The following is a 288,358-nucleotide window of genomic DNA, read 5'->3' on the forward strand; positions in this document are numbered from 1 at the left end:
TTGGGCGCCCAAGGCTCATTGATGTGCAAGGGCAATGAAGGCTATCCTGTCTGGTCCGAAGGTCTACTGTGGCACAAGTCACAGAAAATTTTAATTATGGTTAAGGGAGGAATGTGTATAGATTAGACATAGATAACAAAAAGATAAGATATAGATTTAACCACTGGAGTCTTATGGATTACTTTTATGCTGCCTTTATATGCATTTTGGAGCTTCAAAATTTTGGTCACCATTCACTTGCATTGCATGGACCTACAGAGCTAAAATCTCAAATCTTTGTGTTTAGCAGAAGAAAGTCACACACATCTGGGATGGCATGAGGGTGAGTAAATGAATAGAAAAACTTCATTTTTAGGTGAACTATCCCTTTAATTATTTGTCCAATGTGCATTTCTGGTAATAATATCTCTTTTGCACTTACTTTGTAATGCACATAAAATAAAAAATAACTTAAAGCAGATAATTTCCCCCTTCAATTTCAAAATTGATTTTATTAGTGAGACATTGCAACATAATGAAGTACAGATGATGGATAACCTTAAAAAAGCTGTCTACACAAGACCACAAGGATTTATAACATAAGTTGACGTATCACAATATGTTCTGTAGTTGTTGATGTTTTAATACAAGTAATAATCTTCACTAATCATTTTAAATGATTTGTTTATTATGCCTGCTTTCAAAACTGTCATTAAAAATAATTTTACTTGTTTAATAATGACATAATTATTTAATGTGATTACTGAAAATCAGCACCAAAGACTTTATTAACTGCTTACAAACTAATAGTAATAAAAAATATATCCACATACTGTACACATCAAATACTTTGTCCACTACAATGTTCATATACATTTTTAATTATGTCACTGAAATGATTGCAGTAGTAACAGCGCGCACTACAGGCTGGGGGCAGAGCTCAAAGCCCTCAGTTCCCCGGATGATGAGCTTCAGTGTGAATATGGCGCAGAGAGCTCGAGCAGCGCGCTCGTGAGGGTTTCTGTGACTGATACGCGCACTTAGCCAGCTTAAGCTAACTTTACACACAAGAAACTTTACGGACCCCATGAAGTTTATTTCTCATCGGACACACTTTACACTACAGGTAGGACTTCTTTAAAGCGATTTGTATTATAACCTAGTGCCGTTTGCGTGTTAGCGCAGGTTGTTTTGGTGGCACACTGTAGTTTCGGTGAGTTTGTTCGTCGTGCTCATTTTGCTAATTCTTCACAGCTAGCTGAGTAGCTTTATGCTACTGGTTGTCTTATCAAAAAATTAATTAAAGTCACTAAAGATACAAACTAGAAAGTGTTCTGTCTCATGACAGAGAGGGTGCTGTCATTAGAGTTTGTATTTATGCTTCTCAGCTTTGGAAAGAAGGGAATGATTTATAATTGGTGAGTTTTCAAGTATTGCCACCAAACCAGCTAGTTTACACTCAGACTCCAATCAAGAGAGGGATTTGTAAGGGACAAGTCAATGGTTCACAAAAAGTGGTACAAACTTACAGTATAGCAGTGTCAGAAGGCCCCTAAAACTGATTGAAAGTTTGACCGAACTGCTCATGTCTTACTGCTTGAGTTAATAAAGTAGACATGAGTAAAAAATACACGATCGTGATGCACCAAATAGCGAGCGATTTTTAACGGGACATCGAAGTTAGGATGCTGTCCCTGTCACTACAGTAACTTATTTTTTTATACATATGTTATATAAAATGTAACGTTAGTACTGTCATAGAACAGTGTGCCTTTGACATAGAAATGTCAGGTTTTTTTAGTCATTTTATGTCTGGTATCGGTTGTTGAGTGGCCAGTGAATGGTGGCACCTGTAATATCAGTACTGGTTAATTAAGTATGTGTCTTTTTAATTAGAGTGGTTCACTGTTTACATCATTTTGCAATCATAAAAGAATAGCTTCCTGTTTAAAGTAATTCTGTTGAACCATTTATAAAATATCCAGAATAGGTCACTAAGTTTGACCATAATTGTAAAAGATGGATTACTTAGCAGATATATCTTTTTTGGTTTGTTTATCTACACAGTGCAGGTTTAAGTTTGTGTGTAACATAAAATATAGTAATTCTGATGATTAACTACTAGAAAGATTGATATAGTATTTTCCATTGTGTGCAAGTTAACTAAAAGATGGGTGTTGTCATTTAGCATCTCTCATGCCCTTGCCCTACCTTACTCCTTGCTGACTGTAATTTCACTGTCTTTGTGCATGTACCCCTTTCAGCAGTGTTTGCCATCTCAGGATATGCTTTGAGGAGGTGTGATGGGAGATTCAGACAGGGGTGCAGTCTGTACCGGGCACTCCAAACATTCCTTAAATGCTTCAGTGCTGGACAGGGTCACTCATAACGTGCAATCTCCCATGCTACTGCTTGCTTTAGCCCAGCATTAAACGTTGTCTTTCAGATCAAGTTCTGATTATTCTGGCATTTGTTTGAATAATCGGACTGGGGGAAAATATATAGAAGTTATACTTCTGAATAGTTTTCAATAGCCTAAACCTTTTGGAGAGGCATGCATTAGAATTAGTTCCTAATACTTATCTCACTGTAGTCGAGCATTTTGGGTAAAAGCTGGATGCTTCCTGTTTAGCCTTTGTTGCACAGGAATATGCGTTTTAGTGATAAGAGTTCAGAGTTACGCTGATTGAAAACAAGTAAATCTGTAAATTGTTCTTAAATTGTGTGTTAAATTTGCTGTGTCTTTAGTCTTTTGGTAATAGTATTTTATTTTGGTTTGTAGTGGATGCTTCTTGTGCTCTATGGTCCTTTTTAAGTGGGTTGCCACTGAGTTATTGTTGGAGCTTGTTGTTGTTTAGTTGTGCATTACCTAATTTTACCCATCAGCTGCGAACTGATGTAATTGTTGAAGTTTCGTGCCTGTTTTGTGAGCCTTTATACTGAACACTGTACTGTTGTTTTTGGTGAGAGAAATGTGTAATCCGTTCCTTGAGAAGACCCTCTATCAGGCTTGGACCTGCAGTCAGTTGCTCATAAAGACCTTGTGTATGTAGCCCTTTCGCCACAAACAGTTACTGCCTATAGTGTTGCACAATGAATGAAATGAATAACAGATAATTGTTGTTGGCCAACCATCAAAGTGCTGTTGTTTTTGTTGCATTATTGATGCGTTACCTGGAATTTTCAAAAGGAGACTCAATGTTTTTTTCTCTAAAGAATGGGCTGAAACATAAAAAGATCCATGTCTATTTAGTGTGAAAACTGTAACCTTCTCTGAGACCGGCAGTTATCTGGTTAAATTGCACCTTTAAGCTTGTTTGGTTTGGAATTCATGCAAAAAAATATATATATTTGTGGAGTGGTCGACGAATGAGAAATTTGATAACTGATACTGTAACTAGACAGCTGGATGGTCAATATATGAAATAAAATAATAAAATGTAACCCTTTAAGCTCTGGTCTTTTTAAAGATTTCCTGTTTCAGTGGCATACCCAAAATTAATGGCTTATAACTCAGGGGGAAAAAACAAAACAAAAAAACAAGCCGGGTTAAATGTTCGGTATCATTTTAAAGAAAACTTTTCAATTTTTTTAAAGATATAAATTGTGATAAATTCTTAGACACTCAGCCTAAGAAACTGCTAAAAATCACACACAAAAAAAACTTGAGCCAAAAATGAGCTTTTGTTAGATTTGACATTATCTCGGGGTGTAAATAAGCTAGCTCAGAAAAGCTTTTGTTTTGTTCCCAATCATGTCACCTGTTACTGAGTAAAATTGTGTGTTGATATGACAAAGCAATCAAAAGGTAGAGCATCACAAAAATAATTTATCTTATTGTCCAAAATGTCTAAAAGTGTCCAAAATGCTCTCCAAACAACTAAAACATAACAATTGTACACAAGAACTAATTACACATGCAAAGACAACAATGACTAATATATATATATATATATATATATATAGGATATTAAAATTAATAAATGTCTATTTTTCCAGCCTGTTGTATTAGTATTTATCACCCCTCATTTATTTTAGATACAGTTCCTATATATTATTATTTACACAGGGCAAAAATACTATTTATTAAATCTACTTTTATTACGTATCCTATTTTAATGTCTGGAAAACCAGACTTTTAAATATTACATTTTATAAATGCAACGACTGGAATTGTTCGGTTGAAGGGGGTACCAAACTGTGAATCCTGAACAAAACAGTTTGGTGAATACATGTTTACACATTAGCTTCCACTCAGCTGACAATGAAAGTAGCTACGTGGTTAGCTATAAGCTCGTTGTCACGGAGAGTAAAAGATGGACTTTATTTACTTTCCAGCATTGTGTCTCACCAACTAGGTAACAGCGAAGCATGAAATCAACACTCACCAGACACAATCCACCACTGCACTGTTGTCTGCTGAGCTACAAAAAAATGTTCTGATGTTTACCTTTCAAAAAAACTATAGCTGGCTAACAGCAAACAGATGTGATAAACATGAGTGACATGGTTGTCAGGGACAGGGTTAACGTTATATTAGTTATATAAAATGATGGGGTAATTTTTTATTAACTTTCCAGTATGTATTTCATAAACTAGTTAGCAATTTAAGGAGAAGCGATCACTCAAATCCACACCGTTTAACTCTGCCCTGTCTGCAGAACCACCGTCAGTTCAGCTCTGTAAACAGAGTCAGAGCGCGCTCTGCTGGACAAACTACGCTATGACACCAATTCTAAAGCATTGTTTTCTGCATTATATGTTCTGAAAGAAAGTTTTCATATCTGCGCATATCGGTAAAATATACGCCGATACCGATATATCGGTCGGGCACTAGTCTGTGTGATGTACTTGCCGTCATCTCCTGGTGGCCATATGTAATTAGAGTGAACGATGCTCTCTGCCCATATTTGGATGACTTTCACCTCTGATTTACAGCGATCTGAATGCTAATACGATTGGTTTAGTGTTTCTTGACGCTGGTACTTACTACATAATTTCCGGTGAAGTCTGATCAACTTAATTTTTATGGGGCTAAATTGAAATATTCTGTCAGTGTGACTAAGTTCTCCTTTACATTCATTAAGCTCCTACTGATTAAAAAAACAGTCATTGCTTTGGATTTATGATGGCAAACAAATCAATGGTATTTTCCTTCAATCGGAGAGCATTACAAGAAAACAGATTTTACACAGAAGGAAAACTGATAGCTTGAGCCTTAATAATTAAGAATGTACCACAGTTCTTCCATAATAGCCATAGTTTTATAATGAAATTTGTAATAAGACTATGGTCACCATAGGTAAAACCATGCATGGCTCCTCACTACCACGGTTAGTAACTATGGGATAAGTGACTTGAATTAATTTGGAGGTGGGGACATTGGTTCAAGTCCCCCAGGCACTGCAGGCCACCCCTGATTGAGCTGGGACATACCTGTGAGTATTAAGGTGGGTGCATACCAGGCCGTGGTGGATTCGGGTTGCAGCCAAACTTCCATCCATCAATGCCTGGTTCAAGACGAGGCTTTGGGTGTCAGTCACAAGGTGAAGGTAAGGTGTGTGCATGGAGATATCCATGATTATCCGGTAGTGACCGTAACGATTCAATTCTGGGGGCAAAAGCATAGTGTCGAGGCGAATACTCACTGATGAAGGCACTACTTGTGTACCACCCACAAATGGATGGCTTGGTTGAATGGTTTAATAAAACCCTGAAAAACATGATTCGTCATGCACGAAGATGCTCGGAATTGGGATAAGTGACTTGAACCCCTGTTATTCGTGGTTCGAGAGGTCCCGCAAGCCTCCACAGGATTCTCCCCATTTTTATTATTGTATGGGTGTAAGCCTCGCGGTGTCTTAGACGTCGTGAGGGAAAATTGGGAGGAGGGACCTTCAAACAGCAAAAACTAAATTCTATATGTTCTTGACCTGAGAGCAAAACTCCATACATTGGGACAGCTTTCACAGGAGAATTTGTTATAGGCAAGGGCCTTTTGAGGCAACACGGCGAGAACGGATGGGGCGGAGCACGGCAAATTTACCACCTCAACCACTTAAAACCATGGAGGAAGGCAGTCCCTGTGTCATTGCCAAATAAACAATATTTTAATGATTTTTCTGTCTTTTCTGACAAACTGGTTCAGTCTTGGCATTTCAATAAACAAACAACGGCACTGTAAAAACTAGGTTGGTCTGATTAGGAAACCTTTTAATGGTAGAGTTTCTAGTTCCAAGGTCAAGCTGTATTTGCAGTGCTCTATTGGTCTTGTTAAAACAAACATGTTTCTGCCATGCTAGCTCTATCCTACAAGTAAAAAAGTATAAATCCTCGCCTGTTACATTATTTCCCAAACGGTTTGGGACATTGAGGAGGCCTAAATAAAGTCAGTATCTCTGCTTATTAAAACACAAGCTGCAGAGACAGTCTTCTGGCCAGGGACCATCTCTGCACTGTTGACAACAGGGATGTCTTTCTCACTGTTCACCAGTGCATAAAGGTATGCGGTTGGAATGCCAGACAGTTGTTTCACTGTTCAAGTTTAACTACTTTACACTTTTAATGTCAGCCACAAAGCCTGATTGATTGGGTTTTTTTCAGCACGTTCAACACTTTTGTGAACATTTCAAATGTCAGCACAAACCTTTTGCTGATGCCACTGATGCTTATAGCACAGGAAGGAAGTGACCACGGAAAGGTGATTCATTTACATTTATTGTATTAACAAACACTTATCTAAAGTGACTTAAAAATGTGGAATGTAACCACACAAGCGATTCATCCTAAGGGGTGAAATTGTTTTAGTCAGTTGTGGTATTGAGTATTGCAAATAGGGCTGGACAATATTACAATATATATCGTAGTGACGATATAAAGTGTCAAGCAATAGAGATTTTGCCATATTGTGTATATTGTGATATGTACATTTCCATATGCACGGCGTGGGCTTATCTGTCAGTGGGCAGGGCTTCGCGTGAGTCTGAGAGAATTGAAGAAACATGGGTTTTTCCAACATTGAAAAATTTTCTGTGACTGCCCAAGAAATTCAATGACATTCAAAAGCGCTAAATATGCTTCTCATCTGACACGCGCATCTGTATTTCACATGAATGTGGTGCGTGCTATCTCCGGAGCTCGCAAGTATGCGCAGCTCCAGCAGGCTTCCTGATATTTGTGCTCAACAGACAGGAGAGCGCACAGCCGGATCACTCGTGCTACTCAATAATTTTTGACCCAGTAAAAACCCCAATGGAGAAAGAAAACTGCACAGAACGTGAGGACTACCAAACAAGTCATGAAAATCATAGGAGCGCATTATTAAAACAGGTGTGACATCTGTGGTGTGGGTTAACAAAAGCCGACAGAGCAGAAAGATGTAATCTGCAAACTGTTTTGCATGATGACGATTATCACTTGTAATAAAAGCAATCTGTTTTACCACCTCAAAATGAAGCATATAAAATAAAGTTGTCCTTAAAGAAATTTCACAGGTTCAATTTAACTTGAGCTTTATCAACAGCATTTGTGGTATAATATTTATTACCACAAAAAAATAAAAAAATCCATATTATCCCTCAATTATTTAAAATAAAAAGAAGTAAAAATCAGTGAATTGGTCCAGTCCGTAATCATTAAAATAAACATTGTTTCAAAAGTATAGCAACAAGATGTAAACATTCTACGTGTTAACAACATTTTAGCTTGATAAAATTGCTTACCATGTCATTTTAAATATATATCCAATACTATAACTTTGCTATGATGATGTAACACCGGTAAACCCTTTTAAGCAATTTTATCCCATTTAGCCTATATGGCTAAGTAATCGTGTGTGTGTGGTGGAATCCAGCTGTATCACAGATTTCTGCTAGATCACCTGCTCATATTACTCATGTATGACCCTCACCTGTTCTAAAGACACCCTCTCACAGGTGCAAGTTGACAGCCTCTTTTTGACTTTTCTTGTCTAGCCTGTAGTCTTACTCTATACTAGGGCTGTCAACAGGGCTAACAAACTAAATTTGAATTGTTTACTGAAATATCCAAAATTGTAAATATATTTCAATTTTAAAGACATTATTTCAGGTAGGGGGAAAATCTGCAAGACGTCTGATTTTAAATCAGCATGGTCTCTTACGGCCACAAAAGGGCACAACAAATCAGTATAAAACAGTCAGCACCATGTTATAGCAATTGTTTATTGCAAAGGACATGTCTGGCTGTTAAAAAAAGTGTGTAAAAATTATAGTCCAAAAGATTTAGCCAGTTCATGTTCTTATTCACAAACCTTAAGTAAAAAAGTAAAACAAGTAAAGAAATGCTTCAATAGGTGCTGCTATGTTAACTGCACAGTAATCTTTACCAGTGCCATAGTACTATTTATTTATTTATTTTCTACCACGGACTAAACAAAGCAAAGATTTTAGCACGTAACCCGATGGTCAGTGAAAGTAAGAGAAGCTCTTAACCAGCACATTATTTCTTATAAGACAGTATACATATTTGTATACATATTTGAATGTATAGAAGACATTGTTCCATTCCTATTGCTCTTGGTGAGTGAAATATCATTTATAAACACATTTACTTTTCAAGCATACCACAGAGAACAAAGTGTGATTTAAAACTCACACATTAAGCATTTAAAGGTGATATAATGGTGGCAATCTAGTATATTACATACTAGAAAATAATCAAGTTATTGCATCGATGCGGCCATGACTCCTATTTGTTTTTGCATCTGGCACCTAATAGTTTGGACACCCCTGCACTAGACGGGTGTCTTTGACTGTTGCATTGTGTCTTGCTGTTTTTTCTGCGTCTCGTGCAGGAACGATGCATTTTTTTTTTTTTTTTTTTTTTTTTAGACGCTGTCAATTTCAAAGGAAATTTAGCCTTTAAAATGCATCTCGTGACACCTGCTTTTTGTTTTATTTGTTGTACTGTGTCTGTTTTAGCCCAAGAATTATATTGGTCTGTAAGTCATTGTCAGTGCTTGGCACACATCCAAAATTTGAATGCACATCATAGCGTTCGAATGTGGAAATTCTGTGAATTTTCAATTTTGATTTGACAGACTTACTATATACTTGGTTGAATTCCTTTCATTGACTGCCAGTGTAAAAGCTGCCAGATCAGTCCCACCCAGATGAGGAGTGATTTAGAAGCGAGCGAGTTACTGACATCACAGTGTTGATCTGTCACCATTGTGCCCTTGAGGAAGGCCGTCAGTGCCAGGTTGCTCCAGGGTGCATCTTGACAGCTGCTGCACAGTAAGTTGCTACAGCATTCATGACATAATTTGCTCATCACAGTCTCTGAGTGTGGAATTATTTGCATTGTTGTCAAAATGTCAAATGTGAATTATCACATATCACGTGTTTTAAACTGTAATGTTTCCCCAGCACTTGGGATGGGCTTTTGGGACATTTTAGTGAGGGCTGATCTTTGGCTACTGCATCACATCTTGGTACTTTTAGCATGTCATGCCATGTGTGTTGTGCTTTTAAGTTGTCAAGTTAAAAATAGTTGATCTTTTAAAAACCAGTACTTTGTTCCATTCTGTCTAGCTGTTTGAAAGGGAGAATGCCTCCTGTGTTTGAATGCCCTCTAATCTCTTGTAAGTGTTGAGCACTTTTTGTTGCCCTAAACCATCAACCTATACAGTGTTGATGCACATTGCTGTCTGTCAGAGCTCAAAGTAGAGCTGGAAATTTTAATTGTGGCCTTATTTGGTGCTATTGCGTAAAAGTTGTCTGGATTTTGATCGGTGTGGGGAAAAAAATGCAATTATTTTGTTTTCATGCTCAATCATTGCTGTTAGTACTTGGGAATGAAGGGTCGATTGAAATATCTAATCACCATGATAGTAAAAAATTTGTAACTATTTGCTATCTGAAAAAATTAACATGGATAATTTACGATTTTTTATTTTTTTTTTTTTGGGGGGGGGGTTAAAGGTCCTGTAAGCCAATATTTGTCATTCTGGAATTTCAACAAGCTGGGCCGTTTAATTAGCCCCTTTTCCCAAAAACCCACACTCCAAAGATACTGTAAAGACTGACGTAGAAGACCGTCATCCCACAGTTGTCAAACACAACAAAAGCAAATTAGCGCCCTCAACTGACAACTGTTATGAAACACTTGGCATAAAAATGTCATTAAGCCTCAATATTTCGCTGCAACAATAACACTATGAGAATGCGCAAAATGATTGACAGGCAAAAAGCTTTAGAGACCGCAGCCCAGGGGACACATTTTTATTTGCCTTTTACAGAGTCTTGAGCTGTCACAGAGACTGGTGAGATATCCCAGGACACTTATTTTATTAACATCTTTCAGGGAGTGTGACTTTTTTTTGTATACCTTTCCATGAAAAAAAATCGCTTAAAGCATCTCTAAATCCGCCGTGGCCGGATTTTTACAGTCAGATTATAAACATGAGCACTCCGAAGAGGTTTCAGTGCTAAGTAGATAAGTTAATCATCAGTAGTAAATCATAATTTCATGTTAATGCCAACCATATGTGAAATGCTGCATGAGTTTTTGCTTTTGCTTGGCCGATTGCTTGCTTCAGTAGACAGGGGAAGACAAAGGAAAGCACAATGTCAAATCTGTTACAAAATAATCAGCATGGTGGCATGTTAATTTTGTTATAAAGTTCAGCACTATTTTACATTGAGTGGAAAGTTTTAAACCTAACCCTAATTTTAAAAACTATCAGTCGATTAATTGTTGATCGGCCTGTTTTCCAACCTTAGTTATTGTATCTGCAAAACCCGCTATCGATCAACCCCTACTTAGGAACTCATTCCCATCCCTGCCCAGCAAAGCACATGCAGTCTTTTACCCCCAGGGAACGTATAATATGTGTTTCAGGAAACTGCTTTGAATATTTTCCAGTTCTACAGCTTTTGTTTGGGATCACTATGATATAAGCTGACTGTCCTCAGTGCTGTGCTCACTTTAAACCTGTAACTGACACATAGCCTTTTTCATTACCCTCAGTCGGTGTTGGAAATCAATTCACATTAGCACTTCATAAAATGCCCGAGTACTTTAAATTCACTCTGGTTCCAAGACTCCCGAGGCTGACCTCATGCCCCAGCTGACATCTTCACTAATGATCAGATAACACTTAAAATGCTCCCGCACTTTTGAGAAATGCGTCTTGCTACTGTAATCCCAGGAAGCAGCTGAGTTTTCCCAGGCTTTAGTCAAGCAGGTGTAGGAGGGGGTTTCGGCCTACACATATCAGAGTCCAGTGTTTGGCTTCTAGGAGTGTCTCTGTTACCCACAGAGAGAGAATGGGCAGGGCCAACAGCGAGACGGTGAGGTACGGGAAAGCTGGACAGCTTTGTACTGTATAAAGAGAGGTGAAGTGAGAGAGCTTTCATTTTCACTTGAACAGCTGACTGTATGTATCTACCATGTTTTGTAAATGAATGGGGCTAAGTGTTAATTGAACTCAAGTTTTCAATGAATAATAGGGTATTTTTGTGAATTTGATAATGACAGCTGAGGTTTAAAACCAGCATATTGTTGATGGGCGCCATGCGAGGGTCGGATGTGTGAACTGCGAACTCTGCGCACTTTGCTAGTTTTAATAATATTTGTGTTAAACTGGTGAGATTCGATACACCCTGTTACTTAATTGTTTTGGGAAGACAATATGACAGAGAATTAAAAATCCTCGGGCTCTGGAGATATTAAAAGACACTTACGCGCTCGGGCTGATTCCCCTCAGCGACAGGCCGGAAGCCCCGGACTCAATTCGGATGGTGAATTGAAAGAAATCCGGCGTGAATAGATGAATGTGTTGGCAATGCTGACGAAGGTGGTTGCAGACTTGGAGGATTTTGCTGTAATATGTCGATCGATCACTTCCATGGAGGTGAAATTCACTGAGATGGTTACAGGAGTTGCGGACGTTAAGAAACGGATTGATTATCTGGAGTCATCGGAGAGGGAATTAGCTGCTAATCCGCTAGCGACCAAGGTGGATTTGGAACGCGTCTGGGGAAAAACTGGAGGATTTGGAGAATTGTAATCGACGAAACAAGGCCGAGATATGGTGAAATTCCTAGACGTGCTCTTTCCGAGTCTGCTCGACATAACAGGCCATAAGCTGAATCGAGCGAGCTCGGAGGTCCACTGAGGGAGACGGGCCCCGATAAGTTCTTGCCAAATTTCTGAGATCATCAGATAAAGATCTTATGTTACGCGAGGCGAGGAGTAAAGGAAGGCTTTCTTGGAAGAACCACAGCATTTTCTTGTTCCCAGACATTGCAAATTCAACGAGAAAAAGTGATCGATTCAAGGAATGCAAGAAACTCTTACATCAACTGAAGGTCGCTTTTGCTCTGATGTTTCCGGACAAACTGAGAATAGATACTAAGGATGGCCGCAAAATATTTACATGCCCACAGCAAGCGATGTCCTTCATAAAGACAATCGAGTGAGTAAGCCATTTGTTGATTTTCATGTTGCTGCCTAGTGGGCCTGAGTCACTGATCATACGCTTGACTGTCTGAGGAAAATGGGCGCTTTTTTCGTTTCTTTTAGTGTTGGTCTGCCTAGCGGCTGGAGTTTGTTTTGTGGAATAACAGTCCTTCGGGACAGTTGTGGATGAATCTGCACGTTCTTGGTGCTTATGCCTCCTATTGGCTGGAGTTTGTTTTGTGGAATATTTCTTGCAGGACATTGGAGTAATTAGGGCACGTGTTGCACTCGTGTAACGACCAAACGGACCGGCTCACTGAACATTTGTTTGACTGCCCGAGGAACTGAGCGGCCCCCTTTTTTTGTGTGCGCGCGTGTGTGCGCGTGCCCCGGTTCTGCTAGAGGCTGGAGTTTATGTGGAGGAACACACCTTCGGGGCAATCTACAAGTTTTTTGTGTTTTTTCTGCTTTTTGGCTGGAGTTTGTTTTATAGAATATTTTCTGTTTGTAATTCTGTCTCTCAAAATTTGTATAGAAGCACCAGACTTGAGCAATCCGATGGCAACGTTATCGCAGGGACTCTCGTAGGCGTACATGGACTTTGAGTTTAGAGGGATGGACTGTTTGTTTGGATTGGGGGGGAAGTTTGGGATTTGATTGTTGCTCTAATGTTGGAATGTAGTTGTTATAATTTTATTTTTATGCAATCTATTTTTTCTAATATGTCAATGTCAAATGTTAATATGAGTGGATTGTCTCTCTCCACGTGGAATGTGAATGGGTTGGGGCACCCCATAAAAAGAAGGAAGGTTATTTCTATTCTTAAACGTAAGAAATATAGTGTTTCTTCAAGAAATGCATCTTTCCTCGCAGGAAGCTGAAAAATTTGGGAAGATATGGGGTGGACATGTTTTCTTTAGTGCTGGCTCAAGTAAGAGCAGGGGAGTCATTACATTGATAAGTAAACATCTACAATTCAAATGTCTCAGTAAAGATAAATTAAGAAGAGTCATTATTGTTTTAGCAGACATTCAGGGGCAAAGTCTTAATTTGGCTAATATTTGTGCACCTAACGTTGATGATCAGGGCTTTTTTGTAGATCTTGAAGGGATGTTGCAAGCCGCTGACACCCCTCATGATATAATATTGGGAGGAGACTTTATTCTTTTGATGGACTCAGTCCTTGATCATAGTGATGCAAAAGTGTGTAAGCCCCCTAGAGCAACAGTGATGCTTCACAGGATGTGTAAAAAATCTTGGTCTTACAGATATTTAGAGACATTTGAACCCATCTGGGAGGGACTATACACTCTACATCAGTCCATAAGATTTATTCTAGAATAGCTTGTTGTTTGAAAGTATGTCTTTTTATTTTTATTTTATTGTTTTATTTATTTATTTATATTCTAATTGTTGGTGACCACTGTAGTGTGTGTTTGTGTCGGGTGGGGGGTGTGGGAAAATGTTCGGGGGGAGGGGTTTAATGTATATAATTGATTCCATATTTTGTTATGTTTGAATGATTTATATATGGAATCAATAAAAACTGTTAATAACAAACAAAAAAAGCATGTGAACATTAGTGAGTGCATGTACATAGATGCTCTTGCACCAATTATGCTTAACCCAACAATGTGTCAGGCCATGTAAATGCCTTAAAAAGTGTTCCTTTATCAGGCAAAGGTCAATGGTTTATCCAAAACCTATTTAGGCTTTTGCCCATAACACCGGTTTTCTCTGCATGTATATGGCATTCTGGCAGCGTTTGCAATGTGCGCATGTCTGTTCACGTTTTGAAATCAAAATGTTTTGAAATGTTTGTTAATTTTGTGGATAATTACTCGACATCTTTCCTGCTTTTAGGTCTGATGCTCTGCTGCAGCCATGTTCAGCAAGAAGAAAAAGCAACGCATCCAGATCTCTGGTCCCTCTAACTTTGAGCATCGTGTCCACACTGATTTTGATGAGCAAGAGCAGAAGTTTGTGGGGCTTCCACGGCAATGGCAGAGCCTCATTGAGGACACGGCCAAGAGGCCCAAACCCTTCATTGATGCCTCAGTCATCACTACTGTAGAGCCACGCAAGGTCAGAAGGAGAAAAACAGTCTGTTTGTCCACCTGGATTCTGATTTAAGCTTATTTTATGTAACATGTTTTTACGTGGAGCTATGGGCTGGTTAGTGTGTGAATGTGAGTTGCAAGAGCAGGTTTTGGATTTACTCTAATTTGGGCTGGGCGATATGACAGTATATATTGTGGTGACGATATTAAGTGTTAATTGATAGAGATTTTGCTATAGCGTGTATATCGCAATATCTAAATATCCATATGTGCAACGTGTGCATATCTATCTGTGGGCAGGGCTTCATGTCAGACTGACGCTGAGTTCTGAATGGCATACTCCCCATACTTCTCTTACTACTTCTGCCATATGTCTATGGCAGAAATAGTAAGAGTAGTTTAGTAGTATGCCATTCCGAACTCTGCCTGAGAGAATCGAAGAGACATGGAAGGGTTTTTCCAGCATTGAAAATTTCAGTGAAATTCAGCAAATTCAAGACATTCATCTTTGTTCGGTTGATAAATATGATTCTCATGTGACACGCACATCTTTGTTTCACGTGAGTGTCGCATGTGCTGTCTTCAAGTCCAGCAGGCTTCCCGATATTTGTGCTCCAGAGACAGGAAAGCAGAGTGGAATCACTCGTGCTACTCAAAATCGCGGCTCAGACCACTTCCCATTTGAATTCTACTGTTATTTTTTTCCTTAGAGTAATATGAAGTCAAACATCTCAAACGACTATACAGCCCAACATTCTAACCCCACTGATGAGGAAAACAGCTACAAAACTTTCATGCGACAAAATAAAGTGTTTTTAAACTAGACATCATCACTCTTACTAAAATTCTGTTCGAATGATGTTAGATATTAGGAAAAAAATTGGCCATGTTTTCCTTCAGATATTCTTTTATTCTCTATAGAGATTACTTGAATCATTAAGCGCTTGATACAGTAAAGGCCCTGATATACTTCCAGAGAAGTTCTTATTCATTTTTCGATCAGGGGTAAAAAGACGTTCTAAACAGCCGAGCAATGGTATGTTTCCGAATATTAAGACACCCGCCACACTGCTGTGGGAGGCATTTAGAGGAGCATTTAAACATGAGGATGCACAGTAAAACCTAAACTAATGTGACATTAAAATGTTATCAATGACTTTATTCCTCATTCTATGAGTAGAATTCACATGAGGTCAGTAAAAGAAGCTGTTTTAACCACTCTATGATGATTTAAAGTAATATATATGCAGTAGAAAATTTCTATTTGTCTTGTTTAGATTCTGAATTCATAGCGCTAGTGCACTAACATGCTGTACATGGCCATAATATGTGCCGGTTACACTCTGTTATTGTAATTTATGATGACTGATACTACCACAAAGATAAGATTATAAAATAGTGCTAATGTTCAGAATAAAGACAAAAGAATGGTGTTGGGGGCATATGTTACTTTGGGCAGATGTGTGAATGGCTTTCGCTGCAGATGGCACATAAGTGGGCACTTGAGTATTTGAGTAGATTTGATTCCTTTTGTAGACGAAGTAAACAAAAAAATCACATGACATGGTCTTGCATGCCTGTGTGATCAATTTGAATACTGACTGAAAACGTAAACAAAGTAGTAGGTGGAGCTTGAAGTCACACCTATAGATGATGTGGACCAATGGCAGCAAGTAGGTGTTCAGCAGCCGGTTAGAAGATTTTCTAAATGTTCGTCCAGGTGAGCTGCTACGCACCACCTAAACGAATGCAAACACGCCTTCTTTTTGGCCAGATTTAGTTCTAAATGACGTCATACCCGTTCGTTCTTCGATTTCGTATGCAGTATATCTGGGCCTTAAGTATTTATTTTCATTGGATATTTTTTTTACTTATGTATTATTTTCTTTGTTGCATTGCTTTGAGATTTTTAGGAAATTTAAATAAAATAATAATAATGTTCAACAACATATCAGACTTAAATGTGGCATAATGTGAAATTTAGCATTAAGGTAAGGCTGATTTAAAACCAAGTTTTTTTTTGTTTTTTTTTACTTCGACTATGCTTGTCAATTTCCAAATAAAATTATATAAGATATTTGTAATGTATTTAATTCACTGACTGCATTACCCAAAAATAGACATTGCAAATAGACAAATCCACACGCGCTATGTCTCCGTGGCAACACGCTCAACAAGCCACGTGATAAGATGCGCGGGTTGACGGTCTCAGATGCGGAGGTAGCTGGGATTTGTCCTCCACCACCCGGACTGAGGCGAATCACTACGTGACCACGAGGACTTAAAAGCACATTGGGAATTGGGCATTCCAAATTGAAAAAAAGACATTGCAATATGGTTATTTAATATATTAACCGATTTTTCCAGAAATGTATATAAAATTATTCATATAGTGAAAGAAGATTTGTCATATCGCCCACCCCTACTCAGAGGTGAATGACTGATAATAATTTGAGCTATTTTATAACATTTTTTTCTGTGCTTTTTGGTGATGTTTACAAGACTGGCTTTAAAGACCCTGTGAAATCAAAATGGAGTTATGTGAATTTTAGTCTGTTTATTTTTAGGTCATCTAGCCTATATGCTAGTGTACTCCTAAAAGTTGACAATTATCTTTAAGCAGATCTAAACACTTTCTCTTTGTTTCGTCTTGCTCTTCTGGAAAAGCATACCAAAAATGTTGATAACTCATCCTGCACTCACAACATATCCAAATTTGTACAATCAGATGCTCTCTAGAATGAGAATGTTCCTCCCTATAATACCTCCTGCTTCTGAGTAGCAATAGCAAGTAGCACATCTTCCATATGTCCCACCCCAACACCTTGTTTCAGTTGGAAATGCATCAGCGCAGAAAAGAAAACTCCACACATCCTGCCTATCCACCCTCAATACCTCACAACCTATGTGTCTGTGGCACAGGCAATCGTACGGGGTCGTAAGATTGGTGACGATGGCTCTCTCACATGGCTACTGGATGAGTTTGAGACCATGTCGGTGATTCGCTCTAACTCCCTACGGCGAGACAGCCCACCACCACAGCCTCGCAGAGATTCTGGATCATTAGGAGGGGGTCAGGAGAACGGAGATCACTCCCACCAGCAATACAGACACCCTGAACGCTATGGAGATAGCAAAGAAAGGTGATTGCGTAGTTGCAAACTGAATGTTCGGTTTCCATAGATTACAATGGTAATATTGACACTATGGTGCTCTGTACTTTTCCTCTTTGTCTGTGTAGGGAGAAACCACGTCAGGAGCATTCAGGTGCTGATCACAGACAGGCCCAGCGCCCGCCCCGCTCATCCAGAGAGGATAGCCGACCTCACCAGCAGCCTCGTGGTCAGGAACCCAGCAGATACAAAGAACCTGATTGGTCAGGAGGGCCAGTACCTCCCCAGTACAGAGAACGAGACCGAGAAAGAGAACCACGTGAATATCATGATCAGGTGGTAAGGAGAGAGGGGGCCAATGATAAGAGGCCCAAATCCAGCTACACGGGGCAGGACAGCAGCCCACAGTCACCCCGTGAGAAGAGACCACTCTCTGGGCCGAATATTCGCACCCCCAACCTACCTGTTACAGAGGGAGTTGTAAAAACTGCACAGCAGACAGGCCGACCTTTCAACACGTACCCACGCTCCGAAAGCGACTCTGGGAGAAACCCCAGTGGTCAGGTACAGAGAAAGATCTAACTAGATATTCTTTGTTTCTAGGATATAAAACTAATTTATAAAGGCACATAGGAGGATGTACATTTTTGTTCATATTCAAGAGAGATTTTTGAGAATATTTGTATTATACAGTGCTCCCACGGTCATGGAAAACCTGGAAATAGGGAATTATTATAATTTTTTTTAATCTTATGGACAGTTATACTCTGCTCTAAATTATTTTGGTTAGATATTGGTTTTGTGTTGAGTAAAATCTGCTCATAAGCAGAGCGACTTGTTTTTTTCTACTCGCGTAAATTTTAATCTATCCGTGTTGTTCTTGCAGGATTTAAAACCAGGCAAATCTGAGCTACCCCACCACAACGGCCCCTCCACTGGGCCAATCCGGGGTGGCAGCAGTGGAGGTAAAACTGTGTCTCAGGGGCAGCACAGAGCAGAGCCCCAGCATCACACCTCCCACCCAGCCTTAGGGCCCGAACCTCCTCGCGGCCAACCAATGCCCCCGGCACCAAAACCATCAGGCCCTGTTGCACCACCCCAGCAAACCCGCTCACCTCAGAGGGAGCCACAGCGGGTTTCCCACGAGCAGTTTCGTGCTGCGCTTCAGATGGTGGTTGACCCTGGGGACCCACGCACTTATCTGGACCACTATATCAAGATCGGTGAAGGTTCCACTGGTATTGTGTGTATCGCCACAGTTAAGACCACAGGCAAGCTGGTGGCTGTGAAGAAGATGGACCTGCGAAAACAGCAGCGACGAGAATTGCTGTTTAACGAGGTGAGCACAAATCACAGGAGATTACTTCATTTTAATTGGCTGTTTAGATGTGGATTCGTGTGCTGTATGCAGCACAGTAATAAGTAAATGGATGATTAATAATATTTCCTAAAATCTAACACTGAAATGCCAATCAACAAAAGAGAAGCAAAGGTTATTTTATTGTGATACACTTTGAGATCCTTTTGCATGTGTGTAGGTGGGACTATAAATGGTGAAGACCATGTGATATAATTTGTATTGCTGATTCGTTTTCCTCAAACTTTTCTTCCTTTAACCACTTAATGACATTTTTAAATAAATAGCATCTGATGGCTTTGTTTCTTGTTTCTAAGGTGGTAATCATGCGGGACTATCATCATGAAAACGTGGTGGAGATGTACAACAGTTACTTGGTTGAAGATGAACTCTGGGTTGTCATGGAGTTCCTTGAGGGCGGAGCTTTGACTGACATTGTTACGCATACCAGGCAAGTATTTCTCAGAAGTGCAATCACAAATTATTTTTCAGCTTTGTTCTCATTTGTTTTCAGATTTATTTATTTTTTAAATCATCACCAAATTTTGTTTTTAATATTCTGTGGGGCTATAATTCTGAAACAAAAATGCTTCGATTTTGATCCCCCTTTGGCTATAATGACAGCATGGACTCCACATGTTGGTGCAAAACCTGATGATCCATGGTATCCCAGCATGATTTTGGAATGTTCTGAAGAGCAGCTTGTATGTTTCAGTTGAAGCAAGAAAATCTGGCATTTTCTACAACATTAACATGAAGTTAACTTAGTCAGTGTCACATATACATTGCATTCAGAGAGTATTCAGACCCCTTAATTGTTTTCATATTTTGTTATGTTGCAGCCTTATGCAAAATTGCTTAAATTATTTTCTTTTTTTCACATCAATCTACACTCTGTACCCCATAATGACAAAGCAAACCATTTTTGATAACTGCAAATTTATTAGAAAGAAAAAATGTCTTTCTACTTTACTTAGTTGAAGTACTCAAGTCTTTTTGGGTATGATGCAACAAGCCTTGTACACCTGGATTTGGGGATATTCTGCCATTCTTCTCTGCAGATCCTCTCAAGCTCTGTCAGGTTGGATGGTGAACAGCCATTTTCAGGTCTCTCCAGAGATGTTCGATTGGGTTCAAGTCCGGGCTCTGGCTGGGCCACTCAAGGACATTCACAGAGTTATCCCTAAGCTACTCTTGCATTGTCTTTGCTATGTGCTTAGGGCCATTGTCCTGTTGGAAGGTGAACCTTCGGCCCAGTCTGTGATCCTGAGTGCTCTGGACCAGGTTTTCATTAAGGATATCTCTGTATTTTGCTACGTTCAGATTTCCGTCAACCCTGACCAGTCCCCCAGTCCCTGCCGCTGAAAAACACCCCCACAGCATGATGCTACCACCATCCTGCTTCACCGTTAAGATGGTATTGCGCAGGTGATGAGTGGTGCCTGGTCATTATGGGGTATGGAGTGTAGATTGATGTGAATAATATTTTTTTTTTTTTTTTTTTAAAGCATTTTAGCATAAGGCTACAACATAATGTGAAAAAAAAAATACTTTTTGTGTCTGAATACTTTCTGAATGCACTGTACTTATTTGATTATTGACTTGGTACATTTTTTTTTTTCTTTTTTTTTCCCTTTTTCTCCCAATTTGGAATGCCCAATTCCCAATGTGCTTTTAAGTCCTCGTGGTCACGTAGTGATTCGCCTCAGTCCAGGTGGTGGAGGACGAATCCCAGTTGCCCCTATGTCCGAGACAGTCAACCCGCGCATCTTATCACGTGGCTTGTTGAGCGCATTGCCACGGAGACAGCGCGTGTGGAGGCTTCGCCATCCACCGCAGCAACCACGCTCAACTCACCACGCGCCCCACCGAGAGCGAACCACATTATAGCGACCACGAGGAGGTTACCCCATGTGACTCTACCCTCCCTAGCAACTGGCCAATTTGGTTGTTTAGGAGACCTGGCTGGAGTCACTCAGCACGCCCTGGGATTCGAACTAGCGAACTCCAGGGGTGGTAGACAGCGTATTTTACCACTGAGCTACCCAGGTCCCCTCGGTACACAATCTTAGATATTTCTTTGTTTTATGTCATAACTAGTGCTGTAAGGTTTTGAAAGTGCTGAAATTTGACTCCTCCTATTTTTCCTGTAAAAATCTATTTATTTCCTTCTATGGAAAGAAAACAAAACAATATGTAACAATATAATGCTTTATTAACATTTTCCAAACAAAGACTTCCATAGTATTAAGAAAGAAATGCACAAAAATAGCACCAATTCAAGTAACAATAAAAGTTTCCCAAAGTCTAAGTGGGAGTTTTACTAATTTAAAGAACTTGTTTCCCCATAGGTTGCATGTTCATTGCAATGCGCAGTAGATCTCTTAAACTCTCATCCTCCACAATATTAATCAGCCAGCAGACTGTGGCTATCCACTTTGCTACAGCAATCGTGCAGTAGCGTTCATGATTCACATCAGCGCATCAACACCATCGTCAAGCGCCACTTTGAACTCCACATTAAAAGCATCTGCAAACAACATTTCATTCTGCATTTTCGTGATGGTTAAGACTAGACGTGTTTCTGTGGTAATTAAATTGTACATTACAGAGGTTGCAAAGTACTTGAAGTACCATCTGGGTTTGCTTTGAACAACAAATAACATTAAGAGTTCCTTTCTCCATTAGACTTTAATCTATTGATGGACTCAGACCTTGATCATAGTGAAGCAAAAGTGTGTAAAGCCCCTTAGAGCAACATTGACGCTTCACAGGATGTGTAAAAATCTTGGTCTTACAGATATTTGGAGACTTTTGAACCCATCTGGTAGGGACTATAAATTTTTTTCATCAGTCCATAAGATTTATTCTAGAATAGATTTTTTTATATAAGTCCCTCATTTCATCTGTTGTTGATTGCTCAATTGGAAACATTTTAGTCTCAGATCACGCCCTGGTGTGTTTAGAGGTGTTGCAACATGGAGAAAAATAAATCATATAGTTGGTGCATTAATGTATCCCTTTTGCAAAATCCTGATTTCCAACAAATGTTAAAGGTCCTCAGTATCCTCTGTGGGCGTGGCTTGGGAGGCACTTAAGGCTGTTCTTGGGGGTCGTATCATACAGTATGCCTCATTCATCAACAAATCCAAAGCACGAGAACTCGTGGAGTTGGAAGGAAATATTAAAAGTGCCGAGGCAGAGCTGAAGTGCCGGATGTCGTCTGATGGCCTCAGAGAATTGACCCGATTGAAATACAGATATAATACTATTTTGTCACAGAAGGTGGAGTTTTGGTTATTCAGGGCAAGACAGTCATACTTTGAGTCGGGGGACAAAGCAGGAAAACCTCTGGCTAGATATATAAAACAGAGGGAGTCTTTTTTGACCATTCCCTCAGTGAAATCTGCTGGTGGTGAAATATTTACCTCGGCCATTGATATTAATAATGCCTTTAAAGAGTTCTATTCTTGATCTTTATAGTTCCAAGTCTTCGTCTATTGATGAAGATATTAGAAACTTTGTGGAACCATTAGAACTCCCTAACTTGACGTCTGAGCAAAATAATTCTCTTGATTCTGAGATAAAAAATTGGAGGAGTTTGACGAGGTAATTAAGGCACTGCCTACTGGCAAATCTCCGGGGCTGATTTTATCTTATGCTACAGAACTGGCTCAACTTTTGTTAGAAGTTTATACTGAAACATTAAGAATGGAAAGCTTCCTCCTATCATAACACAAGCCCGAATCAGTCGTGAGTCTTAAAAAGGACAAAGATCCAAGCGAGTGTGTGGCAGCGGGGTGTGGTTAAGCATCTCCCTGGAGAGAGAGAAAGCGGTAAGGGCGCTTACACCTGAGCTAAATTATGTCTAACACCTGTCTCTAATTTCAGTGAGCACAGGGAAAGCGGCATAAAAGAGCCACACCACCAGTAGACGCGGGGAGAAAGACTGGCGCAAGAAAGGCCACGACGCCACATGATATTGTAGATTTGAAATATTTAAGTGAATGTTTGATTGTAAAGCTGTGGACTGTGAAGATGTAAGCCTTAACGGGCATAATTAAACTCCTACCTGAACCAGGAAATCTTGCTTCTTGACTTCTCCTTTCCACTGAGAAGTGTTACAGAGTGTAAAAGTTACTGTCCAATTTCCCTGATCCAGCTAGATGTAAAAATGTTGTCAAAAATTCTGGCTAACCGATTAAATAAAGTTAGACATCTCTTATACATATCAGGTGGGGTTTATTCAGGACCGCAGCTCTTCTGATAACATCAGGCATTTCATCAATATCATGTGGTCAGTGGCGAATGATCAGTCTCCGGTCACTGCCATCTCACTTGACGCCAAAAAGGCATTTGAAATGGTAGAATGGGATTATCTTTTTGAAATATATGGGTTCGGAAATACTTTTATTGGATGGATTAAGTTACTTTATAGACACCCTGTAATTAATGTAAATTTATTAATTTCAGATTATTTTACTCTGAATAGGGGCACCCGGCAGGGTTGCCCTCTTTCCCCACTATTGTTCTGTCTTGCCCTGGAACCATTAGCAGCCACGATGAGAAAAGGAGGATGATTTTCCAGGGGTGATGGCGGGAGGTGTGGCACATAAGCTTCTGCTTTACGTAGATGATATTTTATTATTCGTCTCTGACCCTACTAGATCTATGCCTTGCCTCCACAGAATTATTAATTCCTTTTCTAAATTTTCAGGATACAGAGTTAATTGGTCTAAATCCGAAGCATTGGCTCTGACAGCGTACTGCCCAGTAACGGCTTTCCAGCCGGGTGTCTTCCAGTGACCCAAACAGGGCATTAAATATTTGGGCTTTTTTTTCCCAGCAAATTTGTGTGATTTAGTCAGAGTTAATTTTGACCCTTAATAAAAAGGTTTTCGAGCGATGTGGGCAGGTGGGCTTCATTACATTTATCTATGATTGGGAAGGTTAATGTTATTAAAATGAATTGTATTCCAAAATTCAACTACCTACTACAGTCTCTCCCCATTTGAAGTTCCCCTCTTTTATTTTAAAGAATTTGATAGTATTGCTAAATCCTTTATCTGGAATAGTAAATGTACTCGGATGCATTTAACAAGTTACACAGGCCAGTTGACAAAGGTGGGTTAGGTCTCCCCAAGATTTTGTTTTACTATTATGCTTTTGGTCTCAGACATTTGGTGCGTTGGTCACTTCCACCTGAAAGAGCTCCTCCCTGGCTCTTCATTGAACAGGAGGTCCTTGCCCCTATCTTGCCATTGCAATGTCTTTCTACCAAGCTGCCCGGAGAAGACACATCCCGTTATCTCACACATGCAGTTAGTGTGAACAAAAGTTTCCCATGTGCTCAATTCGGACATTTACCTGAACGTTGCTGCAAGTATTTGGTTAAACCCTAAATTGTGTATTAACAAGTCCCCTTTTAGCTGGACAGAATGGATTGAGAAGGGATTTGCTATGCTGGGTGACCTGTATGAAAATGGAGCATTGAGATCCTTTGAAAATTTTATACAGCAGTTTGGGATTCCCAGATCTCAATTCTTCAGGTACTTACAGCTGCGCCATCTAATTTCTACCACCTTTGGGTGTAGTACACAGCCCCCTAAAGCTTCACAGGATGTGTAAAAATCTTGGTCTTACAGATATTTGGAGACTTTTGAACCCATCTGGTAGGGACTATACAATTTTTTCATCAGTCCATAAGATTTATTCTAGAATAGATTTTTTTATATAAGTCCCTCATTTCATCTGTTGTTGATTGCTCAATTCCTGGCTAATTTAGAGTCTAGGTGATGGGGTTTTGACATCTCTTAAGAAGTTATGGGAGAGAGACTTTAATTTAGTACTGGAGGATGAAGAATGGGGTAGGATTTAAAAAATTGTCAAGTCTATGTCTTGGGATGCAAGGGTGCGCCTCATTCAATTTAAGATTCTGCATTTTTATTGGACTCCCTCTAGATTGCATAGGCTTGGTCTTAAAGATACACCCACCTGTTGGCGATGCCAGTCAGAGGATGGGGACATAGCCCACGTTTTTTGGTATTGTACTAAGATTCAAGAGTTTTGGTCGAGGGTTCAGAGTTATGTCTGTGAGACCCTGAGCACTCAGATTTCTTTCTGCCCCAGACTTTGTACTTTGGGTGATGGGGCGGGGGTTAACGTAGGGAATCAGCTTTATTGCCAAGTATGCTTACACATACAAGGAATTTGTCTTGGTGACAGGAGCTTCCAGTGTACAACAATACAAAAACAATACAAAAACAGCAGCAAATAATAAAAAACAAAAAATAGTTACACACATACATACATACACATACGTAGTGCGATCTAATACAAATCTGTTATTTGTTATGTACAGTGCAAATACAAATCTGTTTGTACAGTGCAAATGTGTTTTTTTTTTGTTTGTTTTTTTTCTCCAGAGGAATGAAATGGCAGAAGAGGTTGGATGTGTTGGATAAATATAAAAAAAGATGAAACTGTGTATTGCACATAATTATTGTTCAATGGGGCAAATTAACTGTTCATGAGATGGATAGCCTGAGGGAAAAAAACTGTTCCTGTGCCTGACGGTTCTGGTGCTCAGAGCTCTGAAGCATCGGCCAGAAGGCAACAGCTCAAAAAGGTAATGGGCAGGGTGAGTGGGGTCCAGAGTGAAGTTTTCCAGCCTTTTTCTTCACTCTGGAAGTGTATAGTTCTTGAAGGGGGGCAGTGGACAACCAATAATCCTCTCAGCAGTCCGAACTGTCCTTTTGTAGTCTTCTGATGTCCGATTTCGTAGCTGAACCAAACCAGACAGTTATTGAAGTGCAGAGGACAGACTCAATGACTGCTGAGTAGAACTGTGTCAGCAGCGCCTGTGGCAAGTTGAACTTCCTCAGCTGGCGAAGGAAGTACAACCTCTGCTGGGCCTTTTTCACAATGGAGTCAATGTGTGTCTCCCACTTCAGGTCCTGTGAGATGGTAGTGCCCAGGAACCTGAATGACACCACTGCTGCCACAGTGCTGTTTAGAATGATGAGGGGGATCAGTGTTGGGGTGTTCCTCCTAAAGTCCACAATCATCTCCACCATTTTGAGCATGTTCAGCTCAAGGTTGTTTTGACTGCACCAGACAGCCAGCTGTTCAACCTCCCTTCTGTATGCAGGCTCATCGTCATCTCGGATGAGGCCGATGACAGTGGTGTCGTCTGCAAACTTCAGGAGCTTGACAGAGGGGTCCTTGGCGATGTAGTCATTGGTGTAGAGGGAGAAGAGTAGTGGGGAGAGCACACATCCCTGGGGGGCGCCAGTGCTGATTATACAGGTGCTGGAAGTGAGTTTCCCCTGTCTCACAAGCTGCTGCCTGTCCGTCAGAAAGTTGGTAATCCACTGACAGATAGACATGGGAACAGAGAGTTGGTGTAATTTATTCTGGAGTATAGCTGGGATGATGGTGTTGAAAGCCGAACTGAAGTCCACCAAAAGGATCCTTGCATATGTCCCTGGTCTGTCCAGATGTTGCAGGATATGATGCAATCCCATGTTGACTGCATCATCTACAGACCTGTTTGCTCGAAAGGGTCCAGTGATGTTCTTCAGGTGGGCCAAACCAGTCTGTCAAATGATTTCATGACCACAGATGTCAGGGCGACAGGTCTGTAGTCATTAAGTCCTGTGATTTTTGGTTTCTTTGGGACAGGAATAATGATTGATCTATTGAAGATATGTGTGAAGATGGGGGGCCAGCTGGTTAGCACAGGATCGAAGACACGCTGGTGAGACCATCTGGGCCTGAAGCTTTCCTCATCTTTTGTTTCCGAAAGACGCGGCTCACATCATCTTCACAGATCTTAAGTGCAGGTTGAGTAGCAGGAGGGGGGTTGCAGGAGGTGTTGGTGTTTGTGTGAAGTGAAGGTCAGAGTGGGTGTGGGGTGTGAGATTAAGCCTTTCAAATTTGCAGTAGAACACATTCAGGTCGTCAGCCAGTTGTTGGTCCACCAGAGGGTTGGAGGTAATTTGTGAGTTGTTTCATGTCACTCCACACTGATGCAGGGTCGTTAGCTGAAAACTTGTTTTTCAGCTTCTCAGAGTATCTTCTTTTAGCCACTCTGATTTCCTTGTTCAGTGTGTTCCTGGCCTGATTGTACAAGACTTTATCCCCACCCTTGTAAGCATCCTCTTTGGCCTGACGAAGCTGCCGGTGCTCTGCTGTAAACCACGGTTTGTCGTTGTTGATCTTTAAATAAGTCCTAGTAGGAATGCGCATATCCTCACAGAAACTGATAAATGATGTAACAGTATCTGTGAGCTCATCCAGGTCTGTGGCTGCAGCCTCAAAAACACTCCGTGCAATCGAAGCAGGCTTGAAGTTCCCGCTCTGCTTCATTGGTCCATCCCTTTACAGTCCTTACTACTGGCTTGGTTGATTTTAATTTCTGCCTGTAGGTTGGAAGAAGATGAACCAGACAGTGATCAGAGAGTCCCAAAGCTGCTCTAGGGACAGAGCGATATGCATCCTTTATTGTTGTGTAGCAATGATCCAGTATGTTCCTGTCTCTGGTGGGGCATGTAATGTGCTGTTTGTATTTGGGCAGATCACGTGTGAGATTTGCTTTAAAATCCCCAAGAATAATAATAACTGAGTCTGGGTATTGTTGTTCCGTGTCTGTGATTTGATCAGCCAGCTGTTGCAGCGCTGTGTTCACATACGCGTTTGGCGCGATATACACACTCGCCAGAATAAATGAGGAAAACTCCCGCGGCGAGTAGAACAGCTTACAGTTAATAAAGAGCGCTTCCAAATTAGGACAGCACATCCTCTTTAACTTTGTTACATCTGTACACCAACTTTCATTGATGTAAAAGCATGTTCCACCGCCTCTCGTTTTCCCCGTTAACTCCGCGATGCGATCCGCTTTGAACAGCTGAAAGCCCAACAGATGTAATGCACTGTCCGGAATGGCTTCACTCAGCCAGGTTTCTGTGAAGCACAAGGCAGTAGAGGTTGAAAATTCCTTTTTTGTGCGGGTGAGGGGATGTAGTTAGTTCATTTTGTTAGGAAGAGAGTGGAGATTCGCAAGATGAATGCTCGGCAGGGCTGTTAGAAAGCCACGCCGATGGAGTCTGACTAGCGCACTGGCTCGTCTCCCTCGCCTGGGTCTCCTGAACAACAAAGCAGCGCCTTCAACTAAAATGTACAGCAAAATGTCTGAATATTCAAAAACTGGGAAAAGATAGTCTGGTATAAGCTGTTGAATGTTCAGCAGTTCGTCTCTGGTAAAACAGACTGGAAAAAGATTACTAAACACAGGACAAACAAACAAAAACAGCCAAACAAAAGGAGCGCTCCACACCGAGGCGGCCATCCATGGCGCCATCTTGAGAGTGTATGAGAGTGAATACACACATTAAAAACTGGGTCCTTACCAGTGTGATGATCGGCAAGAAAGTGATCCTTGGGGGTTGGAAGTCGGTTGGTGCGCCCTCATTTCATGAGTGGTGGACCGAATTGGGCAGAGTGGCGACCTTTTGAAAAGATGTCGCATAGACGGCTGGGCAGCTTGGGTGCCTTTGACAAGAAGTGAGGCACTTATTTGGACTTCTTAGAGGGTTGCCAGGGAGGAAAGGTGGAGAGGGACAGTTTAAATGGTGTGTATGTAATTGATTGTGTGGAACCCTTTTTCTTTTTTGTTGGGCAATTTTTTATGGTTTTATTTTATTTTTTTATGTCAGTGAGTATTTTCTTTGGACTGTCTGCTTGTATGTGTGTCTGTTCTTATTCTGTGTCTGACCACTGGGATGTGTGTTGGGTGGGGGGAAAGTTGATTCCGTGTTCTGTTTGTGTTGATTTGAGTTTGGAATCAATAAAAATTGTTAATGACAATCGCTGTTTTTTTTGTTTTTGTTTTTTTTTTTTTTTTTTTTTTTGTGTATGCGTCAGTGTAATTATTCTGGGGAGGACACATTGCAAAGTTTCTGCCCTTCTACGACCAGTGTTTATGCTGATTCATGCTTTATTAACAGTAAATGTGTTAATCGCAAATAATAAAAACTAACACGTTAAACATTTTTAAACTAATCGCAAGGGTTAACATTAAGTTTGACAGCTCTAGTCATAATTTTGTTTGACATTTCTCTAAATACTAAAACATTAATTCCAGCTTTACATCTCATCCCAGATTTTTAATATGGACAGGACTGTTTATTTACACTGTATTTAAAGGCATTATTAACCCAACCACGTGTTAAGGTGTAACCCAACCACCTGTTACTGTTACTGCAATAGTGCATCACCACTAGATGGCAGGGTATCATAGCAGTCCACCTGTCGTTCAGTCTGCATTTTCGCATTTTTAGGTAGAGTTTCAAGGATTTCATTTTGAGTTATGTTGTTTGCAGGATGAATGAGGAGCAAATCGCCACCGTGTGTCTGTCTGTTTTGAAGGCACTCTCTGTTCTTCACTCCCAGGGGGTCATTCACAGAGACATTAAAAGTGATTCTATTCTTCTCACACATGATGGCAGGGTAAGTCCCTCACCTCTCTTCAAGGACAAGTTTAATTTTATTATGTCAGGTGATGCCCAGTCCTTTAGTCCTGTCTGCCATAGGATAAAATAGATTAAGTCTTAAATACGTATGTCACGATAACTACTGTTGTTGGACGATATATTGTCCCAGAAATAATTGCGATAAACTATATTATTGTCATTTTAAGACCATTTTATGCCACTTGTATAATGAATAAATATATAAGAATAATAATGCAAGTACACCCTTTCAAAGAGCAATGAACTTTTTATTCTTTTTAATTTTTTCTCCCCAATTTGGAATGCCCAATTCCCAATGCACTCTAAGTCCTCGTGGTGGCGTAGTGACTCGCCTCAATTCGGGTGGCGGAGAACGAATCTTAGTTGCCTCCGAGGCCGTCAACCTGCGAATCTTATCACGTGGCTTGTTGAGCGCGTTACCGCGGAGATACTGCATGTGTGGAGGCTTTACGCCATCCACCGCGGCATCCATGCACAACTCGCCACGCACCCCACCGAGAGCGAACCACATTATAGCGACCACGAGGAGGTTACCCCATGTGACACTACCCTCCCTAGCAACTGGGCCAATTTGGTTGTTTAGGAGACCTGGCTGGAGTCACTCAGCACACCCTGGGATTCGAACTCGTGAACTCCAGGGGTGGTAGTCAGCGTCTTTACTCCCTGGCAACACGCTCAACAAGCTACGTGATAAGATGCGTGGGTTGGCGGTCTCAGACGCGGAGGCAGCTGGGATTCGTCCACCGCCACCCGGATTGAGGCGAATCACTACGCGACCATGGGGACTTAAAAAGCACATTGGGAATTGGGCATTCCAAATTGGGTGAAGCAAAAAAAAAAAAAAAAAAAAATATTGAAGATTTATCAACATACGAAAATTAATCAACAACCCCACACCTTTTACACTTAACATGTCCTCTTTAGAAACATGTCTTGCATCCCTAAAAAAAACAGACATTTGGCATGTCTCAGCAGGATATAAATTGTCAGATGGAACAATCCACCAAAAAAATCATAATATTCATGACATAATAATTTATAGTATTTGTTAAAATTACTTTTACCTCAACAAATATTTTTATTGAAATAATAAAATATATATATAAAAAAAAAAATCAGGTGTAAGGAAAATATGATACTACTTTTTACTTGATGGTTGTTCGACCTGACATTTTAGTTATTAAATAAAAAAATTGGATCTGTTCTAAATGTTTGGTTCATTCAAAACCACATGAAACAAACAGAAATATAGTATTGCATTACAGTTCTAAGATAATTTTTTTCTTTTATTTTTTTTAGAATGGAAAATCTACATTTTCATTATGGAGAACCTTATTTTTGACTGACCCATATATTTTAAAGACAGATAATATATTTTCATTTTATGTATATTGTTAATATTATAGTGTTTATATTACCATTTTATTTTTGTTTCTTTATTATTACATATTAAAATTGACTGATTCACTTGGTTGAGAATACCTGTATAGGTCAGAGAGAGCTCCAGAGAGATGAAGATGAGATTACACAAAGCATTTTTGCTATTTCTGCAGTTCTTGTCAAAGGTGTTGTATTATGACTTATGACAGAGGCTGCAAACCTGGATCTCTCCGACATTACACGCTTGCAACGTTGACAGCTTTGTTGTTTATAAATAGGTGCGATAGTTTTATCGCTTTGCTCTCTTAACACAGGCGCAGTACAATGACACACACATGCCGGAAAAAATGCGTCCACTTCGCACGCTCACACCAAATTCAAAAAGTGCTGCTGCACGAGAGAGGGATTCATATTCTGGATTCGCGCAGATTCTGGAATTAATACAAAGACAATACTCAGAATCCCGCACAGAATTTCAGACACAGTAGGTTGTTTTCAACAGTTCAACCCGGTTGCTAGGGTCACATGGGTTAAACTCCTCGTGGTTGCTATAATGTGGTTCGTTCTTGGTGGGGCGCGTGGTGAGTTGAGCGTGGTTGCCGCAGTGGATGGCGTGAAGCCTCCACACGCTATGTCTCCGTGGCAACGCGCTCAACAAGCCACGTGGTAAGATGCGCGGGTTGACTGTCTCGGACGCGGAGGCAACTGGGATTCGTCCTCCGCCATCCGGACTGAGGCGAATCACTACGCGACCACGAGGACTTAAAAGCACATTGGGAATTTGGCATTCCAAAAATCTAAAAAATCAGGCAACTTGTCCGGCCGGACAAGTAAAATTCACTTTGATTTGCCTTTGCAAAAATCCACTTGTCCCGGACAAGCATTAATGTCGAGCCCTGAGTTGTATTGCCACTTTGTTTTCACTGTTTTTAAACAAAGTCAACATACTGGCTCGTTCACGTTAATGGGCTCTCCTCTCTCATTCGGTTTAAAGTCAAAATGTTCCCACACCGGAGCTCTGGAATTCGGCTTTGAAACCAAGTCCATTTGTTGCTGTCCGCTGTGTGTGTGTGTGTGTGTGTGTGTGTGTGTGTGTGTGTGTGTGGAGGAGCTGCCTGAGCCCCGCCTCCGACACAGAGAGCAGATGAGAGGACAGAAGCAGCGTGACTGGCTAAAATGTTGGTGACCTTCATTCTTTTGTAAACAGACACGCGTGTAAACACAATGGGCAATATCGAGGCCAGCAAAAATTATCGAGGTCATGTCCATATATCGTGCGATAAGTCGATAATGTAATTATCATGACAGGCCTAGTCTTAAAAGGATATTTGTCCAAAAAATTAAAATAAAATAAAATTCTGTCATTTACTCACTCTTATGTTCCATACCCATATGACTTACTTTCTTGTGTAGGATACAAAAGTATTTGTTAGGACAGAATGTTAGCCTCAGTCACCATTCACTCTCATTGTTTGGAAAAAAGATGAAAGTGAATGGTGAATGGAGTCTTTTCCTTTTGTGTTCCCATGGAAGAAAGTCAGACGGGTTTGTAAAAACATGAGAGCAAGTGAGTGATGACTGAATTTTCAATTTTGGGTGAACTATCCCTTAAAATTAGTTTAGACACATTTTAATTTGTGAGTTTAGAAAACTTCCCCTGCTCTCTTCTATTCTGTTTTTTCCTTAGAACCTATGTGTTGATGTTTAAACAGGTTTTTGGCAGACTTGATCTTTTGTTTGCTTAGACCTGCACTTCCACCAGTTCTTTGAAATGGTCTAAAGGTGTTCTCACGAGATGCATGAGCACTAACTTCAAGTTAGCAGTGAACTAAAGGCAGGAGTGTGGTGGTAAAGTTTTAACCAAGCACTGACCCTCAAGAACATAACAGTCAATCCCTCAAAGCAGCGACATTTACTTGTGATGTACACTGTTCTTTTTCTGTCTGCACAAATTTCTCAATGTGTTAGTAGAAATATCATTTGCTATTCCGGCCAAGATACGAAACCTAGACCTTGTTTTGATGGTGCTGAAATAGACAGTGGTTTGTTAGACAAGGTCTGTGTTTGACTCTGTTTGTGGTTAAAATAGGCGGAAGTTCTTTCAGCCACCCTCAGCTGTTTCTCGGCAGGGTGTGCTGGTCTGTGTATGTGTTTGACCTTACATGTTTCATTTCCTCTTGGCATGTTTCTGACACTGCTTCTCATGCAACATCCCCAGGGCATCGCTTCTTAAATATTCAAACAAGTATTGCAAAATTTCATAGGCTTCATTAAAGCTAAATTGAGCCATAGTTTGTGATGAAAAAGAGATCTCATCAATTTCTCATGCTTTTCTGCTATGAAATTTGATGTCAATGTTTTAGATAGCACCAGCAGATATTTATTACCATATTTATAACATGGTCCCAGTGATCATGGAAATCCTGGAAATATCAAGGAAAATTCATGGCAATTAAAAAAAATCTAGTCAAAGTCATCAAAATACCTGTAGTGATATACACTCACTGAGCACTTTATTAGGAACACTTTGGTCATAATAAAGTGCCTGATGTGGTCTTCTGCTGTTGTAGCCTCAAGGTTCAACGTGTTGTGCATTCATGTCAAATGCTCACTACAATTGTACAGAGGGGTTGTCTGAGTTACCGTAGCCTTTCTGTCATCTTGAACCAGTCTGGCCATTCTCCATTGACCACTCTCATCAACAAGGCTGCTAACTTGATGTTTTTTGTGTTTGGTAAACTAGAGACTGTTGTGTGTGAAAATCCCAGGAGATCAGCAGTTATTGAAATACTCAATCCTGCCCGTCTTGCACCAGCAATCATGCCACGGTCTAAATCACTGAGATCACATGTTTCCCCCACTCTGATGGTTGATGTGAACATATACTGAAGCTCCTGACCCGTATCTGCGTGATTGTATACATTACACTGCTGCCACACGATTGACTGATTAGATAATCGCATGAATAAGTAGGTGTACAGGTGTTCCTAATAAAGTGCTCAGTGAGTGTACATTTTTCGTTGTTATGCGTTGCTGCTCTTAATATTTATTCGGCTAGATTTTACTCATATGCAGAGTAAGCCATAGTGATGTGTGATTTGTGAGCGAATGGTTCTTCTGCATTAATTATTTTCAATGAATTGGGAAAACAGGTTCACAAATCAGTCTAATGATTCAACAAACTGTCTGAATCAAAATGATGAGCAATGATACATTACAGGAAATTCATTATGCTCTTACTGTTAGCAATTAATCAGGATTACCGTAAACGCTCATATAATTGGGCACCATACATTTTATGCAAGTGAATTTTCATTTATTTCTCATTCAAATCAGCATACATCTGTAATATAGGAACATTTCTGGTTTATGTTACATCCACCAAACCTTAAATGTAGCAAGTCAAAATTCCAAGCTTTTAAATGACACATTTTTCAAGTTATAAGCTTGTAATGAATTAGCTAGCAGCTCCAGGTTAAAGATTTAAAAATTAAAACTTTTTATTAAAATGTCAGTTATTGGTATTGGAAACAATTAGCTGTGAATTATCGGTATACGCCCAGAAGTCCATATCAGTGCAACCCTTATGTTATTTCACTATTTGAGATGTTGCCAACCCTAAACGTGAAGCATTAATATCCACACATATAACAATGATGACATTGTGCTATCCCATTTATTTTGGCAAGCCATATAACTTCCTGTTTATGTGGGTTATTTTTTAATTTGTTGTCCTCATTTGCAGGTGAAGCTGTCAGACTTTGGATTTTGTGCCCAGGTCTCAAAAGAAGTGCAACGTAGGAAGTCTCTTGTAGGGACGCCCTATTGGATGGCCCCTGAGCTCATCTCAAGACTTCCATATGGACAAGAGGTAAGATACTTCCCTGATTTTGTAATACTACTGACTGTTCTGAAAACAGATTCAATATTAAGTCTGTCAAATCCAACAAAAAAATTTTTTATAGGTGGATATTTGGTCACTTGGAATTATGGTGATCGAAATGGTGGATGGAGAGCCACCGTACTTTAATGAGCCTCCACTCAAGGCAATGAAGATGATTCGAGACAATCTGCCGCCCAAGCTCAAAAACCTCCACAAGGTAACCAGGCTCTTTGGCTGTGTCCACTTGGTTAACCATGAGGGCGCAATACAAATGAATGTCTAAACCCATGTGCACTGACCTGTTTAAGTCACGTTTGGCACACTCGATTAAGTTGTTTTTCTGTATCCTTAGGTCTCACCGCTTCTAAAGGGATTTTTAGACAGGATGCTTGTACGAGATCCTGCCCAGAGGGCTACAGCTCAAGAGCTGCTAAAGCATCCCTTCCTGAGTAAAGCAGGTCCTCCCTCTTGCATTGTTCCCCTCATGAGGCAGAACCGCATGAGATGAGAAGAGAGGAGCAATCAGGGCGGAATCTGTCAGGCCCTCTACTGAGCTCAATGCAAAGACACAAAAGCAAAAATGGAGTCTGAAGAGAGCATGTTTTTAACATTTTAAATGATTGTACAGGTCAAGCGTTTAAGGAGAAAAGGCCATAGATGCTTTGGACTCTACACATTGAGAGGGCTTTTTGAAACGAACATTTTACCACTGTTTTTATCAACCCATAGATTACACTGTATTTTGCAACATGAAATAGTCACAGTGTTCTGGCTTACTAGCGGAAATGCGAAAAATTCACATCGCAGTGGTTTTAAGCTTGACCTCTAACAATGCGCTTTTGGGTGAACTGAGTATGTTAAAGAGGTTAAGACATTATGAAATTAACCACTTGGATTCTAATCTGCCCTCAATATAAAGCAACAGATTTTCAATGAATGGACTTTATCTTTTGCAACTGGACCACACTACTCATTAATCTGTTTTTAAACAAGAAAACAACTACTGAAGATGAACACTTTTTTTTTTAAAGGAAAAAGAAGAGAAACTAGGTTCCTGTTACAACACTAAGCAAAGATAAACACTGGAGGCGTCTTGTTTCAGACAGTTTTTAATTTTTGTTTTAATGAACGTAGAGAGAGAGATATCAGTTTTGTTTTCATGTTACATTGCAATGATTTATTTTGAGTGCTTTTAAGCATTGTGCTGAGTTGGAAGCTGCACTCCAATATGATTACCACACAGAAACTTCCAATAATTCATTGTTCCACTTTTTAGGTTTTTTTATTGATTCGAAACTTTCACTACGGCTCCACGCCACATTACCAAAAGTGATGTAGTTGTTTCCAATGTAGGGCAGTCTGTGGGAGAATGTCCTCTCATGTGCACCCAAATCCTTTAGCTAAGTAGCTCATATCTTTGAAGTATCGTGGCCTTTTTCTGAAGGATTCATTTGTGGTACTATGTTTTGTAGGAGAGACAAGGTTGGACTATACAAATGTATAGCTGAGCATTATGTATGCTCTAGTTTATGAGAGCGTTTTGGCAATAGAAAGTGGACCCTATAGATCTTGCTTGATCCCACCATGTCACTTCTCCCAGAGCTACCACAAAGCACACAAACTAATGTATAGGCACACATGTGTTTATGTGCACAAACACTAATACTATTGGTGATGCACACTACGGCTCTCCATTACTAGAGCCCTACATCATATTCAAGGATTTAAGAGATGAGTAGTAGCTTGCACCTAGAAAGCAACCAAAGACAGTATGAACTTTTAAAGCAGAGAGTAGGTTTATAATGAACCACACATCACGTTTAGATTGTGTATCTTTTGTTTTGTTTGGTCACGCAGATCTAGGACCAAAGTTGACGTGAGTACTGACAAAAATGTAAATGATAATCGAAAGGCTGTTAAAAAATTACTCCCATTGGCATTCGTTGTAGTGACACCACATGAATACAGACTAAATCATTAATCTGATTCAAGTGACTGCACAGTTATTTGAAGGTTAAGATCATGTGTACATTGGTTAATTTACTGACCGTTTGAAGATGTAGCGATCGATTAATCCTAGACTGTAGCAGTAGTTTATGTATATATATATTGAGTTATTCTAAAAATCAGTTTCTTCTGCTGAAGGTTTAAACTGTAACACAGCAACCATAACTCTAATTGTAGATGTTAGGGCATGAAAAAATTAATGACAGATGTGATTAATATAAAAAAAAACACTGCTAGTTATTTGTTTGTTTCCACCAGTAAAAAGTTTTTTTGTAAGCACCAGTTCTATTCAAACAGGAGTGTTACTTTTTTAGGAGGTAAAAAAAAGCAAAACATGACAATCAGGCATTGGAACAGAGTTGGTTGTACACTAATAGCATTTAAATGTCTATTTAAAGATGAATAATTGAAATGTACTTTTCAAAGAGCTAATAGCGTTCATAGAGTCACAATAAAGTGGATCTGTGAAATATTGTATGTGTAGATTGTGATTTAGCAAGCCCAGTGCACTGAAGCAAAGAATGAGGTTGAATCTAGAGATCATTATTGGTAGCTTTCCTACAAAAAAACAGCCTTAATGCATGAATATCTTTTCAGCAACATTACTTACGGGAATGGGCTGTTTGGACAATGCACCGTGTATGCCAAGTGATTTGTGACCAGCCTCTCAAATATTTTTGGGTTATATCTTTTGATACACTTGCTAAATGTTAAATGGTAGTTGACTTAGCTTTAGAAAGAGGATGTCTGCATGTTACCAGAAACCTTAATTGGATGTGTGGTTGGAAAATGCTGTACTGTAAACAAAACAACTTGATTTGCATGATTTTGTTGTATTGAATAGATTTCAGAACATATTTCCTTCTTCCACAATTGAAGATGTATCATTCCCAGGACAGATGTGAGCTTTATCTCTTGTGTGGCAAGATATAATCTGCTTTTTTGTTAATTGTTTCTGATTGTTCTTCATTTGGTGCTCGCATGTAGTACTGGATTCGAGTAATGTTAGCAAATGTGCTCTGGAAGGGTACATACGGCTTTCTTTTATTTTTTTCCATTTTAGCTCCATTTCATATTGTCACTGCATTGAACCTAATGGATCTCCCATATTCTGCTGTTGACTTCATGCTGTTTTGAAGTCTTATTTGTTTCTAATTAATCTTGCACTGTAAACAAACTTTGTCTGTAACCGTTATTTACTCTGTCAGCATGTAGATAGTTCTAAGAGACATTGTTTTTGTTTCAAAGGTGAAAGAAGCACTGCTGGCAATCTGACATGGATGCTGCTCTCTCAAAAACCTGATAGACACATCATTTTGGAGTAATATATTAAAAACATCATCAACATCTTTTTGAATATACAACTGCTACTGACAGGCCAGCATCTTTGTAAAACTGTTTTGCTCTTGTTCAGCTCTTTCCTGTTAATTTTATTTTGTAAGTATAGTCATTTTTGACGGACAACCAATTCTCAGTTCTCTCTACGATATGTGAATATTTACTGGTGGTAAAATGGACTTGTTCAAGTTTTTTCAAATACAGTTTTCAAACACATTCTCATTCGACTCCTTGTTTCACTCTTAGGCCAATTGTAGTACAAAGTGTAGCTTAAAGTGTTGCCTTTTTATTTCACTTGAGACAAGCAGAACTGTCAAATTTTACTAAGGTGTGTCACAATCATTTTCGCCTCTGGGCATATTTCTTGGTGATGTGTGATAATTCTGCGTAGTCTTGTGATAATTGAAAATGTTTCTGTCAGTGTATATTAGATGCACTTTCTGTTGTACTGAACAGAGAAAAAAGTTTAATCTCTGTGAGTCCTACAATCTCATTGATAGTTGTTATATCTTGGATAATATTAAAGGAATATTCTGGGTTCAATACAAGTTAAGCTCAATTGACAGCATTTGTGGCATAATGTTGATTATCACAAAAATGTATTTCGACTCGTCCCTCTTTTTCTTTAAAAAGCAAAAATCGATCTTACAGTGAGGCCCTTACAATGGATGTGAATGGGGCCAATTTTTGGAGGGTTTAAAGGCAGAAATGTGAGATTACAATTTTATAAAAGCACTTTCATTATTCAGTTAAAACTTGTGTATTATTTGAGCTGTAAAGTTGTTTAAATCATCATTTTACCAGTAATTTTAGGGTTTGTTGGCATTTGGAATGCCCAGTTCCCACTACTTAGTAGGTCCTCATGGTGGCGCGGTTACTCACCTCAATCCGGGTGGCGGAGGACCAGTCTCAGTTGCCTCCGCTTCTGAGACCATCAGTCCATGCATTTTATCACGTGGCTCGCTGTCAGGGTTGGGGAGTAACGGAATACATGTAATGGGATTACGTATTTAAAATACAAAATATAAGTAACTGAATTCCACTACAGTTACCATTTAAATCATTGGTATTTAGAATAGTTACATTCAAAAAGTATTTTGATTACTGAAGAGAGTACTTTGCATTTTATTGTCATTTGTTTCATTTAATATTTAGTCCTTTCAGATGGACAACATTTATACATATAAATGATGCGATTCAAAGTGCATTTGAACAGCAGTGATACATCATAAGAAAGTGTATTACATTCATACGAGCAGACAGAGGAGTAAGTTTGAAGTAATTTTGGAGCAGAAGAAATAGAAATAAACCTTGTGTAAATTGTCAGCTTTATGCTAAGCTAAAATGCTATTTCTAGCCATTTTACATGCACGTTACCAGGCACGGTCATATTTTTTTATCAAGAAAATTGTGATCTTGAGTAATCTAATGGAATATGTTATAAATTACATTTTACAGTATGTATTCTGTAATCTGTAGTGAAATACATTTCAAAAGTAACCCTCCCAACCCTGCTTGTTGTGCATGACACTGCAGAGACTCACAGCATGTGGAGACACATGCTACTCTCCGTGATTCACACACAATTTACCACGTGCGACCACGAGGAGGTTACCCCATGTGACTCTACCCTCCCTAGCAACCGGACCAATTTGGTTGCTTAGGAGACCTGGCTGGAGTCACTCAGCACACCCTGGGTTCGAACTCACGACTCCAGGGGTGGTAGTCAGCTCAATACTTGCTGAGCAAGTTTTTTTTTTTTTTTTTTTTTTTTTTTTTTTTTTATATAAAGAAAATGCTGTGGTTATCAACATTATGCCACAAATGCTATCGACTGAGCTTAATTAGTATTGAACCTAGAATATTCATTTAAACTTTCAAGTTGAAATCTCAGTGAATGTCAAAATATGAAACATTCAAACCCCTCTGTGATGCCCAGAAACTAGGCTTTGAGACAACCTCCGTCACTCCAGTAGTATTTGGTTTTTTGGCTCTTAGATGCGCTTTATCGATATTAATCCATCTTTAGTTTGTCACTACTGTTTTGTTTGTGTTTGTCTGCCGTTCCATTTTCCTCTTCTTTTAATCTAAATGGGGAAGCAGTTTCTTCTTAGGTGGGGTCGTAAAAAGTATTTGAATAAATCATACCACAATGCCATTTTGGTTTCCAGAATATGACTTCGTGCTGCGGGCGGAGCTATCGTGCACGCGCAGCTCGTGCGACCAATCAGAACGCGAGCTGCGCGTGATAACTCAGCTGTGCGGTGAGTCATCTGACAGCTGCTGTAGAATAGATGCACTTGTTGAATCAGCTCACGGTCAGCCGGCCAGGTTGTGTGCTAAGTCATCTGAAATCGCTTTTGACTGTCCCGTTGTAAAAGAGAACACACTAAAGAACCGACTGGGTTAAAACCGGCGGATTTTTTGATCTTACATCAAGGCGAGCTGAATTGTCAGGTGAGTTTCATTTTAGACAAGTGTGCATGATCTCATGCACTCCATCAGTGTTACATTACAAATGTGGAAGTGAAGGCAGAATATAATGTCACAATAGAGCTTGTGTGCACCTGTTCTGCTGTTCACAAACGCTTTATAGCCGAAGTGTGCATGTGAATAGTCCTTTACACGCGCATCAATTAATCACGTTTGGGTTTTGTACAGTCTTTTGTGGTTACATGCCTGTATGTGGTATATTTATATCCCATGTCAAGTGCACTGACGAACAGAATCAGCACAGTTGATTAATAGATTAATGGCTTTATTAACAGAGCATAATTATCAGAGATCAGTTGTCTTTTAGTGTGTGTGTGTGTGTGTGTGTGTGACCTACATTGTGAGGACTACATTTTGATGTCCTCATAATGAAGGAAAACCTGAAACCACCTATTTGTATGGACATCCCAACTGTCTTTCTTCACTAAATTTAATTCAATGAAAATGCCAAAAGGTTTCTGTGAGTCTAGGGATGAGGCATAACAAATGCATAACAAATAAACTCATTATAAAACTTCAGAAGTCAATGGGAAGTGATGATCATGATAATACCAATGAGTGTGTATGTGTATGAGTCATGTTCCCCATCATACCCATTATTAGCTGTCTAATTGGAAAAGTGTATAATAATACAGCAATCTATTCTAATATCTCCATTGTTTGGTTTGCCTGTTGTCACTATTAATGGAAGATGAATGCAGCACAATCCTTTTGCAAAGTGCACTTAATAGTGACATTTTTTTTAATAATGTACTGTATTTAGTAACGGTGACAGCGAGCCGCCTACGTTGTGGTCGGTCAAGATGTCAAGATGTTGATGTGGGACAATCCAGCATGTTACACAGATGACTATTGCAGCAATCAAAGCGAGCATTCAGTGTTTATGGTTTCTGAGATGATTGCTACAACTTTCTCTTCTCTTTGCTAAAGTTTGTGGACGCTGACAGTCATTTTTGGACCACTATTGAAATGACTGACGCCCTGACATTTAATTAACTCCCTTTTGAATGGGCATGTTGTGCAGGTGCATTATTCTGGGGTCAGGGGTTGGGTGTGGTGTATGCCAGCTGTAGGTTCACTCCTCTGCTTCTTGTAAACCAAACCAATATGTGGTTAATGGTTTAAACACCCTGGTAGTCACACCATGTAATGCGCCTAAGAAATGCATCTATTTCCTATTCTTGAGTCATGCTCTAATAGCCTGTCAACACAGCTGACGTAAAGCTCCCTATCAGAAAAGTTTATAAGCAGTCTTGACCCAAGACTGTAGATCTATTCTGTAACTGACCCACTGCTTAGATGCAAACTGCTGCTATGCCAATGGCCATACTGAGTTCTGTCTGTCTGTTTGTTTGTTCATTGTGTTAGCAGGACAGGTGTTTTGATGTCTGCACAGCGATTGTCTCTCTGGCCATGTCTGCAAACTGCCCTGAGCTACGGGGTTCTCATGCTGGCAGCTCTGCCAGACAAAACCACAGGTATGGAAGCTTCCTTTCAGCATGCCACATCTTCCTCTTCCAGATAACTTGCCACCAACTTCCTCTGAAACTCACTAAAAAAATATTGTTTCATTACTGTATCACAGAAGAACAAGAATAAAAGTCGGCACACCACTGCTCAAAAAATAGATAATTTGTTGAAACGTCACCAAGGTGTGAATACAATAAATTATCAATTTTTGGAGTAATGGTGTGCCGATTTGTTGAACTATTTTCCCCTTTTTGGTCAAGCACCTACACTGTGTGTGCTTTTGCTTACAGTTTTGCTAATTATCACAGTAGCCATAATCTTTAATCTGCCACAAGGACTTGTAAAGGTGCCAGTTTTGACAATATTTAGCAGACATGCCAGGGCTGAAAGTTATCTTTCCCTCAATGTAATTTATAACTAGAGATCAACTGATAGTTTCAGATTATTTTTATGTTAAAGGCTCCAATAAATAATTATTGGAGTAACCAATATTTCATTTGCTGTTTTACGTCTGCATTTTGACACAATATTTAATTTGCTATTTTATGGCTGCATTTTGACACAATAGTAAATAAATGATTCATCACTAACCCCTTGAAAGTGAATGGCCTGCCAAAAACGTCTCCGTTACGTACGTAACCTCGATTCCCTGAGACAAAGGGAACGAGACATTGCGTAGTTACGCATATGGGGAGTGCCTTCATACACGACCTAGTTGAAACCTCTCTAATAACGGCAATATTCTAATATTGGCTATGGTGTTTGAGCCCCGCCTGTTTTTGGCGTGAAATTGTCTGCTATAAAAACAGGTGCACAAACACCATTTCCATAGAAATTCTGACTGAGATCAAGGAGCACATCGCTCATACCTCAAGAACACTGAGTCTTGTAGTGCGGCTAGCATTCGCAATGTCTCGTTCCCTTCGTCTACACGACATATCTTTCCAGAGAGAAAACATGTCGGCGCAGTCTTGTGGGACGGCGACTGACATGAGCATGCCGCAGTGAGTGATCCTTGTGATTGCCAGGAGGAGAGCACTCGTAACGAATATATGAACTATAGTCATATAGTATGAATTAACTCCTTATGAACCCAGTCGGGAAGTGAGTATATTTATAATGAAAGCGCTTCCAACTTTATGGTGAATTATAACAGCCTGACTGCAGGCGGTTGAGCAAATGATGGGGAGCCCGTATTTAAAGCGAAGGGCACAGTATATATATATATATATTTGGTTAATGCATAGCAAGTGCTCTAAACAGAGAGGACTGTGGGAAAAAAAAAAAAAAGAGACGTTATGTCTAGGTTGTAAAACCTTGCGAATGTGTTTTGAGAGGACCACCCTGCTGCAAAACATATGTCCATGCCCATGAGGAGGCCATGCCTCTAGTTGAGTGTGCTTTAACACCAATTGGGCAAGTCTTACCCTGCAACTCATAAGCCAGGGTAATTGCATCGACAGTCCAGTGAGAGAGCCTTTGCTTGGAGACGGACGTTCCTTTTGTGCGTCCTCCATAGCATATAAAGAACTGATCAGACAATCTGAACTGGCAAGTATGCTCAACATATGCATGTAGTGCCCGTACAGGTCATATATGCAATAATTGTTCCTCATCCGAATTAAATGGAGGAAGGAAGAAGGCCTAAAGATGAACCACCTGCGCTTTGACGGGCGTGGTTAGGACCTTGGGTACATAACCTTTCCTTGGTTTGACAGTGGTTCTTCAAAGAACGGGGCCAAACTCCAGACATGAATTGTCGACTGATAGTGAATGCAGGTCACAGACCCGTTTTACTGAGGCCAGAGCCAACAGTAGTGCGGCCTTAACGGAGAGCATGCGCAATTCAACAGAGTCCAAAGGCTCGAAGGGGGGCCCTGCGAGAGCTTTAAGGACTAAAGTTAAGTCCCAAGTCGGGACTGTAGCCGGCCGAGGTGGGTTTAATCGTATTGCTCCTTTAAGGAACTTTATGATTAAATCATGCTTGCCTATAGAGGCGCCGGCTTCATGTGCGTGATACGCAGATATAGTTGCCACATACACTTTGAGCGTTGACGGGGTGCGTCTAATCGCTCTTGAAGAAATATTAGAATTTCATGTATGGGGCAGTTTACTGGGTCCTTGCCATGTAAGAGACACCAATCAGTGAACACCTTCCATTTTAGCATGTAGAGATATCTCATGGGCGGTGCGCCAGCTTGGAAAATGGTGTTCATGACTGAACGCATCGGTTCTGGTGTGTGTAGTGTGCCCCATTCAGAGGCCACACATGCAGGTTCCACAGCTAGGGCTGGGGATGCCAGATTGTGCCTCACGCCTGAGGGGAGATCCCTTCTCAGTGGTATTTCCCATGGTGAGCAAGCTGTACAGCATCTCTATCATTTCCGGAAACCATGGCTGGTTGGGCCATTTCGGCGCAACTAATAGAACCGTTTCCTTGTCCTCTCAGACTTTGCATATGACAGAGTGAATAAGGCATACCGGGGGGAAATGTATATTTGCATTTCCCCAGCCATTTGTGTGCCATTGCATCCATTCCCAGTGGGGCTTGGGACTTCGAATAACAGAGGGGACAGTGGGCATTCTCCACTGAGGCAAATAGATCGATTTCTGCTTTGCAGAATATTTCCCAAATCCTCAGTGCAGTTTGAGGATGAAGTCAGTTCGCCCAGTATCTCAACAGTGGCGGTGAATGAATTCCACCTTGGCTGTTTATATATGCACAACTCTCATGCTGTCTGAGCAAACACCATGATGCCACCACCACAAATCCCAATGCTTTCTGAAACAGTTTCAGTGTAAGTGTTCTCCCCTATTTGAACTGAGGCGGACACTGCAGAATGGCTGAAGCAGTAAAGCTCTGTGCTGGCATAACAGAGCCTCTGATTGTGCTAGTAACAGCCAATCGTCAAGGTAGTTCAAGGTGCGCACGCCGCTCAGTTTAAGAGGGGTGAGAACCGCATCAGTGCGCTTTGTGAATGTGCGAGGAGCCAAAGACAGTCCGAAGGGCAGGACTTTGAATTGATACACCTTTCCCTCGAACGCAAATCTCAAAAACATCCTGTGATGTTGTACAATTTGGATATGAAAGTACGCATCCTTCAGATCTATCGACGCAAACTAGTCGTGTGGGCGTACATGCGATAAGATCCGTTTCTGAGTATTCATTTTGAATGGGCGCTTTAAGTGCGCAATTTAAATGTCTCAGATCCAGGATTGGCCGAAGCCCGCCGTCTTGGAACAAGAAAATAACGGCTTTAAAACCCTTTTTGTGCTTGACAATTTGGCACAATCTCTAATGCGTTTTTCACGATAAGACTGTGTATTTTGGCTAGTAACACTGGCGCGTCTTCGGACGAAACCGTGGAAGACAGAACGCCGTTGAAACAGGGTGGCCGGTGTGCAAAATTGGATCGTATAACCATGTTCGATCGTTTTTGCACCCATTCTGAAATACCCGTTAGGGCTCGCCACACATCCGCGTAACGGGACAGAGAGCAATTTGGTTTGCTCACTGAATGATATGATGCGACGCTAACTATAGAGAAGCGGTTGCACATAATGTGTGTGCTTTGAAGAGGAAAAAGGGGCTCTTTATTGAGAATGTGTGAGCATCTCGTGCATTTGCAACGAATGCTGTATTCTTTTTTGCACTTATTGCATTTTTTATTGCATTTATTTGAGTGCAAGACACAGAAACAACATTTTGAACAATACTGTGAACAACAATATTCCTTTCCAGACAAACAATAGTGGGGAGATGGGTAACAGTGTTTTGTGTCTCCAATCGAGCCTTTTTTGGAGTAACCGGACTCTACTTCTGCTTCAAAGTGTTGTGCCCGTCAGGAGCTTTTGCTGCGCGTGCTGATACGCAGGTACCGGTGAGGCAGCAGGTGTAGGGCTTTTAGTCGGGTGCTGGCTCGAAACAGAGCGAGTGGCGAAACGGCTGTGATATACTCCATTTGGGCATAAAGTGTCTCATAGCCTGTGACTGCTGCTGAATCGTGACGTAACGCTCAGCAAACTTATTCACAGAGCTGCCAAAGAGGCCGGCTGGAGACACTGGAGCATCCAACAGAGTGGCTTTTTCCTTATCACTCATTTCTGTGAGGGTCAGCCATATACGTCGATCCAGAACTGCCAGGTTGACCATGGACTTGCCGATGGCCTGCGCAGTGACTTTCGTGGTATGCAGCGCTAAATCTGTGGCGGTGTGGAGCTCTTTGAATATCTCTGGATCGAAGCTGTGCTCGTCCATTTGCCTGAGGAGCTTGGCTTGAAATTCCTGGCGCACCGCCATTGTGTGGAGTGCTGATCCAGTTTGTTCTGCTGCTGAGTAAGCTTTTCCCGCCAGTGCGGACGTTTGTCGACACGGTTTGGAAGGATGTATGGGGCATGATTTCCACGTTCTGTTCCACGCTTTAATAACAGTTTTCTTCCCTGTGATCCACATTAAAGAGGATGGCGTCACTGCGCGAGCGCACCATATAAGGTCGCGTGCCAGGACTTGAATAGTTCGTTATGAACTTCGGGGAAGAATTTGTGGGATGCTGCCATTTGACGGCATCCGGACTGCTGGAACCATTCATCGAGGCAAGACTTCAGGTTCCTCTGGGGGAGGCCACTCTCCCTGTCAGTGGCGTGTGCACATCCCTCACCTTCACTGGGGGGAGGTGCGGCAGCATCATCATCCACTGACCACTCGCCTGATGCAGCGAGAGACATAATGACATCGTCATTATTATCCCCAGTGTCAGAACCGCTGCACGAGACAAGGCCGCCCGTTCTTTCAGAAGGCCGAAGCTCATCTCGCACATAGCGTATCGGAAAACATGCGCTTCGGAGAGACTGAGGGGCTCGCGGGGCGTGTGCCGCCACAAGGACCACCTCAAAGTCATCCTGCTCGACCTCGCGGCCCCGCCGTGCCTCCTCGTGTGAATCCTCGGGTATCAAAGAAGAGGCAGGTGGGAGGGCTTGTGAGGCTGAATCATCCCTCAGAACGAAGGTGATTCACGAGCAAAGCGTCTTGAGACTCATGCATTCACAGTGAGGGCAGTCTGTCTACATGAGAGCTGACTCTGCGTGGCCTAGACAGTAAATGCAGCTCTCATGCTGATCTGACGGCGGGATGTGCCTCTCGCACAAGGATCTTACGAAACGACATCTTTAAAAAGACGCGAACACATAAGTGACTCTTTTGGATATATAAATTAATATATATTTATATTTATATTTATATCACACAGTATACAATATACCATATACAATTGCTTTATAAGGATACACAAATCCTGCCGAAGCGCTGCGGAGAATCAGCATGCTGAGGCCCGTTCACCAGCGAAGCGTCAATCCCGCTGACTCGTGTATATCGACGACGAAGCTAGAGGCCTTCTAGATGAGATGATCGCTGTCTTGAAGGAAGAAATTCTGAGGAAATGGTGTTTGTGCACCTGTTTTTATAGCGGAGAAGTTTTGTGCCAAAACAGGCGGGGCTCAAACACCATAGCCAATATTAGAATATTGGCTTTATTGTAGAGAGGTTTCAACTAGGTTGTGTATGAAGGCACTCCCCGTATGCGTAACTTCACAATGTCAAGTGTACTGAGTCGTAAGGGAACATACTTTACGCAAATATGCGAATGCAGATTTGATGAACTTGGCCAACGCATTGAACATGTTAACGTGCGTTTTTGCATTTCTGTGGCATTAATAAACCTCAGTAATCAGGGGGGCGATAGTTACCATCAAAAGTCTGTGCCATTAAACTGGATGTTATGTAAGAGACCTGTTCAGCTGTGACATCAATTTGTAGGCGAACCAGGAAGTCTAATTCGCCATGGTTTCACTCTTTTCCAATTGGCTTTTATAATGGGGTTTTTGAACTTGTGTGTAAAATAAAATCTGTGGTAAACATAACTTGATGATATGTAGACATTGTGTTCTACAACATAAATTACACACTTTCATACCTCAAAGTGAATTATGAAGCTGCCGTGTGTTTTTGTTTTTAAAAGTATGTAATTCATTTTGGCTTGAAAATTCAAATTTGAGGTATGAAAGTGTGTAATTCAAGTTGTAGAAAGCAATGTCTACGTATCTTCCAGTAATGTTCACCACAGACCTTATTCTGCACTTTAGTTCAAAAACCCCATTATAAAAAAACCCATAGGAAAATCCCTAGGGAACCCATGGTGAATTCTCTTCCGAGTTTTTGGACTATAAGCTGAAGCGCTCTATTGACTCAAGATTTTGCTTCGCCATGACAGTAGTTTGCTTGAAAGAGAAAATTCACTGTAGCTGTGGACAATTCCAACTAATGTCCAATATAGCGCCTCTTGCGGCAACGTTGAGAATGCAATACGTACTTGCATTGTGTTATGAATTGAGGTCTGACACATTTAAAAATGCAACAGTGCACAAACTCTAGCTTGAGAAGTTAGTAGCATCAGTGATGACATACTTGCATTGAGTACGTTTTGATGTTAATAATAAAACGTCAAGTTAACCTCTACCTGTTAACACATTTGAATGTGCAGTTGTGTAAAGGCGTTGTTGCATGCTATTTTAGAGACTTACCAGATGGCACCATTTATCTGTAAACCCGATATTTAAAGGTGCACTCAGTAAGTTTTCGCTCATGTCGTCTATTACTTACTCTGACCCCAAGGGGCATGGATGCAGCATCATTCAAAATCAATAGTTTTCAGTAACCGATGCCAGTGAAGAAGCTCACTATTCACAATAAGCCATGATTAATTTAATCCATGAGTAAGTGTCCAATAACAGGACGGTTACTGAGATTAAGCGAGTAGTGTTCGACTGGTCATGTGATCCTAACATGGTGGCTCCCATGAGGGGACCCTTATGTAGAATAAAACCATCTTCATCTTATGTGAGTGGTCATGATTTTATACATACGTTTCCAAATTCCAATGAATTTCTTGATCAGTAAAACCTTTTTAATGAGGAAAAAAATAGTACACCTATAAAAAGTGCACCTTTAAGTACTGATAACCAATGAAGTGGAAAAGTGTGAATATCGGTAAAAAAAAAAAAAAAAAAAATCGGTCAAACTGATTATCTTTATTGAGATTCATATCTCTCTTTTTTTTTGTTTTAAGGTCAAAATTGCTCTCACCCAATTGTACCAGAGCATGGAGGTTTCCACTGTGATCCCTCTCCTTGTCGTGGTTTCGCTCAAAAGAGCACCATTCGCTTCTTCTGCGAGCCGGGCTACACTCTACCCTTCCGCCAACATCGGTCTAGATGTCTTCATGGGCAATGGCGACCAAGCATTCCCACTTGTATACCTCAACCAGGTAAGAAAAGACAAAATTTATTTACATTTGGTTTGTAGTTAGATGCTTGGCATCATTGAGAGTGTCATTATGTTCCTGTAGCTCAACTTGTAGATCATGGTACTACCAATGGCGAAGTCATGGGTTTGTTTCCCAGGGTATACGGGAAATTATAAAATGTATAGTCTGCCAGGTTGAAAAATGTTAAATGTAAAAAGAGTAAGATGTTTGTTTCAATGGGAAAATTTGGGTTTTCCAATCGTTGTTCTCCACTGATATTGCAATAATTTACTGTCATACGCAGTAAGATATTGATGTGGAATTCTGAAGGTACTTACTGTCCAGACAACTCAGACTTCCTTTTCTTGCATCAGTCATTTAGATAGTTCTGCATTTTGATTGAAGAATCTCTGTGGGATGCATGGATTTCACAAGCATTACCATTAATAAATGACCTACATAAACCCCAGGCAGGCCCCAATAGAACTAAAAACTTTGACAGTTCACATTCAGGCTGCTCACTTCCTCATTTAAGCAGAAACCTGTCACAAGAGGAAACCAACAGCTTGAGCAGGAAGTTAGCAAAGTCACCAAACTAACCAATCTTACTGTTTCTGTGCATGTAAAGGCCTCGGAAAACAGTTCCGTCATTGAATCAAAATTAAAGGATGTAAACCACTACCCAAACACTTATTCCAAAAACTTGCTTGTCTTTTGGCTGTAATTTGTAGTTCAATAAGTTTTCAAGTTCTTTAACAAACTAACTCATTCTTAAGTAGAAGTCTTTAATGGTGTGCATTCTTTTCTTAACAGAGGGCCATGCCGAACATCATGAAAAGATAGTCAACTCTATCCCAAGTGTGGCTACAACTGCTATTGGAGTGTCCATCTTCCTTCTTACCACAACAGCCTGTTTGGTTATCAAATCCCGTCTATTCACCTGTCATACACAAAGGTTTTCAGTTTTGCTAGCTTTATCATACGGAAAGAACTACACTACCCACAGTCTGACTAACCAGGAAAAGGGTGGATATGGCCAAAATTATATGGACACCACCAGGTTTAAATATTTTAGCTACACTAATTACTAGAATATGCATAAAATCAAGCATACATCTCTGAAATCTTCCAAGACTAATATTTTTTGTAAAATGGGCATACCTATTCTGATCTAGCATTTTAATGCTCTTGTGCACAAAGTATCCACATACTTTTGGCAATGTAGTGTATGTTGCAAAGACTAGAAACGATGAATTGCATACATGAGAATATATGTTGATTGGTATATCTTGCTCTCTCATCAGGCGATCCTCGGATCAGTTGGACCTAATGGTAGATGGCTTACCTGTGTCTCTTCCCACATATGAGGAGGCAATCTACAGCAGTTGGGGCCAGCGACTCCCTTCCTTCCGTGGACCCACTCAGCTCCTGTTGGCCCAGCATGCATCAGAGCACAGTCCACTTACATCCCTCATACACTCGGATTCCAATCGTTGCACCGATACAGCCAATCAGAGCACAGAAGCTCTGCCACCTTCTTACGAAGAGGTCCAATCACAATCGAGAGACCGTACAACTGACAGTGATGAGCGGACCTTGCAAAGTGCACTTTCTGTTGATAAATGCAACTAATTACTGGACTTTAATTGACTCACCCTTTGACTTCTGACTGTTTATTTTCTTGCACAGGGGTGCTTGACTTATTTTTGCCTTCGATCATGGATTCACCCTCAGTTTAAAGAATATTCAAGAGGTCATGATTTTCTCTGAGTTTGAGTAAAATTTTGCAACTGAAAGGGTGTCTTATTGACCTAACTGGTCAGACATGGCTATCTTTTTTCGAGGTAAAGTGCTGCAATATAGATTATTTTGATGTTTTCAGTGATAAGCTGGAAATATAGCTATTAACTTCCCTCAGTGAGGGGAATTAGATCACAATGTTCAAGGGGACTTTTATGATTGATGAATGACTTTTATTTAAAGATGTATGTATTACATTAGGGGATGAGAGCTTTTATAGTCACTTTACAGCCTTTTAATTCACTCTACCAGCCTTTACAGCCAAGAATTCTTTATTTTACCTTGAGTAGGCTCCGATTCTTGAAACCTGTTTTAGCTGATAATATGATTCCTTAGATTGATTCCTGACCTGCAAGATACTTCCACTTAAAAGGGATAATTCACCCAAAAATATAATTGAGGTTTTCATTTACTCAATCTTATGTTGTTCCAAACCCGTTTCTGGGTGAACTATTCTACTATGTAGAACAGGGGAATAGACTTGAAGTATACTTGCTGAATTGACATTGAATGTGTTTTTGTGTACTTAGTTTTTACTTTCTTTTTCCACATGAAAACTATCTTTCATTTTATGATATGTAACATTTACATTCTTATATCATGTATAGAACTGTGCACAAAGTATATATAAAAGTAATAATGCAAAAAAAAAAAAAAAAAAAAAACTTTATGAATGAAATATTTGCTATTAAAACTCATTTTAATCTGCACCCTAATGTGTTTACAAGTGGTGTTTTTTTTTTCTGAGCTGGTTACACACACCTGTTTTCCTTAAGGTTATCACAGGATGATCCCTGCTTAAACCAACGTTTCCAAATGTTTTGGCTAAGGGTGTAATAGTGTAGAGAGACTTTCTCAACAAATGTTCATTAAAGAGGCCAATGTGTGTTCTTATAAAAGTGTCAAGTTTGTTTAAAGTTGTTCTCACACTAGTTTGAGCAGACAGATTAATGCTGGTTAGAAGCCATGATCTATAAGAGGGATATTATGAGCTCAGAGTAATATTTTTAGAAATAGAGAACATGACACCTACACAATCAAATTTGACCTACATACATACCCTCTGTGAATAGGCTTGCTTTGTGCTTTTTTTCATTGGACATGATCATGTAATGGTAAGCTGGTTTCCTTATTCATTTACATTTAATCATTTAGCAGAAGCTTTTATCCAAACAATTTACAAAATGAGGAACATAAGCAATACTTGTCATACAAAAGCCAACAACACTTGTTGCTGCATTAACCAGCTAAATGAGTTTTATTTTCTGCCAAGTTTTGTTATTCTTAATTAACAATAAAAAAATGCATATAAACTAAACTGCACAGTCAAAATCCTCAAGTAAAACTGAATTACTACCAATAACAATTTGCTTCCGCCGTGATTCTTAAATAGAAGAAAATCCTGTTTCCCACTTGTAGCTAAGACTTTGTGGTGGTGTTCATTTGTGTTCAAATTATAAATATGATAATTCCAATATTTACATTTATGCATTTGGCAGATGCTTTTATCCAAAGCAACATACAGTGCACTTATTACAGGGACAATCCCCCTGGAGTTAAGTGCCTTGCTTAAGGACACAATGGTGGTGGCTGTGGGGATTGTTATGCGCTTTAGCCCATTACGCCACCCCCACTCTATATGACTTGAACACCATCATTTTTAAAGGTGTACTCGTTAGTCATCGTATATGAGTGTACATGAATTTAACCTCCTGAGACCCCACGTCCACTTGCGTGGACATTACGTTTTGGCTTCGCTATAGGTTATGCATCATTTAATTTCATTTTAACAGACTGATCTCAGTTCAGAAGATTCTAGGCTGTCATTAAAGGGTTAAACTTTTGACACACCGAGTCATGTGACAAAACAACATGGCACTGATCTCAGCTGAGTTTGTCTTTGGGAGAAATGCCAACAAAACTACATCTGGTAAGAAACCTAATCAAGTATTTACATTAAAGCCTGTTTGAGTCAAAAGAGCAGAGTCTTTAGTTTTATCTGATATGCCATTTCAGAGGACTTTCAGAGGCTGTTTACAGAGTTAGGATGAAAATAAGGTGCATTTTGAACTGTTCAAAGACCAGTACAGAGTAGACAGACAGCACACTGGAGGTTAAGTAATTCCCTAATTAGGGAGCAAGGGAGCATCCAAAAGCTCTCAATGCAGACAAGTCCATTCACTCCTAACATCAGACAAAAAGTTCAGTTTCAGGCTGCAGATGATGTTCAGAACACTCAACATGTTTGGCAGACATGGGACAATAGTAATCAGTACGCAGAAAAACATGAATAACCAACACTCCTGGAAACATAATAAACAATTGACTTTCTATGCTTGGTATTATTTAAAATTTCACAACTTAGTTTCACTGTCCACATGTATGGACATCAGTTTTATAGGAAAACTGTTTGGTCTAAAGACAATTTTTATTTATTTATTTGCATGTTTCTTAGAGACTAGTAGTTACAAATCAAAAAGGGGAATGGACAATTTTGTGCTGCGTTTGTGCTGATCTGCGCCGCCAAAATGAACGTTTGTGCTGGTTCGGTGTTTGAGACATTAGACTTTTTTTTTTTTTTTTTTTTTTTTTTTTTGGCTGTGTGACGTCACTTTCCACTCCATGTGATCCAAATCGCTCCTGTGCACGGTTTGTGCCGTTAAAAGAAACACTGTAACTATTTATCTTCCTTAAATATAGCATGAAACTTTTCGGGAGCAGTGACGTCACTCCAAATAGCTCCGAACCGGTGTCGTTCGTTTGTGCCGGTTTGTGCTGTTAAAAGAAACATCATAACGTTTTTCCTTTCTTTGTATTTCTTTCACCCCATCAAACTCCAAATGTGTTTCTTTTAACGGCACAAATCAACACAAACGAACGGTACCGGTTCGGAGCGATTTGGACCACCTGGGTGGAAAGTGACGTCACACAGCCAAAACAATAGTGTCTAATATCTCAAACACCGAATTAGCACAAACCTTCATTTTTGCGGCACAAATCACCACAAAAGAATAGTATAGATTTGGTAATGATTTCAATGGGGTGCCAACTTCACAGAGGTATGACTGTAGTATTCTGATATCATGAACAGAAAAAAGCTTTTTCTTTCAGCAGATTTTCCCCGGCCTGAGGTCAGTTTTGAGTCCTGCACACATGTAGTGGGAAAACACTGTTTATGTTTTTGTTTTGTTTAATATTAATCTACATGAAGTTCGTTGGATCATAGTTCAAATGTGCAAGTCCTTTAAAAGCAAACACAACAATGCTTTAAATATTAACCACAAATTAGATTATAACAGACCAATTATTTATTGTTTAAAAGTGTTGAATTGAAAGGAATATATTGGGTTAAACGCAATCGACAGACTGAAGAAAAATGAAATGAAAGATAGTTTTCATGTGGAAAAAGAAAGTAAAAACAAGTACACAAAAACACATTCAATGTCAATTCAGCAATTATACTTCAAGTCTATTCCCCTGTTCTACATAGCAGAATAGTTCACCCAGAAACATGTTTGGAACAACATAAGATTGAGTAAATGAAAACCTAATTTCTATTTTTGGGTGAACTATCCCTTTTAAGTTTAAAATCATATAAACTACAACCCATTTATCAATAGGCACAATTTCAGTCTGGCTACATGCCATGGCGAACACATTCATTCCAGCTAAATCCTTGGCAAAACATTGAATGGGGTGAAAGGCTGAGCGCAAAAAACTAGACCATTCTAAGAAATGAATTATCTTGCAGGTCAAGAATCAGTCTAAGGAATCATATTATCAGCTAAAACTAGTTTCAAGAATCGGAGCCTACTCAAGGTAAAATAAAGAATTCTTGTTAGAGAAATTAACACCCACAATCAGCATTAAAAATTAAAAGGCTGTAAAGTGACTACAAAAGCTCTCATCCCCTAATGTAATACCTACAGTACTGTGAAAAAGTATTTGCCCCATCCTTATTTTGTCTTAAAATGATAATGTTATTTATTGAAGCAAAAAAGTAATCCAATACCAACTGGGTCTGTATGAAATAGTATTTGCCCCTTAGTTACTAAATCCCCAAATCTATGAAACTGCATTCATAACGGGGTTCAGCTGGACGAGACACACCCAGGCCTGATTACTGCCAGCCCTGTTCAATCAAGTCAACACCTAAATACAACTTTTTCAGCAGCATGAAGTTGGCTAAAAGGTCTCACCCAGTTGCACACTTTGGCAAGGTTGAAAGAAATTCCAGAAATGATGAAGAAAAAGGTGATTGAATTACATCAGTCTGGGAAGGGTTACAAAGCTATGTCAAAGGCTCTGGGACTCCAAAGAACCACAGTGAGAGCCATTATCTCCAAATGGAGAAAACTTGACACAGTAGTGAACCTTCCTAGAAGTGGCTGACCTTCCAAAATTCCTCTAAGAGCACAGCAACGACTCATCCAGAAAGTCACAAAAAAGCCAAGGACAACATCCAAGGAACTGCAGGCCTCTCTCGCATCAATAAAAGTTACTCTTCATGAATCCACTATCAGAAAGACACTGGCCAAAAATGGCATACATGGAAGAGTGGTAAGGCGAAAATCACTGCTAACCCAAAAGAACATTAAGGCTCATCTTGATTTTGCCAAAACACACCTTGATGATCCTCAAACCTTCTGGGAGAATGTTCTGTGGACTAATGAGTCGACAGTGGATATGTTTGGAAGAGAGGGGTCCCGTTACATCTGGCATAAATCAAACACAGAATACATTTTTAATATCTATTTTAATAAAAGGAGAGACAAGTCGAAATACATTTTTGTGGTAATCAAGATTATGCCACAAATGCTGTCGATTGAGTTTAACCGAAAATATTCCTTTCAATTCAACACTTTTAAACAATAAATAATTGGTCTGCTATAATCTAATTTGTGGTTAATATTTAAAGCATTGTTGTGTTTGCTTTTGAAGGACTTGCACATTTGAACTATGAACCAATGAACGTGAATGGGGCCAATCTGTAAACGTTAAAATACTTACTGTTTCAAAAGTAAAGCCACAAGACGTAAACAGTATGTGGTAACATGATTGTGGTGTCATAAAATCGCTAACTAACCTTTTGTGTAGTTATAGCCAATTTTAACTAATATTGTGACAATATAATGCCGTCAACCCTATAATCACACAAAAAAAGTTTTAACATGAGAATTAATGTAAGTGCTTTTATAAGATTTATAATCTTCACATTTCTGCCTTTAAACTCTCCAGAAATTGGCCCCATTCACTACCATTGTAAGTGCCTCACTGTAACCTCCATTTTTGCTTTTTATCTTTTTTTTTTTTTAAAGGAAGCATTATGCCACAAATGCTGTCAGTTGAGCTTAACTTGTATTGAGCCCAAATGTTCTTATTGGATATGTGTTGATGGTATTTTTATTTAGTTAGTTATTTTTTTTTATGGCAATTGAACATTGGTAATTTTGTCATCAGACAATAGCAACTGATGGCAACAGCTATTTCTAAACCTTTAGATAAGCATGTCCATCTATTTAGAGTACAAAACTATTACGCAATAAATAGAGTTGTGCGTCAAATGAACAATGGCTTAAAACCATTTGTGAAAAACAAGTAAAGCTTTAAAATTATCAAGGATTAGACCCTGACTGACCTTGAATTAAAAATTATCCTGTGTTTGGCAGGATGTTTTTATGTCCATAATATTCATTGTATGGTTACAACAGGACAAAGCTCTCTTGGATGCATTTAACATGTTTTATTTCTGTATCAGTCAATACAAGTTAAAGGTACATAGGAAATAAATTCAAAAATACACAAGGTAATATACAGAACATCTATGGAGTATTCAAAGAACAGTTAGCCATTTGAGAAAGGCATGTGTCTTTTTATGTAACACCATTTGAATAAGGCCCCTTGAATCACATCTGTACTGCCTACAGAAATCAGGGGAACATATTTGATTCACAGTCAACTGAAAAAAATAAAAGCACCACAATGGTGATCTTTGTCACCATTTAAAAATAATGTTCCTTAAATGTTCCAAAATGATGATCTTGAAACAGACTGTAATATCATCAAACAAGATAAAAATGTAGAGACCAAAGATGATCATTTACTGCAATCCTTTTAATTGACTGATCAATACATCTGCCGTGTTAGCATGTCACCGTAGGGTTCAAAAGACATTACATAAGGCTTTCAGCATAACCACCACAACCTCTTTGAAAACCATTACAGAAGTAATTGTTAGACAAATTCAAAGTGAAACAAGAACAGAAAACATTAATATTTGTAGTTGAACACCAAAAGACACATAAGTATAGATTCACTTGCAAGTATATAAAATGCTTTATAAAAAGATGTCAAAGAGTATTTGTTGCGTTTGTCAGCTATGGCCTCAATGAATTATCCATTAACTTGAGAGCATGATTACATTCACTTATAGTAAGCCCTTTTCCGCTCGCACCCACAATTCTAACAGACAGAACCACTCATTTTTGAAAGAAATCAGTTGGTAAAGTAGAGGTAAAGGTGTATAGTAAAATCTTTCAGATAAACTTACAGTGAAGTTAGGTTATGCTTGAAGGTTTCTAGAATTATAGATTTCGACTAAGGCTAAGTGTGGTACAGTGTGTTAACTCTATTCCCAACATATCCTGACCAGTTTATCTTCGATTTTAAACTCCTTTGGCCACAGTTGTGCTTTGGATGAATTCAAACCTAATGGCTGAAGACAAATGGTGATCAGAGCACCAAAATTATGTTTAGAAATGCTGCTAACCTCTAACTATGTCCATTCTAAAATCAAGATCTCTGCCGAGGATGGGGCAGATCCCATACCCAGTGGTTTTATTTGACTACGTTACTTTAATTCTGTTAGGTTACAAACAAGGGTCTATTTCGACTACACTTTTTGCTGAAGAATCAGTTAAGAAAAAAAAAGTATGAGTATATAGTATACAGAATATTTAGGCCAATTATCCTTGTGTGCGTAAATCATCACTTTATGTTATACATGTTACACTGATACATGTTGAGTGTGAAGAGTATGTGGATTATTCATTTTCCTCCCTGTAACCAGTCACTATACTTGTTGAAAGCTGTGTGGTAATCTGTATCGTCTCCTCCTCAAGTAAGGGATGACATGGTATCAGCAACTGGCCTCAATAAATCAGGTGGGCGTGAAAAGAAGGTGTTCCTCATTAGCGCTGTTAATATAAAATAAAACAAATCAGTTAATAGATGTGTTGGCTTTAAATAACAATTAACCTTATCTTTGTACACATCATGAAAAGCTTTTAAAATAGCAAAGATCCTGATTTGTTCAAGTCAACATGAAACAGCATTCGCAACCCATTTCATTTCCACGATCGGACATATTTCTGAGAGAAAAGGGATATTAATGTTATCCATTGTGAATTAATTGGAGTGAAAAGTGGGTGTTACATTCCAGAATGGAGCCACATGGTTGAAAAATAAGTGGGATTAGTGACAAGGTTATTACATATATTTTAATAAAAGATTACATAGGTAAACATTTTTTTCCTTTGGAATAATGTCATCGAACGAATTGTGCACAATAAACCAGAAACATGTATTAAAAGGAATATTCCAGGTTCAATACAAATAAAGCTCAAATCGACAGCATTTGTGGCATAATGTTGATTACCACAAAAATGTATTTAGACTCATCTGTTCTTTTCTTTATAAAAAAAAAAAAAAAAAAAAAGAGCAAATATCGAGGTTACAGTGAGACACTTACAATGGAAGGCCAAATGGAAGTGAATGGGGCCAAATTGAGGGTTTGAAAAAGGCAGAAATGGGAAGCGTATAATTTTCTAAAGCACTTAAATAATTTCTTCTGTTAAAATCAGTGTATTATTTAAGTTGTAAAGTTGTATGAATCGTTGTTTTTGTGGGATTACAGGGTTTACGGCATTACATCATCATGGCAATGAAGTTGTAAACTTGGACTTTTCACAGAAAAGGTTAGTAGGTAGGGATGTCATAAAATATCGATATATCTATTATTGATTGGCACATTATTTTATCAATATTTTTTTGAGGCATCAATATATTCAAATTAGCCGACATTTAAATTAGAAGCCTAATTTACATGCTTTCTTGGCCTCTGTTTAACAGTCTGGCGTAATAACATTGGGAGACCACAAGAGGGTGATATACCAATTTTAGAGAGGGAAAATTCACCGATTACCGATATGGTGGTCAATATATTTAATTTTTGAGCTGGAATGAAAACAAACATTTTCTAAGTGTTCCAAGTTCACCGATTTTTTTATAATTATATTTTTTTTTATAATTGTATTTATCACACATTATACATTTGCACATATACAGTGAAATTCTTTTTTTTCACATATCCCAGCTAAGCTGGGGTCAGAGTGCAGGGTCATATCGGTGCATCGATTTTGCACCGATATGACTATGCAAAGGTACTCAGAAGGCTGCTTTCTTAAACAAAAATTTTTATCAAAGAATATTTGACATTATTATTATACATTGTCAACAATTTCTAGAAATGAACATTGAGAAAATAAAGAATAAATAAAAATACAATAAATAGTTTAATAAACATCATTACTGTTTAGTATCAGTCAAATGCTGACTATATTAATACTGCCGAGATAAGAGATAAACAGCAGCAGCGGTGTTACACCATATTCTGCTATACAAGTTCAGGGGATACTTTCAATGGTGGAAAACCAGACTTCTAAATATTACTTTTTATAAATGCAACGACTGGAATTGTTCGGTTGAAGGGGGTACCAAACTGTGAATCCTGAACAAAACAGTTTGGTGAATACATGTTTACTCATTAGCTTCCACTCAGCTGACAAACAATGAAAGTAGCTATGTGCTTATCTAGTTAGCTATAAGCTCGTTGTCACGGAGAGTAAAAGACGGATGTTGTTTATTTTACTTTCCAGCATTGTGTCACCAACTAGGTAACAATATAGCGTGAAATCAACACTCAACAGACACAATCCACCACCGCACTGTTGTCTGCTGAGCTGCAAAAAGATGCTCTGATGTTTACCTTTCAATCTGCTACATTACTGACTGCACTGACAAACTATAGCTGGCTAACAGCAAACAGACATGAGTGACATGGTTGTCAGGGACAAGGTTAATGTTATATTAGTTATATTGAAAAGGGAAAATTATGGGGTCATTGTTTATTAACTTTCCAGTATGTATTTCACAAACTAGTTAGCAACTTACCGAGAAGACACCGCTGAACTCCGCCCTGTCTGCAGAGCCACCGTCAGCTCAGCTCTGTAAACAATGGAGTCGGAGCGTGCTCTGCTGGACAAACTACGCTATGACACCAATTCTAAAGCATTGTTTTCTGCATTATATGTTCTGAAAAAAGTTTTCATTTCGGTAAAATATACGCCGATACCGATATATCTGGCCAATATCGGCCGACTGACTAGGCTATATACACCGATCAGCCACAACATTAAAACCACCTACCTAATATTGTGTAAGTCCCCCTCGTGCCGCCAAAACAGCGCCAACCCGCATCTCAGAATAGCATTCTGAGATGCTATTCCTCTCACCACAATTGTGAAAATATGATTTTCTTCTCACCATAATTCTACAGAGAGGTTATCTGAGTTATTGTAGACTTTGTCAGTTCGAACCAGTCAGGCCATTCTCTGTTGACCTCTCTCATCAACAAGGTGTTTCCATCCACAGAACTGCTGCTCACTGGATGTTTTTTGTTTTTGGTACCATTCTGAGTAAATTCTAGAGACTGTTGTGTGAAAATCCCAGGAGATCAGCAGTTACAGAAATACTCAAACCAGCCCATCTGGCACCAACAATCATCCATGCAATTATCTAAATCAGCCAATCGTGTGGCTGCAGTGCATAAAATCATGCAGATACAGGTCAGGAGCTTCAGTTAATGTTCACATCAACCATCAGAATGGGGAAAAAATTTTATCTTAGTGATTTGGAGCATGGCATGATTGTTGGTTTACTCCAAATGGTGCCAAAAACAAAAACATCCAGTGAGCAGCAGTTCTGTGGACGGAAATGCCTTGATGATCAGAGCAGTCAACAGAGAATGGTTCGAACTGACAAAGTCTACGGTAACTCAGATAACCACTCTGTACAGTTGTGGTGAGAAGAATAGGTTGACGCTGTTTTGGCGGCATGAGGGGGACCTTCACAATATTAGGCAGGTGGTTTTAATGTTGTGGCTGATCAGTGTACATTTACATAATATATCACCCAGTGATGGCTAGAGTAAATAATCTTTGTTCTTTGATAACAATTTAGGTCGAATTTTATGGAAAACTATGCGAGTTGTGCTCCATGGCACTTCAGAATTTTGACGCTGAGAGTTGGTGGTGTATGCGTACCTTCGTAGAAAATAATTATTTCGAATTTTAGAACATGCCATGTCGTTCGCCAGACACATCTGTTGTCCCTTTAATTTACCATGCTGCTCACACTTGACCAAAGTTGTATTGAGAATTTTTTTTGAAAAGACAACTGTGCAACGAGCAGCCCAATTTATTTCTGAAAAATCCCAATATATATATATATATATATATATATATATTGATAATTTTTGGAAAAATCTTCCGATTATCGATGCGTGAAAAAGGCATCGATTCCAAGCCTAGTAGTAAGTGAATTTATCACACTAAGATCATGTTAACACAATTTTTTTTACTTCTTGTGAATATATTTTTGAAACAGTGAGTATTTTAACATTTATGGATTGGCCCCATTCACTTCCATGGTTAGTGCCTCACTGTTGCTTTTTTTAAAAATGATGGGACAAGTCGAAATTTATTTTATGTGGTAATCATCATTATGCCACAAATGCTGCTGATTAAGCTTAACTTGTATTGAACCCAGAATATTCCTTTAAGAATGCAAGTAGGGTAAATTTGGATTCATGTTGACTTTCAATGCTTTAATGAATGTTGAAAACGCACTACCATCATGTAACAACAACAAAAAGACAAATTTCCCATTAGTTGTCTACCTGCTGTATCACACAAAGCCTGAGCCGCCCCCAGCAAAGGGTCTCTGTCGGTCAAAAGCTGACTTTGCTTTTGAGATGGCGACTCAAACTCTTCTGAACCATCACTATCGGCCAGGCCATTCTGCAAAATAAATAAATCACATACTGAAACATATGGTCTAAGAAGTTTTTCTGCAAGTAAAGTTTAAAAAGCAAAAGCTGCATTTAGAGCTGGTCCAAAAGTGGCAGATTTGTCCTTAATACTTACCAGCAAGGTGTGGCTGAGCAAAAGCTGTTTCTCTATGGAGCTACTCATCTCTCTCTTCTCCCACTTGGCAGCCAGAGCAGGAATGTCATCCTCTTCCTTGTCTTCTAGACATCTGTTGTGGAGGACCCAAAGTGGGACATTAAATATGCCAGATCTTTAAGTCCTGCTCGCTGCTCTTCAATAGTTCTCATATTTTGAGAAATGTTAAAAAATTGCCACCTGCACTCAGTTAACTGTGTATTTTAAAAGATAATACACAAACAGTAGCTCCCAGTGATCAACTGAAAGCCTGTTCATCAGCCTACCGTTTCCTTGAAGTGTTGGTTTGAATTTCTAGAGAAGATGTAACGGTCTCAGGACACTGGGGCAGGAAGGTCAACTGGAAGTCATCATCCATGGAGATATATGGAGCCAGCATGTCCAGATCAAGCTCATCCATATTCTGGCAGAAAATGAGAGAGAGAAGACACATGGTGTCTCTAAAACTTTAACTTCTCAGAACATTGAGATCACTCAAAATTCTAATTTTTAAAATGTAAAAACTGCATTATTTACACAGATCAGCCCAACATTAAAACCACCTGCTTAATATTGTGTATAGTTGAATTCAGAAGTTTACATACACCTTAGCCAAATACATTTAAACTCTGTTTTCCACAATTCCTGACATTTAATCGTAGAAAACATTCCCTGTCATAGGTCAGTTAGGATCACTACTTTATTTTAAGAATGTGAAATGTCAGAATAATAGTAGAGAGAATTATTTATTTCAGCTTTTATTTCTTTCATCACATTCCCAGTGGGTCAGAAGTTTACATACACTTTGTTAGTATTTGGTAGCATTGCCTTTAAATTGTTTAAACATTTTGGGTAGCCTTCCACAAGCTTCTCATAATAAGTTGCTGGAAATTTGGCCCATTCCTCCAGACTGAACTGGTGTAACCGAGTCAGGTTTTTAGACCTCCTTGCTCGCACACGCTTTTTCAGTTCTGCCCACAAATTTTCTATCGGATTGAGGTCAGGGCTTTGTGATGGCCACTCCAATACCTTGACTTTGTTGTCCTCAAGCCATTTTTCCACAACTTTGGAGGTATGCTTGGGGTCATTGTCCATTGGGAAGACCCATTTGCGACCGAGCTTTAACTTTCTGGCTGATGTCTTGAGATGTTGCTTCAATATATACACATAATTTTCCTTCCTCATGATGCCATATATTTTGTGAAGTGCACCAGTCCCTCCTGCAGCAAAGCACCCCCACAACATGATGCTGCCACCCCCATGCTTCACGGTTGGGATGGTGTTCTTCGGCTTGCAAGCCTCACCCTTTTTTCTCTAAACATAACAATGGTCATTATGGCCAAACAGTTCAATTTTTGTTTCATCAGACCAGAGGACATTTCTCCAAAAAGTAAAATCTTTGTCCCCATGTGCACTTGCAAACTGTAGTCTGGCTTTTTTATGGTGGTTTTGAAGCAGTGGCTTCTTCCTTGCTGAGCAGCCTTTCAGGTTATGTCGATATAGGACTCGTTTTACTGTGGATATAGATACTTGTCTACCTGTTTCCTCCAGCATCTTCACAAGGTCCTTTGCTGTTGTTCTGGGATTTATTTGCACTTTTCACACCAAACTACATTCATCTCTAGGAGACAGAATTCCTGAGCGGTATGATGGCTAAGTGGTCCCATGATGTTTATACTTGCGCACTATTGTTTGTACAGATGAACATGGTACCTTCAGGCATTTGGAAATTGCTCCCAAGGATGAACCAGACTTGTGGAGGTCCACAATTGTTTTTCCGAGGTCTTGGCTGATTTCTTTTGATTTTCCCATGATGTCAAGCAAAGAGGCACAGAGTTTGAAGGTAGGTCATAAAATACATCCAGAGGTACACCTCCAATTCAGTACACCTCCTATCAGAAGCTAACTGTCTAAAGGCTTGACATCATTTTCTGGAATTTTCCAAGCTGCTTAAAGGCACTAAATACTTAGTGTATGCAAACTTCTGACCCACTGGAATTGTGATATAGTCAATTAAAAGTGAAACAATCTGTCTGTAAACAATTTATGGAAAAATTACTTGTGTCATGCACAAAGTAGATGTCCTAAACGACTTGCCAAACTATAGTTGGCTAATATTAAATCTGTGGAGTGGTTAAAAACTGAGTTTTAATGACTTCAACCTAAGTGTATGTAAACTTGTAGATGTCAACTGTAGGTCCCCCTTGTGCTGCCGAAACGGCGCCAACCCGCATATTTTTCTAAACACAATTGTACAGAGCGGTTATCGGACTTACTGTAGGCTTTGTCAGTTCGAACCAGTCTGGACATTCTCTGTTGACCTCTCTTATCAACAAGGCATTCCTGTCCACAGAACTGCCGCTCACTGGGTGTTTTTTTGTTTTTGGCATCATTCTGAGTAAATTCTAGAGAATGTTGTGTGTGAAAATCCCAGGAGATCAGCAGTTACAGAAATACTCAAACCAGCTGTCTGGCACCAACAATCATGCCACGATCCAAATCCCTGAGATCACATTTTTTCCCCATTCTAATGGTTGATGTGAACATTAACTGAAGCTCTTGACCCGTATCTGCATGATTTTATGCACTGCAGCCACACAATTGGCTGATTAGATTGTTGGTGCCAGATGGGCTGGTTTGAGTATTTCTGTAACTGCTGATCTCCTGGGATTTTTACGCACAACAGTCTCTTGAATTTACTCAGAATTCTGCCAAAAGTGGCAGCAGTAGGGCAGTTCTGGAAATGCCTTTTTTTTCACCCCTTTTCTCCCCCAATTTGTAATACCCAATTCCCAATGCGCTCTAAGTCCTTGTGGTGGCGTAGTGACTCGCCTCAATCAGGGTGGCGGAGGAAGAGTCTCAGTTCCCTCCGCGTCCAAGGCCGTCAATCCGCGCATTACGTAGCTTGTTGAGCGCGTTACCGCGGAGACGTAGTGCGTGTGGAGGCTTCACGCTATTCTCCGCAGCATCCACGCACCCCACCAAGAGTGAGAACCACACATTATAGGGACCACGAGGAGGTTACCCCAGGAGACCTGGCTGGAGTCACTCAGCACGCCCTGGATTCGAACTCACGACTCCAGGGGTGGTAGTCAGCATCTTTACTCGGTGAGCTACCCAGGCCCCCTGGAAACGCTTTGTTGATGAGAGAGGTCAACCGAGAATGGCCAGACTCATTCGAACTGACAAAATCTACAGTAACTCAGATAACCACCCTGTACAACTGTGGTGAGAGGAATAGAATAGCATTCTGAAATGTGGGTTGGCACAGTTTTGGCGGCACGAGGGGGACCTACACAATATTAGGCAGGTGGCTTTAATGTTGTGGCTGATCAGTGTATGTATTATGTAGTATGCATTTGCGGCATTCAGACTTTCAGTCTGTGGGTTCCTTGGTGCAAGCTTCTTTTGAAACAATTGCCATTGGCGGAGAAAGGAACAATAATAACTTACTGGCCAAATTTTGTCTGAAACATAGGTTAGCTCAGCCAGTGGCCTCATGCCTACAACTCAATAAAAGCTGTGCAGATATTCACGCTTGTGTGACATTGCTTAAATATATTTTCATATATACACATTTTTTTTAGTACCTCTGTCTGGCCTTTCATCGTTATGCTTTCCTCAGGTTTAAGGGCAAAGAACTTCTCCACCCCATCCATCTCCATAGGCAGCTCTTCAGCAGGGCTCTAAACAAACAAATCCTTGTTGTCAGTTAAACCATTTAAAACAATCCAACAAAAATCAACAGACTCTTATGCTCACCGCAGCGGGTGGGGAATTGGAAGGTTTGTCGAATATTGGAGAAAGGAGCTGGCGGAGTTCAGGTGTACAGAAGTCCTGAGGGCATTCTGGGATACCGTTGAGACTAGTTGGACGGCCAAATGACAAATCCACACCCTCTGTGAATGACAAATCCACACCCTCTGTGAATGACAAATCCACACCCTCTGTGAATGACATAAAACATTTTATAGATTTATGCAAGAATCAGCAAGATTCAACAACCTGCAACAATACACAACACTAGTAAGTGTTATTTTAGATTAAGACAGTCAAGAATTTTTGCTAATTGCTAAACCTTTAAATAGAAAGAAATAGGAACAGTAGAATAGTATTTTTTTTTTTTTTTTTAAAATGTAAAAAATCCAAGTGGACATGGATGGGAGTGTTCGTGCTATCAGTGGGTGTTAATGAAGTGGCGCAAAGCGCAATTTGCTATTTTGCAAAGTCTTATCTCGGCGCAAAGTCAAAATAAGTTCTTGCATTTGCAGTATGGGATTCCACCAGCAGACGATATTAAAGAGCGATCAATACCTTTTAAAACTAGCCATGATTTGTGCATTAGTAGATCAATACAATTATTAATAACAATAATAATAATAATAATAATAATAATAATACGTTTATTTTGTATCATGCCGCTCAATGACTAAAAAAAACAACAACAGAGAAATATATAACAAATATACATTAAAAACCAATTAATAATGGGAGAGAACCAAAGCATATTTCAAGTAGGTGAGACACGGGCGAGCAGGACAAGAGCCAACAGTCCTAGATAGGCTGACAGAAAACATAAAATATACATCACACCCCGGAGCAACGCAGGCAAAAATACAGTCACAGAGCAGAGGATGCATTGCATACAGCCCATTTACACTACTAAATTCTATGAATGGGCTGTCTTAATTTATATAATTGTTGCTTGACATATATAATAGGATGCAGATGATGCAAGAACCTCAGACAAAAATTGCACTTGACCCAGCCCATTAGCACTTTGCAAGCGTGATTTTGCCAAACCCACTTGCACCTACACAAAAATAATCACAACTTCATGGCCATGCCCACTGACTTTGCACATCTGATGTATCACAGAGCACTGCGATTAAGGCATAGCACTCTTAAAGTAGGGCCCTTAAAAGCTGCTTTATTCTTCATATGGTGCTGGGTGCACATTTAGGAGTGACACCATGTCGAGATCATATCACCAGTCGAATATTACTCGCTTTATCTTGATATTCCATGTAATCAGACGTTTTTTATTCCAATTAAATTAATCATGACTGACTGCAAATAGCACATCAATGGCATCGGTAACTGAAAATGTTTGCTCTTGCATGATGCGGCATTAAGTGTCAGCGCAACATACCCAAAAGATAACAAAGTGCACCTTTAAGAAATCACAAATGCTTATGCTTTGTAAAAAGTTATGAGCTTGATGCAATTTTGACTGCAAGTACCTGTCAGGGAAATGATGGTGTCTCCAGAGTGGGGTGCCAGCTGCAGTAATTCCTCGGGATTCTTCTTCATCTGGAGGAAGAGCTTAGCAGTACTGCTCACCTCCATGTCCGAGTCCTCTTCTTCAAACAGGCTCAGCTTCACAGCTTTGGGCTTTGGTTTATCACTGGTCTGTTCTAATGAGAACACAACATCTGCCTGTTCCACCCCACTGCCAAAGAGAGAGAAAGAAGTTACTTCTCACTCACTACAAAAGAAAAAAAAAATCTATTGATTAGAAAATCTTTTGATTAGCAAAAAGAAAACAAGAAATATACATCAAACTGAGCCAGTTTGTGTTACCTGAGAATAAAGTTGAGGCAGACCACAGCTTCAGGCTGAGAGGTCCTGCTGTTGTAGAGGACAGTGGCTTGGGTCTCAGTCCAGACGAAGCCTCCATTCTTAGCCAGGAAGCGGTAATGACTGGTGCACACCTGGCCTTTGGAGAACACTGTCAATAAAAAGGACCGATGATGTTTATTGTAACAAATTAATGTCATTTTATTTTAACATTTTAAACATTTAACACTGCCTGGCCAAAAAAAAAAAATTTTGGATTTAAATAAGCAGATAGTTAAGTGCCTATGATTGGATCATTGTTGCAGTGATTAATATGTTTCAGCTGGCAACAATTCTTTAAACCCTAACTGAGGCAATGTGTAGCTTCTCGTTTCTTAAACAACCATGTCGGAAGACGTATCCCGTGGTGTGCCAACGACAATGCCAAGATACATCCGGCTCAAATTGTGAAAGAGTGGTTCAGGGAGCATGAGGAATAATTTTCACTCATGAATTGGCCACCACAGAGTCCTGACATTAACTCCATTGAAAGTCTTTGGGATGTGCTGGAGAAGAGTTTACAGAGTGGTTTGACTCTCCCATCATCAATACAAGATCTCGGCCAAAAAAAGTGCAACTCTGGAGGGAAATAAATGTTGTGACGTTGCATAAGGTTGTCGAAACAATGCCACGACGAATGCGCACCGTAATCAAAGCTAAAGGCGGTCCAACGAAATATTAGAGTATGCATACTAACTTTTTTCTTTGGGCCAGGCAGTGTATTTGTTTTGTTTTATGAATTTTGTTACAAATAGGGTGGCAAATCATCCCGTATAATACAGAATCGTTCCGTATTTAAGGGAACAAAATTGTGTTCCGTATGAAATCAGTATGGGATGCTGTTTGTCACACCCAAACTGCGGAGAACATTTTACAAACCGAGAAAAATTGACCTGAAACACAGACCTTTCACATGAGTGTGTAAGATATCAGCTGTTACACGGGTGCCACACTTGACAGAAGTGGGGAAAAAGATAAATGACAACTAGTGCATGTTTTCTGTCAGAAGCAGCAGAATTTTGTTAAACATATAGCATTCGGGTGCATGATAATTGATTCTCACCATTGTGATTCCAAAACACCAGTAAACGCACCTACTATTGACATGACATTACATTGCATAGCATATGTCAGAGCTCGTTCTGGGAGACTGTGAGAAAAAACTTCAGCACTTTTAGTACAGTACAGGTTTAGTTAAAATGCTCAAATTAAAATTTCCCTTGTGATAAACAGTATTTACAGCCAAAACAACGACACTGTAATGTTAAGCGTTTTCTCTATTATAATGCATGATTGCTTAAAACAGTACCAATAGTAGAACTAAGACATTGGCCCTGGAAGGCCAAATACATTTTTAGTGATATATATTATTTTTAACACATTAGTCATATACGGTCCAGTGTTTCCCCTATATGCATTTTGCAGTGGCTCAGCGCCACTGCTAAATTATGAGCGGCGTTATTATATTTCACAAGGTTCATTTAATATTCTTGACGCAATGTAATGCTGTCCAGCCCCAGTCAACTGTGTGCTTTCTACACTGTGAAAGAGACCCCACCACATGCACACACACACACACACACAAATAGATGCGCATACTCAGTGACGTCACTGCATAACACATGTGCCAAACTCATTTAATGTGGCCCATGAGCTCATGTCTCGCTGACCAATCAGTCAGCGTTTTCCTCATAAATATTAATGAGCCTTACCCTGTCATCTTAACATTAGGCTTGTTCAAGATGAGCAAAATCTGCGCAACACCGATCACCGCGAGGTGCACGCTGGTTAGAAATGTGTCCGAGTGTGGTCCGACTTGCTATGATGTCATGCTGACGTATACCAAAAAACTCACGATGGCGAGGCGGCTGTGCCAGGCGGTGTAGTTGCTGAATAAAGGCATGATGGAAAACGACTAGCAGACAACACAGCTTAATGCTCATTGGCTTAAACATCCGTGATGAATGTTTGATTTTTTTTAATCTCTAATATCGTGTTTTATGTGTATAAATTATATGTGAATATTCCCAACACTCTGACAGTGTGATCTTTGTATGGGATATGTGATTGTTATCATATTTCTGAAATATCTATAATATGTGTCTTTATTAAACTTAAAATGGATGAAAAGACACGTCTAATGGGGGAAATTAAATAACATGTACATTGAGTGTCTTTCATTATATTTATTTCCTTTTTAAAGAAACAGAATTTAAATGATATCCACTTGATCAGCAACAGCGCATAACAACAGGTGGCGGTTATCACTGTTATGTTGCGATCTGCCAATAAAACAGAAGAAGCAACAGCGCATGAACGTGAATCCCGTGATCCCGAAGGTGTCTGATCCACTATGAGAAGTGAGAATTGTCTGACTTGACAGCACTTATTTCACTCCTGCTCTGACTGCAGTCGCCTACTCTCGTCTACTTTCAAGGGGAGGCGTTTGGCAACTTGAACAAGCCTATTATGTTTTGGAGTGCATTTTGCTCGCTTCAAAAGCGGAATGACAGTGCTACACGGACCATTTATCAACACTGTTCAATGGATAGAGCAGAGCGAGCGTAGATCAGGTGCAGTAATTCATGGACTACTCTGAACAGACCATCTTAAACGCGCTTGTGAAACAGTGAGATGCGCGGCGGGGATTGCGAAACCCATTTGAATGCGGTACAGAATTGTTTGTTGCAAAACTCTTATGTCTCAGTGATTAAACTAATTTAAAACAAACAGCCCTCACATTCTAAATGGCACTGACAAAGAAAACAGGAAAAAACATAAATTAGAAGGCTTTTCAATTCTCAACACTATGCATACAAAAATGTACCATGGATTTACTGCAGAAACACTAACTGTACTGTATTACCTATGGTAGTTGTGGCAGAAAAATTTCTAAATGTATTTAGACTATTATGCCATAGTTCTTTAAATAGAAACCATAGTTACTAATCATGGTAGTGAGGAGCCATGCATGATTTTACCTATGGTTACCATGGTCTTATTACAAATATCATTATTTATTTTATTTTTTTGATTTTTCCCCTTTTTCACCTAATTTGGAATGCCCAATTCCCAATGTGCTTTTAAGTCCTCATGGTCGCGTCGTGGTCGCATAGCCACAATCCGGGTGGCGGAGGACGAATCCCAGCTGCCTCCGCGTCTGAGACCGACCCGCGCATCTTATTACGTGGCTTGTTGAGCGCGTTGCCATGGAGACATAGCGCGTTTGGAGGCTTCACACCATCCATGCTTAACTCACCACGCACCCCACTGAGAACAAATCACATTAGAGTGACCATGAGAAGGTTACCTCATGTGACTCTACCCTCCCTTGCAACCAGGCCAATTTGTTTGCTTAGGAGACCTGGCTAGAGTCACTCAGCACGCCCTGGGATTCGAACTAGCGAACTCCAGGGGTGGTAGCCAGCGTCTTTACCACTAAGCTACCCAGGCCCCCACAAATATCATTGTTAAAACTATGGATATTATTAAAGAACTATGTTAAATTTTCATAGTTATTATGGACCAAGCTATCAGTTTTTCTTTCTGTGTAAAATCTGTTCACTTGTTATGCTCTCTGATTGTTTTGTTTGCCTTCAGAAATTCCAAGAGATGACTGTAGTTTAATTAGTAGGAGCCTGATGAAAGGAATCTATAAAAAAGACCCAACTTAGTCACACTGTCAGAATATTTCAATTTATAAAAATTAGGTGTTCATTTTTTCCACAGATGTTACTGTTGTTAATATCATTATTTTCATCAGCATCCCAACCTCAAAATCAGTGCTGTACTGTCAAATGTGCATTTCAATGCACAAAATATGCAATATTACTGGTAATTGCGTGTGCAATTCAAAGCAGGTGCTGGTGCCACATTTTCAACCGGCCCTTTAAGGGCACAAATAAACCCTGATATGGCCCAGGCTGAAATTGAGTTTGACACCCGTTTTAAGCCATTCCTCCACCAACGCACGTTAATACATTTCAGGTGTTGTGGGCTCATGGACGCACGCACAACAGCACCGCTGCTGAAAAAATCTTAGGGGAAACACTGTGCGTCATCAGTTTATAGACCGCATTTTAAACAGAAAGCCAGTTCATTGAGCTTTAAAAAAAAAAAAGCGTTAGACAAAAAAAATATTGTCTTTCTCCATTGATTGCAGCTTCGTTATTTGGCAAATAGTAGTGTTTATTAAAAGTGAAAACAGATAGAAATGTGATTCTTTGTTGTATTAAAGCAGTTTTCATTTAAAGCATTTTTGTGTCCGTTCGCGGTGTTTAAAAAAAAAAAAAAAAATCTATGTAAACAAGCCCTAGGTGGACCTCTTTATCCATTGCGCAGCATCTCAAGTCAGAACACTGCTGGAAAAAAAATCCCGTATTTAGAGCTGGAATGTCCCGTGTTTGGCTGGTAGAAAGTTGCCAACCCTAGTTACAAATAATATTGAAAAGCTTATTGTAACAAATGTGAAAGTTCAGAAAGACTGCATATTCATGTCTTCTCCAGTATGCCAATGGCAAGTTTTTATTCAAAAAGAAAACAGCAGGGGATGGCAACACTATGGTTAAAATAGTCTTGGAGTCAGGATTATGACTAAATTAATTGACAGTTAGTCTCATGCTACAGAGTCAGACAGAGAGAAAGAGAGAGAGTTAACTTTGTTAAAGAATAGAATGAATCGGGGGAAAGAATACTTACAGATGTGTAAACTACTGGTCACATGATCAAAATCAAGGGCGTGGTAAAACTCGTAGGCTGACTGGCCAATCAGATCATCTGGTTCGTATCCAACAAGCTCAGTGACTCTGTGGACACAAAGCAAACGATCAACACTTGAATTAATTTATATTTGCATCTATTTCAAATGTTGTTTATGAAGATCTTTACTGACGAAAATGTGATTGTTGTAATGCATTCAACCCCAATGGTGAGATACTATTAATATCTCATGCTCTAATTACAAGCAGTGAGTAAAGAGCAGGAAACCTGAGTCGCAGGTTTTGGCACACCCTGAATGAAATCTGTCTTTAACTGTCATACGTGCACAAGCACACACTTGCACACTCTAAACTTCAAAAACGGCCAATGAGTATAAAATGTTTTCCAGGCTCATGCAGCCCTGAGTGATGTTATCCGTGTGTTGGTTTAGGTAGATTACGTTACAGCTCAGTTGTGAACCGAGTGTGCTCTTATATAGAGAAACTGAGTTGACCTACTTGGGTTATCTGGCACTATGCTGTCTTGAGATATACAGTTGTGGCCAAAAATATTGGAACCCTTGGTAAATATGAGCAAAGGCTGTGAAAAATATGTCTTTATTGTTTATCCTTTTGATCTTTCATTCAAAATATTCACAAAAATATATCCCTAATGGATATCAAACAATTGCATATACAAAAGTTATCAAAAAACAAATATCTTTTGTCAAATATATGTGTAACACAATTATTGGCACCCTTTTATTCAATATTTTGTGCAACCTCCCTTTGCCAAGATAACAGCTCTGAGTCTTCTCCTACAATGCCTAATGAGGTTGGAGAACACATGGCAAGGGATCTGAGACCATTGCTCCATCCTGAATCTCTTCAGATCCTTCAAATTCCACGCTGGTGGACTCTCATCTTCAGTTCACCCCACAGGTTTTCTATGGGGTTCAGGTCAGTGAACCATTTTTGTGTTGATTTTTGTGTGCTTTGGATCATTGTCCTGCTAGAAGATCCAACCAGGGTCCATTTTAGGCTTCCTGGCAGAGGCAGTCAGGTTTTGATTTTTTTATCAGTTGGTAAATGATAGAGTCCATGTATCCGAACAAGATGTCCAGGACCTCTGCCATAAAAACAGAGCCACAACATTAAAGACTCACCACCATATTTAACAGTGGACATGAGGTACTTTTCCATATGGCTACCTCTCTGTGCGCCAAACCCATCTCTGGTGTTTGCTGCCAAAAAGTTTTATTTTTGTTTTATCTGACAATAGAACCCTGTCCCATTTGAAGTTCCAGTAGTGTCTGGCAAACTGAAGACACTTGAGTTTGTTGTTGAATGAGAACAGAGGCTTTTTTCTTGAAAGCCTCCCAAACAAATTGTTGTGATGTAGATGACATCTGATTGTAGTTTTGGAGACTTTCTGACCCCAAGACCCATCTAATTTCTGCAATTCTCCAGCTGTGATCCTTGGAAAAATTTTGGCCAGTCGAACAATCCTCCACACCGTGTGTGGAAACAAGGCCGATTCTTAACATCTCCAGTTGATTGGAACTTCTTAATTATTGCCCTGATGGTGGAAATGGATGTTTTCAATGCTTTACCTATTTTCTTATAGCCATTTCCCATTTTGTGAAGCTCAACAACCTTTTGCCGCACATCATAACTTTATTCTTTGGTCTTACCCATTGTGATGGATGACTAAGGGAATTTGGCTTGTGTGTTACCTCATATTTGTACCCCTGTGAAACAGGAAGTCATGGCTGAACAATTTCATGTTTCTAGTCACCCAGGTGTAAAACATGTATTAGAATATACTTCAGATATATTTTACTCATAAGAATTCCTAGGGGTGCCAATAATTGTGGCAAATGTGTTTTGGAGAAAAATATTTAATTATGAGATCCCCCCGCTCTTCAATTAGTTTCCTTCAATTAAAGTTGAGATTTCTGTGAATATTTTGAATGAAAGATCAAAAGGATAAACAAAGACATTTTTCACATCCTTCTCGGTTCATATTTACCAAGGGTGCCAATATTTTTGGACACAACTGTATTTTAAAGGTGAAGTATGTAATTTTTTCAATGTTAAAACACTTTCTCTATCCTAGCTTAATATGCAGAGCCAACTATAAGTAAGCCATTTGTAGGTTGAGTTTCCTACAATATGTAAACAACACTCTAAAGCTATTAAGCTATTTGAATTTCTAAAATTGCTCTGTTTGTTTGGGCATCCTGACACAGCAACAATAGCATGAGTTTGGGGCAGGACTATTTGTCTGACCAATGGAAGGCAGGGAGGAGTGTTCAGGAAAACTGTCTGAAAACTCTTTGGTGAAGCTAGTGGGGCAGACATTAAAGTACACACTTCATCTTTAACTTATAGCAGCCTTTCAGTATGTAGGAGCAAAGTATGTATGCGTGTTCACCTAAGGAAATATGTATGAACGTGAATTTATGGTCTCACCGCCCATCACACTGTGTGAAAGTCAGGTCCATGTTATGGCGTGTGAGGAATGTGCTGCTATCTAGCGGGAACTCAACACTGGAGGGGTGGGGAATGGGCTCGCACAGCAATGTCAGGAAGCTGCCACCAGGGGGCGAACTCTCATCCTCACTGCTGAGAGTCTGTAAATGTCCTGTGCAATGAAGGACCTGGGAAAAGAAAATGCAAAAATTTTAAAGAAAAAAAAGTAACCAGCGTAGATGTCTCTGCAGTTTTAATAAATCTAACAAACAAAACATTTTTAATTATAAAAAATAAAACAACTGATATGTCTGTATTTTTTTTGAGTTCAACAACCTAATCAAGTTTTGTACAGACTGTTTGTTTCTCACCATAATAGAGATGACAGAGATGCAAACACACTCTTGCGCAACATAACGTGCAAACTAATCTGGAAGCGGTCAAGCTGGACCGGTGCCTCTTATCTTGGCACTGAATAATGTTGTATGCCTGCCTTGTGCATATTTGTGTCCTGATTAATGTACTTATGGGACTTGACCACATAACTAAACAAAGAGCCAAGCTGAGGGTAGGTGGTAATGCTGATACAGTCCTGCATACCCCTCAGAGCCATCTACGCCCTCTAAAGATGAGTTAACATGTGTTGCATGTAAAAATAGCAAAGGAGGTCCTACACCAGTATTGATTAAACCTTGCCACACCAACAAATGTTTTGTAAAAATAAAACGATTTTAGCCCGAGGTGTTGCCTAGCAGGTTTGCTCCAACACATTGCATGAATATTGCTTGTGTCATTTCATGATTCTACACCCCCTCCTAACATTTGTCATCTCCCCTGACTGTCCAAATAAAGGCAAACAGCCCATGATTTATGCCAATGTAGTTTATGTATACCTTCCAGTTGGCAGACTTGATATTAACGGTTCTTCCTGTGTGCGTGAGAGTGCTCTTCATACGAAGGAAGAAATTATGTTCGGTCAACTTTTCTGTCTTTTTCTTCAACAGTCCTGAGGATGAAAAAGCAATTGTTCTGTTAAGTCTCAAACTTGTTCATCAACATAACAAACATCGTACGGAGCTCAATAAGTAGTTGGATATTCACTTAGAGGTCAATGACTGACTGAACCAGTGAAAGTCTTGTGCTAGTAAGTTTTTTTTTTTTTTTTACCTGGTCTAGTGGTGAGGATGTCTCGCAATTCTTCTTGATCACAGGGATGAACAAACTCATACACACTCTGTCCTAGCAGCTCCAGCTGTACAACACAACAAAAATAATCAGGCATTAAAAAATAACAACATACCTTCAAAACCATATCACTGACACACACACACTTGAATGACTCTCAGGAATGAGTCACCTGAACATGGTGATAGCCTTACTGCCTTAACTAGAATAGATACTGTATACAACTATTTATAATTGCTGTTCAAAGAATGTTAGTGTAGGTCATGTGTATGGGATTTCATGCCCTTTCCATCAAACCACCACCATTCTTCAGATGCCTTCACTCAAGCATCAAACAATTACGAAAACTTAACGCATAAATGCGTTTTAGTGAATAAAAAACAACAATAATAAATGTCATATTTACTGAATTAATCAGACAACCAATCTGTCAGTCTATCTACTAAACTAGCATGACTCAATGGTAAACTACAAAAATACATCATTACCTCCTAGCTGATTATAGAACACACAGTAGACTGCGATGTGTACCCTCAGGAACTGACCTATTCTAAGAGGGTCTGGTGACACACATAACATGAACATTGTGCCCAATAACAGAGGAGACATCCACAGGGACACTAATTTCAGACCACATGTGGACTCACTTTATATTAGATGTACTTAACTACTATGTACTTAAGCATATGATACAATGTAATTATTATGTACATAATAATACTTACATTTAAAGTACCTACATTTAATTACATCTATAGTTACACAGTTAACCTTACCCCTAAACCTAACCCTTAACCTAACCCTATCCGTACCTTAACCTCAGTAGCAGCAAATGTGAATCTTGTGAGAATTTTGCAGAACAACATGTAGTTACACAAGACGTGCATTGTATTGCATGTGTGTTAATGTTAGTACATAGTAGTTAAAGACATCTAATATAAAGTGGGACCCCACATGTTGCTGTACAATTAATTGAATACTGTGACCAGCGCATTTCAAGTTCACCACTGTTTGAAATTTACATAGGGTTTTTATTAAGTACTTTAACATGTAGGGGCAGCACTCACCTGTGTTATGCCAATATATTTGCTGACGCTCTCTGAGAGGAAGACCATGTCCCCTTCCTCGGTCATCACCATAACAAAACCAGCTAATGCCTGCTGATAAAACCCATCAGTGGGATTTTCGGTCTCCTCAAGAGATTGTGTTTTGGTAGAACCTGATTGATGTGACATGAATCAAATATTAGCATTAACCAAAGGAGAAGGATTGAAACAGGTTCTCCTATATCAGTGGTTCTCAACAGCTCTTACAGGAGACATCAAGTGGCGACCCAACACAGTCCCAAAATTGTTAAATTGTACAACAAAGTTCCTAAAAACGAATGTAAACTGTTCTTATAAAATTAACAAAAAAATTAAAATATTAATAATCTTGGCAGTCAATAATTCACAGCACATACAGTATATTGTGAATATATTGTGGCACAAACTATTTTTAACCTGTATTTCATATAGTTTGTGTTGTAACTTTTTTGTTCCCTTTTCCCTTGTTATTTTTTTTTGTTTTTTTTTTTGTGTGTGCATAGTTTAATGGTTTTCAAAGATGTTTCACAACCGGTCCATGTTGCTATCTGCCTAATGTTGCTAACTTCTACCAGCTTTAGTGCCAAAACACTGAGTTTGTTTGGATGCATGGCCTTTGAGCTTTGACATCAACAACAAAAAGGTATGGGAAGCATTTTCTCCTCTATTTTAAAAGTTGAGACGTATTCATTTTGCTATCCCAACTATGCAAGATTATATGGTTAGCTGCATTTTATTATTTGCATTTAGCATTTTGTCCCTGCTGACCGTGACCCTTTCAGAACTGACCTACTACCCACCAGTTGAGAGTTGACAACCACTGCTATATATCATTCAGTCTCTTGCTTGATTTCAGCTGAACCCACCGGACTGGATCAGGCGGTTCATGTGCAGATAGCTGAGCGTCACCCTCATGATGGCAGCTTTGTCCAGGTGGGAGGCGATACGTCGTGGCAGGGGTAAAGAGTGGGCCAGCTCATAGAACACATCCGTCTCTTGACTCCTCCTACAGCGAGCCGCATCTCGCGAACGCACCTTCCTCTGCTCCAAACTGGGCCTAATTGTGATGAAACCAGAGTGAGAGAGAGAGAGAGAGAGAGAGAGAGAGAGAGATTTAGGCCAATGAAACAGCAGCCAGGCTCGGCTAAAAGAATATCTAAGCGTTGAGAATAGAGAGAGTAATAACAACAAGATCAAGTTCTTCACACATAAGGAGTTTCAGAAGAAATCTAGTAAAAGGCAAAAAGAAGCAATTCGTTTCCTGTTCTCCTCTGTCTTTTGTTTTCTCAAACTACTTTTGTCCATCAGAGAAATCAAGAAGACAACAGAAAAAACATGCCTTGCTCTACGCCTCTTACATGTTTCTCTCTGTTGCTTCAACGTCTCCAAGCTGTATTTCCATTGCTCTGATGCTCTGTGTATCTAGTGTTGCCAAATAATGAGAGACAGATAAACTTCATAAATTAACTGGGGGAAAAGCTTTCTAGCTCCCCTCCTCCAATTGCCTGAAGCATTCAGAGGAGCTCTGGAGCCATTTATGACATTAAAGCATGTCCCACAGCATGTTCCCCCTCCCATGGCTTGCTTTCTGATAGAGTTCCCTCCCTCAGAGTCTCTGACCTCCTTTGTGCTTAAAACATGACTGAACTTTGGTGACCTCTGAAATCCCAAAATGACCTAATGAAGAGTTGGCATACTTTTTGTTTAAAGATTTTGTGAACATTTTACCTTTAGATGTCAGATCAGGATAAACATTACAGAACTGGCTTTTCTGTGAGATCTTAATTACCATGCTTAACAGCATTGATTCATTGCTTTATTGTATTTACGGTACAGTAAACAGGAAAGAAGAGTGTACAGCATGTCTGCTTCAGCTCAGTTCCAGTTTCAGTTTAGTCAGCACGTAGTCTGTGGTCAGTCACGTCATGCTCTGTGTACTTTAGTAAAGACAAACATCAACTCGAATGGTGTGTAGCCAACTGAAAAATACCATCACGTGGTCAAAAGTATAAGGACTGATACTGGTCAAAATAAACATAAACATAATGTTATGCATCACTGATCTAGATCTAGGCTAAATGACAATTTGTAACCACATAAATTCAGGTCGAGAACAGGGCATTAAACTAGTGGTCGACCGATAGATCACAGCGGCCGATATCTGGCATTTTTTCATTATCGGCATTGGTCGATACATTTTCCCGTTTCCCGCCGATTAGTTTAGCAAGCCGCAACCATGCCGAAAATCATACATTTGCATGTTTAGAAGGTGTCTGAGGCATGTAAATGACTAATGACATTTTGTTTTGTTATGTGCCACAGCGTTACAACAATAATAGACTGGCGTACAACACGTCTCATTTAATCAGTACTGCCGGGTCAGGAAACGCACACAAGCTTGTGATGTTGTGCTCGTGTATTTATTCTCCCTCTGTCTCTCTCGGTCATGTCTAATGACAAAAGCAAATAGTACTAAAACTTATATCATATACAGTCTACAAATATGTAGATTGGATATCTTTCAAATATTTAATTCACGAACCTTACAAAACTCACGCAAATCCAGCGATTTTTTTCCTGTGAAGTGCTCATGGATCTTTCTCTGGAACACACATTATATAAGCCTGCATCAAAACGGTGTCCCTCTGACTTTTGAATTCTGCGTTACGTCTAGTCCGTGATAAGCAGGCAGCGATCCGGGGCATGTAAACTGGAAGCGGTCAGTTGCTGTCGCTGGATCCGCACTAGAGAGCATCTTTAAAGTCAAATCGCTAAATGGCTACTATTAATGTCATATTTTGCTAATCAAAAAAAGATTGAAATCACGATATGACTTAGTGCCATTATTAAACCACAAGGGCTGCGATTTAATTAAATAAACATCCTGCACATGACGCTTGCTGCGCTTACTGTATGTGTGCAGATCCGTTTGCTGTAGTGTCTTACACAATTTCACATTCTGAAAGTGGAGATTTATATTAAAAAAAGGAATTAAACATGAACATGTGTGTGTGTGTGTGAGATATGGGGGGGTTCACCAATATCAAACCTAAGCCAATCAGTGAAAAGTCCTTGCTAAGTCCTTGAACAGAACAGCCAATGGAAAACTGCCAAAGCAAATTTGTAGTTTAAAGTACCCATAACAAATTTAACAAGCTTTTAACATTTTGTAATTCTTTATTACATGCAGAAAACATGATTCTTTTGTAACCAGCAATTACCTGAACTTATAATAACAAAAACTGGTCCATCTTTTTTAGCTAGGAGACAATTAATCTAATTATGATGATGAAACCATGTACAGTAATAGCAAATTAAACAATTTATCAAGATAGCAGAAAGCCACAACACAAGTTTCAGGTCAGAACAAAAAGTTAAATGTTTAAGACAAGCTGAAGCAAGCCCCAGTATCCAATTTCAAGCCCCATGCGACCACGTCAGGTTACACTATAATCTGCTCTCAGCCGGTGGTCATTGTGGGAGAAACTTGCATAGAATGACCATTACAAAACACCTTCCACAAACCCTTCCAAAATAATACATAAAAAGAGCACAAATAGCATTTTTTGTTATCCGGTCTGTTCACGCACATGCACACTCTTGTTCTAAACCTGTCAGAACGGTGCTTGTGTGTTTACATGGCCACATAAGCTGCGTTTTCCGGGAGAATCCTGGGTGTGTTAAACCGCTTTCTCTTAATCCCTTAAACGGCATAAGGAAATCGGCATTCTTGTTTACATGACATTTCAGAATGCCGCTTACTACAAAAACCCTGGAATAAACCGTTTTCTTAAGTGCATGTAAACGTGGTCAGTGTATATTTTAATGTTTCTGGACTGGTCCCATTCACTTCCATAGTAAGTGCTTTTTTTATCATTATTAACAATTTGCCAGATTTATATTAAGTGCAATTTTCAAATGTAAACTTTTTTTTATATACATTTGTGGCTTAAACATACTTTAAAATATATAAGTAAACCTTAAAAAAATTGTGTAAACCTTAGGTATAAATATTAAAACTTAATGTAAACCTTAAAAATTAAAATCATAAATCTTCAAAAAGAGCGCCTGCAGTCTCGTGCTGAAGTTCCTTTATTGTAAATATAAACTATTGTAGGAACACTGTGTCCTTGAGCTTCGTCATGGCTGTCACGCCCAACTTCTGTGCTGTTTGCACAGTTGTGAATTCACCAAGAGTATTATGTATTCTGGTTACATGTCAACCCTCCCAACCCGTTTAAATGAACTGATCTGAACCACACAGTTTAATGGCGTCATGACAGGCTTTGGCTGCTGTAGTAGGGAGGACTGTTCATTTCAAATGTTATACTACTGACTGACTTGAAGTTGACGTGTTAAAAGAACTGTTGAACATTATGCTATTCTACATCTGTTTACAAAGTACACAAAAAAACAGGCAGGAAACCGAACCTTTTCTTTAGAAGTATGTTGAGTCCCAATCCGTGTTGACTAAAATGAAAAACTAAACCGTACCCAAAACTTCCATAAAAATAGTATTTAAACCATAAATAAAAACATATGGTCTACCAATTGATTCTGAAAGCATCCGCTTGTTTGAGAAAAGGTCCAGGAAGTTTGCATGCTCGTGCACATCCATTCAGCAAACGAAAGCTTCACTTCTCTAGCGCTGTTGATCGTTTGAAGGGACATGGTGTTCTCTCCGCTCTGAATTCTTTTTGGATATGCAGAATATTTGTACTATCATCAATCGTCGATTGCAGTTAAGGTTTGTGTGTCAAGCGAATGCTATGAGATCTTTATTTTCTACAGGGCTGATTATTTGAGGATCTTGGACCCGCTCCAGTTTCTTTGCTAAGACATACAACGTTTCCTGTCTGTGTGAGTGAGGTTCAGCTAAGTCCGTTTGCACCGTGACGGAAGGGGGAGACCGTGGGAACTGTGCCAACAATGAGATACAACACAAGTAGTCTCTTTGCTATATCAAGACAACAGAGAACAAAATGTACTCGGACCTATTTACTTCATTTTGGAAGTGTTTACTTCACATACGTACAGTAGGTTATCTATTGTTGAGTAGAGAATACATAATGATCTGACAATGAATGAACACTGAAACAGAAACATTTTTTTTCTGATTTTGTCTTTACCAAAATGAAACCAGATGCAAATTTCAAACACTTCAAATAATAAGGAATGTATGAGCTTGTGCATAAAAAGAGAAGAACCATGCTTAAAAAAAAAACCTAAGCTGGTCTACAAGCCTGGTCAAGCTGGTATGTTGGTGGATTTTAAAGGGGTTTTAAGCACTTTTCCGGTGGTGAGACTGGGAGACCGGCTGGCTTTCCAGCTAAACCAAATAGAAAAGACTGGGAGACCAGCTTAAAACCAGCCAAGACCAGCATAGGCTGGTTTAAGTTTTTTTTTTTCTCAGCAGGGAATTAACTAACAGTTTTGGCATAGATAAAGAAGAGGATGGAAGATAGATGGAAATTTGATGTTTCTTGGTTATTCAAACAACTTTTCACTAATATCATATCAATATTTACCCTTTAGCCTGAGTTTTAAGCTTTAAAACACCTTAAAAGTGTTCAAAATCCAAAATATGTGCATTTGCATTTTCAACCGATTTTGTGCACTTTCTATAACCAACTTTGCCATCTTACAAATAAATACATTTGAATGTAAAATGTGTTTTTAAACAGTAAATGACAGTATCTTAAGCTTGTTATCATTTATTTTCATTGACTAGCACACTTGAAAATGTGAGTGTTGACCATGTTTATCTACAAAATAACAACTATAATAAACAAACAGCCCATGACATAGATTGTACATGCTTATGATCTCCAAAAACAAAGGTGCAGTGCCATTAAAGGACATTATCATTCTTCTGACTTGTGCAAACAAAACCAAGGGCATTCCCTTCACTTCAAGCAGTTTATTAACCATGTGGTTAGAGAACCACTTTTATTTTATTAAAGACTTTACTGAATCTCAGGTACAACAACATTAATAATAGTTAGTTAATAGTTAACTACTAACATTAGTTCATAGTAGCTCTTGTGGAGAGAAAGATATTTAGTTGAGACACATTATTGTAAATGTTGTTTGCAAGCTGCCTACAAGAAAACTGATAGACATGGCCTATTGTCTTTTAAAATAGCCCAACATATATATATATATATATATATATATATATATATATATATATACACACACACACACATATATATATATATATATATATATATATATATATATATATATATATATATATACACATACATATTTATATACACATATACATATATATATAATGATTGGGTTCTCTCCAATCCAAGCAACACCTAATATGAAAACAGACGTTAAAAGAAAATGCCATTATCAATTATGAACCAAAGTCAATGGCAATACTGATCACCGACAGCACTTTGAGGCCATATGTCGACCGACGTCTGAGGACCTTCTTCCCCCTTTATTGCTTTACTCGCTTACCACATTTGCTTATATAATACATTCCACACACCATGCCTCTTTAAAATGCTCTAGAAAGATAAAATGCCTTACTTTTTACCCGAAGAGTTCACCATCGCCCCACTGAAATCACTGCAAACCGAATATAGTATCTCCAATCTCTGAATCGCCTGTAGACTAAACTGTCGTCTGCTGGTTGTTTATCTCAGTCAGTTCTAAAGAGGGTTCGACTGAAACCTTTGTATGAACGCTTGATGTCAAAATAAGAGTCCCTGCAGGCATTATCAACCCTAATGAACAGAAATAGCATCAATTATGTCTGAAATCGGTATTGTTTAAAACAAGTAACATAGTGTTTCCCTCTGTATTTGTATTATACATGTAAATATGTGGAAATAAATAGGGCAAATAAAGGTAAAGTGGGACACTTAAAGGTATATTCCAGGTTCAATACAAGTTAAGCTCAATCGACAGTATTTGTGGCATAATGTTGATTACCACAAAAATTAATTTCGACTCCTCCCTCCTTTTCTTTCAAAGAAGCAAAAATCTGGATACCAGTGAGGCACTTACAATGGAAGTGAATGGGGCCAATCCGTAAATGTTAAAATACTCACTGTTTCAAAAGTATAGCCACAAGACATAAACAAAATGTGTGTTAACATGATTTTAGTGTGATAAAAATCACTTACTAACCTTTTCTGTGTAAAGTTATATTTAATTTGACAACTTCGTTGCCATGACGACGTAACACCGTTAACCCTAAAACGACTGTAAAAATGATGATTTAAACAAATTTACAGTTGAAATAATACACAAGTTTAAGCCGAATTAATGTTAGTGCTTTTATAAAATTATAAGTTTCACATTTCTGCCTTTAAACCCTCCACCAAAAATTGGCCCCATTGACTTTCATTTTAAGTGCCTCACTGTAACCTCGAGTCGAAATGATTTTCTGTGGTAAGTAACATTATTTCACAATTGCTGTCGATTGAGCTTAACTTTTATTGAACCCAGAATGTTACTTTAAGCCAAATCATCTATCATTATGTGTATATTAATCCATTACTAAAATCACCATTATTTAATGCTAAAATCTGCATTAAATTCTAATCCCAAACAAGCTTCTTTTGTTCTGCTTTCAGATTTATGCTCTTTATTTCTTTAAAGTGAATGTTTATCATTGAATTTGTACATATTTTTTTATTATGAGAACATGTAAACATACAGTTTACAGAACAGAAAGAGAGATATTATTCAATGACAAGGGGATTAAACAAAAGTAAAGAAAGTGGCAATATGACTTGATACACATCATACACAGATAAAGATAGAAAGAGGAATATGGGAGAAGTAAATAGCTTAAATAATTTTAAAGAAATGAAGAAAATTAAATCATCACAAGAATAATTATAATAAAAAATGAGACATAAATGGGGTCATACACCAAACTCATAAAAAGACAGCGATATCTGAAAATACAGTACATTTCAAGTTTTTATTGCTTTTTTGTTGGACAAAGTTTTAATGTAAATCCTAGAATAGGATGGCATTGATGTAGCCATTTGGATTATATTTAAAAAACAACGGCAATGACAAACGATCAGAAAGCGTCTCACTTTACCTACATACACAAAAATATTTTTCTGCCATTATGCTTAAATTTAAGTCAGTATATTATATCAATGCTAAATTGACGTTTTTTTTTTTTATTACTTTTTTTTATTGATTCACATATTAAACACAGAAAAACAAAACATATATACACAGAATCAATATTTAACCCCCCCATTACCCCTCCCAATCCCACCTTGACCCTCAACAACATCCCAGTGGTCATACATGATTATAGACAAAAAAATAAATAAATAAATAAATAAATTATATATATATATATATATATATATATATATATATATATATATATATATATATATATATATAACAAATCACACATATTAACAGCTACACCTCTCTCTCCACTGCCTCTCCCCGAGAGCCCTCCAGAAACGCCAGATATCTGCCCCATTTCCCCACAAACGAGTCCAATTTCCCCAGTCTTCTATATTACCCTTCTTCAAAAGCCGCCACCCTCCCCATCTCCGAGCACCACTCCTGAAATGAAATCGACCTCCATCCCCTTAAAACTATCTGTCTGGTGATCATGACACTGGTTAGGACCCAACTCTTTATGTGTCTATTCTCTACATCGATGACCGCCCCATTGCCCAAAACACAGAGTCTGGGGCAAAATGAAACCCAAGTGCCCAATACGTCACACACAAACTCTGAACCTTCAAACAAAATTCTTGGATCTAACACAGCACCAAAAACCATGGGTTGTGTCCCCATCTTCTGATTGGCATCACCAGTAGGTGGGTGTGTCTTTAAGACCAAGCCTAAACAATCTAGAGGGGATCCAACAGAATCAATGTAATATCTTGAATTGCATAAGGCGCACCCTTGCATCTCTAGATACAGACTTGATGTTTTATAGAATCCTAGCCCACACTCCCTCTTCCAATACCAAGTTTAAATCTTTCTCCCATAATCTCTTGAGAAATGTTGAAGCTCCGTCCCCTAGACTCTGAATTAGTAGGGAGTAATACACTGATGCCTCATGACCTTTTCCAAAAGCAGTAATCACCACTCCCAGAGTAGTTGCAGCTTAAGGGGTGTGTATGCTACTCCCAAAAATAGTACAGAGCAGGTGGCACAGCTGTAAATACCTAAAAAACTGAGATCAGTGAATCCCAAAATGTTGAACCATATTTTCAAAGGATCTCAACACTCCACTCTCATATAGGACACTGAGTGAATTAATCTCCCTCACAGTCCACTCTGTCCAGCTGAAATGGGACTTATTACTACATAATTTTGGGTTCAGCCATATGCTCGAGGCAACATTTAAATAAATGTCCGAATTAAACACTCTGGACACTTTTATCCATACCGAGTGCAATGCGAGATAATGGGGTGTAATTTAACTTCTCCGGTTAGTTTCTAAATTGACATGTTTAAACATTTTAAATTATAAAATATATGAGAAGGTTTTAATTAGAGCATGTAATATGCCACAGTGGGATGACAGGGAACACATAAAAACAAAATTATGTGATTATGTAAAAGAATCAAATAATAAAAAACTCATTTTTTAAGAGATGCTTTAAAAACCAGTGGGGTTCATGTGAAGCCAAGCCATAGATCAAGTGTCTAATAATCACTGAACTAAAGTCTTGAGTGCTCTACAGGCAGATGCAGCAGTAATGGGAGGGAGAGTACTAGGAAAACTTACATCTTATGTACCAGAAACGAACGGCACCTGCGATCTCCACGCCAGTGTACCGCTTTGTTTAGCTAACCTTGAAGTTTCTCGCTTGTTTTAGAGGGATTCTAATAAAACTACATTTCCCTTCTTTTCCTTTACAATATTACACAAACAATATCCGGGTCAGAGGAGGCGAATTTCCGCGCCTTTTCGCTGTCGGAATGGATCTGAGAGCTAAACAACCTGCAATACTTCAACAGTACTACCAAATCATGGACTAAACTCAACTTTAACGTTTGTACTTCAAATGCAGAAGACTTGGCGACAAAGGATAAAGATAGAAGTATGTTGCTTCCGTCTGACGTTGCTAGACTTGTCCTGGGTAAGTTCTCAGACATTTGTTTTTGTGTCATCTGCTGCAGCTAGCGAGCTAATAGTATGGGCAAAATTAATTTGTTTAAATGAATATTTATACTACTATGTGTTTCATCTCCAAAACTGCTCTGTAGTTATACATTGTTCGACCAGTATGGCTTAGAGACATCTTTCCTATTAAATTGTCCTGTTATGTGAGGGAGTCTTGTGTTAAAGTGATCTGATGGACCTGTTATAGAAGGGCAATAACTATTCTGTAAACAACGTGTTTATCTCTGAAATTATTCGTGGCCCTCTTTCAATTTTAGGCTACCTGCAGCAAGAAGGGCTCACTGCCACAAGTCGAACTTTCATCTTTGAAAGTCCAAACCTTAAAGAGTATGCAGAGCACAGTTCAGAGGATGGGGTCATCCCTGCCTGTATGTTTGTAAGTGCACTTCAGAGTCACTGTCCTAAAACTAGTTTAACTTTTTTGTTTAGATCATTACTAAGTTTTATATTTATACTGCTACTTCTGCTATGAATACTTTATGCTATTTTCACCCTTTTCTTCTTCTTTATTATTATTATTATTATTAACAAACATGTTTTTAAATTATTATTATTAGTAGTAGTATTATGTTGTTGTTGATGTACTTATCTACCTTCTTTTCCAGTCTCTTTTTGGAAAAAACCTGATCACGATTTTAAATGAATATGTTGCAGTTAATGCAAAAGGTGAGAGCCATAAACAGTATATAGACAGTAAATGAAATATTTTGGGATTCACAAAGAAGATGTTTCCATTATACTGTAACATGCTTATGTCTTTTCTGCTGCAGAGACCAGTCAAGAAAATCAAATACCAGCAGTGATGACATCATTATGGAAAAAGCTTGAATTCACGCTCAATCAGATCAAGTGAATGCATATGTTTTTACACTTGCACAAGAGTGTTTCATTTCTGGATAAAATTTCCACTGGTGGAATAAAGCCCTCCTTATGAAAATCTTGCTATATTTTACACAGGTCTTTGCAGAATTCTCCCACTGTGCAAATTAATCAGCGATGTGAGTTTTGCTCATAATTTTAAAGAGAAAAAGCGATCTTGATGGCTTAAACATGAGTGTTAATGCTTCACTTGAATTTTTTTATCTTGGCATAAAATTTAAATTAACGCACAATTAAAAATTGACATTTCAGTTAACTAGTTTAACATTGACAATTCATATAAACTGTATTTTTTGTCATTAAAAGTGCGGACTATAAGTAGCATTCAAAGCATGAGACCACAGCAGAGACCCTTGTCGGCATTGCAGTCTCCCTTGTCTGGGAATCTGCCAGTGACTCCAGCAGGCCAGTGTGTCTCCCCTGTGTCAACCCCTCAAGGTATGCTGGGACATTCCACCCCAATGTCTTACACTGCCCACCATACCAGACCCTCCACTCTCTGCCTTTCTCAGTCAGGTGAGACCTGAATTCAAGCACTATCAACTATCAATGCAGTTAGATTGGTTGATTGCAGTATGAGATTTGTAAGTAGCACCTTTACATTCTGGCATCTTGCATCTGTATAGGAGAGTCACCACTGCAGATATTGGTCCCCGATCAAAGACTGAATCCAGGACCTTTGTCTCCTGCCCGCAGAAAATGGTAAGTCTAAAAAGCTGACGCCGCCGGTAGTATGTCATAAGTTGTCTCATTTAAAAAAAAATGTAAGTTAAAGCTGACGCGTGTAATTTTTTCCATGTTATACTGTAATACTTTCTACTATCCTGGCTTAATATGCAGACACAACTGTAAGTAAGCCATTTGTAGGTTGTTTACCCTGAAAACTATAAAGACAGGTTTTGTGTCGGAATCAAATTTATTTGTTTGTTTAAGCATCCTGACCAGCCAGACACCGCAACATTGACTAATGGCACGAGTTTGGGGCAAAACTATCTGTTTGCCTGACCAATGGCAGATGGAAAAGCTGGTGGTGCAGAAATTACACATTTCAGCGTTAAAAGGTCTTTCCACCTTAAGAATAAACAGGACATCTAATATAGCATGTTTAAATAAAATGCCATGTTCTGTGTTGTAGTGACTCACCAAGACGGAGGGGAGGTGGTCAGTTGGGTGCCAGCGGGACCAGCAGAAGTACGGTAGTGTCCAGCACTCTTATTGTGGAAACTCAGTGTGATGAGTCAGTGGCTGAGAACTTATCTGTAAGTCAGACTGATGCATTCCTTTGCCTGTTTTATGCTTTAAATGGTTTTCTATGTTATACGTTTCTATGCACATGCATAATCAAGATCATATCAATTTTCTTTTTATAGCAAATAGTCATAGAAAATGCCAGAGATAAAATTCTGAATGATAGATCCTTACAAGAAAAACTTGCTGAAAACATCAACAAAATCTTGGCAAGGTAAATGTTTAATAGCAGGCAAGCATCAACTTTAACAAAAAATAAAACTGAGACCACCTTATACATGACAGTTGAGTTCATAATATTTTAATATCACTTTAACAGTGATAATAGCCCCCAGACATCAAAAGCTGCCTGCAGTACTGTGGAACAAGAACAGTCGATCGATGAAATCCTGGGCCTCCAGGTATTTTCAATCATCTTTTACTGTTCATTTTGTTTTTGGAGAGAATTTAATCTTGCCAGCCATGTTTCGATTCTTCATGAGATTGTCATTATCGAGCTGTGCCAAATTTGTGTTTAGGGGGAAATTCATATGACAAATGATGCCATTCAAGACATACTGGCACAGACGGAATCAGACCCGGCATTTCAGGCACTCTTTGACCTCTTTGATTATGGTAAGTTTGAGTGATAGATTATTGATTAAATAGAAAAGCAGAATTCTTAAATATTGAAATATATCAAATGCATTATCCATTTTGTTGGCAGATTTCTGAATGTGGTATAAGCAAGTCCAACTGGTGCTTTATTAGAATAAGTCTCACAGATAACCTTTCATCTCTTTTGAAGAGAAAAGTAAGACACCTGAGGGCAGTGAACAGGCTGATGGGAGTTTCAGCTCAAGCACACTGGAGAGTGACGAAACAGGCTGTGTTGACAGTGCCTCTGAGACAGGTGATATTGGCCAGCCTCAGTTAGTTACTTTGCTTTTGGCATCTCCTGTGTTTAATTTTGATTTTAGATGAAAACTGAAGTGTTGATTTGATGATTATTATTATTATTTAATACAAGGCACTGGACATGAGGATTCCACATCATGGGGAGAAGGTAGTGCAAGCAGATTAAGGAATCGAAATGCATCTGAGACAAAAAGCAAAAAATCTTCATCCATTCGTAGTGTGTCAAAGTCTGCTGCCATAACTCCACAGCCACGTACAGTAACCAAACAAAAAGCCACTGGACAAGGATCCTCAAATGCCAAGCGAGGGCTACTTAGGACCAGAGTTTTATCTGGAAATAAACAAACCAGAGAAGCCATTTCAACTCCAAAATTGAACGGTGAAGCGGATTCACGTGCACCTGACCAAACCGTATCAAGCTCATCTTTCTTGGAGGATGGAGCAATCATGGAGATAGATGAACCACAAAATGAAACCTCAGAGACCTTAAATATTCAGCATCCATCGCTGACCCCTCCAGGTTGCTCTAACACTACTGAAATTCTTAATGATAAAAGCAGCCAACATGTTACTGTGTCAAATAAGCCACCACAAACCACTTCCACAGCTGAAGTAAATAAATCCATAAATGAGACTGGAATGTTAGCAGGAATGCCTGGTGGACATTCTGGATTGAATTTGGATGTGACAGAAACCTCTGTGTCCACCATTCAAAGTGAGGCTTTGCCCTCACCTCATCTACCCCAACCTGACTTGGACATATCTGCCAGAATGGCTTCACACACCTCAAACAAAACTTCTTTAACCCCATCCTGCACACTGCAGAAAGATTCAACCCACAAACACACTGAGCATAACAATGTCAGGAGCAATCCCTCTACAGCAAGTGCTTCATCTGCAGCCAGCACTACACTATCTACCTCAGGTGTTTCTGATGCCCAGGCCAATGATCCTGACCCCAGTAAGTTTGTGTCTCTGAAAATCATCATCAGTAACGAACAGGATGAGCAATCTAATGATGTGGCATTGAACCAGGCTGTTTCCAGCATTACAGGTGATCGCATCCCTACCATCTTCCTGTCATCCCCTGCCAAATCTCCTGCCAAGACCCTGCCTACATCAGTCATAACACAGGAGGAAACAGCTCAGGCAGTGAGCAGCTTGCAGGGGCCAGAAGATGTTGGGTCATTCGGAATACCTACAGTGAGTGTTCAGAGTAAAGCACAGACTACGCCGGCACGTCCCACAGGTCAAGAAACTGGTTTTATTCAGCTTTTGCCTGCTACCACCACCTTTGGGTCATCAAGTGGCTATTTTGTTGTAACTGATCCTGCTGCTGGTGATCAGCGGTCAAATGTAGTGCTGCTTCCGAGTACCGTGCCTCAAGGAACTGTGTCTTCTACGCCACATGTGGTAGCAACGCCACCTCGCCAGAGGACTGTTGTGTCCATGGGTCCAAATGTCTCTCAGGCCTACTCGCCTGGTGAGTGTAGAGTCTGATTATAGAAGACATTTTATACCTTTATTTGGGGTGAATATTTTACTTTGGTATCTTGCTATGGTTAGTTTGTTAAAATACTCATAGCATTAATCTTTTTCAAGACTTATAGTTTTGCTCAGGGACTGTTGGATTATGGCACTGTTTGAAATTTCACTTCTATTTTTTATTAGGATCCACAATCATTATATCTTCATCAGTTCAGACCATGTTACAAAATGTGATGGTTCCAGTGTCAGTTATGGGACAAAATACTGGAAAACTCGCGGTCCTTCCCAATCAGGTTAGAGATACCTAGTATTTTTGAACTTTTGTAATTAAACATACAAGCTCTGTCAAAGTTCACCGACAAACCAAAATTTGAAATGTTTTTTTTTTTTTTTTTATACAGATGTTGACTTTGCCATGTTCAAGTACTGTAAGGCAACCTGCAAAAGTTATATCTCAACCTAAATTGGCAACTAAGGAAAACACTGACATGGGTAAGAATGTTTTTTCAATCCAATGAATATAGTCCTTGTTTTATGTATTTATTTTATTTGAAAATAAAAATATATTTTTTTATTTCTTAAAGGAATATTATGGGTTCAATACAAGTTAAGATTAATTAACAGCATTTGTGCCATAATATTGATTACCATCAAAATAAAATTTGACTCATCCCTCCTTTGAAAAAAGCAAAAATCTGGGTTCCAGTGAGGCACTTACAATGGAATTTAATGGGGCCAATCCGTAAACATTCAGATACTCACTGTTTCAAAAGTATAGCCACAAGACATAAACAATATGTGTGTTAACATGATTTTAGTGTGATAAAATCACTTACTAATCTTTTCTGTGTAAAGTTATAGCCAATTTTACGACTTCATTGCCATTACGATGTAATGTCAACAAACCCTAAAACAAATGTAAAAATTACAATTTAAACAACTTTACAGCTCAAATATTACATGAGTTTTAACAGAAGAATTAATGTTAGTGCTTTTATAAAATTATAAGCTTCACATTTTTTTCCAGAAATTGGCCCCATTCACTTCCATTGTAAGTGCCTTACTGTAACCTCAGTTTTTGCTTCTTTTTTTGTGGTAATCAACATTATGCCACAAATACTGTAGATTGATCTTAACTTGTATTGAACCCAGAATATTCCTTTAATATTTTCTGAAAGTTCAGAATAAATCAAAACACACAATTATGTTCATGAATGTCCTTAAAGAGTTTTTAAACTTTTCAGTAGATTTGTGTTCTTCTAAATTTAGTCTCTTCTACCATGTTTTACTATGTTTTTCAAACATCTAAAGAAATCAGTTACATTCTAATATATGTTTACAGTTTCTATCATACATTTCTTTGTGGATTATGCATCAGAGTGTTTGTGTAATTACTGATTTTCAGGCAAACCTGGCACATCTGGATCCAGCCAAGTTTCAAAAGTGCTTCCCCAGACCTCTCAGAGCTCTGACCTTCAAAAGAGTGGCAGTGGAACAAGCCCCAGCCATCGGAGGATACTTTGCTTTGATGTCACACCTGAAAACACTGCAGCTGGCCAGAGTTCTACAGAGACAAGCACTTTCACATCCTCTGTTACTACATCTTCCCCAACTCAACAGGCTGATATGGAAATCAAACGGACTGAACTGAACACGCCTTTAGTTTCTGACACCAGTAAAAGACGGATAGAAACGATTAGGCTGCCTCAGGTAAATCACAGTGCAAGAATAAAGGACTCTGAAACAGCCACCATACCTCAACAGCAAAAAGAAGCCCCAAAAAGTAAAGTGTCTGAAAAGGGAACTGATCTAACTGCTAACAAAGCTCCCACTAAGCCCGAGTCTTTCAATAGATCAGATTTACATAAAAAATCACAAGCTTCAGACAAGGTTGATGGTGGAGTGGTTTCAAAGAGTACAAAATTGTCTGCACAGAGGCAAAAGCAGAAACCAACAGACAACACAAAGGATAGTACACAAGAAGAATCTCGTGAAAGGAGGTTGTCAAAGCCATCAGACCAATCCTCAGAGAAGATCTCCTCACAAGAGTCTCCTGGTGTCACTGCAAACAAGGAAAATGAGTTGGAGGGCCTTCAGCGAGAGCAGCGTCAGACAACTTCACACCCACTAACTAAAGATCTTGTATCTTCTACAGTTAAATCTGCAGCACCCGTATCAGGCACTTCCAATAAACCTTTATACAAGACGAGCCCATTTACTAAACAGGCAGTTGAGATGCTGCAGGACATACAGTGCCAGGCTCCCACGGCTACTCCTCCAAAGAGGCAGGGGCCCGGTTGTCCAGATCTCCCAATCCCAAGAACACCTGGACAAGGGCAGACAGCAGAGGAGCTGACAGATGGATTGAGAACCCCATCTCGACAGAGGCTCATACGGGAGAGTGAAGGTACGCCAAGGTGTCTCGCCCTTCCTGCTACACCGGATATCCCCTCCTGCAGTCCTGCCAGTGAGGCGGGCAGTGAGAACAGCATTAACATGGCCGCCCACACTCTCATGATCCTGTCTCGTGCTGTCAGGAAAGGAGGTCCTCTGAAAGACAGTTTGCGTCAGGAAGAGGCCAGTGCTGGGAAATCTTCTGCCCCTAAAGGAAAGAAGCGTAAGCACATTGAACCAAGTCCTTCTGCAAAGAAAGAGTTACAGCTTTCTGGCTCCTCGGACAGTAAAAAGAAATCGAAGGTGAGCAGATATTATCGCTCTGTCTGTCTGATAATGATATCGGCTCTATCTTATCTCTTATCTTATCTAGAATGTGTGTAGCTATATCTTATCGAATCTATCTTGTGCCAAAACCTTACATCGTAAGCCAAAGTAGAGTGTAGAAACCATTTGGCGCCAGTGGTCTCTACGATCAACTTAAGCTTTTCACAACAAAGTGTTTTTCACACTTTTTTGCCTCACAAATGATGTCTTTGAGAGTACAAAGCTACAATATTTTAAATCTGTCCAAATTTAGATAGAGATATATACACTACCAGTCAAAAGTTTTGAAACACTTGAAATTTTTCTCATGATCTTAAAAATCTTTTGATCTGAAGGTATATGCTTAAATGTTTGAAATTAGTTTTGTAGACAAAAATATAATTGTGCCACCATATTAATTTATTTCATTATAAAACTAAAATTTAATACAAAAAAAAGTTTTTGAAATTGATGACTTGGACTAAATAATAAAGAAAAGCAGCCAATAAGTGCCCAACATAGATGGGAACTCCTTCAATACTGTTTAAAAAGCACATCCCAGGGTGATACCTCAAGAAGTTGTTTGAGAAAATGTCAAGAGTACATGTCTGCAAATTCTAGGCAAAGGGTGACTAATTTGAAGATGCTAAAATATAACACAGTTTTGATTTATTTTGGATTTTGTTTAGTCACAACATAATTCCCATAGTTCCATTTATGTTATTCCATAGTTTTAATGACTCTACTATTATTCTAAAATATGAAAAAAAAAAAATTATAATAAAGAATAAGTGTTTCAAAACTTTTGACCGGTAGTGTATGTTTCATGATTTATTTTAATAAATTTTTACCTTATCATTTCCGAGTATCCAGAGACCCCAGTTATTGAACTACATTAATTATATTCTCACACACACACACACAAATGCTAAGACCTAAACATGAGCGAGTCCTTTGTGAAACAGAAGCAAGCCACACCAAAACACCCTTTATTTTTGCAGCCAATTCTGCATAATTGTGCAGATAATTTTCTATACTTGAATCATTAAAATAGCTTTTGTTGGTGCTTTTAGCTGCTGCTTTAAAAAAATAATAATAACCCTGTAAAACATGTGCGTGGATCAGTGGTTGTTTTTATACTTTTTCGACCCTCATGAGTTTGCATCCCTGTAAGTTTTAAACTTTAGACAACGACGAGGGTCGGACTACATTTAAAAAAATTGTTTTATTCATACTGGGTTGGTAACTTGGTGATTCGGCCTTAATGCTTCGGGATGTGAATTAATTTTAAATAATTCAACGATCGGTGTCAGCTTATACTGCTGTTGCCACATGTAGTATGTGGAAAACACGGAATCTAGTCATAAAAATTGCATTAGTAATAAAACGCATGTTTTAGATGTCCTAGTGTGATAATTCAACTAAAAAAGTATCTGATTTGATTGAATAAATAAATAATCTCCAAGTGGATTATTTAATGTGGGGATTAATAATCACACTGGGCCATGTAGTGAACTGCTTATCTGGAGGTGTGAAACTACCGTCAAATACACAGAAACGGCAAAATAAAAGCTAAATTTAAATGAAAGCTTGTGTTTTTACTTAAATATTACACTTGTTCGGCGCATAAAATGTCCTGGAAATGTCTTGGAAAATTGTGCCTTGAAAAGAGTGGGAACCCTGATAGTATTGCGGGTAAACATCTAGTTCACGATATCAAGCAATTTAAACCTGTTTTACTTCAACTGTTTATTTAAGCAGTGTCAGACAGTATAAGCAAAAGACTTTAAACTCTCCACCACACCTCACAAATACGGGAGTGTAACTCACATTAGATAATTTAATGTCCGACAGTGATTGTCTTGAAATGTATTGTTGATGCGGCACTTTTATGGCTGTAACAACAGTGCATTACAGGACTAAACTTAAAACATTAAAGAGATGAAACTTCTTGCAGAGTGTTTTACTGTGCTGACTGTTATTCACTGTTAAGCACAGCAAGCTATCATCATGCAAAAATGCTTTCCAAAAAGTGGTGTTTCTCAATTAATCTGAGAACCACCACTACTACTAAAAATATTAATGTCAGTAGTCGACCCCACTAATCGACTAGTCGGTTGTTGAATGACTAGTCGATTAATCGACCACCCTGGTCCATCCCTATCAGCTATAATGCTGACATTGTCCACCTGAATTCCTTTTTTTATTTTTTAGAAACAGAAGAAGCTGCTGGACTCCTTTCCGGATGACTTGGACGTGGATAAATTTCTGTCATCCCTGCACTATGATGAGTAATCTAAGACAGCCTCCATACCAGGGACATATCAAGCCATGTGTGCTACTGAGAGTGATAAAGCAGAGAGATACCATCTATTCAGAAGAGTACCAATCCTGAATAGCTACTTTCTGTTTTTACACACACAATGTGACATATTGTACATATACACCTGATTAACCTACCTAGTAATCATATTCATGCTGAAAGTGTTACTTTTTAAGCATGCTTTTTTTAAACACGCATGGACTAATTTAGCACTATTCACAGCAAATTAAAAAAAAAAAGGAAATAATTTATAAATAACTATAATGTGCACTGTATATGTGAAGAGTGTCAGTTCAGCTGCTTCATTGCAACAGCTGTTATTCAGTTAATTGCATCTTTTTGTTTAATTGGACCTTGTCAATATCAACTGCACCATGTGACTAAAGTGATTTTCTTTGTACAGCCTCTAGGTGGCATTCTTCCTTTACAGTAAGGAAGTGGGATTTCTTTTTGTCCATTAGATGGTTTATTATTTTATGACTTGTTTTAATAAATCAGTATTTGATTGAATAATGTATTTGTGATTAATGTGAAATTGCTCTAATCAAATACACACACATGGGTGGTTTATTTGGAGCATTTTAAGTTCAAAAAGGCTTGCAGCAGTTACTGTACATACAGTATGTCCAGCTTCACTGGTATACATTTATAAACACCTTTACCTTTTATTCACAGCTCCCAAAACAAATTATTACCCATTAAATTGTTGTCATCACATCATTAATGACTGGAAATGAATGAAGTCATTGTAGAAACTATGTTATTACAGACTAAGGAAACTAATTAGAAATATATTTTCACTAAAGACTCTTGTAAACATATTTGAAAAGTCTTGTGGCTTTTAAGGTAAAATGAGGGCATTTAGATTGAAATCAGGACAAGCAAAGTCCTGTCAAGGCTGCAGGCTACTATAAATCATTCAGCCCAACTGCTTCACATTATACTTGTATACAGAGTTATAATGACGCTAACAGCGGTAATTTCGAGAATGAGCCGGCTAGACTTTTCATGTTTTTATTTGTTGCCAACCAATCTTGTTTTAATTGCTAATCCCAACTATTTAGGTAATTACACAATATATAACATCTATAGCCATATCAGCTTAAATCAGAGACACAGTGTCTTAGCCATATCACCACAGTTTTGCTTAGTAGGGCTTTTACCTCTTGTCTTTTTTCGAGTGATTTCCAGGCCAAAGGAGGACTGCAACCTTTCAATGTATTTTTTTAAGGTGTCAAATTGAAAATACTTAGCTATATGTTAATACTTAAAAAAAATCCTCCTGTTATCCTTCTCACCACAATTGTACAGAGTGGTTATCTGAGTTACTGTAGACTTTGTCAGTTTGAACCAGTCTGGCCATTCTCTGTTGACCTCTCTCATCAAGACATTTCCATCCCCTGAATGGCCGCTCACTGGATGTTTTTTGTTTTTGGCACCATTCTGAGTAAATTCTAGAGACTGTTGTGTGAAAATCCCAGGAGATCAGCAGTTACAGAAATACTCAAACCAGCCCGTCTGGCACAAACAATCATGCCATGGTCCAAATCACTGAGATCACATTTTTTTCCCCATTCTGATGGTTGATGTGAACATTAACTGAAGCTCCTGACCCATATCTGCATGATTTTATGCACTGCATTGCTGCCACACGATTGGCTGATTAGATAATCACATGGATGATTGTTGGTGCCAGACAGGCTGGTTTGAGTATTTCTGATTCTGATTTTGATGAGAGAGGTCAACAGAGAATGGCCAGACTGGTTCGAACTGACAAAGTCTACGGTAACTCAGATAACTGCTCTGTACAATTGTGGTGAGAAGAATAAAATCTCTGAATGCTATTCTGAGATGTGGGTTGGCGCTGTTTTTGTGGCAGGAGGGGGACCTACACAATATTAGGCAGGTGGTTTTAATGTTGTGGCTGATAGGTGTATGTATAATTGGTAAGAAAAAGTTTTTTATATAAAATTGGGTCATTGATATAATTTTATAACCACATAACAGATTCAAGTCTCCAACTCTTGAAGTTGTACAGCTACAGGGTAAAAAAAAAAAAAAAAAAAGTACAAGTACACATTTCCTTCCTGTGCTTGTTTCATTTTTCAGCTCTGCAGCCAAGCCAACTATTTGTATTCATAGTGTGCAGCAAACGTCTCTTCTCATGATTGAAGATAAATGCTTTTGATTTACAGAAGAGATGAATACTTCCTGTTGGAGGACACATATATATATCATTCCAGGAGAAAGAGATTTAAAAAGAGAACAACTAAAACATAAAAGTATTTAATTACCTGTGAGTTCAAAAGCTGCATCCACTTTCCCAACAATGCCGGGCCAGTCCATATGAATTTTCCTTGGAAATCCAGGATCTATCACACCACTTTTCTCATTAAAACTACAAAAAAGGAATTTGAGTCTTTGTGGCAATGTCTGAAATAAGTTCTATCCCCACTGAGACTATCCTCAGTAAGGATTTTAAACAAGCTGCTTTTGCTGTTTTGAAACAAATATATATGGCATTACCTGAAATAGTAGTCTCCTGTGAAAAAGTAGGTCTTTCCATATTCACTGATATGAACAGCAGCATCTATGTGTTTCAATGTTTCTGGAAATCCATACTCATAAATAGAACCATAATGAAAGCTCTTGGCTCCCAGTTTCTGAACCACCCAATATTTAGGACCTGGCAAATACAAAAGTAAAGGACATACAATGCAGTGCTAAAAATGAACTTTTCCTAATCCATTTGCGCCCGTGGATTTGATTTTCAGTTTTTTATTAGGGTAAAAAAGGGTGTATTTTTTCATTCAAATAATTTTTTTCATCCTTTTTTGTCGAATTGTCCAATTTAATCAATTCATTAAAGGGATAGTTCACCCAAAAATGACAATTTTCTCATCATTTACTCACCCTCATGCCATCCCAGATGTGTATGACTTTTTTCTGCTGAACACAAATAAAGATTTTTTGAAGAATACCTCAGCTCCGTAGATCCATACCATGCAAGTGAATGGTGATCAGGCCTTGGAAGCTCCAAAAAGGAGATAAAGTCTGCATAAAAGTAATCAGTATGACTTTAGTGGTTTAATCAAAGTCTTCTAAAGCGATCCAGTTGGTTTTGGGTGAGAACAGACCAAAAAGTAACTCCCTTTTCTCTATACATCTTGACAGCAGTCTCCTTTGCGATCATGATTTCAAGCTCAATTACACTTCCCATAGCGCCATCTAGCGCTCTGCACATGCGTCAAGCACTAAGAAGTGTAATCAAGCTTGAAATAATGATCGTGCCTAGAGACTGCAATGGATTAATGTACAGTGAAAAAGGAGTTAAATTTAGGTCTGTTCTCACCCAAAACCAACTGGATCCCTTCAGAAGACATTGATTAAACCACTGAAGTGTGATGAATTATGTTTATCCTGACTTTATCTCCTTTTTGGAACTTCAAATGCCTGATCACCATTCACTTGCATGGTATGGACCTACAGAGCTGAGAAATTCTTCTAAAAATATTTGTTTGTGTTCAGCAGAAGAAAGAAAGTCATACACATCTTGGATGGCATGAGGGTGAGTAAATGATGAGAGAATTTTCATTTTTGGGTGAACTATCCCTTTAACAAATTCTCAATCTGAATAATTGTTTTGAGCATTTATTACCCATAAAATTAAATCAGCATCAGCTAATATGTATGTGATAATATGAACTATATAATGGTGGAACAGTTTTTTATTTACTTATTTCTTACCTGTGAAGATATAAACCACCCCTTTAGATGGAATGTCATAGGCCGCATCTACATGTGATGGGATGCCTGGCAGAAAAACACTCTGAGGACCTTCTTTTAGCCTGTTCCAATACGTCTTCCAAATTGTTCTCATCCACATGTAACTAGAGAGGTTACAAGTACATGATGTCCTTACACTTAATGAGGGGAAGCTCAAGAACTTTACTTGAACTTTTCTACATGAACTACAGTTATCGTTGCAATATTAATAATTTAAATGATTACCTGTTTTTAAAGAAAATAATTTCTTTTCCGAGTACCGTCACTGCATCAAGAGAAAAGTTTGGATCACACTTATTTAAAATTACAAGTGGCTTCTGTTGTCTTGTTTTCTTTCCTATCAACAATAAAAGTTTGTTATTAAAAAAGGACACTTGACCATGACACCTTAAAGTACTGTACTTAGGGACAATTAGTGAAGCAACTCACCATAAAGAGCTTGGATCCCCAGTGTGTCGTCTCTTGGAAGTTTGAATGTGGCAGCATTGATGAACTTGTACTTTGGATACATAAGAGCAGTTGGGTCCCTTGAGTGTGCCAGTCCTAAAGAGTGACCAAGCTCATGTGCAGCCACAGAGAACAGATTATAACCTGTAGTGTCATCCAAATCATCAAAATTACTAAACAGCATTACGAATTACAAATCTGGACTACTTTCCGAAATCAGGCTACTCCCATGCACTCATGAATTGAAATGGTTCCATTTAACTAATAAAAGTGTTGCATCATGTACATGATTAAATGTTGCTGTACCTGGCCTGCCAGATCCCACTGTCCACTTTTCATCATCATCGAAGTGCACATCTCCTCCAATGTTGTCTCCAGGCTCGAAGGCATGAGCTAGCACCCCGCCTGGGCCATCAAAAGGGAAGAAGTCTCCATGAGCTACAAAAGAACAAGATGGCAAGTTTTAGACGTTCTTGAGCAGTTGCCTATTGTGTTTTAACCTTCTGAGACCCTGAGTCCACATGTGTGGACATTATGTTTTGAAATTATGAAAATATGTACATTATGAAAATTCGTACATATTTTACGAGTTGGCTATTCCGTATGATTTCATACGAGTTCGTTCGTATAAATTTTTACAATTTCATCACATGCAAATACCCGGATGTCTAATGCGGAAGCGCGAGTTTCACACACGAGGCGTTAAGGACATGCTTATTAATATTATGCCCTTACCCAAACCCCTTATCTAAACCTAACCAATCAGTAGAGTGTGTAAACATGATAGGAAGCTGTTGTGTGTGACAAAAGAAAGTAAGTGTCATGTATTAGATAGAAACAATGTCCAGCGACATCACTGGCTGTAGTGAAAGTCGTAGGATATCATACAAATTAGCCAAATTACGAAAAGTCGTATGAATCCTTACAATTTCGCAGTGAGTGTGTGTAGCACTGTTTCTGCTGTTTCAATCATCTGAAATTAGTTTACAACTGCAAGAACAGTGTCGTCCACGAGAACGCTGCATATGATCTCAGACCATTTCAAGAGGTGCTCTAAGTTTAGTTCGCTTGATTTCCATGGAGCAGTTCGCATTTACACGTATTGTGAGTGCAACATTGCTTAAATCCAAACATTTGTGGCTGAATACATAACCATACAAAGTAAATGACATGCTGCGACATTAATGAATTGTCATGTGTGTCATTATAATTCATTACAGCTTCAGAAGTGGTATTTTATATACCTTTCTGAATAACCAAAAGGAGCTTGTTAAAAAAATTAAGTGGCTGGTGAAATTGGGCATTCACAGCCACTGTGGCTGGTGGGCAAAAAAGTATATTTCATATCTTTTTACCCCAATGTTAGCTATGAAAACAGCATTTTTTTATTTTATTTTCCTGCTCCAGTTTTCCTTTGTTCCACCGCTGAACTTCAGCATCACAAAAAAAATATTATATTTTACCCAAGTTATGAGATTGCAGTCTGAAAAGAATGTGGTGAATGTGCGTTGTGTTAGCTGGCTGTACTCAACAACAAACACAGTGACTGGTTTGGTCTGATTTTTGACTAAATTACATTTATGAGCCGGTACTTTTAAACCAGCTCACGAGTTCTCGTTTTAAATCAGTAAATGAAGTCAATGAACTTACTGAATTACTTGGAGGGGCTCATGTCATGTCTCAAAATTTTGTTAAAGATAATTAATAATTTTAATACATAATTTTTAAAGTGATTTCAACAAAGTATATATATATATATATATATATATATATATATATATATATATATATATATATATATATATATATATGTATAATTCATAAATATAAATTTCGGCCCCCAAGCAATGTCGCTTGGTTCAATACGGCCCGCAACCCAAAATGAGTTTGACACCCCTGCTCTCGTCATTAATGGGTTAAACTTTCAATGCACCGAATCATGTGACAAAACAACATGGCACTGATCTCAACTGAGTTTGTCTTTGAGAGAAACGCAAATAAAACTACATCTGGTAAGGAACCTAATTACATTTTTACATTAAAGCCTGTTTGAGTCAAAAGAGCAGAGTCTTTAGTTTGATCTGATATGCCATTTCAGAGGACTTTCAGAGGCTGTTTACAGAGTTAGGATGAAAATAAGGTGCATTTTGAACTGTTCAAAGACCAGTACAGAGTAGACAGACAGCACACTGGAGGTTAAGTCATTCCCTAATTAGGGAGCAAAGGAGCATCCTATAGCTTTCCTATGCAGTCAAGTGCATTCACTATTACCATCCAGTCAAAACTTCAGTTTCAGGCTGCAGATGATGTTAGGACCACGCAACATGTTTGGCAGACATGGGACAATGGTAATCAGTGCATAGATTCAGAATTTTTCATGCAAAATTTTATTTTAACATGGTTGGCAATGATTTGACAATGCTGACCATTACTTTGAATTATAATTAATTATGCTAATTTCTGATGTATTGTCTGTAACATCTCAAAAACATGAATAACCAACACTCCTGGAAAAATAAAAAAACAATTTGATTTAAAAAATCTGACTTTCTACAGCTTGGTATCATTTTAAATTTCACAACGTTTTAGGATTTATTTATTTTTTTTCTGCATGTTTCTTAGGGGCTACTAGTTACAAATCAAAAGGGGAATGGAAAATGCACACAGCAGTCATCCTCGGGTCTCAGGAGGTTAAAAAATGTTTTCAAAAACCTCAAGAAAGATGTTTTCAAAGTAAGAAACTGAAGATTAAAATGTACCTTTGGAGTTGAAGGATAATGTAATATCTACTTTGCCATGGTTTACTTGGACAAACCTCAAAGGAGCTGCATCACTCCATACTTTTAGGGCCATACGCAAGGACTTCTCCACCGCTTCATGACTAAGATCAGGGGTATACCTTGCAATCCTGTAGGATTAATGAGAGCCACACCTTACAAAGACATGTAGTAACCTGAGAGATTTAGTGGGAGGAATAACAAACAAACAAAAGCCTGAGGCTTTTCAACTAAACACACTAGTACCCAAGAAAACAAAGACAAACTGGAAGGATAAGCTCATTAAGGATAATGCTCTTATTCTAATTTAAGAAAGTATCATTCCAATTAAAGGAATAATCAGTTATTAAAGGACGATTACACTGCAAAATCCATCAAGGTGTAAGATGTATCTCGGCTTGACCTGTAAGTTATGGTGTTGCTTTTCCATTTTGGACGTCCAAGATACAAGCTGAAATTCTCCACATCAGGTACACCACATCTTTCTTCTTTTATCACAGCCAAGGTTTCCTGATCCAGAAGACCACTTTCCTTCAAGCCAAAGAAATGTTGCATTTCTCTGATCTTCTCCTTCATGAGATCAGCATGCCTCTTAATGCGACGGCTTCCGCTCAGTTTCAGTCGATAGAACTGCTGCAGGTATTCCTGGCAATCAGGGGATCAATTTTAGGAAGCATTAATATTTGCTTAAATTAATGGAATAAAGTTTCAAAATGGACTTTTCTAAACATAAAGTTACAATGGTTTTCAATGGAATATACTGTTTTCTGACACAGAAAATTCTTTTTTAATTCTTTTTTGTAACAGTGTCTACTTTCCAAACATATTTTGTGGTTCATGAGTCCACCTGTGAAATTATTTTATTTTGCTTTTTTTTTAAAAGTTGAATAGTTTATTTATTTATTTATTTTTTTTATGATTGCAAAGTATAGCATCAGCATTACAATTTGAGAGAAAAGTTTAATTGAAAAATGTACATGAATTTCAGAATTTCTTCTAGCATTTGGTAGGAAATCTGACATTTCATACAACGTAGATCAGGTAGTTAATGTCACAAATTTGCTTATTTGATTAATGTCATAACATATGGCAGAATATTTCTCAACTTTGTTTATTTCTATGTTTAATTTAATTTTGAACCCCAGATTCTCAGTGCGGAGTCTGATGACATATTCCTGATGGACAAGCAGATAGATGTTGGACATCTTATATAACTGTATTATTATAAGCAGAAGATCTTTAAAATAGCTATAATAGCCATCTAACACAAATCAAAGGAGCCAAATAAAATAAAATATTAGAACATGTTGAGAAACAGACAAACCTGAGCATGTTGGATATCCTCTAGGCTTGGGCTCTCAAGAGTCACGGATGAAGTCCTTACGCTGTCTGTATTCACTGTCCAACACAGCAAGATCCAAGGCCACAACCAGCTCATTATTAACATCGCACAATCACACTCTGGTTTTTATGCTGTCTGTGGCTTAAACAACTTTGCATACTTTATGATAATAAGTGATCACGTGCCCCACACCAGAATTTACTGACATGCATTTAGTGGCTACTGTATCCACAAAAACCCATATGAGCTCATGTTTTGCCTTTCATCATAAGTCATTGGGGGTTTTGGAAAGAGTAATGAATGTGTCATGTTTTTTTTTTCCCGATTAACATTTTTTTATTGATTCATCCATTAAATATATACATAGCAGAACACACATATACAGAATCAATATACAACCCCCACTACCCCCAACCCCCCACCCGACCCCCAATAACACCCCAGTGGTCACACAACCATAGACACACAACAAAAATAAATAAATAAATTAATAAAAAAATAAAAATAAAATAAAATAAATAAAACAAATCACACACATAAAACCCCTACACCTCTCTCTCCACTGTCCCTCCCCGAGAGCCCTCCAAAAAAGACAGATATCTGCCCCACTTCTTCACAAACATGTCCAGACTCCCCAGTCTTCTGGATACGCCCTCCTCAAGAGCTGCCACTCCGGCCATCTCTGAACACCACTCCTGAAAAGGGGGCGCTCCAGCCGACCTCCAACTCCTCAAAGTGATCTGTCTGGCGATCATAACACTAGATAGGACCCAGTTTTTCACGTGCTTATTCTCCAAATTAATGACTGCCCCATCTCCCAAGATACAGAGTCTGGGGCAAAATAAAATTTGAGAGGCCAAAACCTCGCACATAAAACTCTGAATCCCCATCCAAAATTCCTGCATCTTAACACATCCCCAAAAGACATGGGTTGTGTCTCCATTTTCTAACTGACATCGCCAGCAGGTGGGTGTGTCTTTAAGACCAAGCCTATGCAATCTAGAGGGGGTCCAATAGACTCTATGTAAGGGTTCGCCTCATGCTTAAATTGCATGAGGTGAACCCTTGCATCTCTGGATGCAGATGTGACATTTTTTAGAATCCTAGCCCACTGTCCCTCCTCCAATACCAAATTTAGATCTTTCTCCCATAATCTCTTAAGAGAAGTTGAAGTTCCGTCTCCCAGACTCTGAATTAGTAGGGAGTAATACACCGATGCCTCATGACCTTTTCCAAAAGCAGTAATCACCTCTCCAAGAGTGTCTGCCACTTTAGGAGGGTGTAAACCACTCCCAAAAATAGTACAGAACAGGTGGCACAGCTGTAAATACTTATAGAACTGAGATCTGGGAATCCCAAAAAGTTGAACCAAATTTTGAAAGGATCTCAACACTCCATTCTCATACAACCCACCGAGTGTAGTAACCCCTCTCCCAATCCACTCTGACCAGCAAAAAGGGGACTTGTTGATGCATAGTTTGGGGTTCAGCCATATGCTCGAGGCAACATTTAAAAAAATGTCAGAATTAAACAGTCTGGACACTTTAGTCCATACCGAGTTCAAGTGCAAGATAACGGGATGTACTTTAGCTTCTCCAATTAATTTGATAGAAAGGCTTTGCAGTGGCGAAATAGGGGCAAGAACTTCCTGTTCTATACAGAATCAGGGAGGGGCTCTCTCAGGTGGAAGTGACCAATGAGCCAAATGTCTGAGACCGAATGTATAATAATAAAATAAAATCTTGCGTAGGCCTAGCCCACCTTTGTCAATCGGCCTATGTAATTTATTGAAATGTAATTTGGGACGCTTACCATTCCAAATGAAAGACTTTGCTATGCTATCAAATTGCTTGAAATAAGAGAGGGGCACATCTACAGGGAGACATTGTAGCAGGTAGTTAAATTTTGGAATACAATTCATTTTAATAACATTAACCTTCCCAATCATAGATAAATGTAACGAAGTCCACCTGCCCACATCACTCGAAAACCGTTTTATTAAGGGGTCAAAATTAACTCCAACTAAATCACACAAATTTGCTGGAAATAAAATACCCAAATACTTAACGCCCGGTTTGGGCCACTGGAAAGCACCCGGCTGGAAAGCCGTTTCTGGGCAGTACGCTGTCAGAGCCAAAGCTTCGGATTTAGACCAATTGACTTTGTATCCTGAAAACTTGGAAAAGGAATTAATAATTCTGTGGAGGCAAGGCATAGATCTAATGGGGTCGGAGACAAATAATAGAATATCATCTGCGTAAAGTAAAAGCTCATGCGCCACACCTCCCACCACCACCCCTGGAAAATCATCCTCCTTTCTTATCGCGGTTGCTAATGGCTCCAGGGCAAGACAGAACAATAATGGGGAAAGAGGGCAACCCTGCCGGGTGCCCCTATCCAGAGTAAAATAATCTGAAATTAATCAATTTGTTTGAACCGTCGCTACCGGGTGTCTATAAAGTAACTTAATCTATCCAATAAACATATTCCTGAACCTGTATATTTCCAAAACCTTAAAAAGATAATCCCATTCTACCATATCAAACGCCTTTTTTGGCGTCAAGTGAGATGGTAGCGACCGGAGACTGATCATTCGCTACTGACCACATGATATTGATAAAACGCCTAATGTTATCAGAAGAACTACAGCCCGAATAAACCCCACCTGATCTATATGTATAAGTGATGTCATAACTTTACTTAATCGATTAGCCAAATTTTTTACATCTAACTGGATCAGGGAAATTGGACGGTAACTTTTACACTCGCTTGGATCTTTGTCCTTTTTAAGAATCAGACTGATCCGGGCTTGTGTCATGGTTGGAGGAAGCTTTCCATTCTTTAATGACTCTGTATAAACTTCTAACAAAAGTGGAGCCAGTTCTGTAGCATAAGATCTAAAAAATTCAGCAACAAAACCATCTGGCCCCGGAGCTTTGCCTGTAGATGGGGACTTAATTACCTCGTCAAGCTCCTCCAAGATTATCTCAGAATCAAGACAATTTCTTTGCTCAGTCGTCAGTTTAGAAAGTTTTAATGGTTCCACAAAGTTTCTAATATCTTCATCAGTAGACGAAGATGTTGAACTATAGAGATCAATATAGAATTCTTTAAAAGCATTATTAATATCAATGGCCGAGGTAAATATTTCATCACCAGCAGATTTCACTGAGGGAATGGTAGCCAAAAGCTTCCCTGCTTTGTCCCCTGACTCAAAGTATAACTGTCTTGCCCTGAATAACCAAAACTCCACTTTCCACGACAAAATAGCATTATATCTGTATTTCAATCTAGTCAATTCTTTGAGGCCATCAGACGACATTCAGCGCTTCAGCTCTGCCTCTGCACTTTTAATATTCTCTTCCAACTCCACGAGTTCACGTGCTTTGGATTTTTTGGTGAATGAGGATACTATATGATCCGACCCCTAAGAACTGCCTTAAGTGCCTCCTAAGCCACGCCCACAGAGGATACTGAGGACCAGTTGGTCTCCATATAAACATTGATTTCGGTCTTTAACATTTGTTGGAAATCAGGATTTTGCAACAGGGATACATAAAAGCGCCAACTATATGATTTATTTTTCTCCGTATGTGGCAACACCTCTAAACTCACCAGGGTGTGATCTGAGACTAAGATGTTTCCAACTGAACAATCAACAACAGATGAAATGAGGGACTTATATATCAAAAATAAATCTATTCTAGAATAAATCTTATGGACTGATGAAAAAAATGTATAGTCCCAAACAGATGGGTTCAAAAGTCGGCAAATATCCGCAAGACCAAGATTTGTACTCATCCTGTGAAACATCACTGTTGCTCTAGGGGGCTTACACACTTTTGCTTCACTATGATCAAGGACTGAGTCCATCAAAAGATTAAAGTCTCTTCCCAATATTATATTGAATGTGTCATGTTTTAATTAAAATTATTTAATTATTTATATTCCGAATTGAATTTACCTTAATAAGCCTTAGTGTAATGCATAGGTTTTATTTTGCATGAAAAGGAGTTTACATTTCTACTGTGAGCTTTTCTTTATTATGATCATGAATATACAGTACATTGTATAGTGCATTTCAGGTTGAAATTCTTTGGTTTACCTCAGTCATGCAAGTACTGAACTGAATGCCAAACAAGTCATTTTCATTAGAAGTAATGATACACACAGGGAGAACAAACTCTAAACATAAATGTTTTATTGTTGGTTTCTTAAAGTTGAAATATCTTTGTTTTAATCTGCATCATATTTTGACACATCGGATATATTTGCATACAGTCAGCATTCTAAAGAGGATAGTAGTTATCATGAGAAATACAAACACATGTTGCATTTTTAAAATTTGTATATACTGTAAAAAACAAACAAACAAAAAAAAGTCAATTGTGCCAAAAGCCACGTCAGACCTCTCAAACACACATTACAGACATTATTGGCTAAAACAGTACAATGTTTTGAAAGCACCACAGAGACACAGTGTTTACACTCAAGGAAGTCAACACATCAGTATTTTTTACATTGAAAAATTACTCAATGCACCATTAAAAAGGAGTTAGGTTTAGCAGCTATTAGTCTAAAGAATGTCTGTTAACATCCAAGCCAGGAAGTGGTTTTATCAGCTCCAATAATTTCCTGTTGTTTGAAGTCATATTTGTACACATCTGAGCCAACAAAGAAATGAAGAGAACCTAAAAAAAAAAAAAAAACAAACAAACAAAAAAAAACAACAGGATTATGGAAATAAATCTTAAAATAAAGTTGTGATTTAACTGAAACTACATAAATAAAAGGTCAAGGAAAGAAGATGTGATAAAGGTGCACTCAGAAATTTTTTCCCCTCATTAAAGGAATAGTTCACCCAAAACTGAAAATGCTCTCATCATTTACTCAGCCTCATGCCATCCCAGATGTGTTTGATTTCTTTCTTCTGTGCAACACAAACAAAGGTTTTTAGAAGAAAATCTCAGCTCTGTAGGTCCATATAATGTAAGTGAATGGTGACCAAAACTTTGAAGCTTCAAAAAGCACATAAAGGCTGCAGAAAAGTAATCCATGTGACTCCATGTGAAACAGTGGTTTAATCTACTGTATGTTTTCTGAAGCGATCCAATCAGTTTTGGGTGAGAACAGACCAAAAAAAAAATTTTTTTTTTACTATAAATCTTTACATCAGCAGTCTCCTCAGCAATCATGATTTCAAGCTCGATTACACTTCTTAGCACCATCAAGTGCTCTGCGCATCTATCAAGGTAGCCTACAAGGTTAGTGAAATCAATTACAAAGCTTCAGAGGACATGGATTTAACCACTGGAGTCTTATTGATTACTTTTATGCTACCTTTATATGCTTTTTTGGAGCTTCAAAGTTTTGATCACCATTCACTTGCATTGTATGGACCTACAGAGCTGAGATCTTTGTTTGTGTTCGTCAGAAGTAAAATAAATCATACACATCTGGGATGGCATGAGGGTGAGTAAATGATTATAATAATTTTCATTTTTGGGTGAACTATCCCTTTAATAACATTTTAAAAAAGAAATGAACAGTACTTTTGATTTTTGTTTATAATAACATACACTTACAAGAGCAGAAGACTCCAGTCATATCAACAGCTTAATAAAAGCTGTTTTATTTTACATGGAGTGGATCACCTCATGGGAGCCGCCATGTTGTGATCACTAGACCAGCCAAAAACTATTCACATTATCTCGGTAAATCCCCTGTTATTCAACCCTTTCATTAGCTGAAATGCTTATAGTGCATTTCTATAATGGCATTGGTAACTGAAAAAGTTTGCTCTAGCACAGTGGTTCTCAACCTTTTTTTGATGAACACCCACCTACTTCATTCCCTTACCAATAAAGACCAATAATATTGCATATTTTGTCCCACTGAAATGCTCATTCTACATTACAGCATTGATTTTGAGTTGGATGTAGATGTAAGTTTACTCATATCAACAACAATAAGGTTAACTATAACATCTATAAAAAAGTAAACCAGTTATTTTTTCTTACACAAATGTTTTCGCCTATTTTTTAGGATTTACACATTTCTATTTCATCTTAAAACAAATAGTGTATTTTGCATTTGCCCTTTTGAAAATGTACATTTATTCATTAATTATTTATTTTTTATAGTTTTATCAGTGGTATTTGTAACAAGACCATAGTAAGCAAACACATAGAAGCATGGATTTTCACTACTGTGGTTAAATGTAACATGATTTCTATAAAACAAACTATAGCATTTTTTAAATTATAAACAGTAGACCTACTCTAAACAATAACAATAAATACAAAATATAAATATTTATAAGTTGTAACAAAAATGTATTATATTCCCTTACACCCCTAATGTAGCCTATGATAAATTTAATAGAGCTGAATTAGTGATATGATATTTATTATCAATTTATTTCTCCCTAAAGTACAGTTAATGTTACTATAGTAAAATCAAGGGTGGTGATGTAGAATTCTGTGCTGAATTCAAATGGTTTCCGCTTCTTGTGCCTTGCTTCTCACTGATTCTCGCAAAGCTGCGCGTTTAAGAGCTCGAGACCGGTCTGCGAGTAAAAACGCACCTTCTTTGCACTCGCACTGCTCTGTCCATTGAGCCGTATCCATCTACAGAGCCATACAGGTGCATTAACCGAGGTTGTGCCTCTGCCTGTGTATTTGACGCTGCTAAACCGGATACTTCAGATGTGTCACTAGACAAATGCATACCAACCCGTATAATTGAGAACCAACTGATATACTCCAAGTCTAGATAAACGTTTTAATGCAAAGAGGAACTTGATGATAGATGTCATTATTATGACTGATAAACGCTCCCCATTTGTAACCTAATGCCCCCTCTCTACTAATTTGCTCTCAGCACCCCCTGGCATCCTTTGAATGCCCCCATTGTGAACCCCTGCTCTAGCATAATGATGCATCCACATCCTGCTGGGTGTCAGTACAAGCCGAAGGCGACATATTTGCCAGCGGAACATAAACAAAAAATTATTGAGTGCACCTTTAAATAAACACACACTGATTATAATAATGAATAGCAATATGAACCCTAATCTAGTACCCACCATCTTTATAAAGCGCTGCACTTATGGGTCCATTTATTCCTGGGAAATCATCAGAAATGTTACGAGGGCTTGAGTCGTTCATAGTCTTGTAGTGTTCATTATACCTGGGGTAAAACATCTCCAATATAAGTCATGCAATTAGAAGTGATTTGAGCTATAATTTGCTGTTGAATCTTTATAGATCACCTCCAGTACAAGTGCTCAGTGAAGAACAGAGTGTGCACAGTTTTGTGAATGTGGACCGCAGCATCTATCTGCGGTACCCATGATGGGAACCCCAGGCTGCTGATGTTTTTTGTTCTGAATTTTACTTGGGATCCTTTAACAGTCCAGAAATTGGTCCCTGTGTTAAAGACAATAAAAGGCTCATGAATTGTTTAAAAGCTTGAACGTAATTCAGAGGTGCATTACTTTTAACAATCTCTGTACCATTGAACAGATAGGCTGTTGATCGCTGTGGCACCCAATACGCAGAGTCGATCTTACGATCAATATTTGGCATAAAATTGCTGATGGGTCCTTCCTTTATATCATTTTGGTTATTGTGCTTGATCCACAAGTACCTGAAAGGGTACAATTAGAGTTTATATTTATATTTTATATTATAATACAGTATCATAAAGTCTTTGCATGTGATATAAGTGAGAGACATTTATTCAAGAGCAATAATTTCATTATTCTTACTGTTTTATATACTTGACACTTTTTTTTTAAATGTTTTTTCATGCTGTTGTGTTTGCTTGCATGTCTAGTTAATAACACGTTTGTTTTGAAAAGACATGCACACATTTTGGACAATAAAGTTTCTAAACAAAATAATAATAATAAAATGCTCCTCATAGCAACACATCAAGATGCTTCTAAATTAATACTAGAGGACCTTTAACAAAGACCATAACTTAGAATATTCACAGACAAAAAATGAATTAAAATAACTGTTTCAAAAGCTTCTATATTATTGATCTTATTTTTGTCTTCAATATAGTTGTAAGAGCCAGCCAACTCAAGTAAGAAATCAACTTACTTGTCCCTGAAAAAGAAAATAGCTTCTCCTACAGTAGTCACTGCATCAAAAGTCAGGTCGGCATTGCACATGTCCTTTAATGGTACAGGGAAATAAGAACCACTGTACCAGGGGTTATTGGGATAACTCCAACTAAATCTTGAAGATGGAGAGGGCTGTTTGTTCCTTGGACCTGTTGAACACAAAGAACATTTCAATGTGATCTCCCACAGAAAAGTGGAAAACTGTGACATTATAATAATTCACAGTCATAGACTGAGACGTGATTTATGTATTACCATATAGTGTGTTGATATTTATGATATCTTCACTGGAGAGAAGATTGTATGTTTTTCTATGTTTGTATGTTGGATACATCACTGATTCTGGGTTTTGCGAGTGTTTCAAACCAAGTGCATGACCAAACTCATGTGCAGCTACCAGATACAGGTCAAATCCTGCAGATAAAAGACAGAAAACCTTTGTTATTGACTTGTCCATCAGCGGTTCTCAACTGGTTGGTCACAACCCAAAAATGAGTGACAGGTTTGTTCTTATAGGGACTTGGACAGCAAGGAAAAAACAATGCTAAATGCAAGTAATAAAATGCAAACAACCCATACAATCATGCATAGCTAAGATAAATAGACTTATAAATAAGCAAATCTTATACATTTTTAAAAGGATCATGAAATGCTCTTTTTTTATAACTTTATTATCTTCCCTGAGGTCCATGCTAGTAAAGTATTTTTTGCATTAAAACAGTCATAATTTAGTAATATATGATAATTTTCCACCCTGTTTTTGGCCCTCTGTCTGAAATGCTCGGTTTTGGCCTAAGCGCCTCCTTAAAACTTCACCGTAAACGCCCACTGTAATGATTGGATAACATCTTGCAGCCCCTTGAATACAGCCGTTTTTTTAAACTCAATCGGAAGAGAATGAACCAGCTCAACAACATTATAAAACTAAATGTCAGGGTTTACACATAAAGCACATCCAACACATTGCATCCGAATATATTAAACTGTTCATCTCAAGCACTACTGTTAACACTCTGTCTACACCGGAAGCAAGAGTCGCGTCAAAAGCAATAGAACCCATTATAATCAATGATGCTGTCTACCATGGAAGCATCCGTTGCGGAACGTTGTGTTGCGTCGACAGCAAACAGATGTCCCGTTCCATTTTGCACTGCACGCGGTGGCATGGTTTAGAAGGTTTGTGTTAACGCGCCTGGTGTAAACAACCTCAAGCCGTTGCGTCAACGGACGCTCCCGGTGTAAACAGGTTGTCAGCACTATAAACAGACCACAGTCTGTCATCACAGTCATGACATATGAAATATTCATGAATTAAACTGTTTACTAACGGTTTTTACAATCGTGTCCGAGTGTTTTAACTGCCCCATCCTTCAATAACAGTTCCTTTGCAAAGACTGAATCATATTGGTTTGAGCCGAATATACAATCCACTCTAAAATACACTGAAAACACATCCACATCCAGTATCATTCTTTCATGTTTTCATACACCAACAACTAAAAATAGCGCAGATGGGCTAAAGAACGCATCCATGACAGAGAGCTTCTCCTCTTAAGAGTTGTAACTTGACACCACGTCTTTTAAAAGCGGCCCGAGATATGTATCAAGTGGTCAAAGACGTCTGTCTGTGCATGTTTATGTAGAAAAACATTTAAATCCAGACAGGCACATGAAGGTGTCCTGCGTAAGTCGATTTACGATGAATCTCCCATGACAGGCCCCATCTCTCTCCTCTTCAACTTTGTGACTGTCTGACTGAGCACCAGTGGGTGGGGCTGATTTTCTCCCCTTTTCTCTCCAATTTGGAATGCCCAATTCCCAAGTCCTCATGGTGGCATAGTAACTTGCCTTGTTTTGCATGACACCGCGGAGACTCACAGCACGGGAGGCTCATGCTACTCTCCGTGATCCACGCATAACTTACCATGCACCCCATTGAGAGCGAGAACCCCTAATTGCGACCATGAGGAGGTTACCCCATGTGACTCTACCCTCCCTAGCAACCAGGCCAATTTGGTTGCTTAGGAGACCTGGCTGGAGTCACTCAGCACGCCCTGGATTCGAACTCGCGACTCCAGGGGTAGCAGTCAGCTTCAATACTCGCTGAGTTACCCAGGCCTCCTGACAACCCCTCATTCTTAAAAAACATGACTATAGAACTACAAAAGGTAGGGAAGAAAATACAACCCAGACTACGTTGCAGTCAGGGTAAACATGGTTTGTGCTAACTACAGTGTGTATTGCACAGTGAATTATTGACCGAAGAGAGCATGAAACCATTAAAAATTAAATAACATTTTGAAATTGAAATTGTCAATTTTCCAATTCAGCCACTGTAGTGTTATTAGTTTAGCATTATATGCATTATGCAGTTCATGGCAATATTAATGCATTTAAAAGGAATTTTGGTTACTTTTGTACAATAAATGTTTGTTATTTACTTTGAAATAATGATTAAAAAATACAACCTTTAGGCCCAGCTGTCCACGCTTCAGCTTCGTCAAAGTGAACGTCCCCACCAATGTCTTCCCCTGGGCCAAAAGCGTGAGCCAGTGTGCCTTCAGGACCATCAAAAGGGAAGGAGTCACCATGTTCTATGTGTATGGAACATGGCCAAATAAACACATGAAAAACAACCTTCTACATGTGAGAATGTGCACGCAACAGAGACGCTAGCTTACCATTACTTACAAACTCCACCATGATATCTGCCTGGTGAGAGTATGACCTGAGAAAGGTAAGAGGGCTGGCCTTTGCCCATACATCCAAAGCCAATGCAATCAGAGAGTCCACTGTATTCACTGGTAAGTCACTGGTATACCTCCCAACACTGTAAGAATGTAGCCCTCACATTATTGTACATGGTGAGTCATCATTATCACAAATATGAGTATTTCATATGGTTTATTCAACAGTTACTGTTACTTCTGTTGCTCTTATTTGATTCAACAAGCAGCATTCCAAGAATGCTGATATTTAAAGGTGCTGTAAGTTATTTTAACTGTTCTAGAACTTTACATTGCAAAAAGCAACAGTAGCCTAATAGCGTTCTTATAATTACAACCGTCAAACTTATTTTTTCACTGTTTACAGTGACAGAGACAGGTGTGATATTTCATTGCACCTATTTCATTCATATCTTTCAGGAAATAGGGCAATTTTCTGCTTGTCATTTTGTTAAAAAAATCATTTAATATAACAGCTATGACGATTCACTGTCACTCCGCTTGCTCGGTAAAACGCAACAGTTGGACCTGATTTGGCTTCATTTGGAACTATTTTCATTAGGAGCAAAAACAGGCAAGGTAACTGATTATATTGTGTCTGAAATGTAAATTACTCAGTAGTAACGTCTGCAATTGTGCTGTTGTTATGACTTTCAATACAGGGTTGAGGAGTAATGGAATTCATGTAACAGGATTATGTATTTAAAATGCTAAATTTTGGTAGCTGTATTCCATTACAGTTACAATTCAAATTGGTAATCAGAATACAGTTACGTTCAAAAAGTATTTTGATTAATGAAGAGACCTTTGATATTAGGGCAAAGATGTACTGCAAAAAACTTATTCTTGATGATAATTTTTGCATTGTTTTCCTGCAAAAATTTATAAAAATCCTCAAAACAAGATACATTTTTATGAACTTGTTCTATAACAACACTACATAAGATATTTGGGCTTTTTTCAGAGAGTATATTTTTAATATAAGTGTATGGTGCCTTACTGTACTGGCTGATTTTTTTTTTCACTTGTTATTAATTTGTTATTGGGTTACTGACCTTGCGTAATCTAATCTAATGGAATATGTTACAAATTACATTTTACAGCATGTATTCTGTAATGGAATACATTTTAAAAGTAACCCTCCCAATCCTGTCAATACAACAGCACTCTTGATGTGTGATATTGCTTAATTAACTTGTTTAATATAAATAAATACAGTAATTACCCATAAGTGATGAGGTTTTTCCTCCACCTGTTACCACGTCTGTGACTGTAATCTTCCACATCTGAGACACCACATCTGGGTGTCCTCATCACTACAAGCGTCTCCGGGTTTAGGGTACCTGTTCTGTTGAGTCCAAAATAACTCTGCATGTCCTTCAATTTGGAAGAGAAAGAGGGACGACTTCTCCTCCTGCGGCCTGTGAGATCTGCCTGGAAACTGTAGAATCGCTGCAGGTATTTCTGTAAAAAAAAAAAAAAAAAAAAGAGCAGGAACCACCACAGTGAGTATCAATTTGCAGCTTTCCCTCCTTCCTGTGTTTAATCCACCTGGTAGGCTGGGTAAGCTCAGCCCTGTCATCTGTTTGCTTCTCAAAAGAAAGTCATCTGCTTAAAAGGGATAGTTCACACAAAAATCATTTACTCATCTTCATGTTGTTCAAAACCTGTATGACTTCCTTTCTTCAGTAGAACACAAAAAGAAATGTAATGTAAGCCTGTCACCATTCAGTGAGAAACAGATCAATATTTAAGCCCTTTTTTACTATAATTCTTCACTTTCACATTCTTCTTTTATTTCTTTGCCAATTCATGTTCTTTGTGCATATCGCCACCTACTGGCAGAAAGGAGAATTTATAGTAAAAGAGGACTTAATATTGATCTGTTTCTCACCCACACCTATCATATCACTTCTGAAGACATGGATTTAACCGCTGGAGTCATATCGAATACTTTTTTGCTGCCGTTATATGCTTTTTGGACCTTCAAAGTTCTCACAATGTATTTGACCTACAGAGCTGAGCTATTTTTCTAAAAATCTTAGTTTGTGTTCTGCAGAAGAAAGAAAGTCATACACATCTAAGATGTAATGAGGATGAGTAAATGATGAGATTTTTGGGTGAACTATCCCTTTCACTTTCATATATATATATATATATATATATATATATATATATATATATATATATATATATATATATATATATATAAGATGCAATAAAAGTCAATAGTGACTTAGCCCACTGTCTATTTTTGTGTTCCATGGAAGAAAGAATGTCACTCAGCTTTTTGGAATTACATGAGGGTGAACTAATACTTTTGGTTGCAGAAACATTGGATTTGTCCGATATCATTTTCATTTTATAATGCCAGTAGTTCAAAGTTATGTTGTTTGACACGATAAAAGACAACTGATATTTGTTATTTTGTACCTAATTGACATTTGTACCATATATATATATATATATGCTCATATATGTAATTTGACTGAATAAATATAGAAAATAAACTACTAAGGTTACTACTAATAAAATATCTGATAGTGAGATTAGATGATAACTGTAAAAGTTTCACCAACAAAGATATATCTCTGGAATTTTCCTCATTAGAGCAATTCAAATATCATATTATGTTAGTAACAGTGTATACAGTAGATTGTAATGGCAGTGTATGTATGACCCCAGTAATGGCAAACAGGTATGAACATTTGAAGGACTTACAGTTGCCAGAGACAGGTCATTCTGAGCAGGTGTCGTTGGATGGACTGATCCATTATCTTCCCTGATATCTGGTAAAGGTGTTAACCTATACTGACCAAAAAGACCAAAGGCAAAAACGAGACAGAGCAAAACCTGCATCTCCTCTTTGCAGACCACAGCAGCTTCTGAAAATGGCCAGTCCAAGGAGACATAGAGTTGAAAATCTAAGCTGATGGGAATGAATGCTTTTTAACGTATTATTATGACTCAGACGTTGCCAAGACCAGGAAAACCTCAAGCTAAGGGAGTGGTTTGCTCTGGTCACACGAAAAGCGGGATCCTGTGTAAGATGTGTCAAATTATATGCATCAAAGACATTTAACTTAAAAAGCAATTTCTAAATTTCATATGGGATTGACTGAGCGGTATCTATCATATTTCCAGCTGTATTCATTGGCCAATGAAATGTCTCTTATATTATCTTGCCCTTGTGTTAGAACAGAATTAGACTTGAAAAGCATCTGAAGAATGCCAAACCCCCCCACCCCACCCCACCCCCCCAATAAAAAAAACTTGAATGTCTGCAATGTTTTAAATTGTGCATTGCTACTTATATCTGAGATCTGCACCACTTATTCAAGAGTGCACAATTATTTCCTTTCCTACCTTGGAAATGGGGCAGAATACTATACAGTGGATGATTTATTGCAAGACCATTTGTGTAAATATTTTTAGGCGACAGCAATTTGTTTTCCGAGTGTTCACTTTTTTCTTTCTGATGCAATCAGAATGATTTATGATTACAAGATTATAGTTTCAGCAAAAGTGTAACATCTTTCATGTTGTATATTCAATGTTCCAGTGACCACATTGTCATTATTATATTAACTGCAACAATATTCAATATTTGAAGCCTTTGGTCAACATAGCTTCAAAGTGAAATTAAATTTGTTTCTTCGTCACAAGACATCCTGCGGTGTAGGATTCTGCAAAGGGCAGACATTGCATAAACCCCTGTAAAATTGCTTTTTTAGTGTGTAGTGCTTAAAATAGGTGACTTCAGTGAGTAGGAGGATAGTTTTAAAGATACATGTAATTTCAAGTTATGGTCCAAAAAATAGCAGAAAAGGAATTTTTGTAAAGTAGATGTAATTGTGCGCTTACTGTCTTTCTGCCATAAAATGCTAAAGTGTCTAATTGAAAAATTGTTTGTGGTGAGGCAAATAAAACATTCCTTGTACAGTCAGACTTGATGTGTAGCAACATAAGTTGACCCCAGACAACCCGCAGAGGGATTGTTTAGAGGGGTGGATTACGTTTTTTTCTCACGTTCATCAAACATAAAGGCCAAAAAGGGAAAAGAAAAACACATCATGAAACATGCAGCAGCATTGCTCTTCTTGTACGCACTAAACCTCATATGCTTGCCAAGAGCCCTGCCAGAGTTTCTTAAAGCAAGAGGAAATAGCAAGTTGAAATGTAATTTCAAACAGATTGTTTAATACCTCAAAGCTTTTACAAATATCTTTAATAACCCATCAAGCGTCACCTGTTTGAACAGATCTAACATTTAAAGGGATAGTTCACCCCAAAGATCTGTCATCATTTACTCACACTCATGTCATTCCAAAGAAGTTTATGGGTACCAGGGTATGTCAAACATGCCAGAAAGGTAACGAGCACTATAAAAGCATCATAAAAATACATTACACAAAGCCATATGATATTTATGAGTTAGAAATAAACTGAAATTTATTCACCGAAAATCTTGACTTCAAAATCATGGCTCAAAAGCCATGGTCAACATTTACTTTCATTGTATTGAAAAGTGCAGCTTTGAAATTCTGCTATAAATTTCTCCTTTTGTGTTCCATGAAAGAAATAAAGTCCTGCAGATTTTGAAAGACATGAGGGTGAGTAAATGAAAATGATCTCATCATTTACTCACCCTCATGCCATCCCAGATGCATATGACTTTCTTACTTCTGCTGAACACAAAGATTTTTAGAAAAATGTCTCAGCTCTGTAGTTCCTCACAATGCAAGTGAATGGTGACCAGAACTCTGAAGGTCCAAAAAGCACAGAAAGGCAGCATAAAAGTAATCCATAAGACTCCAGTGGTTAAATCAATGTCTTCAGAAGCTATATGATAGGTGTGGGTGAGAAACAGATCAATATTTAAGTCCTTTTTACCTCCCTGCCCAGTAGGTGGCGATATGCACAAAGAATGCGAATCGCCAAAAAAAAAAAAAAAAAAGAAAAAAAAAGAAGAAGAATGTGAAAATGTTACTGGAGATTTATAATAAAAAGGACTTAAATATTGATCTCTTTCTCATCCACATCTATCATATGGCTTCTGAATATATGGATTTAACCACTGAAGTCATATGGATTACTTTTATGCTGTCTTTATATGCTGTTTGGACCTTCAAAGTTCTGACAACCATTCACTTGCATTGTATGGACTAACAGAGTTGAGGAGTTGAAGAAAAATCTTCATTTGTGTTCAGCAAAAGAAAGACAGTCATACACATCTAGGATGGCATGAGGGTGAGTAAATTATCAGAGAATTTTTATTTTTTGGTGAACTAAAAATGCATTCAGAAAGTATTCAGACCCCTTCATTTTATTCACATTTTGTTATGTTGCAGCCTTATGCTGTTATGAACTGCCTGCAGAGCTCAGAGACAGGACTGTATCGAGGCACAGATCTGGGGAAGGCTTCAAAAAAATTTAGGCTGCATGAAGGTTCCCAAGAGCACAGTGGCCTCCATAATTCTTAAATAGAAGAAGTTTGGAACAATCAGGACTCTTTGTAGAGCTGGCAACACAGCCAAACTGAGGGGAGAAGGGCCTTGGTAAAAGAGGTGACCAAGAACCCAATGGTCACTCTGGTTGAGCTCCAGAGATCATGTGTGGAGATGGGAGAAACTTGCAGAAGGACAACCATCACTGCAACACTCTTTATGGCTTTATGGCAAAGTGGTCAGACGGAAGTCTCTCCTCAGTGCAAGACACAAAAACAAAAAGCACCTAAAGGACTCTCAGACTGTGAGAAACAAGATTCTCTGGTGTGATAAAATGAAGATTGAACTGTTTGGCCTCAATTCCAAGCGTTATGTATGGAGGAAACCACCGCTCATTACCTGCGCAAAACCATCCCAACGGTGAAGCATGGTGGTGGTAGCAACATGCTGTGTTTTTTTTTTTTTTTCAGTGGCAGGTACTGGGGAACTGGTCAGGGTTGAAGGAAAGCTGAATGCAGCAAAATAACAAGATATCCTTAATGAATACCTGGTCCAGAGCGCTCAGGACCTCAGACTAGGTCGAAGGTTTACCTTCCAACAGGACAATGATCCTAAGCACACAGCCAAGACAACGCAAGATGAATGTCCTTTAGTGGCCCAGTCAGAGCCCGGACTTGAACACAATCGAACATCTCTGGAGAGACCTGAAAATGTCTGTCCACCAATGGCCCCTTCCAACCTGATAGAGCTTGAGAGGATCTGCATAGGAAATGGCAGAAAATCCCCAAATCCAGGTGTACATAGCTTGTCGTATCATACCCAAAAAAACTTGAGGCTGTAATCTCTGCAAAAGATGCTTCAACTAAGTACTGAGTTAAGAGTCTGAATACTTATGTCAATGTGATATTTCAGTTTTTTATTTTTAATAAATTTGCAAAGTTATCAAAAATCTGGTATTTGCTTTGTCATTATGGGGAATGGAGTGTAGATTGATGTGAAATGTTGTTCTATTTAAAGCATTTTAGCATAAGGCTGCAACATAACAAAATGTGAGAAAAAAAAAAACAAAGGGGTCTGAATACTGTATCCCTTTAATGTACCAATCAGTAATAGTCTATAACTTCTTTAAACCAACAAGAACATTCGTAACAAATCTTTTTGTTCCAGATTCTAGTTTGTAAATTTACATTTTCAGACATACTGCAAATAAACACCAATAACAACTGGCCTCGTATATCACTGTGGTATTATTTGTTTTCTGCTATGGTTTCACAATGTGTAGCCGTGGGCCAATGATCCACAGATTGCAGTGTATTCATTATTAGGCTTTCAAATTACTACCTTTGCACAACTAACAACCACTCACACTTGCAAAAGAGGAGCCAAATTGTCACTGAGGTAATCATACAGTTAATTCTTTTGAACAGTGAGCAATTCATGGTGACTCTTTGAAGAAAAAAGAAAAGAAAAAAGACTAATTCTAGTCTCATATTAAGAGGGTTAAGAAGGACATACAGAATGGAAAGACAATTGGATTCAACAAGACTCTAAAATCAGTAAAAAGTCAGGTTGGCTCTTTCTCATAATTGTAGCAGAGCTGAAACCTGTAACAACAACAACATTTGTCATGATAGGATTAAGAATTGGCAAATTGTTTGTTGGAACTTGTTATGTTATGTTTTTAATACATCAGGCCCTTTCTCACAGTGACTGCATGGATAAGCATTTCACAAGACTATATCCAAAACATGATCTGGACAATGACTCTCTTAATCCTTAGTGAAAAATGATTGCACTTTGAATACAGCACTGAAAGGAATAAATACATAAAAATACACAAAATACATAAACATTTACCATGGTGACCATAGATTCAGCTAAAATACTACAGTTACTACAGCTATTGTTCCTACAATAAAACCACAGTAACTTAATTTTAGCCACCTCTGTCATCAAATAAATTAAAGAAAAAAAGATTGTGAAAAGGGGCAGAAATTGTGGTTACCGTGGTTTGTTTTTAAATCTGAAATTTGTAATTAAAAAGAAATTAAATGAACAAATGTATATGAAACATTATTCTAAGCATTGTTATAGTACATTGTTTGCTGAAACTACTCATATAATCTGAGCACCTAATATACTCAGACTCTGTGTTCAAACTTGGAGTGATGATACCCTTAAGCAGCGTTTCTCAACTGGTCTGTTCGGATTGGTTCATGGACAGCAGGGAAAAGAAAATGTCCAGATTTTCAAAATTCCAAAATGTAATGATATTCATTTTGTGTTCAGCACTTTATACATGCTAAATATGCTTTTCATCTGAAAACTCTATGCGTTTAAAGCCTGGTTTTCATGCAAGTCATCACATAACCACTTGTGCCAATTTTCTTTTTACACTAATGCGACCCATTTGAATTCTTGTGAGAATTTTCTAGTTTAATGCGCTATAAAGGAAGTCAAACAGCTAGACAGACCTGACATTAAAAACAGCACTGAGAAGGTAAAGAGACAGCAATTTGTATGCACTAAAATAAAGGTTTACCAAATTACACATCACCCTTACTAAAATGAATCAGGATTTTAAAATAGCAAATGTAACTGCGGTATTTTTACAAAATGTTTATGGTTAATAACATATTAGGTGGAATCTATTGGACCTCATTTTTGTCACAACTGTGGCAGTTGTAGTTAACGTTTCTAAATGTGTTTAGGCTACTATTTTTCATACAAATATATATACAGGTGCATCTCAACAAATTAGAATGTCGTGGAAAAGTTAATTTATTTCAGTAATTCAACTCAAATTGTGAAACTCATGTATTAAATAAATTCAATGCACACAGACTGAAGTAGTTTAAGTCTTTGGTTCTTTTAATTGTGATGATTTTGGCTCACATTTAACAAAAACCCACCAATTCACTATCTCAAAAAATTAGAATATGGTGACATGCCAATCAGCTAATCAACTCAAATCACCTGCAAAGGTTTCCTGAGCCTTCAAAATGGTCTCTCAGTTTGGTTCACTAGGCTACACAATCATGGGGAAGACTGCTGATCTGACAGTTGTCCAGAAGACAATCATTGACACCCTTCACAAGGAGGGTAAGCCACAAACATTCATTGCCAAAGAAGCTGGCTGTTCACAGAGTGCTGTATCCAAGCATGTTAACAGAAAGTTGAGTGGAAGGAAAAAGTGTGGAAGAAAAAGATGCACAACCAACCGAGAGAACCGCAGCCTTATGAGGATTGTCAAGCAAAATCGATTCAAGAATTTGGGTGAACTTCACAAGGAATGGACTGAGGCTGGACTCAAGGCATCAAGAGCCACCACACACAGACGTGTCAAGGAATTTGGCTACAGTTGTCGTATTCCTTTTGTTAAGCCACTCTTGAACCACAGACAACGTCAGAGGCGTCTTACCTGGGCTAAGGAGAAGAAAAACTGGACTGTTGCCCAGTGGTCCAAAGTCCTCTTTTCAGATGAGAGCAAGTTTTGTATTTCATTTGGAAACCAAGGTCCTAGAGCCTGGAGGAAGGGTGGAGAAGCTCATAGCCCAAGTTGCTTGAAGTCCAGTGTTAAGTTTCCACAGTCTGTGATGATTTGGGGTGCAATGTCATCTGCTGGTGTTGGTCCATTATGTTTTTTGAAAACCAAAGTCACTGCACCCATTTACCAAGAAATTTTGGAGCACTTCATGCTTCCTTCTGCTGACTAGCTTTTTAAAGATGCTGATTTCATTTTCCAGCAGGATTTGGCACCTGCCCACACTGCCAAAAGCACCAAAAGTTGGTTAAATGACCATGGTGTTGGTGTGCTTGACTGGCCAGCAAACTCACCAGACCTGAACCCCATAGAGAATCTATGTGGTATTGTCAAGAGGAAAATGAGAAACGAGAGACCAAAAAATGTGGATGAGCTGAAGGCCACTGTCAAAGAAACCTGGGCTTCCATACCACCTCAGCAGTGCCACAAACCGATCACCTCCATGCCACGCCGAATTGAGGCAGTAATTAATGCAAAAGGAGCCCCTACCAAGTATTGAGTACATATACAGTAAATGAACATACTTTCCAGAAGGCCAACAATTCACTAAAAATGTTTTTTTTATTGGTCTTATGATGTATTCTAATTTTCTGAGATAGTGAATTGGTGGGTTTTTGTTAAATGTGAGCCAAAATCATCACAATTAAAAGAACCAAAGACTTAAACTACTTCAGTCTGTGTGCATTGAATTTATTTAAAACACGAGTTTCACAATTTGAGTTGAATTAATGAAATAAATGAACTTTTCCACAACATTCTAATTTATTGAGATGCACCTGTATATATATATATATATATATTTTTTTTTTTTTTTTTTTTTCAGAAAGACCTACCACATTGACATAACCACAGAAATGAGGAGCCATCCAATGTGTTTATGGCATTGCACTGTAAATATAAGGGCAAGTTCATTAAGAGCTTGAAAGACTTGTGGACAAATTATGGACAACATTTTACTCCCGTGTAATATACACTCACTGAGCACTTTATTTGGAACACCTGTACACCTACTTGGTGTCAGAATGGTGCCAAAAACAAAAACATCCAGTGATCAGCAGTTCTGCGGAAAGAAACACCTTTTTGATGAGAGAGGTCATCGGAGAATGGCCAGACTGGTTCGAGCTGACAGAAAGGCTATGGTAACTTAGATAACCACTCTGTACAATTGTAGTGAGCAGAATAGCATCTCAGAATGCACAACACGTCAAACCTTGAGGCAGATTGGCTACAACAGCAGAAGACCACCGTGGGCACTTTATTAGGACCATAGTGTTCCTAATAAATTGCTTAGTGTCACGGTTCTGGTGAGTTTGTCAGTTTGTTTTGTTATTTCTCTCCCTCATGTGTCTCAGGCGCTGCTGGCATGCATGATCAGTGTTTCCATGGGAACACTGATTGTTCCCAGGGGAACGCTGATCATGTCACTAATTAGCATCCTAGCAGCACCTGGTTCTCCGCTGATCCAGTGCCTACTTCATCCCTTCCTTGTGTCAGTATCTTTGCAGGATTGTTGTTGGTGTGAAGTAACTTACATTGCTCTCTCTGCCTAGTTGGTCCTGTCTTGTGTATCTGTTTGGCTGCCCGTCTCTGCCTGCGTGTCGGGAGTGTGGTTACCTTCCAGTTTGCTGTGCGCTTATTCTCTACGCTCACGACTTCTCAACGGAGAATTCCTCATGGATCTGCTCCCGACTACCACGACACATACACTTGCCTACGAACACAGTCTTCATGGAGGATTCCTCATGGATCTGCTCACTGCGCAGCCACAGCGCGCACGCATCAATGAACACCTATCCCCTGCTTACTGCAGCCGGTGCCGGGTTCTCCACTCTTCGCCAGCCCAGTTGAAGTTACAATTTATGCTCTTGGGTCTCTTTGACTCACTCTCTGACCGAACAATCCATCTTGTTTGGACCCAGTGGAAGAATTTACTCTTCGCTCTGCCCTGTCTCAGCTGGGAGATTTACTGGGACATCAGCAGGATCAAATCAGATCAGATCAATACAGTGGTGTCACTCATCCAACGTCGTTTGTCATCCAGGGGCGACTTGTACCCAGACACTCATTAGACAGCGATTCTGGTGGCCATCGCTAGTGCAGGATGTACGCCGGTTCATAGCCGCTTGCCCTGTTTGTGCGACTAATAAGACCTCCTGTAACCCCCCAGCCGGGCTCCTCCAACCGCTGTCAGTCCCTTCTAGACCCTGGTTGCACATAGCCATGGATTTTGTAACTGGTCTACCCCCTCCCAAGCAACACAGTTGTTTTGACTGTTGTGGACCGGTTATCGAAGGCAGCTCACTTCATTCCCCTCCCCAAATTATCCAAGTGAGGGAGACAGCGGTGGCAGTCATAAACCACGTCTTCCGCTTTCATGGCCTCCCGGTCGATGTGGTTTCTGACAGAGGCCCCCAATTTGTGTCTCGTTTTTGGGCAGAATTCTGCTGACAGCTGGGGGCTATGGTGAGTTTGTCCTCTGGGTTCTATCCCCAGACAAATGGGCAGACTGGGCGGTCAAATCAGGAACTTGAAAAGACCCTGTGCTGTGTGGCCTCCCATAATCCGTCGTCTTGGAGCAATCATTTAGTCTGGGTCGAGTATGCCCACAACTCCTTGCAGTTGTTGTCTAAGGAGTTGCCACCCTTCCAGTGTAGCCTCGGTTTACAGCCCCGTTTCCCGCCCAAGAGTCTGACGTTCATGTCCCGTCAGGGAAATGCTGATCATGCCACTAATTAGCATGCTAGCAGCACCAGGTTCTCTGCTGATTCACTGCCTACTTCATCCCTTCATTGTGTCAGTATCTTTGCTAGACTGCTGTTTGGTGTGAAGTAACTTACCTCGCTCTCTCTGCCTAGTTGGTTCTGTCTCGTGTATCTGTTTGGTTGCCTGACTCTGTCCATGTGTCGGGAGTGTGGTTACCTTCCAGTTTGCTGTACGCTTATTCTCTGCATTCACGACTTCTTAACGGAGAATTCCTCATCTCTGCCCGCGTGTCGGGAGTGTGGTTACCTTCCAGTCTGCGGTGCGCTTGTTCTCTGCACCCACAATGGAGGATTCCTCAAGGATCTGCTCACTGCGCGGCCATGGCGCGCACGCATCAACGAACACCTATCTCCTGCTTACTGCAGCCGGTGCTGGGTTCTACACTCTTCGCCAGCCCAGATGAAGTTACAATTTATTGTTAATAAATCCTTTGAACTGTTCCTCTGTTCCTGGGTCTCTTTGTCTCACTCTCTGATACTCAGTGAGTGTCCAGTTCTGTTTGAAAGATGTTTAATATTAGAAAATACACTGGATACGAAATATAATAGGCTTATCAACTTTTAAAAGGGGAAAGAAATCCTGTATCTTTTATAGTTGACATCAACAACAAAACTAATGCCACTTGATACATGTCCTTATACTTGAAAACCATACAAGTTAAAATAAAATGTGACCAAGGCTACATCATAAAGGTTTTTACTGCGTTAGATTGCCACTTGATGTCCAGTCTGGGTCCTGAAGCAAAACCAGTTGAAAACCACTGCCGTAAAGGGTAAAGGTTAGGAATCTGGGATGTTCACAAAAAGTTTGTGGGTTAAAATCCAAACAGGATCTAAATCTTAGTCCTTATTTGCTCCACCTCTACTTAGCAAGAGATCTGACCAGAGATTGCAAGGAGACTGACCCTGCAACAAGTAATACATATATTCTTGGATGAAAAAGTGCTGCTAAAGTTACATAAAACTACTGGTATTCATAAAGAGCCAATGGAATTGGAGAGCTCTCTGCTGCCATCTATCTCCATGTGTCAGGTCATGAGATAAATAAACTTGTACTCATTCTTACCAACAGATAGGGCTATAAAGTGAAAAAGCATCTACATTAACAAGTGGCTTCTGACCAAATTAATTACACTTACCACTTAAAACCTATCACAACCTAGCAGATTAAGAAATAGCAAATAGACAATTTCTTGACAAACCACAGATACATACTGTGTTAAAGGTTTATACTGACATTTTATATTAACTGGTAAACAAATGACTGTGGAAAAAAAGTTATCACTTAATTATGTCTCAATACAGAACACCAGGGATAAATGAAAAATTTTCTTTTTTGTGTTGTCTAGCTGTGTCTGTACAGTATATAAAGGGATTTAAGTTTTCCCTAACAGTTGATTTGTGTGGTATCATATGATTAGGCAGATACTCAAACAAGTATCCAAGAGTGCATATACTGGAGTCAATCGTCATGATTTATAGTGTTCAACAATCTTGTCAGTTACTCAGAGTTCTCTTCAGTGCTGGAGAAGGACAACAATGCACATTCGTGTCTCCTGCTCTGACTGCTCCTCCTCTTTCTCCGGCCAACAGTCCTCAGCCTCCGCCGTATGATATCTAGAACACACATGACATCGCTGGTAAGTCTTTTCTAACAACAGTTCTGTTTTGAAACCTAGTGAGCAGCCTTGCTTTGCCTTGCTGCTTACTGCCTACATAGGCAGCATCCTAACGGTCACGGAACCTCATAGGTGACTGATGTTGAACGCTCTACATATGCAGAAATGTAGGCAGTAGTGCCCCTCACAAATAGCTCACTGCGTGGTAGACTTGACAATTGATTTCAATACAGTTTGGCCAGAGACCGTATGAGATAAGACGGGTCACTGGTATACCTTTAAATGGGAAAAACTGTAACACTCAATATGGCACTCAATGAAGTGCTGCCTTAATGTTAAAAGAGCCATTCGCCTTTTTGAATGTGACATCGCCTGTCAGTTTACCCGAGATGTGCATTACCTAGAGCAGCCTGATTTTTTTTTTTTTTTGTGATCTGAGCTAAAGAAGCCCCCAAAAAAGATTATTTGAATGTAATCTTGACCAAGCGTTTTGGAGATTTCGGTCTTTCCCCAATTAAGTAGATTAAAGCTGTACTTCTATTCATAGAAAATAACTACTGGGAAGTGTAGCGAACATGGCTGTCGAGTGACCGGACTTGCCTTAAAGGGACTTTGGTTTGACTTTAGCATGTTGTTAACAATGCAACACTCTAATAAGCATTCATTGCACACAAAAATATTGAGTAAAAATCCATTCTTTGATTAAAACCTATGTTTTAGTAGTGAATGAAACTAGGACTGCCAAATGTTTTGCTTCAATAAAGGTTGTATCGTCAGACCGGGTTATGGGTCACCCTCAAGCATTCTGGGTATTCATTTTGGCCAACATACGAGATGTTCTGACTAATACGGGACAGTTGGGGACCCCTTAATGAAACATTAGCATCGGAGCACGTATGTGATACCTTAAAATCAGTTCACTAGGTATTGGAACAGAGCAAATGTCTAAATCTATGGAAAAGTGACATAATAATCTGTCAACGCAACTTAAAGAATTTAGATGTACACACCACCCACGTTCTCATAGTCTTGCTGGTTATCATGCCAGTAAAGACTGGGTGAAGATCGACAGTGCCGATAGAGGCGTGTGTGAAGCACAGACAGGGTGAGCAGCACCAACAGGAAGCCCAGAGCGGCTGCTGCCCACACAGCCTCATCAGTGCGTGGAATGGGGATTCTTTCCCCCCTCATGGGTCCCTCTAAATGCAGAGACTTTAGGTCTGTAACGCCACACTGTCCAAGCTCTCCACATTCTGATCCAGACCTCTGTGCCTTTGTGTCAGTCTTAATGCGATGCCTCCTCCCTTCTGCTACAGTGTTCTTTTGTGACTTTCTGTCGGTCTGGTCATTATGCCTGTTAACCACTTTATTCTGTGCAAATTGCTTCTCTGCATCGATTATCTTCTTGTCTTTGTCCTTAGCACTCACTTCTGGTTCCTCAGAGTCCTTAACTAAACTGAGAGATTGAGTAACATTAACTGTCAGCATCGCCAAGGAGGCCATCTCCTTTGTAACATTTTGTGGTAGTGTGTCTATAATTTTCAGGTATGCACTCTCTGTGCTGTCAAGTTTGTCTTGTTTGACTTCAGTTTTCAGTTCCACTTGTTCTGATGTTTGTTGGAGGGCCATCCTGGTCTTCCTGGTTCTTCCTCTGGTCCTCTGTACCACATTGAGTCTGAGAGCCTCCATGCAGCAGTGTTTTAGAGACTAGCATTCAGAGATGAGAATGAAGGTTGGCATTAGCATTTAAATGTACATAAAATGACTGCAACATCATCATAAAAAATAAATAAAAGAAAAAAGAAAAAAGAAAGAAAGAAGAGGTCAGTGTTCAATTTCTTCACCTTTGATCTCTCTACTTTGGACATCTCTAGACTGATGTTCATGAGTCTGTCCACGGGTGCCGGTTTTGTCAAATACAGACTGTACTTTGCTCTTTGGCTTGTGCTGTATTGATTAATGTTGGAGGAAATGGAAACCAACCAATCACAAAGCCCAAGTGTGATGCGAGACATCTCTAGGGAGCGACCCCAAGAGACCACAGCTAAAGGCTTTGAGAAAGACAGATAACAGACATAAAATATTTGTTAAAAATGGTGCTCTGTCAGTGCAATCAATTTGACATTTTCATTACTTCCTGTGGGCCTAATTTCCAACAGCATGTGAGCAGTAGTGTTGTCATGTTACCAAAATTTAATTAGTCGAAATTTAATGATTCTCAATATAAATTTTCGATACCAATACCACAGCAAAACAAATACTAATTTCTTTAAGAAATATTACGGGTTCAGTACAAGTTAAGCTCAATCGACAGCAAAAATTAACTTTGACTTGTCCCTTTTCTTTAAAAAAAAAAAAAAAGAAAAAGAAAAAATCTGGGTTCCAGTGAGGCACTTACAATGAAAGTGAATGGTGCCAAAACGTAAACGGTAAAATACTTGCTATTTGAAAAGTATAACCACAAGACAGAAACAATATGCATGTTAACATGATTTTAGTGTGATCAAATCGCTTACTAACCTTTTCTGTGTAAAGTTATAGCCAATTTTACAACTTCGTTACCATGACGATTTAATATCAACAAACCCTAAAACTACTGTAAAAATGACGATTTAAACATCTGTACAGCTCAAATAATAAATGATTGTTAACAGAGGAATTAATGTTAGTGCTTTTATAAAATTATAAGTTTCAAAAATTGGCCACATTCACTTCCATTTTAATTGCTTCACTGTAACCTCAATTTTTGCATTTTTTAAAGAAAAGGATGGACAAGTCAAAATTATTTTTTGTGGTATTCAACATTATGCCACAAATGCTGTTGATTGAGCTTAACTTGTACTGAACTCTAAATATTCCTTTAAGTAAGCACTGTTTCAAGATTTCAAGCAAGTAAACAGTAATAAAATAAGAACAAAGAAACAAATTGCAATAAGCCTAGAATGAATCGCAAAGAAAATAGCACAAATGTACAATTTAAGTAAATCATGCTTAAAGTTTTTTTCCCCCAGGTATCTAACAGCAGTATCAAGCATACTACTAAACATTCAGAAATTGAAAAAGTAAAATCATCAATAATGCCGTGGGTCCCATATTTAGCATAAACAGAAGTCTTTGTCAGTTCTTTTCAAAGAATTGGTCAAATGGGTTAGGCCAGGTGTACATTGTGCTTTTTTTGCCTGTCGTGCGAGATCCCGATCCCAATATTTCCTATTGGGACAAATCGTTGGTGCTTATGTGGTGGTGGCTCGCATCATGCGAGGGGCTTACGAGCAGCTTACGACCTCCCGATAATTTTTAAACATGTCGAAAAAATTTGGGCAATGTCGGCTTGAATTCAAGAGATGATATTTTACAGAGGATCACTGAAGAGCTACAGCTGTCAGGTGAGTTTAAGTGTGTTTTAACTTGCTATCTATGCTGTTTTCAATTTTGACAGGGTTTAAAATTCATTTTAAATCATTCAGACACAGTGTAGCTAGGTTGATCATGTTGATTATTGGTGCTGGTAGAATTCAATGTTGCTGTTTGTTTTCTGGAAATTGCTTTTACAGTGGATAATGTCATAAACAGTAAATTAAGTCATAACTAAAAAAGCATGAAAATTCAATGCAGTCACGTCAAAATTCGGCAGGTCATAAAGTCATGCTGTGTACCTCTGCGTCTGTATGATTAGCAGGTAAACTATAATTATAAACTATAACGTGTGTAGGACCTCACGACCTCCCGAGAGTCAGAACTTGCACCGTGTACGCCTGGCCTTAGCAAAACAGTCTGAATGGACCCTTTTCACAGACCTGTTATGACGCGTTTACGCCTTCTTTAACAACGCAAATGTAGCAAACTTTTTTATATTTCCAATTTTAAAAATATTTAGTTTAAATTTATAACATTGTACTTTGTATTATATTATTTTGGAATAAGTATATATATATATATATATATATATATATATATATATATATATATATATATATATATATATATATATATATTAAAAAAAAATAAATAAAATAAAATAAATAAAAAATCAGTTACCACATCTGCTGAGGGAGTGACAGAAAATGTTACAAGTTTCTCTCTTCTTATTGTTGTTATCCAGCGCTCTATATTTTGATCTTCTTTTGCAAAGCTGTAAAAGGGTAATCGTTTATTTTTTCTTTTGCCACTGGAGCAAACGAGTAAGCAAAAATTCAATTTGCTGTCCATTCACCGCCATTGAAGTTTAGCCAACTATGATGACTTCCACTTTCGCAGACTTGTGAAAAGGGTCCACTGGTTCGCGATTCAGTTCGAGTCATTTGATGAGCTCCCATACTGACTTACAGACTGAATTGTTTAGAGTGGTTTCTCAGTCTGTAACAGTCTGACAACAGAGTGCAGGATGAAGTGGAATACGTGCATACACTCTGTTTACATAACCCTTGTGCACTGTTCGTTTGTGAGTCGCACTTGTGATGTTAGCGGGTCAAAAATAACCCAAACATACATGTGTAATTGTAACTGGTACTGCCTGACCCACTCCGAACGGGATTTGAACCGGTGTCTCCGGCATGGGAGGAGGCTAAAGGCTACAGCCTCCAGCGTCAGTCGCTAGTGCGCCTCTTGAGGCCAAGGGAGTGAGGTTTACACACTGCACAGCTATCTACCAGCTGGCTACCATTACATAATATTTTTCCTTTTTCCTTTTCTTTTAAAGATATACTGTAACACTCATTTTACTTAAGTAACAATACTAAAGTTGTGCATTTTGGGGGAGGGTTTTTTTTTAATGGTATTTAGGCCTTATTTAGCTCTAAATTACACCGATAATTTTCATATAAAACAAGCACATTTTATGTTATTTTCACTTAAATAAAAAACCTTCATTTCAGTAAATTGAAGTCAAAACATCACAATTTGTCAAGCATTGGGGGTCTCTGGTGACATCTGCTGGAATTTAAAAAAATAATTACATGAAATAACTATTTTCAGTCGATGGCTCCAGTGCTCCATGCATTGGCTAATCTCTATAAGCTCATGTTCCAACAAACTTAATTTCCAGACATTATCACAAGTTATGTATTGGATATACACTACAGGTCAAAACTTTTGAAACACTTGACTGAAATGTCTCTCATGATCTTAAAAATCTTTTGATCTGAAGGCGTATGCTTAAATGTTTGAAATTAGTTTTGTAGACAAAAATATAATTGTGCCACCATATTAATTTATTTCATTGTAAAACTAAAATTTAATTTAAAAAAAAAAAAAAATTTTAAATTGATGATTGGACCAAATAATAAAGAAAAGCAGCCAATAAGTGCCCAACATAGATGGGAACTCCTTCTATACTGTTTAAAAAGCATCCCAGGGTGATACCTCAAGAAGATGGTTGAGAAAATGTCAAGAGTACATTTCTGCAAATTCTAGGCAAAGGGTGACTACTTTGAAGACGCTAAAATATAACACAGTTTTGATTTATTTTGGATTTTGTTTAGTCACAACATAATTCCCATAGTTCCATTTATGTTATTCCATAGTTTTGATGACTTTACTGTTATTCTAAAATGTAAAAAAATAAATAAAATAAAAAAATAATAAAGAATAAGTGTGTTTCAAAACTTGACCAGTAGTGTATATTTAGACATTATAAAAAACTATTATATGTCAAATTGTAGCATTTTTCTAAACCGCTTCTCTTGAAGTGTCAGATTTTGCAATGATGCTCCAATATGCTGTCAAACATGACAATGCTCCACAGTCAAATCTGACTGTGTAACAAAGAAAAGGCAGAGTTATTATTTTGTTACCTGTCATTTATTCCAAACATCAAACATCAAAATTCTAGTATAAATTTGTCACACAGGGGTCAGACTCAGACCTCAACCTGTTTGATATGTTTGGTATACAGTTGTGCTCAAAAGTTTGCACACCCTGGCAGAAATTGTGAAATTTTGGCATTGATTTTGAAAATATGACTGATCATGCAAAGAAAAACCCACAGGTAACCTCAGGAGAAATACAGGCTGCTCTGGAAAAAGACGGTGTGGTTGTTTCAAGGAGCACAATACTTGTTGACCCCTCTCCAAACATAGCGCTTTGGTTGTGACCATAAAGCTCTATTTTGGTCTCGTCACTCCAAATTACAGTGTGCCAGAAGCTGTGAGGCGTGTCAAGGTGTTGTCGGGCATATTGTAACTGGGCTTTTTTGTGGCATTGGCGCAGTAAAGGCTTCTTTCTGGCAACTCGACCATGCAGCTCATTTTTGTTCAAGAATCGTCGTATTGTGCTCCTTGAAACAACCACACCGTCTTTTTCCAGAGCAGCCTGTATTTCTCCTGAGGTTACCTGTGGGTTTTTCTTTGTATCCCGAACAATTCTTCTGGCAGTTGTGGCTGAAATCTTTCTTGGTCTACCTGACCTTGGCTTGGATCAAGAGATCCCCGAATCTTCCACTTCTTAATAAGTGATTGAACAGTACTGACTGGCATTTTCAAGGCTTTGGATATCTTTTTATATCAATTTCCATCTTTATAAAGTTCCATTACCTTGTTACGCAGGTCTTTTGACATTTCTTTTCTGCTCCCCATGGCTCAGTATCTAGCCTGCTCAGTGCATCCACGTGAGAGCTAACAAACTCTTTGACTATTTATACACAGACACTAATTGCAATTTAAAAAGCCACAGGTGTGGGAAATTAACCTTTAATTGACATTTAAACATGTGTGTGTCACCTTGTGGGTCTGTAACAAGGCCAAACATTCAAGGGTATGTAAACTTTTGATCAGGGCCATTTGAGTGATTTCTGTTACTATTATGATTTAAAAAGGAGCCAAACAACTATGTGATAATAAATGGCTTCATATGATCACTATCTTTAAATAAAATACAGTTTTTTTGCATGATCAGTCATATTTTCAAAATCAATGCCAAAATTTCACAATTTCTGCCAGGGTATGCAAACGTTTGAGCACAACTGTATAATGACAGGTTTGTCTACACCCGTGAGGTCCAAATGTCCTCATCAGTAAAAAAAAACAAAAAAAAAAAACTCCTAAATTGGTCAGATGATGTTGATCTTCAAATCTAGTAATGTGCACGTGTTTGTGTGATGTTAGGGTTAGAGTTTGGAAATAGAAAATATTGTTAGTCTGATATGAAATCAATGGAAGTCAATGAGAGATCACTAGTATAGTCAAACAAACCTGTATGTGGTTGGGTGTGTTTTCTGCATTGTGGATGTTTTATAGTCTCACCCCTACATTTATGTATGGTTGTGTTCTGCATTGTGTCTGATTTATTGGTTATTTATTTTATTGGTATTATTATTTATATACCAAAAAAAAATCTCTGTATTTTAGTATTTCCCATTCATTTCCCATGGCGGGTAAAAAATGACCAGGAACATCATGTGTTGTTTTTTTGGTTGTTTTTTATGCCGCCTTAGACTTATCGAATCAAGTCCAGATGTTTTTTATTTGTTCAGATAACTAGTGGGGGAAAAGTCACCAAGTCTTGTACCACTCAGATAAAGGATAAAAAAAAAATTATTAAAGAAAAAAATCAAAACAGGTCCAAAGAGACCCGAACAGCGCATAAGGGTTAAGAAAAAAAAACAACCTTGCTTACATTGCCTCACGGAAATTTTGACCTAATTTATAAGTGTTTTGACTTTCAGGCCGCTCATCAGACAGATACAGTGCATCCGGAAAGTATTTACTTCACTTTTTCCACATTTTGTTATGTTACAGCCTTATTCCAAAATTGATTGAATTAATTATTTTCCTCAGTTCTACAAACAATACCCCATAATGACAATGTGAAAGAAGTTTGAAATCTTTGCAAATTTATTTAAAAAAAAAAAAAAGAAAAAAAAAAAATATGTACATAAATATTCACAGCCTTTGCTCAATACTTTGTTGAAGCACCTTTGGCACCAATTACAGCCTCAAGTCATTTTGAGTATGATGCTACAAGCTTGGCACACCTATTTTTGGGCAGTTTCTCCCATTCTTCTTTGCAGGACCTCTCAAGCTCCATCAGGTTGGATGGGGAGCGTCGGTGCACAGCCATTTTCAGATCTCTCCAGAGATGTTCAATCGGGTTCAAGTCTGGGCTCTGGCTGGGCCACTCAAGGACATTCACAGAGTTGTCCCGGAGCCACTCCTTTGTTATCTTGGCTGTGTGCTTAGGGTCGTTGTCCTGTTGGAAGATGAACCTTCGCCCCAGTCTGAGGTCCAGAGCACTCTGGAGCAGGTTTTCATCAAGGATGTCTCTGTACATTGCTGCATTCATCTTTCCCTCGATCCTGAATAGTCTCCCAGTTCCTGCCGCTGAAAAACATCCCCACAGCATGATGCTGCCACCACCATGCTTCACTGTAGGGATGGTATTGGCCAGGTGATGAGCGGTACCTGGTTTCCTCCAGACATGACGCTTGCCATTCAGGCCAAAGAGTTCAATCTTTGTTTCTCATGGTCTGGGAGTCCTTCAGGTGCCTTTTGGCAAACTCCAGGTGGGCTGTCATGTGCCTTTTACTGAGGAGTGGCTTCCGTCTGGCCACTCTACCATACAGGCCTGATTGGTGGAGTGCTGCAGAGATGGTTGTTCTTCTGGAAGCTTCTCCTCTCTCCACAGAGAAATGCTGGAGCTCTGTTAGAGTGACCATCAGGTTCTTGGTCACCTCCCTGACTAAGGCCCTTCTCCCCCGATCGCTCAGTTTGGCCAGGCGGCCAGCTCTAGGAAGAGTCCTGGTGGTTCCAAACTTCTTCCATTTACAGATGATGGAGGCCACTGTGCTCATTGGGACCTTCAATGCTGCAGACATTTTTCTGTACCCTTCCCCAGATCTGTGCCTCAATACAATCCTGTCTCGGAGGTCTACAGACAATTCCTTGGACTTCATGGCTTGATTTGTGCTCTGACATGCACTGTTAACTGTGGGACCTTATATAGACAGGTGTGTGTCTTTTCAAATCATGTCCAATCAACTGAATTTACCACAGGTGGACTCCAATCAAGTTGTAGAAACATCTCAAGGATGATCAGTGGAAACAGGATGCACCTGAGCTCAATTTTGAGTGGCATGGCAAAGGCTGTGAATACTTATGTACATGTGATTTTTATCATTTTTTATTTGTAATAAATTTGCAAAGATTTCAAACAAACTTCTTTCACGTTGTCATTATGGGGTATTGTTTGTAGAATTTTGAGGAAAATAATGAATTTAATCCATTTTGGAATAAGGCTGTAACATAACAAAATGTGGAAAAAGTGAAGCGCTGTGAATACTTTCCGGATGCACTGTAGCACGCCGAATTGACTCGGCACAGCAGAAAGACTGGTATCATTTCATTTTTATTTATTTTAGTATCGACTTGGTACCGAAGTACATTTACTTTTGACATCACAGGTGAGCAAACAATCATCCAGCTCTCAAAAGGGAAAGATGTGGTACACGAGTTAATTATCTGAATCGTGACTGTCGCATGACTCACTCTATGTCGGCTTAGCCAGGGGTAAGTTGTGAGGATGTAATGAGGCAGGCAAGAGTGAGCCAACACTGCCAGACTCTTGCGAGCTTCCGCTGAGACACAGGGGTGGTACAGAAGCACCAGCGCTCCTTTCTGTCAAAGATAACAAGTTCAAGGTTAATTTATGAGATTGGCTTCAGTAACAAGCTTAACTACAGAAATAAGGAGACTGCCCATTACTTTGAGGTTGTTTAGCCAGCGCTGAGGGGGACAGTACAGGTACTCTCCACTCTCTACCTCAACTGGCCTATAAGGACCACTGGAAAGAAAACCAGAAAGACAACACATTAAAACAAGTAGAATGAAAAAGACACCTCTACACATATAAGTAAAACCAGATAAGGAATCACAAAGATAAAGAATTATGTATAAGTGAGTGCCATTGCTTACAGAGTGGGTATACGGTCACTGTATATAATGGGTGTGTCCATGCAGATATAATCAGCAGGCTACATAAGGCAAAAATAAGTGAAAATGAGTTTTGCAAGCAAGCGATTTTCATTTTATTCTTCTGCTTTGGATCTTATGCAGAATTAAAAAAATAAAAATAAATACAAAAAACCCTGCTATTTCAACCAAATTAATGATTACAATGCTAGTGAAATGCTCATGGGGAAAAAAAAAATATTAATGAGAGTGACAGCTGTTGTCAACATGGTTAAAGAAATACAAGTTAAACCTCCTGTGGTCTTCATAAATGAGCCTTACCTTTGGTCCTCCCAGTCATTTTTGACCAGAAAGAGCAAAGGTGTAACTTTTTTTTTTTTATGATAATGATACCATTTCTTCTTCCCTGAAGTAAAAACAATAAAATTATGTGCCTCTTTTGGGATTTTATGATATTTTGATCTTATTTACATGTACATCTATCAATTTTACCATTAATTTGCATATTAAAATAAGCACATTTATTAAACTTTAGTACAGTAACCTAACTTCTATAAGTTCTATAAGAAAATATGAGAATGTGACGTTCAGTATATTGGAGGCAGATTGCTGCCATCTGGTGCACAAATATAAATAACATGACCTGAAAAATAACACGTAACAATAACAGCCAGTAGATGGCTGCAGTGTTCCATGTAGTCTGAAGGGCATTGCAAATCGGACGCATCTGGCGGACAACATTGCGCATTCTAAAATTCGAAACAATTGTTTTCTATGAATGTATGCACACCATCGTTCGCTGTCTGCCAACTGAACCGCATCGACGTACCCGGTGTTTGATACCTGTGCCATGTCCTAGCCGCGACATGACGTGGGCAGTTATGCATTTGGATGTATATTTAGACATTATCACACTATTTTTTGTCAGGTTTAGCATTTTAAAATGTATCTGAAGTGTCAGATTTTGCAGTTAACAGGAATGAACTGCAAAATTGTGAACATTAAATTAAGAGAGTGTAAAACAGAAGAATCAGAGTAAACATTTTGAAACTTTCTATAGTAACAATTTATTTTGAAAACATTTAAGACATAAATGTCAAAAATGAACAATAAATGCATAAAGAACAAACAGTAAACAAAAAAACAGGTCTTTCCCATTCATTTTCAATGGTCGGTCAATTTTGACCATGAAGACCATAGGTGTCGCTTTTTTTTAAAAACTTATATGAGCACTTAGATTTATCGAATCAAGCCCACATTTGTTTTGTATATTCAGATGGCAAGCAGAGGAAAAGTCACCAAGTCTTGTATCGCTTGAATAAAGGAAACCATTTTTTATTAAATCAGCAAAAGTGATTGCGATCAAAAATGAAAGAAGACCATAGGAGGGTTAAAATCAATTGACAGCATTTGTAGCATAATGTTGATAACCTCAAAATAATTTGACTCGTTCCTCCTTTTCATTAAAAAACAAAACAAAAATTGAGGTTAGAGCGAGTCACTTACAATGAAAGTGAATGGGGCCAATTTTTGGAGGGCAGAAATGTGAATCTTATAATTTTATAAAAGCACTTACATTATTTCTTCTGTTCAAACTTGTGTATTAATTGAGCTGTAAAGTAGTTTTTGCAGTTGTTTTAGTGTTTACGGTGTTATATCGTCATGGCAACGAAGTTGTAAAATTGAATGCAATGTCAGAGAGCGAGAGAAAGAGACCCAAGAGCAGGGGAACAGTTCAAAGGATTTATTAACAATAAATATTAACTATCACTGTGCTGGCGAAGACGGAAGATCCCGGCACCGGCTGTAGTTGCGGGGAGGGGTTTGAGGATGCGTGCGCGCCATGGCCACGTAATGGGCAAATCCATGAAGAGTGTGTTTGTAGGCGAGTGTGTGCATTGTGGAAGTCAAGAGCAGATTCGTAGGAATCCTACGTTGAAGCGTAGTGAGGTGCAGAGAACAACGCCCAGCAGACTGGAAGGGAATCAATCTCCCGACATGCGGGCAGAGACGAGGAGTCCTCCGTTGAAGACTCATGAGCGCAGAGAACAAGCGTACAGCAAACTGGAAGGCAACCACACTCCCAAAACACGGACAGAGACGAGCAACCACACAGATACACGTGACAGGACCAACTAGGCAGAGAGAGTGAGGTAAATTACTTCACATCAAACAACAATCAAGCAAAGATACTGAGAACACAAAGGGCTTGAGAAGGGAGGGAATTAGTGGAGAGCCAGGTGCTGCTAGCACGCTAATTAGTGGCATGATTCACATGGAAACACTGATCATACATGCTGGCAATGCCTGCGAGACACGAGGGAGAGAAAACAAAACACACAGAACAAACCGACAAACTCACCGGAGCCGTGAAAGTGATAAGCACTGCGTAAGTCCAACTTCGTAAAGACAGATGCTCCCTGCAAGAGTTCGAAAGCTGAGGACATCAACGGCAAAGGATAGCAATTCTTCACCGTGATGTCATTCAGCCCCCGATAATCTATAAAGGGTCTAAGCGAGCCATCCACGAAGAAGAACCCTGCCGGTTTTTTTTTGCAAATCAACATTATACCACAAATACTGTTGATTGAACTTAACTTGTATTGAACCTGGAATATTTCTTTAAAAGGACACCTTTACCTTTATGGGATATTTTGTGTCAATATCAGGGATATGCTGCAACAACAAGAAAAAGGAACAACTGTCACACCTGTATTTGCTCAGATCACATGTAAACATTATATAAAAATAAATGTTTCAACAGTGGACATTTGGTGCAGAGAAGTTCCATCTGCAATGACTTCTGTACTGTATAAAAAAACAACCTCACTTACCATCTGTGACTGTGGCCAGAGCTCTTGACAGACGAGCTCATCAGGTTCTGGTAGGTCTGTCACGAGATTTGTCTTTTGGACAAAATGAAATACACAACCAGAGTTGGATGTATTCTGATTACAAAGTAATTTGTTACTGTAATCTTATTAATTTTTAAGTCAAAAAGTACCAAATTACCCTTGTTACTGCAGTTATTGTCATTACCGTAAAACCAAAAGAATTAATATGGGATCTCCTTTAACCAGTGGAAAAAAACTTTCCGAATCTTTAAGAAGTTGACTAATAACATGAACGAGAACTTTTTTCTTTGACATCAACAAGATTTGAGGTTAAAATGTATAGAAATGTATGATTGGGAGTGTATATTTTAGGTGCTTTTCCACAATTTTTTAATCACCTTTAACGCTAAGAGCCAAGCAACAACATTGATGGTGTTTTTTCTTTTTTCCTCAAAATTGTTTTTAGGAAACCACTGATTACAAAAAGATTATTATTATTATATATATATATATATATAGACACATACATATTGTATACAGTTGTGCTCAAAACTTTGCATATCCTTGGAGAATTGGTAACATATGTACCATTTTTAAAGAAAACATGAGTGAGCAGGCAAAACACATTTCTTATGGGATTCATATTCAACTGTAGATTATAACAGAATGGCACAATCATAAAACAAAACATGGCAACAAATAAAAAAATGAAATGACCCCCGTTCAAAAGTCTGCATACCCTTAGTCCTTAATACTGTGTATTGCCCCCTTTAGCATCAATGACAGCATGCAGTCTTTTGTAGTAGTTGTCTATGAGGCCCCAAATTCTTGCAGGTGGTATAGCTGCCCATTCGTCTTGGCAAAATGCCTCCAGGTCATGCAAAGTCTTTGGTCGTCTTGCATGAACTGTACATTTGAGATCTCCCCAGAGTGGCTCGATGATATTAAGGTCAGGAGACTGTGATGGCCACTCCAGAACCTTCACATTTTTCTGCTGTAACCACTGGAGGGTCAACTTGGCCTTGTGCTTAGGGTCATTGTCGTGCTGGAAAGTCCAAGAGCGTCCCATGCGCAGCTGTCGTGCAAAAGAACGCAAATTGTCTGCCAGTATTTTCTGATAACATGCTGCATTCATCTTGCCATCAGTTTTCACAAGATTCCCCGTGCCTATAGAGCTCACACCCCCCCAAAACATCAGTGAGCCACCACCATACTTCACAGTGGGGATGGTATTCTTTTCACTATAGGCCTTGTTGACCCCTCTCCAAACATAGCGCTTATGGTTGTGACCATAAAGCTCTATTTTGGTCTCGTCACTCCAAATTACAGTGTGCCAGAAGCTGTGAGGCGTGTCAAGGTGTTGTCGGGCATATTGTAACTGGGCTTTTTTGTGGCATTGGCGCAGTAAAGGCTTCTTTCTGGCAACTCGACCATGCAGCTCATTTTTGTTCAAGTATCGTTGTATTGTGCTCCTTGAAACAACGACATCGTCTTTTTCCAGAGCAGCCTGTATTTCTCCTGAGGTTACCTGTGGGTTTTTCTTTGTATCCCCAACAATTCTTCTGGCAGTTGTGGCTGAAATCTTTCTTGGTCTACCTGACCTTGGCTTGGTGTCAAGAGATCTCTGAATTTTCCACTTCTTAATAAGTGATTGAACAGTACTGACTAGCATTTTCAAGGCTTTGGATGTCTTTTTATATCCTTTTCCATCTTTATACATTTACATTACCTTGTTACGCAGGTCTTTTGACAGTTCTTTTCTGCTCCCCATGGCTCAGTATCAAACCTGCTCAGTGCATCCACATGAGTGCTAACAAACTCATTGACTATTTATACACAGAGCCACAGGTGTGGGAAATGAACCTTTAATTGCCATTTAAACCTGTGTGCGTCACCTTGTGTGTCTGTAACAAGGCCAAACATTCAAGGGTATGTAAACTTTTGATCAGGGCCATTTGGGTGATTTCTGTTATCACTATGATTTAAAAAGGATCCAAACAACTATGTGATGATAAATGGCTTCATATGATCACTATCCTTAAATAAAATACAGTTTTTTTTGCATGATCAGTCATATTTTCAAAATCAATGCCAAAATTTCACAATTTCTGCCAGGGTATGCAAACTTTTGAGCACAACTGTTTATGTGTGTATATATATATATATATATATATATATACACACACACACACACACACACACACACACACACACACACACACACACACACACATACACTGGTGGCCAAAAGTTTGGAATAATGTACAGATTTGCTCTTATGGAAAGAAATTGGTACTTTTATTCACCAAAGTGGCATTCAACTGATCACAATTTATAGTCAGGACATTAATGACATGAAAAATTATTATTACATTTACTCATTTGGCAGACGCTTTTATCAAAAGCAACTTACAGTGCCCTTATTACAGGGACAATCCCCCTGGAGCAACCTGGAATTAAGTGCCTTGCTCAAGGACACAATGGTGGTGGCTGTGGGGATTGAACCAACAACCTTTTACTTACCAGTTCAGTGCTTTAGTCCACTACACCACCACCACATTATTACAACTTGAAAAAAAATTTCAGAACTTCTTTCAGAAAAAATCCTCCACATGCAGCAATGAGAGCTTTGCAGATCCTTGGCATTCTAGCTGTCAGTTTGTCCAGATACTCCAGTGACATTTCACCCCACACTTCCTGTAGCACTTGCCATAGATGTGTCTTGTCGAGCACTTCTCATGCACCTTACAGTCTAGCTGATCCCACAAAAGCTCAATGGGGTTAAGATCCATAACACTCTTTTCCAATTATCTGTTGTCCAATGTCTGTGTTTCTTTGGCCGCTCTAACCTTTTCTTTTTGTTTTTCTGTTTCAAAAGTGGCTTTTTCTTTGCAATTCTTCCCATAAGGCCTGCACCCCTGAGCCTTCTCTTTACTGTACATGAAACTGGTGTTGAGCGGTTAGAATTCAATGAAGCTGTCAGCTGAGGACATGTGAGGTGTCTATTTCTCAAACTAGAGACTCTGATGTACTTATCCTCTTGTTTAGTTGTACATCTGGCCTTCCACATCTCTTTCTGTCCTTGTTAGAGCCAGTTGTCCTTTGTCTTAGAAGACTGTAGTGTACACCTTTGTATGAAATCTTCTGTTTTCAAGCATTGTATAGCCTTCATTCCTCAAAACAATGATTGACTGACGTGTTTCTAGAGAAAGCTGTTTCTTTTTTGCCATTTTTGATCTAATATTGACCTTAAGACATGCCAGTCTATTGCATACTGTGGCAACTCAAAAACAAACACAAAGACAATGTTAAGCTTCATTTAATGAACCAAATAGCTTTCAGCTGTATTTGATATAATGGCAAGTGATTTTCTAGTACCAAATTAGCAATTTAGCACGATTATTCAAGGATAAGGTGTTGGAGTGATGGCTGCTGGAAATGGGGCCTGTCTGGATTTGATCAAAAATGACTTTTTTCAAATAGAGATGGTGCTGTTTTATTTCATCATTAATGTCCTGACTATACTTTGTGATCAGTCGAATGCCACTTTGGTAAATTAAAGTACCAATTTTCTTCCAAAACAGCTAAATCTGTACATTATTCCAAACTTTTGGCCTCTAGTTTCATATATATATATATATATATATATAGATAGAGAGAGAGAGAGAGATTTAAAGCCTAGGGAGTTGGGGATGAATTTTGTGTGACTTTAGCAAGCTCTGACATTCAATATGCGTTTTTTACTCAACTAAATTGTTGTGAACAGATTGTCAGCTGCTGTTGCGTGTAGTTTTTTTTTATTGAATTTTTTTAAAAACTGTTATATTTCAGTTTTTAATTAAATAAAGTTTTATTTAATTGCTTGCTAACACTTTACAATAAGGTTCCATTCGTGAACATTAGTTAATGCATTATGTATCAAAAACTAACAATGAACAATATAGCTTTTGCAACATTTATCAATCTTTGGTTATTTTAGTTAATAAAAATACAGTTGTTCATTGTTAGTTCATGTTAGTTCATAGTGCATTAACTAATGTTAACATTTAAAACTTTTATTGATTTTAAAAATGTATTACTATTTGTTGAAATTAACTTTAATCAAGATTAATAAATGCTGTAAAAGTATTGTTCATTGTTAGTTCATGTTAACTAATGAAACCTTATTGTAAAGTGTTACCAACTGCTTTTAACAAATGTTGCAATTCTGCTAGGATGGTTCTTTGAGGGTTAAGCAGTTCACTGAAATAGTCCTGAAGTGTAACAAATACATTTTAAAAGTACAAATATTCCATGGACACTCAATTAGTATAAGCTAATTAAAAATGGCATAAATAATAATTCTACAAGAATGAGAATTTAAATGAGGTACACAGCAGGACACTGCTTGACATGTCACATCAACTTCCCTTTCCTGGCAGTTATGCTTTGAACAGCAGTAAAGATAGTTTGCGGTTTGGAATTCAGACTTCGATTGGCTATAAATCTGCTCTGCGCTGTTGTAGACATGTAAATAATGTTGCATATTATTCTTTATGATTAGTGAATTCAGACGACATCATCCTTTGCTCCGCAATCAGACATTTACATTTTACAACTCTTAATTTTCTAATGCAAATATCTCTAAAAGTTGAACACCTAGAAGAATGAAACCACTCTCATCTTGAACAATCTGATTTGAAGTCCATGGGAAGGGGAAAATAAGGGCTCTTCACATTTAACGGCTATTTCCAGTAAACACACATTCTGGGTTCATGCAAATTCACTTGTTTTAGATAAAGCTTGATTTGTGAAAACTTTCACAGTCACATCTGGTCGTGTTTGATTGCATCTTACTGCTCTATCCCCTTTGCCTTGTGTAATAATAGCCATCAGAGAAATCAGTGTATAATTCTAAAAACTGACAACTTAGACGGGTCATAGTATGCTCAAACAGACCTTCATGATTTGTGAATTTGAGTTCTTGGGTCAACAGTTTACCTGAAAAATCAGTGTTACAGGCTTTGAGAGGTCATATTCTTGAAACACTTGATAATTATGATGGAAAAACACCAGTTTCACTGTTGACCCAAGAACTAAAAAAATGGGTTAAATTACAAACACTGATCTGTGAAAAAAATCACAAATCATGAAGGTCAATTTGAGCCTAGTATGACCCATGTGTGTTGTCATTGTTAAGAATTATAAGCCTTTTATTCATTTTAGGGCTTAGATCATTAAGATTTCACAATGCCAATATGTGAGAAGCCATCGAAATGAGTAAACTCAATTTGTGAAAGTTTGTGTGAAACTAGTGTTTTTCTATCATAATTATCATGTTTCAAGAATATGCCCTATCAAAGCCTGTAACACTGACTTTTCATGTAAACTGTTGACTCAAGCACTCAAAAAAGGATTAAATGACAAAAACTGTACTGTGAAAGAATTCACAGATCAGGATGGTCTTTTTAAACCTGGTGTGAAATGTAAAATCCATTTATGAAACAAATCCAGTTCTGTCTGACACTAATGTTTTTCTGTCATAAGTGATTCATGAATATGGCCTCCCAAGGCCTGTAACACTGATTTTTCAGGTAAACTGTTGACTCATGAACCTAAACAAGGGTTAAGAGGCATAAGCTGAACTGTGAAACATTTCACAGATCATGAAGGTCCATTTAAGCCTACTATGACCCGTCTAGATGGTCAGTTTTTAGAATTATAAGCTGATTTCTCTAATGGCTTTGACCGTTATACATTGACACAGTCTATATGATATTATTACACAAGGCACAGTGGATAAAAGCAGTAAGATGCAATCAAACATGACCAACTGTGATTGTGAAAGTTTTCACAAATCAGGCTCTATCTAAAACAAGTGAATTTGCTTGAAACCAGACTTCGTGTTGAATGGAAATAGCCATTAAAAAGTGATTCTTTTTCACCTTCTCGAATCGTGGACTTAAAGAGCCCATATTATGCTAATTTACAGGTTCATGATTTTATTTTGGGGGTCTCCTAGAATAGGTTTACATGCTTTAATGTTCAAAAAACACATTATTTTTCACATACTGTACATTGCTGGAACACCTATTTTCATCCTCAGCTGAAACGCTCTGATTTAGCTCCTGTCTATTTAAAGCCCCCTTTCCGAAAAGCCCAGTCCGCTCTGATTGGTCAGCTGGCCCATTCTGTTATGACTGGTCAACCGCGTGTCGGAAATGTAATGCCCCTTACAATACCTGAGTTTCAGGCTTCCTTAACAGCTTTAAACTCTATTATAACTATGGTAACAATGGTATCGGTTTTTGCCGTACCAGTTTGTGTCCGAGACCGATAATGAAAGTTTGGAAGAACAAGCTGATCGACCCAAACCACCTTCGCAAGCACGACATGAGCAGGACGTTTCACAGTGGTAAGTTTTAATTTTGTAGCTTTCTTACAAGTACACTGTTGAATATTGTGAACCTAACAAAGCTTAAAATAAAAGACACGTAGTGCATCTAAGTTAGACATCTTTTGCTGGAATGGGTGTAGCCGAACTTTTTCGCCCGCGATATGAACGGAGAACAGAGGTTCACTCCCGGTTAGTGAGCAAGTTAGCCGTGGACTACCGTAGATAGCAGCCATAACATTACAGCTTGAAATTGTATAATTCTATAAGACTCTTGAGATCGACAATTTTGTTACACAGTTTTAGGTAAAAGGCGGCCCACAGCTGAATAGTAAACCCTTACCAAAACAATAGCATTACATAGCATGTTAGCCGAGCAATACCATGGATTGCAGATGTAAAATGACTGTTTGTAAAAATCAATACATCTACACACATGATCACTATTCATGGTAGTAAGAACGACAAACAATCTGCACAATTCTACACAATTGTAGGTAAAAGTGGGCCCGCAGCTGATTAACAAAACTATTTCAACACAATAATATTAGCTAGCAGGTTAGCAGAGGCCTACAGCTGAGCACTGGGTGTACACCATAGCTACAACACAAAACTCTGCATTTGAACTCTCGGTAGCAGATAAATCCACAAATAATCAAGCATACTTACAGGTGGTGATCCTGAAACACCAGATTGTCCCAACAAAGTGGGAACTGCACCATCTTTCAGGACTGTCTTGAAAATCTGGCATTGGTTGTGGTTGTACTGCTGAGGACTAGTGCTAAAAAATAAATTTTAACCACTGATACTTCAATTCGTCTGCCTTTGGAAGTCCAAACAAAGAGGTTTTGCTTTCACAGTGAAGAAAACAGTGTCTTCTCAACATGGCGACAACACTAACCCAACTCATCCTGGCCTCAGCTATAACTACGTTTGTTTGAGGGCCGGCCAAAGTAGCCCTTAGGCGGGCATTATGCAAATGTGTTACTTAGTGACGTAGATACTTTACGGAAGAAATGGCTGGACTACAAACCAGCCGTTTCGTGTAGTTCTTGATCAGTGTTGTCTGTGGGAGAGAATAACTCCCTTTTGCGTGGACTTTGTGCTTTGTAAATTTGCAGACCTTTTACATGCACAAACAGCTATATCACACACTAAAGGAAAGGTAAAATCCCCAAAAGCATAATAGAGCCTCTTTAACATGATGCATGTGGATAGACGATTTTCTTTATTTTATACTTTGCTTATATGATATTATGCTTGGAATCAATTATAATCAGTTATGAAGTCATATTCATATATGCACATAAATGTAATCGTTTATGAATGCAGTCCTGTCATCAATGTACTTGATAATACTCAAAATGTATGCAGGGATATTAAGTATTTCTTTTCTTATTCAATGTTCAGTGACAATGTTTTGTTACTCATGATACCTACCTAAGTGCTAGAATTAGTTAAGGTTATGATAAAAACTGTTATGTCTTAAATAATACCACTCACACAGTTTTAGGCCTTGAATGTCATGGAGACCCACGCTGAATGTGTTGTTTTCTCTGTCAGAACAGAAACATTGAGATAAACCAAGCTTGCACAAAGATTTGTATTATATAGGTTCAGACAAATATCTTTTCAGCTCTTCTCTACTTGCGCTCTGCATTGACTACATCTCTGAGACCTCAGTCTATCTTAATCCTTTCTTTTATTTACTTAGTTCATTGGATGAGACAACACAATATAGACTTAGTTTAGGAGTTATATCTTTAAGACCAATTAACTAAATATTCAAAATGTGTTTATTATTTTGCATTTGTTCAGTTTTCAGTATAATTGATTTTATTTCATTGATTAAATTTTACCAATTAAAATTGTTATTCCTTCTACAAATCATCTGAGTTATTTTCCATCTGCACCAGTTGACAAACAAAAAAAATGCTGTGAAAAATTTCACAAATCAGACTTGTCAAGATGAGAGTGGTTTCACTCTTCTGGGTGTCCAACTTATGGAGATATTTGCATTATAAAATAAATAGTCACAATGTTAAAACGACCGATTATGATGCGGAATTCATGAAGAATAATATGCAACATTATTTACATGTCTATCGCCAATCGAAGTCTGAATTTCAAACCCCAAACTACGATGACAGTATACAGGTGCTGGTCATATAATTAGAATATCATCAAAAAGTTGATTTATTTCACTAATTCCATTCAAAAAGTGAAACTTGTATATTATATTCATTCATTACACACAGACTGATATATTCCAAATGTTTATTTCTTTTAATTTTGATGATTATAACTGACAACTAAGGAAAATCCCAAATTCAGTATCTCAGAAAATTAGAATATTACTTAAGACCAATACAAAGAAAGGATTTTTAGAAATCTTGGCCAACTGAAAAGTATGAACATGAAAAGTATGAGCATGTACAGCACTCAATACTTAGTTGGGGCTCCTTTTGCCTGAATTACTGCAGCAATGCGGCGTGGCATGGAGTCGATCAGTCTGTGGCACTGCTCAGGTGTTATGAGAGCCCAGGTTGCTCTGATAGTGGCCTTCAGCTCTTCTGCATCGTTGGGTCTGGCATATCGCATCTTCCTCTTCACAATACCCCATAGATTTTCTATGGGGTTAAGGTCAGGCGAGTTTGCTGGCCAATTAAGAACAGGGATACCATGGTCCTTAAACCAGATACTGGCTGCTTTGGCACTGTGTGCAGGTGCCAAGTCCTGTTGGAAAATGAAATCTGCATCTCCATAAAGTTGGTCAGCAGCAGGAAGCATGAAGTGCTCTAAAACTTCCTGGTATACGGCTGCGTTGACCTTGGACCTCAGAAAACACAGTGGACCAACACCAGCAGATGACATGGCACCCCAAACCATCACTGACTGTGGAAACTTTACACTGGACCTCAAGCAACGTGGATTGTGTGCCTCTCCTCTCTTCCTCCAGACACTGGGACCCTGATTTCCAAAGGAAATGCAAAATTTACTTTCATCAGAGAACATAACTTTGGACCACTCAGCAGCAGTCCAGTCCTTTTTGTCTTTAGCCCAGGCGAGACGCTGAAACCCATGTCTTGCATACGTCTGTGCGTAGTGGTTCCTGAAGCACTGACTCCAGCTGCAGTCCACTCTTTGTGAATCTCCCCCACATTTTGGAATGGGTTTTGTTTCACAATCCTCTCCAGGGTGCGGTTATCCCTATTGCTTGTACACTTTTTTTCTACCACATCTTTTCCTTCCCTTCGCCTCTCTATTAATGTGCTTGGACACAGAGCTCTGTGAACAGCCAGCCTCTTTTGCAATGACCTTTTGTGTCTTGCCCTCCTTGTGCAACGTGTCAATGGTCGTCTTTTGGACAACTGTCAAGTCAGCAGTCTTCCCCATGATTGTGTAGCCTACAGAACTAGACTGAGAGACCATTTAAAGGCCTTTGCAGGTGTTTTGAGTTAATTCGCTGATTAGAGTGTGGCACCAAGTGTCTTCAATATTGAACCTTTTCACAATATTCTAATTTTCTGAGATACTGAATTTGGGATTTTCCTTAGTTGTCAGTTATAATCATCAAAATTAAAAGAAATAAACATTTGAAATATATCAGTCTGTGTGTAATGAATGAAAATAATATACAAGTTTCACTTTTTGAATGGAATTAGTGAAATAAATAAACTTTTTGATGATATTCTAATTATATGACCAGCACCTGTATGTGCAAAAACCAAGTTACCTATATTTTAAGAGTGAAGATTCTAACATGCATGATCAATGGTTTAGATTGAGTACAAAAAGTGTCTAACAAAGTGTTTACCTTGCCATTGTCGCAGTTGTGTGTTAATCTGGAGTGACAACACTGTGTCAGCCCGAGCCAAATCAGTCCTGACAGGAGGCTCACTTGTCGAGTCATCACTGTTTCCACGAGGCGTAGTTAAATACATTCAAAATGCGATACGGTAAGGTTTACTATATCTCTGCCACATCATCGGACACCTGCGGCGCAAATCTCCTCGTACGAGTTTAGAAATGCAAATGTCTGTGTTTAAACACGCCTGGTGATCCATGCTCATCTGAGGAATAAAATCTTTACAATTTACCGCTGGAAAGTTTGTTCAAAGAAACACAAAACCAATTTGTAACGGTCGCGTTTGGTCATAAAAAAGTCTTCCTACTCAAACAGGTCTGAATAATCAGGGATGTTTTAAATCCAAGGTGCCACTAGGTAAACAGCGGACATTTCTTTGTGGATCTGTTACGAGCCATCAATGCGCTGGATTGGTGCATCCCAAACTGTAAACACATCCTGTACACCCTCCGTGACACGTAGACTTTGCTGTAATATACACAACAGTTTAGTACAATCTAAACTCACATGTACTGTAAAGATTTTATATAGTAGCGTTCACAAAACACACACACAAGTATTTTGTCTACGGTGGCTCAAATGGATCGAAAGTCTTTTTCGCCCTTTCGGACTCTGTCACGTCATTTGCCAAACAGGAAGTCTTAGCGAGGTAAAGTTGTTTGTAAGTTCGATATTCGCCATGGTGTTTAAGGGACCGTCTGAAAACTCCACACACTGCGCTAAAACGTCACGGGCGTCTGAGCATTCGGTCAATGGACTTGCATGTTCTATCGTGAAAAACACTGCTATCGGGGCTTACAACAGGTGAGATTATTACAGTATGTTCTTTCATATGAGTACAGTAATAAACTATTTTAGAAATTACCAAAACGTTATTTTAATATTTCAAAGGTTGTAGTAAACTAAAATTGGACAGACTGACTTGCTACAGGTGAAATTATTACAGTATACCTTATCATATGAGTACAGTAATCAAATATATATTTATGATATGATTTCTTTACTAAAATAATTGATCACTGTACTCATAAGCTATACTGTAATAATTTCACATGTAGTAAATCAGTCTGTCCAATAGCAGCTTACTACAACCTTTGGAATGTGAAAATGTTTTTTACTGTGTTTTATGTATAACTTGCAGGTCAACGCAATGAACGATTGGACACCACCTATGTTTTAGTGTAGTGAGTGGAATTTGCAGATGGTTCCTTACTTACGCTAGTCATTTAAAGCGCATCGGAGCGTTTTCATACATTAGATTATTAATGTAAGTAAATGGTGGCCAGAACTTTTAAAGTCCAAAATGCATATAAAAGCAGCATAAAGGTAATCCACACGACTCCAGTGATTAAATCCATATTTTCAGAAGCGATATGATAGGTGTGGTTGAAAAACCAATCAATATTTAAGTCCTTCTTTTACTATAAATCTCCTCTCTGCCCAGTAGGTGACGATATGCACAAAGAATTTAAATCACCCCCCAAAAAATTAAATGAAGACGAATAGGGAAGTAAAAGTGAAAATAGAGATTTATAGTAAAAAAGGACTTAAATATTGATCTGTTTCTCAGCCACACCTATCATATTGCTTCTGAAGACATGGATGTAATCACTGGAGTTGTATGGATTACCTTTATGCTGCATTTATGTGCTTTTTGGACATTCAAATTCTGGTCACCATTCACTTGCATTGTATGGACATACAGAGCAGAAATATTCTTCTAAAAATCTTCATTTGTGTTCTGCAGAAGAAAGAAAGTCATACACATCTGGGATGGCATGAGGGTGAGTAAATGATGAGAGAATTTGCATTTTTGGGTGAACAATCCCTTTAAAATACAAAACCAGTCAACAGAAAGCTGACTTGTTAAGAACCACATTTCCACCTTGAAGTTGCACTCAGTAATTGTTTTCCTCATTAAAAAGTTTTACTTCTACAGAAATTATTTGTAATTTTGAAACATATAAAATCATGACCACTCACTTGAGATAAAAACTCCAGTGATATATTATAAAAGCTGTTTTTTTTTCCTTTATTGAGAGGGTCCCCTCATGGGGGCCGCCATGTTAGGATCACATGACCAGTCAAATACTACTCGCTTAATCTCAGTAACTTCCATGTTATTGGACACTTTCACTCATGGATTATGGCTGACTGTGAATAGTACATTTCTACAGTGGCAATAGTAACTGAAAACTATTGCATTTGAATAATGCTGCATGCACACTCATAGGTGTCAGTGAAAGTCCAAGATGACTGCAATAATGACCAGCACAACATAAACAAAAAATACTGAGAGCACATTCAATAGCTCTGCTGAAAGAACAGCTAAAACTTCACATTTTTTAAATAAAAAGCCAGACTAAATGTACTAAATTTAATTTTATTACAGCGGATCCTCTGACCAGTGTTCCTCCATCAACACAATAGTAATTACAGAAAAAAAGTTAATTTATCCTTAGCTTGTTTTCTCTGATTCAGGAATACTTTAATACAATTTCAAGCCATTTATTCTGTATTTTTAAACTTTTTGTATAATCTTTTTAGACATTCAGTAACATGATACACAATCTATACATTTTGATACAGGTTACATATGAGTTATAGTGGTGATGCTGAGCCAGAAGACAATGGGTGTGTTGGAAATGGCATACTATCATACTACTAGTACTATTTTTTTTAAAAGAATTCAGTATGCTGTATGTTAGTATGCAATTTCGAACACAGCAAATTAATACTTATGTTCCTTACAGAAATGTAGCCCTTCCCCTTTGACCAGCCCCTCTCTATCGCTCCCCATTTCATTTGTTTGTAGTGTTGGCGATAGGAGTGTTCAGGCCCAGTAGAACTAAAATAATCACCACTCCTTTATAGCCTGTCAATGGGGTTTCTCTGGAGAGGAGACAATGCAGTAGTGACCGGGCTTGGCAGCTGTGGGATGGCACAGTGTTTGACAAGAGGTTAAACCTCCATTAGAAATAACATTTGCGTTTCAAACTAGTATTTCTCATATATCAGTATTACTTACATATCCCCTAATTCAGTCAGTAGGACAAGAGTTTAAAACTAGGATAAAAAATATGTTTAAATCTATATTGGTGGCAGGGATGACAAATAAACGGTTATCACAATTATGATTAATGCCAACCTAATTCAAACAGCCCTCACCCAAAATGTATTCTTATAAACAACAGCAATGATTAAAAAACATAATAATTGGACTAAACTGATCGTTTCTTGGTTAAAAACAAAAGGTTTACCTTGATATCAAAATGTAGACCAATGAGAGGAATGAAATAGAAAAAATTGACTGTATCCTTTAACAGCTCTGTTTTGCACATTTGTGCCTTTAAACTGAAGTCATGGTAGGATAGATATATATATATATATATATATATATATACATATATATATATATATATACACATACACTGGATGATACTGCACCTTCTGACATTCACATGAATGTAGGGTTCAGAATAAAGGCGTTTGAGAATACAGTGGACCATGGCATGTGCAGAAGCTTTCCTGTGATCAACAGACAAATGTTCAAATACAAATGGAAAACAGAAAGTGTGCAGAGGTGACATGTAAACACGCACTACTCCCTGAAGTTCAACTCTGAGGTCCCAGAGTGAGTCTCATTGTACACAAGCCAAAAAACCCTTAAAGGCATAATTAACCAAAAAATTCAAATTATTTTATCATTTACTCACCCTCACGTCCAAACCCATCTGACACTCTTTGTCTCTGGAACACAAAAAAGGGATGCTTGGCAGAATGTTGGACTCAGTCACCATTCATTTTCATTAGCTGCATTTCCACTATCGGACCAAATGGTGGCGTGCTAGTTCGTGCCAGGGCCAATTGCATTCCCACAGTCACTTCCAGGGCTTCATTGTGTTTCCTCTGGGCTTTCTTGGGGCCAACGGCCAAGTTTTGCCGAACTTGCCAGGATATGTATCCAGCGCACAATGGTACACGTTCGGGAAAATAATAATAATTTAAAAAAAATGCGTTCACAGTACAAATCCAATAAAACGCACAATGGACAAAGCGGTGCCCAAAGAAATTACTTTCCATGGGTCGGTGAACTTTCATAGACGGTGTGCTGGGACATCATCCCGCTGTTGGTGGAAAGACCACTCGGGACATCATAGCAGTTACAGTCGGTGAGTTGTTATTGCTCATTTATCGTGCTAGCTAGCTAATGTTTACATTCGATATAAACTCGATATTATAGATAGCATGAAACCTCAGCTTGAGCTTCCCTCTTGCTTGTGAAATGGGCGAGGTGTGTGACGTTGGCACCAGGGCAGCATATTAAGGGCGGGTTTTAGAGCAATACTGTGGGGTTACTGGCCCGATGGTGGGAACGTAGATCGATTTTGATCTTGCGGCTCGAGGTCCAAGGCTATTGGCCCCAGCTGGCCAGTTGATAGTCCTGGCTTGCACTGGCCCGATAGTGGAAAAAGAGCTACTGTATAGAAAACAGATGCAATGACAGTGAATGCTGACTGAGGCTTTCAGTCCCAAACATCCTGCCTAACATCTTTTGTATTCCACAGAAGTAAATCATATGGGTTTGGAACAACATGAAAGTGAGACACTCATTACAGAATTTTCATTTTTGGGTGAACTATCCCTTTAAAAGCTCAAGGTAAATAGTTACATTTCTAAATATTTTTCTTTTAAAACTTTTTCTATATGCAGTTTCTTGATGGGAGGGAAAACCGCCATCAATGTTGTTAATTTCTATGCATTTTAAATCTTTATTTTAATCAAATATACAATATGAACACTCTCCCCAGACAACTAGAGTTTAGTTAGGTACACTTTCTACTTGCTCTTTCACATTAGAGCTGGATCCATTTGATAATATGGGTTTAGGTCAGCAGTCACACAAGCTCTTTTGGGATAGTGGAACATAAAGGAGCAGGAGAGACATGTCCCACCTGAAGATACTTGTCTTCACCAATGATTGCACAAGGGAAAAGGGGGGTAACATACTCCCTCAGAAGTGTTAAAACGTAAGTCAATGGTTTGTGATTCCTGGAGTCAAAGTGTTGTAAAGCAAAACCAACTAGACAAACTCACTTGGAAGAAAAGTTAGCTTGAAAAAAATACCCCCACGCCAAAAAGTGCATTCAGGCATCAATCCTTTCAAACGCTGGATCCAGGCAGAGCTTGGCGTGGAGTGATGGCAAAGAGGCAGATAAAGCAGTGGGGGAGAGTGAGGGCAGGCAGGGGCATCGGCATCACAGCTCATATCCTCTCAACACTGGGCACTGACACCTGTGGTACGGTTGGCGCAGAGGACAGACAGAGAGCAGGGATAAAGAGATCAAAGGATTCCCTGTCAGTTAAAGAGGAAATTCCACTAATGTGCTTGGTCTTCTCAGTCGCTTTAACCAGCCAACTATAATATATAATATAATTACATCTTTTGGCTGTTAAATCTTTGGGGCAGCTATTGAGTTATTAAAATACATCTACCGCACTTCATAAACCTTCACTTCCATTAAAAAGTTTGGTACTTGACTAAAGTGTGTTGTTGACTCGTTCAATGCTATTTTAAGAGCATCCCAGGTGGATACCTCATGAAGCTGGTTAAAATATTGCCCAGACTGTGCAAGGGTAGCTATTTTGATGAATTAAAAATATAAGATTTTGATGTTTTAGCATTTTTTGTTCACCAAATTCACAAAAAAAAAAAAAAAAAATCACATCACATCCACATGATATTTCATACTTTAGATGACTTTTCTATTTTCTTGTATGTGGAAAATAGAAATAAAGAATGATTAGGTGTTTCCAAAACGTTAATGTGGAGGTCATAGTACCAAATAAAAGTGTTTGTCTGCTCCACAGGAGCCTGTTTTGAATCCCATAACAAAGCCTGCTGTCATGACCTTAAGAAAAAGAGGAAGTCGTTTAAGCTCCTTCAGTTTTAGCAGTCCCAAAGTGCCAAAGAAACATGACTCAAACCCGATGGGGGACAAAGTACATTCAAACAGGTTCTGCATTTCATTGATTTCCTTTGAGAAATCATAAAGATACGGCCCAAAAACCACTGACCCCGAAACAAGTCTACACTTTCATATCTACCTCTTCCTGAAAGAGATCACATAGATAATGTTGCAATAATAGTGTATTGTTTATTATTATATATTTATTTCTTTATAGACTCCACTTCCACCTGGTATTAAGATGTGTTTCGGGTGATCCGATCACGTGGTCAGCCCTAAATACAGATCTAAACATGGTCTAAAACGTTTTGTGATCGGATCACAAAAACCACATACGAATGTGGTCAAAAACGCACGTGACCACATCGCATTTGAGGTGTAAACGCTAATCTGTCCTGTATGCATCCCGACAGCAGTGAAGTACCACCCCTCACCTGTCAATCAACGGTTGCGCTAAGACAAGAGTTTAAACTTTGCCGTTTATGAGCGGTTTTAAAAGGAAATAACCATCCGATCAGAAAATTTAAATAAGCGGATGCATACACAATTATGAGAGCTTCACGGATATTCTTACATGTCTGATATCAACACAGATGACGAGCACGAACACCTGAAGCTCCTTTAATACAGGTAATCCACTAAAATAACGGATAATTCTGCTTGACATGTTGCATTTGGATTAAATTTCAACCGAATCTGGGAGTTTTCTTTTCTGAATTTGTTGCACTTTATTACCATGCAGTAACACACTGACATAGTGATTAAGTCATCATGAAACCCTCCCCTCCAAATCCGAACAAGTGGTTACAGTACATGCATTTAAGTGACCAGGTGGAAACGGGGTCATAGTTATTACTGTTTTCATGTTCTAGTCCTTTTCTGTTATTCTTGTTCTTTTTTTTTTCCTATGTAATTGCTTTGGCAATACAAAACTATTTTGTCATGCCAATTAAGCACTTTGAATTGAATTTATCTCTTTTAATAGACTGAACCCTGAACAACAAATATTCTGGAGAACTCCAGCTCAGTCACTCACCAAGCGCCATCACACACTGCATCGGTCATTTCCATAGTTATAAACCTTTGTAAAAATATCCCTCAAAATATGACACTCTACATAAAGTGCTTCTGCTTTGCAGATATTAAAAGGCACCTCAAAAGTATATTAACATAAGTGTATTACATTGTGGGAAAATATAAGCATATCACACACTAAATGCATGTAGGAGGCAAGCACACACTCTCCTTGTTCTAGTATGATATATCAGTCTCTATTTTTGATTATTTACATCCTGTCGTGACAGGGGATTCATATTAGATAAATCTAAATGTGGGACTGTTTTTTTTTCTTCAGGTACATTAAAACATATCTTGGCATATCTATACTAAATATTCAAACTAACACATTGAAGGCACTGAACACACATCTGACATCCTTTAGCTCTTTAGTTTTGTAGTGACACTGCTTACCTAAAACATATAACCCTTACATATTTTATGTAAAGAATATATACGTAAAATATACTGCCTTTTTTGTTATATCATATGTCTGGACACACAACCCAGATGAAATCTAGCTTACATAATAAAATAAATTGAATATCAAAGGCTGAGAAGAATAAAGAAAGACTTCCTGTCTAAAACCATGTTGCTTAAAGTAATTTTTCACCCAAAAATGAAAATTCATCATTTACTCACTCTCATGCAATTCCAGATGTGTATCACTTTCTTTCTTCTGCTGCACACAAAGATTTTTAGAAGAATATTTCAGCTCTGTAGGTCCATACAATGCATGAATACTATTATGATGCTAGTGAAACTTTGTAATACAGCACTTTTCATACCACTGTCTCCTTAAGATGATTCACTTATGTTTTCCTCTTTTGTAAGTCGCTTTGGATAAAAGCGTCTGCCAAATGAATAAATGTAAATGTAAATGAATGGTGGCCAACTTTGAAGGTCCAAGAAGCACATAAAGGCAGCATAAAAGTAATCCATATGACTCCAGTGGTTTAATCCATATCTTCAGAAGTATTATGATAAGTGTGGGTGAGAAACAGAACAATATTTAAGTCCCTTTTCACATTCTGAAAGTGAAAGATTTATAGTAAAAAATTAATTAAAAATATTATATCTCCTTACATAGATTTAACCACTGGAGTCGTATGGATTACTTTTATGCTACCTTTGTAATTTTTGGTGCTTCAAATTTCTGGCCACCATTCACTTGCATTGTGAGGACCTACAGAACTGAGATATTCTTCTAATGAGATATTTGTTTGTGTTCAGCAGAAGAAAAATTCATACACACCTGGGATGGCATGAGGGTGAGTATATGATGAGAGAATGTTCATTTTTGGGTGAACTATTCCTTTAATTCAAGTACAGACTAAAAATAGCAAAGAATGCTGCAGATATGAGCAGATCAGTGCTTGCTTGCTAAACTCTGCAAAAGACACACTGCTTGGGCAACACAACCCCATTGATCTTTAACGGCCCAATAAACATGTAACCAAAAGGTCTATAAGGTCAAGTTTGTTTTTTTCACAAAAAAAAAAAAAAAAAAAACCCACCAGAATACAATTTATTTTGAGTCGATAGAAAATTCTGGGGGGAAAATACAGTGCTTAAATGTAGGCTAAGGTTGAGATCCTTACTGCAATTAAATCAACCAAATTTAAAATCTGACAAATTAAATACATTAAATACTTAAAAACATTTACTCGGCTGACTCTCTTCCTAACACAGACCACATTACATACACTGCACACAAGTCATCTTGATTTCTTTCTTTTTTAAAACCCTGAACTGTTCTTTTTCCTAGAGCATGACAGCAGGCTGATAGTTCAGGAGTGTTTGTAACTGTGTCTAGATATCCATTTCCCTTGCATTCTTACATAAACATCTAGTATTTCATTTATTTGCAAATATTGAAAATTATGGCCAACTTTTCCATCAGTTTGGTTTATGAATCCACACATTAAGCGGACTAAAGCTAAATAAACATCTATTTTATATTTATATCTATAATATTAGCACTACATAAATCTCCTCAAGTGAGCTTTGAATGATCAGACTAGTGTTTTTGACTCTAGCTCTGCATGGTTGTCAAAAAAGTTTCATGCAAAGTTAGACTACCTTTTGACCTGAGCAATATTTACTATAGTTTAAATATCTGCAAGTAAGAGAGAAAAGGGGAAGTAAGAGATAGAGAGAAGAAAAAAGAAGAGTGGGAGGAGAGATAGACAAGTGCAGTTAGTTCTGCTCTCTGTGCCACTCTTTAGTCTGGGCCAGTGCATTCTCCTACCCTGTGTGTGTTTGTTTGTGTGTGCAGGGTTGGCACAAACGCACTGGTGTCTATGTAAAGGACAGGTGTGAACCGTTGGATATCTGAGATGTGATGCTGGTGCTCCTACTCATGCCCTGCTCAGTGCGCCCCCCTGAGGTGGTCCTCCTAAGCACCTGGGGGCTGTTACGCATCCCCACGCTGCTTTTTGGCATAGCCCCTGGAGGGCCTGAGGAGGAGTGGCCCCATGGTGGAAGTCCACCTCCTGGGATGGCTTGACCCCAGCCTTGCTGCACCTGTGATCCTCCCTGACTGGAGTTGTAGTGGTGAATGGATCCTGAACCAGTGCTGCTGCCCCATTGTGCGCCCTGAGAGCTATCGGAGTGGTGCTGATGAGGGATCCAGCTGCCCGGGGCCCCAGGAAAGCTGTGGCTGAGGCCCTCAGGAGAGATATTAGCCAACACCATGTTGCTGAAGCCCAAGCGCATGCTCTCAGAGTCAAAGGTCTCGATCTCTCGGGCCTGACGCTCCAGCAAGCTGCGGATCCTCTCTGTGCGTTCATTCTGCAAGGTCAGCATCTCCTCTTCAATCTGTGGGATACATATCAGAGGGCCACATCAGACTCTAGAAAAGCTCATACTGTTATAGTCATAACTTCAATTGTTAATATGTCTGTAAAAAAGGTTTAATATACAGTGTTCCCATTCAATTTCCAAGTATTTTTACTTAAAATATACTTTAAAATTAATGATTAAATGGATAGTTCACCCAAAAATGAAAATCCTCTAATTTTTTACTCACCCTAATACCATCCAAGATGTATATGATTTTCTTTCCTCTGCCGAACACAAATTAAGATTTTTAGAAGAATATCTCAGCACTGTAGGCTACAATTCAAAAGAATACAATGCAAGTGAATGGTGGCCAGAACTTGGAAGGATCAAAAAGCATATAAAGGTAGCATAAAAGTTATCCATACTCACTGCCTGTGGTTAAATCCATATCTTCAGAAGCAATGTAATAGGTGTGGGGGAGAAACAGATCAATATTTATGTCCTTTTTCACTATAAATTCTCCTCCCTGCACAGTAGGTGGTGATATGCATGAAGAATGCAAATCGCCAAAAACAAAAGAAGAAGAATGTGGAAGTGAAAGTGAAGATTGACAGTAAAAAGGACTTAAATATTGATCTGTTTCTCACCCACACCTATCATATTGCTTCTGAAGATATGGATTTAACCACCAGAGACATATGGATTACTTTTATGCTGCCTTTATATGCTTTTTGGACCTTCAAAGTTCTGGCCACTATTCACTTGCATTTTATGGACATACAGAGCAGAAATATTCTTCTAAAAATCTTCATTTGTGTTCTGCAGAAGAAAGAAAGTCATACACATCTGGGATGGCATGAGGGTGAGTAAATGATGAGAGAATTTAGGACCTACAGAGATGAGATATTCTTCTAAAAACCCTTCTGCCTTACATCTCTTTTTTTGTGTTCCAAGGAAGAAAGTAAGTCATACGGGTTTGGAACAACATGAGTGTTAGTAAATGATTACAGAATTTTCATTTTGGGTCAATTGTCCCTTTAAGTGACTTGCAGGACCTTGGTCTCCAGCAGGGCTCTCCTTAGGGACACTCTCTGCTCCAGCTCCTTCCTCTCTCGCTCCTGCTGTGCATCCGTCTGCATCTTTATCTTACTCTGATATGCATTCAACAGCTCCAACTCCTGCTGCAGCTGCATTCGTAGCACCTGACACTCGGCCTCCTGTGCCTCATCCAGACGCAACTGATAGACAGAAATATGGAGATCATTATTTATCATATAATCAGGCACTGAAGGTGACAAAACTTTGTGTCTTATTTCTACCAAGCACTCACTGCCTGTGTGGACAGCATGTTGTTGATGGTGTGGTCGTACTGCTCGGCGAGGATGGCTAGTTTTCTTGTCTGTTCCTCCTTCAGTCTCTTCAGCATGGTCTTGTGGTCAGGTTTTGGTGTGCTCTCCAGCAGGTGGTTCCGCAGAGCTTTGTACTGTCGGGTCTGGATCTTACAAGTATCCTGAAACTGTTTCTTGATCTGAAGCTCTTTGGACTGTCAGAAAACAATGAAGGGGCAGGAAGATCAGTAATTGTAATTGTGCTAGAAACACAGATGAGCAGTGTAAATAAATAAAGCAATGAGCCGAGAATAATTTTTCATGCCCTAATTAATCCGAAACCTAATTTCTCATTTGTCATTGAGCTGCCAGTTTTAAACTACTTAATACTAACCTACAACACTGGAAATGGAAAAACCTGTGTGGTGTTACCTTGAGGCTCTTGGGCTGCTGTCGGACCTCCATGACGTGTTTGCGTCTGAGCTCCCTCTCCCTGCGCTTGTTGTACTCCAGCTGGTTGGTGAGCTCGGTCTGGTGCTGCAGGCGGATTTGCTCTGCACGCATCTTCTGGATGTTGCTCAGGTGTCTGAATTCCAGCTCCTGCATGGACTCGTGGTGTCGAAGCAGCATGGCATGCTCCAGATCCTTCTGCGTCTGACGCTTGTTCAGCTCCTGAGATCACATGCACAGGAACAATTGCATTACTGATGGTACAAAGCTAGGAAAATGTGGATAAGGACCAATTAAACTAGTCCATAATCAACAACAATTGAACATACTAGGAATGTGGAAATCCATTTTAATAATGGTGGGTGTTTTGCCTAAACTCTAAAGCTGACTATTTTTAACATGACATTCTGTAAACTGCAACACATGTTGCAGACTTTTAAAGGGATAGTTCACCCCAAAATTAAAATTCTCTAATCATTTACTCACCCTCATGCCTCACAAAGATTTTAAGAAGAATCTCTTTGCTCTGTATCTCCATACAATGCAAGTGAATAGTGGCCAGAACTTTAAAGGTTCAAAATGATGATAAAAGCAGCATAAAAGTAATCCATATGATTCAAGTGTTTAAATCCATATCTTCAGAAGCGATATGATAGGTGTGGGTGAGAAACAGATCAATATTTAAGTCCTTTTTTTACTATCAATCTCCACTTTCACATTCTTCTTTTGTTTTTGGTGATTTGCATTCTTCATGCATATCGCCACCTACTGGGCAGGGAGCAGAATGTATGGTAAAAACAACTTAAATATTGATCTGTTTCTCACCCACACCTATCATATTGCTTCTGAAGATATGGAATTAACCACTGGAATCTTATTGATTACCTTTATACTGTGTTTATGTGTATTTTGGAGCTTCAAAATTTTGGTACCCATTCACTTGCATTGTGAGAACCTACAGAGCTGAGATATTCTTCTAAAAATCTTTGTGTTCAGCAGAAGAAAGAAAGTCATACACATCTGGTGAATGATGAGAGAATTTTAACTTTTGGGAGAACCATCCCTTTAAGGGGGATGAATTAAAGCGCTGTAGCTACAAATATCTAACTAAATAAAAAAAAAAAAAAAAAAATAAAAATATATATATATATATATATATATATATATATATATATATATATATATATATATATATATATATATATATATATATATTATACAATTTAGATAAACTAGTCAACTTGTCTACTATTGGGAGAAAAAGCATTTTTTTCTGCACACACAGTTTTTCTATTTAGTGTACATGTAAGCTCACAGTCTGCTAACCTCTCTCATAAGATCTTGCTCCACATTGTGACGTGCGAGGAGGATACGTCGTTTGAACCTGCGGCACTCGAGCTCCAGGTACTGTCTCTGCCGGCGGAGAAGGTTGGCCTCCTCCTCTGCCTGAAAGTGCTGGAAGTTCTCTTTCTGCTTGGACAGCCACTCCTGCTTCTCCTTCTTTGGTGTGGACTGGTTCTCATTCAGTTCCTGCACATATGGAGAAGATGCAAAGCATGTGAATGTGTAATAGAATATTATTTGGAGGAACGTGATCTATCTATATAGACTGGGATATGAATCTTCTTCAGTTTTTGATCCAGTCTCAAAAGTGAGATTTTGTGAAATGAAAACCAGCATGGTTTTATGATTGAATGACTTTCTGACCTCTTTGAGTTGCTCTTTGCGCAGTTTGTACTCGCGTTTCTGAGACTCCACAAAGCTGTTGAGCTCCTTCTTTTGCTGGCTCTGAATGTGCTGCAGGAACTTCTTCTCATCGTTGGTAAAAGTCTTGGCCTGCAACACAGAGTGATGCAAAACTTCAACAATAGACACGCACATACATAAAAAAAATTTGTTTGACCGCCTGGTTCCCATTCTTTTTGACCAATGAATTTCTAGGACTTTAGTCATTTGTGAATCCAATTTGAGAATCATTTTGACCAATTGACTTAAAAAAAAAACCTACTCAAAAAAAGGATTTGCTCACAAAACGGACATCACTATGGTTTGCAAGCAAGTTCTACTCTACACAAGCTCTAGCCAAGAGCAATATTTAGGTGATTAAATATTTTAGAGCAGAGGATAACTAGAAAAATGTATATTAACTATGTAAGTTTCCATGACATTTCCAAGGTCTGGAAAACACCATTTTAAAATTCCCTCATATTTTCAGGTTTTCCATGACTGTGGGAACCCTGAACTGTTAAATGGCAAATGCCTTTATTCTTAGCCTCAAACATGAATAATTCATGAAAAATGAAATAACTGACTTTACATCTTTACTTGCAAGCCATATTGTTAGAATTAGCTTTTTGGTTTTATATGATAATGTTACATTACATCTTTATCCATGGTTGCTTGGTGCTTCTTAATGAGTTTGTCCATCTCTGCAGCAAAGCTGTTCCTCTGGTTCTCCATTTCCTTGTCCAGTTTGAGTCTGTGCTCGTCCATCTCACCCTTCAGCTTGTTCTCCAGGGCCAGAAGGTGTTTCTGGTGCTGTCTGCGCATACGTTTGTATCCAGACATCTGCTCTCGCACCTCAGAGTCCTGCTCATGCTCCTGAATCTGACGAGTAACCTAGGACACATACAAACAAGCACACTTTTGACCATTGTAACAAAACAGACACTAGCTTTTACCCTTCAAGTGTTCAACTGGGGTGGTAATCTGGTTCTCACCAGGGAGGCTGTGCGGATGGTGGCAAAGTGCTCTCGGTTCCGGTATTGACGCCGCGGTGTCTGTGCTGGGGGAGACTGGGGTTCTGATGGCTGTCTTTGAGCTTCTGTGTCTTCTGGATACCTTTCTTCCTCCTTCAGCATACAAAGACAAAACATTAAGAACACCTATGCCATGCTTGACACAGACATTAAAAAGACATTTTTAACATGTAACACTAGTTGTAAGCACGTTATTTTATTGATACATTTTTGAGGCATCAATATATTAACATTATCCAACATTTAAATTAGAAGCCTAATTTGTGTGCTTTCCGACTCACTGTCAGTTGGTATTCCATTTAATGTAGTCTGGCGTAATTGCTTTCGGAGACCACAAGGGGGTGATACAACATTTACTGTACTCAATACTGAAGCCAGTCAGACACCGGACAAGTAGCTCCGTGTCACGGAAAGGACAAGGCACAGGTATCACACTCGGTGCGGTGCAGGGGACAGTTCAAATTTGTTAGTCTAGTCGCCATATTTACAAAAGTTACAAAGGTTTTTGTACCTCAAGAATGAACAAAGTGACGCTGATGAGTTTGCAGGTTAGTGTATGAAACGGGTTTAACTTTGCAAACTGAATGAGTAGGAATGGCGTTGTTTATTATGCAGTTTCTCAGTATGTAATGTTGAAGCTCTCAAACCACAAAAAGACATACTTGTAACTGATATAAATACATATACACAATATTTCATAGAGTAAATAATCCATGTCATTTGATAATGATTTGGGTTGAATTTAATGGAAAACTATGTGAGTTGCGATTCATAGATTGGCTGTCTGTTGGCAGAGTGCATACCTTCAAAGAATATAATTGTTTCGCATTTTAGAATGAACCATGTCGTCTGCCAGACGTGTTCAGTGTGCAACCCCCTTTAAACTACACTGCCGCTCAAACATTACCAAAGTTGTGTTGAGAAATATGTATGAAGAGACAAAGACTACTGTGCAATGACCAACCCTATTTATATCTGAAAGAAAATTAAATAAAAATAAAAAATAAAAATAAAAATGGAATAGTAACATTTATTCTTTTATGTAATAATGGACAGATGTGTAACTCTCAATATACATAATTTGGGAGAAAAAGCAATGGTGATGATGATATTTTTGTTTTGATGTAAAAGGAAACATTAAGATAATTTTCCTCCCTTGTGATTGAATAATGAATGCACCCAAGGGTTAATTTAATCATTAGCACACTGAGGTTTCGTGTTGGCTATCAAATTGTGGTCAAATCTGCTGAAGTAACGGTCACAAACATAAATGCACTACAATACAAAGCAAGTAGCTTTGGTATCTGGCAAGAAAATAAATGTTAATACACCAGAAATGCACAAACCGGTTTGACATGAATCATGGAGCTGTTAGGTATGATGGTTTGGTCTTTCTCCATGAGATCCACTTCGCTCTTGTTGTCGTCAGTGGCGTCTGTGGCGTCAGGCAGACTGTTGACTGAGCTGCTCTGTGAGCTGGCACTGATGGACATACTAGGGATGGACTGATTACTACCCACACTGTTCACTGTGCCTGTATGGCCAACACTGTGCTCCACCTCCTACAACACATTAATGAGACTAGTGATGGACCAATATAGAGCTGCACAATTAATTGAAAAAATAACCAAGATTAAGATCACACCTGACACAATAACCTTATCATGAAAAGTGTTGATTATGGTATTCCATTTAGGCCAATTCCCATTGTGTCTAAATTTTCTATTTACAATGTGCTTTTTGCGGTTGAGCATTGTAAACAATCAGAGACATGTCTATTTTACACGTGAATAAGATGGCGAATCAAAGGCGTTTAATTTTTTTTAATGATTTATTCAATTACTTGTACAGCACTGGAGCAAAATATTCGCTAGGCTGATTAAATAGCCAATATTTGGCCGATGACTGTAACTGATAAACAAGTAATCATTCGCCTAGTGTCACTTTCAAAATCTACCTTATATCCTTGTCAAAGGATAATGCATATTTTCTGCTTTCAAATATTGTTTTTATGATTTTTATGTAAATGCACTATATACACAGTATATACACTATATGAATAAAAATGACATCAGTAGTGTTTATATGGTAGAAGCTAGCAGTGTGGACTAGATACAATGTTTTTAGTAAAACGTCTGAGTGTGTTGAGGCAGTGTGTTTCTGTAAAGCCGGACAAAACACCACTTCCTCCTGCAGGAAGACTGTAAATCACACTTGGCCGAGCAGCAAGGGTCAAAGGAGGTCAAGATACAATTATAATAACTGACCTCCTCGTCGTCTGGAACCTCTATTGCAGGGCCATTGTGGGCCTCGTGGAACAGGAGCTTTTTCATCTTGCGGTACTGCAGGTTGTCCAGCTCTCTCACTGCATCTTTGGTGCGCTGGATCAGGTCAATAAGCACCGACTCTGGCCGCTCGCGCTGGACAAATGCATGCTGCACACAGCAAGAGAAGGTTACAGAGGTCAAGATAAAAAGATAAGATCCTCTAAAAGAAACTAAGTGAGAATTTTTACTTCAAAATAATACCAGGTTACTTTTGAGCAAATAGGGTTCATGCATTACAGGGCTAAAGAATAAGAACAGCTGCGTTTCCACTGTCGGGCCAAATGAGGGCGTGCTAGTGCATGCCAAGGCCAGTTGCAAAAAAGTGGTGCCCAAAGAAAGAACTTTCCATGGTTCGAGATCATGGACGGTGTGCTGGGACATCGTCCCGCTGTTATGGAGAGTCCACTCGTGACACCATGGCAGTTACAGTTGGTGAGTTGTCAACGCTAACTTATCTCGCTAGCTAGCTAATGTTTACAAACGATATGAACTTGATATACTAGATAACTAGATAACATGATACCTCAGTTTGAACTTCCCTCTTGCTTGTGAAATTGGCAGGGGGGTGTGACGTTGGCACCAGGGCGACGTGTTAAGGGCAGGTTTTAGGGCAACGCTGCATGGCTATTGACCCGATAGTGGGAACGCAGATAGATTTTGGTCTCGTGGCTCGAGGTCCGAGACTATTGGCTCCAGCTGGCCAATTGAAAGCCCTGGCTTGCACTGGCCCAATAATGGAAAAAACGGCTAATGTCCCATTGATCCAGGGCCAATGTGAGAGAGTTTCAGGCAAGTTGATGGAACTGTCACAGGCTAGTGCTCCATCTTACATTTATTGATCTTGTAAATGTGATTTTGTTTTTGGAAACTAAAACATATTTGGTTTTCTGATGATGTATTGAACATTGTTGTTGCAAATTCTACAGATTAAAATTTGTCATCACCAAGATAATGTTGTCTAGCTGGCTGGCATAAATGCAGTTATGTTGTAATTGTGAGACTGAATTAATATAATCTTGAAAGCATCAGAAAGAATGGGTTGAACATTTCAAAACAATGTTTTGCATCGTATGCAATCATTTTCCAGCAAAAGTGTATTTATGACTATTGATGTCATGGAGTTTCATTATAGCTGCATAAATTCCAGTTATTATTACAAATTAAAAACACTGTAAATATGTGTTGTAAAGAAAATTAATTTCTTCCTGGCACAAAAACAAAACACATTTTTAAAATAAAATGTATCAAAATCAATTAATTTATTTATAAAGCACAAATAAAAACAACAATGACCACTCTGCTGTACAACCACAATGTACTATACATAGGACATAAAAATAAACATCAGATAAAATAACGTAAAATAGCGTAAACATATAAAATATTAAAAATTATTATATGCCAACGTAAAAAAAGTCTTTAATTTAGACTTGAATTCATATAAAAAGTCAGCAGATCTGACAGACATAGGCAGATTTTTCCATAGCTTTGGTCCAGCAACCGCAAAGGCACAGTCACCCCTTAGCTTTAATCTTTTAATTGTCTTGCCAATTAAAAATTTAACAGGGCAAGTACAAATCTGAACAACTGACCCAGCCGAAAAAACATCCTTATTGTTGAGCCATGCATTAGGTAGATTCAGAAACCACTAAACAACTAAAGGCATCAGAATGCTGTGAAAATATCACACAATACATGACATTTTATAGCATCCCCAAGAATTACAGAACACTCTTCAGGAGAGAACTCGCTAACCTCCATACTTCTGTTTGAGAAGTAAACTTTATTTGACTTACCTTCAGCAGTTCCTCAGAGTTGGGCCTGTCATGGGGCAACTTTTGTAAGCACGAGTCCACAAAGTTTCTGAAGTAGTCCGTCCTTCAGAGAGAGAGAGATAGAGAGACAGAGAGTAGGAGGATTGCAAACAATATTCAGCTTGTAGTTGTAGGGAGCTAATGAAAACACTAGAGAAAAGCCATTACTCCAGTACTGCACTCACCATTCACTGAACTGCAGGGTTGGACTCTCGTTCTGTGCAATGTGGTATAAGGCACTCATTGCATTCATGTTAAACAGCGGAGGTTTCCTTTCAGCTAGAGAAGGAAAAGTTTCATCAGAAAAAGAGAAAGGAAAACTGAGCAAAATATACTCTATAAATCATATCAATCCATCTCACCTAATTCAATACAGGTTATTCCTAGAGACCAGATGTCAACCTTTCCATCATACTGGCCCTCATCCATAGCCAGGATCACCTCTGGTGCCATCCTAAGAGAAATAAATGGGATTTAGAATCATGTTATTCAACTGTAAATACTTTCAATTATAAAAACCAATAATTGGGACTTCACAGCCTAAAATATGATTGATTAAAGGTGAAATATGTAATTTTTGGATATGACAACTATAAGCAATTCATTCATAAGTTGATTTTCCTGAAGAATGTGAACACTGTGGCTCTTTAAACAAAGCTTGGTTTGTTTGAGCGGTCTGTCATGTTTGGGATGTGACAACCTGTAATAAGTTATTCGGGGTGCGGTAGTAGTGTTAAGGTAACCTGTTCCATTTGGTATTGCTAGTAGGACAGAAATTACATGATGCCACTTGCAGAACAGTCACAGAGCTCAAGAATAATTAATATAACAGACTTTATGCAGTCTTTATGCAGCTATAGCTTTTGAGATGCGTAACTCACCAATAAGGAGTCCCCACAAAAGAATTGGCAGGAGAGGCAATGGAAGCAGAACCGAAGTCTGCAAGCTTCACCTGTCCAGGCTCTGTGAGCAGGATGTTTCCAGCCTTGATATCCCTGTCAAACAGATAGAAAGGTGAGTTTACCCTGCTTTATATGCAATGCATGTATTAATAATGTAAAATGTTATCAAGAGATATGCTTCCCCCTTATAAATTAATAAGCAACTCCAATTACAAAAACGTTGGGACAGTATGAAAAATGCTAATAAAAACAAAAAGTAGTGATTTGTAAATTATATTCACCCTTTGTTATATTGAAAACACTAAAACTGCACATTATATGATGTTTTACCTTGTGAATTTCATTTTTTGTTTTTAACATTAATTTCAACACACTCCCAAAAAGTTGGGACAGGGGAAGTTTAAGACTAAAAACAATTTGAAGAGTTAAAATAACAAGGTAATGTGAAACAGGAGATGTTAAACAGGTGAGGCAATCGTGTCATAGTATATAAGGAGCCTCCAAAAACAGCCTAGTCCTTCAAGAGCAAGGATCATTCGAAACTTGTCAATTTGCCAACAGATGCTTCAGCAAATAATCCAGCACTTTGAAAACAATGTTCCCCAAAGACAAACTGAAAGGATTTTGGGCATTTCATCCTCTACAGTGGTTGAAAGTTTCAAAGAGTTTGGTAAAATCTCGATGTGTAAAGGGCAAGATGAAAACCACTTCTGAATGCGCGTGATCTCTGATCCCTCAGACATCACTGTCTTAAAAAACATCATTCATCTGAAATGGATATCATGAACATGGGTTTGGGATTACTTTGGTAAACCTTTGTTTGTCAACACCACTCACCACTGCATCCACAGATGCAAGTTAAGACTTTACTATGTGTAAAGGGGTTCGTTGGGTGGAAAAGGAGGAAATGGGAAACTCGTTAACTCAAATGGTAGGTCTTTTTATTTTAGACAAACTCAAAAACAGCTTTTCAGCCGACTTGTAACAGTTTGCTTTTCAGCAGTCACTTTATACACACTCATCTTCTTGTGTCTCTCTCTCTGCCTCTCGCTGGCGTGGTTCCTCCTTATGTCGCTCTCCCCAGTACTACTGTAGTCAGAAACAGGTGTTAGACATTATAGCACTCAGGTGTGTGCACCCATACCACTTTCTCTCGCTCCAGACGAACACTCGACCATGCCCCCGCCGCCACATATCACCGTCCGACTCAGGCCGGGGAGTCATCTGGTCTGCCCACCACTTCCCCCTTTCTGGAAAGGAAGTCCGCGACAACCATCTGCGCCCCCGGTCTGTGGACCACCTCGAACCTAAACAGCTGAAGAGCCAGATACCAGCGGGTGATCTGCACGTTGGTATACTTCATGTGTGGGAGTCACTGGAGTGGGGCGTGATCTGAACAGATCATGCCGGTGTATTTCCTCCAATTTCCTGGGTTTCAGCACCACTGTAACAGTATAAGGATGGGCAAGGAGGCGGTGAGAACTGGCTGAACAGTCAACATAAAGTTTAATGGTAAACAAACTTAAACCAACATAAAACTTAAGGACACACACACAATGCGACCGAGTGTGTCTCCCCCCCCCCCACCGAACTAGCGCCACCGGCTCCCCTTTATCTCCCTCTGATCAGCTGATTCAGCACTGACCATGCACCATCACAGCCCGGCCACACCCTCCTCGTCACACTATGCAAAGCAGAAACCCTACATCAACACTGTCCAGAAGTGCTGCCGATTTCTCTGGGCTCGGTCTCATCTTAGATGGAAAGTAGAACAGTGGAACCATGTTTTTTGGTCCGATGAGTCCACATTTAAAAAAGTTTTTGAAAAACACAGCCGCCGTGTTCTCCGGGCCAAAGAGGAAAAGGACCATCCAAGCTGTTATCAGCGTCAGGTCCAAAAGCCAGTGTCTGTATGGGCAGGGGTCAGTGAGATGTTAGTGCCCATGGCATGGGTAACTCGCACATCTGTGAGGGCACCATTAATGCAGACAGATATGTAAAAATTTTGGAACAGCATAAACTGCCATCCAGCACTGTCTTTTCCAGGGATGTCCCAGCATTATCAGCAGGACAACTTCAAACCACATACTGGCCGAATAAGCAGAGAGTGCGGGTGCTAGATTGGCCTGCCTGCAGTCCTGACCATCTCCAACTGAGAATGTGTGGTGCATTATGAAGCGCACAATACAGCAACAAAGACCCCCTACAATAGTGCAGCTGAAGACCTGCATAATGGATGAATGGGGGAAAATTCCACTTTCTAAACTTAACAAACTTGCGTCTTCAGTGTCCAAATGCTTAAGAAGTGTTATTATGAGGGAGAGTCACGTGACGCCATGCGAGGAGCAGACGTGTAGATGGCGAGCTTTGTGCACTTTGATAGTTTTTAATTATTTTCATGTTATAATCCGGTGAGATTCGATACACCCAGTTACATATTTGCTCTTTGAGGTAAACATGTCAAAGAAGCCAAAATCCTCAGACTCTGGAGACATTAAAAGACACTTACGTGCTCTAGCTGAAACCTCTGATGGGACTGCGAGCCGGGGACTCGAGTTGGAAAGCGCGACGGGAGAAGGAATACAGCGTCAACTGTCCAACATCTCGGTGATGCTGACGAAGGCTGTTGCTGACTTGGAGGATCTCGCTGTAATACGTCGATGGAAACAAAATTCTCTGAGTTGCTCACAAGAGTCACAGAAGTTGAGAAACGAATCGATTATCTTGAGTCATCAGTAAGGGAATTATCCGCTAATCCGTGTCCAAAACAAATTTGGAATGCATTTTAGAAAAATTGGAAGATCTCGAAAATAGAAATCGAAGGAACAATATACAAATTGTTGGAATTCCTGAGCATGAAGAGGGCAGAGATATGGCGAAATTCCTGGACGAGCTCTTCCCGAGTCTGCTCGACATAACAGGCCATAAGCTGGAAATTGAGCGAGCTCACAGAGTCCCGGCTCGCAGATCTGCTGAGGGAGACAGGCCGATCAATTCTGGCCAAATTTCTGAGATCATTTGATAAAGATCTCGTGTTGCACCAGGCGAGGAGCAAAGGAAAACTTTCTTGGAAGAATCACAATATTTTCTTGTTCCTGGACTTTGCGAATTCAACAAGAGAGAAACGCGATCGGTTCAAGGAATGTAAGAAACGCTTACATCAACGGAAGATTGCTTTTGCACTGATGTTTCTGGCCAAACTGAGGATAGACACCAAAGACGGCCGCAAAGTATTTTTATGCCCCCAAAAAAGCACTGTCCTTTATAGAAATGATGGGTGAGTAATCCATTGCATGTTACTTATGTGAGTGGACTGACTCGCTGTACATAACTTGATTGTCTGAGGAAGCTGGGCGGCATTTTTGTTTCTTTCTGCGTTGGCTCCGCCTAGCGGCTGGAGTTTGTTTTGTGGAATGACACTTCCTTCAAGAAACGTTTGCATTGACGTAAGATCGCTTTTACACTGAAGTTCACAGCCAGATTGAGAATGGACACTATAGATGACCGCAAAATATACACATGCCCACACAAAGGATGTCTTTTATAAAGCTGACGGACTGAGTAAGTCATGATGTATTTTTTTTTATGCGGCCTCCGAGTGAATTTGACTCTTGATCATCCGAGGAACCGGGATGCCTGTTTTGTTTCGTTATGTGCTGGCTCCGCCTAGCGGCTGGAGCTTGTTTTGTGGAATAACACTGCTTTGGGTCAGCTGTGGATGAATCTGATCGTTCTTTGTGCTTATGCCTCCTGTTGGCTGGAGTTTGTTTTTGTGGAGTATTTTCGCGGGACATTGGAATGATTATGTCATCTGCTGCACTCATAACAGCCGGCTGAACACCGAGGAAACTGAACGGCTTTTCTTATCAGCTGGAATTTGTTTTATGGAGGAATACACCTTCAAGGCAGTTCTGTGAATGAATCTACACGTTCTTTCTGATTATTCTGCTTGTTGGCTGGGGTCTGTTTTACAAAGTAGTTTCTGTCATGTAATTTTGTCTCACAAAATCTGTACAGAAGCACCAGACTTGAACAATCCGACGGCAAAGTTGTCACGGGGGTTCTCGTAGGCGTACATGGGATCTTTGAATTTAGAGGGATTGACGCCTGTTGGCGCTGTCGTGCGCGGGGTTAATGCGCACGTTATCTTTTTTTCCTGTTTGTTTTGTTCGGGGTTTTATTGTTGCACTAATGGGGAATGTGGCCTGTATAATCTTATTTTTGACCGTTTATTTTTTCTATTATATCAAAATGTCAAATGTTAATGTGAATGGATTGTCTCTCTCCACATAGAATGTGAATGGTTGGGGCACCCCATAAAAAGAAGGAAAGTTATTTCTTAAGCGTAAGAAATGTGATAGTGTTTCTTCAAGAAACACATCTCTCCTCGCAGGAAGCGGAAAAATTTGAGAAGATATGGGGTGGGCATGTTTTCTTTAGTGCTGGCTCAAGTAAGAGCAGGGGAGTCATAATACAATTCAAATTTCTCAAACAGATTAAAGATAAATTAGGAAGAGTCATTATTGTTTTAGCAGAAATTCAGGGGCAAAGGTTGATTTTGGCTAATATTTACGCACCTAACGCTGATGATCAGGGCTTTTTTATAGATCTTGAAGGGATGTTGCAAGCCGCTGGCACCCCTCATGATATAATATTGGGAGGAGACTTTAATCTTTTGATGGACTCAGTCCTTGATCATAATGAAGCAAAAGTGTGTAAGCCCCCTAGAGCAACATTGACGCTTCACAGGATGTGTTAAAATCTTTGTCTTACAGATATTTGAACCCATCTGGTAGGGATTATAAATTTTTTTCATCAGTCCATAAGATTTATTCTAGAATAGATTTTATCATCTAAATCCCTCATTTCATCTGTTGTTGATTGCTCAATTGGAAACATTTTAGTCTCAGATCACACCCTGGTGAGTTGAGGTATTGCCACATATAGAGAAAAATAAATCATATAGTTGCCGCTTTAATGTATCCCTTTTGCAAAATCCTGATTTCCAACAAATGTTAAAGACCGAAATCAATGTTTATATGGAGACAAACTGGTCCTCAGTATCCTCTGTGGGCGTGGCTTGGGAGGCACTTAAGGCGGTTCTTAGGGGTCAGATCATACAGTATACAGTATGCCTCATTCACCAAAAAATCCAAAGCACGAGAACTCGTGGAGTTGGAAGAGAATATTCAAAGTGCAGAGGCAGAACTGAAGCGCCAAATGTTGTCTGATGGCCTCAAAGAATTGACCCGACTGAAATACAGATATAATACTATTTTGTCACGGAAGGTGGAGTTTTGGTTATTCAGGGCAAGACAGTCATACTTTGAGTCAGGGGACAAAGCAGGGAAGCTTTTGGCTAGATATATAAAGCAGAGAGAGTCTTTTTCTACCATTCCCTCAGTGAAATCTGCTGGTGGTGAAATTTTTACCTCGGCCATTGATATTAATTATGCCTTTAAAGAATTCTATCTTGATCTTTATAGTTCCACGTCTTCGTCTACTGAAGAGGATATTAAAAACTTTGTGGAACCATTAGAACTCCTTAAATTGACGACACAAATTCTCTTGAATCTGAGATAAGCTTGGAGGAGCTTGGCGAGGTAATTAAGGCCCTGCCTACTGGCAAGGCTCCGGGACCAGATGCTTTGCCGCTGAATTTTTTAGATCTTATGCTACAGAATTGGCTCCACTTTTGTTAGAAGTTATACAGAGTCATTAAAGAATGGAAAGCTTCCCCCAACTATGACACAAGCCTGGATCAGTCTGATTCTTAAAAAGGACAAAGATCCATGCGAGTGTAAAAGTTACCGTCAAATTTCCCCGATCCAGCTAGATATAAAAATGTTGGCAAAAATTATGTTATGTTATTATGAGAAGTTATGACATCTCTTATACATATAGATCAGGTGGGGTTTATTATGGGCTGCAGCTCTTCTGACAACATTAGGCGTCTCATTAATATCATGTGGTCAATGGCAAATGATCAGACTCCGGTCGCTGCCATCTCACTTGATGCCAAAAAGGCGTTTGATATGGTAGAATGGGATTATCTTTTTAAGATGCTGGAAATATATGGGTTCGGAAATACTTTTATTGGATGGATTAAGTTACTTTATAGACACCTTGTAGCGGCGGTACAAACAAATGGATTAATTTCAGATTATTTTACTCTGAATAGGGGCACCCGGCAGGGTTCCCCTCTTTCCCCTTTATTGTTCTGTCTTGCCCTGGAACCATTAGCAGCCGCGATAAAAAAGGAGGATGATTTTCCAGGGGTGACGGCAGGAGGCGTGGCGCATAAGCTTTTATTTTACGCAGATGATATTTTATTATTCGTCTCCGACCCCACTAGATCTATGCCTTGTCTCCACAGAATTATTCATTCCTTTTCAAAATTTTTGAGATTCAGAGTTAATTGGTCTAAATCCGAAGCTTTAGCTCTGACTGTGTACTGCCCAGTAACGGCTTTTCAGCCGGGCGCCTTTCAATGGCCCAAAGAGGGCATTAAGTATTTGGGCATTTTATTCCCAGCAAAATTATGTGATTTAGTCGGAGTTAATTTTGACCCTTTAATAAAAAGGTTTTCGAGTGATGTGAGTAGGTGGGCTTCATTATATTTATCTATGATTGTGAAGGTTAATGTTATTCAAATGAATTGTAGTCCAAAATTCAACTACCTACTACAATCTCTCCCTGTAGATGTCCCCCTCTCTTATTTCAAGCAATTTGATAGCATAGTGAAGTCCTTCATTTGGAATGGAAAACGTCCCAGGTTACATTTCAACAAGTTGCATAGACCGACTGACAAATGTGGGCTAGGCCTACCCAAGATATTGTTTTATTATTATGCATTCGGTCTCAGACATTTAGCTCATTGGTCACTTCCACCTGAGAGAGCCCCTCCCTGGTTTGGAATTGAACAAAGTTATTGCCCCTATTTTACTATTACAAACCCTTTCTATTAAACAAATTGGATAAGTTAAGTCGCACCCCGTTATCTCGCATCTGCACGCGCTATGGACAAAAGTGTTCAGAGTGTTTAATTCAGACATTTATTTAAATGTTGCCTCGAGCATATGGCTAAACCCAAATTTGCGTATTGGGGAGTCCCCTTTCTGCTGGTTGGAGTGGATTGAGATGGGTGTTAATACACTCAGTGACCTATATGAGAGTGGTGGGTTGAGATCGTTTGAAAATTTGGTCCAAAATTTCAGGATTCCTAGATCTCAGTTCTTCAGGTATTTACAGCTGCGCCACCTGCTCTGTACTTTTTTGGGAGTAACATACACCCCCCTAAAAGGGCAGATACTCTAGAAGTGGTGATAACTGCTTTTGGAAAAGGTCATGAGGCATCAGTGTATTACTCCCTGTTAATTCAGAGTCTGGGGGATGGAGCTTCAGCTTCTTTCAAAAGATTATGGGAGAGAGATTTAAATTTGGTATTGGAGGAGGGAGTGTGGGCTAAGATTCTAAAAAACGTCAAGTCTACATCTAGAAATTCAAGGGTGCGTCTGATGCAATTTAAGATTTTGAATCGATTATATTGGACCCCCTCTAGATTGTATAGACTTGGTCTTAAAGACACACCCACCTGCTGGCGATGCCAATCAGAAGATGGGGACACAACCCATGTTTTTTGGGGATGTGTTAAAATACAGGAATTTTGGTTGAAGATTCAGGGATTTATGTGTTATGTGATGGACACACGGTTTTCATTTTGCCCCAGACTCTGCATTTTGGGTGATGGGGAGGTCATACATTTTGGGGATAGCCACTTGAGGTTGGGTCCTGGCCGGAGTTATGGTGGCTAGAAGAATAATACTTAGGGGGTGGAAGACGGCTGGGGCACCCTCGTTTCGGGAGTGGTGCGGGGAGATGAGTGAGGTTGCGGCATTTGAGGAGGCAATCTACAGAAGGTTGGGAAAGTGGGATTTGTTTAATAGGAAGTGGGGTGGATATCTGGATTTCTTGGAGGGTTCTCGGGGAGGGGAAGTGGAGAGGGATTTTAATTTTTAGTTTGATGTGTATGTGTTCTCTTGTTTTTTGAAAGTATTTTTTTTTTGTTTGTTTCTAATTTTTTGTTATAATTGAAGAGACCACTGTAATGTGTGTTTGTGTCAGGTGGGGGGGATGTTCAGGGGGAGGGGTTTTAATTTATATAACTGATTCCGTATTTTATGTTGTGTTTATTGGTTTTTGTGTATGGAATCAATAAACATTTTTATAACAAAAAAATAAGTGTTATTAGAAAAAATGATGATGTTTCACAGTGGTAAACACTTGACTGTCCCAAAAAACCCCAAAAAAAAAACAATTCACAAGGTAAAACACCATATAATGTTTAGCTGTAGTACTTTCAATATAGCAAAGGGTGAATATAATTTACAAATCACTCCTTTTTGTTTTTATTAGCATTTTTCATACTGTCCCAACTTTTTCAGAATTGGGGTTGTATATTTGAACCCAAAATCCTGTTTTGCATCAACTACCCATGTATAGTTATAGGCCGATATATCAGCTATATTAGCCAATATTTGGTATTTGGTGATTATTAATATTGCTTAAAAGAAGTATAATTTTAAAATATATTTTGAGTGAATTTTGAGTAGGTTATATACTGTGTAGGCCACCCTGATCTCTAAATATCAGCCCATGTAAAATCATATATAGGTCAGGCACTTGTTCTTTATAGGGCTGGGTGACATGCCTGAAAAAAACTATATCTCTATATGTTTCAGCTTATTAAAGATATTCTAAATATCTCTCGAAAATTATGTATTTGTTCTGAAATGGTTTTTTTTTTTTTTTTAACCAGAAGAACCATAATTTCGACCAAACAGCCATTGAAGCCAAGTGTACTTAAAATGTTTAATGTATTATTGTGATAATAAATGGCTTCATATGATCACTATCCTTAAATAAAAGACTTTTTTTTTTGTTACTATTTTCAAAATCAATGCCAAAATTTCACAATTTCTGCCAGGGTATGCAAACTTTTGAGCACAACTGTATACAATATTAAAATGAATAAATGTCTATTTTTCCAGCCTTATGTATTAGTATTTATTTATTGCCCCTTATTCATTTTAGATACAGTTATTGAATATTGTTATTTACATAGGCTAAATATACCAATAATGAAATCATGTTTTATTAAGTTTTGTATTTCAGTGGGGATATAATTTATTGCAGCTGACAGTTACATGAGCAAACAATGTTTGAACATCAACCGTAACAAGATCAAACTGAAATTCACAGCTTTTTAACACTTCTGTGTTATTGGATCAATACAGTTAAACGTCATATTATGCGACTACGCATTACTTTACGGAGAGCTTACGACCTACTAGTTAAGTCTTGCCTTAAGAACAGGTTGGTGCAACCAAATTAAGCACTAACTTAGTTAGAAACTAACTAGTAGTTACTAAGCCCTTAGTGTGAACTTTATGTCTCAACTTAAGTGAGACCTTACAAACAGCTGGTCCAGCCCTACCCTGGAGCTTTTATTTTGGTGGAAAGCTGAAAGTGCAGTGTGTATTTGACAGTTTGCAATGTTGCTCATTGAAAATCTGGTGAAAAACTGTCACCCTTTTTCTTTCGTAATTTTAAATTTGTACAATAACTATGTAGCAGTTACAAACGTTTGGAGTTGTGTGAACAATGCGCTGCAGGTTCACACATTTTCACAATGCACACAAACTTCTCTAAGAGCACTTAAATGGTCATATCATGATTACTGCAAGCACAAAACAGCATGTCAGTGGTTCACACAGACCATGTACTCATTGAATAAAATTGCAGCCTTTTGCGGTTTAAAAATTAGATATGACAATACTGAGATTTTATGTCATTTAATAATTGTGCAGCCCTGAAGAATCATTAAATTAGTCTAATGACAATCACCGGGATATTCACGATATTGCTTAATTTTATATCGCCAGCAAAATCATTGTGATAATATCATGAATATTTGATATACTGGCAAGCCCTAGTTCTGTACACTTAACACAAAGTGCAATTGGCAAAGAGAAGAGTGAGATCAAAGGCCAAGTTTGGTACTAATATAGGAAACACCACACTAACACTCACCTGTGAATCATGTTGTGGGAGTGGAGGTACGCCAACCCCAGCAAAGCACCATGAGTAATCGCTGCTATCTCCATCTCTTGTAAAGGTTTCTTGTGTACTATGAGAAGCAGAGTTGAAAAGAAAAAACAGGGTTTTCAGATGCCTCTCAGGAGATAATCTCTGTCAACAAATACTTCCATAAATAAATGCTACTTTGTATTTACAGCTAATAAGCACATTTAGTAAGCATCAAAAACATCAAAGCTCACCCTCTAGGAGATCTGAAGCGGACCCCAGACAGTACTCCATAACCAGCTAGAAAAATAGTGAGAGGAGATGTGTTTCAGTATGTTTTGTACTAGGGGTGTAACGGTTTATCGTGGCACGATGCATCGTGGTTCAAAAATGTGACGATGCGTATCGTGGAGGTGGGCTATATTTTTTATTTTTTTATTTTTTATGTAAATGTATTTTAGCATCTGTTCTATTCAATACGCGCAACGTCCTACACCTACGTAATGCAGGCATACACATGGAAATCGCTTCATTGGACACGAGAAGCTCTAAAATACGATTGCACACTAGCAGCCACAGGTGTTCTACCATGAGTTCGGCTGAAAGTGAAACCAGGAGTGGGAGTGACACGCATTGTCAGCGCGAGGGATCGAATGCTCGTTTGAAGGGTGAGAATGATCTGCTCTGACGGCGCGAGAGAAAATTAAAGTTTACAGAGGTTTAATGAGAGTGTCATATTAATCTCCTATATATAATGCTGAATATTATGTATAATAATGCTATGGAGGAATATAATCCTAATTTAAAAAATGTCATGTCTATGTTATTTAACTGGATAAGCATGTACTTTCATTAAATAGCCTATGCATTTTTTTAAAGAATATTAGAGGTAATCAGAGACAATACTATTTTAGAAAGAAACAATTTTAATTTAAAATATTTTAGATGTTTGTAATCAATGACAGTGCGTACACAGCATATGTATCTAACATAATTCTGTATTTTCAGTAAGTAAAATTATTAGCTAATATTTTCATTTGGTGTCATCATTGCCCTGTTCTGGGTGGATTTTTAGTCCCAGTACATCTCTGATGGACCATTTAGCACTTTTAAGAACAGTTCTTTTAGCTACATAAAAAAAAAAAAAAAAAAAAAAAATGTTTTGCATATGACTATAAAGTAATAATAAAAAAATAAAAATAATTTTTAAATATTAACTTTTCTTGATTCAGGCGTGAAACAAACAGAACCATGAGTTCAGTATTGTAAACCAAACAGAATCGTGAGTAAACCGTTACACCCCTATTTTGTACATTTTAAATACAGTACATGTAAGGTATAATGTACAGTCTGCCGGTCATTTTCGCAAAATAAACCCTGACAAAGTCTTTTATCCCCCGAAGGGGATTATTTTGCAATAATGATCTGATGACTGTATATTATTCTGCTTATTAGAGGTTGACCAATAGTGGATTTTGCCAATACCAATAACCATTTAAACAGCCGATAGTTTTTTAAAACTGATTTATAGGAGGATAAAAAATGTAAATGAAGGGCACAGACATTGAGGCTACAAGAGTCCAAAATAAATAGAATCCCAAAAGCAGTTTCTTGGGCAACCAAAATCCCAATAATAACAAGAAAAATTCAGATCTGGTGCATAATGTGGGACTTTCAACTATAAACAAGCTTAATACACCAGGGACACTTATTTTGAAATGACAGAGAATTAGCTCTGTTGCAATGCTCAAAATTCAAGTATTTACCAAATGAAGCTTTTTATACACTGCAAAAAATTATTTTCAAGACAAGTATTCTGGTCTTGTTTTCCAGCGAAAATATCAAAACATTCTTAAAACGTGATTTATTTACTTGACAAGCAAACTGGCATAAGATTTTAAGTCTTGTTTTGAGAGAAATCTAATAAAATTTAGTGAGGTTTATGTTTAAAACAAGCAAAATTTGTTTGCCAGTGGGGTAATAGATTGGCATAGATTTTTGCAGATAGCCGACAGTTCCAAAAAACAAAAAAACAAAAAACAAACAAACCACTATCGGCATCAATTATATCGGTACAACCGTGTAGAGCCGAGGAGGGCGGGGCCGGGCTGGAATGACGCACGCCCGGTCCCCAGTCAGCCTGATGGGGCGCGCGAGGGATAAAGGCGGCCGGAGACGACAGTTCGAGAGAGGGAGAATTACAGGCAGCTGTACTGTGTGTGTTTATGGTTGTGTGTTTTTGTTTAAGTTGTTCATTAAATTATTATTTAAGTTGTCAAGCCGGTTCTCGCCGCCTCCTTTCCCTCGAACCCCCTTACAAACCGATATATCATTCTACCTCTACTACTTGCTATTTGGTAACTTGTCAAAAATAAATGGACAAGAAGTAATGATTTGAGTTTAAATTATTTTATGCGAGAAAAATAAATTAAATTTATAAAATAAATTAAACTCAAATAATTCCTTCTTGTCCACGAGAGACATAAAAGTAGTACAGCCTAGGACAACGGTCAATTATACAGTTTAGCGGCCATTATACAAAATACACTGCCTGACCACAAAAAAAAAGTTGCATACTCGAATATTTCTTTGGACCGCCTTTAGCTTTGATTATGGCGCACATTCGTCGTGGCATTGTTTCGACAAACTTATGCAACGTCACAACATTTATTTCCCTCCAGAGTTGCATACATTTTTGGCCGAGATCTTGTATTGATGACGGGAGAGTCAAACCACTCCGTAAAGTCTTCTCCAGCACATCCCAAAGACTTTCAATGGGGTTAAGGTAAGGACTCTGTTGTGGCCAATTCATGTGTGAAAATGATTCCTCATGCTCCCTGAACCACTCTTTCACAATTTGAGCCCGATGAATCTTGCCACTGTCGTCCTGGAATATGCTCATGCAGTTAGGGAAGAAAAAATCCATTGATGGGATAACCTGTTCATTCAGTACATTCAGGTAGTCAGATGACTTCATTTCATTGGCACATAATGTTGCTGAGCCAAGACCTGACCAATTGAAGCAACCCTAGATCATAACACTGCCTCCAGAGGCTTGTACAGTGGGCACTATGCATGACGGGTGCATCGCTTCATACACTTCCCTTCTTACCCTGACTTGCCCATTGCTTTGAAATAGGGTAAATCTGGATTCATCAGACCACATTACCTTTTTCCATTGCTCCACAGTCCAATCTTTATGCTCCCTATCAAATTGAAGCTGTTTTTACCAATTAACCTCACTAACAAGTGGTTTTCTTGTGGCCACAAAGACTTTTAGTCCCAATCCTGTAAATTCTCGTCACTTTGTGCATGTGGAAATGCTCTTACTTTCACTATTAAACATAGCCATGATTCTGCTGTCGATTTTTTACAATGTGACTTCAAGCGTTTTAGTGATCTCCGATCACGATCATTCAAGATTTTTTTTCGACCACATTTCTTCCTGCGAAGCTGGGGGTTCACCACTATCCTTCCTGGTTTTAATAATGCGTTGGACAATTCTTAAAGGAATAGTTCACCCAAAAATGAAAATTTGCTTATAATTTACTCACCCTCAGGCCATCCAAGATGTATCTTCATCAAAACAGAATTTAAGACTTCTAGGATTTAATTTCGAGCCTCCTCCTTTAAACAATGCAAGTGAATGTACTCCATTTTTTGACGGTCCAAAATGCATATTTAGGGTGCATCAAAATAATCCACACGACTCCAGTCGACAAATAAAGTTCTTCTGAATGCAAACAATTGATTATTTTTAGAAACAAAACAATACTTTTATACTTTTTAACTACAAATGTTCGCTTCCGTACATCTCTGTGACATGCGCTCATGAAAGGGATGATGTAAGTTCGTTGGTAAGGTCACGCGTCACATGGAGGAGGAGGCAGGAAGCGCGTCATTGTTTACAAGAGAAACTTGTGCCGTTCACAAACCAAAACAGTCCAAAACAATTTAAAAACAATATAAAAAAATAATAATAATAATTTCCAAATAATAATGATAAAAAAAATAAAAAAAAAACAATGTAACAATGACGCGCTTCCTGCCTCCTCCTCCACGTGACGCATGACCTTACCAACGAGCTTATGTCATCCCTCTCGTGAGCGCACGGCACAGAGATTTACGAAAGCGAACATTTGTAGTTAAAAAGTATATAAGTAAAAGTCTTAAATTCTGTTTTGATGAAGAAATAAACAGATACATCTTGGATGGCCTGAAGGTGAGTAAATTATCAGCAAATTTTCATTTTTGGGTGAACTATTCCTTTAACCCAGTTCCAGTGATTTCAGCAATCTCCTTAGATGTTTTCTTTGCTCGATGCAGGCCAATAATTTGCCCCTTCTGAAACAGTAACATCTTTTCCACGACCACGGGATACGTCTTCCGACATGATTGTTTAAGAAATGAGAAGCTACACACTGCATCATTTAGGGTTAAAAGAATTGTTGTCAGCTGAAACACATTAATCACTGCAATAATGATCCAATCATAGGCTCTTAAGTATCTGCTTATTTAAATCCAAACGGTGACTTTTTTTTGGCCAGGCAGTGTATTTGACTGCAGAATGCTGCAACAATCAGAATCAAGTATTCCTTAGTGCCATGTAATAAATACAGAAAACAAAAAATAAAACACATTATTTTCAGGATTGCCTGTGATTTACTCTGTTTACTTAAGTGTGTGTGATCATAAATGTTGCTGGAAGAGTTGGATTTCTTACCCATGCTGTGTGCTCTCGCAGGTAGCATCCTTTATACTCTATACTGTTTGGGTGCTTTATCCTCTGAAGGAATTTCACCTCCTTTATTATATCTTGCCATTTCTGTAAAAATTCAAGACAGAATTCATTAGAACAGAATAATTTCCACATATGGAACACATCACAATGCAACAAGACCTGCATTCAGCTACTCAAAGAAAACTCCCTTTTTGATTGGCATGAACAATCAAAATACTTTAACCCTGATTAGAAGTTCAGGTTACAAAGACATAAGGCAATTTATCATCAAACAACTAAAAAAAAAAGCTTTTATCTTTGAGATCATTTTCCTGCCAGTCTTATTATGGAAAGTTGATGCTCGTATATACAGATCAATTGAGCCTCATTTTTCTTCTCTGCCTCTAAGATGAAAGGTAGTTATGGTCCTCTGCAGTCACCTCACTAAACCTTTAACACGCCTATTGGTTTATAGAAAAAGACAGTGCGTCAGAGCTCTGATTAAATAATGAATCATGGGATATATGCATCAGGCAGCAGTCTGAAGGAAGACACAATCAAATATAATCTCTCAGTAATTTCAGTAAAAAAAAGAGTGATTGTGCAATAACATGAGAAATGTTATGGGGAACTTTTTATTTTTACCTCATTGGACTGTTTCCCACTGTATGACATTTTCTTGATGGCCACCACCTCTGAGGTCCGCACATCCCGTGCCTGTAAAAATGTAAATAAGTAAAGAATTATGTTTTCTCATAAGTAGTGCTTTCTCACAGCCTAAAAATTATCCAAATGATTGAATCTTTTCCAAAGTAAAGATTTCTTTACATATTAATGTACACAAATGGTATTTCTTTGTTTTGGAAGAATAAAGTGTTATTATTATATCTGCTGTCCATTCTGTAAATGTGAACTGGTGGTTAAATTACTGGTCGAAGAGCGGATATACAGATATTAAGAGAAGTGTCAATATGTTTTGTATTAAGTTCTCAAACTTGTTCTTCATTCAGTTCTTTATAGCATGAAGAGGAAAATAAGTGGTTTCTGCTACTGCTAAACAATTCATTTGATCATTCTTTTATCTGTAAATAGCACAAATGGAAGAGGCATGGCACTAGCAATGCCAAAGTCATGGGTTCGATTCCCAAGGAACAAGAGATCAAATGAATACCTTGAAATAAAGAGAAAATAAGTGGGTTCTTGTTTAACTCTACAATGCATTGTATTCATGCTTACTAAAATAGCTCAACTGGTAGAGCATGGTGCAAGCAACTCCAGGATCATGGGTTTGATTCCCAGGGAAGACACAAATGGCACTTTTCCACTGCACATTACGGTTCGACTCGACTCTACTCGCTTTACTTTTCTGAGCTTGTTATTCCACTGCAGTTTAGTGCCGCCTCAACGTGGGTGGGATTATAGGCTGATCGTCGTAGTTGCGCTGCCTCTACTGCCGTGACATCATCTTAAACGCAACACAAACATTACTGACCATAAACAATAACACGACCGCTAGCTGTTAGCTACTAGCTCATTGTGCTGCATAAAGCAGTTGTTGCATGGTGATTTTACACAAGTGTAACAGTTAAATTGGCCTGGTTGGTTTAGAAGCAAGCTTTCCAGTAGCTGGTCAACTAAATAAAGTGAAGCTTTCAAGCAGAATATAGAGTTAACGTAACAAAACGTACCATCCTCCATCGTGGACTCCAAAAACGCAGAGTCCAGGGCACTCTCCCTCCCATTGCTCGCCAGTCAATTGCCATAGATAGCGTCCATTTGGTCGAACCACTTCGACTTTCAACTATTTGAACCACTCCGGCTGTTGAGGTCCTTGATGGTTCTGTAGTCACTTTTAATTTTTTTTTTAACTTTTCCCTACACTGTTGGTAGGCCCGGTGGTAGCCGAGACACTTGCTGAAAGACTTTTTCATTTCACGTTGTGTCGTTTGTCGCTAACGAGAGGAATGTCTGCACATCGTTTACGGACCACGGCGTGGTTTTGCGCACAGCCATTTCTTTTTACAATTCGAAAGTCACGTGAACAAATGATATTGCTGTCGCTGTTGCTAACTTTACAACTAGCGGGTTGATGTCCCGTGTCGCAAATCCAGTGACGCTGGTAGTGACGATTCTCTCTGACCAATCAGTGATCTGCAGGGTTTTGAAGTCACATTTAGTATCGGCTCGGCTCACTTGGAATCTCGACCGAGGTGGTACTAAAACAAGTATCAGGTACCAGGTACTATCCACAGTGGAAAACCCCCCAAAAGCGAGCAGAGTCGAGTCGAGCTGTACCGTGCAGTGAAAAAGCCCCAAAACTGATAAAATGAATACCTTCAATGCATTGCATGTTGCCATAGATAATAGCTGCTGTTTAATGCTTAAATGTACTTCAAATGTATGAATAAGATGCAATGACACTCACAAAGTATACAGCGCCGAAGCTGCCATGACCGATCTCCCTCAGGTCTGAGAAGAGCTTTTCCGGGTCCTCTTTAAAGAAGAGCTCAGCAATCTCGGGGTCCTTCAGACTCCCCGCACGAACAGCGTTAGGCATGCTGGGAGGGGGCGGGGCCTGAGCAGCAGCCGCCAGTCACTATCTGGGTCTGCTACGTGACAGCCCCCACTGATGGCTCATCTGCAAGACAGCGGCCTCATATGGACCAACACCTGACCGGAGAGAGAGGAAGAGAGAAAGAGAGAGATTAATTGGCATGGATAAATGTGGGTGAGAAAAATTCTACGCCACTAATGCCACCAAATGTAACTGTAAAAAACTACATTGTTTTCAAACAGATTTCTCGAATATCCCCCGTCTTTTATTTATCAAAAAAACATATATTTCTACCCCAAGCTCACTTGTTGGTTGAACAAATGTTACTCTGTCAGGTGGTCGGGATGCTCAAACAAACAGCGCAATATATGTATAGCGCCATAGAGACACAATGTTTACAGTCTTCGAAGAAAACCTACAATAAAATGGATTACTAACACAGTAGTGTTGTCACGGTACCAAAATTTCAGTAGTCGGTTCTGATACCAGTGAAATTTTACGGTTCTCGATACCAATTTCGATATCACAGCAAAAATATGCTAATATGATATTGTGCTAATAAACACATCAGTTTACATTTCAATGACAATAATAAAGTAAAAGAAATGCATGTTTCCTTCAAGTGTTTCTAAATCAAGTATGCATTTCTTAAATGTTTTTAAGAAGTGCCCAACTGAAATCTGTTTTTATTGTTTCCCAAATTATGTTTTCCTTTTTATTATTATTATTTTCCAGAACTCCATGTTTAACTTGAATTTAATTTCATCATCAAATGGTGTCTAATCAATTAATTCTTACATTTTTTAACAAGTGAAAATATAACTTTTCAACATGTCATAATTTTTTTTTTGCACAACTTTTATTCAACAGCAGTCTTATTTGTGATATATTGCTAAGTTATTATTATTATTACAGTGAATATTACATTTTACTATACAGTCGTAATATATTTCTGTCACAGTTTCTTCAATTTCAGGTTTTTAGCTTTTATTTTGAATTGTGCTTTTATTATGACGTGTGTTTTTTGGCGGAAGCTTCACTTTTCTGGATAAACAGTTTGAAACATGGTCCAGTGTGATCATTGAAGACTTTTAAGACATCTGAAATCTCATCCATTTACACTGGCCTTTGAGTCTGACAAATGAAATGCAGGAAACAGTTCTGGAGTGTTTGTATTTCAGATTACTGGTGTTTGTGTCTGTAGTAATTTTAAAATGTTATGTTTTAAATTGTATTACTGTGAAGCACTTTGATCAACTCTGTTGTTTTAAATGTGATGTAAATAAAGTTGAGATTAAAATGCAAATGCTGGGAATTAATTATGTAAATATACAGTTTACGTGTGTTGCGTGGTTTACTGTGGATTACGGCGTGTTCACACATCTTCCGTGAGCGGGGCGTGAGCGGCGCGTTTTCATTTTTGCCCCATTTTAACAGATTTTTTTTTTTTTTTGCAACAAGTGTGCAAAGATTATTTGCAAAAGTAATGTTTGGGAGTATAACATTTATATTTCCTATTGACGCACTTAAGATGAAGATATAAATAACCATCTTAAGACAAATGCTTTTGTGAAACATCTTATGTTCCTAAGACTTTTGCACAGTACTATGCGTGTATGTGTATATATATATATATATATATATATATAAGTAACACACGTCATCTTTAATACTCTGGGCTATGACTTACTAACTGACAGTGGGAGAATCATAAATATTCTATTCACAAGAAACGACTCGCTCAAAGTGCTGTATGCAGCAAAACCGCCCGGGCTGATGCACTGGCTTTGTGCATTACAGCATATGTGGTCACTGTGCAGAACAGCAACTTCCTCTTCTGTACCTCAGAGAGAGGGATAGAGGAAGTGTCAGGAGACACCTGGGAGCTGCAGTCACAACACCACCGGCCCTCCCAATCTCACAAACTCCAGCTCTGTCTCCACAGCCCTCAGCTTCCTGTGGTCAAGTCTTCTGCTTTACTCAAAATGACTCCGACCATGTCCAGATATGTCCTATCCAGAACCCTGTCCAGGCTATTCTTTTAGTGTCACAGGACACAGGGACAAGGGATGTGCAAATCTATATATTTTCATAATCATCTTGTTGATTGGTTTTCTAATGGGGCATTCTTTCACATAGCTAAAAAGGCCAAATTGTTCAGAACACAACGGTTTTGAGTTGCATTATTAAATGATTAAGTGTTGTTAAAAATGATTAGGCTAAAATTTCACACGCAATGCTCATGGCGCAAGACAATATGCAAGACACAACACAATGGCCAAAAATGTCTTTCTGCATGTGTACCAACATTTTAAAAACTTATTGCACAAATCAATCTTTGTCCCCACATTGCTAAGAGCAGGCAATCTGAAGTCAGAAAGAAGTCTTGAAATGTATTGCTCAAAAGTGCAGCTTAATTGACAGTAGCTGAGGTGCTTAAAGTGGGTATTGTCATCAACTCAGCATCCTAAAACACTCTTCGAAAAGCCTATTACCTTCATTCCCTTTAAACACTGCAAAATATTAAAGCTAGTGTTGTCACAGTACCAAAATCTCAGTTGTCGGTATCGATACTACATAAAAAATGTGTCAATATGGTCATATGCTATTGAACACAATCCTTTAGCCTATTTAAAGTTACATTTCAATGTAAACAATAAATTAAAAGATATGCATGTTTCCTTCAAGTGTTTCTCAATTATGCATTGCTTAAGGGTTTTTTTTTAAGCAGGGACCTACTGGAATCTGTCTTTTTGTCTTACTATTATTATTTTTCCAGAATTCCATGTTTTAAAGTTTAATTTAATTTCATCCTCAAAATGGTGTCTTATCAAATTCATTTTTTAAACTTTAAAAAGGTAAAAAATTGAACAATTACTTATTAACATACCACTGCATTTTTTAACAAACTTTTATTCAGTACAAAAGCACTCTTGTGTGTGTGTGTGTGTGTGTGTATATATATATATATATATATATATATATATATATATATATATATATATATAAATAATATACACACACACACACATTTATTTATTATTATCACTATTAATTAATAATTATTTATTATTATTATTATTTATTTATTTTATTTGGGGGGGGGGGGGGGGGGGGGGATTTTTCCCCCTTTTGGAATGCCCAATTCCCAGTGCGCTTTTTAAGTCCTCGTGGTCGCGTAGTGATTCGCCTCAATCCGGGTGGCGGAGGACGAATCCCAGTTGCCTCCGCATCCGAGGCCATCAACCCGCGCATCTTATCACGTAGCTTGTTGAGCGCGTCGCCACGGAGACATAGCTCAACTCACCACGTGCCCCACCGAGAACAAACCACATTATAGCGAACACGAGGAGGTTACCCCATGTGACTCTACCCTCCCTAGCAACCGGGCCAATTTGGTTGCTTAGGAAACCTGGCTGGAGTCACTCAGCACGCCCTGGGATTCGAATTAGCGAACTCCAGGTGTGGTAGCCAGCGTCTTTACCACTGAGCTACCCAGGCCCCCCAATAATTATTTATTATTAATATTACTACAGTGGGGATTACATTTTACAATTGAGTTTTAATATATTTCTGTTGCAATTTCTTCAATTTCAGGCGTCTAGGTGTTATTATGATTCGTGCTTTTATTTTGGCGTGTGTTTTTACGGAAGTTTAAACAAAGGGTGCTTCTCATTTCCTAAATTGTGCATCTTTGTTTCCTCGCTCCTCCATCCTCTAGCCCGTGAGACGGAAACCGATCAAAGTCCGCCATCATGAAGGATGTATCAATTCTCTAAATGCACCGCGAGGAGGCAAGGACAGAGGACAGAGGAAGCTTACAGACTATGCGGAAGACTTTTTGGTTGAAGCACCTGACGCACATATTAGTTCTCCTCCCCCTTCACATCTGACAATAGTTTCAATTAATGTTTCACCTTTTAAAAGGAATGTTCCAGGTTCAACAAGTTAAGCTAAATCGACAATATTTATGGCATAATATTGATTAAAAAAAAAAAAATTCGACTTGTTCCTCCTTTTCTTTAAAAAAAGCAAAAATCTTGGTTACAGTGAGGCACTTAAAATGGAAGTGAATGGGGATAATGAAAGTGAACATGGCCAATTTTTGGAGGGTTTAAACAGAAATTTGAAGCTTATAATTTTGTAAAAGCACTTGCATTAAATCTTCTGTTTAAACTGTTCTGTTAAAATTATTCTATTAATTTTTCTGTTATTTTTCTGTGTAATATTTGAGCAGTAAAGTCGTTGAAATCATTTTTACAGATTTTAGGGTTTGTTGACATTACATCATCATGGTAACAAAGTTGCAAAATTGTCTAACTTTACACAGAAAAGATTTGTAAGTGATTTTATCACACTAAAATCATGTTTACAAGCATATCCTTTGTTTTGTGGCTTTACTTTTGAAAAAGTGAGTATTTTAACATTAAAAAATTGGCCCCCATTCACTTCAATTGTAAGTGCCTCACTGTTATATACATTTCTGCTTTTTTTTTTTTTTTTTTTTAAAAGTAAGAATGAGTCGAAAATAATTTTTGTGTTAATCAACATTATGCCACAAATTCTTTTAATTTATCTTTACTTCCATTGAACCCGGAACATTCCTTTAAACAAACCATAATTGACATACTTCAACAGTGCATCTTGAATTATTTGGATTTATAATGAATATATTAATAAATACATTTTCAATAACATAACAAGCATGCTGAGGTACTGCAGCTGTGCAAAAACGCGCTCTGAAGTGACGCGTAAGTAGCAGGACATTTCATTTTTAGGCCTTGAGTGACGATCACGCTTTAAGTGATGTATGTAATTCAAGAGCGAAAAGCGTAAGATCCAGCTGTCTGACGAGTCAGCTGTCATCACTGCTGGTATTGCTGTTGAGAAAAAGATCCTTATGGATTTAAAAACACAAGATGTTCTGCATGACCGTGTGATTGCTTAATTTATTAATCAGGAAAGGAGGACTGATTTTCACCTCAAGTAAATTGGTGAGTGCTTTTGCATTGTTATAGCAACATCAGGAGTTTTCTAAGTGTAAATTAGGCTGCTGGAGTATTCAGTGTCAGATCAAGTTTTGAAAAGTAGTGCTGCATTCCAGTCAACTCGGAAAGTCAGATTTTACAACTTCCTACTAGAAAAAGTGCAATGGAATGCATCTTTAAGTCAGAATTACAACTTGTAGGCTCCTGCAGAAATTCTCAACTCTGATTTCGCTGAGATGCAGGGGCATGATGTCACACAAACATGTCAACACTCAGGGAGATGTACAAAGTAAGTGATAAACATTCACTTTATTAAGTAATATCGATAAATGAGTTCGTTTCCACATTACATGATATTAAAGCTTGTTTAACAAACACCTGTAGAAACAGGTGTATAAAACATTATAATCTCTTTTGATAATCGTACACCTGAAGCACAAATGCTAGCGCTGCAGCATTGTTTATCAGTTGGGTTGCTAGGAGGCATCTCTAATGAGAGTCAAACCCTTGCTAAGCTAACGGGAGCATTGCAGTTTTGTTTCCTTAAACGTCATCGGATTGGAATGCATTTATGGTCGGAGATATCAAGTAGGAATATCCCACATCCAACTTGAATGAAACGCAGCATAACCGTGTACCCTGACGAAATGAAATTTATTGCAAGCAACATTTAAAATCACAAATATTATTAGATATATTTTCCAGGTATTATAGACCTCCTTGGTAGATTCATATGAAAAATTATGATCTTTGAATGTCTGTTCGGAAGACGTTCATTGCATCAACAGTCATGCTGCAGTTAAAATTTAGGCTTGCTTCAACAATAAGTGTCATTTCAAGTTCTGGCTTTCGTGTGTGGACGTGTTTTTAAAATGTCAGTTGGTATTACTAGTTAGGTGCAACATAATGTATGATGCCCAAAGGCATAGGGTGTCTTATTCATTGTGAAACTGTGTTTTTTTTTAATGGCATGAATCACACTGAAGGCCTAGACTGTAAATGCATGGCCCGCCACTGCCTAAAGACATGAATTGTAATTTTGAAATACATGTAGGAAATCATGAGCACTCACGTTAAATGAAGACACTAGTCATATCAGTAACCTTTTAAAAGGTGTTTTATTCTACGTGGAGAGGGTCCGAAAATGGGGGCTGCCATATTAGAATCTCATGACCAGCCAAAAAATACTCGCTTAATCTCAGTATCTGTCCTGTTATTTGACACTTACACTCATTGATTAAATAATGGCTGACTGTGAATGCTAAATTTCTGCAATGGCATCTGAAACTGAAAACTATTGATTTTAAATGCTGCTGCATCCAAGCCGCTAAGTGTCAGTGTAAGTCCAAGATGACACAAAGACAAAAGTTACTGAGTACACCTTTAAATTGTATTATGTTTATCATCATTTATATCAGCCATCCTGCTCACTAGATATCGGCATCAGCTGTTGAAAAACTCATATCGGTCAACCACTACCCCGTACCCCACAAGGGGCACTGTACCCTTGCCCTGAGTATTCCTGAACACCTCATGTTACTCCAGAGGGAATGTCCCAGTAAAAAAAAATCTACCGTATGTGACTTTGGATAAATGCACCAAACAAACGGCAAATTAATTAATAATTTCTAATAGAAATGATATTATACAGTATATGCATAAAAGATAGGCTAAAATGTCCTTCATTGATGCAGGAGGGGTGGTTTAAGCATAAGTGGCCAAAACTCAGGAGAGGGATCGCTTCCAGCACCGGTTCCCATCTGAAGCCCAGCAACAACTCGCACATCAGTTTCCATGGCAACAGCATCTCTGAGCCAATGGGCATAAGGCTGACAAACTACCCTCTCAGAATGCACTCTCAAGCGATATTTATCTGCTTATATGCATGACTGACAATCTGACAGAGGGATATAATGAGATATATCATGACAACTGGTCCACAGCTGTACAGATCTGGACGAAGCATTTCAGACTGAGATAAGAGCCACACACCTTGAAATCTCTCTGCATTTATGCTGTGGATTTATTTGGCCCCATCACTATTCCAAATGCAAACCCAATGAGTTTGCATAACTATGTCACCTTTCCTGGAATTAGCAAGACTCCTGGATTGATGCACAGACAAGTGAACGACTAAAATCTAAACTTGAAAGTAATGTGTAATTTTTTTGGCATTAAAATTATTTTTCCTATCCCAGTGTAATATGCAGAGCAGGGCTGCAACTAACGATTATTTTGATAATCGACTAATCTAACAATTATTAGAACAATTATTTCTTAACTGATTAATCAGCTTGTGCCCTGACTTAAAAGGTTGTATTAAATGTGCTGACTAACAATAAAGATGACAAACTCACATTTTAAAAATACCTCTAAATGACATTCACTAAATTAAAGGGAAAAAAATAATTTTCATTAAGTTTAATTCAGTAAAGAAATTCACTGCAAAAAAATCTTGTTATTATCAAGTGTTTTTGTCTTGTTTTCCATTAAAAATGTATGATTTTTAAAGGAGTTTTAAATATTTATATTGGAAAACAAGCCAAAACAAAAACAAATCAAAAACGTATTTTGTTGCAGTGTATAATGGGGTGGAGACTACCCTCTCTCACCTTTCTGTTCACTTCAATCCATCTTTAACTCTTTACAAAAACTCTCTCTTATTAATAAAGCTGTGTATTGCCAATTTTCTTCACGATAAGAAATGCACTGTGACACATATATTATGATTCAATAAGTCACGAGCCATCACGTTATAATCTAGCTGCATTAAGCGTGCACGCTCAAGGGATGAGTGTCCCTGTGACAGTGTGTGCCTCATTCGGGTCCAGTTTCAATCTCTCCCACTTAAATCGAGACACTTCACGCAACTCATAGAAGAGGTTCTGACCGCCAGAGAAATGCCAGTTTCGGAGTTTGTAGTTATTTACATAAACTGCTTCCTTATTATTTGAACTTTAATAAAGCTAAAATGCATTAAATATAACTGCATTAAAGATGTAACACCAGGTGTTTTCTTTAAAGATGCTCGACACACAAGCTTTGCTTCAGCAGAGCGGCAGCCTCGGCTCCGCATTTTCCACAATGAGAAAGCTTCTGTATTTACTTATTTTGTATTTTTGCATTATAATTCCCTCATACTTTGCGATCTACATCACCTAAAACTGTTTGTAAAGTTTAGAGTGCACCTGGACTGTGAGCGGTGTAATTCTTCCTCTCCTCATTGGGGCATGAACTGCAGTGCTGCTCTCGCACATCATCATTAGTTTAATGTGATCTCGTGTTACGTTAAATGAGATCAAACAACTATTCACCAACGAAAATTTTTGTTGACAATTTTTTATTGTCGATGTTGTTGATAACGTAAAAATGCAGAGACAACTGTAAGAAATTCATTGTTTGATTTTCTAGAAAACACTATGGAACTATCAAAAAATTGCTTTTTTTTTTTTTTTTTTTTTAGCATCCAAACCTGCCTGACATTTCAATATTGGCTAAGCCAATGGCATGAGCTTGGTGTGGGCTAGCCATTTTTCTGACCAATGAGAGTTGTCGGAATATCTGGGAAACCTGTTTCAAAACAGTTATTGCCTAAGCAATTTCGTTTGGTGACACTAGTGGTGCAGAAATTACACATTTTAACTAAAAAGCTATACACCACCATCATAAAACACAATGATTACATCTGTTGGTTAAGTGAGACTAGACATAATTGAGCAAAAGGAGTGGCCGGCTCACACAAAAGACTAGGTTGGGATCCACGAAATGAATATTACGCACAAATTTGTCCATGCTTGAGCCAGTTATGATGATAACACTAAACATCACAGCATTACAACTTAACTTGAACTCTTATTAATAACAAGGGGGGTTGTGTCATAGTAACGCAACCACCCTGCATTCCGAACTGTGTTTCTTTATTAGTAAACAGCATCAAACTATAGCCACACAAAATGACCTCATTCTAAAATAGTGCTTTGTTTGTTGCTTGAGCTTGCTGCTCCCCCCTCAGAGTGCTGCTCAGATGATCGGCTGCACAGACACAATGCTGAAAGCACAGGGCTGATGTCTCAGTCACAAGACTGGCCCGAGCTCTGGCCTCCCACCACACCAGCTGCTTCACACCCTACCACTACACTCTCTCTGCCCACACAAACAAGCACCAGTAAACCCACTCAAATCACACCAAGCCGTACACCTTTACACACACTTCAGGACTATAGATACAGTGCCAACAACTATATCTGAAATCGCTCTGCATGAATGCAAAATCGTGCACTATTTCAGGTGTCAGGAATTTTTAAGGGTTGTCTGGACTCTTGGAAAATGTCTATACGTGGGTCTATATATTCTAACACTAATTACATTCAAATGCACTTGTGTATTGTGCAATTAATGTAGTAGCTGTAGACAGACATATTAGCCAAGTGTTTGGCCATTTTGGGATTATTAGCTTAGCTGATTACTATAATGTTCCGACCTTGGTAATGGATATTTTTTTCTGTTTTTAAATATTATTTGAGAGAATTCTAATGTAAAAATAAATGTTCATTTAATTAATCTTAATTTATCTTAAGTATTACAAGGAATGGAGTCACATGACGCCATGCAAGGAGTGGACGTGTAAACGCCGAGCTCTGTGCACTTTGCTAGTTTTTAATTATTTTTATGTCATAAATCGGTGAAATTCGATACACCCTGCTACATATCTGTTCTTTGAAGTCAACATGGCAAAGAAATAAAAATCCTCGGGCTCTGGAGATATTAAAAGACACTTACGTGCTCAAGCTGGTGCCTCGGACGGCCCCGCAGACCAGGGACTTGGTTTGGACGGTGCGGCAGGAGAAATCCAGCAGCAACTGGCATGTCTGTAATGCTGACGAAAGTTGTTGCTGACTTAGAGGACCTTGCTGTAATACGTCGAACGATTACTGCGATGGAAACGAAATTCTCTGAGTTGGTTACAAGAATCTGGGATGACGGGAGATGGATCGATTATCTGGAGTCATCGGAGAGGGAATTAGCTGCTAATCCACTAGCGACCAAAGTAGATTTGGAATGCGTTTTTGAAAAACTGGAGGATTTGGAGAATCGTAGTAGGAGAAATGTCCGAATTGTTGGAATTCCTGAGCATGAAGGCAAAGATATGGTGAAATTCCTAGATGAGTTCTTCCCAAGTCTACTCGACATAACAGGCCATAAGCTGGAAATCGAGCGAGCTCACAGAGTCCCGGCTCGCAGATCCGCTGAGGGAGACAGGCCCCGATCAATTCTGGCCAAATTTCTGGGATCATCCGATAAAGATCTTGTGTTACGCGAGGCGAGGAGCAAAATAAAGATTTCTTGGAAGAATCACAGCATTTTCTTGTTCCCAGATTTTGCGAATTCTAATATCTTAATTACAGATTATTTTACTCTGGATAGGGGCACCCGGCAGTGTTGCCTTCTTTCCCCAATACTGTTCTGTCTTGCCCTGGAACCATTAGCAGCCGCGATAAGAAAGGAGGATGATTTCCCAGGGGTGATGGTGGGAGGGGTGGCGCATAAGCTTTTGCTTTACGCAGATGATATTTTATTATTTGTTTCCAACCTCATTAGATCTATGCCTTGCCTCCACATGATTATTAATTCCTACTCTAAATTCTCAGGATACAAAGTCAATTGGTCTAAATCCGAAGCTTTGGCTTGGACAGCGTACTGCCCAATAACGGCTTTTCAACCGGGCACCTTCCAGTGGCCCAAACAGGGCATTAATTATTTGGGAATTTTATTCTCAGCAAATTAGTCTGATTTAGTTAGAGTTAATTTTGACCATTTAATAAAAAGGTTTGAGCGAGGTGGGCAGGTTGGCTTCATTACATTTATCTATGATAGGGAAGGTTAATGTTATTAAAATTCAACTACCAGCTACAGACTCTCCCTGTAGATGTCCCCCTCTCTTATTTCAAGCAATTTGATAGCATAGCAAAGTCCTTCATTTGGAATGGCATCCCAGATTGCATTTCAACAATTACATTGGCCGATTGACAAAGGTGTGCTAGGCCTACCCAAGATTTTGTTTTATTATTTTGCATTTGGTCTCAGACTTTTGGCTCATTGGTCACTTCCACCTGAGAGAGCCCCTCCCTGGTTTTGTATTGAACAGGAAGTTATTGCCCCTATTTTGCCATTGCAAAGCCTTTCTATCAAACTAACTGGGGAAGTTAAGTTACACTCCGTTATCTCGCATTGCACTCGCTATGGACAAAAGAGTCCAGAGTGTTTAATTCAGACATTTATTTGAATGCTGCCTCGAGCATATGGCTAAACCCAAAATTATATATTGATAAGTTCCCCTTCTGCTGGTCAGAGTGGATTGTGAGGGGGGTTTCTACGCTCTGTGTCCTATATGAGAGTGGAGTGTTGAGATCCTTTGATAATTTGGTTCAATATTTTGGGATTCCTGGATCTCAGTTTTTTAGGTATTTACAGTTGCGCCACCTGCTTTGTACTATTTTTGGGAGTAGCATACACACCCCTAAAGCGGCAGACACTCTGGGAGTGGTGATTACTGCTTTTGGAAAAGGTCATGAGGCATCAGTGTATTACTCGCTGCTAATTCAGAGTCTGGGGGATGGAGTTTTAACCTCTATCAAGAGATTATGGGAGAAAGATTTTAATTTGGTATTGGAGGAGGGAGTGTGGGATAGGATTCTAAAAAACGTCAAGTCTGTATCTAGAGATGCAAGGGTGCGACTTATACAATTCAAGATTCTACATAGATTCTATTGGACCCCCTAGACTGTATAGGCTTGGTCTTAAAGACACACCCACCTGCTGGCGTTGCCAATCGGAGGATGGAGACATGGCCCATATTTTTTTGGTGGTGCGCTGAGATCCAGGAATTTTGGTTGAAGGTACAGAGTTTGTGTGTGACATATTGGGCACTCGGGCTTCGTTTTGCCCCAGACACTGTGTTTTGGGTGATGGGGCGGTCATCGACGTAGGAGACAAATACATAAAAAAATTGGATCCTGACCAGTGTGATGATAGGCAGGCAGATTGTTTTAAGGGGTTGGAAGTCGGTGGGAGCGCCCTAAATTCGGGAGTGGTGCGAGGAGATGGGGAGGGTGGCAGCCTTCGAAGAGGTCATGTGTCATCCCCAGAAGTCTGGGGATATGGGATTCATTTAATGGGAAAGTGGGTAGATATTTAATGTTTTTGGGGGGCTCTCGGAGTGGGACTGTGGAGAGAGAAGCATAGAGTTGTATGTTTATTTTATATATATATATATATATATATATATATATATATAATTTATTTATTTATTTATTAATATTTTCTGTGTGTGTGTGTGTACTCATGTAAGACCACTGGGATGTTCGTTTGGGGTTCTTGATTGGGAAGGGGGAGGGGTAGTAGTGGGAGTTAAATGTTGATTATATATGTTTTGTTTTTCTTTGACTTTGTGGAATCAATAAAAATGCTAATCATTAAAAAAAAAAAAAAAAAAAAAAAAAAAAGTATTACAAGGAATGTCTAGGGAAATTCCTCTGCCCAATCGGGTAGTTCCCTCATTTGCAAGTCAAACAATAGCAGAGGTCTGACCCAGCTTTAAGGCCTTTGATTTCTCGCCCCAATCATCATTTTGAATCGAAACAATAGTTTCCTAATGAGCCAACCTCACCTGAAGCAAACATTCGTGAGGCGACAAAGCAAAGCTTTTTTTTAAGGTGAAAGTGTCGATTTTTCTTCTCCAGGCAAAGAAAAACCCTGACCAATAATATATAAGCTTTAGAACATGTGTCAGAATCCATTGCAGTTACCAGAACCAGAGCAACTGATGGTGATAAAGCACAGAAAGCATTTTTTGACCAACAACATTAAACGCTGAAGGATGTGCATTTTAAGCTCATTTGCATCAAATGCCTTAAAAACTGAAACGTTTTTTTCCTCATATGGGTTCTCTTAACATGTAAATGGTATTGCTGCCTCACTGCCTTGCATCCCCTTTACAAATGATCTGATCTTTTGTGGATTGTTGTCATAATTTATTCCATATTGCTGCATTATTTCACCTTTGCATTTAATCTTATGCGAGTTTTCTTATGTCTCTAATATAAAATATACCACGCCATCTTTCCCTTTGTATAACTTTTTTAATAAACAACTTTATGGATCAGAAGTGTTTTTCTAAGCCAAATATTAATAATATATATGAATGCTGTGCACTCGGTGTGCCTTTAAACACAAAAACCAAAAATCAGAAGTGATTTTCTAAGCCAAATAATTAATTTAAAAAAAAAAAAAATTGCTTTGCTATTTTTACTAGTCATTAGCAGTATTAAAGTATCTAATAATGGGTCAGACTGAAGATGGGTTTCGTTGGGTGAGATCTGTGTTTTATTGCTTGCACTCTTGGAGCGTTTAAATTTCATCACGTTTAATTAGTAACATACAGTGTTTTTAGCAAATATAACACAAGATGTCCATGGCAATAAGATACAGTCAAACATTTGTATTAAACATTTGCTTTTACAGTCATTATATGAGTGTACATTACGCAGTGATTTTAAACAAATGCACTTAACGCAAGTACATAAAGTATGCGTGACAATGGCATATAATTAATATTGTTCTATTACTATTAAAATGTTTTCACCGTAAATTCTTTTTTTTAACACTCGATTCTTTTTAATCACCCCTCAGCCTGTGTATACATGATAATACTGTAAGTCAACATGTCCATATTTTTTAAAGTGTCTCGAAAGTTTTCTTTCTCGTTGAGCAAATCAACAACACACCCATCACCACTGATGCAGCTTGAAGAGAAATCCATTTATTTCTCCCTCGATCGGCTCTCTAGAGATTCATTTGCTTTTCTTGTTTGTTTTGCAAACTTCGCAAATGGTTATTTCTTCTTCTCAACCGGTGATGGGCGGACCAGCTCAAAGGTGCGTTGAGCCGTCTAATGTTCCGGGGTAAAATTGCTTGTCGATTTGCGCCACCTATTGAAAAGACGTGAATGTGCTAATGGCAAACATTTGCTTGGCTTTCTATGGGAAAGGGCCATTCGTCTGTAATTCACCTCTCATAATCGCATCGCATTTGGTGTGAAAAGGTCTTTAGAGAGAGCTTTTTATTTGACTGTTATGAGAGACATTAAACTTGAATAGTATAGGACAGTGAAATATAAGGTTTAGTGATCATCATTACAGTTATAGTTTATATGTCAAATAAGGAATTTAACGATATTAGTTCTGAATGGCTTCATTACAAGCATTATGGAAGTCATAACTTCCAGGTCAGTGAGATTAATTCAGTAACTGCTCCGATTTAAGTGTTTTTGATTCACACACACACAAAAAAAAAAAAAGGCTCATAAAAGGCATTAGATTGGGACCGCTGTGGGGTGAGGGGGGAATGGAGGGTCTGTTTTTTGTTATGTTTCATGTGAAGAATCTGGGCAATCTGTAATTGACCTTCTTTATATAAAACCAATAAAAAACAGTCGATCACAAAAAAGGCATTAGATTGGGAATCGGACTACACTGGTCGTTTCCTGCTATAGATTCAAAACAATCGGCTCATTAGAATAATTTATTCAGGAATCAGACTACAGGGGGGCCTGGGTAACTCAGCGAGTATTAACGCTGACTACCACCCCTGGAGTTGCGAGTTCGAATCCAGAGTGTGCCGAGTGACTCCAGCCAGGTCTCCTAAGCAACCAAATTGGCCCGGTTGCTAGGGAGGGTAGAGTCACATGGGGTAACCTCCTCGTGGTCACGATTAGTAGTTCTCGCTCTCAATGGGGCACGTGGTAAGTTGTGCGTGGATCGCGGAGGGCAGCATGAGCCTCCACATGCGGAGTCATCTACAGCAAGCCACATGATAAGATGTGTGGATTGGCGGTCTCAGAAGCAGAGGCAACTGAGACTTGTCCACCGCCACACAGATTGAGTTGAGTAACCGCGCCACCACAAGGACCTACTAAGTAGTGGGAATTTGGCATTCAAAATTGGGAGAAAAGGGGATAAAAATAAATAAATAAAAAATGTTGAAAGAAGCAGGGCTTGACATTAACCTTTTGACTCAACGGCCACTGTAGCTAGTGGCTTCCAAAGTCGCTCTATAGTTTGATGCCGTTTACTAATAAAGAAACACAGTTCGGAATGCAGGGTGGTTGCGTTACTATGACACAACCCACCTTGTTATTAATAAGAGTTCATGTTAAGTTGTAATGCTGTGATGTTTAGTGTTGTCATCATAACTGGCTCAAGCATGGACAAATTTGTGCGTAATATCCAAAAAACAAAATAAGTTCTCTTCGATGCTTTCATTAATACTGTGATGCTCTACTGTGCAGCACTGTATTTGACAAAAAATAACTCCAATGTTGTGTTTTGGATTGTGCTGTGAGGATCTGCAAGCATTTCATTTGATAAAATAATGCAATAGTATGTTAAAAAGTAATTATTCTGTTTTCATTTTAAGTTCTATGAATTTATCTGGCTAGGCTAGTTTTTTGATGATAAAATTTAATTAAACTTTAAAACACAGATTTTTTACCCAAAGAATTTGTACAGATGCATTGTACAAACAGTATAATGCAGTGTGCTCTTAAATGTTCTTCACCAAAAATATTAAAACATATTAGAAAGCTTTACTTCTGACAGTACAGCCTTTCTTGATGCTACTAGCTGCCAGATCCTTAGCATGTGACACACGATGAGAGACTGTAAGGGCAGGACTTTGAAAGATGGAACAAGATGACACACCATCATGCCATTCAACAGACACAACAGCAGGAATGTGGCAGGACAGGACAACACAACAGGAGGCCAGGAATTCCCAATGCATCTTTTACTTTGTTCAGTGATTCTCTAGTTCCTGTTCACTCAGTTTGTGTGCTAATTGCACTTCAAATCTCTGATCAACTATTCCAGTGCTAATCAGCTCTTTAAGACAACATCAACATTCTTAACTCCTTTCCTCATTTCCTTAAGCATTAGACTTTATCTTATTTTCCAATGACCTGACAAGTTTAAATAAAACTACAAAAGCCAAGCAAGGCGAGCCACACAATTTTAGAAATCTTATGCCAATCAGGAATGTATGAAATCCATGAAAAGCAGAACTACGACTTGTGTATGTTACGATGAAATAAGGAAATCCACTGTTAACAAGAACGGCAATTTCCTCATGCCGTTTAAGGGATTAAGAGAAAGCATTTTAACACCCCCAGGTTTCTCCAAGAGAACGCAGCTTTATGTGGACCAACTGGCTATGTGAACACATAAGCGGCGTTCTAACAGGTTTTTAAGGAGTGTGCATGTGCGTGAACAAACCGGATAACAAACGTCATAGGATGGAGCCCAACAACAGTTTAACACAGCGGAAAGGATTCAACATTTCTGAGAGTACAGTGGGAAAATCACTTGCACTATAAACTTTACCCATTTATACACACCAATGTTAGATGGTCCCTCACGTCTGCTTATATGCATTTGTACATTGGGGGAATCCTGGAGTTTTACACAAGAGGGAAATTCCACTATTGAAGCGCAATTCCACTGCAAGTTGCGACAGAACGTTACAGAAACAAACACAGCAACGACTCTGGAATATTTGGAAAGAAAGCGAATTAATGGGGAATAAAATAGTGAAGTCTTCCCCGGATGCCATGTCTGCTATTTACACAAGCATCATGGGGAAATTACTTGCTGTGGAGAAAGCTGCTTACTGACCATGCCACATGTATACTGGAGTAAAGAGTACACCGCTTCAACAGTGCATGTAAACAGGAACGCCACTTTCTTATAATACGCCGCTTTCTGATGTCCATGTAAACATAGTCAGTATTGATGGCCAACCTATTATTTTCCTACACTAAATATTTCGAAAGACATTTATATTACAGTTAAGACTATAACTCTTAGAATATGGCTTTGACTAGGAATTAAGACTATGGAATTATTCTTAGCAAACAACTTAATCAAGTATTACAACATCCTTTACATTTAGAATGTACATGGGAGGAATGTCTAGGGAAACTCCTCTATACAAGCAGGGAGTTCCTTCATTTGCTTGACAAACAACAGCAGAGCTCTGACCCAGTCCCTTTATGAGGACAGAGCTTTAAAGATGCTGTCCTGTGTCGCCGGTGCACTGCTGTGTATTTATAAACACAGAATATGACCTTGTGAGTGATTAGGTCCTGCGTCCTAGCTGCTGCACCTGTGTAGATTATTTCAATCCTAAATAGTACCACAGACAATTTAGCTGACCATTCAAACTGCAAAATATTTGCTATTGTTCTTTGTAATTAATATAAAGTTTATGAAGTCAAGTAATTAATACAGTTCTTTAAAAAAATCTATTTAAACCATGTAGTTTTCCATATTCAAAGTTTTGACTTTCCCACATTTGGAAATCAGGAAGCTTATGTATGTATCATGTTAAAAAGCTACAAGTAAGCTATTTTTAAAATATTTATAAAATATTAATTATCATAATTACACTACAGCTTTGGCTCTGTTACGGAACTATTTTCGTAGCAGAGAAAAAAATAGACCAAATAACTGTCTACATGGTGTCTATATTGTAAGTTACTTGTTTGTAAAACGGTTGATTAAAAGCAATATCACACTCAAAACTATGCTGTTGTACTGAATATCAGCACAGTTGTGATTCGGTCATGGGTACAAATCAGCCGTGCTGATATTCAATGACATGCACAGACCTCAGCAGGGGCAGAAGGATATAAATGACACAGATCTTTTTTTAACGAGTAGTACTTATTGGTTTTCAAGCATTTTCTTTTATTTTATCCATTTCCTAATTTTTCCATTATTATCGCAAATAATAGCCTATTCTGTTATCTTTCTCAAAGAAAGTACCAAGGTATTACAATATTTGATTAGACATGATCCATGGTAATGCCATGTTTTTGACAAATGCTGTAGAAAAAACATGGTATTTTTTAAAGTACCCTGAAGTTCCATGAAAACATCATGAAATATGAATATAATCATTATTCAGCACCATGGTATTACCCTTGTAACACCACAGTGCTAATCTTTTACTTGTCTCATCACTCTTCTCTTCCCTTTCATCTCTGATCCATCACTTCAGCCTGTCATCTCTGCTGCTTTTACGCTGATCTCATCATCCCCTTTATAGAACTGACACTTTCTGTTGTACTTTTACTTTAATTCCTTTCATATTAATGTAATGTTATTTTACTATATTCAGTAATTAACATTTAGGACCTTACAGCAGTAATGTGGTAGAACCATGGTACAATAATGGTACATCAACATAGTAAAACCATGGTTCTGAATGCTTGCCATAGTAGCCTACATGCGCAAAAAATGGCAATTCCATAGTACTTTCTGGAAAGTGATTAGTCTAATAGCTTATTCGTTTAAATAAAAAGTAAACTGGTTTTGGCTGAATCAGACAGCTCCTTCAGCTTATGATAGTATGCTATGAAAGAATTTTAATATGTCTATCTAGATAAAAAGAGATGTGACAGCTCCCATTCAAATGTATAAAGCTGTCTACATTTCAAGTGTGTCAGTGTGCTATATCGGAAATGTGACAGCAATCGAGTATACATTTTTTTAATGATCTTACACTACAAAATTGTACATAGAGTGGAATTTTTATCTGACCTGTTAATCGTCTGATGCAACGCCACTTCGATGATGCCGGGGGAGAATTCCCAATGGCATTTTTGCACCCATGAATGACACTGCAGGAATGGGACGACACTCAAAGGGTTGTTCCAAACAAAGGTGAGAAAATTAATCCTTTCTCAAGACTCTTGTCTAAGGGTACATTCATACAGTGACCACGTTTACATGCACTTCAGAAAACGGTTTATTCTAGGGTTTTCGCAGAAAGCGGCATTCTGAAACGTCAATGAGAACGCAGTTTAACACACCCAGGATTCTCACGGAGAATGCAGCTTATGTGGTCATGTAAAAACATAAGGCCGTTCTTAGAGGTTTTTGAGTAGTGCACATGTGCGTAAACAGACCAGATAACTAACGTCATAGGATGGAGCCCAACAAGTCAAAACAGCAGAAAGAATATAACATTTCTGGGAGTACAGTGAGAAAAGCACATACACTATAAACTATACCATTTATAGACACCAGTTTAAAATATCTACTGTCCGTCACGTTCGCGTATATGCGCTTATACATTGGGGGTATCCCTGAGTTTTACGTAAGAGGGAAACCCCTCTATTGCAGCGCAATTCCACTGCAGGTCGGGGTAGAAAGTTACGGAAACAAACACAGCAACAACTCTGGAAATGAAGCGACGCAATGGAGAATGAAATAGCAAAGCCTTCCTCGGATGCCATGTTTGTTATTTACACAAGCGTTGTGAAGAAATTACGTTGCTGTGGAGAAAACTGCTTACTTACCGACCCGCATTTATATGGTAGTAAAGAGTACACCGCTTAAACAGTGCATATATACAGGAACGCTGCTTGGAATATAAGGATGATCTTTTACTTGGGTGGAAACTAACTTGTCTCGAAACTGTGGCACCATGTTTAATGTTTACTCACCGAAATGGGTGACAACCTATAGATAAAAGCTAAAATAAAGATTGGTGGCGTTATTAGAGACACAAACTGTTTATTTTGACACGAACTTTAAAGTTAGCAGATGCGCTAACAGCTCACTTACCCTTCCAACAGGCCAGAATGAAGCCAGCCCGAGCAAAACTCCTCCAACCACAACAACAAACCCAGAATACAGAAACACACCTATCGACCCCGAATCAGTCCCAAAACAACTTATCACCACTTAAACAGTGCATGTATACAGGAATGCTGCTTTCTCGCAATAAGCCACTTTCTGGTGTCCATGTAAACGTAGCCAGTAATGGTGCCATATTTCTTTTAGAGTACCTACATCAAAGGCTCTGTCCGTGGGAGTGAGTAGGGCATAGGGATGATCACTTTCAATTGGAATTCACCCCTATATGTTATAGCGCACGCTGTTACACGCGCCTCCAGTGTCCAAAGGCTAGCTCCCTTGCTGCCCCCCTTCTGTGCATGCCTCTGCTGATATTCAGTACAACAGCACGATTGCGAATTCGCTATTGCTTATTTGAATGCTCTCCCTAACCAGCTATATATTAAGAAATCTGAGCCAATCACCATCCTGCAAGAGAATGGGATGCATGGAAAACATCAAAAGTGATAGACAGGGGAAAACACAAAGCTGGAGACAAACTTGTGTTAGTCACTTGATGACATCAGTGATAATCAGAGGTCTGATAACAGATGGACGTGGGAGTGGAGACCCCGAGGGCTCAGCGTAAAGGATGCTGTGTGGCGAGAGGACAGAGGCCTAGATTTAAGTGGCAGCAATGAGGTCAGAGAAAGACAATCACGGTGGAGAAAGCAGGCAGTGTCTCTCAACAACAGAGGCACTATTCAGGCTCTCGTTCACATACCACCGGTTTGCATGTTTATGCACAATGCAAAGCCATAAACAAATGCAACAGGCCACCAAAGCAGAGCTTCATTGCATTAGAATCACTGCAGCTATTTCCTTTGTGGGAGGGCAAGTTCAGAATGACAGCAGGAAAATGTAGACCTACAATAATGTACAAGACCAGAGATAAAGCAATGACAGTTAATGTCAATGTGAGCCTTTTATGAATCACCATATCGATAACAATAAAGGTTTCCTGCAACAAGGAAACTTCCTGACATTAAACAACAGGGCTATCCATCATAATCATGTAGTCTATACATCTTAACTGCATGACTCAACTGTACAAATACATCATCTAATTAAACTGTTGTTTACACCAATACATCAGCATAGAATACAACCAGGTACATGTCACACTGTACAGGATGAGTGTGCTTTTAAGTAGTCCAAGACCATTCAATCGGGATATAATCTTAGTGACATAAATGATCATAATGTAAATGAGTGTTATGACCAACTCTAGATTTGGCAGCATGGGCGAGCCCTTAACAACACTTAATAATCTCAGCGCTAAAATAAATAAATAAATACTTCAACAACATACACAAGTGCCTTTCTACAAGATGAAATATGAGGATGATCTGTTAACAGTGGGTTCATGAAGTTGCATCACCTGCAGCCGAAACTTCTACAACTTGGGTGGAAACTAACTTGTCTCGAAACTGTGGCACCATGTTTAATGTTTACTAACTGAAATGGGTGACAGCCTATAGATAAAAGCTAACATAAAGTTCAGTTGCGTTATTAAAGACATGAACTGTTTATTTTGACATGAACTTTAAAGTTAGCAGATGCGCTAACAGCTCACTTACCCTTCCAACAGGCCAGAATGAGCAGCCAGCCCGAGCAAAACTCCTCCAACCACAACAACAAACCCAGAAGACAGAAACACACCTATCGACCCCGAATCAGTCCCAAAACAATTTATCGGTCTCTGTCAAGCATGAGTGTTCGGTGTAGAAACTCCTCCAGGCCGGTGTTGGTTGACGGTGGCCCCGCAGATCTTCACCCTCCCGGGCGGCTGCTGCTGCTAAAGATGGCGTCCGAGACAGATCCACTCCCTGACGGCTTAAAAACAGAGTTACAACACCCTACCCGAACATACACCGAGATCACACCTCAGATTCGGTGTGAAATGTTGAACGCTGTTGTTTTTGATCCAGTGAGTTTGGGCAGCTGGGTGATGATCATGTTGTGGTGGTGGCTGTGATTTTTTTTTTTTTTTCTGTCCTCCTCTACTGATGTCCGATTCGCCAACGAATCATTCATGTGAAACGATTCTATGTATGATTCATTCGAACCGATTCGCAAAGCGTTTGTGAATCACTCGACTATGAGGAAAAACTTAAGTAAAAAAAGTGATGTTAAAAAAAGCATTTGATATAATCTATATAATTTAACAAAAATATCGCGAAAAATACTAAACAAACATTTATTTTAGTATAAAAGGCGGAAAATGCAGCGCGGGGTGCTTTTGTAAACACAAAAAATAGATGTAACAACGATTGGCACTGTATGCAGGTGTCTCAATATATAAATTTTTTTATTTTATTTTATTTTATTTTTTCTGTTAAAGGTGCAGTAAGCGATTTTTAATGGAATGGTATGCATAAAATGCACCTTCTCCCTGAAAGATAACACTGAAATAAATGTCCTAAGACATCCCACAGGTCTCTATTTACAGCAATAGACTGTGTAAACAGCAAATAAAAGTTTGACCACTAACTGCAGACACATTCTTTGTCAGCCAATCAGAACACATTTTGTGCGTTCTCATAGTGTTGTAGCTGAAGCGGACATTAAAGTTTAATGTCATATTCAGATTCATATCAGCTGTCAACTGTTATGTTTGACAACCGTGAGACAACGCACCGCTGCTCAACTTTTTGGTGACATCTCAACACTTTTGTAAGAAGGGGGCGTGTCTAATTGAATGGCTCAATCTCGTAGAAGTTCCAGAACGGCTAAAATCTCTTTTTTAATACGGCATCTAAAAACGCTACGCTGTCCTGCACGAGACAAATGTCAAAATCGTCCGTCTAGCCCACGTTTACATAGAAAAACAATTGAAAAGCAGTACGTATGGACTCAAACTCGTGTTCGGCGTGAACGTCTCCATATGAGTTACTGCTCAAACGATTCGGTGAATCGGCTTCTTGAACCGATTCATTAAACCGAACCGATTCGTTAAAATGATTAGCTGCTCTCTGCCTCTCGTCCTGGTTCCTGGAACGCCAGCTCCGCTCTCCCAAATGTGGAAAACTCCCACTGGCCACAAGAGACATCTATAATAAATATCTGTTAAGATATATATGCGGTGTAGCAATGTTTTAGACTTCTCTGGACCATTGCTGGGTGTATCAGTTTTTGTTGGGCCACCAAAATCAAAAAGGAAAAGTTGAGCTTTTTCACTGAATGCCATTCTTATTTTCTTGGAGAAATATTAGGATTAAGATATTCCATGAAGATATTTGATGCATTATAATGTTAATTGCCATATGGCTTGTTTTGAAGAGGTAAACACAGATGAAATCAGAGGAAAATGTAATTGAACGTGATTCCTGGAATATAAGTGGCTGTGCAACTGCAGCTTTATGGGTGCATTTAGTTGGTATTTCTTGAGTTGTGAATTTTTAAAATGTATCACATTAGTTCTCTGAGGTCTCTGTTGAACAAATGGCAGTATCCTGCAATTGGAACCTTTTTTGAGATGGAGAGATTATGATAATTATGATACTCCCATATGTTAAACCTACACTTAAAATAAACAATGTCACCAGTTGATGCTTTCTTCTCAAATAAATTATAATGATTATTTAATTATTACAATCTAAAGTTTGAAAACCCATCAACATGCACACAGATTGACTGGATGTACATGAAGATGACAAGTGGAGCAGAAATCAAAATTCGAATAAAAAAGCTTGCCTCTGTTGTAAACATAATCCCTGTCTTACACTCTTTGCTTGACAATACAAATCAGCACAATTTAAGCCTAAAATTAACAAAGCAGTAGATTTTCTTGGTATTGTTCAGTATTGATAATCATCACTGCTATGGACCAGAGGTTAAAGTGGATCCCTGGGCAAATTTATTACTGTGATGTCAACAAGCCTGCAAGCAACCAATTGGTAAACAGAGCAGAGAACCAGAGCTCTGGGTTGGTTCTGAAGCCACCATCTTTCCGAGCCAATGGGAGAACAGGATGCTGTCACTGTATCCAGGCAAACAGAGGGTTTTGAGGCTTATGGAGCCTGTTTTATGAATGGGATTTAAAGAGCCATGCTTCATTCGGTTGATTTCATTAAAGAGTCACTGTGGTGTAATGATTTAACACAACAACAAAGAAATTGTCTAGGGGCTGCATGACCCAGTTGACATCTCATTGGATATGAATATGGAAGATTTCAAATAGGCTTTTTGTGCTGGGAATGATTTATGATCTCCTCTTATATATTTTTTTAAAACAGACTCATAGTTAGACCTCAATGGAGGGCAGATTTGTTTGTTTTATGGGTTTATTTAAATGACAGTATAAGACAATAATACTCATAAGCTTGTACCAGAAGTGAGGCAAGCCTGTCCTGCCCATGAGGGTAATGAGAAGTTAATTTGTGCTTTATCTCTACCTCACAGGATTTCCTGGGGAAATTAGAGAATTAGCTCTTCTACCCAGACCTTCTCTATATATATTTTTTTTATATATTTATGGGCTTTTGTGCATTTTATTTATAGAAACGTGTATAGTGAGATAAAGCAGGAGAGAGAGAGAGAGAGAGAGAGCGAGAGAGAGTGGTGGAATAGAATCAGGCTAAAACACAAGCTGTGGCAAGTTCTGACAGCTCACAATTACATTTTAATGTGTAAATAAGCATGTGTACATTTACATCTGTCTGTCTATTATAGAACAAAAAATGCTACACTTTATTCTTGTGCCATACTCAGTTGATTCATGCTGTTGAATCAGGTCAGAATGTATTACTGTTACTGAGGCAACAATATTTCACTTTAGACTGCAAAACACTCTGAATCTGCTTTTGCTGATGCTTTCTGGGAGTAATAACAGGGGTCTCTATTGGTATTCAAGTTCATCTATTTTCAAGACAGTATAGGGGAATACCACAAAAAAGGGTCAGATTTTAACCTAAAATCAAAAGAAGAATAGATATATTTGCATAAAGAAAATAAATCTTATTTTTTACATTGATTATACAAGATTATTTACATTGTGACATTATTTTAGTAATTAATGTACTAGTTCACCCAAAAATTTAAATTCTCTCATAATTTACTCACCTTCATACCTTCAAGATGCATGACTTTCTTTCCTCCACAAAACACAAACAAAGATTTTAAGAAGTATTTCTCAGCTCTGTAGGGCCATATAATGCAAGTAAATGGGTACCAAAGTTTTGAAGCTCCAAAAGCACATAAAGACAGCATAAAAGTAATCCATCCGACTCCAGTGGTTAAATACATATCTTCAGAAGTGATATGATAAGAGTGGGTGAGAAACAAATCTAAATTTAAATCCTTTTTTTCTCTATCAATCTCCACTTTCACTTTCTTCTTCTTTTGCTTCTGGTGATTCACATTCTTTGTGCACATTGCCACTTACTGGGCAGGAGGGAGAATTTATAGTAAAACATAACTAAATATTGATCTGTTTCTCACCCACAACTATCATATAGCTTCTGAAGAGAAGTATTTAACCAGTATGCTTTTTATTTAGTAAATGATGACAGAATTTTTATTTTTGGGTGAACTATCCTTTTAAGTACATTTCTTCTGCAAATTACAGAATTCAATCATTACCATAATTTAAAAAATGTCATTCGCATTACTGAAAATCTTGTCTGGACACATTTATTCTTTTTAAATAAACGCATTTTGCATAGATTAAGCTTAGAATAAAAATACAACCATGATGTGTACTCACAGTCGCACTTCAAAAATGTACTTAAACATTGAAATATATAATATGTACATCATAATTATAATAATTATTTATTATTACAATGCATAAAGCATTTTTAATTTTATAAAATATATTTTTTTCGCTTGACTGAAATGAGAATTGTACATCACAGTAGACAACAGAGAATGGGGGTGGGTCTAATTGACATGAAACGAATTTAAATTTAAACTATTTTGCTTTAATTTCTTTAAGCAAAATGTAAAATCTTGTTTTTTTTTTTAGACAGATTTTGTCTGCTTCAGTAATTTTCCAAAGCCATATAAAATATGCCTTCGGAGTTGAACAGTAGGTGGCAGTCGCGCACTTTATTACGCACTGTTGATTCTGAAGAAGGAAAGGCAGACGCAGGAATATGACGTTGTTAAAGCGTACATGTGCGGCATGACAGAAAATGGCTGCAGGAGGTGAACAGCAGCAAGCGCACAGATCTGGAGTTTATAAACAGAAAAACAAACACCACAAGCATGGAAAACATCGAACTAAAGGCGAGATCGGCCGGGAGAACAAGGGTATGTCTTATCTCTTTATTTAGAAACACATACACTTGAACCGTCACGTGGGCAGTGCCTGTCTGACTGAACACGTGTTTAAAGACACGAGTGATCAACGAGGCATTAAAGAACAAAACATTATAAATATTTATAAACATGTACACGAATGATACATTTAACTTTGCCAAGAAGCACAATAAAGCTTTATCGTTTAAAATATTTTAAATAATTATAAATGTAATGGAATTTTTACGTCATATTTGTTCATGAACGCCTCACCTGTAACAGCTCAAATAATAAATAGCTGAAAAAAGGCTAAAACATTCCTCAGCTGGTTTTAGGTCGTCACCTAGATGACCAGCCAAAAAGTGCCCAAAACCCATCTAAAACCAGCCATCTAGCTTATACTGGTTTTAACCGTTTTTTTCAGCAGGGGCTTAAACATGACTTAAATAACCATAAATCTTGTCATTTAAATTAGGTAGGGTTGCTGTCATGGCTCTCACCAAGAAACAGAGAAGAGAGCTGAGGAAAATGGACCGCAAGAACAAAGCCAACCAGTTGCGTCGCAACAAAAAAGACTTGGTAAAGTAACATTATTGTCTTTTACAGGTTTAACAGATTGTTTATTAGGTGACTAATTCCATCTCCTTTGGGATGTTCTTAACAGGTGCTTACAGAAAAACGGAAGCTAGGCAGCAGGGATGGACCTCCTCATCTGGTGGCTGTCATTGCCCTGCACTCCAGAGTAGACGCTGGAGCTGTGACAAAAATATTAAGAGAAGGAGTTGGTGGTGTGGTGCACGAACAACAGGGAGTCACTGGTGCCAAGGACAGTTTTGGTCTCATTCTCCCTCGCTTTAAACAGAGATTCACCTTCTACAGGCCAGATACGGGTAACACTTTCAGAAAAGGAATAAATGCTAATGATGCACAATGGAATTTCACTTTTAATCCTATATACAGAGTCCCAAAAATATTTAGACACACAAGCCACATTAAAAAAGCATGAATTGTATCTAGATAACAAAATGTCAAACCAAGTGGTAAGTCTGACACTGTATCTATTGCTTTTATAATTTAAAACCTTTTTACTGATATTTTTTTTTTTTTTTGCTTTAAATGTGTGCTTGTGCTGTCTTTCTTGAAGATACATTCCAAGCAATTACAGTTTTTCAGGGTGGCTTAACCCTTTAAGCTCTAAGGGTGTTTTTAAAGATTTCCTGTTTCAGTGGCATACCCAAAATTAAAGGCTTATAACTCGACAAAACAAAACCAGGAGGCTCAAGTGTTTGGTATCATTTTAAAGAGCTTTTAAATTTTTTAGTGATAGATTTTGATAAATTCTGAGACTCTCAGCATAAGAAGCTGCTGAAAAATCACAAAAAAACTTATTTTAATGTTTTGACATTATATATCTCTGGGTGTAAATAAGGTGGCTCCGAAAAACTGCTTTGTTTTGTTCCCAATCATGTCAACTGTGACTGAGTAAAATTGTGTTGAAAATAATTTATCCTACTGTCCAAAAGCCTTTCCAAACAAATAAAACACACAGTGGGTAAGCAACCAGATTGAGCCAATCTTCCGCGGGAGGACTGCCGTGTGAAAACGCCTCCGGTTACACATGTAACCTTGGTTCCTTGAGGTGAAGGGAATGAGACATTGCAGTGAAACGCTTTGGGGAATTCCTTTTGCACAACGTAGTTGAAGCCCTTGTATCATAACGCCAATCTTATGATTGGCAATGGTGTTTGAGCCCCGCCCTTTTAGGCGCGCATTTGCCCTGTATATGCGGGCACTCATTCACCATTTCTTCAGAATTTTTTGACTGAAGGACAAGAACTCATCGCTCGTACCTCAAAACTCTGAAGTAGAAGTTTGGCCAAGTTTTGCCATGTCTCTTTCCCTTCATCTCATGGAACCGAGGTTACATGTGTAACCGGAGACGTTCCCTATCGATTCAATTTACTCGACATTGCAGTGAAACGCTTTGGAGAACGGAGTCCCATCACGCTGCACTACGTTGCGTCATACCCTAAGATGCACCAGAGTATAAACACCACGTCTTTTCTGTTTAATTTTTTTGGTATTATTAAATGTTTTAATATTACCATTTATTAAATGTATTAAACACATTAAATGTATTTAATTAAATGTATTTCACCCATAATTTTAGATGAAACTAAACTAAATTGAATGGACAAATTGAAAATGAAGTACAAATAAAAACTTCAAGTTCGAAATATTAACTCTGATTGTAATGACTAACGCAGCTTTCACTTTCTTTGGTGTATGTTTGAGTGGAGGGGAAAAGCAACAAATAACTGAAATGTCAACAGACACAATAAGAATAGTGTTGAAGGGCAGTTTTGTCTTCATACACCTAAAACAAATGCTTTCATTCTGAAACCATTTAGAAATTTGTTCAGCAGGATACTAATCATTTGTTTTTTGCATTTATGCTGACACATTGTTTTTCTTAGTTGTGAAGGTTAAAATATTGATATTGAGTTTACGGTTACAATTTAAATTCAGATTCTTGAGCAGATTCATTCAGACTCGGCCTGTTATGGACTCGGACTCGATTGTTTAAAGACTCGGACTCGACAAAGGTGGACTCGAACCCAACGCTATTAGATAGCATTCTACACATTAATGTAAAACAATACAATAATCATGATATACAGAAAAAATTCTTGAATGTTAGCCTTTTTCAATAAACTGTTGCTTCATAGATATTAGCTATTTAATTATCTTCCTGAAAATCTAAACAAAAATACATTGTGACCAGTAATAATTTCATTTGTTAGCCCTAATGAAAAACAACATCAATGCATTTAATTAATGCCGTTAACCTGTGTTATAATTGACCCAGCTAGTCGGCAGTTTTAGAGAAAGTGTTCATAAGCGTGATGAAGTGTGTGTGTGTGTGCACGCACTTTGTTGTTTTTAAATAATATTTTTTACAGTTACAGTGGTTGGTGTGGAGTAGTTCTTTGAAAGTTACTGTGGACTGATAGCTCGGGCTGTGCGCTCGTGTCAACTGATACTGTCTTTTCCTGCAAATCGTGGGTTCGAGACCAGCTTTACTTGTCTTATTGTCTGTTTGGATGCATGTAGAAGGTAAACAACATCCAGCAGATTCACAAAAAGCCATTTTGTGCTGTGGCTGCTACTGACACTGTGTCCTGTAAGATCATTGTTGGTCATTTGTTCATATTATACTGTATATATTTTTTACATGGTATTTAACTTATACTTGTCACCACGATTGTTTTAAAGGTAAAATCATTGGCGATATAGTCGCATAAGACGGCAGCGTTCATGATTACATGATATAGTTTATTATTCGTCAATTATTCTACAATAGCGTGAGTATTTGTGGAACATTATTGCTTTTGGTCACATTGTATTGTGCACGCTGCAGCAGAGTGAACCGAGACAATGAGCCCCGAGGCGCGTGTAAATAACAAACATGACGTCTGAGCAAGGTTTGTTCTCCTTGCTCCTTTATTTCCAAATGTTCTACAGCTGCCGCTATGGTTTAACTGGGGCTGAGTTCTGAATAAACTTGCTACATAATGTTGGCATCCTTGTACAGATGAAAATAAGTAGTACAATTAGCTCGAAGGCCAGAATGATGCAAAACAAAAACTTACCAAGGCAGGAGATTCATTCTGGTTCAAAAACAATGTGATCAGCGCAACTAAACACAGCGTTATCAATTTGAGCTATTAGGCGGCGATAATAGTGTGCATCATTGTTCAAATGAGGTTTCTTTAATCGTTGTGAAATGGTGCACATTATCAAGCAATGTTAATGCCATGCTAACTTCACGTTCACAAAATGTTGGTCTTGTCAGATTATGACATTGTATGAAATCTGAACGCCTATTTCTCATCGAAACGCTGCTCACAAATATTATACAACATTATAAAATCAATCAGTAATTGAATGAACAACAAACTGACAGAATTAATAAATCCCTACTGAGTTTATTAGTGTAAATATATTTTTCAATGTATGTTGCTAATGTAATTGATTGCCTGGCAACATGTGAGTCCCCACTGCACCTTTTTCAGCTGAAACAAAAGATTTAAACACCTCCTCCCCCCGTTGAGTTAAGGTGTGAATCAATGAAGCTATGGGTATTTAAAACATATGTCTGTTAAACATAGTTTCTTGAAAAATGTCTCTAAAAATGTTAAAAGGGTTCTAAATAATGCACTAAACCAATTGGAACACAGATCTGTCCTGACATCCTCTACAGATAAAATAACCATAGTATCACCATGGTATTTTGTAGTAAAATAATTGTAACCATAACATTAAACGTGGTTACTATATTAACACCATATTACTATAGTAACACCATTGTTAATATCATCAAACCTGTGTTTTCTGCCAAAAAACCATGGTTACTACAATATTACTATAATAAAACTACATTTTATATATTTTTTTATTATAAATGGTAATAAAGAAAATATTAAGAGTGGAGTAAAGAAACAGAATGGGAAAAATAATACGCCAAATGCAGAACCGAACCCTGGTGGCACACTGACGTTACGCTCCGCCAATTGGGGCGACACTCTCAGCGTACTTCTATGTTGCCAGTAGACTATTGGGGTTACATCTGAAACCAAATAATCACTCTGAAAAATAATGAGTGGTATCAAGCTTTGGGGCAGCATTGGTTAATAGCAAATATAAAATAATACGACAGATAATGCATAACAAAGCTCGTTACCTACAGGTTTGAACTGCATAGTGTTTCTGGTTATCACATATGTAGCGTTAAACTCTTAACACATATATTGAGACAAATATGCAAATAATGTGGTCACGGTACTAACTTCTACCCTAATTCATGTAATGGTGATTCTTTTTCAAATGTTTCATTTATAGGCTACTCTGCTCCCATAAATAATGATTGTTCACTTTTTCTTTCATTTTTATTGCCAGGAGAATGTAACATAATATGACACAATGGTATACATATTAATTAATTCACATTTGATAATCCTGTTTAAAAACAGAAAATATGGCCTAGCATATCGGCACATTAAAAGAAAGCACAGGTTTAGAGTCACAAACAGTTTTTGGAAGTCACATTTGTTTGAATATACAGTCTAAAAATATAAATGATAACTCCCTCTAATGAAATGTGAATGAATAAATGCAAACAAATAACTCTTCAATGAGTGGACGTCCTCGTGAATGCTGCAGTAAAGACTTTACCATGCGTTTCCATTGCAATGTTTAGCCAGAAAATAAATGTTGTGTTTAAGTTTGTTGTTGTTTTGTTTTGTTGTTTTTTTTCATGTCGGTTGGCAAAACAAGCTTAACTTGCCCTTACCGCCTCCAACCTAATGGTTGTTACGTTGGGAGAAAGAGCATTGAGGCATTCAGCTCTGGCCTGTTGAAATTATATGTTTATAGTGCCCCTTAGCGGTTTAAAGCTACTAATGAATCATTCATGCGGTGGTAGAAAGCCTATTCTGAATGGATACCCACTGTAATAACTGTACAGAAGAACTAATTACACATGTAACACTACAATAACTAAAGGTTTGCATTGCATGCAGACATCTTCGATAGGTTATGCGTTCCATGACGCTACATTATTTCCAATGACATGCTAACGTGTTTTCAGCCAGATTGCTAGATGCCAGATGCTGTGTGCACATTGTGTTTCGTGTTAATTATATAATGATCTATGCATCCGATTACCTTGTGTGTGGGCTTGTTTGAGAGATTATCGCCTCCGCTAAGTGATATAAGAGTGTGATATTTTACGTTCTGTTTATTTTTTCTGAAGATATAAGCTTTTTCATAAATTATCAAAACGGAACACTTCCGATTTGTCTGCAAATTTCAAAGCACTTGTTCAGTTTTGGTCATAATGCCTACATGAATTGAAAAGTACAGCTTCTAAGCTTTCAAATGATACCTATTTTGTGTTGGTCAGAACTGTATTTATTAATATTTTTTTCTTGCTGGCCTGGGAGCTTAAAGGGTTCAAATGCTTTTTTGGCCACTCTGTTTGTAAGATTAGAGACTGTGTCAAATTGGAAAGAAAAAGTTTACTCATTAAGAATACTGTTGTCTCTCATGTTGACTCACATTTCAGCTGACTTGCATTCCCTACTCGATGTGGCAAAGATTGCAGACAGTTTGGTGTTTGTGTTGGAGTCAACTGAAGGCTGGGACAGTTACGGAGACTACTGCCTGTCCTGCCTCTTTGCCCAGGGTTTACCAAGTCATGGTGAGAACATATTTAAGTAGATAAGGGATAATGTACAGTTAACCATTTATTATAATAAAAAAAGAAAGTACAACCTGCAATAATTATACCATGATCAGTGGAAACATGTAAATGCTTCACTCTGCAACCCCCTCCAATGTTCAAGCCAAATCTACGCCCTTGCGTCTTGTATAAACCTGATGGGGTTTATTTTGCGATAAAGACTGGCTGAATGTACATTATCCCCTTGAATACATGTTTATTTTACTTATTAAATGGCTACTTGCCAAACTAAACAAAAATGGACAAGAATTGATTTGATAAATGACGTGATTTTAAATAATTGTTCTGAGATATCTCACTGGTGTCTGTGACAGCACTAGACTGTAAACCGCAAACAAAAATGTGATTTAAATGGTTTAAATGATTGTTATGGGAGAAGAGACGAGAGTGAGAGACATGAAACTAGCACAACTTTGTAGGAAATCAATTTAGTGCTCATTATACAAAAATATAAAAATAAAAAAAAAAATTGGCTTGACAAATCAGATATTCTAGCCATAATAACAAAAAATATTAACTTTTATTTGCTTTCTTCTCCCTCTGTACCGTGCAGCACTGGTGTGTCAAAGAGTGGCTGATCTAGTGGTGAAGAAACGCACAGAATCTCGGAGAGCACTTTCCCGCTTGGTGGAGTCTCGTTTCCCAGATGCACGTCTCTTTCCTGTAGACAGTGAGCAGAATGCCACAATGTTACTTCGGCACCTGTCGGCACAGAAACAGAGGCGACTGGCCTTCCGCTCTCGCCGCTCACATCTGCTGGCTCAAAAAGCCACTTACATCCCGAACACCAGCCAGAAAGGAACAGAGGGCCCAGCCACGGGGTTAGGGACCCTCTGTGTGTCAGGATATGTTCGAGGCTGTCCACTGCAAGTGAACAGGCTTGTGCATATAGCAGGTTATGGAGATTTTCAGCTCAGCCAGATTGATGCACCTGCAGACCCTCTGCCCATCATAACAGCAGCCCCCCATTCAGTTAAGCCAGGACGTGGAGGAGATGTAGAGATGATGGTTAGGAGGATTTCTTATTGTTAATTTATACACGGGGTTTCCACGGTCAAGAAAAACTTGACAATATCAGGGAAATTGCTGTAGTGAATAAGTTCTTCTCTGAAAATATTTAGTCAGCTAGAACTTGCTTTTGAGTCTAATCATTTTATTTGTTTTCATATTTGTATTATCCTTATCCATTAATTAAAAATGATCATGGATTATGATTATTAGTGGACTGATAATTACTTAAAAGACGTGGAAACCCTGTATACAGAGTGCATTATTTCAGTGTAGTAAAGATTTTAGGCATATTGTCATTATTTGTTTGTCCTTGAATTACAAGAGTTACTCTAATTTTTCAGTGTGCATTTCAAATGCTGTTGGAAAAATTCTGATAATTCATCTGCATTGTTTGTTGGTTAAGGGATAGTTCTCCCAAAACTAATTTACTCACCCTCATGTTGTTCCAAACCCATATGACTTTATGCACAACAGTAAAGGAGATCCTTGAATAAATATACCGGTCCTTTTTAATACAATGGCAGTTGATAGTGACTCACTTTAAAGCTTTAAAGACCGAAAAGTATCATTAAAGTAGTCCATGCGACTCCTGCATCAGATTCCAAGTCTTCTGAAGGCATACGATGAGAAACAGGAGAGGAACAACCCGAAACTTAAGTTCACATGAGAATCAATGCAAGTTCTCGAGTGAACATGCATGCCACTGGCAACAAGCTTCTTATGTGCTCATAAACTTGCCACAGACGTCAAGATTTTACTGAAAGATTACTTAAATTGGTAACAATTTACAATAAGGTTCCATTTGTTAACGAATGGAACCTTATTGTAAAGTGTAACCCTTAAATTTCAGATTATATGATGCAGGAGTCGCATGGACTATTTTTATGATACCTTTGGGTCCTTTTTTAAGCCCTGAAGTATCGCTATAAACTGCCACTGCATTAAAAGACCGATCTATGCATTTATTAAAACATCTTTTGTGTTCTGCGTAAGAAAAAAAATTGTTTTTGAACAAAGTAAAAGGTATTTTACCTAAACTATGTTGATTATCTACCATACAGGTAAAGGAGTCCCTAGAATAGAAATGTCACTATTTTTAAAATGTGAGAAGGAAACAGGATCTTTGTAGGACTTAACTGCAAAATTCTGAGTGTTATGCCTTTGACTGGGTATGTGTCCTGTAGGATGGAGGTGATGGAGGTATGAATGGGGACAGTGGAGTGCGGGTGTTGATGAAAGCAGACCCTGCAGAGAGGGAGAGCCTGCAGGCAGAAGCAGAAGTGGATCCCATGGACGGGGAGCAGACGTGGCCCACAGAAGCCGAGCTGGAGGCGGCGGAAGGTACCAGCTCTTAGATTAATGTGCTGCCACTGTAAAACAGACAGAAAGAGACATTAAATGGATGGTTCACCCAAAAATGAAAAATCTCTCATTTACTCACCCTCATGCCATCCCAGATGTATGATTTTCTTCTGTTAAACACAAATGAAGATTTTCTAAAAGAATATCTCAGCTGTATAGGTCCTTACAATGAAAGTGAATGGTGGCCAGAACTTTGAAGCTCTAAAATTCACATAAAGGCAGCATAAAAGTAATTTATATGACTCCAGTGTTTAAATCCTTGTCTTCAGAAGCGATATGATAGGTGTGGGTGAGAAGCAGATCAATATGTAAGTCCTTTTTTACTATAAATCTCCACTTTCACATTCTTTCACATTTTGAAAATGAATGTGGATATAAAGGTAAAAAAGTATTTTTGGAGCTTCAAAGTTCTGATCACCATTCACTTGCATTATATAGACCTACAGAGCTGAGATATTCTTCTAAAAATCTTAATTTGTGTTCAGCAGAAGAAAGTCATACACATCTGGGATGGCAAGAGGGTGAGTAAATGATGAGAGAATTTTGGGTGAACAAACCCTTTAATATTGGAAAGTTCATTATGCATAGTAATGATATTATGCAAGATAGAAGGATCATCACATAATTTTTGGTATGTTCAGAGGCCAGAAAGAACCAGAGAGTAATGAAAGTACCTAAGGGGACATCTGACTACCAGGCCACATGGATCATTGATGATGCAGAGGAGGAGGATGATGATGTGGACACCTGTGATGATGATGAAGATGAAATAATGGAAGGCGGAATGGATGCAGAGGATGGTGATAATGAATCTCAGGTGAGTTTTGCCTTTTATTTTTATTTTTATTTTTTATTTTTATTTTATTTATTTTTTTTGGCATGCTGTCTCATTCTAATATTTCACAGGTTTTTCTATTCACAGGTTTTTGATGAAGCACTTCCTTTTAGTTGTATCATCCCCTGCTATAACCAAATGCTTATGAGCAGGAAACTATTAAGGGTGGTGCACTACAACAAATCACAAGGGGATTGTAAACAAATATGACCTTGGAAAGAATTTAGAATAAAAACAAAGCTTTAGTATATCTTGAATTACATCTCACACCGGGGAGGAACATGGAATGTTTTGTTTATCTGTTGCTATGGCACCCCACAAGATGGCAGAAGTGACCAATAAGAAGTGAGCCTTGCAAAAGTAGGTTACCTTTGCGAAATCCAGAATGCAATACATTCTACTGCATATGCTCTGAGCATTGTCATACTGATTGAAGGTCTAAATAAAGTCATGGATGGCTTGATTGGTGGAGATATGGGTGGGCATGGAGCGGGCGGAACAGTGCATACGTGACTGGTGGTTTGTGCACTGTGTGTTGGAGAGGCACTGTTTGTTTTCTCAATGTCTGCTGCTTGGCCTCAGTGCCAGGCATCTCAGCGCAACAATAGTGTTTGGAGAGGGAGTCCCGAGAGAAGCCTCCCATCTTCCTGCTCTTTGGACAGAACTTCCTGTCGAGACTTGCAGAGGGGGCGGCCATTTATTTATACCAGCTGGGCTTGAAAGAGCAAGGGGAAACTGGACATTTATGGAAGCTGTGGTCCATTTATTTTCTTGAATCATAATTAGCATGTGTTTGATGTCTTGGTGAGCACCAAAGCTGAGTTTTCAATGCGAGATGTTAACAATGGGGGAAGTGGTACTACAGATGATTACGGAGATTATTTTTATTACGGCACCTGTGATTGTTCTACAGGTTGAACCCACGGGGGGGAGGTTAATGCACCCCAGCGGTATGTCTTGTCCTTTTCCCATCTCAGTCACTGCACTGTCTATTTAGTGGACTTCAAAGTAATGGAGTGTTTTTTTGGGTTTGCTCGACTCTGTGTGGTTGTATGTCTAGAAAAATGTTTTCATATGTGTCTTCCTCACTAAGGATGCTGGGTCTGAATGTGCTTCTGAAAGAGATGATGACGAAGAGGAAGAGGAGGAGATCAGTTCCACCGGACGTACTGGAGCCGATCAGAAGTATGACGAAGGCTTGGATGAGGCTGAGGAGGGAGAGGGGCTGAGGAGATATCGAGAGGCACGTGCCAATGAGATGTTCCCAGATGAGGTGGACACTCCCTTAGACGTATCAGCCAAGACACGGTAAGATAAAGGACAGGTGCTCAGAAATGTGGCTGTTAATACTAGATTGCTCTTCTAGGCCAAACTGTCTTTAATTTGCCATTTGAAATGGTATGTCTGCGGATCCGTAAAAAGGATTGAAATGTGTTATCACAGTGTTATGAAATGTACTGTTATCAAAAGGCTAAAAAATATCAAGATTTGTTTTACCAGCCTTAATCACCATTCTTTCAGTTTAACTGAATGTTATGGTGTGGTGTTGTTAACCTTGCAATTTAATGACAAAAATTGTTTTATTAATAAAAAAAATTGCATTAAAAAGTTCCTAAAGCTTTGCTCTAATCTGCTCACTGTTTTTGTGCTGATGGATTCAGTGGTCTGTTCTGTATGTTCAGGTTCCAGAGGTACAGAGGTCTGAAGAGTTTCCGCTCCTCACCATGGGACCCCATGGAGAACCTACCTCCCAACTACTCCCGCATCTACCAGTTCCAGAACTTTGAGCGCATGCGTCGGCGAATACTGGCAGAGGCTATGAGCGAGGAGGAAGGAGCAATGGTAAAAAGAGTCGCAAAATTCTCTTGAATATCTTCATTTTGTCGCAGAAACTGTGGCATTTCACTGTGGAACTAAGGAATCTATTGAGGATTTTGTCATGCTCACTCCTGTCATTCGTCTTTTCTCCATGCAGGTGGGCTGGTATGTAACTCTTCATATTGTGGACGTTCCTCCCTCAGTAATAGAGAGCTTCCAGGCTGGCAAACCATTAGTGCTGGTGTCCCTCCTACCACACGAACAGAAGGTACTTAGAACATTCTAGAAAACACAAGTTACATTATCATTGTCATTAATATGTTGTTCCAAATGTGCTGTGCTTAACAGGGAGGTGTTTTTGAAAAATGTTGAACTGCTCAGTTTAAATGCATTCTATTCCAATTAATTTCAATCACTTCTTAAAGGAAAAGTTTACCTAAAAATGAAAATTCTCTCATTCACTTTCTCTGATGCCATCCCAGATGTGTATGACTGTCTGTCTTCAGCAGAACACAAATTAAGATTTTTTTAGAAGAAGATAGAGCTCTGTCAGGTCCTTATAATGGAAGTACACAGGTGCCAGCACTTTGATGGTCCAAAAATCACATTTTGGCAGCATAAAAGTAATCCATGCGACTCCAGTCGATCAATGAATGTTTTCTGAAGCGAATGAATAGGTTTATGTAAGAAACAAGTCGATAATTAAAAAGTTTTTTTTTACTTGAAATCGGGGCTTTAATCCAGGGCTGTGATGCTGTTTGAAATGGCGGAACTCTTGCGTGACGTTAGTTCTTCTGTAAATAAGTGCTGCTTCTGAATTCTCGCGTGAGCTTCGCGTCAGCTGCTGGCAGGAAAAGCTTTTAAAAAGTTAATAACTTTTAATTATTTTTTACACAAATGTATCTATTTGCTTCAGAAGACATTCTTTGATCGACTGGAGTCATATGGATTACTTTTATACTGCCTAAATATGACTTTTGGACCGTCAAATTGCTGGCACCCATGTACTTCCATTATAAGAACCTGACAAAGCTCTTTCTTCTAAAAATCTTAATTTGTGTTCTGCTGAAGACAGACAGTCATACACATCTGGGATGGCAGCAGGGTAAGTGAATGAGAGAATTTTCATTTTTTGGGTGAACTTCCTTTAAGTGAACAGTTCACCCAAAAATTATAATCTCTCATTATTTACTCGCCCGTATGTTGTCTCAAACTTGTATGACTTTCTTTCTTCTGCAGAACACAGAGATATTTTAATGGAGATATGATGTCTGTTTGTCCATACAATTCAAGTGAATGGTGACCAAATTGTTTAAGCTCCAAAAAGGAAAATAAAGGCAGCATAAAAGCAGACTCCAGTGGTTTAATCCATGACGTCTTAAGCAACCTAATCAATTTTGGGTGAGAACAGACCATAATAGAACTCCTTTTCACTGTTCATCTTGTCATTGCGGTCTTTAGGCACTATCATGATTTCAAGCTTGATTACACTTCCTAATGCTTGACGGATGCGCAGAGCGCTAGATGGCGCTATAGGAAGTGTAACCTAGCCTAAAATTATGATAGCCAAGGAAACCACAATGACAAAATGAACAGTGAAAAAGGAGTTTTTAGTCTGTTCTCTCCCAAAATTGATTGGATTGCTTCAGAAGACATTAAACGACTGGAGTCATTTGGATTAATTTTATGCTGACTTTGTGCTTTTTGGAGCTTGAAAATTTGGTCACCATTCACTTACATTGTATGGACAAACAGACATCATATCTCCATTACAATATCATCATTTGTGATCTGTGGAAGAAAGTCATATGAGATTGAGATGGCAAAAGGGTGAGTATATGATGAGAGAATTATCATTTTTGAGTGAACATTATTAGCTGCAAATTGGAAATTCAGCTTTGGTAAAATCACTACCCTGATCTCTTTGCAGATGTCAGTGATGCACATGTTGGTGCGACAACATCCAAGTAACACCGAACCAATCAAGGCTAAAGAGGAGCTGGTGTTTCAGTGTGGCTTTAGACGCTTCAGAGCTTCAGCCATCTTCTCACAGCACACCTCTGGTATTTACAGCCCATAGAGAACACTTGCAATTTCTCAAACTCTTTCTAAAGAAAAAAATATCTTGGACTGTATTGATGCACTTCTCATGTTAATACCTCCTTAGGATGAATCACTTGTTTTATTAATTTGTTAGTTGCTTTGAATAGAAGAGTGTGCTAAATGAATACATGTATTAGTCAATTTAAAAGGAATTCACTTTCATTCATAGCACTATCAAGTCCAGGACTAGGGTTTATCTGTGACTGAGTGACTGACCATGATACCTTTTTTACTCTAGCAGTCCCACATAATGTGCCTGACAGGGTTCAGTCTTATTAAAGTCCATTAAAGGTATTATATTAAGAATTTGTTTCCTCAGCTGATAAACACAAGATGGAGCGGTTCCTGCGTCCTGATGCCCCTACAGTGATGTCTGTCTATGCCCCCATTACCTTCCCCACAGCTGGTGTCCTGGTCTTCAAACAGAGAGGCAATGGTGGGGAGAAATGGCAAACAGACACAATATTCAATTTGGAAAAAAGAGCAGTCTTCAAACAACGTGTGTTGAGATTTTTTGGTTTACCTGTACTGCAGGTATGCAGGACCTGGTGGCCACAGGCAGTCTGTTGGGATGTGATCCTCGGCGTGTTGTGTTGAAGAGAATCGTACTGAGTGGACACCCCTTTAAAATAAACCGCCGCTCCGTTGTGGTCCGCTACATGTTCTTCAACAGGGGTGAGTGAGAAAGCGTTTGTTATATCCTCTGATTTCCTGCAGATGGGTTTGTAGTGTTTCAAAAGAATCATACTATTGAGAGCTGACATTAAAACATTTATCTTTTGCAGATGATATTCTGTGGTTTAAGCCAGTGGAACTGCGTTCAAAATGGGGACGAAGAGGACATATCAAGGAGGCTTTAGGTAGAAAAACAAACACTACTGGAAATTATTTTATCAATGGAACAAAATCCTGGGGTTTAATTACAATTTTAATTTGAGAAAGACTTGAGTACTATACTGGTACAGTAATGAGCTAGAAGAGAGTATATTGTTAAAAAAAAACAAAAAAACATGCTTCTGAAATGTTACTTGAATGAATGTTAACCTCCTGAGACACAAGCGTGACTGCTGTGTGCATTTTCCATTCCCTTTTTGATTTGTAACTAGTAGCCCCTAAGAAACATGAAGAGAGGGAAAAAAAAAAATTAAGACCAAATAGTTTTCCATGGCAACATATGTGGACAGAGGGACTAAGTTGTAAAATTTTAAATACCATATAGAAATTCAGATTTTTTTTTTTAATCAAATTGTTTCCAGGAGTGTTGGTTATTCATGTCTTTGAGACATTACATCAGAAAGTAGCATAAATAATTCTTATTTAAAGTAATGGCCAGCATCATGCAATCACTGCCAACCATGTTAAAATACATTTTTAAATGAAAAATTCTTTATGTACTGATTACCATTGTCCCATGGCTGCTAAACATGTTGAGTGGTCTGAACATTATCTGCAGCCTGAAACTGAACATTTGACCGGATGTTAGGAGTGAATGCACTTGACTGCATAGGAAAGCTATACAATGCTCCCTAATTAGGGAATGACTTAACCTCCAGTGTGCTGTCTGTCTGCACTGGTCTCAGAACAGTTTGAAATGCACCTTATTTTCATCCTAACTCCGTATAAAGCCTCTAAGCAACATTTTCTAGCTTTTGGATGCATCCATCTCAGTGTGAATGCACGGTGATAATAGGATATACAGTATATAGTTTTAATGTAAAAACTTGATTAGGTTTCTTGCCGGATGTAGTTTTGTTGCTGTTTCTCCTAAAGACAAACTCAGCTGAGATCAGTGCCATGTTTTGTCACATGATTTGATGCGTCGAAAGTTTAACCCTTTAATGACAGCCTGGAGTCTCCTGAACTGAAATCAGTCGGTTTAAATGAAATGGAATTATGCATAGCCTATAGCGAAGCCAAAATATAATGTCCTCGTGGGGTGTCTTATGACATACATTTGACTTGCTTGTCTATTTTTGTGATTTTGCAGGTACTCATGGTCACATGAAGTGTATATTTGACGATCAGCTGCGCTCTCAGGACACTGTGCTGATGAACCTATATAAGAGGGTGTATCCTCGCTGGACCTACGACCCCTATGTCCCTGCCCCTCTGCTCTGGGTCAAGAGAGAGGAGCCCGAGGGCCTCCATGACATCGATATGGAGTAGAGATAGGAAATTAATGAACTGAAAACTATATGAAACTCACTGCTTGCCACAGGTTACTCTGATATTAATACTCTGTATTTAATTGACAGAATTAAAAATCTCAATTTCTGTGCTTGTAAAGGTTTTTTTAAAACACTATTTTCCAAAAAAGGGTTTATGAAAATCCAGAAGGATCTAGTAAAGTTACTCTAGAGGCCACTAGATGGCAAACATGCACTAAAGTGAAAATGGTTTCCTTACAGTGTGAGGGTTTTAACATCCAATGGTAAATGTCTTTTTGAGGCAATCTGACTGCAAGTCTGGGATTTTTTTTAAACAAATGTCAGTGCAAACTATTATTTACAGCAGGGGTTCTCAATGGAGGTGTTCAAAGGATGCCAAGGGGCGCTGAGATCAATTTAGTAGAGAGGGAGGTATTAGGTTACAAATGGGGGGCTTTTATCAGTCATAATAATCAAATCTATCATGTTCCTCTTTGCATTAAAACGTTTATCTAGACTTGGACTATATCAGTTGGTTCTCAATTATACGGGTTGGTATGCATCTGATTATGAAGTCTAGCGACCCATCTGAAGTATCTGGTTTAGCAGTGTCAGATACACAGGTGGAGGCACAACCTCGGTTAATGCACCTGTATGGCTCTGTAGATGGATACGGCTCAATGGACAGAGCAGCGCGAGTGCAAAGAAGGTGCGTTTTTACTAGCAGACTGGTCTCGAGCTCTTAAACGCGCAGCTTTGCAAAAATCATTGAGAAGCAAGGCACGAGAAGCGGAAACCATTTGAATTAGAATATAATTAATTTTTGTTACAACTTGTATTTATATTTTGTATTTATTGTTATTGTTTAGAGTAGGTTTACTGTTTATAATTACAAAAATGCTATAGTTTGTTTTATAGAAATCATGTTACATCTAACCATGGTAATGAAGAAGATCCATGCTTCTATGTGCTTGCCTACTATGGCCTTGTTATAAATACCATTGTTAAAACAAAAAATAAAGAGTTAATGAATAAATTTTTTTTTTCAAAAGGGCAAATGCAAAATACACTTTGTTTTAAGATTAAATAGAAATGTGTAAATCCTAAAAAATAGGTGAAAAAATAACTGGTTTTCTTTTTTATAGATGTTATAGATAACCTTACAGTTGTTGATATGAGTAAATTTACATCTACATCCAACTCAAAATCAATGCTGTAATGTAGAATGAGCATTTCAGTGGTACAAAATATGCAATATTATTGGTCTTTTCACTTATATTTGAAATATATCAACAATATCACTTTAATTATTAGTTTGTCTTCACATTTTCATTTTATAGGCCCCAGATATAGCCCTCCATCTGCTTGAATTCAAGAAACACAATGTTTGGTCTCACATTCATGACACGTAAGCCTGCTGAATTTATTAATAAAACTAAAGTTATGCAATGCATCGAAGTTGCATAGAGCAAATTAGGCAAATAACACAAATATTGAGTTTTGTGTTTTATGAGAGGGCTGATAGGGGAGTGTTCATCTAAAAAAAAGGTTGAGAACCACTGGTTTACAGCCTCAAGTTGACAATGTGATTCTTCAAATTACTTCTGAGAGACAAAAACAAGTTTTGTTTGTTTGCCAGTGAAAACATCCAGGTCCTTTAGCAGTGTGCACTCTATTATATTGTTTGTTTAGCAGAAAAAGGAAAATTGTGTGAACAAAACTGAATTCTTGCCTAAACCCCAAGTGAGAGCATTCTCGATTTTATGAGGCAGGCAGTGGCGTAAACCCGCATCTAAACACTTCTAGTAAATACTGTCATTGCGACCTTTTACTTCTCATCATTTAACTCAAACCAAACCTCACTCTGGAATATTATCTCCCTCAAGGATGTCTTCGCAGCAACAACAACAACAACTGCAATCTTTACTGTCCTCTGGCTGTCATAGTTCAGAATTGCTGGCAACGAGGAGTAATGATTATCGCTGGTGAGCAAATGCATAGCACCCATAATTTACTCTGAGCAATTGTAATGCTGCCATATGTTGATGAACGTGAGGCTCTGTGGGCCTTGATGGTACAAATGGAGTGCATGGCCATGTTCAGTATAGTACTACCGTAGTATTGCTGCATACTATTGCAAATGCTGTTTGGAACTTTATCATGGAATTATGGCTGTTGTTTCACTTCTTTAACCCTCATGCACTTTTCGGTCATTTTTGACAGAAATCAATTTGGTTTCTTCAATAAAACTGGTTTCCTTTATCTGACAGGTGCGAGACTTGGTGACTTTTCATCCATTTGATATCTGAACACGCACAAAGAAATTAGAGTTGATTCGATCAGTCTAAGTGGTAAGGAAAAAAAGTTACACTTGTACTGGTCCCGGTCAAAATTGACTACCATAGGAAATGAATGGGAAACACTAAAAATCACATATTATTATTATTTATTTTATTATTATATAAAATCTTAAAAACAGTCACAATGCAGAAAAAACGGACACGAATGGGTGAGATTACCAAACATCAAGAGTGCAAAACACAAACACATACAACTGAACTGGTCAGACTATAAAACAGAATTTTGTTTTTTTAATTTGTCAAAAAAAAAAACATCAGCCATAATGCAGAACATACACACCAAAATGAATTGGTGAGACCATAACACATCTACAATGCTGAACACACACACACACATTCATCTTGTTACAACCAGGGATAAATTAGGTTATTACTTGTTATTCTACTTGAGTATGCAAAAACTGACAACAATAACCTCAAACAAAATGCTAAATTTTGACAAAAGTAGTCTTTGATAATGTTTAAATGTCTAAATGCAGAACTTGTAACAAAATCTAGAAATCATCTCTTCAACCAGGGATGAATAAGTAGCTCTCTGCAGCCATCTAGTGTTTATACTTGTAATTTCATCTGTTTATTTATTTATTTATTTTTAATGGACAGCACAGTTTAATTCTTGAGACTTTACGCCTTCAAACGGTATATAATTTGAGGATTGGTTCAGTATTCCAAAAATATAAGAAAAGTGAAAAAAGTAATTTACAAGCTCAAGGTCATAAATTAGTAAATAAATTTACCCCCTCCCCCAAATGCACAACTTTAGTGCTTTTACATTAATTTAGAGTTGTTACATTTCTTTCATAACATTTAAAATAATTACATGTTTATTGTGACCGAGAACAACTGGAACGTGATTTAATGATAAATAGTGCATAAGGGTTAAAAAAATAAAATAAATACTAAGCAGTATAATGTGTGAACTGCACAGTAATTAATATGCTAGTATTCGATTCTGAACATGTGTTTACTTCACTAGCAGTCTGCAGTGTTATTCTCCTCTCCTGCTCAGACTCTTCCACCACTCCCTCTCCCTGGTGGTTTCCTGACCTGAAGCCCCCTTTTCACCATCTACACACTCACACTAGGAACGTGACCCTTCCTTGTTTTCTTGCTGGATCCCCCAAATGCTTTACAGTTCTCTCCCTCTCCTTACCCCCTCCCCGTGGTCTTTTGCTCTTCTGAGAAACAATGATTTATGAATTGTAATATTTATCATAAAACAGCTCTCTTGCATGCTTGCAGCTACATGATTCATCCCCTGGTTCTGTTGGGACCACACTACAGACGCATGCCAATATGTCTGGGAAAAGAGAAGGTGAAGCTTTGGGCTCAAAAAACACAATGCGATCCAAGAAATAGGGTATCAAAAGTTCAATATGTACATTTTTATCCTGTACTGTGAATTTGATTACAGTGGAAAAAGTAAAATAATGATAAAACAATCGCACAAGGGTAATACTTCTTTATTGCCTAGGGGTGCACTCGAAGCTCTGGACAGTTAAGTCGAGGCACTCAATTTATTTTCGCATTCATTTTTTAGCCTTAATGCACCTGGGGCATTGAGCGGTGATGTGTTAAATACATCTTGTTTAAAGCTGAATGGGGTGTGGTATGCCTGGCCAAATGTTCATGATCTAGAAAGGAAATCTAATTCTCCCAAGCTGGAGATTGTCTTCAACGTTGAGAAACACATGAGTAGAATGCGAGGCCCACCGCTTACCAAAAACATCCCCACCAGTTTTACGTGGAAACGTTGAATTGCATTTTTGATGATCGTATGCGAAATGTTTGTCACAATAAGCGACAAACTACATGGAGGTATATTGGACAGTTCTCATGAAGGCATGTGATTGGTTTTGACCACAGCCAGATAGTTAACTCTTGGGGTTGATTGGACCAGGAATGTCCTGTGGTTCCCAGTTCACTTCCACCACACACAGCTGGATCCCACTGAAGACATAATGGGTGAAAGATTTTTTCCATGAGAAGAGAGAGAGAGTGTAAAAAGGGATGGTTTGCAGGGGAGGAAGAGATAAGATGAGAACCACTGAGTGTTTAAATTGAATGTAAAACGGAGATATATGTACAGGAGTATAATTTAAGTGCTGCTCAATTGGGAAGACAAGAATAAGCAAATATGTTTGAGAAATGAGGAGGCGGGGAAGGGGATGAAGGGGTGTGAGAAGGAGATGGAGAGCAAAAGTGGCTGGCGTTTATGGATAGCAGATGTGGCGCTGAGGGATTTTGGCAGGGGCCGATGGTGCCTGAGTCCTACACTGGCTGGGTGGCACCAGGGTGAGAGTGAGGTCAGCGCACCGCAGCACACAGACCATAAAACACCGCAAGTGATACGCACACACAGAGGGCCACCAGCCTGGGATGGCAAATCGGCACAGAACATTGATGTGCACTTACAAAACACATGCAGAACCTTTCAAATTTATTGGAGCAACCAAATAACTCATCCATGAACTAGATCAAGGTTTTAAGACAGCAATAAAAAATAAGCAAACAATGCAACCATCTACCCACTCGTATGAGTTTAAATCAATGGCATGTTTAAGATGAATAGAAGTGTAAGACTAGTTGCCCTCCTTTACAGACACTTTAAAACATTTATTTTCCTAGTATTGTATATGAGTGGAAATAAGAAAACAGTGTGGGAAGCTACTTTGAAATTATAGCTTTCCAAGGTACAAGCTAATAATAACTGAAAGTAGTTCAAATACAGTCAAGCTACCCTTTTCAAAATGTTGTAGTACACTACATGCTACTAAGATTTTTTTTTTATGATATAAAAAATAAAGTTGATGATATTTCAGTTTGCATACAGAGTTCTGTCACAAAAACAATGAAGGTTTTGAAATTAACTTAAAAAAATATATAAGTTATAGGCCTACTAAAAAAAAAAATCTAATAACACCCTATTTTTTATATACACCGATCAGCCACAACATTAAAACCACCTGCCTAAAATTGCGTAGGTCCCCCCCCCCCGTGTCGCCAAAACAGCACCAACCTTCATCTCAGAATAGCATTCTGAAATGATATTCTTCTCACCACAATTGTACAGTGCGGTTATCTGAGTTACCGTAGACTTTGTCAGTTCAAACCAGTCTGGCCATTCTCTGTTGTCCTCTCTCATCAACAAGGCATTTCCATCCGCAGAACTGCAGCTCACTGGATGTTTTTTGTTTTTGGCACTACTCTGAGTAAATTCTAGAGACTGTTGTGCATGAAGAGATCAGCAGTTACAAAAATACTCAAACCAGCCCATCTGGCACCAACAATCATGCCACGGTCCAAATCACTGAGATCAAATTTTTCCCCAATGTGCATGAGGCACATTTTAATATGGCTTTTAAAGCCATGTGTAATTTTTTACATGTTAAATTCTTTCTCAAATACTAGCTTAATATTTAAAGTCAATTACAAGTAAGCTATTTCTAGGTTGATATCATCTAAAGACTTGTAGCATTATAAGCAGCAGCATGGGCTGTTTTGCTTTATTGCATATAAATACTGTATTAGGACTTTATTATTTAATGGTTATTTTTTTTATAGAAAGTGAATGCTTAAAATTACTGTACTTTAGTGTCCATAACACTTCAGATAAATACTCACTTTACTCTTGTCATACAACTCTCCATAATTACTGTTATCACAATGGCGTTCTAATAGGTGGGTCATTTTCAAAAAGTTTGAATATTCCGGCTTACAAAATATTGAAAATTTCAATTCAGTTTTCACCCATAAATGCTTAGGTAAATTAACAAATCTCCATTTATGATATTATCATTATTAAGGAAATTGTAGCATTTGTGTACATCATATTTTGTGATTCATTTTCTATATACACAACATTCATACCTCCTGCACTTTGGGCCTCTAGCAGGTGAAGAGATATGAAGCTTTTCAGACAGAAATATCTGTCTGTCACTCAATAAGTGAGATGGGCTGATCATGGGCAGAGATATTTAGTGCAGGGAGTGATAGTAAGACTTGCAGAGCAAGAGAATTACCTGTCTGTGTGGGTTGATGGAGCGATATCTGCATAAACAAAATTTCTTTTAACAAAATCGTGTTAATAACAAAACAAGAATTCATTGTTGGGACATTTTTTTGCCCCCTATTTTGAATTTTGGGGTAATTTTGTCAATTTCGGTTGCATTTTTGCTATGAGCGTGTGTAAATTTCCAACCCTGGTCTAAGCACTTTTCATAAATGGTCTAAAAGCATCTTCTTGCCTCGTGCAAACTCTGAGTAGCCACGAGGCTATGTGTGTAACAAGACTACACATACAGAAACTGCATTGAGCAGCACGTGTAAACTAATTATTTATTTAATTAATTACATCGCAGCCGTTGACAATCACACACCTTACTAGTATCTCATTCTCATTAAATTATTTTCAACATTGATTAAATATATATAAACAGGGGCAGACACATGATTGGGGGGGGACAATTCACCCCCTTCTAAGCATTACCAGGGACATGTACCCCCCGTCTCCCCTAATTCTACGCCAGTGCCTGAAAGTGTGACGTGTCACTGTGTTGCTATTAAAACATTCCTCTGTTTGTTTGAGTGGCCCACATAGCCCAACAAAGCAACACTGGCTCATCCAGTGGTGTGAGTTTTGGGCGGTACTATCTGTTTGTTCAACCAATGGTAGACAGGGAATTTTCTACAATCTGTTTCTAAAAACATGATTTTTGCAATTCTATTTCGTGACTCTAGTGTTGCAAAAATGAAACACTTCAGCTGAAAGCAACACTGTGCATTTACGCAGAATTCAGAGGTGGCACGGAGCCTACTTGGAGCAGCATTAACTCTCTAGTCATTCATAACCTCTAAAATTCCTCAGTAAAATCAAACATCCTGTCATTTCCTTACCATTTGCCCTCCCAGTTGCTCCCTTTATCTCTTTCTGTCTCTCTGTCTGTCTTTTTCCCCCTTCCTCTCCTCTTACCCTGGTCCTGACTCCCTGGTTCCTGGGGCCTGGCCAAAGCGTGTGTCCCCAAAGGAGCCAGTGAGGAGATGGAGAGAGGGGGCAGAGCAGGGGCTGAGAGACAGGCTCCAAAACCACAGCTGCAGCAGCCATGCCTCGCCTTCCTCTCCTGTCCTCTCGCTCACTTCTCTTCGCAAGGAACTGGCCTGGCACACTCCCCAGCTCTGCCATTAATCAGAGGAGTGGAGTAGTTTGCATTTGTGTGAGTGTGTATGCATGTGCGTTTGTGCTGATAGAGAGCTGGATGGAACGGGGGTGGTATGGAAACCAGGACCTCCCAACAAAGCGGTAGAGTTCACCCAGCGAGCGAACAGGGGAGGGAGTCTGACAGACAAAAAGCCTGGTACACAGATCGTGACTCTTCAGTTAGAGAGACAGAGAGGATGAGATAGATGCAGAGGAGTTGGAAGGCGTTTAGGTAGAGCGTGAGGGAGTGTGAGGGAATAGGTTAGCGGAAATGGGCCCGAGGTCCGCTGAGGAGGAAGAGGGGAGATCCAAGATTCTGTCTGTCCTTGCATATAAACATGGAAAATCTCTTGGTTCAATGCAAACAGCTGTAGAATGTGCACTTTTGTCTCATTAAGGCAACTCAGTGAAAATAGTTGGCCACAGTGCATTACACTCATGGTTAATGCATATCCCATATACCAGGCCTGAACCTCTGCCCAAGGTCTTGGTGCATTACTGTACCACACAAATCAAAGCTGCTATACAGAGTAAAATTAAATATGTGTTGAAACTACTTGGTACTCAATAGGCCTTTCCAGTAGGAAGTGTCGGAAAAGGCTGGAGGCAGATTCCCCAGAACTGAGAGTGCAACAATATTAGGAATGAATGTGTATATAGTGGCCCCAAAAAGTATTTGGACACTTCAGCATATCTAATGTATGAATGTCTTTGCATTATACACTCACGTAGCACTTTATTAGGAACACTATGGTCCTAATAAAGTACCCGAGTGGTCTTCTGCTGTTGTAGCCCATCTGCCTCAAGGTTTGAATTTTTTGTGCATTCTGAGATGCTATTCTGCTGACTACAATTGTACAGAGGTGTTATCTGAGTTACCATAACCTTTCTGTCAGCTCGAACAAGTCTGGCCATTCTCTGTTGACCCCTCTCATCGACAAGGCATTTCCGTCCGCAGAACTGCTGCTCACTGGATGTTTTTGGTTTTTGGTTTTGGCATCATTCGAAGTAAGCTCTAGAGACTATTGTGTATACTCAAATACTCAAACCAGCCCGTCAGGCACCAACAATCATGCCACAGTCCAAATCACTGAAATCACATTTTTACCCCAATCTGATGGTTGATGTAAACATTAACTGAAGCTCCTTGCCCATATCTGATTGATTTTATGCAATTTACTGCTGCCACACGATTGGCTGATTAAATCATCACTTGAAGAAGTAGGTGTACAGGTGTTCCTAATAAAGTGCTCAGTGAGCGTATCGCAAAATATAAATCCAGATGCCATGCATTTGGAAGAAAGATAGCAAACACACTTCTCAAACAATATTTTACAAAAATGTGTCAGGTTCAAAATGATATAACAATACAGATATATTGTTCTAAATTAAATACAAAGTAGAACTTTGTGGTTGTCAAATGTTAGTGGAACTTGTCCATTGTTAATGTGATGAACTACACCTATGATTACTCTGCTGGTTTTCAGACTTTTTAATGCCAGGGAGGCAAGGACCCCCAAATATGATGATCCCATTTGGGAGGACCTCCTTCCTAAGGCAATTATACTATTAATTGTACAGAGACTGATTTATACTGTGTGAGAAAAACAGTTAGCTTGACATTATAAAGACAACATGTTGTTTGAAAAATTATATTATATATAAATTATGTAACAGACTTTTTTTTTGTGGATTTTTTCCCTTTTTCTCCCAATTTGGAATGCCCAATTCCCAATGTGCTTTTAAGTCCTCATGGTCGCGTAGTGATTCGCCTCAATCCGGGTGGCGGAGGACAAATCCCAGTTGCCTCTGCGTCTGAGATTGTCAACCTGTGCTTATCACGTGGCTTGTTGAGCGTGTTGCCACGGAGACATAGCGCGTGTGGAGGCTTCATGCCATCCACCGCGGCAACCACACTCAACTCACCACGCGCCCCACCGAGAATGAACCACATTATAGTGATAACAAGGAGGTTACCCCATGTGATTCTGCCCTCCCTAGCAACCGGGCCAATTTGATTGCTTAGGAGACCTGACTGGAGTCACTCAGCATGCCCTGGGATTTGAACTAGCGAACTCCAGGGGTGGTAGCCAGCATCTTTACCACTGAGCTACCCAAGCCCCCTATGTAACAGACTTGTACTTAAGTCAAAATAAATTATTAAAATATTATCTGGAAAAATTTACTTTGTATTGAAAGAAGTTGACAGCATATCTTTTTCCTTCCCACTATTCGAGTAATGATACATGTTTTATCCTGTAGACAAAAAAAATCAATAAAAAAAAAAACATTCAAAATTTTATTTATTTGTAGTAAAATTTGCCAAATCTTTTTACCCTTTTTTTCTCTCCTAGAAACTCCTGTGTGACCCCCTGGGAATCCCTGTACCCTGATTTAGATACCCCTGTGCTAAGGTACTTGTGTGAACATGAGGGGAAGTTACTTCATACATTACTCTAGTAATGAGCCATACATAAGTTGATTAAAAGTCATTGCAAAATGGCTCAGAAAAGTGACATTAGTTATGAGAAAAGCTCTAGCATCATTTGTTTGCAGATAATACAATGAAATTCATGCATTTTTAAGTGACTTAAGTGTCTAAATACTTTTTTGGGGCCACTGTATAATGCCTTTCTGATTAGACATGATAGGTGCCTTAGTGGTTGCGCAAGACTGATTGTACCTCAGAGTGCATTTTGCAAAAATGAGTTTGGACAATGTGAAAATGTGAACGTATGAGACTGGTAAATGAAGACAGACATTCTCTATTGCAGCATGGGGACAGGTCCCTAAAGGAAACCAGTTCAAACAAAGTCCATGAGCCCCCCCTCCCCACTCTTCATTGATTATCCAGGTGGGAGTGAAATCTACAGAAACCTAAAGCAATTCCAACCTGACCCCCCCCAACGGGCCTCCCTGCATGCCTGTCTGCTGACATCACAGCGTGGAGACCAAGCAGACCAATCTCTATCCTCTGCTCTATCCTTCCCTTCAGCTCTCCTATCCCGTGCTCCCTCTTTCGGCTTCCTGCCCCCATGATGTCACATGCCATATGGTTTTCAGCGAGAATCAAGCCAGAAAAGAGATTTCAGAGAGGAAAGAAAAGGAGGCGGTTCGGCGTAGGGTGTGCGTAGGACACAGAAAACAAAAGGCTGCTCTTCCCCTGTGTGTGTGTGTGTGTGTGTGTGTGTGTGTGTGTGTGTGAGAGAGAGAGAGAGAGAGAGAGAGAGCGCAAGCTCTGTGGGGCTAATGAGAAGAGTTTAGAGGGCAGAGACCACTGAGTGGACAGCCATGTGCTCCACAGACGCCTAGCTGGATGATATGCTCTCATATGCCCATATGACCAGTTTCATGCCAACATTGTTTCCAGGGCATTTTTTTGTAAAGAGTAGGGGTGTTACCCCTTTGTCCTGGCCAAATTCCCCCATTGGCCCTAACCAATCATGGCCTTCTAATAATCCCCTATATATGAACTGGTGGGTGGACGCTGCACACTGGTGGTGGTTCAGGAGAGTATCCTGTTACCTATGTAAAGCACTTTGAGTGTAATGTCAGAAAAGCGCTATATAAGTGTAAATTTCATGCAAATTCATTCATCTGATGGGGAACAACGAATGAATGAATTTGCATTTCTAAGCTGTAAACTTATCCTGGTGGTGGACACCAGGATAAGTTTTGGAACTGTTTGGTGTGCTGGTTCCTCTACCAGGCTTCTTAATTTGCTTAACGGTTCACCCCCAAAAAATGAAACTTCTATAATCATCATTTATTCACTAGTGTTATTTCAAACCCATATGAACGTCTATCTTCTGCAGAACACAAAAGGAGGAATTTGAAAGAAAGTTCCATTTGCTGATTTCAATACAGTGATGGTTGATAGTGACTTTACAGCTTAGAAAAGCACCCAAAGCATCACAAACGTAGTCCATGCAACTTGTGCATCATATTTCAAGTCTTCTGAAGGCAAATTTATATGTTTTGGTAAGAAACAACACAAAATTTAAGTTTCAACATTAAAGTTTTGCTAATGAATATCTTTGCTGTGATTGTCTGCTAGCTAGACCAGCACCACACCAGCATGGAAATGTATCAAGTATTTTCAGCAGGGTTGGAAAGTGACCCGTGGATCACAGTGATGGGACTGACTCACAGACCACCGAACCAGGCTATAAGACCCATTCTTGAACCTGCCATGTGACGCCATTACAATCGTCTGTGTTTGAAATTTAGGGTGACATCTGGTAACAATACAGACGCGCTCAGCAAAGGTATTTTGAGGAAGTCACACCATCGGCCTTCACAGGCTCCAAAAAGAGTGGTTGGTTTGCAAATGGTGTGCATGCCTTTCCCTCCAACGCAAGCTTTGAATCACAACGTGCCCAGTTCAAAACCCACAGCTCACATTATCCCAATCAATCATGACAGCTTCTCATTTAGCTTTCATCTCCAGAAAACGGCAACACTGCCAGCGGAGGATGAATCTGCATGTCAGCCAGGACTTTCACAAAAGACAGAGGGTGCAAATGACCTCTCTTTGCATGCCTATCCACTAAAGCTGTCTCAGAGCATCTCATTAGAGTGAATTAGGAGAGGGTGTGCGTAAATGATGGGCCTACCGCTCAATTTCTGGTGAGATGTTGGTTCTGAGGGGTGTGTCTGGCATAGGGGCCCGGTGATCTTGCATGTGGTAAATTGAGTGCTTGTACCCACAAAGATAGAAACAGTGCTCATCACGCTGCCATAGAGAGAACGCTCTGGTTGGGTGTCTGGCCAAGGGTGCAAGGCAGCAAACAGCGAAACCGCCAATAGCTGTTCCCATGGTGCATTATTCTGAGTGTAGGCTGTATGCCTGACAATGAGTGTGTTCACATGCACAATCTTAAGGCCAAAATATACTTTGGTTTTCCATGTGCTGGTACGTGTTGCACACGGTACACTTGATGCAGATTTCATCACCAGCACATTACTCGCAGACTGTCCATGTGCAGCATAGATTTTCTGAACACATGGACAGTCTGCATCTTTGCGCATCATCTGTGCTTTAAAAAAGTATCTAAGTATGCACTTATGCGATAAGTCATACAAAGTCAATGGGCATGGCCATGAAATTTTCATGCAAGGATGCGCTATGTCTAGGCGCTAGTGGGTATGGTGAAAATAGGCTGGGTCAAGTTAAATTTAATTCTGAGGTTCTTCTCCGGTACTGTCTGCATCCTATTAAGTAGTCCATTCCCTGTCAAGCACCAGTAATATAAACAAAGACAGAACATTTATAAGAAGTTGGTAGTGTTATTGGACTGTGTGCAATGAATTAGTAGAATAGAAATATGGACTTACTTTCTTCTGTGCATTAACTTTTGTGTTCTGTTGAATGTCAGGCATATTTCTATGAGAGGGACACACTCCTTTTATATGCATGGAAAATGTGGTTCTCGTAAGGATTTGGATTTACGCTCAATTAAATGATAGAGAATGTAAGTATTATTAATCATTTTCATCTACTGACACAGAGATTATGGCTAGTATTAACAGAGATTGTATTGGAACACACTTCACTTCTAACAGTCGATTTTGATTTTGAAAAATGAAATTCAGCTATTGAAACGGAAAAATTAAACCAAAAAATATTTCTAAATTCAAATCACACTTCAAACGAAACTAAAATATAATTAAAAAAACAAAAAATCATACCGAATCCAAACATTTTATCATCTCCAACTTCTATCGGCCCCTTCTGCAGAGAATTAAAAATCAATGTCAACAACAGGTAGAAAAAGTACCACTATAAATGAGGTCATAAATAAAATTGTAAATATAAACATAATAATAATAACTGAAAAATAAACCATGACCTAAAGATAGTTTAACACAAATCTTATAAATATTTGTTTCATAAAATGGCTACAACAGTGACTGTCACAAAGTTTGATGTTCCACTGTATTTTCAGAGTTTGGACATGAACATTATTACCACTTGCTGGTGGAATCTCCAAACTGCAAATGTAGGAACTGAATTTAGACTGCACTAAGACGTGCTTTTAAAACGTCTTAGCGCAATGACCTATTTCTCAGGAAAATAGAAAATTGCGCTTTGAGACACTTCGTTAACATACAATACACCCACAGTTTGCGTGCATACACCCACAGATAGCGCAAACAAACTCACAGACTGTCCATGTATAGCCCACTTGCGCTTGCATGAAAATTGGATAAGACATTGTGCAGTGTTGTAGTGTGTAGTAGTGCGCTTTGCGTACACTCACGAAAATGAACCCATAGTGCGAATGTGCTGTCAAAAAGTGTACTCGTGGCAAAAAGATTTTGTTAATTTCTAACAAAGACAGTGTTACATTAAGGAGCAATTTTTGCCCTGTGGATTTGATTTTCAAGGGCATTTTATCTTTATGAGGGCATATTTTTTTAACCATTTAAAACAAACTGTGTCTCATCGGTTTATGTAAAATACTTGAATTTAATTTATTAATTTATACACATTTTTAAAACTGTGAATTTATTACCTCTTATCCTATGAATTAAATCAACATCAATTCATATTTTATGCCATAATATGATTACGGCTATAATAAAATATCAAGACGTGTATGTCACAAATAAAAAACAGAAGAATTCACAAAGGGGGAATTTTTTGCCCCCACATTTTGAATTTCGGAAGCATTTTTCCCCCGAGCACCCCTAATTTTATGACACTGATGTAAAATCATGTAAACACCTTAAGCTGTGTTGTTTGACCGGTGTCCTATTTCATATAAGGGTCATTAACATATTAGGCAAAACCTAATTGGCACACCTAGGTTTTTGCCCATTACCTAAATTTCACTCAGCTTGTAAACACCTTTACCAGCATCGTGATGGCTTATTCAACGTGCACATGCTTACAGATAAAAAAAACGGGCAATTTAAAAATCTCATGTAAACACTGGTGTCTTGCATTGTCAGGTTTTAATTAGCCGATTTTTGATAGTTATCTGAGTTTTGCTGTACATGTAAACACACTAAGTACCAGTGATTTTGTAAGCTGAGTGGAATGCTATTAGTCATTCTAGATGCATACTGAAACTAGATGCTTCGGCCCCAAGTCAGACGTAACCCTTCTCTTAAGTGACAGAAGTGCAGTCTCACAGACCCACTTAAAGACCAATATGCACACAGCCAATAAAGTTTAACATGCAGCACATAAACATCCCACTTGTTAAAACAAAATTTGTTCGACACTCTTGCACTCTTTCCTTATTTAAGACACACACATCTTTCTTTCGTACACACACACACACACACACACACACACACACATATATATTCTTATTTCTGACACACATGTGCAGATACAAATAAACAAGAGTAGGTGTGTTATTTAGGAGGTGATGGTTGAATGTTAAGTGCCAGTGGTTGTGGTTGTGTAACTCAGCTGAGTCTGCCTTCTCTCCTGCACTGTTATCCAGTGGCAGGCCTTAAGGAATTTCTGTACACTTTCTGGTTAACATTTCAGCACAGCTTTCATTCACTTATTTTAATCACTGGTAAAAGCAGTGGTTTGGAGGCATCCAACTGTTATTGGCTCATAAGGGGAATAGGTGGTTTTGAGCTGGTTCTGACACAGGTTAAATGGTATTTTTTTTTACCAGTTTAGGTCTATTAAAGCCTGCAGGGAGGTGACTGTTGCTGAGATTTGGTCTCTCTGGGTAAACTGTGCAGTTTACCTACTCCTTTCTATTGAGTGACATCAGAGAGGTTGACAATAGTGTTATTTTATTTTAAAATCCTTCACTTAAAGGTAAAGTGTAAAATGTCTGCACCACTAGCGTCACCAAATGGAATTCCAAAAAAATATGATTTTTTTCAAACAGTTTTCCCGAACACTCCCCCGTTTTTCCATTGGTCGTGAAAACAGAGATTTCAGCTCCAAACTCATGCCACTGGTTGAGCCAGTGTTGCTTTGTCAAGTGGGTCAGGAGGCTCAAACAAACAAATCAATGTTTTAAAAATGCCACAGTGTTTGGGAAATTAACCTACAAATGGCTTATTTATGGTTTCTGCAAGTATTTTTACATTGACAAAATGACACACTTTAACTTTAAACATACACTCACTGAGCACTTTGTTAGGAACACTATGGTCCTGATAAATTGCCAGACATGGTCTTCTGCTGTTGTAGCCCATCTGCCTCAAAGTTTGACGTGTTGTGCATTCTGAGATGCTATTCTGCTCATTACAATTGTACAGAGTGGTTATCTGAGTTACAGTAGACTTTCTGTCAGCTCAAACCATTCTGGCCATTTTCTGTTGACCTCTCTCATCAACAAGGCATTTCCATCCGCAGAACTGACACTCACTGGATGTTTTTTGTTTTTGGCACCATTCTGAGTAAATTCTAAAGACTGTTGTGTGTGAAAATCCCAGGAGATCAGCAGTTACAGAAATACTCAAACCAGCCCATCTGGCACCAACAATCATGCCATGGTCTAAATCACTGAGATCAAATTTTTTTCCCGTTCTGATGGTTGATGTGAACATTAACTGAAGCCCCTGACCCGTACCTGAATGATTTTATGCATTGCACTGCTGCCACACTATTGACTGATTAGATAATCACATGAATTAGCAGGTGTACATGTGTTCCTAATAAAGTGTTCAGTGAGTGTACATCCAAATCAACAAAATTCAAATTTTGCTTGTGTATGCACTGTGTCCTCAAGAAAAAGAAAAGAAAAAGCAGACTTTGGCTAATCTAAAAATCAAATAAACAAACAAAAAACACAACTTAGCCAAATGTGACTTTGGTGTCACATGAGTCAAGGTCAGTGAGTCATTCAGATCAAATTAAGCACTTATATTTAACAACTGAGCTATTCTGAGCAACTAATACCCATTGTTTCTCTCCGACATATGGGCAGTGAATTTTATACAACACCGTGACATTAAAAGTGAACTGAAAAACATCCAGGTGCTGTTTGCACCCTGAACTGCCCTTTGTCTATCTCTGTTTTTGAGCTTATCATGGGTTCATCAAGAGAAACTGGAAGTGAAAGACAATACCTCCCCCTCAGTCAAGTTGGACTGCTATGACTCTGAACATTCTAATTAAAAAGCAGCATTTTGAACTGCAGTAATTTCAGGGGAGAAGCGGGAAACAGATGTCAGTCAGCTGTTAGAGTAATTCAAGGGCTGGGGTGCAGGCTGTGACATGAAAGGCTTCTGCCAGGTGAGTGCCCGGCTAAAACACCACTTTCATACTGGCTCGCAACAACAAACCAGACGCCACAAAACGATAGCAAAAAGAAGCCAAAAATGATTAAAAAACATAACACCATGGAACCTCTTAAAGAAATATTGCAGGTTCAATACAAGTTAAGCTCAATCAACAGCATTTGTGCCATAATGTTGAATACCACAAAAAAATTATTTAGACTCGTTCCTCCTTTTCTTTAAAAAAAGCAATAATCAAGGTTACAGTGAGGCACTTACAATGGAAGTAAATGGGGCCAATTTTTAGAGGGTTTAAAGGCAGAAATGTGAAGCTTATAATTTTATAAAAGCTCTTACTTGAATTCTTTTGTAAAAACTGGTGTATTATTTGTGCCGTAAAGTTGTTTAAATTGTCATTTTTAAATTGTATAAAACTTTCCACAGAAAAGGTTATTTAGGGATTTTATTCACATTAAATCATGTTAACACGCATATTGTTTATGTCTTGTGGCTATACTTTTGAAACAGTGAGTATTTTAATGTTTACGGATTGGCCCCATTCACTTCCATTGTAAGTGCCTCACTGTAACCCAGATATTTGCTTTTTTAAAGAAAAGTAGGGTAAGAATATTCCTTTAAATCCACTAGTCAGTCAGGATGACAATATCAGTGGTTGGCAAACTACACTGAACAAGATAATACATAAAAGTAGCCTTCTAAAACGCTTGATGCTCTAATCAATGAAGTCCCAGAAGAAAAGTGTGCTGAATGCATATCGGCACAGCGATAAAAGACTCTTGGCAGCTCGTTTAAATTAGAACAATATTCAATTAATTGAAGTAACAGATAAAAGTAGATTAATGTTTTAGGATGGGAAAAACATTATAATTTAGAAAAGAAAAATAGCAATAAATAAATAAATAAATAAAATCCTAATCCTCCCTTCAGTTAAACAAGAACTGGTAAAATTATGTGCAACAAAAAATACATTGATTCTGAAACAACTACAAAAAATATATATTAAACTAAAGAAACTAAAGGAAATGAAGTAAATGATAGGAACTCAGAAAGATGTGAACTTTAAATGATTTATCCTTAGTTACACAGTCTCTTATGTAATTTCACATTTACATTTGACTTCACCTCAATTTCCACCCATTTAAACTGAACAAGAGCTCGATGTAAGGTCAGGAATGTATTACCACAGTATTTCCATTTTTATAATGAATCTCTTCTGCTCTATCGTGCGCTCTCCATTCAACTCTAATAATATGAGCCGTTAGGTGTCGCTGCACGTACAGCCTCCAGTGTGTCCGGAGTCGAACGCCGTTCAGGGTGCATCCAGATTCTGAAGTGTCTGGTCCATTCTAACACGAGAAGAGGGAGAGGGAAGGGGAGAAGGGTAAAGAACAAGGGACCAAACGGAAGACGCTGGTAACACCGGGAAAAGTTTGCGTTACGGAGAGGAATTTGAACTTTTTGCGATCTTTGGATGAGGGAATCCCGTAGAGGGGAAATCAAGCGCGGCTGGAGCATCAGACATGAATCCGAGGTGAGTTGGAAGTCTATGCTAATGCACGCTTCGAGCTGAGGCGTGAGATTCCTGCGGCGCGTTAAGGTGCGCTCAGTGAACGCGTGCCAACATACTTATCTGCTAGATTATAATAATTGGCGCTCGTGCTGCACACGTGTGTTGGACAACGGGCGATATGATTTATTGCACTTTTTATCGGACGTTTAATGTCAGATTTTATGTATCTAAAAAAAAAACAAACACAAAAAAGCAACTAAAAATGTAAACGTTTTTATAGCCAGACATGGTAAAAATGTGAACTAGAGTTTAAGTTAACAAATCCCTTTTAACCCGCAAATATGCCAAAAAATAGTAGGCTATGTTTTGTTTTATATGAAGCTGCTTGAGTGAAATTGTTCAATATGCAATAAACTGCAACCACAGTTAGCCTAACATCTGGGACTAAGTCTGTATTCCAGAATACATGCATTACACCTCTTAGACGTCAAGATGCGCCTTCATTTTGAAAAATAAATATGTTAATAAATAAAGTTGGCATACATCTATTGTTCTTGAAACTTTGAAAATTTCCTTTGGTGTGCTCATTTCACTAAACATTCATTTTAGTCAACGTGTTGGATAATGCATGTTGAGCTATTCTGTCTAAATGCAGAGAACTAATAGAGGTCTTTGTAAAAGTGTGTTAGTAAAGACTTGTTATTGATGCTACAAACGCACCAATAAAAACAATCTTACAAAGTAGCTAAAAGGGATGTTTAGTTCAAGACATGAGTAAGCCTTACATTTTTAAAGAAACAGTTATAGACTAAAAAAAAAAAAACCCCTTATAAGTAACTGCAACTAATTGAGTCAGATTTGAGTCATGACTACCATCTTTTTGTTACAGCTGCAAACTACTTTAAATTAACCAGTTTTTATCCCAAAGGTAATCAGAATATGTTTGTAAACACATTCACAAATAAAGAGGTACATCTTCACATTTAATATAGGCTACTTTTACAACTAACAATATATCATGGTTTCGCTATACAGAAGTTATGATTAAGGACACATCATCCCTACTGAAGCAGTTTACAGTCATAATAATACTCTAACTTTAATGATGGTGTGACACGATGAAACGCCTGTCTCTTTAAGACGAAGCCGCGATGTGTTGTTAAGTTCAAGTTGGGGTCATGGTAAGTTCCTGCCCTCGATTTTACCTTTTATTTTTTTTATTATAGACTGACATCACACGAGGCGCTAAAACACGCACGCCGCTCAGAAGACCCATTATCATCTTAAATCGCGTTATTGCATCGATGCAAAAAATAGCCAAGGATATTACAAACATACAAAATCGAGGAAAAGCACGTATTTTTATAGGAGGAGTGAGTGAGAGAGAGAGAGAGAGAGAGGGAGAGAGGAGGGAGGGTGAGCAACACGAAATTCATTGCAATTAATAATAAAAAAGAGTTGGCAGTTGTGCTCGGAAAACTGGCATGGTTTTTGGGGAGGCTGGCAGTTCAAAGTTGAAACGTCAGAAACGACTCCAAAAGACTGTTGAGATGATCATTAAGGGAGACTTAGATCGGATGGCAGAAGAGATCGGGCATCCAGGTAACGTTCAATGCTCTTTTTATTATAACTTTAACTATACATTCATTAAGTTAATTATATCTATTCATAATCAGAGAAGCAGCCGTAAGCCTATATTTATTCTCATCGGTGTGTTTTGACATTTAAGAGCAGTTAGGTAAGCATGAAAATAGTTTTAAAGAATAAGAACCCCCCCCCCCCCCCCCATTTTTTTTTTGCCTTATATTTATTCTTTTTTTCTTATTTTCTTATTATTATAGGACATCAGTTCGCGAGCGTAAACATGACTATTTCCAGGCTACTTGTCAGATTTCAGAGGTTCAACGTTTTAAAAACTTTAGGCTACCTATCGACTATTGAAATGTATGGTCTTTACAAACCGAATAGGGAACTTCCGAAAAAGTTCAAAAGTAACTAATTTGAGGTCAAATTCATGTTGCGTCAGTGTGTTTTCTTCATTAAAGTGTTTTGGATTTCAGCTCATCCGTAACTGAGAATTCATGGTGTTTCACATGCGTTTGATTTGACTTTAAATAACGAGAATGATTTGAATTTTAGTACAGAAACAACATGTTTTAGTAGCCTGATGCAGCATGCATATGCAGTCTGATTTGAAACTAATTTATCCATTTAATTTCCGTATGTTTACACAGTCGTAACCGTGTCAGTTATAGAATAAACAACACATCCGACCATGTTTAGAAGACGAACAAGACAGTCTATATAAGAGCTCTCAATAATGTAATCTATTAACTGAAAAATACAAGATTTAATAGACTGAGATAACTGTGTAAACTTTTTTTCAAATGCATAAAGAGTATCATAACAGAAGTAGGCATCATTTTATGTCGTGATATTTCTAATAGGTCAGCTTATTTCATTTAGACTTTAAAGTGTTACATTTGTATTTTAAAGTGTTACATTACAGTTAACAAAAACTGTGAGAGTCACAGGCCTACTAAATTTTGGGTCAATGTTTTCAACTCTCTACTACTGTATCCAATGAGATTCTTATGATAGCCTACAAGACACACATTTGTGAAAAAGACTTAAATGATCTGAGGTGATACTACATCTAATATGTGGGAAGAATATCTTCATCTCATCCCTGTCTATGGAGGCCACATTTAGGGGATGGTGAGTAAACCTCCCAGTGGTATTTATGAATGAATATCCAGAGCTGCGCGTGCTGAGAGGGAGAAGCGCTCCGTTGAACTTCCAGAGTATTTGCTATCAGAAAGAGGAGCTGTGAGGACAGTTTAGTGCATGATTCCTTCTATTCCAAACTCTTACCTTCAAACTATATAGGCTACAAAATTGACCGACAGGCCTCAGGTGTTTTGCCGTGTGACTTTAAAACGTCCCCTGAACAGGAAGGATCTAAGGCGAACTCTTGTTTCTTGGTGGTTGGTGCCAAGAGGTTTTTGCGGAGATCGAGCGGTTTTATCTTCCATTCACTCAACTATCATGTCGTTGGACATATTAAAACTAAACCTTAATAACTATGCTATGCGTAGCTCTTTAAAAGCACTCAAAACTGAATTCAGTTAGCCTATAAGCTAATTTAAAACAACAATAGGTAAAAGTTTTGATTTCTCTTTGAGAACAATATTAGGCTACTTCTTAGTGCAGTACATTATATATTTTATATAGCCTATATAAATGTATTTTTGTATGTAATGTGCCATTCCTTACCAAAAAAATAAAAAAAATAAGTTAGAAAATGATAGTCGTATCTCTTGTCAGTCTCTTCATAGCTACATACACCAGTTCACCAATTTACAAAAATATATAGTTAACTAACTGATTGATTGTTTATTCCTTAAAGGCCTACATTAGAATCAGTGTATGGGGATAAATATCAAAGGGAAGACGCTTTTGTGGTAAAAAAAAATGAAAAGAAAAAAGATGACAGAGAGAGAGAGAGAGAGAGAGGGAGAGAGGGAGGGAGAGTAGAGAGAGAGAGAGAGAGAGAGAGAGAGAGAGAGAGAGAGAGAGAGAGAGAGAGAGAGAGAGAGGAAGTCTAAAGAACACGAGCAGACCCCTGCCTCACCCCTAAACCAGAAAAATGACAACACAGACAAAACACAGGGCTAATGAATACCAAACCTCCTAATACTGTCTTTAATCCAGTCCCTGTACCATACCAAATATAGCAAACAACACAGGACTCTGTAGCACCCTGATCATTCACTCTACACCTAAATAATTGACATTAATTATTGATAGCTTCTGCCTACTAATTCAGATTAGTTATGAATGAACTCTTAATTAATCAAAATATTATTGAGATCTGGTTGTGCGTTCTTAAGGTCGTACATTAAGTCCGTCTGTAGGCTAAAATATAAAGGGTCCAAAAATAAAATAAAATAAATAATAATTAAAAAAAATAAATCAATTAAGAAATTCTGATTTCAGACTCATAATTTCACGGATGCATCAAAGTGCGTTAAAGACGCATGCTCTAAATCCGCACGTGACATGCTTGAGAGGATGTAAGTGTTTATGCGTGAAGATTAAACAATCGTTTTAAAACATGATTTACTTCTGTCACTTCCCTTGTGCTTTGAACGCCTGTCAGAAAAAAATAATGTATTTTATTTTTCATTCACTCATCATATGACAATGTCAGTTCAGTTCAGTTCTGGCTATGATTTCTTTCTTTCATAAAACAAACATGACTTTTAGTTTCTATTTCGTCCCGTTTTCTTTTCTTTCTTTCTTCCTTTTTTTAAATTAACATTTTCCTTATATATTCTCATCTTTATGTGCTGAATTGATGTTCTTTTTAAAAGCAACACATTAAGCACAGTACAGTATGAAACGCAATACACCATGGGCTCACGTGCTTTCTCAAACTCTCACAGTTAATGGAAATGCGTGCAACAAAAATGGCTCTTCACCTTAAAATACACCTGTCAGTGATGAGACGTGTCCGTGGGCAGAGGGGCTTGGGATAAAATCACAACTCTAGTGCTTTTTTTTAATAAAGAGGAATGAGAGTGAGAGGAGGACTGAGAAGAAATGTTGCGGGTGATATTTGTTTGGTTGCGGTGCTCTATTGTTAATGTAATTTTGTCGGCAACAGGCAATTAATAGCGTGTCACCTATTTGTTTCTGCGGTTTTAGTAAGTGCATTGCAGCTGGGCGTTAGTGAAAATGTATCCTCTTTATATAATTAGAAATTATGCGATTCTATAATCATTTAATTAATGACGCGTTCTGAAATAGAACGGAACGCATCATACGAGTGCATCATTTACATAACCTCAAACGCTTCTCATGCTGAGGGTGAATTCAAGGGTGTTCAGACTGAAATAAAGGGAAAATGTACAGGTGCACAGCAGAACAGAAATGACATGCAGCTCTTTAGATATTTCCCTACAAATAGGAATCTTTCATAAAATACATTTTTAAAAAGTCAATGTTTATTTTTTGTTGATTCCAGATGTTGCACTTACATTGGTATTATCTGAAAATGTGTGGAAAGTTTTTTTTGACCATGAACAGGATTAAATGAATAGTTTAGACATAATATTGTACACAAATAATAGTTTTTTTTTCTTTTTCTTTTTTTTAATAACCGAACTTCATTTCTGTCCATGTATGGCTGTTCTGCTGTATCTAGTCTAGTGGAGAACTCACAGTGACAAGCGCGCGTTTATGCGTCTGTGCAGTGCGCAGCTCCCTCTTTAGATCAAACAGTGAGATATAAACTAACTTGATCGGTAACAGCTATTTTATTTGCATGACATTTAACTTTGCATTTAATTTTAATTATAAGAATGAGTGGAAGCCACGTTTACGCACAATAACAACAGAGTTTTTTAATTTTTTTAATTTTTTTTTTTATTGTGGAAAAAAATGTCAATTTGGTTACCTCTGGCGAAATGATGATTAAATGTCGTTTTATTCACTTTAGGACGCAGTTAAACGCTTGGTGTTAGGGTAGCCACGTAATACTTGCGTTAAGGGGTAATTAAATGGAAGCTTAAGACTACAAACTATTGTATTCATCTAAGGAGGTTATTTTATACAATTAAATAAACAAGGAGAGGATGAACTGATGTCAGGATGACTGGCTGTATTTATTTAGCTTCTTGTTTCCCATCAGTGAAACCAACCCCTAAGGGACTCTAATAATCCGTTTTATCTCATATACAAGATCATCCATATGTAACAGGATTTAAACAATATATTCTTGCGAATTTGTAATGTTTATTATGTTTGTATAACAGGGGCCGTTGCGTCCAGCTTAGACTTTAAACTTTGCATTGCTGGATGAATGTTTATGTAGTAATTTGTAGGCATCCTCTGTAAAGTTATCTTTTGAAAATTGATTAATTTGTAAGTCACACTTCTGTAGCAGAGTGTCCTGTCGTGAATTTTGCTGCATTTTTTTTTGTCCCTGCGCTGCTTTATGCCTGCTGTTCATCACACTTGCAAAACCTTCAGTTTGACTTTGTTTAAAACTACACACACCACCTCTGGAATTCTTTATCAGGAAGACAGCAATATGAAAACATGTTTATACTGGCATTTTTCCTCTGTCTTTTTTCTTTCTTTTTTGTTAACTGCATTTCACTGTAGGCTTTAAACATGTGGATTTGTATCTTGATAATGACAAAACCATTGCACTCTCACTTGGTCAGCTATAGCTCACTTTTATGGAGTCATTCTGTTGCTTGTTGCTTTAAAGGGAAAGCAGAATTGTTTGGAAGTTGCCCTCAATCCCCTACCTGAGAGTCTACAAAAATATCAAAGAGTAAATGTAGAGGATCAAGAACACGCACACAAGTTTAAGTGCTCATTTTTTATCTTCAGGTACTGCAAGTCATGTTTTACAAGACAGATGTGTCCTGTACAAGAGTAATTCGTGTTATATTTCAAAAACTAGCTACTAAAAATAAACTGGAATAGGCATGGCCTCATACATACGAGAGTGCTCAAATAAGTACACAAAATTCAGGAGTATTTGTTAAAGCGTCTATATGTGGTTGTTTGTTTTAATTAATTCAAGGCTTTTGCTGAATGGATACATTTCTTTTCTGTTTCAGGTGGTGGTCTGACGTCGATGCTGGATGCCATGGAAGTCCCAAGTCATGCTAGGCACCTCCTCTTGCAGCTGAACACCCAACGCACCAAGGGCTTCTTGTGTGATGTCATCATTGTGGTGCAGAATGCACTGTTCCGTGCTCACAAGAACATTCTGGCAGCCAGCAGCCTCTACCTTAAGTCTCTCGTTGTTCATGACAACCTCATCAATCTGGACCATGAGATGGTCAGTCCAGGTGTCTTTCGAGTCATCCTTGACTATATCTACACCGGACGCTTAAGTGATGGTGACCCCACATCTCCCACTGAGCCAAATATAGGGGCGGTGTTGGCAGCTGCAAGTTACCTGCAACTGCTGGACCTGGTGGCTCTGTGCAAGAAAAAGCTGAAGAGGAATGGAAAGTATCATTTACGCCCCAACCCTGGGTTTTTGCCTTACAAGATTGGCCCAGGTGGTGTGGGGGGAGGACGGTTTCACGTATCCACTTCAGTCATTGACTCCTGCCTTTCTGGTGGAGTAGTCGGCACTCCTCGACCAACATCATTAGAGGATCTGCCCCCCCTTCCACTGGTCCCCCATGCAGGAGAGCTTTATGCCCCAGCTCCCACACAGGGTCCACCACCTTACCCCCCAACAAAGGCATCCCTGTCACCACAGTCAGGCCTGCGCTTGCCCCCTGAGAGGAACTGCTCATCTGTCTATGGCCTTGACCTGTCCAAAAAAAGCCCCACTTCCCAGTCACAGCTCCCTTCCAGTCATCCCCACTTGATCGCCTCACTCCACCCAGATGAGGAGCCTGATGGGGAGCTGGACCAAAGCACCAGCCCACTGCTCAGCCCCAACGATGGCTCCAGAAAAATGGAGACGGCCCACAATGCAGGGACCCTTACTCCACACCCTTTCCCCCTCCCCAACCATCCATTTGCACCCCATCTTCCCATCCTACACCGTTCTCAGGGCCAGGAGCCATACCCCTGTCCTCCCAGTCCTGAGCCTATGGAGGACTCCAGAGAACAAGGCAGAGATGGCTCAAGCATCTACCGCTGGGTGAAAAATGAACCGTCCAATCCAGAGGACGAAGATGAGGAGGACGAAGAAGATGAAAGTGGAGGAATGGGTGAGCAGGATAAAGAGAGACACCACCAGCACATGAACCACCATAAGAACAGTGAAGAAAAGCTGAATGTGAGTGAGAGGGGCTACGACAGAGGGACTGTGACCTGTGATGATGGTGAGGATGAAAATGGGACTGGCAGTGAGGAGACAGGGAGCAGTGAAGGCCGTCCATCGCCCCCTGGTGCAGGTGGGAGATATCACATGCCTTATGAGCCAGAAAGTTTCGGAGATAACTTGTATGTGTGCATCCCCTGTGACAAAGGCTTTCCCAGTTCAGAGCAGCTAAATGCCCATGTGGAGACTCATACAGAGGAGGAGCTCAACAATGGCAGTGAGCTGGACAACAGCAATAACTGCAGCAAACCCAACAATGGCCATGGGCCTACAAGTTTGAACAGCTCTAGTGGCCTCCACAGCCCCTTCTCAGATAACAAATCAGGTCATAACCTCCATTCCATTGGCCTAGGAGAAATCATACGACCATATCGCTGTTCTTCCTGCGATAAGTCCTATAAAGATCCTGCCACGCTGCGGCAGCACGAGAAGACACACTGGCTGACCCGCCCATACCCATGTAGCATTTGCGGCAAGAAGTTTACCCAGCGTGGTACCATGACACGCCACATGCGCAGCCATTTGGGTCTAAAACCCTTCGCTTGTGATGCCTGCGGGATGCGCTTTACTCGGCAATACCGCCTCACGGAGCACATGCGCATCCACTCTGGAGAGAAGCCCTACGAGTGCCAGGTGTGTGGGGGCAAGTTCGCTCAGCAGCGCAACCTCATCAGCCACATGAAAATGCACAATAGTGGAGCGGCCGGCGGAGGACTCACTCCTGATGGCAAGCTGAAGATAGACTTCTCTGAGGGCATTTATCCCTTGAGTAAGTACACCATTGAACATCTGGGTCTGAAGCAGGAGAAAACCTCAGATCTTCTCACGGCCTCTCAGCACCTGCTGGCTGACGCCAAGGTCATGGAGAGCCTCTACCCACTGTCAAAGCTGGCTGCAGAACATCTTGGCCTCACCCACAACAAGATGGATGTCCTGAACCAACCACTTCTGCCCACTCCCCAGCAGCTCTCAGCAGAGACTCGCACCATTGACCGCTACTCTCCCAGCTAGAGGGGGGAACCACTAACTATACTTTCCAAAGAGACATCACTGTATACTATTCACAGTATTCAACTCACACCTCATCATAATTTGAACTTGCACCTCAAAGAGTGTTGGCCAGAAAGTGTTGGCCATAAAATGCAGTCTGTGTGACTGTTTGACTTCTAAATGTGCCTTTCTTTGCAGATTTTTGCAGTACATGCATTTCTTAAATTACTTTCCTGAAAGGAGAAAAATGCTTTATTTATAATCTGTTTTGACCATGGACACTTAGACAATGCAGTATTTATATAAAAACAACTTCTTTTTTGTTCAATCAACCGAGCCAAACAACCAATTGAAAACCAAAAAGAGATTGTTTTTCTTTTTTGTTTTGTATGTTGCAAAGCCAAAGAGAAAATTTCAAAATGTTACAGAAGAGTGTTGAAATCATACCCTAAACCTGTGTATTAAATATTATTGGTGTATATAGAAAGAAAAAAAGCACATATGAACAATATTCAGGGCTCAGAATAGAGGGGGAAATCTGGACAAAAGAAAAAGCCAAATCTTTGGGATTTTATAGTAATTGGAGGACTTTTTATAGACTATTTTTTGGAGTACTGGATCACCTGTGTCTGATTTTCCAGCTTTGTGAATGGCCCAGTTTTTTCCATATTAAAAAGGAGCAACTAACCGAAGAGAGTGTTTGTTCCAGAACTTAGGTAAAGTGATCTAAGCTTTTCTCTGCATTGATGTAGATGTGTGATACTCTTCAGCATGGAGTGAGAGCTCACAGAGAGTGTCATTTCATTTGTATTTTTTTTTTTTACCTTCAGGTGTATGGTCTCTTTATGTTTCCTTTCCTCCAACTCTTTCTTTTACTTCACATACCAAGTGCCTTTAGCTTGTTATTGGAAACGTAGCAAGTACTGCCCTGTGATCTCACAACTGGAATATCTTTGCGCATATTCCGCTCATGATATAACAATCTGTGTCCACGTGTTTCAGTCCATCTGGTATGACAGACTAAGCATGGGTGGTGCCTTTGAAAATTGAGAAACATTCACAACAGGACAATAGATTCCACACGCTCCAAATGTGTTGCAGTTGACATTTTTCAGAAAGCAAGCCAGTCTACATTATTCTTTGAACTAGATGTTTAACAATTACATTGAAGGCACTTCTTTTGCTACAAATCCAGTGTATCTGACCGAACAGTGACATTTTGTGAGTTACTGATTTTGCTACACCTTTAAGAGCCACCCTTATGTGAATTATTGCAAATTGCCTCTTAACCCCTATTATGGTGCAATAAATTAAGGCTAATGTGACGGCTTTAACCCAGTGGTGCCGAACACACACATATATGTAGAGTTGCTAATGTGACAACCATCTGAACATAAGGAGTAGGGCTTTCTATCTCTCTCTGATACTGTGAGCACAGATAGCAGCAGCTGGTCCACTCAGGGTAAGCCCTGTGAAATCTCAGATTTTCGAAGCCCATTCGCGCTTGTCTGTCCCACTGATCTTGGATTTTATGTCAGTTGACCAGGCCCTGTGATCTACATTATGCCTGGATATACACCCTAATCCCCCAGCTACTGCACAAATAGACCATAAGCTACAGTACATTCATCCTCAAAATTGTACAACAATCAATTAATTAAGCCTTTGCTTGCCTGTTAGGGTCATAGCCCTGCATGCTTCATTTTTGTTGTCTTGAAATTTAACTGGTTGGCCTCTTAATAAATAATAATTTGTATTTTTCATGTATGAAACATTTGACCATGTATGTAAATGCATCTTCTGATGAGAAATGGCACCCCACAGTTTTTTTTAAGTATTCCAAAGACATTTTCATCTTTCCCTCTGTCAGACATTAAGTGAAACAAATTTTTGTTGACCACTAGTACAATTACAACCTCAGTGGGTGAATGTGAAGACTTAAACAATGAATGCACTGTGAAAGAACTAATGAAACTTTAAGCTTTAGAGCTTAGTGAATCTTGAGGGTGTTTGAGACAAATTACCTGCTTTACGCTGTAGCATGTCAGCTAATCAAGGTTTTTTTCTTTCTTTTTTTGGTCAGACTTAACTTTCTTACTTAAACCAAAGTGAAATTGGTGCTTACCTCAGGACTGAAGCAGAGCTTTGGCAATACAGTAGTTTGGCACACAAATGCACATAAACACACACAAAGGCTCTCTGTCTCTTTCTTAAATACAGTATATTCATCAACACTCAAGCACACTCTGTCTGAAGGGATCTAATTGTCTTTAAACCTGTGGTTATTTCATAATGTTAAAAGTATGTCATTTGTTCTGAAAAGATTTTTTGAAATTACTTTTTTTTTTCTGAGTAGCTTATGCAACTGTGTTCTATTTGTACATTTACATCTATTTTTCAATTAAATGGTAAATTACTTAATTACCATAAAAGGCAAATTTCTAAATTAAAAATGATTTCATGATAAGAATCAGTATTTCCGCAATATGTTTCTCTGTACACTTGAAGGTACTTAAGATACACCGCACGGTTTGAAAATCCCACATGCACCAAGAGAAATGCCAGACGGTAACTTCGTTTTGTGTTAATATTATGCTGTATAAGAAATGTTGTGTGTTTATCAATCATTTGCCGCAATGATAAACACTTGGCTGAGATGGTAAGGAGGAAAGCATAGTTTCTGAAGTTGATTGACCCATTTGTTCTGGGCGGGCCTGCAGAAACTTTCGCTGACCTCTTTGCCGAGAGGCAGGATTAGACTCCCAGTGAGGTTTTGTATACATGTACTATTAAACCGCACACATGAAACCAGCTTGTTTGGGGCAAGACAGATGCTGAAGTTTCCCAACACACTTAAGTGGACAGCAGAGATCCAGAAATTCCTCTCAACTTAATTTTGCAAAACACATGAAACCAGTCTGAGCACAGTGGTTTGTTTGTATCCAAATGAAACCCAGAGTGTAAACAGAATACAAATCTTTGAGGCAAAGAACAATATTACAGATATTATAACAGTTAAAACTTTGACCGCAGACCTATTAATACACGCTGTGGAGATGTGACACACTGTTTGAAGTGGATTTCAGTGGTGGGAAAATAAATCTCACACTCCCCCTCTCCACCATTCATTAACTCTCTCATCAAAAAACTATTACTCTCTTTCTTTCCTGCTGACCAATAGACAAAACATGAGACGAAAGGAGGGCTTAAAAGAAACTCCACTTTGGTCCCAAAAGCAAAAAGAAAAGATATCACCCTTGTGCTAATTCATTTAGTACTGACAGGGCTGGGTCATGTGTCAAGGTGAGGGGGCAGGTGAGATGTGGGCACATGTTAGGTTGAATTTTTGTACACACAATCTGTTTGAATGTACAAAAGTGCGTTTGTTAATGGAGCATTTGCAAAGGAGTAAAGTTAAGCTGAGGAAGTGAACTTGGATATACACCCTAATACTCTGTAGTAGCAGCGAGCAGGATGTTTGGTGTGGTTCTGCTCTGAAGCAGATAGGCAGATGATGATGGAGAGGAAGAGAGACACAGAGAAGGAGGGTGAAAAGAAAGTGTGAGAGAGAACAGAGCAAGTTTGGTGGGTGGACTGCAGCCATTGTCTATCTATGGAAGAGTAGATTTTAAACCTCCATCCTATTCAGATGGAGTGCTGCTTCTGTGCTCCTCAAAGCTACTTCTTAGTAAATTTTTCCTCATTCTTTAAAGTTGGATATAGGTGGTTTTTGACAGCTCGGAGTCATTGAACCTCTGGTCACCCTGCTTGTCCTCATCATGAGCCAAGCGCAGAGAAACAAAACTTGAGATATGGTGTAAAAAATGTGGAACAATATTCTCTCTGACCATGCTTCATAAATTATGTCCAAGGAATTATTCCTCTCAGCTTCAGGAAGCCCACTCTGTCTGTGAAAACCAAAGCTGTTCATACAGTTAATAAGGAATGAATATACCTGAAAGAGAGAGAGAGTGCTCTAAGGTGCCATTCAGACCTAACGTGTTCTCACGCAATAAAAGCTAGATGCAGCTCAACGAACAGAACAGAACGCAGGTGTCTCTAAATGCGTTTTTCACATTTAAAGTTATTTTTAACCTGACATGGCATCTAAAAAATGCTGTGATCTTACATGAGATGCTGAAATATAAAGAAGCTGCAAAAACTCTGGTTCAGACGGACACAAAAAATTTGGTATTAACGGCCCATTAGAATGTTTAAATAGTGAAATCTAAAGCGTCTTGATACATCAGTCTGAAGAGGCTTTCACAAGACTCCCGTCTGGGTGCAGAGAACCCACAGGGGCGTGTCCAGGTTTTTCCGAGTTGGGGTGGCAAGTGGGTTGGCAAAGCTCATTTTTAGGGTGGCCCGTGGTACCCTTCTGGTCCCACCCCTGGAACCCCCCTAACAGCGTACATTCAAGCAACCTTGGCTGATGTTATGTGAAGGCTAGGAACAAACATTTATAAATTAATGTTTATGGAACATCCTTATGATGTTATTAGCATTTAATAAAAGTTGAGAAAACATTATTGGTGTAACACTGTTCATACGTCCTTGTAAAATCTAATTAGTTGACCTTTTGACCTGATTTTTTAAGGCAATCGGTTTGCATGCTTTTTTAAAGTAAACATACTTACTCTATTTGGCTCAATTTAACTTAACTTAATTTTTTATGTAATGTTAACTAGTTACAAGTAAACTTAACGCATCTGTGATTTAAGTATCATTGTTTTTATTTAATTATTTAAATTGAGTTATGGGATGTCTTATACAGTATAAGGGAAATTATGACTGGACTCTAGGTTACCCATATGGCACATTGGATTCTCCTCAGTACTTCTTAGTGCACATAAATATGCACTTTTGTAAAGAACAACTGAGTAAAAAGAATGGCTTGAATTTAACAGGCTCCAAGTTCACCAGAGGTAACACTAATCATCCTAATGGTGACTTTACCACAACTATCAACCAGCAAAATTTTTTTCTTCTACACAAGCACCCTTGTTTTGACCAAACATACATAATTTATTCCAGCGCAAGTTCTTATTGGTATTCCACACAGCTGCAATTTTGTACTTGATTATTTTGAGTTAGTAGTACTCGAAACCTTTCAATAACGTTTTATTGATGTTAAGGAAACTGGACATTTTCACAGTTCCCACAACCAAAATGTAACGTTTGGAAAACATTTTAAGAACATAAATTTGATAGCTGGGAATGTCTTGTTTTGATTTTAAGCGGAGAGTGCACAAGTAATAATACATCATTTGAATTGTCCGGTCATCAATGGGGTCAAAGTTAAAATTATTTGGATTTTGAGCACCACATTACAATGCTTGACAGAACGCAAACACGAGTCATGTGAAAGCCCCTTTTTTGAAGAGCTAATATAGTGGCTTTACCACAGGTCTGATATAAATCATGCAGGAAGGTTGGTAGCATACATTTGAGGTATCAGTTTATGCACATTCTCCGAAGCTGCAGAGATAATCTTGATGGCCTAGTGATTCTTTGAAATGCTTTATCATTATACTGGCCCTCACTTCCTTCATAAATCTAGTGCAATCTGTGTACTGTTTGTGCAATTTTTCCTCCATCTAGATATATTGTAAACTATTGATCTTGACTTATTTAAAACAGGCTACACTGAGTCATGTGGGGACATGTGGAATTTTCCCTGATTGTAGCATCTCTTGAGGACATCGGTGTGGCCCACTGTGCACCTGTCCATGCGCCTGTCTCTTATTGTCCCAAGAGAAAAAAATTAAGTATGTTCTAGGGAGGAGGGTGTATTGACAAATTTCACATTCATCTCTTTCACATCGACCTAAGAGATTTCTTGTGGATTCTTGTTTGAATCATGATTATGAATTACTTCAGGAGTACTTTCTCAGCTGTCTTCTTGTGCACGCCACTCCTTTTTCTTCTTCCCACTCGTTCTCCTCCCTTCATTCACTACACCATCTTTCCCAAGACCTTCTTTTCCCAGCACATTTCAACAATCTCTCCCCTCTTTGTCGTTTTCTCTGAGAGAACCACCTTGAACGTCTCCCACAGTCTGACCCACAACGCTAAGTACTTGCCCACACCTCTGATGAAGAGGCGTCCAGCTGTTTTTCATGCTGAAGAAGACAGTTGTCTAAATGTTTATGTGAATAACTACTTTCTTTTTCTTCACGCCCTGATCGAGTTCCCTTAAAGGCATGTGTTAATATTCTCCATTGGGCAAGATTGGCTATATATTGTAAACAAAGGACAAGGCTATTGTCTCTGACCTTATAACTACAAAAATATACCAGAGGCACAGATAAAAGAGGAACTTTTGTTAAGGAAACTTGACAATATAAAAGGGAAATTCTGCATTTGCCAGTAAGGCCAACATTTTTAGCATTGCGCAATTGATTGTGCAGATGTGCTAGCCTGCCCCTGAATCTATGATAGTGAGAGTGAAACTAGCAAAACTTACAAGTGTAATTTTCATGACATGTTGTTTGCTATTTTTCAGTCAGCTTCCATGTTGAAAAGACCAGCAAATGTTATGTTTTGGATGCTACTCCCCAACATGGTATGGTGGCATGCTGGTGTTCTTACTGTTGATGAACATATGGGCATGTGTAAGCTCACCTTTGTTTCTCACTGAACTCAGCAGCTGAAGCTGGAAGTGTTGTTGAACGAATGGGCATGTGTAAGCTCCAGTTTCTGTGTAAAATGTCCACAGAGTGGCACTAAAATTGAGTTGTATTTTAAGTTGTAAATAATGTAATGCAGTCAACAGGAATGCATATTTTATTAACCTTACACCCAAACCCCAATCATAAATGTAACCATCAATGGAGGACTTTTGAGTGAAAATTTTACCTCTGAATCGCGCTCACCGTTGTTTATGTGAAAACGATTACTTCCTGGATTCACTGGAGAAGATTCTGTGTTTTGGAGGTTGCTCAAGTAGAGCTAGAGGAAAATGTGTTCACACTTGAATTGATGCACAAATGTCTGATTGGTTATGGCACTTGTCAGTAATTTGGCAGAATTGGGTGGATTTCAGGGTACATTAACTTTTGGAAGCAACATGCCGTTTGGGATCATGTTGGCTCCTACCAGGCTTCTTAACTAGCTTAACCAGCAAACCTCCTTTGGTCAACCAGATTCATCAGAAATGCCATGCTGGCTGACCAACATTTTGTTGCTAAGCTTGTCTTTAGCATAAGGAATCCTGTGGGACCGATTTTACAAAACAACAACTTCTTTTTTTGACCTTGCAGTGGGTCACAAAACACACCATGTCGAGAAACAATTTTCAAGAGTGTCAGGTTGCATTTAAGGCATCTTACTATGGTGGCCATGAAGTGCAATACAAAACAACAAATCTTAAAACACAATGGCAAATCCAAAGACAAAATAACAATTCAGAAACACATCAACAAATCATTAAACACAACGGCAAATCCGAAAACAAAAGAGCAAATCAGAAAACACAACACCAAATCCAGAAACAAAACAACAAGTTAGAAAACAAAACAGCAAATCAGAAAACACAACATCAATTGAGAAAACAACGGCAATTCAGTCGAAATGGAAAGGGTAGGTTTAATAGTTTCTCACCTGATTGGCTGTGTGAATGAGACCTAGTTCTTTCTTCAGGATTGGTTCACTGATTATATCGAAATCCATGCCAAAAGGTCACTGACTGAAAAACGAAATCATTTGGAGTGTCACATAGTGGTGTGAATGACTAACTTACATTGTTTTTTAAATTATTATTATTAAAAAAATTATTGAATGCTGTATATGTATAATTCCACATCATGGGAAAATCTCACATAGAGTAAATCAGCATATCTAATAGCAGCCTTCTACAACCTTTACAATATGAAAATATTACCTTGGTAAAATTTCAGCAATTGTTTTTCTAAAATAATGGAACACTGTACTCATAATTAGACATGCTGGCTTCAAATGTAGAAAGTGAGCCATCACGCCAGCAGTCTACTGCAACCTTTAGAATATATATATATATATATATATATATATATATATATATATATATATATATATATATATATATATATATTTTTTTTTTAATAACAGTGTTTGTTATGTTACAATATGCAAGTCAATTGAATGAACGCTTGGACACCAGCGTTTTAGCGCAATTTGTGGAATTTTTAGACGGTCCCTTACACACGGTAGCTGAACATCATACCTAAAACATTCCCCACTCGCTGTTTTTGCTCTGTGTTATAAAGTGTCCCATTATTGTTTTACTGAGTGACAAACCACTCACAATTTTCAGTAAATGAGCATTTGGAATGAATTTTGAAATAATTGCACAAGTGGGCAGAGAACCAGTCCTGAGGAAAGGAGGTATTCTCCACACAGCCAATCAGGTGAGAAGCTATGGTACCTACCCGTTCAGTTTCGACTGAATTGCTGTTGTGTTTTCTGATTTGCTGTTGTGTTTTCTAACTTGTTTTGTTTCTGGATTTGGTGTTGTTTTTTCTGATTTGCTCTTTTGTTTTTTGGATTTGCCGTTGTGTTTTATGATTTGTTGATGTGTTTCTGAATTGTTATTTAGTCTTTGGATTTGCCATTGTGTTTTTACATTTGTTGCTTTGCTTTGCACTTCATGGCCACCATACAACAGTGATGCAGGATAACATTTCGAAGATTATGCTCTGAGCATCAGGATAGTTTTACCAGGCACTAAAATTATCACCTCATCTCACTGTGACACTGTGTCTTTGTGCTGGCAGTGAGGTCCCATAGCTAATGTCTTCTTCAGCATGTTTAGATTGGAGCGCAGGCTGTTCTGTACCCCATCCAGACCTGAAACTCAGTCAGAGCAGAACCCAAATGAGCCGATTAGACAAAGTCAGCAGGCTGCATGTGAATTTCTAGGCCACACAGTGCAGTACAGACCATTCTGAGCTCTGTTTGTATTTATGCAGCTCATCCTTGAATAGACATGCTTAAAAATTCTGTACAGCGTAACCAAACATGTAAACAACAGGAAAAGTTGGATACATTGGCAAAACAGAGTGCCTGATATTATTGTGCCGCTGGTAGCAATGCATGACCACACACACACACTTACAGCTGGATGGCAAACAGCCCTGTCATTGCTCCCTGTTCCAGATTAGGTCAGATTTAATTAGGTTGCCCCGCTCCATTTGGAGTGTCACTTTGAGTTTAAAAAGCCATTACTAAAACACAGGCAGTGTTACTGACGGGGCGAGGCAAAAAAAGAGAGCAACCAGAACATCTCGAGATGGTTGCAAGGTCTACACACACACATATAAATACACACAGTATGCACGTTGCTCTTACATAAAAAAAAGTTTTAAAGTATGAAATGTAGTGAAGAGTAAAAGAAGTGGGGAGAGATCATGGAATGGAGCACTGAAAGAAAAAAACGGCCAGTACATAAACCAGATGCCAACCACAGACCTAAAGCAATTGTAGGCATTTATAAATACACCCCCCCCCAAAACAAACAAACAAACAAACAAACAAACAAACAAACAAACAAACAAAAAAAACAGTGTGAACAGTGAAAAAGAAGAAAAGGCACAAACTCACCCAAACCACCCTGCTCATTGTGAATGTTCCCATTACTCTCGGGCCAAGTAATACACCAGCATGTCTGTTTTGATTTCACTGATCACCATTTCTTCTTGTTCTGAACTTCTTTCAAATATAACACAATTTATTATGCCACTTTCAAGTGCTTTCTTGCAAGATTTACGTGACCCCCCAAAAAAGGCAATACAAATACATTTGAGCAGTATTTTTTTAATTGCATTGTTAATAGTTTTATTCCTTTCCTTACAAAATGCTTTTACTGAAATTAATTTATTTATTGCATGTCAAATGTTTATAAGATTTTTGTATAAATGTCAAAAGTGGGGTATTAAAATTGTGTTTTTTAATTCCAGTATCGTAATGAATGACTTTGATAAGACTTTTAAGTGTTTTAAAAGCCATTGTGAAAATTTCTTTTTTTTAATATATATATTATCTAAATCAATTTGGCAATAAAAAAAGGTTCACAGAAAGTGCATGACCAGTTTTATTTATTAATTAATTTGCTTTTAATTAACAGTGAACAACTATGAGATTATTATTAACCACACTGCAGTTCTGGTTAGAAGAATATTCTAGGTTCAGTACAAGTTAAGCTCAGTTGTCATCCTTTGTCACATAATATTGATTACCACAAAAATTAATTTCAACTCATCTCTACTTTTCTTTAAAAAAGCAAAAATCGGGGGGCCTGGGTAGTTCAGCGAGTATTGACGCTGACTACCACCGCTGGTGTCGCGAGTTTGAATCCAGGGCATGCTGAGTGACTCCATCCAGGTCTCCTAAGCAACCAAATTGGCCCGGTTGCTGGGGAGGGTAGAGTCACATGGGGTTACCTCCTCGTGGTCGCTATAATGTGTGGTTCTCACTCTCTACCGCTATGTCTCCGCGGTACGCGCTCAACAAGCCACGTGATAAATTGTGGGGATTTACGGTCTCAGACGTGGAGGCAACTGAGATTTGTCCTCTGCCACCTGGATTGAGGCACTACGCCACCACGAGGACTTAGAGCACATTGAGAATTGGGCATTCCAAATTGGGGAGAAAAGGGGAGAAGAAAAAAAAAGCAAAAATCGGGTTTCAGTGGGTTCCATAGAATGGGGCCAATCCGTAAACTTTTTTAAAGTATAGTGACAAGACGTAAACTATATGTGTGTTAACATAATTTCAGGGTGATAAAATCACCTTCTAAATGTTTCTGTGTAAAAATCCAATTTTACAACTTTGTGGCCATTATAACGTAACACTATAAACCTAAATTTACTGTAAAATGATACAGCTCAAATAATACACAAGTTTTAAACGAAGAATTCATACAAGTGCTTTTATAAAATAGGTTCACATTTCTGCCTTTAAATCCTTCAAAAATTGGCACCATTCGCTTTCATTGTAAGTGCCCCACTATATTGATTTTTGCTTTTTTTTTTTTTTTTTAATCCCTTTTTCTCCTCAATTTGGCATGCCCAATTCCCACTGCTTACTAGGTCCTTGATCACCTCAATCTGGGTGGTGGAGGACAAGTCTCAGTTGCCTCCACTTCTGAGATGTCAGTCCGCGTATCTTATCATGTGACTCGTTGTGCATGACACCGCGGAGACTCATGCTACTCTCTGCGATCCACGCACAACTTAACATGCGCCCCATTGGGAGCAAGAACTACTAATCGCGTCCACGAGGAGGTTACCCCATGTGATTCTACCCTCCCTAGCAACCGGGCCAATTTGGTTGCTTAGGAGACCTGGCTGGAGTCACTCGATTTTTGCTTTTTTATAGAAAAAGATGGTCAACTCAAAAACGTTTTATTTATTTATTTTTTGTGGTAATCAACATTATGCCACAAATGCTTTTGATTGAGCTAAACTTGTATTGAACCCAGAATATCCCTTTAACATTAATTTTGGTCAACAGGCTTGTGTGCTTGTAGCGACGGCGAAGCATTTGAGTTGAGTTTAAAGGTAGGTCAGATGCTCTCATCTGGACTTGAGTTGAGTGCAACAAACCCAGCTGAGTTCATTTCAGAAGAAATTCTGAATGAATCTCATAACTTCTAAAAGGTCCACATAAATCACTCTGTCAGCTAGACTTCAAGCAAAAACACTCCCAGAACAGGTCTGAAGACACCTTGAAAGCAACATTCTCTCAATTACACACACAAACACTTGAACATCTCCCGATGAACATTTCAGCAGTGCTGGAGAAAATATTTTCTGGTAATATCAGCAAAATAATTACATCCAGGACTCTGCCACGTGTGCCTTATTGAGATGCAGGGGGAAAGAAATAACAGAGTCCAATTTTGAGATCTGTAATGAAGTCACAAAAAGTTTATAATAACAAGTAGGGGCAGACTGGAGGAGAGCTTCCAGGAGTTTCGACAGAATCTCTTCAGAACCGCAAACAGGGAGACCATCTGTTTCATGTGCACAGCCAAGACCCTGAACTTTAAGAGCTCCAACGTGTTATGGCAAATTAAAATGAGTCCTGAGTTTTACTCTGTTCACTAACAAATTCAATATGCATATTTAAGAGAACCCATGATAAGTCATCTTTAAAACAGGCTGATATCAGTTATGGGTGCTTTTATGTCCCAAGAGTTGATTTTTATTAAAACTAACAGATTTCAGCTTTTTTCTTTTTGTTATATGAAGGTCACATTACAACTGCCTTGGAAACTGCCTTGATTTTTACCATGTGTTCATTTATTTTTCGCTACTTTTCAAATGCTTTTAATATAACCCATTTTATTGTTTTACCCTCATACCAGTTTTAGTCTTAAAATAGGAAAATCCATCATAAAAATTAAATTTTTAAAGCTATCCTAAGCAAAGCGTGAATTAATCATAGACTATTTCAATATTTATCTTGTGAAAATTATTTTTATACATTTTTATACAAATTACCATTTCCACCACAACCAACAATTTTGCCACTATTAAAGTTTTATCTAAAGTTTAAAATCTAAGTCTAAAATTTCATTGAAGAGCATGCTTTAGATTAAATATGAGACATTAAGATAAAAAGAAAAATCAAGATAAATATAACTTTGAACAGAATTTTTTTATATTCTGTCATCAAGCTGTAATTTTGTGAATCTTTGCAAACCACAGAAAGCTATCAAACACAACAGAGAACATAATAAATAAAATAACATAATGAATAAGAAATAAACTAGTGAGAGTGTGAAAAGTGTGCTTTAAAAGTGCAACTGGCAAAATGTTGACACTTTCATTTACATTAAATGCAGATGCGATTCTGATTTTAGACTATTTTTTTGGGACAGTTATCACTTCCCCAGCAATTTTTTTCTGTGTTTCTGAACAACAAACTTTTTTCAACTATTTAAACAGTATGTTTCTGTAATTCTTCTTTATTTCTAGCCAAGAGGATGCTGCTGGAAAATGTCATTGGTTCCGATTCCCTCACATTCTATTTTTGTGTATAACCACATAAGCCAGATCCTAATTTTTATAATGTATTAAGTTTTTCTCTCAGAGCAGATGAAGTACAGGTTTAGAATAGTCAGAGTGAGTGTGTATCTGTGAGGGTGATTAAATGCTAAAAGTGCCACTCTGCTGGGATGCCGATCACAGTGCCCAGCCTCAGTTCTGGGTTCTCTGGCAAAATGCTCCTGCCTCCTGACACTGGGTGTCATCTCAACTGAAATGCCAGAGGTCTGAAGTGTCTGGTGTCAGGTAATGACTGGTGCCCCTGCTCATGCCAGATAATATCATAGGGCACAGAGTTCTGCCATGTTTACATCAAAACACAGAGTCTGAACTTTGCACAGCATCAACACACAGGAAGCAAACCCTAACTGCAAATTACAATACAGAAATCATTTTAATATCATAATTGATTCTTCTAGACAGCAATGATTTTAAATGGAGATCAAATTAAGAATTTTTTCTTTTTTATTGATAGAAACAGTCCAAGATGAAACAGGAAACTATGGGAAGAGGAGGGGGGAACTGGATAGGGAAATGACCCAAGAAATCAAACTCAGGTCGCCCGTACACAAGTGGCACCATGCAACATATTACTGTGCGCCTGACCCAAATGGAGACTTTTGCTTAAGTCTCCCACTTCTCAGTCAAAAAAGACTTCAGTAATCTCACGTGTCTCATCTAGAGTTTCAGAAGAGATCTCAACTGTCACAAACTGTATTTCTCATTGAATTCTTCCAAGAATATATTATCTGACCTATATGCTGTAATTATATAGCTCTATATTAATACTGTATGTCTCATTTGTGTCTATTTTTATGTCTCCTAAAGCATTTTTGAGACAAAGTTGATACTTTAATGAAACACAACATAATGGTAAATTCCATTTTGTTTCCAGTGCTACAAAAGAGCAACATACATTTTGACACTGAAATATCTAAAATCTCTGTTTTATTTTCTGCAAGTGAACATATTTCACTGCTACTTTCACATTTGAACATATCTGCAATTTTTGTGTAAAATGTCCAAGTGCATAAGGCACTGAGCAAAGGTCTTAAGCACATAAGATGTTTCACAAAAGCATTTGTCTTAAGATGGTTATTTATGTCTTCAGCTTTAGTGTGTCAATAGAAAATATACATTTTAGACTCCCAAACATTCCCTTTGAAAATAGAATAGAATAGAAGAACAGGGAGCCCTGCAACAGATGTCATGTCCCCCACAGAGCCCCCTACTGAACATCGAGTCAGTCTGAGATTACATGAAGAGACAGAAGCAATTGAGACAGCCTAAATAGATAGAAGAACTGTGGTGAATTCTTCAAGAAGCTTGGAACATCCTATCTACCAAAAACCAACATAAACTGTGTCCAGGTGTACCTAGAATAATTGGTGCTGCTTTGAATGCAAAGGTGGTCACACCAAAAATTCATTTAGCTTTTTTTTGTTTACTGGACTTTGTATGACATTAATTGATAAATTAAAACTGTTTATGGCATTATTTTTGAAGAAATCCCCACTATGCAAAATTTTTCACAAGTGCCTTAAACTTTTGCACAGTACTGTATGTGTCAGTGGTTAGAGTTCAGGTGTATTATGACAGACTTGGAGACACTGAGGTTAAAGGGCACAGGGGTGTATTGTGCTGATTAAATCACATCTCTCACAGAAAGAACCAGGGCTAAACAAACACTGCCAACACAGCATGTGCCTACAAACAGCTCAAAGATGCTTGCAGAGAGAGACAGGGTGTGTACATATCAGAGATCTCAGGCATTGCTCTGGTAGAGTGGGACTGTTCATGCCTGATCTGACCCTATGTTGCAATTTGGAAAGGTCTACTGATTTACAAGGTAGGGTTGACACACTTTTGGTTTTGCATTATGCATGATTATGCTCTCTGCCACAACTTGCTCTGAATCGAGGAGAAAGTAAACATGCAACATACACAGGAAAAACATTAAAGCAATAGTTCTAGAAAAAAACTAAAAAATTCTGTTATCATTTACCAGGCATCCTGCACAGAGACCAGCAGCCTATGTGCCATCAGGAAGAAAGCGAGGTACTGAGGATGAAAAAAATGTGTAGATTACCAACAGGGTTGGGGAGTAACGGAATACATGTAATGGGATTATGTATTTAAAATACAAAATATAAGTACCAGTATTCCACTACAGTTACAATTTAAATAGTTAGTAATCAGAATAAAGTTACATTCAAGAAATATTTAGATGACTGAAGAGATTACTTTGCATTTTATTATTATGTGTTTCATGTAGTATTTTGCAGGGACTAAATGGTTCCATGGAACGAAAACGAAAAATGGAAACGTACGGAATTTTTAGCCGAAAAACCGGAATGAGTGAAAACGTTATTTTTAAACGCTGGTAACTGGTTATAACCGGTTAATTTTGTTCCAATAATTTTTTCATGAAACTAAAGGCCAAAGGGTTTATCACAGTAAAATTTTGGAACTACACCACTTCATGTTGCCTGAAAAATGAAACATGTGCTTTGATCCTGAAGGAAACTGCTGCATCACACATTTCTTTGAATAATTGCCTGTTGTGGATGTCATATTCTCTGAATTAAGACCTTTTTAACAACTATGTATTATTAGTACATATACATGCACAGCCAATCCAGGTACAAGGAAAACATTATTAGAGGTACAGTGAAAAGTACTTTTCTCAGTTGTTCCAAGTCTTCAGTGAATTATTGTTAGATATGATGCATTAATACAGATTTGATGCGGTTTTGACTGAGAAATAGATCTGTAATTAAAATTATACTTTACTGTTAATGAACTGCTTGTTATGATTTCTATGCCGATTAATCCACCACACTTATTTATAGCTTATTTTCGCTTATTTTGGTGAGGCAAGTGGCTCATTTTGGGCTTGTTTTTCCAGACCATGTTGCTTGTTTGTCTTGCGAGATCTGGCAACACTGCAATAGGTATTTCACCCACTCCTTAGCGCAGAGTACTGCCATTTTTAAAAGAACTTTATTAACTCTTCTTTAATTTTGTTCTAACCGGTAACCTTTTGGACAGGAGGCTGCGGAACTTCTGAACCAGTGCGAAAAAATACAGTTTTTGCTCAGAACGAACCGAATGAAAAACATTTCGTTTTTAGTCCCTGATATTTAGTCTATTCAGTTGGAAAACATTTATCCGTATAAATGATGCGATCACAAGATAAAGACTGTGTACACTCTGTGGGAGTTTGAAGCAAGTTTGGAGCAGAAGAAATAGTTAACCTTGTGTACATTGTCAAGTGAACATTTAGCTTTATGCTAAGCTAAGGTGAACTCTTTGTGACCTCTAATGTCATCTTTTTCGGATGTAGCGTATTTGGTAGTATAAATGTACACGGGATGGGTTAAAGTGACTGCGTACCTCCACCATTATATTTAGGGAAACAGTATGTGTGAGCTAGGAATTAAACTAAACTGTCCTTATTCTACATTATTATGTAAGGAAATTTATAATGGAATTAGTCGCGTTCGACAACCATTATAAATTAGATAAATGACAAATAACTAGATTATTTGTCTAAATAAAATTCTCCACCATTAAAATCGTAATACAACGTCTCATTGTATCCGCTCACAATTTCTATTGTAAGGAATAAGCTTTAATATGGGAATTATGATTAAATCTCTTATTGGAGTAATATTATTCTCATGGCTTATTGAAAATAATATTACACATATTTAGGTACAGCTTTGAAGCGACATCTTTTAAAAACAGGGATGAGATTATTTATCAAAATATACCACAGTCAAATTATCTTTAAAAGGGGAATATGAATAATTAATCATAACTCGTTATAATCAATTATAAATATTTGGATCAGTTAATAGAATTAACTTGATGTAGCTGAATTAACATTACAATCAATTAATCTGTTCGTCCAGCGAACACTCAGTATTGATCGTCTATCAACTCTCAGAAAGGATATTTTTCGTGGCCACAGAAAAATAACTCTCTCTTAGCATGTAGCTGTGATCAAATCGTTAAATTGATGTTTATTTACAAGCAGACCAGAATCAACTCGCAAGAATGTACACAAAAGCTTTATTTAACTAAATCACGAACACATAACTAATCTAAACAAACACATACACACAAATCACGCATACATGGGAAATGGAAAAGTGAAAGTGAATGAAACCGGAACAGAACAGGGGAATGAAGCTATGAAAAGAGTCATTAAACCATCTGAAAGAACCATCAGTTTCTTACTTCAAAGCACCTTTGTTAACAAAGGGATTCACAGCTTATACTAAACCTCTGTTTAGTTAGTTAATTGTACGATACTTGCAATGCCTTGGCTGTTGAGAGAGCACCCGGATGCAGTCTCAGGAGAAAGTCTTGATGGTTCCTTGAGTCAATAGTGTTGAAGTTGCAATCAATTTCTTCCGAGTTTAATGAAGAAATGATGATGAACTTGCGGTGTTAGTTTGACTCTGTTATGGTCAAGGAAGTTACACATGGCTTGATGTGTTTGAAGCCTGCTGGCCCACGACCTCGCGGTTGGGCTGGGTGTTTCCGGTCCACACGAACAGCAACCATGAGCAGAAGGGAGAGAGAAAGAGATGGAGGTCACTCCGATAGTGCCCTTTAACTCCTGAGGGAGGTCACTCCTCTCGAGTTTGGCTTGACCATTGAGAAAGGTGCAATTTTCCAGCGGGAAAAGTTCCTTTGTTTGGAAGCTGACTCATTTGCATGATTGGAGTAAACTAGCAGTTTGTGCCTCTTTATGCTCTGATTAATATAACAAGCATACAATGCATGCTATAAGGGGGTGCTATACTCCAATGTTTAGGGCATCACACAAGGATTAATTTGATAGGAAGCATGATACCAATAATTTTACATTATCTAGTGGTTCTGTCATAAAGCATGCACAAAATGGTATACAGTACAAAAGACACTATACGAGACAGTAATAATCGTACACACAATGTCCTGAGGATATGCATGTTCATTTATAGAACAGTTTGTCTATAAATTAATGAAGAAAAATCTGTTTTATGGGCTTTATATGTCTTTCCTATGGGGGAATGGAGTGAGTTTCTTCTCAGCCACATTCCTTTGCTTTTGCATGTGGCTACCTTCCCCCACCTGGAATGTCTCTGAGGTCCACTAGTTGCTGGACCAGTGTCAGCAAAAGGGGAGTAAAAGCTGATAATAATAGTGGGAAAGCAGACATCTCGGAGTCTGCTTGGACCTACTTGGACCTTTGCTTGTTACGGTCTTGAGACGTCTGTTGGATTATTCATGAAATAATGAATAATTGTGTGTCTGATTGGTCCAGATGCTCCACAGACCTTAAAAAAGCGTCCGGCCGGATTTCTAAATTTGTGAAAATGTCTGGGATTCGGCTTTAGTTGCATTATGATGTGCATCTGGTCTAATACTTCATTGTGTGCGCGAGCATATTTGCATTGCTTTAACCCCTCTTTGTAAGTCCCGCCTTCTCGCACACCAATTGGTAGATTATAAGAGGCTTGCAGCAACTATTGGCCAAATTCCTGCCTGTCAGTCTCTCCGCGAACGCGCGAAGTGCTGTTGTGTTCGGCACCAAACAGTTGCTTGACAGTAGCAGCAAAAGACAGCTGAGTGGAAACAATGCCCAAACAAAAGTGCAAATTTACAGAAGATTTGCACAAAAAATTCCAATGCTTGCATCCAGGTCGAGATCCGTGGGAAGCAGAATGTATGACATGTAAAGCTGGTACTTATGTGTCAGTTGCTAATAAAGGTGCAAGTGATTTAGAAGCACACATTAGCTCTGCGAAGCATAAAGGGTCAGCAAAAGGTGAAAGTTCATCAGGTAAATTAACGGACTGCTTTTTGTGACCAGGTAAAATTGTTAACATTGCTTCATTTTCCATGGCCATTCAAAATAATAGTAATAGTAAATGAAGGTACACTCATGGTATCAAATATTTTATTTTAGTACATGGACATTCAAAAGAATGTTGGAAATTTTTATTTATTTATATATATTTATGTTATGCTAATAACTTTTTACTGTATTAAAGTTTGCATTTATAGTAACACTGTATTGAACCCTATTATTCCACCCCCCCCCCCCCCATGAGGTGTCTTCTTTTTGGAAAACCAGAATATGGTCAAACTAGCTAAGCTAAAATGCTATATCTAGCCCTTTTACATGCACCTGTTACAATGCACGATTTTATTTCTTTCTATCATGAAAATCCATGTTAGATTATAATTTGTTTTTTTTCTCTAGTAGGACCTTTGATATTAGGGCAATGATGTACTGCAAAAAGTTTATTCTAGATGAGAATTTGTTTATTGTTTTCCTGTAAAAATATCTAAAAATCCTTAAAACAAGATACATTTGCTTTATCAAAACAAGTAAAAAATCTGACAGTGCTGAAGAAGTAATCCAAAGTATTTAGATTACGTTACTGACCTTGAGTAATCTAACAGAATACATTACAAATTACATTTTTCAGCAGGTATTCTGTAATATGTAGTGGATTACATTGGTTACCAAGATTATAAGGGGAGGTGAGTGTATGGAAGAATTAGTAGGGTGTTGGCTGATGTTGCAAATTTAAGGGTGGCTACTTTGAAGATGCTAAAATATAACACAGTTTTGATTTATTTTGGATTTTTTAAGCCACAACATAATTCACATAGTTCCATTTCTGTTATTCCATAGTTATGATGAGTTTACTATTATTCTAAAATGTGAAAAAAATAAAAATAAAAATAATAATAATAATAATAATAATAATAATAATAATAAAGAATGAGTTAATGTCCCCAGACTTTTGAACGGCAGTGCACATTACATTATTTCCAATATATTATTTATTTAGAATACATGAATTATGGCCCCGTAATGAGTCATAGTGAAGGAGAAATGTGAGGTGCTGAGTGCATGATTTTTGTGTAACAATAAACAAGGAAGAACTAAAGACATTATTTTGAATTTGTTGAGCGGAAAAGTGTTTTAGAAAGTAACTTAATTATGTAATTGACGTAATTAGTAATGTGCATAACCCAGAATGGGTGTATTTTGCAATAGTTAGGGGTCGACTGTACATTACCCTGCAAACTACACAGCTGCTTTGCAAATAAATAAATAAATTAATGGATATGAAATCATTATTTAAGTTGCAATTATTTTATAATGTAAAGAAGAAAGAATGCAATGTGCTACGAGAGTCATGAAATGAGCACAGCTATGTAGGAATCGCTTGCCTGGGACAACAATCCGTTATAAAGTTGAGTGGCCATATTTGACTGCAGAATGCTATGAATTACTAATCAGGATCAAGTATTCCAGACAATCATTTAATAAACGAAGTCATTAAAGAACTGTAGTACTTCAAAGGCTTCAACATGCTTCACAATATTGTTGCAACGTTGTGGCTCAATTTAAATAGCTCTTCAAACCCAACAAACAGCAGCAAGTATGTGATGTTATGACATAAAAGTGGTGATTTAAACAAACAAACAAACATTTACACTTTTACTTTGCAATGAAATCTTTGTGTTGTGTGTAAGAAGGTGTAAAGATTTGCAGCTGCATAATAAAATACATGTATGTGCCACACACAGACACACTTGCATGTGTATGTTTGTATGTGTAAAGACTGGGTGTGTGCACATGTGAGTAGATGGTGGCGGTCAGGGTGTAAACTTTCAGTGCCACTTCCTGTCTTATGATTGACACACATCTGTGGGTACCTACCCAAACAGAACAACCCATACTGTGACATTACCTAAGGATTTGTGTCAAAACAAGCGAGAGGCCAACCTTTTTGAACACTTTTTGAACACAAACATTTACCGTATTATTATACAAAAAACAACTTCACGTTGATCACTCATTGTTAAAAACCTGTATTTTTTCCACAGAAATATACAATGTTTCAAACACACACACACACACACACACACACACACACACACACACACACTCTCTCGTTGTTGCGGCTATCCTTATGAGGACTCTCCATAGACATAATGATTTTTATACTGTACGAACTATGGATTCTATCCCCTACCCCTAAGCCTAACCCTCACAAAAAACTTTCTGCATTTTTACAAAAATATTGTTTAATATGTTTTTTAAGCAATTTGAATTATGGGGACTCTAGAAATGCCCTCATAAACCACATTTATAGCATAATACCCTTGTAATAACCAGTTTGTAACCTAAAAAAATGCCCTCGTAAACCACCCAAACCCGCCCACACACACACACACACACACACACACACACACACACACACACACACACACACACACACATACACACATACACACACACACACAGGCAGAGACTGCAGAAAAGAGAATAATGAATAATACATGTTGCAGCTCTGGGATGATGCAACAGAGAATTGTGATGAAGCGCCTGAGGTCTGAGCTTCATTGGGCTTTGCTTGTACAAGCCCAGACTGTGGTGTACTGAGAGGCCTGAGGCCAGTAAAGGCAGGGGAACCCCTGTCTGAGAGCACAGATCATACACACACAAACACACACAATTATAGATTTACACTCACTCAGATCTCTACTGCCATACTCATACCTGGAGGGAAACTAGACTACCAATATGCTATTAAACACAGAACAAAGTGAGTTAAAAAAAATGTATTTGTGATTGTGTATCATTATTTATATCTAGCCAATAAAGCTTGTGGGAAGTTGACAAATAGACATGCACTTTATGTACTTGTATAAGGGACTGTGTGTAGCTTATAATTTGATGCTGTCACTGGTCACCACAAGACTCAATAATTGGTGACAAAATTGAATAGGCAATTTGAATATAAATGTATAATAGACATTTGTTTTGGAATAATATGACAGGTCATTTTTGAAAGTAGATCATAATTAGATAATGCCATTAGAGCTCAACAGTCTGGTTCCTGAAGTAAAAATCCCATTTATTTTTTCCATAGGGGAATTTCTTTTTAATGCTAACTTAGAAACCTTTAAAGAGAGACCTACCGTGAGTCTGAGGTTGTTAATGGAATACTGTATGCTTCTGCTGAAGCCACCAGTCCATGTTATTTCAACTTAATAATAATAATAAAAAAAAGGGTGTAAAAGCAGAATTTGTGGTAAATAACTAAGAAAAATATCCACCAATCAGACAATCCCAGTCAAACAAAGCGCTCAAAAAGAGCTCTGCAGCGACCGCCCACTTTCATGAAGGTCTGTGAAGCATGCAACCTTGTCAATCTCCCTACATTCTCAAACTACTTATATATTTATATATATCTGAATATTTTGCAATAAACATAAAATATATGGTTTCTATACTTATAATCAACAACTTTAAATTAATACATTTTTCCATTGTTATAAATTTGATAACATCATTCACAATGCTTCATGGGATTGTAGTTTATTCTTTCATGAAAAACGACAAGTATACATTCTTGTACCTTTTACCCCCTAATTTTCAAACACGTTTTTGCTTCAAATAAAAGTTAGTAATGTTGTGATTCACAGAGCTAGTGGTTTGGTTTTGGAAATCTCTATAAAAAAAATTTATGTGAGAAATACTTACGACACCAAGATGGCTGAAAACGTGAGCAGGCACTGTTGCGTTCTTTATGTTTAACCTCCTGAGACCCGAGCATGACTGATATGTGCGTTTTTCATTCCCCTTTTAGTAGCCTCTTAGAATTTTATTTTTTAAACCGAATGCTTTTCCTAAAAATTGATGTCCACATATGTGGACAGTGGGACTAAATTGTGAAATATTAAATAATGCCAAGCTACAGAAAGCTATAGATTTTTTAAATAAATGTTTTTAGTATGTTTCCAGGAGTGTTGGTTATTCATGTTTTTGAGATGTCACAGACATTACACCAGAAATTAGCATAAATAATTCTGATTCAAAGTAATGGCCAGCATCATCCAATCACTGACAATCATGTTAAAATAACATTTTGCATGAAAAAATCTCAATTTATGTATTAATTATGTTTAAATTAAAAAACTTTTCTTACCAGATGTAGTTTTGTTGGCATTTCTCCCAAGACAAACTCAGAGATCGTTGCCATGTTGTTTTGTCACATGACTCAGTGCATCGAAAATGTAACCCTTTAATGACAGCCTAGAGTCTTCTGTACTGAGATCAGTCGATTTAAATGAAACTAAATTATGCATAACCTACAAGTATAACGAAGCCAAAACATAATGTCCACGCATGTGGACCCGAGGTCTCAGGAGGTTAAATAGTATTTCATTTGCATGTTCATATTAATTATTTTCTGTATTTTACAGTTCATAATGAGGACATTCACAACAGATAAAACTTTCCACATTTTACTTAAAAAATTTCAAAAAAAATTTAAACACAATGTGAATAGATTATTGCCACTATTTCATTTGTATTTATCTATTAATTTTTTGTCATTCAGCCAAGTGATGAAAATATAAAAGAAAAAAATATTCTAGGTCTTTTTAATTTACACAGTAAAATAACATCATGTCATTGTGTGAGCGCTGGGTAAAACTCAGCTGTTTTGTAGTGAGACTTTGCCCTGTGACTGTCAGTGAAGTGTATGCTGGTGTCCATTAACCTCACAGTGTATGGAGTTACAGAACCAGTACAGCCTGCCTCACAAGCAAGACAGAAGCAAGGAGGAGGAGGACATGGGCTATCAGCTCCACTATTACTTTCACTGCGTATATCTGTCTTGGAAGGGTGTTTGTGTATCTGCCAAGGAATGTGTGAAGCTTTCAACTTGAGTGTTACATCTTTAGGCAGCATGGTCCCACTCATAAATACACACAAATTCACCACATTATAAGGGCACAGAATCAGAGAGACTCTTTTAAAATAAAAATACATAGCCGGGTCCAGCTGTCTGAGTCCACACTGAAAATCTGGGATTCAAAACCTAATTTAAACCTGGAAATAGTAAACAGAACATTTTTGGATTTTGAAACATTTAAAACAAAGAAATGTTATGATATAAAATAAAGAAGAAATATTTAAGATTCACCACTATACTATTTCTAAGTCACTAATCAAATGTAAGCGAATTTGTAACAGTGTTAACTCCTTTGTGCAAAAGGTCAGATTTCCTTGCTTCTATTGAAACACCAAAGATGATCTTTGGAACATTTGGATTGGACTCAAAATGGCGCCGAGTATGGCTGCTGCGTTGTGAGCTTAGAAACATCATTGCAGTTTTTTCTTATGTTTTTTTGTCTTTGATGTTGTCTGCCTTATTGTCTATGACAGACAAACATTTTTGGACATTGGTTCTGCAATTACACACCGTAAACCGGACTTCAAATTCCTCAATGCCGACCTGCTGTTTACAAACATGCCAGCGGAGCCCTTTGTCTGGGCTGCCCGGCCGTGAAAACGCAGAAGGAAAAGGGGAAACAGAGCCAGCGTTCTCATCAGAGTAAGACGTCGTGCAAATCAACCCCCGCTACCCAGTATTCTACTTGCAAATGTTCAGTCTCTGGACAAAAAGCTCTGCGAGCTGAAAGCGCGGATCTCTTTCCAATGAGAGACGAGGGACTGCTGCATTATCTGCCTTACAGAAACCTGGATGTCTGCGGAGATTCTAGACTCAACCATCGAACCCGCGGGGTTCTCCGTGCACCGAGCGGACAGAGCGAAAGACCTCTCAGGTAAAAGCAGAGGTGGTGGTGTATGTTTTATGATCAACAAATCCTGGTGTGATCAGAGGAACGTACATTCTATCAAGTCTTTCTGCTCTCCTAATCTGGAATTTCTCATGCTTCTGTGTCGACCATTCTGGCTAACGAGGGAATTCACAGCGGTCATTATCACAGCTGTGTACATCCCCCCACAAGCCGACACAAGGAACTGTATGGGATTATAAGCAAGCAGGAAACCGCGCACCCTGAGGCCGCGTTCATTGTGACAGGGGACTTTAACAAAGCCAATTTTAAATCAATTGCACCAAAATACCACCAACACATCAGTTTTAACACACGAGGGGACCGGGTTTTGGACCTTTGCTACTCTCCCTTCTGGGATGGCTACAAATCCCTCCCCCGCCCACCATTTGGCAAATCGGACCACTCTTCCATTCTGCTTCTGCCCGCTTACAGGCAGAAACTGAAACAGGAAGCACCCACCCTCAGAACGATCCAGTGTTGGTCGGACCAATCAGACTCTATGCTACAAGACTGTTTTGATCACACGGACTGAGAGATGTTCCGGTCCGCCTCTGATGACGATATCGAGGTGTACGCTGATAGCGTAACGTGTTTCATCAGAAAGTGTGTAGAGGATGTTGTTCCGTCCAAAACAATACGGATCTACCCGAACCAGAAACCTTGGATTAACAGCGATGTTCACACGGCACTTAATGCGCGGACTTCCGCTTTTAATTCCAGGAACGTGGAGGAGGATGAACAAGCCAGTTATGTCCTCCAAAAGCAGCAAAACACCTGTACAGGAACAAGATTGAAGGACAGTTTAACACCACCAACTCTAGAAGCATGTGGCAGGGAATGAATATCATCACCGACTTTAAAGGGAATAAAAACTCTGCCGTGAACACCGCTGCCTCTCTCCCGGATGAGCTAAATACTTTTTATGCACGTTTCGAGGGAAATAACACAGCCCTCGCAGGGAGAGCTCTTGCAGCCGAACCTACAGAGCTTAGTTAACTCTCCGTCTCTGTAGCGGATGTAACCCAATCCTTCCGACAGGTGAATATCCATAAAGCCGCGGGTCCAGATGGAATTCTGGGCCGCATCATCAGAGTGTGCGCGAAACAACTGGCTGGTGTTTTTACGGACATTTTCAACCTTTCCCTCTCTTTGTCTGTAGTCCCCACATGCTTTAAAACGTCCACCATTGTGCCTGTACCAAAGCAATCCAAAATCACTTACTTAAATGACTGGCGTCCTGTTGCTCTGACTCCCAACATCAGCAAATGCTTTGAGAGACAAATCAGAGATTACATCTGCTCTGTGCTGCCTCCATCACTGGACCCATTGCAGTTTGCTTACCGCAACAACCGCTCCACTGATGATGCCATTGCATCTACAATACACACTGCTCTCTCCCACCTGGAAAAAAGGAACACTTATGTGAGAATGCAGTTTGTAGACTACAGCTCAGCATTCAACACCATAGTGCCCTCCAAGCTTGATGAGAAACTCCAGGCTCTGGGCTTAAACAGCTCGCTGTGCAGCTGGATCCTGGACTTCCTGTCAAGCAGATGCCAGATGGTTAGAATGGGCAGTAACATCTCCTCATCACTGACCCTCAACACTGGAGCCCTACAGGGCTCTGTTCTTAGCCCATTCCTGTATTCCCTGTACACACATGACTGTGTGGCAACACATAGCTCCAATGCCATCATTAAGTTTGCTGATGATACGACGGTGGTAGGTCTGATCACTGACAATGATGAAACAGCCTACAGAGAGGAGGTGCACACTCTGACACGCTGGTGTCAGGAGCACAACCTCTCTCTCAATGTCAGTAAGACAAGGAGCTTGTGGTGGACTTCAGGAGAAGAGAAAGAGAACACAGCCCCATCACCATCAATGGAGCACCAGTGGAGAAGGAACACTGAGGAATGTCATGGTTACTTTTGTAACCTCCGTTCCCTGATGGAGGGAATGAGACGTTGTGTTGATGTAGTGACACTAGGGGTCACTCTTGGGAGCCCCAAACACCTCTGCTTTTTTGAAAAAAGGCCAATGAGAACTGGCGAGTGGAATTTGCATGCCACTCCCCTGGACATATGGGTATAAAAGGAGCTGGTATGCAACCACTCATTCAAGTTTTGTGCTGAGGAGCCGAGACCAGGTCCCGGCCATTTCAGCAGGTAGTTCAGCATTGTGGCAAGAGGGACACAATGTCTCATTCCCTCCATCAGGGAACGGAGTTTACGAAAGTAACCAGGACGTTCCCTATCTGTCACTCACTCGACGTTGTGTCGATGTAGTGACACTAGGGGTCCCTATACAAAATGCCACAACTAACTGAATGGTGTGTTACGTGAAGTGGCGGTGTGTGACAGGCAGACTGCTGTGTGCCTCGTAGCCAGCACACCAGGCTGTCACGTAACCTCCCCCAATGCTCTTTATGAGCGTCGAACAGTCCTTCAAGAACAAGTCGACTGCCCAACAAATAGGTGGACAGGCTAGCCCAGCCTAGGCCTCTTTTCCTTCTTTTTTTCTCCCCAAAAAGAGTGGAATTTTTTTTAATGGACTGGGATCCGCGAGTGTCCACGTCGGGGGTGGGGGGGTGGGGGTGAACACCGCGGAGACCACACCCCACCCAGAGAAAAGGGGGGGGAGGTACTTCAAGTGGAAATACATCACATGGTCTTACCGAGTCTTGTCAGAAGTATGTCATGTGGAGAGTCGCACGGCGACCGGAGCAGAGGGCCCTCTGCTCAAGGAAGATGTAGTTTACCAAGAGGGAAACGATTTTACGGAAGATATAACACATGGGGTTACCTATGGGGAACCACCACCTACCTCAGTACAGGGCCTTACCAGCGCACTTACTGAGCCAGCAGCGAGTTTCTCTGCAAACTCAACTGCCACAGGGCTAAGGAGGAAGTCATCCAGGGATCACAGTCTGTGAACATTACTGGGAGTCAAGAGTGCACATCTTCCCCTCAAGGGAGGGGAAGTTTACCAAGAGCTTGAGCTTGATATGCCATAGCGATGGCATCAATGACCCAGTGGGCGATCCTCTGTTTGGAGACAGCGCTTCCTTTCCGCTGTCCACCAAATTAGACAAAGAGCTGCTTGGAGCTCCTAAAGCCCTGCGTGCTATCCAAATAGATGCGTAAAGCTCGCACCGGACACAGCAACACCAAGGCTGGGTCTGCCTCATCCTGGGGCAGCACTTGCAGGTTCACCACCTGATCCCTAAAAGGGGTCATGGGAACCTTGGGCACATAGCCCGGTCAGGGTCTCAGGATCAGGTGAGAGTAACCCGGACTGAACTCCAGGCACGATTCGCTGACAGAGAATGCTAGCAGGTCCCCTACCCTCTGGATGGAAGTGAGCGCAGTCAGGAGGGCAGTCTTCAAAGAGAGTGCCTTAAGCTCAGCTGACTCCAAGGGCTCAAAGGGAGCTCCCCGTAGACCCTGAAGGACTACAGAGAGGTCCCACGGGGGAACGAGGTGCGGTCTAGAGGGATTCAACCTCCTAATGCCTCTCAGGAACCTGATGATCAAGTCGTGCTTCCCCAAGTACTTACCATCTACTGCATCGTGATGAGCCAAAATAGCGGCTACATACACCTTCAAGGTGGAGGGGGACAGCCGCCCCTCCAACCTCTCCTGTATGAAGGAAAGCACTGATCTGACTGCGCATCTCTGGGGGTCTTCCCGTTGGGAAGAACACCACTTAGCGAACAGATGCCACTTCAAGGCATACAGGCGCCTTGTAGAGGGAGCCCTAGCCTGAGTGATCGTGTCTACCACCGCGGGTGGTAGGCCACATAAGTCCACTGTGTCCTGTCCAAAGGCCAGACGTGGAGATTCCAGAGGTCTGGTCACGGGTGCCAGGTGGTGCCCCATCCCTGAGAAAGAAAGAACTTGCCGGGGGGGGGGGGGCTGTCGCGAGGAGCATGAGATCCGAGAACCATGTCTGGGTGGGCCAGTAGGGTGCTACTAGGATGACCTGCTCCAAGTCCTCCCTGACCTTGCACAGGGTCTGTGCGAGTAGCCTCACTGGGGGAAACGCATACTTGCGTAGTCCAGGGGGCCAGCTGTGTGCCAACGCGTCTAGTCTGAGAGGTGCCTTGGTCAGGGCGTACCAAAGCGGGCAGTGGGAGGATTACCGGAAAGCAAACAGGTCTACCTGTGCTTGACCGAATCGACTCCTACTGACGTGATAGCGCGTCCACTGCAGTGTTGAAGTCGCCCGGGATGTAAGTGGCTCATAGCGAATTGAGGCACTGCTGACTCCAGAGGAGGAGACGGCGGGCGAGTTGTGACATGCAATGGGAGCATAGACCGCCTTGGTGGTTGATGTAAGTTACCATCGCTGTGTTGTCCGTCTGGACCAACACGTGCTTGCCCTGGATCAATGGCCGAAACCTCCGCAAGGTGAGCAGTACTGCCAACAACTCTAGGCAGTTGGTGTGCCAACACCAGGTTGGTCCAAGGCTGAAGAGGCGGTGACATATCGGTGTGATGGCCACGCAATGTGTCCCATGGCGCCATGCCCATCTCGGGACTCGAGTCTGAAGCCAGTGCTGAAGCGTTCTCATATGCATCAACCCGAGTGGTGTGGCCGTCGCTGAGGATGCCATATGCCCCAGGAGCCTCTGAAAAAGTTTCAGTGGAACGCCTTCAGACAGTTCAGCACCGACTGAGCACATTCATTCGTGAGATGCGCTGTCATCGAGACCGAGTCCAACTCCAGACCGAGAAAAGAGATGCTCTGAACCGGGGAGAGCTTGCTCTTTTCCCAGTTGACCCGAAGCCCCAGTTGGCTGAGGTGTTGATGCACGAGGTCCCTGTGTGTGCATAGCAACTCTCGAAAGTGAGCTTAGATCAGCCAGTCATCGAGATAGTTGAGAATACGGATGCCCACTTCCCTTAGCGGGGCAAGGGCTGCCTCCACGACCTTCATGAAGATGTGAGGGGACAAGGACAGGCTGAAGGGGAGGACCTTGTACTGGTACGCCTGGCCCTGGAAGGCAAACTGCAGGAAGGGTCTGTGTCGAGGTAGGTCCGAGACGTGGAAGTACGTGTCCTTCAGGTCTACCGCCACGAACCAATCTAGATGTCGGACGCTCACTAGAATGCGTTTTTGCATCAGCATCTTGAATGGGAGTCTGTGCAAGGCCCGGTTCAGTACTCGCAGGTCCAAGATTGGTCGCAACTCACCGCCTTTCTTTGGTACGATGAAGTAAGGGCTGCAGAACCCTTTCTTCATCTCAACTGGAAGGACAGGCTCTATCGCGCCCTTGCTCAGGAGGGTTGTGATCTCCGCATGCAAGGTAGTGGCGTTCTCACCCTTCACCGCAGTGAAGCAGATGCTGCTGAACCTGGGTGGGCGCCTGGCGAACTGAATCGCATAGCCAAGGTGGACGGTCTGGGTCAGCCATCACGATGGGTTGGAAAGCACGAGCCATGCGTCCAAACTCCGGGAGAGGGGG

General features: G+C 38.8%; 10 protein-coding genes across 25 annotated transcripts; 5 read left to right on the forward strand and 5 right to left on the reverse strand.

Moving 5' to 3' along the window:
- The first annotated feature begins 951 nt into the window (after positions 1-951).
- On the forward strand, positions 952-38,303 carry pak4 (p21 protein (Cdc42/Rac)-activated kinase 4). Its single transcript, XM_051666165.1, has 10 exons — positions 952-1,105; positions 14,287-14,508; positions 17,406-17,626; positions 17,725-18,160; positions 18,483-18,935; positions 19,271-19,404; positions 29,336-29,462; positions 34,611-34,736; positions 34,831-34,965; positions 35,101-38,303. The coding sequence occupies exons 2-10, from the start codon at positions 14,308-14,310 to the stop codon at positions 35,254-35,256; spliced, it is 1,989 nt and encodes a 662-aa protein (XP_051522125.1). The 5' UTR covers positions 952-1,105; positions 14,287-14,307; the 3' UTR covers positions 35,257-38,303.
- Positions 38,304-40,340: 2,037 nt separating this feature from the next.
- Positions 40,341-51,974, forward strand: zgc:152863 (uncharacterized protein LOC562658 homolog). Of its 2 annotated transcripts, none has more exons than XM_051666181.1 (5): positions 40,341-40,550; positions 41,955-42,064; positions 49,178-49,375; positions 50,168-50,309; positions 50,659-51,974. In XM_051666181.1, the coding sequence occupies exons 2-5, from the start codon at positions 41,971-41,973 to the stop codon at positions 50,984-50,986; spliced, it is 762 nt and encodes a 253-aa protein (XP_051522141.1). In that variant the 5' UTR covers positions 40,341-40,550; positions 41,955-41,970; the 3' UTR covers positions 50,987-51,974. The 2 variants fall into 2 exon arrangements, with proteins under 2 accessions (XP_051522141.1, XP_051522140.1); XM_051666180.1 differs by having other exon boundaries at positions 40,342-40,550; positions 41,958-42,064.
- A 4,908-nt stretch (positions 51,975-56,882) lies between these two features.
- Positions 56,883-84,201, reverse strand: LOC127422553 (hypoxia-inducible factor 1-alpha-like). Of its 6 annotated transcripts, none has more exons than XM_051666168.1 (15): positions 84,047-84,201; positions 78,364-78,554; positions 77,480-77,631; positions 76,395-76,479; positions 76,121-76,233; positions 75,228-75,415; positions 72,754-72,860; positions 68,020-68,167; positions 67,680-67,888; positions 66,199-66,335; positions 66,027-66,122; positions 62,724-62,860; positions 62,419-62,530; positions 62,172-62,292; positions 56,883-58,350 (listed from the first exon to the last, which is right to left on the reverse strand). In XM_051666168.1, the coding sequence occupies exons 1-15, from the start codon at positions 84,067-84,069 to the stop codon at positions 58,271-58,273; spliced, it is 1,899 nt and encodes a 632-aa protein (XP_051522128.1). In that variant the 5' UTR covers positions 84,070-84,201; the 3' UTR covers positions 56,883-58,270. The 6 variants fall into 6 exon arrangements, with proteins under 6 accessions (XP_051522128.1, XP_051522127.1, XP_051522126.1 ...); XM_051666167.1 differs by having other exon boundaries at positions 66,199-66,359; XM_051666166.1 differs by having other exon boundaries at positions 66,199-66,383.
- A 3,200-nt stretch (positions 84,202-87,401) lies between these two features.
- On the forward strand, positions 87,402-97,695 carry LOC127422547 (protein NPAT-like). 3 transcript variants are annotated; one of them, XM_051666156.1, is made up of 17 exons: positions 87,402-87,603; positions 87,905-88,015; positions 88,253-88,313; positions 88,418-88,496; positions 88,605-88,645; positions 88,833-89,042; positions 89,153-89,228; positions 89,662-89,785; positions 89,897-89,988; positions 90,094-90,175; positions 90,293-90,389; positions 90,562-90,666; positions 90,784-92,154; positions 92,343-92,452; positions 92,561-92,651; positions 93,565-94,856; positions 97,074-97,695. In XM_051666156.1, exons 1-17 carry the CDS (start codon positions 87,529-87,531, stop codon positions 97,152-97,154), a joined length of 4,098 nt encoding a protein of 1,365 aa, XP_051522116.1. In that variant the 5' UTR covers positions 87,402-87,528; the 3' UTR covers positions 97,155-97,695. The 3 variants fall into 3 exon arrangements, with proteins under 3 accessions (XP_051522116.1, XP_051522117.1, XP_051522118.1); XM_051666157.1 differs by having other exon boundaries at positions 87,419-87,603; positions 87,905-88,023; XM_051666158.1 differs by lacking the exons at positions 87,402-87,603; positions 87,905-88,015; positions 88,253-88,313; ... (1 more) ...; positions 88,605-88,645; positions 88,833-89,042 and adding an exon at positions 89,460-89,587.
- A 1,585-nt stretch (positions 97,696-99,280) lies between these two features.
- mmp20a (matrix metallopeptidase 20a (enamelysin)) lies at positions 99,281-105,630 on the reverse strand. Its single transcript, XM_051665489.1, has 10 exons — positions 105,517-105,630; positions 104,596-104,837; positions 104,175-104,323; positions 101,722-101,853; positions 101,398-101,559; positions 101,194-101,305; positions 100,930-101,072; positions 99,709-99,868; positions 99,477-99,580; positions 99,281-99,393 (listed from the first exon to the last, which is right to left on the reverse strand). The coding sequence occupies exons 1-10, from the start codon at positions 105,628-105,630 to the stop codon at positions 99,281-99,283; spliced, it is 1,431 nt and encodes a 476-aa protein (XP_051521449.1).
- Positions 105,631-109,872: 4,242 nt separating this feature from the next.
- mmp20b (matrix metallopeptidase 20b (enamelysin)) lies at positions 109,873-119,257 on the reverse strand. Its single transcript, XM_051666179.1, has 10 exons — positions 119,116-119,257; positions 117,620-117,858; positions 116,350-116,498; positions 116,137-116,262; positions 113,924-114,082; positions 113,646-113,817; positions 113,051-113,184; positions 112,808-112,964; positions 112,622-112,725; positions 109,873-110,225 (listed from the first exon to the last, which is right to left on the reverse strand). Exons 1-10 carry the CDS (start codon positions 119,251-119,253, stop codon positions 110,125-110,127), a joined length of 1,479 nt encoding a protein of 492 aa, XP_051522139.1. The 5' UTR covers positions 119,254-119,257; the 3' UTR covers positions 109,873-110,124.
- Positions 119,258-126,172: 6,915 nt separating this feature from the next.
- Positions 126,173-153,402, reverse strand: tp53i13 (tumor protein p53 inducible protein 13). Of its 6 annotated transcripts, XM_051666176.1 has the most exons (10): positions 152,693-153,396; positions 150,379-150,431; positions 142,503-142,574; positions 142,309-142,344; positions 139,672-139,730; positions 139,462-139,540; positions 139,246-139,374; positions 131,611-131,817; positions 130,777-131,473; positions 126,173-129,764 (listed from the first exon to the last, which is right to left on the reverse strand). In XM_051666176.1, exons 3-10 carry the CDS (start codon positions 142,503-142,505, stop codon positions 129,649-129,651), a joined length of 1,326 nt encoding a protein of 441 aa, XP_051522136.1. In that variant the 5' UTR covers positions 142,506-142,574; positions 150,379-150,431; positions 152,693-153,396; the 3' UTR covers positions 126,173-129,648. The 6 variants fall into 6 exon arrangements, with proteins under 6 accessions (XP_051522136.1, XP_051522135.1, XP_051522133.1 ...); XM_051666175.1 differs by lacking the exon at positions 150,379-150,431 and having other exon boundaries at positions 130,784-131,473; positions 152,693-153,402; XM_051666173.1 differs by lacking the exon at positions 150,379-150,431 and having other exon boundaries at positions 152,693-153,397.
- A 1,708-nt stretch (positions 153,403-155,110) lies between these two features.
- LOC127422548 (serine/threonine-protein kinase TAO1-like) lies at positions 155,111-211,201 on the reverse strand. Its single transcript, XM_051666159.1, has 20 exons — positions 210,796-211,201; positions 189,364-189,608; positions 187,584-187,655; positions 186,942-187,043; positions 182,473-182,518; positions 182,225-182,321; positions 172,112-172,225; positions 171,593-171,684; positions 171,416-171,509; positions 171,213-171,294; positions 169,357-169,524; positions 168,436-168,651; positions 167,051-167,182; positions 166,713-166,949; positions 166,038-166,166; positions 165,657-165,860; positions 164,313-164,552; positions 163,883-164,095; positions 163,608-163,790; positions 155,111-162,588 (listed from the first exon to the last, which is right to left on the reverse strand). Exons 2-20 carry the CDS (start codon positions 189,493-189,495, stop codon positions 162,070-162,072), a joined length of 3,072 nt encoding a protein of 1,023 aa, XP_051522119.1. The 5' UTR covers positions 189,496-189,608; positions 210,796-211,201; the 3' UTR covers positions 155,111-162,069.
- A 4,126-nt stretch (positions 211,202-215,327) lies between these two features.
- On the forward strand, positions 215,328-231,165 carry tsr1 (TSR1 ribosome maturation factor). The gene is made up of 15 exons (XM_051666160.1): positions 215,328-215,470; positions 215,934-216,037; positions 216,123-216,348; positions 221,586-221,720; positions 222,316-222,770; positions 223,958-224,114; positions 224,777-224,952; positions 226,064-226,278; positions 226,653-226,812; positions 226,946-227,056; positions 228,719-228,851; positions 229,211-229,327; positions 229,426-229,566; positions 229,677-229,751; positions 230,879-231,165. Exons 1-15 carry the CDS (start codon positions 215,353-215,355, stop codon positions 231,055-231,057), a joined length of 2,502 nt encoding a protein of 833 aa, XP_051522120.1. The 5' UTR covers positions 215,328-215,352; the 3' UTR covers positions 231,058-231,165.
- Positions 231,166-247,692: 16,527 nt separating this feature from the next.
- Positions 247,693-260,657, forward strand: hic1 (hypermethylated in cancer 1). Of its 3 annotated transcripts, none has more exons than XM_051666163.1 (2): positions 247,693-247,815; positions 255,969-260,657. In XM_051666163.1, exon 2 carries the CDS (start codon positions 255,986-255,988, stop codon positions 258,206-258,208), a length of 2,223 nt encoding a protein of 740 aa, XP_051522123.1. In that variant the 5' UTR covers positions 247,693-247,815; positions 255,969-255,985; the 3' UTR covers positions 258,209-260,657. The 3 variants fall into 3 exon arrangements, with proteins under 3 accessions (XP_051522123.1, XP_051522122.1, XP_051522121.1); XM_051666162.1 differs by lacking the exon at positions 247,693-247,815 and adding an exon at positions 249,128-249,351; XM_051666161.1 differs by lacking the exon at positions 247,693-247,815 and adding an exon at positions 250,578-250,932.
- Positions 260,658-288,358: the final 27,701 nt, after the last annotated feature.

The sequence above is a fragment of the Myxocyprinus asiaticus genome, chromosome 31 (assembly GCF_019703515.2).
Source record: "Myxocyprinus asiaticus isolate MX2 ecotype Aquarium Trade chromosome 31, UBuf_Myxa_2, whole genome shotgun sequence".
In the NCBI taxonomy this organism is placed as follows: domain Eukaryota; kingdom Metazoa; phylum Chordata; class Actinopteri; order Cypriniformes; family Catostomidae; genus Myxocyprinus; species Myxocyprinus asiaticus.

Coding starts and splice junctions, on each gene's coding strand:
- pak4 (XM_051666165.1), top strand. CDS start 14,308: ATGTTCAGCAAGAAGAAAAAGCAACGCATCCAGATCTCTGGTCCCTCT. Junction 18,936..19,270: donor GAGAATTGCTGTTTAACGAG/GTGAGCACAAAT, acceptor CTTGTTTCTAAG/GTGGTAATCATGCGGGACTA. Junction 19,405..29,335: donor GACATTGTTACGCATACCAG/GCAAGTATTTCT, acceptor TGTTGTTTGCAG/GATGAATGAGGAGCAAATCG.
- zgc:152863 (XM_051666181.1), top strand. CDS start 41,971: ATGTCTGCACAGCGATTGTCTCTCTGGCCATGTCTGCAAACTGCCCTG. Junction 42,065..49,177: donor TCTGCCAGACAAAACCACAG/GTATGGAAGCTT, acceptor TTTTGTTTTAAG/GTCAAAATTGCTCTCACCCA. Junction 50,310..50,658: donor TTCACCTGTCATACACAAAG/GTTTTCAGTTTT, acceptor CTCTCTCATCAG/GCGATCCTCGGATCAGTTGG.
- LOC127422553 (XM_051666166.1), bottom strand. CDS start 84,069: ATGGTGAACTCTTCGGGTAAAAA. Junction 76,480..77,479: donor AATATATTGGCATAACACAG/GTGAGTGCTGCC, acceptor TGTGTTGTACAG/CTGGAGCTGCTAGGACAGAG. Junction 62,531..62,723: donor ACCAACACTTCAAGGAAACG/GTAGGCTGATGA, acceptor CCTCCACAACAG/ATGTCTAGAAGACAAGGAAG.
- LOC127422547 (XM_051666156.1), top strand. CDS start 87,529: ATGCAGAAGACTTGGCGACAAAGGATAAAGATAGAAGTATGTTGCTTC. Junction 90,390..90,561: donor CTTTGACCTCTTTGATTATG/GTAAGTTTGAGT, acceptor TCTCTTTTGAAG/AGAAAAGTAAGACACCTGAG. Junction 92,652..93,564: donor TAAGGAAAACACTGACATGG/GTAAGAATGTTT, acceptor ACTGATTTTCAG/GCAAACCTGGCACATCTGGA.
- mmp20a (XM_051665489.1), bottom strand. CDS start 105,630: ATGAGCTGGTTGTGGCCTTGGATCTTGCTGTGTTGGACAGTGAATACA. Junction 101,854..104,174: donor ATTATCCTTCAACTCCAAAG/GTACATTTTAAT, acceptor GTTCTTTTGTAG/CTCATGGAGACTTCTTCCCT. Junction 101,560..101,721: donor AGTGGGATCTGGCAGGCCAG/GTACAGCAACAT, acceptor ATGACACTACAG/GTTATAATCTGTTCTCTGTG.
- mmp20b (XM_051666179.1), bottom strand. CDS start 119,253: ATGCAGGTTTTGCTCTGTCTCGTTTTTGCCTTTGGTCTTTTTGGTCAG. Junction 117,859..119,115: donor ATGACCTGTCTCTGGCAACT/GTAAGTCCTTCA, acceptor TTTTTTTTACAG/AAATACCTGCAGCGATTCTA. Junction 116,263..116,349: donor GGTGGAGTTTGTAAGTAATG/GTAAGCTAGCGT, acceptor CCATACACATAG/AACATGGTGACTCCTTCCCT.
- tp53i13 (XM_051666173.1), bottom strand. CDS start 152,788: ATGACTCGACAAGTGAGCCTCCTGTCAGGACTGATTTGGCTCGGGCTG. Junction 139,541..139,671: donor AGTGACCGTATACCCACTCT/GTAAGCAATGGC, acceptor TTTTCTTTCCAG/TGGTCCTTATAGGCCAGTTG. Junction 129,765..130,776: donor AGACTATGAGAACGTGGGTG/GTGTGTACATCT, acceptor TGTGTGTTCTAG/ATATCATACGGCGGAGGCTG.
- LOC127422548 (XM_051666159.1), bottom strand. CDS start 189,495: ATGCCTAACGCTGTTCGTGCGGGGAGTCTGAAGGACCCCGAGATTGCT. Junction 182,322..182,472: donor CGCTTCAGATCTCCTAGAGG/GTGAGCTTTGAT, acceptor TGCTTCTCATAG/TACACAAGAAACCTTTACAA. Junction 165,861..166,037: donor GCAAAGAGCAACTCAAAGAG/GTCAGAAAGTCA, acceptor CCATATGTGCAG/GAACTGAATGAGAACCAGTC.
- tsr1 (XM_051666160.1), top strand. CDS start 215,353: ATGGCTGCAGGAGGTGAACAGCAGCAAGCGCACAGATCTGGAGTTTAT. Junction 228,852..229,210: donor CTTCTCACAGCACACCTCTG/GTATTTACAGCC, acceptor TTGTTTCCTCAG/CTGATAAACACAAGATGGAG. Junction 229,752..230,878: donor ACATATCAAGGAGGCTTTAG/GTAGAAAAACAA, acceptor GTGATTTTGCAG/GTACTCATGGTCACATGAAG.
- hic1 (XM_051666161.1), top strand. CDS start 250,815: ATGGTTTTTGGGGAGGCTGGCAGTTCAAAGTTGAAACGTCAGAAACGA. Junction 250,933..255,968: donor AGAAGAGATCGGGCATCCAG/GTAACGTTCAAT, acceptor TTTCTGTTTCAG/GTGGTGGTCTGACGTCGATG.